At 45.5% G+C, this 269,173-nt stretch overlaps 2 protein-coding genes across 7 annotated transcripts in view; both read left to right on the forward strand.

Annotated features, from left to right (window-relative positions):
- Nucleotides 1-16,230, forward strand: part of MON1A (MON1 vesicular trafficking associated A) — a 22,700-nt gene extending 6,470 nt beyond the window's left edge. For 2 of the 4 annotated variants that reach the window (XM_077326034.1, XM_077326033.1), the window contains exons 2-6: nt 1,592-1,736; nt 6,623-7,090; nt 9,246-10,011; nt 11,574-11,721; nt 14,480-16,230. In XM_077326034.1, coding sequence (XP_077182149.1) covers nt 1,613-1,736; nt 6,623-7,090; nt 9,246-10,011; nt 11,574-11,721; nt 14,480-14,620 — 1,647 coding nt within the window. In that variant the 5' untranslated portion in view covers nt 1,592-1,612 and the 3' untranslated portion in view covers nt 14,621-16,230. Of the gene's footprint in view, nt 1-1,559; nt 1,737-6,622; nt 7,091-9,245; nt 10,012-11,573; nt 11,722-14,479 lie in introns of all 4 variants that reach the window. The other 2 variants (XM_077326036.1, XM_077326035.1) reach the window with 1 other exon arrangement.
- A 28,891-nt stretch (nt 16,231-45,121) lies between these two features.
- Nucleotides 45,122-155,813, forward strand: MST1R (macrophage stimulating 1 receptor). 3 transcript variants are annotated; one of them, XM_077326037.1, is made up of 21 exons: nt 45,122-45,333; nt 48,433-49,740; nt 86,056-86,238; nt 86,678-86,803; nt 88,252-88,422; nt 91,651-91,829; nt 99,169-99,343; nt 99,677-99,825; nt 100,141-100,302; nt 105,815-105,908; nt 107,673-107,900; nt 120,579-120,725; nt 123,116-123,275; nt 123,959-124,048; nt 125,349-125,495; nt 140,587-140,667; nt 141,772-141,953; nt 145,607-145,716; nt 146,228-146,393; nt 149,108-149,244; nt 155,082-155,813. In XM_077326037.1, the coding sequence occupies exons 2-21, from the start codon at nt 48,532-48,534 to the stop codon at nt 155,305-155,307; spliced, it is 4,122 nt and encodes a 1,373-aa protein (XP_077182152.1). In that variant the 5' UTR covers nt 45,122-45,333; nt 48,433-48,531; the 3' UTR covers nt 155,308-155,813. The 3 variants fall into 3 exon arrangements, with proteins under 3 accessions (XP_077182152.1, XP_077182154.1, XP_077182153.1); XM_077326039.1 differs by having other exon boundaries at nt 107,673-107,894; XM_077326038.1 differs by lacking the exon at nt 45,122-45,333 and adding an exon at nt 45,428-45,640.
- Nucleotides 155,814-269,173: the final 113,360 nt, after the last annotated feature.

The raw sequence follows: 269,173 nt of genomic DNA on the forward strand, positions 1-269,173 counted from the left end.
GGAGATATCATCTGCAAAATGACAGCTCTGGAAATTCACATGAGTAAATATTTGTAATGCATTCTCAAGCCCTTCCCTGAAGACAACAAGGATAATGATTTTATCAGGAATCCCTATCTGAAAATTGGGTTTGTCCAAGATATAAGACCTGTTGTTTGTCTTGATGGCCTGGGGCATATCCAAGCACTTAAATAATCCACTGTCAGCTTCACTGTTGGAGCATCTGTCATTACTACTGTACAGTCAGAACCAATTTCTCAATGCCTGAAAGTCTTTCTTAATCATGTTCCTCTGAACAGTCCTTGTCTGTTTTAATGTGTGGTCTGTTTGGAAGTTACTGTACCTTAGCATCACTATCAGAGGGGGATAGAAGGCTGGAAGGGGATAGAATGCTTTTTGTGTATCATCCTCCAGTGGAGGGTGGTGATTTTCTGGGTCATCCACAGTAAAAGAGCTGGTAGTTAGACGGTAGGAATGCCAACCCCTGGTAAATTTACCTCATGGCAGCAAATCCAAAGATTTGCTAGCCTAAGAATATCTTGGAACTGAGAAGTTTTTACAGTTTAAAACAAATCTGGTCTCCCCAATCATAAGATGTTGTGTGGGTTGAAAAAGCCTGTTGTGGTCTTGTTTTTCTTTTATTTTTACACTAGTGTAAGGTGACCAGATTTCAACATTGGTAAAGTGGGACACCATTGACCGGGGGGGAGGGGGTCTTGATTAAAAAATTCGTCTATATGGAGCAACAAAAAGTTTCGTAGAACACAAAAATAGTATTGTAATATAAATATTTTTAATTTCAACATAAGTGCAATTTGCCAGGTACCCCCGGATGTCCCTCCAAAAGTGGGACAATCTGGTCACCTTACACTAGTGATCTCTATGGAATAATTAATACCAAAACATTTCTGGAGTGGGACTCAGTCCTCATATAAATATGTTGTGAAGGAATTCAGACGGGCTGCCACTCAGGCAAGGGATGCACAAGAGCTACACTAGACCAGACTATTGCAATGTGTTTTACTTGGGGCTACCCCTGAAGAATGTTTGGAAGCTGCGGCTAGTGCAGGATACCACAGCTGGATTGCTGATCTAGGCCAGCTATCAGAAGTATAAGGCCCTGATACTACAGCAATTACACTGGTTACCAATCCACTTCTGAGTCCAAGTTATGGTATCGGTTTTGTCCTACATTACTTAGGTCCAGGGTATCTGAAGGACCATTTCCCCCCATATATTCCTTGCTTGGGAATTAAGATTGTCGGGAGAGGCCCTTCTAACTGTCCCACCAATCAAAGAAACTTGTCTTGTGGATATATGAGAGAACGCATTTTTTGTGTCAGCCCCACAATTATGGAATAACCTCCCCAGGGAGTTGCATCTATCCCCCCTCACTTCAGGAGTCAATTGAAGCCTGATTTAATTTGTATTTATTGGCAGTTCTGATTGGAGTATTAAACATTGTGACCTTTTATATGTTTTATAATTGTTGTTTTATACATACTGTTGTTATTGTGTTTTTATAATAACTTTATTTTGTAAGCCACCTTCTCTCCAAGGGAGAACGGTGGCTAATAAATTTTGCTTGCAGGTCCCCACTGGCTTTCAAGGAATGGCTGCTGACGTTCACAAGAAGGATGGAGATGTGCCCAGTGGGTCATTGGTTCCAAAGGATGGGCGACATGCTGAGAGATCAGAGAGTCCTACACCAGGACTGGCTCAGGGAACAGAACCAGGTAAGCAGAGGCTTGAGCAGTGATTAAAGCGTTTCATGTGGTGCAGGATTATCATAGCTTTTTTACTTCTGAATGATACTGAAAATTCCTTCCCAATGCCACTAGCCACCTGACGATATCAAAGGTAAGTAGAAGGAGCTCCAGTCCAGCAGGTGTATACAGAAGGACAAGCTGGTTAGAAGCAATTATTCTTTTTTAAAAAATCACAAAGATGACTAATGCTAATGTTACATTTCCATCTAGATCACTCCCTGGGCATTATTCAAGAAGGTGTCATATTCCACATCTCATTGTGCTTTTTTAGTTGCATGCCAGATTTTTCTGAAGGGGGAACTGTGTTTTCAGCTCTTTCAGGTTCAATCACATAGGAGGTATGATAAATAAACAATTTTTATTGTGATTTGTCACATAATTGCTTGATGTACCTCCAAACATCTCTTGATATTTATTTATTTATAGCCGGTGTTTCTCTCTGAGTCTCAAAGTAGATTACAGAATATTAAACAATGCAATCAGACAGCATGAGACAATCTGCAACAGTGTAGTAAGACTGGAATTACATAATTAAGAAAACGCAATTAAAGAAACTGTCTAAGGCAGGGATTCCCAACCAGGGTCCAGTGACCCCTGAGGATCTGCAGGAGCTTCAGAGGCGGTCTGCAGCCTTTCCCCTCCTGCCTTAGTAGGCTAGGAAACTGGCTGCTTCTATTGCTCCTCTCCTGAGTGTCTTTGGTTAGTGTGCCTAGGAGGGGGCAGTGCCTGCATGCCTTCTCTTCCCTTAAACTGCCTCCTGTGTCTCCTCCCTCAATCCTCCTTAAGTTTGTCTGTTAACAGAGGTGGTGATGTCACTTGCAGTGACATGGCACTTTTGCGGAGAGGCAGAGACACAGGGAGTCATGGCCAGCTGACATCATTTTCAGAGCTCCTTGAAACCTGAAAAATCATTTCAGGGGCTCCTCCATGGTCAAAAGGTTGGAAAAAGCTGGTCTAAGGCATGATATGCCACAATTCACATACTAAAATTACAGAGGTAGAAAATCCAACGAAAGCAATATGATGCCTCCAATAATCATATGCTAGAGCCCAATGATCAGATGCCATTTCCTAAAGGAATGAAGTTTTCTCCTCCAGCCATAAGTGATAGTCCCAGCATGGATTAGGGGGGGGGGTCTATGGCTCAGTGGCAGAGGGTCTATGCTTGGCAGGCAGAAGGTCCCAGGTTCAACCTCCATTACCTCCAGTCAAAGGCTGTGGTAGCAGGTGATGTGAGGCCCTAAGTATACATTACTGACTTTGATGGACTAATGGTCTGATTCAGTCTAAAGCAGGTTCATGCAGTTGGCATAAAAGCATATTGTGCTAGCAATGGCCAATGTAATATTCTTCAGGCCTGAGTGAAGGGAAGCCATAAAACAGAGTTAATTAACTTTTGAATTGCACAGGAAAATAATGGGTAATTCAGAGCAGGATATAAATTAATATAAATTCCCCGTTCCTGGGAAAGGTAGTTGAAAGGGCCGCAGCAGACCAGGTCCTGGCATTCCTGGAAGAAACTTCGGTGCTCGATCCATACCAGTTTGGCTTCCGTCCTGGCCATGGGGTGGAGACGGTGCTGGTCGCCCTGACGGATGATCTCCGTCACCAGCTGGATCGAGGCGGCTCTGCTATGTTAGTTCTTTTAGATCTGTCGGCCGCATTTGATGTGGTCGACCATGAACTACTAGCATGTCGCCTCGCCGGGATGGGGATAAGGGGCACAGCATTACGCTCCTTCCTCCTAAACCAGACCCAGAGGGTGGTGTTGGGAGATGAGCTATTGCGCTCGTTTGGGCTCCCCTGTGGAGTACCACAGAGCTCTGTGCTTTCCCCCACGCTTTTTAACATCTTTATGCACCCTTTGGCCCAGTTGGTCAGGAGTTACAGCTTGGGTTGCCTTCAGTATGCTCATCTAGAGTTTGGTGTAGTGGTTAGGAGTGTGGACTTCTAATCCGGCATGCCAGGTTTGATTCTGCACTCCTTCACATGCAACCAGCTGGGTGACCTTGGGCTCGCCACAGCACTGATAAAACTGTTCTGATCGAGCAGGAATATCAGGGCTCTCTCAGCCTCACCCACCCCACAGGGTGTCTGTTGTGGGGAGAGGAAAGGGAAGGTGACTGTAAGCCGGTTTGAGCCTCCTTCGGGTAGGGAAAAGCAGCATATAAGAACCAACTCCTCCTCCTCCTCCTCAGGAAGCGCAATTACCCACCTTGGCCGGGACGCAACTGACCATCGCGCCCCAGGCAAGGAATTTGGGGGTGGCCTTGGACGCCTCGTTAATACTGGAGGTCCAGGTCAAGAAGGTAGCGGGCCAGGCTTTTCTCCATCTCAGTCAGGCCCGGCTACTAGCGCCCTACCTGTCTCCTGACCACCTCGCCACTGTGATCCATGCGACTGTTACCTCCGGAATAGATTTCTGTAACTCGCTCTACGCAGGCCTACCCCTGTGCCTGATCCGGAAAATTACAGCTGGTACAAAATGCGGCTGCTTGGGTCCTCACAGGAACACTTTGGAGGGCACATGTCCAGCCTGTGCATTGGCTACCGATTGCTAGCCGGATCAGGTTCAAGGTTTTGGTTTTAACCTTTAAGGCCCTCCGCGGTCTGGGACCCACATACTTGAGGGACCGCCTGACGCCTTATGCCCCCCGCAGGGCGTTACACTCGGCGGGGACTAATTTATTGGTGGTTCCTGGCCCCCGGGAGGCGTGTCTGGCCTCGACCAGGGCCAGGGCCTATTCAGTCCTGGCCCCTGCCTGGTGGAATGAGCTCCCTGAGGAGCTGCAGGCCCTGCAGGATATGCCATCCTTTCGCAGGGTCTGCAAAACTGAGATCTTCCTCCAGGCCTATGGTTGAGGCCGGCGCCCCCCCTTTTTAGATCGGGCCCCCTCTTTACAACTACATCAGCAGTGACCCCTGGTTTTTCGGATAGTTCCGCCGCCATCAGGTAGGGTGGGCCGGGTGGCTTGGGGATTGTTTTAGTTGTTTTATGTACTAGGTGTTTTATGGGGGGCTTACATGTTGTTACCCGCCGTGAGCCTCAGGGGAGCGGCGGGCTAGAAATATAATAATAATAATAATAATAATAATAATAATAATAATAATAATTCTGATTAAATGGGCAACATAATTTCAAAATAGGTTTTTATAGCAAAAGTTGAAAAACTCAACAGTGGCCACAGGATTGGAAAAGGTCAATCTTACATTCCAATCCCAAAGAAGGGCAATGCCAAAGAATGTTCAAACTGCCGCAGCATTGCACTCATTTCTCATGCTAGCAAAGTTATGCTTAAAATCCTACAAGCTAGGCTCCAGCAATATGTGGACCAAGAATATCCAGAAGTACAGGGAAGATTTTGAAGAGTCAGAGAAACTAAAGATCAAATTGCCAATATACGCTGGATCATGGAGAAAGCTAGGGAGTTCCAGAAAAACATCTACTTCTTCTTCATTGACTATTCTAAAGCCTTTCATTGTGAGGAGCACCACAAATTGTGGCAAGTTCTTAAAGAGATGGGAATACCAGAGCATCTTATCTGTCTCTTGAGAAACCTATATGCAGGTCAAGAAGCAACAGTGAGAACTGGGCATGGAATCACTGATTGGTTCAAAATTGAGAAAGAAGTTTGGCAAGGCTGTATACTGTCGCCTTGCCTATTTAACTTGTATGCGGAGCACATCATAAGAAAGGCAGGGCTAGATGAGTCACAAATTGGGATTAAAATTGCTGGAAGAAATACCAACAACCTCAGATATGCAGATGATACCACTCTAATGGCAGAAAGCGAAGAGGAACTAAAGAGCTTGTTGGTGCGGGTGAAGGAGGAGAGTGCAAAAGTTGGCTTTTTAAGAACTTGCCACAAGAAACTGAGGGACAGGCAAAAATTAGCCCCAAATGGCCTCCATAACATTGCTCTAGGAATTTTCATGTATCTATGTGGATTTTATCTGCATCGTTTTCCTACAGTGTCACCCAGAAGTGACATCACATCCTCCCCAAACTACATTCCCCAGGCATTGCTGGCAACTGGATGAAACAGAAACTCTGGTGTGAGGTCAAGAAATAGCCAGCTGTCTTATAATCTTTATTCACTTTTAAATCCTCAGCTCTCCAAAGTAGTTTATAATCTATTCGAATTGTCAACAGGGCAGGAGAAAAAAATGCCCTGTCCCTTTAACAGTCATAGTAGGATGCCATTTACCAGGTGATGTTATTTACCTTCAACTATTTAAGCTTGTATTACAGGAACAGAGTTTTCCCCAAGCTTATTGGCAAATAGACAAATAGTACAAATAAACAGTTTATGGTGAGTATGGCCAACAGCATCAGCAATTTAAGCAGTGCCTGCTAAAAGCTTTGGAGAATTAAGCATTCTGAAAAAATTAATAAAGCAAGTGCCAGGTGAATATGTTTAGGTAGGGCATTCCATAATAACAACACCACACAGGGCCTATTCTTAGTATCTCATACCTGGTCCCAAATGATGGGGGTACCAGAGCAGGGCCTCCTCAACAGTAACAGTCCCCGGACTCACTCTTATCGGAGGTTGTCATAATTTTTGTATTATTGCTGGCAGCCAATTCTGCAGGCTATATTGAAGATGGGCGGCGGGAGGGGGTTAGTTTTAACTTTTTATGAACAGCTTCAATGCATTGGGGTAAATCACCCGGAGCCTGCTTGCAGTGAGGGATGGTATATAATAATATTATAAGTGGCTTAGAACTTTTGACAACCTATATCTGTGTGTGCATATCAGTGTTTTTCAGTTCATTCTTTGCAGCTTTGTATAATCCCCCTCTCTGTTCTGAGGGTGAAAAACTGTCTGTTCTGCCTTATTGTTTATAAGGAGCAGGCCAGGAAGGAGCAATGTTTGTTCATGCTCAGTCCTATGAGGACTTGACCAGCACAGACAATCCAGATGCAGCACTTCAGATGCCGGATGGCAGGGAAGATGCTCACTCTAACCAGACAAAAATAGAAGAGATCAGCAAGGACTTCAGCGAACTGAGCACGCAGCTCACTGGCATAGCACTGGACTTGGAAGAAGAGATGAGACAGAGCAAAGAGGACAAGCTGGACCTCTCGCCACAGGCTTCACGCCGGGACTCTGTCCTCTCATGGAAGGAGGATGAAGATGTAACCATGGATGCCTGGCGTATGCATCAGAAACACGTCTTTGTCCTGAGTGAGGCAGGCAAGCCAGTGTATTCCCGATATGGGTCTGAAGAAGCACTGTCCAGCACCATGGGCGTGATGATGGCGCTGGTATCCTTCGTTGAATCACAGAAGAATGCTATTCGGTCTATACATGCAGGTGATTGTTTTTGTATTGACTGGTGCTGCCATGTTTATTTAAAAAGGTTCTCTGAGAGGCGAGTGAAGTATTAGGTCAGACTAGGAGCAGGAGAAAGCATGGGATAGTAGCTAGAGTGTTGGAGAAGGACAGCAGTTCCCCAGGTGGTGTCCTTGGATGCCGTGGTACAAGCCAGCACCTTCCCTGGGGCCTGCCAAGTGCTTTTTGAAAGTGGGCAGGGTCAAATAGGGCTTCTGACTGGCCAGTGGAGAACTGAGACCCAACAAGGTGTAGTGGTTAAGAGCAGCAGCTTCTAAATGGTGAGCCAAGTTTCATTCTTCACTCCTCTACATGTAGCCAGCTGGGTGACCTCCGCCTAATCACAGTCCTGATAGTGCTGTTTGGACTGAACAGTGCTGTCAGAGCTCTCTCAGCCTCACCTACCTCATAGGGTGTCTGTTGTGGGGAAAGGAAGGGAAAGCGAGTCTAAGCCGCTTTGAGACTCCTTCGGGCAGTGAAAAGCAGAGTATAAAAACAAACTATTCTTCTGATAGGCTGTGCAGATCTTTTAAAATGTTGGCTCAGCAGCAGCTGTCACCACAACAAAAGGATCTTCACTGTGTGACTTTAAGCAAGCTTTGTGTATGCTGGCAAATATTTTTTAAACAATATGTTTATTAATTATTATTTACATCATTTATACCCTACTTTTCTCCCAAATGGGGACCCAAAGTGGCTTATATCACTTACCGCACTGCAATCCCATATCCTTCTACTCGGAAGTTAGTAAACCAAGTGGGCCCTATTTCAGAGTAAAAATGTATCTGGGCTTTAAGTCACTCTTTGCTAACTCAGCATCCCTAAAAGATATTAGAAGTCGCCCTTGGTAGTTGCTGAATGATAGTACAAAATTGCACAGTAATCAGAATTGGATGTGTGTATTGGACAATAAACTATTATTCACCTTAGTGTTGGTATAACAATGCCCATAAATGTTTAAAAACTCAGCCAGGGAAAGCTGTTTTGGGCCTGTACCACATTAGACTGCAGTTGGAAATTCTCAACGTGACTTGTATTATAGAAAACTAGGGACCAAGCCCGTTGCATTCAGGAATACAATGAGCACTAGATTGGGGACCTGGAAAGGCTGCATGCTGGAGGCCCCCGGGGCAGGGAATTCACTTGCAGGGGCAGCTCTCACAGGGATCTGTAGCCTCAGAGGGAAGTGGAAGGAGGAGGGTGTGGCCAGGGGTGGGGGACAGAAGGTGATTGGCTGGCCACTGGACATACAGGCAAGCCCGTTGGAGGAGGCACTCAGGTGTCCTGAGTGGGCATTAAGCACTGACTGGCACTTAAGCCATGAGACCAACCCCTCTCCTAGGCCTTACCAGAAATAAGTGGAACAGTCTAACATGCCAGGGTAGAATCCTTTTCCATTACTTTTGATCTTCTATGTGGAAAGAGTTTTGTCTATGGAGGAACTCATGATAGTTCGTGATCTGCCCTGAAGACCCTGGTTTACCAGCATAGTGAAAATTGGGGCTTAAAGAATGGAAGAACAATTACAACATCAGTCACTCTTATAGCCAGGCTGCTTCCACATAGTGAGGATTCTCTGCATTGCTTTCATTGTCCCTGGAAATGCAGAGGCAAGAACACTAGCAATGAAGCTTCTAAACAGGAGAGTTGTCTGCAAACATTCCAGTATCTTTTCCTCAACTTTTTCCTTCCCCACATGTTCTGCAGTAACTCTACCTGGGCTCTCAAGGGGACTTGTGGGGTTATCATGGCTGCAGTGGCTACTCAATGGGCGGTTGTTTAATTCTTTTTTTTTAATGCATAGGGGTTCCATTAAAATTTGGAACACATTAGCGCCAATAGATTATTTCAGTGGTTTAGTACTAGAGGTCAATATTGTCTGATGGTTCAGTTTTGTAGGAAAAATCCTGTGAATCCTGTCCCTTGCTAGGCTTCAGATACATGGTTGCCAACGGATTTTATGCTCCCCATTGCAGTAAAACAAAATTTATTTGTAAAGGATATTGGAAGGTGCACAATTACCTACATCCTCACCACCCTTGCAAAACTGCTGTCTGACCAGGACTTACAGTTTTTCTTGGCATATGCTGATGTATTTCTTCCTCTTTCTCCCTCCCCATTCTTGCCTACTTGGCAGACGGGTACAAGGTGGTGTTTGTGCGTAGGAGCCCCCTGGTGCTGGTTGCTGTGGCTCGGACCCGGCAGTCTGAGCAAGAGATTGCTCAAGAGCTCCTTTATATCTACTACCAGATCCTCAGTCTGCTGACTTTGACCCAGCTCAATCGAATCTTCCAGCAGAAGCAGAACTACGACCTGCGGAGACTGTTGGCAGGCTCAGAGCGAATCACTGACAACTTGCTAGACCTGATGGCCAGAGACCCCAGCTTCCTGATGGGGGCTGCACGTTGCCTGCCTATGGCTTCTGGTGTCAGAGATACTGTGAGCACCTGCCTCCAGCAAGCCAAAGCAAAAAGCCTGGTGTTTGCCATCCTGCTTGCCAAGAACCAGCTGGTGTCTCTGGTGAGGAAAAAGGACCAGTTCCTGCATCCCATTGACCTCCACTTGCTCTTCAATCTAATCAGTTCATCTTCCTCATTTAGAGAAGGAGAAGCTTGGACTCCAATCTGCCTCCCCAAGTTCAACTCCAGCGGTTTCTTCAGTGCTCACATCTCCTACCTGGAGCAAGATACAGACCTGTGCCTTCTCCTCATCTCCACTGACCGTGAGGACTTCTTTACTGTGTCTGACTGCAAGCGCAGGTTCCAAGAACGTCTGAAGAAGCGGGGCGCTTATTATGCCCTCTTGGAGACACTGCACACACCTTTCTACAGTGTCTCTCAGGTGGGGATCCCATATCTCAGACACTTCATCTACAAATCCAAGAGTTCAGGACTCTTCACCAGGTGAGAGTCTGTTCCAGGTGACATCTTCATCAGCTCATAAATATTGCTAAGATAGAAGGCATTAACTTCAGCTGTGCTCTGGTCAGTGTAATCAGGTTGGCACTCATGGTACGTCAGGGCTTGCTGTGAGGGCATCACACTGCTACAGCTTTAGAGCGCGAGAGAGAGAGAGACTGTAGTACACAGTGTTGCCTGTCCGATTGGCATTATATCAGGAACAAAACAACACAACTTTTGAGTTGCAAGTCCTTGAGATATTCTGCAAAGCATTCATTTGGGAGCCTTGCAGATGTATTTTCAGACCATAAGTACCACTATGCTAAGCAAACTTGGGAAAGTCTTGGAGAATTGGGGGCAAAGTCAGAAGGTGGTGATGACTGGGGATATGATTTCATACAGTCTGTCCTCCAAAACTGCCATTTCCTCCAGGAGAACTGATCTACAGTATTTGCTGGCGTATAAGACTACTTTTCCCCCCTGAAAAACATGCCTGCAAGTGGGGGGGGTCGTCCTATACGCCGGGTACACTTCAGTTGGGATAGACATAGCTGCCCATAGTGGCCCTTAGTACTGTATTTTGAGTGGAATTGTTGGGGGGTCGTCTTGTACGCCCAGTCGTCTTATACACCAGCAAATACGGTACATTGCCTGGGCCACCACCAGAAAGTTAGCAGCCCTACCCAAGAGCCTGGGGATAGCACAGCCTCTCCAGTGCTGTGCTACTCCCTGTGCCCTGACTGAGCAGTTTAGACAAAATCACCCTAAGACATGGGGGAATTATTTTTGTCTTGTAATGGACTCAAGAACGGCACCACTCATGCTGCTGGCTTGACTCAGTTGCAGCGTGCTTGCTAAGGCCGTTGTCAACTATGTAATTTGGAAGACTTAAGTAGCAAGCAAGTGATCAGCATCTTAGAAGGCTTGATCCCAAAGTTGTTCCAAATGCTAGGCAGTCTGCCACTGGAGCTGTAGGTCCCACTGCTGCTGAGTTTCTAGGCTTCCGCTGGTCAGAAACTCTACAGTGCCTGGTAAGCATCAGCACTGAAGTCAGGATAACTCTTTAGGCCCATTCCAGGGCACAGTGTTAAAAACAATCAGCATTGCAGAAGTACTTTGTAGTGCCCTGTCATGGCCCAGTGATGAGGGATGTTGGTATTTAGAAGATTACCCTTTTACCCAGCTTCCTCCTTTCCTCTGGGATGAACCAAACAAATTGGATGCCATAAATAAAGCAAAGTACACTGCAGATTCAGCTGAAGAAACGTCTGCCCGGCAATCATGCAGCATGCTTGATCTCTTCAGCCAATGAGCACCATGGGTCTTATGCCGGCCCCCGGTTGGCTTACTCAGCTCCCAGTTGCTAACTTAGCCTTTAATTGAATCCATTTTTAAGTGACATTTAAGCCCTCATAACTGCAGGTTTTGCTTCCACTGCAGCTCACCTGACAGTAATGACTTGGCATATTCAGTAGTACCAATTTCTGTCCCAAGGAGAAAAGTTGTTCTGCTTTCACTTACATTCACGACAAGGGGCATAACCAATGTTGACTTTGTTTTTTCAGCCCAGAAACTGAGGCTCCCTACGTCACTGAGAAGGAAAAGGAGAGACTTCTGGGACTCTACCAGTACTTACATAGCCGTGCCCATAATTCTTCTCGCCCTCTAACGAATATCTATTATACTGGCTCTCGTGAAAACCTCCTGGCTTGGGTAAGAATTATACTTCATTATTGTTGCTGCTGCTATTGCTGTGATTGATAGCCAAAGGATAAAACTAGAAAAGATATTGAGAGACCCAAGAATAGATCTCCCAAGCATTGCCTAACATCTAAAGTCGGGGGGGGGGGGTGTCAAACTAGGGCCACATCACCAGAGAAGAAGAGTTTAACTCTTCCACCTCACCGCACTCTGCTACTATTTTTGCAAACGCCCCCTTAGAGTTGCCATTTGGAGAAACATGCAAGCAATACACCAGCAACTTGTATACATATGTGAATGGGTATATTTAGTTATTTCATTTATAGTCCACCTTTCTCCTTGAGACTCAAGGAAGGATTACAGTGCAAAACCACTGGCAAAATTAGAGACTAAAATCAATATAATGTAGATCGTAACTATGGATTACAAGACTGTAACAGTGAAAGATTATATTATGTACAATCAATAGTTAGGAAAGCTGTATTTCAAAATTAGGGCAATAAACATGTCATATTATGTAGAATGAAGACTATTTAAAATTCCATGGACATTAGCTATGGCATTTTATAAGAATGCCCCACTGACTCCACTTTGTACATTCTGCAGAGTGATTGGAGCCTTCTTGACCTTCTCAAGCAGGACACTGCTTGAAAGTGGGAATCATAGCACAGAATGAACATGAATAGGCAGCTGATGATCTGACACGTTTGCAAAGTCAGAAGACTTTGTGGAGCTCAGTGGAACTGATTGTGAGAGGCACCCTTGCCAATAGAGGTGTGGTCCTAGGAGGAGGCATAGGCAATGAAAGGCTTTGTAAGTGAAAAACAGATAACCTTGAACTGAATCTGATCACTAATGGATCACCCACTGAGCTACTACCAAAGAGGTATTAAAAGGGGGGGGGGCTCACAACAACTTTCAGGAGGCATTGCATTTCCCCTCCTACCAGAGTGACCAACCTGAGTTTATAACTGATCTCCAAGCAACAGAGATCAGTTAACCTGGGGAAAATGACCACTTTGGAAGGTGAACTGTATGACATTATACCCCATTGAAGTCCCTCCCCTCCTTAAACCCTGCCTTTCTGAGGCTCCACCCCCAAAATCTTCAGGTATTTCCCATCTCAGAGCTGGTGGCAACCCTACTTCCCACAGTTATCCCAGCATTAGGGACCCTGTGTTTGTGTACTCCTGTTGCAGAATAGGGATCCAGATTATCCACATCCAGGCCAGAGAATTCTTCCAAGATACCATTTTAATGGCTGCAGCAATTAAAAGGTGATTCTGTTGCTCATTCCCAAAATTCAATGTCCAGCTACCCTGGGCACAGTGTTTAATACAGTTAGCATAACACACCCAAAATTAGGTCATTATCTTATCAGCCAATTAGTAATAAGCATTGTTCAGTTAACCCAAGGCATCTTGACTCGTCTCCCATTTCAGACATATGCAGTTTCTCAGGCTTCCAAGACTTCTGCTGATATCTAACTCGGGACAGAGGTCAGCCTAAAACAAAATGATGAAGTTAGTTCTCTGTAATGGCAGAAAACTGAAGCTTACAGGAAAAGCACTTTACAGAGGAAGATCAAAGTCGTCACTCCGTCATTCCTCCCCTTGAATCCCTGAGTTGATTTCATAAACTGAAAGGGTATTTTCAGGTTGCATAGCAGGAAACCTGCAAGGAATTGCATGAGAGAACAACTTATTTTCCCCTCCCTCACAATTTCTTTTTCCCTTTCATCTGGCAACTGCATATCTTCATTTTTCCCTCCTTGCTCACATTGTCTCTACCAATTAATATACATTTTATCTGGCCCTCATCTTCCACTATATTTATTATTTATTTACTACATTTTCACATTTATTATTTATTTACTACATTTACATTTACACTTTATTTCACAATTGGAATCCAGAGCAGCTTACCTAATTCTCTCCCTTATCTTCACAACAAGCCTGTGAAGTAGACTAGGCTGAAAGTGTGTGACTGGTCCAAGGTCACTCAGTAAGCTTCTATGGCAGAGTGAGGATCTGAGTCTTTCAGATACTAGTGGGAAATTCTAAACATTACATTACACTTGCTTTTGTGGGTGGGCTGTTGTTGAACAGTAGTGAGCTGCTGGCCCTAGGTGAGTCATGGAAGTCACATGGTAGCAAGTCACCCTGGTCTGGCTGCAAGGAGTCCTCCTCATAGACCAAAGCAGTGCTGGAAAGGGCCCTGCCACTTTCTCCTGCCTTTTTCTGACAGAAACCAAAGCTTGAAGGCAGCCAGTGCTGTTGTGATTGCCTAGCAATGACCGCAGAGGGCATTTTTTAAAGCTACAGACACTGCTTCTGTTTTTTTTAACTCTAGTAATTTTTTAAAATTTCAAACTTTTTGAAAACCTGGAGCTTTCCCTAGTTTTGTAAAAAGTTCTGTTTTGTATATTCATAGCTTCAGTTTCTGGATAAGAAATCTGGCAACACTGAGAATTAGATATAGTGATAGTATACATACTCCACTTAGCTCCCAGTACTTAGCTGTGGCATCCTCTCAGTTGAGTTTCTGAATTGTTTTCAAGGGAAGACCCATGTAGATTGTGTTACAATAGACTTTCTGCAATGCACTATAACAAACATTATGATACTCATACATCTGTTAAATAAGTTCCTTTGGATAGATTTTTCTGTGCAAACTACCATATTGTTCAGCAGGTAAATGAAATACAATGGGAGGTTGGGTCTGCTTTGATTGTAGGTTGTAATAAAATTGTCTAATTTCCTTTCTCCAGGTGACTAATGCCTTTGAGCTGTATGTATGCTTCAGCCCCTTGGGGACCAAAGCAGCAGCTGTCAGTGCTGCCCACAAACTTATGAGGTGGATCCGCAAGGAAGAGGACCGGCTTTTTATATTAACCCCACAGACTTACTGAACTTGGCACTATGGTCTATGCAGCCTGCCCAGTGGCCATTAAGTCCTGCTTCTCAGAGCCAGTGAGTGGCCTAGAGAGACATGGTCACCCCACTGGCGTGCCAAAACACACACCCTGTCTTTCTGAGAGAGATTCTCTCTGCAGGCTCAAATGTGAAGAGGAAAAGAAGTAGCCAGCAGAGCTCTCTAGCCATCTGGAACCTGTTGTCTCCAGGTTCATAGCAGATTTTCAGACTCATGCCTGCTTTGTCTGGAACTGAAGCACAGAACTCCAGTGGGAAAGGAACAGAGATGCACTTTATCCAAAATAACAAAGGGCCTCACAAAAAGACATTCTTCTTAATTTGAAAGGAAATCATGAAAATTGCATTAATTGAAGGACAGAATGTTTAGGCGTTGGCCGACAGAGAGCACTTCCATGCTTCCCTCTTTTCTTAAAACCAACCTTTCCTTCGATCATGATGTTTTTAAAAGCATATTATTAAATATCCTGTATAGGCTTTGATATACATTTGGTTTTGCAGTAACAACAACTATATGTAACACAAGGGAAATTAAAAAATGTTTTTAGCTTTACACGTAACAACACTTGAAGACAACCCATTCACCTGTCCAGGTACAGCAATTGTAAATGGACAACACAGAATGAGAGCAGGGATCTGAATACCCCCCCCCCCAAAATACACATTATGTGCTTTATGGGCTGTTCATTCTGTCCTTGAAGTTGAGGGAGAGAGCATTGCTATAGAGAAGAAATCAGCCACATTCCTTTCACAAATTCAAAGAAATGTGTTCAAGGAACAACATAGTAAAATAAGATGTATGGAAGCAAACACCTTCCCTCCAGCATCTTTCTTACCTGCTTCTTAATAACAAACATGGAGATAGATCTATAGAAAAACACAAGGACAATCCTTTTAAACCACTTGGATATTTTACCTTGGAGAAAAAAAATTCCCCATACCTTGGAGAGGTGCACAGAACACATGGAGAATATCTGGGACACAGATGCAAAGAGAATGTTACCTATCCTTTAGATCAGACCTAGACATTTCAAGTCCAGATGTGGTCTAGCAAAGAAAATAGTGTCTTAGCGCTGACTCTTCTGGCACACAGAGGGGAAATGACACGTTGCCAAGTGTATCTATTTCACCTCAATCTAAACATTAGGCCAAATTTATCTTAGACCTAATTCTCAAAGATATGATAAGCCTGCGTCTGGGTTGTACTAATTCAGACTGCAGGTAGTGGGTCTTTTGACATCCTCCATCATGTAAAGCATTTCCTTCACCTAGAAAGCAAACATAATGGGCAGAAGGCCAGTTTAGAATCTCTTCTCCCTGATGTCTAAATTTCTATTCAAAGGGGTTTTTTTCTTGCATGTAAGATGGGTTTGCCACTGAATTGATCCAGGTCAAGCATCAGCTTGGTACAAAATAGGCCTTAGAGTCTTGTAGGTACTGAATATCCCATGGTATTGATTCAGTATGTGTGTGGTTGCATACAAGAAGGGGGGTAATAACTGTCAAAAGAATATGTCCTGTACTATGAATGGCCAATAACAATGCAGTTCCATTAAATGCTACAGAATATGATGAGCTGTAAGAAAAATGGTGATGGGTGTCAAATTTTGCGACTGCTGAAAACCAAATAGCCACATGATGGCAGCAGAGAGTCATATTTGTTACAGCTGTGCCCAAAAATGATCATTAAAATCAAAACAAAACTTTACTCACCATTTCCCAATTCTGCAACAAGCAAAATCAAGCTGCATCTTCTGCTACATATGAACTTAAAATTGGAAGATCATATAAGGGCTTGAGATAATGAAATTTCAATAGGATGTTCCTGATGAACTGCTTAGCATTCATAACTTTGATTATCAATGAACTGGAATGTCCAGACATGTTGCCATCCACATTTAGCTTTATCCTTCATGTATCTTGTCAAGCTATGTACTTTCATTCATCCACTTCCAATTTTCTACCTGACATCATTCCCTCTGTTCTTACTGTTCAGGTGTATGCAGGGCTTTGTTCATTTTGCCATTTGCTATCAGTGAATTCACTGTGCAGAGGCAGGCAATGGCCACACATCTCTGAAAGTCTCTTGCTTTGGCAACCCTATGGGGTCATCAGAAGTCAACTGCGACTTGATGGCAAAACAAAGCAAAAGACAGTGAATTGCACCTTAGCATCTATGAAATAGTGGTCATGTTTCTTGCTTGCATAACCTGTTTTCAGTGTTGTCTGTGCCCCCAGTTGTGCTTGCTTCAGGCTTAGTCAAAGTCATACTGTTCTGTCCTAGAGCCACCAGAAAGGCTTGCTATTCTTTTCTCTCTCACCTCTTTTTTGAGGAAAAAGACAACCCAGTTATGAATGGGACTGCAATTATTCCTCAGAAGCTTCCTCGTGCCCCTCTGAAATTCTCCTGACATCACAGGCCACCTGGGGGTGTGGAGATTCCAAAGGTATCAGACTAAACAGAGAAATGCTTCAGACAGAATACAATGCAGTCCCTCCTCCCCTAACAGAGACCTTTTGGATATTGAATCCAAGGCACAAAGACAATTGTGCCCTTCCTATTTTCACTGCTGCAGACTCTTTTCCATCACTCTATTCCTTCAGAAAAGGAACATGAGCTGCAGTCAGGGAGAACAATTAATAAGGAAGCACAGGAAAAGATTCCACTGCCCATTTCCACACATTAAACCTCTAAAAGACGCATTTTTTCTCTAAGCTTGTTGGAACCCCTGTGTGCTAGTGGTGGCAGTGGCCATAGCAGCAAAGTGTCTTTTAGCGCAGGAAAGTACAACCATTCAAACAGGCCCAGGTGCAAATTATGGCTTGAGAACATCAAGGCTGATGTCCCAGCAACACACCTAAATCCTGAGCTCTGTGGGTAAAGAGGAACAAGAGCAGGATATCATAGAGCGCCCCAAGGTAATGTGGGAGGATGAGTCCTCATCAGATGAGGAAGTCCTGCCCTCAAGTCCCACTCTGGCAGATGCTCCTTGTGAGGTAGATTCCTCAGTATGTCTCTCTGACCAGCACTAACACTGCCCTTGAGCCAGCAGGCCCTCAAGACGAGAGCATCCTGCAACCAGATCTGTTACATTCTCCCCCAGGAGCAAAGAAGACAAAGTCCTAGCCTTCCCTCTGCTAAGGAAGCACCAAGAGAAACCAACAAGTCACTGCAGGATCTGGACCCTGATACTTGGAGTTGACTCATCTTGAGACGTGATTCTAGCTCTGGATCCAGCATCATCTGTAAGGATACTCCTATATAAGAGAGGCTGGAGCTAGCATGGGATGAACTTGTCTGTAATATTGCTGATGAACCTACTAGTTGCTTCAGTTTGCAACTTGCAGCCTTTTCTTTGAACCTAAATGCTGAACACTGCAAGCTGACTATTGTTACTGTGCAATTCCATGGTTGCATCCAGCATGGTGACTTACAAAGCACTATTGCCCCTGGCTGCAATTGTGATAACAGAAAACCAAAGCAGTGGTATACTTTTGAAGCCCATGAACTTAAAAGCATATAACTTGAAGACCCAAAGGTGGTGAGGAAAGAAAGAAACCTTCTGGTAATCTATGATGGGACCCTTGTCCTTCAGCAACTCAGGAAGAGGGAATGAAATTTAAAAAACACACAAAAATCAGGCTTGGGATCATTCACACATCACTCCTTATGGCAAGCTAAGGCAACACCAAGAGAATTATGAGAAGAAATATGGGGGTGTTCTGTTCCCCAGTATCATGATGGTGGTGGTGGTAGAAAGAGCCTTGAAGTTACAATGGGTGGCCTAATATGAATCCTTGAGCTCACAATAAACCAAAGGCATGTGAAACCATCCTCTTGTCCATTTTTGGTTGGTGGAGCAGATGAAATTAAGTCTTTTCTTCCTTGGTTCAGAGTTTTGCTGGGCATGTTAAACTCAAGGTCCGACAGATGAATATTATTAGTATAACTGTCTCATTTCCTGTAATTTGCAGAGATTGGGAGAGAAGGCAGTGAAGGAGTTGGCCTAGATCAGCGGTTCTCAACCTGGGGGTCGGGACCCCTTTGGGGGCCGAATGACCCTTTCACAGGGGTTGTGGCAGGGCAAGCAGCTTGGCCAGGGGGGTGCCATCCACACAACAGCCTTGTGGGGTAGATCGAGATAGACTGTTTTTCTGTCTGGAGCAGTGGAAAAGAGCAAGATCAGCATGGTGGGACAAGAGGCAGAACAACTGAGAAACCCCAGAAAAACACCAATTTATATACAATCATGAACAATGGATCTTCATGCCATTGGTCAATTTCGTTTTAATTTCTGTGAAAGAACACTTGCATAATTTTATGGTTGGGGGTCACCACAACATGAGGAGCTGTATTAAAAGGCAACAACATTAGGAAGGTTGAGAACCACTGGCCTAGATTTACAAGGCAGTGTACCATTATTTCATAGAAATCTTCAATTACTTGTAGAGGTAAATCATTTTTAGTAATCAAGAGTTTAAGCTTCACTTGTTCCAATCTAGTAGAGATCTTTATTTGTTCTATATAGATGGAAGACCAGAGAACGAGTTTAATAAATCATCCTCTATTGTATTCCCAGGTTCAAAATGTTTTAAGTCCAGGATCGCCTGGATGAGTGGATCAGTCCACTATATCAGATATTTCTGAGGATTGGCAGAAAATTGTTCGTTAGAAAGTCTATCTGTATCTTTCAATGGATTATAATGTTGTATCATTAAAGGACTTAAAACTAAATTTTCAGATGCACGAACTGGGAATATCCTTTTGGTGCATAGAAATGACTTTTTGCAGAGCAGTAATGTAGGAATCCTGGGACTATCAAACAAGAGCAAAATTCTTTGTGTTTGAGTCAAGTTGTGAAGAGGTTCTACTTGAATTAAATTGACAGAAAATATGCGCACATCCTTGATCCATCAAAGCCTGTACTGTCTACTCATACGGGCCGTAGTTCTCCAGGGTTCCATGTGAAGGTCTTTGACACCCCCGCTACCTAGTCCAATAACTGGAGGTGGCAGAGATTGATCCTGGGCCCTTCTACATGTCGAGCAGATGCTCTACCACTAACCCACATTCCCTCTGCAAGTCTACTGATGCCTTCTGTTTCTGAAGAGATGCCTCTGCTACACAGCCATAAATCTGATCAAAGCCTTTTTGAAGAACATTTAAGCACCATAACAACAAACAACCTGACAAACATCACTCCAAACATCTCTTGATGCAGAGTTCTCTTAACATTCTGACCAAAATGCCTGACTCAACTATGCCAAGAATAATAGTCAAATGTACGTGGAACTTCCTTTACATAGACAATCTAAGGACAATATAATCTGCCACTCAGGAAAGGCCATTTGCCCATCTCTGTGTCAAGAATGATACCTTGTCAAATCAATCATGCTTCCTGCACCATCAAAGATATTGAGGGTAAGGTGTTCTGATGTAACAGACCCAGCTCAGGAACTGTGGATTACTCTTGTCAGGCCTGATCCAGTTTAGAAGTTCTAGATGTTTTGGTAGCTTTCCTATATATAATGAATTAACCATTATTAACCTAGCAAGAGCTACATTTCAACAACTGTAGGTTCACTGTGGGTCTAGTTCACAAGTATTACTATTGAAAATCTTTGCTTCCCTTTGCTTCCCTTCCTTGGGGAGCCAAGGAAGGTTGTAGCCAGACGCGGATGTTGGATTTTCATAGGGCAAACTTTAATAAACTCAGAGACATGATGAGTGTCATACCATGGACGAGAATGCTGGAAGGGAAGGGAGCATGTGAAGGGTGGGCGCTACTCAAACAAGAGCTATTGCATGCTCAATCAATGACTATCCCAGAAAGACGAAAACACTGCAGGAGCTCTAAGAAGCTTATTTGGATGAACAGAGAACTTCAAGAGGAACTAAGAAAGAAAAGGAAAATGTTCAGGAAATGGAGGGAAGGACAGAGCTCTAAAGAAGAGTACCTACAAGTTACTAGGCACTGTAGATCAATCATCAGAAAGGCCAAAGCTGAGAGTGAGCTAAGATGGGCCAGGGAAGCCCATTATAACAAGAAAAGATTTTTCAGTTATGTGAGGAGCAAACGTAAAGTAAAGGAGGCAATAGGCCCACTGTTGGGTGCGGATGGACAAACTCTAACGCAGTGGTCCCCAACCTTTATTAGGCTGGGGACCGGCAGGGCATCGGACCGCGCCCGCGGGGACCGCGCCTGCGCGGGCCACGCCCACGCCCGCGGATCGGGCCGCGCGGGCGCGGCTCGGCCCTGATTCCCTCTCCCCGCCCTCCCGCAGTAAGTAGCTTCCCGGGCCGCACGCTTGCGGCCTGGGAAGTTTTTTACTGCGGGGGGGGGCGGGGAGAGGGAGCCGCAGCCCGGCGCCATGGCCTTTGTGGCCCGGCGCCGGGCCGCGGCCCGCAGGTTGGGGACCACTGCTCTAACGGAAGATGCAGAGAAAGCAGAAAGGCTTAGTGCCTATTTTACATCTGTTTTTTCCCACAGGTCAAAGGGTTTAGGCACATCTAGAGATGGCCATAGCCAAAGGGTAGTGTCTGGGTGGCAGGTTAACATGGATAGAGAGGTTGTCGAGAGGCATTTAGCTGCACTGGATGAGTTCAAATCCCCTGGTCCAGATGAAATGCACCCGATAGTGCTCAAAGAACTTTCCAGAGAACTTGCACAGCCCTTGTCCATCATCTTCGGAACCTCTTTAAGGACTGGAGATGTTCCGGAAGACTGGAAGAGAGCAAACGTTATTCCAATCTTCAAAAAAGGGAGGAAGGATGACCCGGGAAACTACAGACCAGTGAGTCTGACCTCTGTTGTGGGGAAGATAATGGAGCAGATATTAAATGGAGCGATCTGCAAACATCTGGTGGACAATTTGGTGATCCTTGGATGCCAGCATGGATTTGTCTCCAACAGGTCCTGCCAGACCAACCTAGTTTCCTTTTTTGAACAAGTAACAGGTTTGCTGGATCGGGGAAATTCGGTTGATGTCATTTACTTGGATTTTAGTAAAGCTTTTGACAAGGTTCCCCATGATGTTCTGATGGATATGTTGAAGGACTGCAATCTGGATTTTCAGATAGGTGGATAGGGAATTGGTTAGAGAACCGCACTCAAAGAGTTGTTGTCAATGGTGTTTCATCAGACTGGAGAGAGGTGAGTAGCGGGGTACCTCAGGGCTCGGTGCTCGGCTCGGTACTTTTTAACATATTTATTAATGAACTAGATGAGGGGGTGGAGGGACTACTCATTAAGTTTGCAGATGACACCAAATTGGGAGGACTGGCAAATACTCCGGAAGATAGAGACAGAGTTCAACGAGATCTGAACACAATGGAAAAATGGGCAAATGAGAACAAGATGCAATTTAATAAAGATAAGTGTTAAGTTCTGCATCTGGGTCAGAAAAATGAAAAGCATGCCTACTGGATGGGGGAATACGCTTCTAGGTAACACTGTGTGTGAACGAGACCTTAGGGTACTTGTGGATTGTAAACTAAACATGAGCAGGCAGTGTGATGCAGTGGTAAAAAAGGCAAATGCCATTTTGGGCTGTATCAACAGAGGCATCACATCAAAATCACAAGATGTCATAGTCCCATTGTATATAGCACTGGTCAGACCACACCTGGAGTACTGTGTGCAGTTCTGGAGGCCTCACTTCAAGAAGGACGTAGATAAAATTGAATGGGTACAGAGGAGAGCGACGAAGATGATCTGGGGCCAAGGGACCAAGCCCTATGAAGATAGGTTGAGGGACTTGGGAATGTTCAGCCTGGAGAAAAGGAGGTTGAGAGGGGACATGATAGCCCTCTTTAAGTATTTGAAAGGTTGTCACTTGGAGGAGGGCAGGATGCTGTTTCTGTTGGCTGCAGAGGAGAGGACACGCAGTAATGGGTTTAAACTTCAAGTACAACGATATAGGCTAGATATCAGGAAAAAAAATTTCACAGTCAGAGTAGTTCAGCAGTGGAATAGGCTGCCTAAGGAGGTGGTGAGCTCCCCCTCACTGGCAGTCTTCAAGCAAAGGTTGGATACACACTTTTCTTGGATGCTTTAGGATGCTTAGGGCTGATCCTGCGTTGAGCAGGGGGTTGGACTAGATGGCCTGTATGGCCCCTTCCAACTCTATGATTCTATGATTCTATGATTCTAACAACAACAATCACATTTATTGGCATATAGCTTCCCTTTTAATCTTTTATTAAAACATACTACATTTTTGATGTTAGGTAAATTAATAAAAAATATATTACCACGATCATAACACAGATAATTAAAAGTATTTTAACCTAATGATAAAAAGGTCACAGGCAAGGAGCCTTTTCTGAGAAGCAGCTCCCAATAAATTCAACTTCTTATATTTATGTTTCTAATAAAGGTAAAGGTAAAGGTATCCCCTGTGCAAGCACCGAGTCATGTCTGACCCTTGGGGTGACGCCCTCTAGCGTTTTCATGGCAGACTCAATACGGGGTGGTTTGCCAGTGCCTTCCCCTACCTTTAAAAATATCTGTACACTTCTTGGCCAACTAAGTCTCTCATAATTTTGGACTCTATACCAGGTTATTTATACTTGAAGTATCTTCTTAAAATATATCAAAATTGTTAGTTCATTCTTGCTTCCAAGTTTCTTATACATATGAATACCTGTTGGCCCTCAACCATCTTTGAATTCTATCTTTGCTTCTTGCCATTCTCGAGGCCTCTGTACCTGGGACTCAATGAACAGTATCAATGGATATAGGTTAGATAGCTTCTAATCGACAAAGGGCTGTATAATTGTGTTACTTGTTTGTCTCCTGACCCTCTCAAAGGCTAATCCATTCTAGGTCTCCAAACTCCCCTTTTAGCATGTTTAGCTGGGAGGCTATGCTGAGAGTCTATGCTACCTTTATATATCTGGCCATATCTGTGATGAAACCCATTCCATCCCTCTCTAGATTTGAATGTCTAAAGGGAACAGAAGTTCTGAATCTCCCTTCTCTGGATCTCTAAGATTTGGTCACCTGTTTTTGAAATCTAGGAAGCACATAATTCTCCTTTACTATTGGAAGGACAGGCTGTTCATTTTTTTCAGGTGCAACCCGCTATGCTCTCGCCCAGCAAGGGTGTTTAAATGGGTGGTAAACCCTCACTGTTAAGAGTAAGTACAGGGCAGCTCTAATCTGGACTTCTGCACAAAGGGAGGGGGTGAATCACCAGTCAAGATGTCCTTCACGACTTAAGAAGGAAAATATGATTGTTGAGAAAGGGAGGAGAGGGTGCTAATTAAAGAAAAGAGAAAATGGAGATTGCGGGGGGGGGGGGAGGGATTCTAGTCTTTCTGGCCTAGTTTTGATCTACTAACTCAGCCTAAAGCAAGCTGGGACTTGGAAACCTAAGGGGAGAGAAACCAGTCCATAATCTCTAGCTTTCCTCCACTACATATATAAAGAGATGTTTAGATACACAGAAAAGATGTCTGAGATGTTATTGTCAGCAACCGAAACTGACAGGCAGTTTGCAAGAAAAAGCCAGACAGATATGAAATAACGTCCTTGGTATGAATACTAGAGAAGGATGATTCAATTGCTGCCTAATTTTTTCTGCCAGGATCTGGCAGAAAATTTTGTCCATGATCTGAAATCCTAGAATCAAAGAGTTGGAAGGGGCCATACAGTCCATACAGTACATCAACTCCTTGCTCAATGTAGGATCACCTTAGCATCCAGGATAAGGATCTGTCCACCCGCTGCTTAAAGACCACTGGTGTGGGGGAGCTCACCACCTCCTTAGGCAGCCAAGTTTACTACTGAACTACTCTGACTGTGATTAATGTTTCCCTGATATCTAGTTGGTACTGTTCTACACATAGTTTAAACCCATTACTGTGGGTCCTATCTTCTGCTGCCAATAGGAACCATTTCCTGCCCTCTTCCAAAGGACAACCTTTCAAATACTTAAAGAGAGCAATCATGTCCCCTCTCATCATCCTCTTATCCAGGCTGAACATTCCCAGATCCCTCAGCCTTTCTTCAGAGAGCTTGGTTCCCAGGCCCTGAATCATCCTTATCACTCTTCCTCTGCACCCTCTCAATTTTGTCCACATCCTTTTTGAAGTGAGGCCTCAGAATGCACACAGTACACCAGGTGGGGTCTTTGCCCCCCCCCCTTTGAAACAGAAAAGTGTTCTGCATGTGATTAGGGAAGCTCAGAAGGGGAGGGGGAGCCAAGATCAGCAGGAGTCTCTTTCTTTCTTTTCTTGAAGGGGGGGAGGGGGAGAAGATTGGAGACAGCAGAGGAGGGCGAATAAATCCAAGAGGAAAATATCTGCCAAGTGAAGTTAGGGCTTCCCCTTTAAGGGAAGCCTTGCAACCAGGGAACAAGGAAACTTTTGGACTGGTGCCCTGGCCAATCAGGGCTTTTTAACAGCATTGGAGGCTTAGCAGCAAGTTAGTTCAGGACAAGCAGAGAGCTGCACCTTTACTCATGCCAATTTTTCAAATATCAAGGGTTATATCCACTCCAGGATATCACAGGGGAAAGGTAGGGTCACTCTGGATCAATCATGCTTGTTGCAGATGAAAAAATTAAATCCCCCAATATCAAAATGGAAATCATATTCAGTGTAGACAGCAGGGACTGAATCGACCTGCGACTGGAATAAAAGCTCCATGCAGATTTAACTCTGGTTTGTCTGGCAGGACCTGTTGGAGACAAATCTATGCTGACTTTCCTGGATCACCAAATTGTTTTCAGATGTTTTCAGATTGCCCCCTTTAATATCTGCTCCATTATCTTCCTTCTGACAGAGAGCACACTCTCTAGCCTGTAGTTTCTTGGATCATCTCTTCTCCCTTTCCTGAAGATTAGGATACCATTCACTCTCCTCTAGTCATCTGGCACACCTCCAGTCCTCCAGGAGGTCCTGAAGATGTTGGACAAAGGATCTGCAAACTCTCCAGAAAATTCTTGGAGCACTCTTGAGTGTACACTATAACTGGCCCGGGGGATTTGAACTCATCCTGTGCAGCCAAGTGCCTCTCGACAACCTCTCTGTCCATGTCAACCTGCCACCCAGACACTATAAGGTAAAGGTGTCTATATTCTTCTTCAGGGGAAAAAAACAGAGGCAAAATAGGTAATCTTTCTGCTTTCGGTCTCTGTCCTCTGTCAGAGTTTCTCCATCTTCACTTAATAGTAGCTCTGTTGCCTTATTTACCTTACATCTGCTCCTCAGATAGATGAAGAAATGTTTCTTGTTATAGAGGACTTCCATGGCTAGTTCCAGCTCACTCCCAGCTTTGGCTTCTCTGATGGCTGACAGAGAACCTAGTAACCTGAAGATAATCTTCTTTAGCGGTCCTTTGTCAAAGAATTTACCTCATGCCTTTTGCGAGCCTTGATAATGGTTGTCAGATTCAACAATCCTTACATTCTTATTTCTATTAACAGAAATGACATCTTGGTGGGTTTCACCTCTATAAGAGGTAAACTAGATTATGCATTTTTTTGCAAATAACTTGATAGCAAAGCATGTGTTTTCTCTGAAACGGGTACTTTTTATGTTTAAAATGATTGGAAATAGGGTCGGGTTTGAGTGGGGGGAGGGAAGACAAGGGTTATATTCAGCAGAAAATCTCATGACAGGAGTTGACAGAATGGATCTTCCCCCAACATCCTACTACATGTCCTGAATATTAAGTCAGAATAAGCATAAGAAACAATCTGTTTAGGCAGTGAGGTGAAAATAATCTGAAGAACCAAAAAAATGAAACATGTAAAAGGCATGGGGGGAAGGGTAACTTTTCATTTATTCATGCTCTCGTTTGATTGTAATTACTTGACTTCTGCACTTAAGCATCTGCTTATAAATAATAAATGGGTCATAAAAATGCAGTCATGTTCCATTAATATTACATATTTTAAAAAGTTGTGGCTATAGAGTTTAAAGTTGTCAGTTTGACATTTCTGATTTTATTCCTTCAGTCTATTCCTTCTTTTAAAGAATGTGTTGCATTTTAAAGCCAGCCTAGCAATGTAAATTGTACCTAAGCAGTTTAGGTTGATTAATCTTATTGGCCTCAGCCCTCCTCTCTCCGCCCACAGGGAAAAGGGGGTTCCTTGTGTAACAGTTGACCTCCCCTTTATGCTGCTCTTTCCCTGCTCATTATGGGTTTGCTGTTGCTGTAAAGACCACCTGTGCCACACACCAACCCAGAGGTGGTCTGGCTGTGGTTCTCCAGATGTCCATGGCTAGTGTGTGGAACTGGTGGTCTTCACAGCAGGCGCTCATGGTAATTGTAGCTCATGGACATCTGGAGAGCCACAGTTTGGTCACCCATGCACCCATATTGAGGTGATCCTAAAGCCAGTAGCTCAGCCCTAAGGATATTGCAGAGTCCCTCTGAGAAAGGTGGAATGTAAATGAAGTCTGTAACCAAATGAAGTCAATAAAAATGCTCTGACCAAGCTGGCCCAATCTTATCAGATCTTGTAAGCTAAGAGGAATCAGCCCTGGTGAATATATGGGTGAGAGACTTCTAAGGAATACCAGAGTCGTGTTGCAGAGGCAGACAATGGCAAACCATTTCTGAACATCTCTTGCCTTGAAAATCCTATGGGGTCACCATAAGTCAACTGTGACTTGGCAGCACTTTCCACCACAAATAACAAATACAATGGTTGCCCTGACTCAGTTTCTCACTCGCTGTAGGTACTAATATCTTGTAATGATAAATTAATGTGGCATACTTGCAACTTCTTACTGTATCTGCTTATCTCATTTCATCCTGATTTAGCTTTTGCATTTTGCCTCTTGGACAATCATTGGGAGCGCCTCACAGCTTTAGTGAACTGATTACTCCCTGGATTGTTTGAATCAGCCTCCTTTTGTAACAACCCACACACCTTTTGTTGTATATATAAGTCTAAAGGATGTACACTTCAATGCTTGTGATGAAGTGAACTCTGACTCATGAAAGCTGATGTTGGAACATGTTGTTAGTTTTGCAGATGATACTAGACCTCTGTTTTAGTCCTCATTCAGTCATAAGTACTCATTATGATGACTAGGGACAAAGCCCGTTGTATCCAGGAATACAATGGGCGCTAGAGTTTGGCAGTGGGAAGAGGAAGGGGAGGAGTTGTCCAGTCTGTAAGGGCATGGGGTTGAATGTGTCTGTTGTGTGGGAGGTTTTGGTGGCCTGGTGGCAAATGAGGGCAAGGGTGTGGAGCTATGGGTGTCAAGAGCCTGTGTATTGGAATGTTCGTTGAGTGTGGGAGAGGACTGATCTTTGGGAATTGTGGTATAATGGTTACAGATGAGCTTTTCAGAGCCATGTCTTCAGATATGTGAAGGAAAAATCAGACTGGAGACTCCTCTTAGGAAACCAATTCCTCCCAGTTCTGCATTCAATGTCATTTCCTTTCTTGTGTGAATTAGGCCACAGACACCAAAATGTCTCCCTGACCTAATACACATGGGATAGTCACAGTACACAGGTGTTCACCCTGCTCCTTCTGTCTCCATTTTTTCACTGTTGATAAAATGTTATGTGCCCACATGCTTCTTTCATGGTTGCTCCTTAGAAGAAGAGCTGGAGTTTTGTACCCTGCTGTTTACTACCTAAAGGAGTCTCAAAGTGGTTTGCAAACACCTTTTCCCTTCATTTCCCCACAATAGAAAACCTGTGAGAGATGTGAGAGGTCTGAGAGAACTGGGAATGGGCCGCAGTGACCCAGCAGGCCTCAGGTGTCTCAAAGCAATTTTTAATCATCTTCACTTTCTCTCCCTATAGCAGATTCCCCGTGAGGTAGGTGGGGTAGAAAGCCTCACATGGAAGCTCGCAATCCTTAGAGGAAGTCTCTCTGTGCAAAGCAGTCTTGATCTTACTCAGGTTTTTTATACTGATTTTTTTATTTGCCAGGCCAAGCTTGAAAAAAGTCACTTCAATTCCCATGTCTCTTCAGCCATTTACTTGTTCACTATTTATAATTTCAGGCTGTATATATTCTTTATTTAGATCTCCCTGCACTTTCTAGACTCTCAGGACTGATGCTGGTCTGTCTATCTGTGTCCCAGAATACAAACAGTTGCTTGTAAGGGCAGGCCATAGCCCATAGCCCAGGAGGGACACACCCGCACCACTCCCTCCCAACTGCAGTCTTCAAGCCTCTACCATCGACTCTAGATCGCTGCTCATCTCTAGATTATAATTATTACCTGTGCAGGCAAAAATGGCTCATTTGAATGCCGGACTCTGTGGCATTGTATGATTTTGAAGTCCCACCTCCAAATCTCCAGGAATATTTCCAACTCAGGGGTAGCCAACCTCCAGGTGGGGTCTGGAGAGCTCCTGGAATTACAGCTCATCTGCAGAGTATAAAGATCAGCTCCCCAGGTAGAAAGGGCTACTTTGGACAGGGTTGTGGTGGAGAAGAAACACATAGGTTGTTGTTGAATTGAAAGACTTTAGGCCTACTGCACAGGGTTGTTTTGCAGATGAAACAGGAGACAAAAACCCTCTTCAACAGCATCCAGTTTCATCTGCAGAATAACACTGTGCAGTAGGCCTCAAATCTGCAGAGAGTGGCAAAGTAGAAATACACATGGCTTGGCTGTGTCTTCCCTCCACCAGCGAGGCCAGCCAGAGCTGTATTTTAAGTAAGAAGGGGCTTTTCTGTGGCCTCCCTGTTAGCTAACTGTTTGGCAGGGGAAAGCACCCTCCCCCCTCAAAAGGAGTGCCCACACCCATGCCCTCAGGCTCCCCTGTGTTGCTCTCAGAAACCCCTCCCTCCCCTCAGTGGGGGGCTGTCAGAGGCTCCTTTGCAGCAGGCCTGAAGGGGTGGGGAAGAGGACTCACCAGCCTCCTCCCAGCTCTGTCAGTGTTGTGAGGCAAAGTACGGGAAGTTACAATTGGATGTGACAGTTAAGACAGCCTTGGGGCGAAAAGGGCTGGCGCAGCCTGTCCAAGCCCCCCCCCCCCCGGCAGCTCTACTGACCTCCTCTTCCTGCGGTGGTCAGGGATAGACTGGCAGCGATGTCTCCAGATTCCCCCTGGCTGGACTGGGTGGGCGGGCACTGACAGAACTTTGGCCCAATGATTGGGCAAAAGACCTGAGTGGCTGTGACCTGTCTGAAATGCAGCTGGACTAGATGGACCTCTGGTCTGATGTTCATATCAATAACCACATTCACTAGAGGCAGTTTTCAATTGAATACCAAACATCCAAGTTTTGTGTGACTCCTGTTTTTCAGTGAACACCTTTTTCAGCTAGTCTTTGGCTGAGCATTATTAACCAGTAAAAAAAGTGTCTTTCTGTCTCCAGTGAAAAATGCCCTCCAGTGAAAGTGAGAAACTGACTGAATTTAAATCAGGACTTTTTGGCTTCTGGTCCTAACCTGCTGAAACCAGATTTTATAGGCCATGTAGTTTTGTGTAGTGGAGCAAAAACGAACACCCAGTTCCATTTGGCAGAAGGCCTCCCTATTCACTAGTCGTAGTGCAGATAACTTGGCTATTTAAGTAGAAAATAACAACACTTAACTAAGCTAGAGCTCTAGACTAGGGTTGTCCTGGCCTGGTTCCGCAGGTTCTTAGTAGGCCCTGCACTCCTGCAGGATGCTAGCAGAGAAACTCCTACTCTACCACTTAGTCTGAGGTCTACATAGGATAGCCTCTTAAAGGGGCAGTACACAACTTAAAGATGATACAAATATTTTATGTAAACACTAGGAGGAAAGGCCATTTTAAAAATGGACTATAGAAAAGCAGAGGGATAGTGGAAGGGCTCCTGTAGAGCAGAGCAGGCCAACCAGGCAGGTGGGTTACCCCAGGTGGCATGACAGAGCAGGTCCAGACAGCCTCCCCCAGTCTCTTGGCAGTCAGAAGGCCTGAGAGAGCAACAGGGCCACATCAGAGCAAGCCTGAATGGCCTTCCCCGGTCTCCTGACAGCCAGGAGGCTAGGGAGCGTGGCACAGCTGCAGTAGAGCACACCCAGATGGCCTTCCCTGCTGGCCAGGAGGCTTGGGACAGTGAGCCCGGATGCTCCTCCCCCCCGTCTCCTGGCAACCAGGAGGCTGGGGAGCATGGCATGCTCACAGCAGAGCATCTCTGGACGGCCTCTCCCACTCTCCCTGCTTACCTTCCTCCTTATGCCTAGTGTCAGGAAGCGAGCAGGAGGAGGAAGATGGAGGCGGAAAAAAAACTCTGATTGGCTCTCAGTGGGAGAGTGCCCTCTCCCTACTGTGGGCATGTCCCCCAGTGAGGGCCAATCAGAGGCTTGGCATGTCACCGAGTAGTATACACACTCAATTATAGAGAGAGATGCCTTTAAAGTGTAGCTTAAGTGTAAGAGCATAGATGCCTCCATGGGACATGGACAACATGAAAGAAGGTTGCTGAATGTATGAGAGATCAGTGAAGGAGGAGTTCCATTAAAAAGAAAAATCAGTTCAAAGAGGGATCTAGAAGTTGCTGAAATGTGAGAAATGTTGCTGTAGTGCAATGCTTGTGATATTTCCAAGTACTGTCAATTCCTAAGGCCAGCAAGCTTAGTCATTTCCCAGGGCCTCAAGACCAGCAAGAAGCCCATTGTTACCACACAGGATGGTCACTTTGTATGTAACCTGGGGAAATTATTGCTTTTTATGCCTTGTCTTTTCCACTTGAAGGCTCTTTACTGAAGTGTATTGCCCAGAGAGCTCTACTGTCTACTGTGATTGACTGTGGTTTTCCAGAGACTCAGACAGAGGGCTTACATACCACTTATTTTATTTTATTTATTCATTCATATTTATATACTGCCCTCCCCGAAGTCTCAGGGAGGTTTACATATAACTGAAACTATACATGAAACCATACATATAATAACATTCATATTGTTAATTGATAAACCGGGTGACAGTATAACATAACAGTATAACAGGATAACATAAACAGTAGTGTGGGGGGGGGCAGGGGCCCTGCATATGTTGGTTGGTTGGCCTGGCCTCAGCCAAATGCCTGGTGGAAGAGCTCCCTTTTGCAGGCCCTGCAGAACTGTTTTAGTTCCGTCAGGGCCCTGATCTCCTCTGGGAGCTTGTTCCACCAGGTGGGGGCCAGGACAGAGAAAGCTCTGGCCCTGGTCAAGGCCAGGCGAATTTCTTTTGGGCCAGGGACCATTAGCCAGTTGGTGGCGGCGGAACGTAAAGCTCTTTTGGGGGCATAGGCAGAGAGGTGGTCCCTAATCCTTTTAATTGGTAAGGTTGCCAAACTGCAGGTGGTCAAATGAAGAGATGACCAGCCAGCCGAAAAAGGCAGAAATTAAGACCCATTCCGCACAAGCTAAATGTAGCAGGAGTGTGGCAAATTGTAAACGCTACTAATTTGCAGTTATGCACGACGTCGCACACAATCTGCCACACTCCTGAAAAACACCCGCGAAAAGCGCTTAGTTGTAGCGCTTCCAGGGAAATCCCAAAAAGTGGATTCACCGTCTGCAAAGCGCTACACTCTTGCAAACAACCTGCAATACTAGCGAAAAAGTTCTGTGCATTGCCATTGTTGCGATTTCAGCAAAGTCCCTCCCCCTGGCTCTCTCCTCTGAATTTCCAGCGAAGCGATCGCCATTTTTTTTTTCTCGGAGTGAGTGGAGAGCAACAAGTCGGCGAGCCTTCATTCAAGTGGCAAGGCTTCTCCGGCTGCAGTCCCTCCACAGAGCTGCTTTAAAGCAGTCCCTCCACAGAGCTGCTTTAAACCTCCACTCAAGTCACCAAGCACAACACAGCCCCGTTTGCTAGTTCCCTTTATGTTCGGCCGAAAATCGCGCCCGTGCACGGGGGGGGGGGATTTTTTTTTTACTTGGGGGAGCGTGGCAACGATGAAATGGCAGCTCACACTCCAGCTGCTAGCTAGATGAGTCTCTACGTTAGGAAAAAGCAAGGAATCAAGGAATCAAGGCATATTCGTTGCAACGTGTTTTTCTTTTTTAAAAAAAACCTGTTCTTAAAGGGAAAGGGGCTTTTCCGGAGCATGGTAACAACCACCCATTGGCTGCTCATTTGATTGACAGCCGGGGCGGGACAAAGCACGGAAAAAATCACTTCCTTTCTAGCGATTTTTGGCGAGACCGGAAACCTGTGAGAAATGATTGAAATGCAACTGGATTCCACTACAAAGGCAGGTATGCGTTACGCCGAATCCCACTATTTTAAATTCCGTTTTTTCTTTCTGTAAGCAATTTGCAACATTGATCCTTGTGCGGAATTGGCCCAAGAATTGCATGCTGACTTGAAGCAAATGATTGTACTTAATGTCTGTTCTCAATTTTCTGTTTCCAATATTATTATTATTATTATTATTATTATTATTATTATTATTATTATTATTATTATTATTATTATTATTATTATTATTATTATTTCGATTTATTTCCCGCCACTCCCAAATGGCTCGCGGCGGGTTACAATGTCTTAAAAAACCCATTAAAACTCCCATTAAAAGACTTAAAAATGTCACAACATGGCAGCACAATAATAAGATCCCCTTCCTACCCCCATTCCTAAAAAAGGGGGGGTGGAGGAGAAGGAGGTCAACGATGTCAAGAAGCCCGGGGGAGAGCAGTCGATGTACCCCAGTAGCCCCAGCCTCAACCATAGACCTGGCGGAAGAGCTCCATCTTGCAGGTCCTGCGGAACGTTGAAGGGTCCCACAGGGCCCGCAGCTCACCCGGGAGCTCATTCCACCAGGTGGGGGCCAGGACTGAAAAGGCCCTGGCCCTGGTCGAGGCTAGGCGTGCTTCCCTAGGGCCGGGAACGACCAGAAGATTCTCACTCGCAGAGCGCAGAGCCCTGCGGGGGGCATAGGGCACTAGGCGGTCCCTCAAGTATGTGGGTCCCAGCCCGCGTAAAGCCTTAAAGGTTAGAACCAGAACCTTGAACCGGATCCGGAAAGCAATTGGTAACCAGTGCAGCTGCCTCAGCACAGGCTGGATGTGGGCCCTCCAAGGTGTGCTGGTGAGGACCCTAGCGGCTGCATTTTGTATTAGCTGGAGTTTCCGGATCAGAGATAGGGATAGGCCCGCGTAGAGCGAGTTACAGAAATCTAATCTGGAGGTGACCGTTGCATGGATCACAGTGGCCAGGTGTTCGGGGGACAGGTAGGGCGCTAGTAGCCGAGCTTGGCAAAGATGGAAAAATGCCTGGCCGGCTACTTTCCTGACCTGCGCCTCCCTAGTCATGGAGGCATCAATGGTCACACCCAAGTTTCTGGCCTGGGACGCGATGGTAAGATGCGCCCCTGCCAGGGTGGGTAAATGCGCTTCCTGTTCCTGCCCCCTACTTCCCAGCCACAGGACCTCCGTCTTGGAGGGGTTGAGTTTCAGGCGACTCTGCTCAAACCATTCTGTCACCGCTTCCAAACATCTGGCGAATGGTTCCGGGGGGGAGTCTGGGTGGCCGCCCATGAGGAGATAGAGCTGGGTGTCGTCAGCGTACTGATGGCAGCCCAACCCAAAACTCCGTACCAGCTGGGCCAGAGGGCGCATGAAGATGTTAAATAGTGTGGGGGAGAGAACCGCGCCCTGTGGGACCCCACAAGGGAGTCCATAAGGGCGTGAGAGCTCATCCCCCACTGCAACCCTCTGGGTCTGGTTCTGGAGGAAGGAGCGTATCCAGCGCAAGGCTGTACCCCGTATCCCCGTACCGGCGAGGCGGTGGCCCAATATCTCATGGTCCACGGTATCGAAAGCAGCCGACAGATTCAGAAGGACCAGCACGGCTGACCCTCCTCTATCCAGCTGGCGACGGAGATCATCCAGCAGGGCGACCAACACCGTCTCCACCCCGTGGCCAGGGCGGAAGCCAGACTGATATGGATCGAGTGCCGAAGTTTCATCCAAGAAAGCTAGGAGCTGGTCCACCGCAGCCCTTTCCACCACCTTGCCCAGGAACGCTAGGTGCGACACCGGGCGGTAGTTGGCAGGGTCCTGCGGGTCCAGCGTTGGATTTTCAGGAGAGGGTGAACCACCACCTCCTTCAGCCGCTCGGGGAATTCCCCGGAACTCAGGGAAAGGTTGATAATATCCCTGAGTTGGCCTCCTATCCCCTCTCCGCTCCCCTTGAGAAGCCAAGAGGGACAGGGATCAAGGGGGCAGGTGGTCGCCCTGACCGACCCCAGCAACTTGTCCACTTCGGAAGAAGAGAACCGTCTGAAGCCATCAAACCTCGCTGCCAAAGACGGCCAATAGGTCTCCAGTTCGTTTCCTGTATTAATTGTGACAGGAAGGTCATGGCGAAGCGACAAGACTTTATCCGCAAAAAAGCTCGCTAATGCCTCGCAGCCAAGTGCCAATTGACTAATATTTTGGCGCCCCTGAAGGGCGGTAAGGGATCTAACTACCCTAAATAATTGGGCCTGGCGAGAGCTTGCGGACGCAATTTCCGTGGCGAAGAACTCTCGCTTCGCCACTTTCACCGCCATCTCATACGCCCTCATAAGCGTGCGATAAGATGTTCTTGCAGCTTCATCGCGAGTCTTCTGCCACACTCGCTCTAGTCGTCTCACCTCCCTCTTCTTTTCCCGGAGCACCCCCGTGTACCAGGGGGCCTGTTTGAGTCGAGGGCAGAGAGGACGCTAAGGGGCAATCTCATCTATAGCGGCTGTCAGACGGGACTGCCAGTCCTCTACTAACGCCGCCAGTGAGTTGCCAGGAGGCATCGGGTCCCGCAGAGCATTCCGGAAACCAATTGGATCCATGAGTCTTCGCGGGCAGGCAAAAGTGTGCTCGCCGCCCAACTGGGGAGGGGGTGGCATCCCAAGCCGGGCCCGCAGGGCATAGTGGTCTGACCATGGCACGGCCAAAGCTGGCTCCAGAACCACCTCTATCCCAGCACCGAAAATCAAGTCAAGCATGTGGCCGGCGTGATGAGTGGGACCGGCAACAAATTGCGAGAGCCCTAGTGTCGCCATGGATGACACCAAGTCCCCACCAAGTCCTGAAGTGGGCGAGTCCGCATGGACATTGAAGTCACCCAGGATTAAGAGCCTAGGGAACTGCAACACCCAGGCGGCCGCCGCCTCCAGCAGGCGGGGCAGGGCATCTGGTGGCGCGTTGGGCGGACGGTATACCAGCCAGATGGCCGCGCTCTCGACCGAGCCCCACCCAATACCGACACACTCCACTCCACTGATTTCTGGCACCGGGAGAGCCCTGCAGGCAAGAGTCTCCCGGGCCAGAATTGCCACCCCCCCTCCCCTCTTATGGGTCCGAGATTGGTGTAGGACCGAGAATCCTGGGGGGGGCAGTTCTTTCAAGGCCACCGACTCCCCCTCCCTCACCCAGGTCTCGGTCACGCAAGCAAGGTCCGCCCCCGACTCTGCAAAGAAGTGCTGCAGAGTGGAGGTCTTGTTCTTAATCGACCTTGCATTGCACAGGACCAAGATCGGACCCTCCCTAGCCTCCACCCTCACAGCCCTGGGGATGGGACAGAGGTTAGAAGGGGATCGAGCACACCCAGGGCGCCGGCCGTGTCTCTACCGCCAGGTCCTATGCGGGACACCAGTGCTCCCACCCCTTCTCTTGTCCAAACTCCTCCCTCAGCCATAGCGCCCCTGGCCCATGATCGTTTGGATACCGGCCCCAGCATCTGCCATCTCTCCCAGGCGACCCACGCTCTCCATGTGCCCCCCTCGAGAGAGGACGTCAATCCTAACTCCTATGCTAAGTCCCGCCTCCTCCCCAGCTGCACTAACCCTCCCTAACCCTCCCGACACCACTAACTCTGTCATCACCCTCCCCCCTCCCCCACCCTAATCTAACAGCTGGAGAGGTGCGCAGCACTGAAGGGGTGCGATCCCGCCTATCTCAGGGGTTCTCTCTGCCCCCCAGCTCGTCCCCACCTAATTCAGCTGAACCTAGCTCCCAATTATCATTCCTCTCTCAATGATGGTCACTAACACCTTCCTATCACCTCAGGAGAGGGCCTAGGCAACAGCAGCAAGAAAAGAGCAAAAAAAAAGAATTTGAGATGAAATTCGGCCTTCTGCCACCAGATGGTGCAAGGGAGGCGAGCAATAAAACTCAGAATCCGTGCTCTGGCCAATATCTCAGTCGCCACTGGGTGGCGCACAAGAGACACGATTCTCCACTCCTCCAGTTTCGGCTGAGTTCTTAAAGCAGCAGCACCATTGTCCTCCTCGTCCTCAAGGTTACCATCCAACCGGGGAAGGAACCGCCCGGGACTCCAGCAGTCGAACCGCGCGCAGAGGGGCCGGCCCAAGTGGCCTCTCACTGTCCGCGGGATGAACCTCTGCCGCAACTACCGGACTACAGCCCCAAGCGTTTGCCGCAGCCGTGATTTTTCAGCCCCACCAGCAAGCTTCAGCCTGGGGCCCGGGTAGGGGAATGATTCTGTTGCTGTGCCGCTAACTTCAACCTGGTAGGTGATCGATCTTCTGCCCCTCCTCACCCTAAGCCAGGCGGGGGGGGACCCACTGGGGAGCGCCGGGTCTGAAGCACGCTGAAAAATGCCGAGACACAGAGGAGGAGCAGGCAATCCAAAGGGGGGGCATAGGAACTCCCGCAGGGACCCTCGGCCTGCACAAATGCGCCCCCCGGCTCACGTTGGTCTCCTTCCCCCTGCAGTGATGACTCTCGCTGGGGAGGCATCCAACGCAAGTCTGGTGCTGGAACTGGCGCGTGCGGCCGCCACAGCCCTTCTCCTTCAGGTCCCTTTTTTTTCCGTTCTGCTGTCGATAAGCATCCGACTGCTCTCCCAAGAGAGGGGGGAAGGAAAAAACTAACCCCCAACCCCCAAAAACAGCAAGGGGGAGAACGCTCCATAAGCCAGGAGCGCTCATAGTCCAATGACCAGGCGGAGCTCTAAGCCCCGGCGTCTGGTCGAGCCGCCATGTTTTGGCCAAACATATAATAACACCCATAAGTATCATTTTATATATAAATTTTCCAAACCCATGCATATACTATTCTATTAATATATATATATATATATATATCTCACTTAGGCCTTTTGGGTCCAAATGTAGAATTCAATGTGGAGGGTAGTGCAGACCATTAGGAAACAGAAAATTGAGAACAGAAGATATTAAACAAATTTATGAGCTTAAAAGGTAATACATTAAGTACAATATTTATTTATAATGACCCAATGTTTCACATATGGAATACTTATATGTGTGTTTGTTTAATTATTAGCCACTTCAAAAACTCTGAAAACTACCGGATCTCGTTCTGGCAATAAAAAATATATAGAAAAATAATTTGCTTCAAGTCAGCTTGCAATTCTCTGTTTCAATCTTCAGGTAGTGGCTGGAGATCTTCTGCTATTACAACAGGTAACAGAGATCAGTTCACCTGGAGAAAATGGCCATTTCAGAAGGTCTATGGCACTGTACCCAATTGAAGTCTCTCCCCTTACCCTAGCCCTACCCCCAAATCTCCAGGAATTAGGAACAAAATAAAAACCTACTGAATGAGACCAATGGTCCATCTAGTCTAGCATCCAGTCCCACACAGTGGCCCACCTAGGGTTGCCAGCTCTGGGTTAGGAAATACCTGGAGAATTTGGGAATGAAACCAGAAGTGGGCGGGATTTGGGGTGGGGAAGGACTTTAATGGAGGATAATACTATAGAGCCCACACTACAAAGTAGTCATTTTCTCCAAGAAACTGATCTCTGCTATAAGCTCAGAGGATCTCCAAGTCCCACCTGGAGGCTAGCATTCCTAGCAATGCCAGTCTGCATGGCAGAGAGGCATAGAGGCTGCAGTCGTAACCTAGTCTTACCTCTGGGCACTGGGATTCATTAATCTATCTAGTTCCCTTTTAAAGCTGTTTATTCCTGTGGCCATCACTACATCCTCTGGCAATGAATTCCACATTTTAATCACTCTATGTAAACTGTCCATCCATCAACTGCACCAGATGCCCTTGAGTTCTAGTATTTTGGTAGGAGGGGGGTGAATTCTCTTTATCAATTCTCTCCACCCCTTACATAATGTTATAAACCTCTATCATGTCTGCCCCTTTGCAGTCTCTATACATTGAAAAGTCCCAGACTCTTCAGCCTTTCCTCATAGAGAAGGTGTTCCAACTCCCTAATGAAGTTGGTTGCCATCCTCTGTACTTTTTCCAGCATTGCAATGTCCTTTTTGAAATTCAGTGACCAGAACTGTATGCAGTATTCCTAATGGGGCTGTACCACACATCTATACATGGGCAATCCAATATTGACCATTTTATTCTCAATCCCCTTCCTAATAATCCCTAACATAGAATTTGCCTTTTCCGCTGCTACAGCACACTGGGCTGACACTTTCATTAACCTATCCACTGTGACTCCAAAAACTTTTTCCCTTCAGTCTCAACAAGTTCAGACCCCATTAGCCTATACTTGAAGTTGGGATTCTTTCCCCCCCCCCCCCCAATGTGCATCACTTTACACTTACCAACACTGAACTTCATTTGCCACATTGCTGCCCTCTCACCTAGAGGTGCTCTTAGGACTCTTCACAGCCAGCTTTTGGTTTTCACCATCCTCAATGATTTTGTGTCATCTACAGACTTGACCACTGCACTACTCACCCCTAGTTTCACAGAATTTATGAATAAATGACTTCCCTCCATCGTGAGAACTGTCCACTGAATCCAACTTTTGGCTTCTGGACTTTTAACAGATTTTTAATTAAGAAAAGCCCTCCTCTTCTACTATGACCCCAGAATTTACTCAGGAATCTTTGGTGAGTTACCTTGTCAAAAGCCTTTTGAAAGTCTAGGTATATGAAGTTACCATTGTCTATATGCTCAACTCAGAACTGGCAATCCTATTAATTGGATATGCCAGGGATTGAACCTGGGTCCTTTTTTGGCAAAACTGATGCTCTACCACCAAGCCAAAGGCAGCAGTGGAAGCTCCTTCTTTCCACAGCAATGAATGTATTTACTCCACTATGTATGCCATTTTAAAAAAAGAAAAAAGATCAGTGCTGGCTGGAGTAGTGCATACAGCTAAATAAAACACCTAAATAGAAGCAGGAGATAACAGATTTGCTGGGACATTGCCCTGGGGAAGAATGGTAGTTTGGTGAGGACTATTTAGCAAAGGAATAATGTGTGTACATTTATTATGCCAGAGAGAGAGGAAGAGAAGGAGGGAGGGAAAGAGTGTCTGGAATAGACTCTAATTCTTCTGTACGATCTAATTGTCATTAAGGCTATAATCCAACTGCAATCAATGTGAGTTGTGAGACTATACAGAGAGGACTGTAAGTAAGAAAATAATTAGAAAACATTCCATACCATACTCCAGGAGTAACCATGTGATTGCTTTTTCAGGGACATCTACATATCTGACCAGCTACCTGCTTCTAGTGATGGTTCTACATACCAGAGCGAGAATCTCTATATTTTCAAAAAATGAGTGACATCTGTGTTTATAACACTGATATAGTTATTACAAAACAATACACAGTGATCACACATACTATTAAAACACACAGTGATTGTTGGCTGTATCTGAGTGCAGGCACTTAAACCTTGCTTTTTCCTCATTACTGAAATCTTCCCATATGCAATTAAATCTGAAGAGGCATCCCTGATTGCAAGCATAGCTTATTAAGTATAGATTTACAGGAACAGGCTCTCAAATTATGTTCTCCTTAATTGAAACCAGGATAATGTTTGTGTGTTTTCACAAGTGCTACAGAACTAGTGATGAATAATAAGACAGGCTGCAGCCAAAAGTTTTATAATGAGGATGTAACAGTACGCATAGGAAGGGTCAATGTGAAACAGCAAAAAACTAAATATAAATATGATACACTTTAAAAAGTATTTTACTAATATACATTTAATTGAATTTTAAGTTCCAAGTGCTTAGCTGCTGTATTAGGCCTTATTGACCAAAGATCAAATTCAAAGATGGGAATTATGAGATCTCCAAATGTGTCTCTTAGTGAGCAATGATCAGGAACTGTTTTTAAGGCAGCCACTAGGGATTGAGAACTGAAGCAGAGATGTTGTAATAGGGTAGCAGAGTTTTTCACCCTTTCCCTAAATGGGTCCCTACTCAGGCTGCACTAGCACATCAGGCGAACCCCATACCCTGAGGCAGAGGGTTGTCTGGATAAGCTGGGTGGGGCATGGGGGGAATATTGCTGCCAATCTTGTATTTGGTCTTCTTTGGGGTTTTAACAGGGGAGTTAACAGGGGATTTATGTAATTGTTATTACCCGCCACAAGTAGTTTCCAAAAGTGGCGAAATAAAAATCCAATCAATCAGTCAATGCTATTCCTCTTACAAAATGCCCCTGTGTTGCTTTTAGCCTCACTAGAAAAAGAAAAGAAAGTAAACTGTATGGACAGTTCCAAAAGGAAAAACGATATGATGCTGGAAGATGAGCCCCTCAGGTCGGAAGGTGTCCAATATGGTACTGGGGATGAGCAGATGGCTAGTACAAGTAGCGCCAGAATGAATGAAGTGACTGGGCCAAAGCCGAAAGGACGCTCAGTTGTGAAGGTAACTGGAGGTGAAAAGACAGTCCGATGCTGTAAAGATTTTTATTCCATAGGAACCTGGAACGTCTGATCCATGAATCAAGGCAAGCTGGACGTGGTTAAACAAGAGATGACAAGACTGAATATCGACATTTTAGGAATCAGTGAACTAAAATGGACAGGAATGGGTGAATTTAATTCAGGTGACCATCAGGTATCCTACTGTGGACAAGAATCTCGCAGAAGAAATGGAGTAGCCTTCATAATCAATAAGAGAGTAGGAAAAGCAGTCTTGGGATACAATCCCCAAAATGACAGAATTATCTCAGTTCGAATCCAAGGCAAACCATCACAGTAATCCAGGTCTATGCTCCAACCACTGCTGCTGAAGAGGATGAAGTTGACCAGTTCTATGAAGCCCTACAACACCTTCAAGAAGAAACGCCAAAAAATGATGTACTTATCATGGGGGATTGGAATGCTAAAGTTGGAAGCCAAAAGATAACCGGGATAACAGGCAAGTTTGGCCTTGGAGTACAAAATGAAGCAGGGCACAGGCTGGTAGAATTTTGTCAAGAGAATACAATGGTCATAGAAACACTATTTTCCAACAACCCAAGAGACAACTCTACACATGGACATCACCAGACGGTCAACACAAAATCAGATTGACTATGTGTTCTGCAGCCAAAGATGGAGAAGTTCTATACAGTCAGTAAAAACAGGACCAGGAGCTGATTGTGGTTCAGATTATCAGCGTTGCAAAATTTAGGCTTAAATTGAAGAAAGTAGGGAAAAGCACTAGGCCACTCAGGTATGAACTAAATCATATCCCTGACAAATATACAGTAGCGGTGACAAATAAATTTAAGGAATTAGATCTGATAGACCGAGTGCCTGAAGAACTATGGACAGAGGTTCGCAACATTGTACAAGAGGTAACAACTAAAACCATCCCAAAGAAAAAGAAATGCAAGAACTCAAAATGGTTGTCTGAGTAAGCTTTACAAATAGCTAAAGAAAGAAGGGAAGTGAAAGGCAAGGGAGAAAGAGAAAGATACACCCAACTGAATGCAGAATTCCAGAGAAAAGCTAGAAGAGATAAGAATGCCTTCTTAAATGAACAGTGCAAAAAAATAGACGAAAACAATAGAATGGGGAGGACCAGAGATCTTTTCAAGAAAATTGGAGATATGAAGACAAAATTTCATGCAAAGATGTGTATGATAAAGGACCAAAATGTTAGGGACCTCACAGAAGCAGAAGAGATTTTTAAAAGGTGGCAAAATTATAGAGAGGAACTATACAAGAGCAAGCTTAACATCCCTGATAACCACGATGGGGTAGTCATTGACCTGAAGCCAGACATCCTGGAATGTGAAGTCAAATGGGCCTTAGGAAGTCTGAGCAATAATAAAGCTAGTGGTGGTGACAGCGTTCCAGTTGAACTATTCAAAATCTTAAAAGACGATGCAGTAAAAGTGCTACACTCAATATGCCAAAAAAAATGGAAAACTCAACAATGGCCACAGGATTGGAAAAGGTCAGTTTACATCCCAATCCCAAAGAAGAGCAATGCCAAAGAATGTTCAAACTACTGCACCATTGCACTCATTTCTCATGCTAGCAAAGTTATGCTCAAAATCCTACAAGCTAGGCTTCAGCAATATGTGGACCGAGAACTTCCAGAGGTACAGGCAGGATTTCGAAGAGGCAGAGGAACTAGAGATCAAATTGCCAACATACGCTGGATCATGGAGAAAGCTAGGGAGTTCCAGAAGAACATCAACTTCTGCTTCATTGACTATGCTAAAGCCTTTGATTGTGTGGAGCACCACAAATTGTGGCAAGTTCTTAAAGAGATGGGAATACCAGAGCATCTTTTTTGTCTCTTGAGAAACCTATATGCAGGTCAAGAAGCAACAGTGAGAACCGGGCATGGAATCACGGATTGGTTCAAAATTGAGAAAGGAGTTCGGCAAGGCTGTATACTGTCGCCTTGCCTATTTAACTTGTATGCGGAGCACATCATAAGAAAGGCAGGGCTAGATGAGTCACAAATTGGGATCAAGATTGCAGGGAGAAATATCAACAACCTCAGATATGAAGATGATACCACTCTAATGGCAGAAAGTGAAGAGGAACTAAAGAGCCTGTTGATGCGGGTGAAGGAGGAGAGTGCAAAAGTTGGCCTGAAACTCAACATCAAGAAAACAAAGATCATGGCATCCAGCCCTCTCAATTCCTGGCAAATAGATGGGAAAGAAATGGAGATAGTGACAGATTTTATTTTCCTGGGCTCCAAGATCACTGCACATGGGGACTGCAGCAAAGAAAGACGCTTGCTCCTGAGGAGGAAAGCTATGGCAAATCTAGACAGCATCCTAAAAAGCAGAGACATTACCCCGCCAACAGAAATGCGTTTAGTCAAGGCTTTGGTATTCCCAGTTGCAATGTATGGCTGTGAAAGTTGGACCATAAGGAAGGCCGAGCGTCAAAGAATTGAGGCTTTTGAACTCTGGTGCTGGAGAAGACTCTTGAGAGTCCCTTCGACTGCGAGGCGAACAAACCGGTCATTCCTAGAGATCAGCCCTGACTGCTCCTTAGAAGGCCAGATCCTGAAGATGAAACTCAGATACTTTGGCCACTTCATGAGAAGGAAGGACTCCCTGGAGAAGAGCCTAATGCTGGGAGCGAATGAGGGCAAAAGAAGAAGGGAAGGCCAGAGAAAGAGGTGGCTGGATGGAGTTACTGAAGCAGTGGGTGTGAACTTAAATGGACTCTGGGGAATGGTAGAGGACAGGAAGGCCTGGAGGATCATTGTCCATGGGGTTGCGATGGGTAGAACATGACTTCGCACCTAACAACAACATAGACGATGGAGCAGAGTTATTCTCTCTTGCTCCGGAGGGACGGACCAGAATCAATGAGATGATATTAATTCAAAAGAAATTCCACCTAAACATCCGGAAGAAGTTCCTGACAGAGCAGTTTCCCAATGGAACAGGCTTCCTCAGGAGGTGGTGTGTTCTCCATCTTTGGGCAATTTTAAACAGAGGCTGGATAGCTATCTGACGGAGAGGGTGACTTGGTGAAGGCTCAAGGGGGTGGCAGGTAACAGTGGATGAGTGATAGGGTTGTGAGTGTCCTGCATAGTTTAGGGGGTTGGTCTACATGACCCAAGAGATATCTTCCAACTCTATTATTCTATGATTCTAAGATTCAATGAGACATTAGAGACCCATGAAGGGATCTTCAGATATCTCTGGTGTTCTTTCTAAGTAGCTGGGATGTACAATTTGGTGGGGCAGAAGAAAAATATAGGTTTCTTAAATGGTCAAGGCTTGGTCAGATCCAAGGCCAGATATACAAGTTTTCTCGATAAATACTTGAGCAAAGCTGGCCTCAGCAGCCCGGCATATCTCCTATGTTTACAGACCTTTCTCTTTCAAACATTACAATGTTTACTTGACAACGTACACACGCACCCACAAAAACTTGCTTACCATGCAGTGTGTGACTTCTCATGCAATTTGCAATGTAGGCAGTTCGGTGATTTCTACCACCCCCCTCGTCCCTCCCCCCTCGTTTTTTGAAACGCACACAAAACCCAAAAAACATCCCCGGAGCACTGCCGAGCGGAAGAAGGGCGGGATGAGGGAGCTGGCGTGGGATGTGTAACCCTTTACCTTCCTGTCTTTTTCCAGCTCCAAGAATTGCGAGGGGTTATGTTGAAGTCCCCGCATTTCTTTCCCAGGGGAAAAAGAAGTCGGAAAAGTCAGCCTCATCTCCCTTCTTACTCAATCACTAAAACTTTATTTTCAGCCGCGCGAGAAAAAAATCTCTGGGAACTCCGTAGCTGCGCAGAACGCCCAGTACCAGCCCAGTACAAGATGGTTGCGAGGGGGTGCGTGTCTGTGTGAAAGCCTCTACACGTTTAGAGAAGAGCCCTGAACTGCCGTGCTGCCTTGAGCGCCACCGCTCGGGGAACGGAGGGTTCGGACGCGCTGTGTCTCCAGGGCGGGACAGCAGGTTGCCTGCGATCCCGCCGCCAGCAGCAGAAGGGCGAGAGGAGGGAGGGGCAGGGGCACGCTATTTTGGGTCCCGCCCGGCAGAGTTATCCCCGCCCGCTCCCGCTCCTCCTACTGTCTCCGCCTTTGCCAGCAGCCGCCCGAGGAAGGTGCGGGAGCTCAGAGAGCACGCGACGGCGGCAAGGTGAGTCTTTGGGCGCGGGGGGGTGGGGGGCTTTGCGCTGTAGTTGCTGCTGCCGCCGCTCCCTTCTGAGGGCGAAGGTCCCGAGTCTCGGGCTGGCTGGTGCTTGCGGAACGCGGCCGACTTCGAGTTCGGCTGTTCCCGTCTGCCAAGGGGCGGGATTCATGAGCCCTGGCTCACCTGTTGCCCGAACTGAGGCTCTTGTGGGAAGAGTGCGCCAAGGGCAGCATCTGTTGGACAACGGGCTACCCTTTGTTCCTGCCTAGAGGACGATCTGCGCTCCCAGCAAAAGTGAGGCTAGCCAGGCGTGGTATGTGCCTCTCATCCGATCCAGAGTTGGAGGCTAAGTACATGGCGATTGGGGGTAGGGGCGGGGGACACAACTCCTAGACATGTATTCAAATTAGTTCTTAGGCAGCTACCCTTGGCAGTGAGCTGGCCTTGGAGGTGGCTTTCCAGTGACTTTTGTGTCAAAAGTGGATTTGCTGCTTTGTGTTCTATGAAGCCGGAAATCACTTTAATAGCTCTTCACCCCTCCCAAGTTCTCAGCTGTGTCCTAGAGAAAGAAATTCTTGCTAGGTGATTCAGACTGCATCCCTGTGCACACAAACCTGAGGCTAAGCCTCACTGAATTTCACGGCATTTACTTTTGAGTCTGTGGATTAGTTGGTACCGGGACGCGGCTCCTCCTCATCCTCCTCTCCGGCTGCAGCCTCGGGGGCTGCCCTGCCACTCTGCCGCCGGCTCACCTTTGGTGCTCTCCAGCGGCCGCCATGGCTGGGCCTTCCCCTCAGCGTGGCATTGCGCAGCAGCTGCTGGCAGCACTCCCCCAGCAGGCGGCGGGAAGTCAGGGGCGCCTGGAGGAAAGCAAGTGGATCAGGGGCTCAGGCAGCGGCGATGTCCCTCGGCAAAAGACTACCCCCACCCCGGGCCTCAGTAAAAATGGCAAGCATTGACCGGTCCCCGGTGATAAAAAGTTTGGGGACCACTGTTTAAGACCAACAAAGATTTATTCAGGGTGTGAGCTTTTGAGCGCAAGCACTCTTCGTCACAAGAGCCTCTTGTGGCGCAGAGTGGTAAGGCAGCAGACATTCAGTCTGGAAGCTCTGCCCATGAGGCTGGGAGTTCGATTCCAGCAGCCGGCTCAAGGTTGACTCAGCCTTCCATCCTTCCGAGGTCGGTAAAATGAGTACCTAACTTGCTGGGGGGGTAAATGGTAATGACTGGGGAAGGGAATGGTAAACCACCCTGTATTGAGTCTGCCATGAAAAAGCTGGAGGGCGTCACCCCAAGGGTCAGACATGACTCGGTGCTTGCACAGGGGACACCTTTACCTTTACCTTTTACTCTTTGTCAGACTATGATCATCTTACATGACAGAGAATATATAGAAAAAATGAATTCTGTTACATCAGTAGACTGTCACAACCAAATTCAATGTACTTTACAAAAACACAGGGAGAGACCAAACTGCCTGTTATCAGTGATCAAAGCCTTTGATCACTGATAACAGGCAGTTTAGTCTCTCCCTGTGTTTTTGTGAAGTACACTGAATTCTAGGGGATTTATTGGCTGTTTTGACAGATTATCATTGGCTGTATTTGGTTGTGACACAGTCTACTGATGTAACATAATTGATTTTTGCTATATATTCCCTGTCATGTAAGAAGATCACAGTCTGAGGAAGAGTGCTTGCACTCGAAAGCGCACACCTTGAATAAATCTTTGTTGGTCTTAAAGGTGCTACTGGACTCTGATTTTATTGTGCTACTTCAGACCAACACGGCTACCCATTTGAATCTGTGCATAAACATGTGATTCTTTTATGTATTTCAGCACTGTTTATTCTTATGCCATTTGCTCATATGTTCTCTCTCTAATTGGTATTAGGAGATGGCACTCAGGAGTGCTTCAAGGATTAGAAGGAAAGCCTCAACATGTGTGGCCCTTTCTCTACTGCAGCCTTTCTCGATTTTTTTGCCATTGAAAAACCCCTGGAACGTTCTTCAGGCTTTGAGAAAACACAGAAGTGGCATGATCATGCAGAATATGGTTGGGAAACATAGCTATGTACATGCCCACACAGGGACCCTCCCCTTCCCAACCTCTCCATGTCCATCATTAGCCATTGGGGTCATATCACCCAATAAATCATTATCACCATTAGCCATATATGGTCATATCACCCAATAAATGTTTAACAAATTTAACGAATATATTAAAAATTAATTCCTACCCATTTGGGAAACCCTTTCAGGGCTATCCAGAATCCCCAAAGTTTTAAAAAACCCAGGTTGGGAAAGCCTGCTCTATTGGCTTTAGTAGCTAAAGAAATGCTATCTCAGAGAGGCCATGGAGAAGTATGCTACAATAAAACTTCTGCCTTAAAATGTAAGGCTGGAAAACTTCTCTTCAAGTTGCGGTCTGTGAAGTTAAGTTGCCATTATCTACTTTCTGTCCGCTTAAGCAGTCCAGCAAAAAGTGTATGGCAGACAAAAATGGCCTCAAAACCATTTAAACACAAACTGTTCTGCTCACAATCTAGTCTGCTTGATTTTGTTTCTTTTAAATTGTAGGTACATGCAGAACTGGACTACAGGATATGGGAGTGTTGTGTAGATTAATCCTATACCTAATCTAGATTCCTTCTGTTTTGTATGTTATGTTTGTTGCTCCCAATAACACAGAACCAAAGCAGTTAACCTATTACTGAAACAAAACATTCTCTTTCCGTAATACAAATTAATGCATGAGATCTGCACATTTTTGGGGTTTTCTCCTTTGCTATAGTATAAACCTTATGGTTTATATTAACAGTGACTCTGGTACACTCTATGATTTATTTAATTACTTTATTTAATTATTTTTACCCTACTTTATCCTGTACTTCAGGCAGTTTACATAATCCAAAACAGGATTAAAACACAATTACAACATAATTTCCATATAGGCAGGATTGCTCTGTGCTGAAAGTCTTTAGAGAGGAAATCTAATGGTTTTAAGAACTGTTCTGTCAAATGCTTAAGAACATTAAAATGCAAGCTTTGTGCTTTTTATTGCTGAAAACCCTTTTCATTTGTTTCCTCTCTCCCTCTGTTTTAGCTCTAAAGCAGTGATAGGACTGCATATTCACACAGAACTGAAGAACTGAGATAGCTCTATCTGAAACCTGGACTCTGGGTTGCTCTTACTTCCTCTACTATGGGCATATCATTTCTGCTTTGTCTTGTGCTGGCATTACTGCCAGTAATAACCCTTGGGAACACTTGGCAATGCCCACGTATTCCTTATAACTTGACCAGAGATTATACAGTGCAGTATCATCTGCCTACATTCATGGCTGAGAGTGACATCCAGAACATAGTCACATATGAGCCTGCTGGTGCAATCTTTGTTGCTCTTCAGAACAAGATCTACATGCTGAACTCAAAACTGGCGATTCTCTCCACCATAGCAACTGGTCCTTGGGGTAGTGGCCAGTGCGAGATCTGTACCAAGTGCCCAATGAAAGGGCCAATGGATTTTGAAGACACAGATAACAAAATTTTGGTGATGGATCCATTTGAACCTTGGCTCTACAGTTGTGGGTCTTCTCAGCATGGAGTCTGCTTCCTGCATGAGATTGAAATACAGGGGAACATTGCTTTCATTAAAGAAACCAAGTGCTTGTATTCAGCCCAGTTTAATACACCTTTTGAGTGTCCAGATTGTGTTGCTAGTGCTTTGAGCACTAGAACTGTAATTGTTGATAAAGGTGCATCATACTTCTATGTTGCCTCTACCATCAACAGGACCATAGCTGAGACATACAGCCCCAAATCAGTGTCTATACGAAGATTGAAGAGTACCACAGATGGATTTGACCCTTATTTCCATTACTTAACTGTGCTGCCTGGGTACCAAGACACATACCCCATTGACTATGTGTATTCATTTAAAGACAAGCGCTTTGTGTATTTCCTGACAGTCCAAAGAGAAAACCCCAACTCCAGATCATACCACACCAGGATAGTGCGGCTCAGTAGTGAGGATAATGACTTGCGGGAGTACCGTGAGCTGAGCCTGGGTTGTCGCTTTGAATACAAGCGGAAGCGGAAGAGGGGACTTTCGGTAAGCTCGAGGGATGTAACTTTTAATGTCCTACAGGCAGCTCATGCAACCAAGCCAGGCTCGAAGCTAGCCCAAACAATCAGTGCCAGTGAAACAGATCTGGTTCTTTTTGGTGTATTTGCTGAAAGCCATGGAGGGAGCATGATGCCACAGAAGAATTCTGCTGTTTGCGCTTTCCCCATGCGCATGATCAACCAAGCTATTAATGATGGGATGGACAAATGCTGCAGTTATAGCATCCATGTCAACATGTTACGAGGACTGTCGTTTTATCAGGATACTGAGTACTGCCCACAAAATGTGAGTTCCCAGCAAACATTGCCCATCTTATTCACATTTAGGAGCATGGATGTGACTTCAGAGTCTTATTGATGATAAAGTTGTTTATCATTAGACATATTTAGAGAATGTTTGTATATACAAAGTGGTTACAAGCTTTTATTCCTCTTTGCAGCAATCCTTTGAGGTAGATTATTCCTTTTATAAAGGTAGAAAAACTACAAGAGTATGGTTTGGATCTGTGTTTCCCAGGTGCAATTACTGCACTAGTCAGTAGGCAATAGTGATTAACTGAAGTGGTTTGGTTGTGTTTTGTTCTTAAAAAGGCAGTTTAGCACTTTGATTTTATTTTATTACTTTTTCAGCTTTTTGGAAATTGAAGCATGTTGAAGAACATAAAAAGGGCATATCTTTTTCTGTCCCTTTGCAGCATGCGTCATGGACTCATGTTGTATTTTTTCCTACCCTGCAAAATAGCAGAGTGGTGGGGAAATGCAAAATGTCATGATCTAGCTCAGAGTTCCTATGTAGGGGTGAACATACACTCACAAGCTGAAGAGCTGCCATGAACTTCCACACATGTTATGGCAGTTTGTGGTGGATCACGAAGAGCAGGAAGCAGGAGTTTAAATGGTTCCTCCTTTCTGCTTCCCACCACTTTTTGCAAGGAAGCCCCCTGCGTTTTGCTTCTTGCAAAAAGCAACAGGAGCAGAGAACAGGGGTCGCATATTGATACAAACCAGTGTGAACCAGCCTCCTGGTTCATATCAGATCATGTTTCAGTTTGTGGTTCAGCTATAAACTGAACCAAACTACAAAAATATGGTTTATGCCCATCCTGACTCCTGTGCACTATAGAGGAGATGGGAAGAATGTAATGACAGTTTTGCCAGGTACTTCATATAGAGGAGAATTCTGTCATTCAGTTTCATTTAGGAAGTGCTAATCAAACCTTATTTTTATGTGTCAGTACAGAAAATCTCTAAATGTCCAGGAGAGATATTTCAGCTTTAATAAAAATCCTATTTGTTATACAAGTTTTCCATAAAACACTTAAAGCAACATGGAAATGTTTTAGTAGCAGAGTTTTAGCTGGTCAGTCACCCCGCAATAAGAATGTTTTTTCTCATAATTCCAGGGTACTTATGTTGCAGTCCAAAACTGGGTTACCTTTTCTGAGTCCACTGAGTTCATTTTTGGTTTATGCTGTTTGATTTAGCTTTTAAATTTTCTCCCAGTTTTCCCAGACTTTCTTATTCCTCATCTTCTGCCTTTGAAGCCTTCTGTTAATTCAAACAATCCACTAGTCTAAAAGCTGTGAAATTCTATGACTGTCAATTTCATTACCAATGCTTCAACACCTGAAATGGCTACCTGCTGAAAAAAATGAACCTCTGTTTCTTGCAAGAGGTCTGGCTTTTGTGTATGTACATGATTAAGTTGCAGTTACAGCTCTAAATTGTATGATAACTGTTCTAGTGGTATTTTTAGAGCTAGTTTGGTGTAGTGGTTAGGAGTGCGGACTTCTAATCTGGCATGCCAGGTTCTATTCTGAACTCCCCCACATGCAGCCAGCTGAGTGACCTTGGGCTTGCCACGGTGCTGATAAAACTGTTCTGATCAAGCAGTGATATCAGGGCTCTCTCAGCCTCACCCACCCCACAGGGTGTTTGTTGTGGTCAGAGGAAAGGGAAGGCGAGTGGAAGCCGCTTTGAGACTCCTTCGGGTAGAGGAAAGCAGCATATAAGAACCAACTCTTCTGCTTCTAGTTCTTTTCTTTGAGAGTTGTTTTCTCATGAAAATATATGGACGATGTATGAACTTGGATCTTAACCAGGTTTCCTTCTGTGATCCTCAGAACCCATCTATATACCTTGCAGATTATGAAAAGAGCTTGAATCATAATATTTTACTTTTATCACCAGTACCGGTCCTGAGAAAAAGGCTGGAACTTACATTAATTTTGAGTTTAATTGTTGCATGCTGCCTTGCTTTCAGATAAAAACTCAGTAAAATAATGGCTGAAATAAATAAATAAATGGCCTTGTGTTATTCACACCTCCCACAAAACAGAGAAGGAAGAAAATAGATTGTATAGCTCAAACAATATGGAAATTTAGTATTCCATATAGTAAAACCTGCTATTTTCTGTTGACAGCAAGCCCAAAAGATTTGGATATTTTTACTTTTATTAACTAAAGTGAACTAGTGTACTTAGCCAGTTGTTTGTAGCTGTGCAGTTCTGGGCTTTGGTCTTGAGAATGTGCTTAATATACACAGCATATTATTATCTGAGCACTATTCATTATATTCCTGTCCTTTGAACCCTAAAAGAGATAACAATCAGTATCTTTCCCTGGTGTACTACTTGGCAGCACTGTAACAGATTCAAACACTGAAGGAAAAGCTCTTAGTTTCAGGTTTATTATTACATGATGATGATGATGACGAATTGCAGGACAGAACACTTTTTTATCTCTGAAGCTGAGCTCAGATTTTGTATTTCCCATACTCTATGACCAATGTAGTTACTGGTTATACCATACACTAGAATTCTATGCAATACAGACAAAAAAGGTGAAATGGAGAGAACATATGGAGGAAAATAACCTGGGCTTGGTGGACAGAAATGATGCATGAAACAAAGAGAGAGCAGAATGAACAAAAGGAATGCAAACACATTATAGGCAAGAGTGGGATGATGTCTTGGGTACGAGCGCCTTCCGATTGGGCCCTCACCAGGACAGACAAGAGTTCCAGCCAGTCGGGAGGCGTGAAGCCAAAGTTCTGACAGGGCCCGTCCACCCAGCCCAGCAAGGGGCAATCTGGAGACATCGCTGCCAATCTGCCCCTGACCACCGCAGGGAGAGGAGGTCAGTAGGGCTGCCGGGGGGGCGGGATGAGAACAGGGGCTTGGATAGGCTGTGCCAGTCCTTTTTGCCCCAAGGCTGTCCTAACTGTCGTGTCCAACTGTAACTTCCTTCACTTTGCCTCAGAACCCTGACAGAGCTGGCAGGAGGCTGCAGAGTGCTCCCCCTCCCCCTCCCCCTCCCTTCAGGCCTGCTGCGAAGGAGCCTCTGACAGCTGGGGTGGTTTGCCAGTGCCTTCCCCAGTCATTACCGTTTACCCCCCAGCAGCAAGCTGGGTACTCATTTTACCGACCTCAGAAGGATGGAAGGCTGAGTCAACCTTGAGCCGGCTGCTGGGATTGAACTCCCAGCCTCATGGGCAGACAGCTTCAAACAGCATTTCTGCTGCCTTACCACCCTGCGCCACAAGAGGCTCTGGCTGGGGGTTAGACACAGCCAATCCATGTGTACTTCTTGTTTGCAACAGATTTGAGGCCACTGAAGATGAAACTGGATGTTGTTGTGGAGGTTCTTTTGTCTCCTGTTTCATCTGCACAACAGCCCTGTGCAGTAGGCCTCAAATCTTTAAATTCAACAACAATCTGTGTGGGAGGCCTTAAATGTTTCTTCTCTACCACAACCCTGTCCAAAGTAGCCCTTTCTGCCTGGGGAGCTGATCTTTATACTCTGCAGATGAGCTGTAATTCCAGGAGCTCTCCAGGCCCCGCCTGGAGGTTGGCTACCCCGGGGTAGAAATATTCCTGGAGGTTTGGAGGTGGGGCTTCAAAATCGTACAGTGCCTCAGAGTTCAGCCTTCAAAGGAGCCGTTTCCAGAGGGTTGCTGTGGAGGAAGATTTCTCGCAGCCCTACAGACTCCCTTGCGGGGTCCCTCAGGGTGCAGTCCTCTCCCCCACATTGTTCAGCTGGTACAGAGCTTTGGGCTGGGTTGCCATCAGTACGCTGATGACACCCAGTTCTATCTCCTAATGGACGGCCACCTGGACTCCCCCCTGGAACCATTTGCCAGATGTTTGGAAGCAGTGACTGAAAGGTTCGAGCAGAGTCGCCTGAAACTAACCCCTCCAAGACGGAGGTCCTATCGCTGGGGGGAAAGGGGCAGGAGCAGGCAGTGCACTTACCCACCCTAGCAGAGGTGCACCTTACCATCGTGCCCCAAGCTAGGAATCTGGTTGTGACCATTGATGCCTCCCTAACTATGGAGGCGCAGGTCAAGAGAGTAGCAGGCCAGGCATTTTTCTATCTTCGCCAGACCTGGCTACTAGCACTCTACCTGTCCCCTGACCACTGACCACTTGGCCTCAGTGATCCACGCGACAGTCACATCCAGAATAGATTTCTGTAACTCGCTCTAAGCAGGCCTACCCTTGTCCCTGACCTGGAAACTACACCTAGTGCAAAATGCAGCTGCTAGGGTCCTCACTGGAACATCCTGGAGGACCCACATCCAGCCGGTGCTGAGGCAGCTGCATTGGTTGCCAATTGCTGCCCGGATCCGGTTCAAGGTTCTGGTTCTAACCTTTAAGGCCATATGCGGGTTGGGACCCACATACCTGAGGGACCGCCTACTGCCCTATGCCCCCCGCAGGGCATTATGCTCTGTGGGTGAGAACCTGTTGGTCATCCCCGGCCCAAAGGAAGCACGCCTAGCCTCAACCAGGGCCAGGGCCTTTTCAGTCCTGGCCCCTACCTGGTGGAACGAGCTCCTGGGTGAGCTACAGGCCCTGCGGTATTTGTCAGCTTTCCACAGGGTCTGTAAAATGGAGCTCTTCCAGCAGGTCTATGGTTGAGGCTGGGGTCAGCGAATTAGGGACATCGCTCCCCCCCAGGAGTTGGAGTGTATGCTACTCCACTCCATCCTCTCCTCCTCACCTTTTTTTGATAGTGAGGGACAGGATTTTCTAGCCCTCATATTGGTAGTTTGAGGTTTTAATGGGAATTTTAATTGCTGTGACTCGCCTCGAGCCTGTCGGGAGAGGCGGGAAATAAATATAATAATAATACTGATGATGATGATGATAATGATGTAATCTCCCCCTAAGAAGAGTCTCCAGTCTGATTTTCCCTTCACATATCTGAAGACATGGCTCTGGAAAGCTCATCTGTAACCACTATGCCACAATTCCCAAAGGTCTGTCCTCTCCCACACTCAACGAACATTCCAAACCACAGGTTCTCAACACCCATATCTCCACACCCATACCCTCATTTGCCACCAGGCTACCACAACCTCCCACACAACACACACAATCAACCCCGTGCCCTTATAGACTGGACAACTCCTCCCCTTCCTCTTCCCACCACCAAGGTCTAGCGCCTGTTGTATTCTTGGATACAATGGGCTTTGCCCTTAGTTTAGCATAATCTCTTCAAGAGCCTGTACCTATTCATGGTCAGAAAAGTGCACCATGCAGTTTCACTGCACATCACTACACATATCATACTGAATGTGCACAAGCACATTCAGGTGTTATTCTGAACACACAAAGGGTATATGACAGTAGACATGAAATAGTCCAGTCTTTAAGTATATTCAGTGGTCAGTGCTCCCATTGTTGCCAAATGTAACTTCTGAATAGAGCTAAAAATTAAGGCAACTGAGAGATTATTATATACAAAAGGCAAGGGGCAAGGGAAAGTGAAGAGTTGTGCTTATTGGCACCATACAGTCCAGAAAGAGTTATATTCTAATCCCATTGAAATCCATAGGCTTACATGGGTGTAACTATGGTCAGTTATTTTTCTGAATGAACAAATATAGGAATATGACAATTTGTGAAACTTTTGCTATTTTTTTCTAAGTTAGTCTTTATGTTACAAAAATACTCTTGTGTATTATTGTTGTAGCAATAAAACACAACTACTTTTCTGGGATTGGTTCCGATGTGTTTGGGCTGCCCCATGGGTCCTATGGTGGTAGTTCTTGTTCATTAATGCAATTTTAATATAAAGAGTGATGCCTCAGTGTTAGTTACATTTTTTTTCTTTTTCATACCTTGTTGCTTAATCACTAAAATCAAGGTAGCTTCAGCAAATGAGCAGCAAATGTGCCTCCATGGTCAGCTTCATCAATTAAAAGGGACCTACAAATTGGTTAAAACTTCTGTTGACTAATCTTCTGATTAAATTGCATTCAAAGGTAGGGGGGAAAGCTGAAGAAATCCATTGCTCCTGTTCAAAGGCAAAGAGAGATTTGCATCTCAGCACTTGGGGAATAAACACCTTGAAAAGTGCTTGGGTCATATTAGTATGTGGTAGGAATAGGATTAGAAGCATGTTCGAGTAAAATCTGGCTGAGACCTGACTGCTGGACACACACCCTCCTCCCTATTAGCTTAGGCATACACAAGCAAAACAAACAGTGTGTTGGCAGGATGAATGGATGACATGACTTCTTTGGTTTTGTGATTTCAGCCTCTGGATTTTGCAATACAATTTAGTCACTCCCTCTTCCTGCTCCTTCTGCATCCTTACATGGGTGCTGACTGAAAGACAAATTCCGTCACTGAGAAGAACAGGGAATGGGCGAAAGTACAGTCTGCAGGTTTTGTTCACAGACAACAATATGGCTACTGCAACAATCCCGTATACAATATATGTTACAAAGATACGCTTTCAGGACTGGATATTCATATGCAGTCAGTTTCTTCCCATAATGGCTGTTTCTCATGTGCAATATACAGTTCATGTGTATTTCTTTCAGGTTGCACTGCTTTTGTAGAAGTAACACATATGCTCAGTAGCTTAACTTGTTTCTGGGGAGAATTCAGTTCTTGGTCCTAGAGAATTTTATTTGCTGTTAGGACTGCTATATGGAATGCCTGTCAATTATTATCTCATGTGCTGGTCAGCAGCTGTGTAGTTACTCTTTTCTATGGTTCAAAGAGTTATAGAAACAGCTTTATGCTGCCAGCGGTTTTATAATTGTATTTTTATTGTATTTTATGGAGGTTTTAGTGTCAAATGCCACAAGCCGGCTTGGTCCGCCAGTGGAGGTCAATACATTAATATATGAATATAGCTAAAGTTTGGTAGGCTTTCTAGGTTTATATTCACTTTGCTTTCTACCCTAGCCTATCTCCGAGCAGAAGCAACAACTTTAAGGTTGTCAGGAGATAACATGTGTGACTGTACCAGAATATCTATATACATATATTATTTTCCCTGAAAACATTAGTTTAGAATTATATAGAGGAGTGTTGAGGGGATGAGTTATGAATAAAGAATGTTCACATACCTTACCCCTGTAGTATAGGCTACCCCTGTGGTATAGGATTCCCCCCGCCCCCAAAAAAAGAGTCTTGTTGGTACATTATTTTCACAACCAAAGAGGAACCCCAGCCTGAAAGGACAGGATAGAATGAAATTGGGCACCATCTCCCGAGGATATAACAAGAACCTGGGAGTCCTCACTCATTCTAGATCAAGGGTGGCCAATCTGTGGCTCTTCAGATGTCCAGGGACTGCAGTTACCTTGAGTCCCTGCCAGCAGTGGCAGGGACTCATGGGCATTGTAGTCCATGGACATCTGGAGAGACACAGTTTGGCCACCCCTGATATATAGGTTAGTAGATCAACTATCACTAAATCAGCCATTGTACCAGAAGACTGAAGAGTGGGAAATGCTACACCATTTTTTAAAATGTATCCAGAGAGGGACAAGAAAATTACAGGCCAGTTAAGCTGACATCTGTCCCAGGCAAATGAGCAGAAACTGCAATCAAAGATATAGTTGTTAGACACATAGAGGGGAAATCAGCATGGCTCTCTCAAGCCTTTTGGACTTCTTTGAGAAAGTGAGCAAGCATGTAGATGACAGTGACCTGGTAGACATTATATATCTGGACTTTCAAAAGACTTTTGACAAGGTACCACTATAAAGATTCCTGAGTAAACATAGCAGTCATAGGATAAGAGGATGGATTTTCTTATAGATTAAAAACTTATTAAATGACAGGAAACAAAGAGTAGAAATCAATGGACAGATCTCACAATGGAGGGAAGTACGCTGTGGGACCCCATGAGCGTTGGTATTAGGGCCGATACTATTTAATTTATTCATAAATGATCTGGAGCTAGGAGTGAATAGTGTAGTGGGCAGGTTTACAGAGAACACAAAAATATTCAGGATGGTGAAAACTAAGGTCCAAGAGGACCTTCCCAAATTGAGTGAGTGTCAACAGTATGGCAAATGAAGCTCAATGTTGTGAGTGTAAGGTGACGCACATTAGGACATTTCTCATTTCCTATAGCTTTGCTAATCAGTAAAGTTTTCTATCAAAATTTTCTGCTCTGATGCATTTCATAATGTGTGTTGTTAGCTACTCCTCTGTTGTTAACTACTTCCAAAATGGAAGGCCTGCTGCAATACCCATTTTAATAAACTCTGTAAGCTTGGCCCTGGTGGATGCCCTTGACAGCTAATTATGAGATGTGAGGTGCTAAGGAATCTTCTGGTGTGAAAGTCTGCAGCAATATTAATATTATTTTATTACTGGGATTAAAAATTCATTTAAGGGTCTACAGTTTTATGCTTTTCTTCAGTACTGGGAATGAAGTAAGAAGAACACACAAGTTTCTCAGCAAAGTCAATTCACTCATCTGTGCTCCAGTTTCTCATAAACAATAGTAAGCCTTAATATCTGAGCATTCCTGTCCTCTAAGCATGACATAGCTTGATGTGTGCTCTGGTATCCCTGGATTGGTTCATCCAGGCTGAAGCAAACTGTCCATGTCTCAGGACATTGCTACTGGTTTTAGTTCTGTGCTTGTTGGGTCATGCCTGCTATTTCTTCACCCATCCCTTCCCCAGCCACAGTCTTGCCAAATAGCTTACCACAAAGCATCAATGTAGGATCAAAGTGACTGAATCAGGCTGTTGTGACATGATAATGGAAATTATTCTTCAGAGCCTTCTTTTCGGAAGGAAGTAATCACTTGGCGAGGGGCGCACATGCTTTCCTCTTGTTCACCTTCCTCTTGCTTAAACTTTCAATTACTACTGTTCCTTATCTTGAAGTGGCAACCATGACTGGTTGACTAACTTGGCAGCTCCATGATACAGTAACCCACTGCAGTTCTCCGGATGGGTGTGTCAAAGCAGCTTGATCCTGTAGGTACAGTTGTCTTGTGGCTGCTGTGAGTCAATGTCTGTTCTGTTCAATTTACATGGCCATGAATTTACATGAACGTACATGGTATTATGGAAGACTGGATGAACCTTGATCTTATATGAATTTGCATCTTCTGGTGCCTCCCTGAATTGGGGAGAGTTTGTTTGTGTAAACCAGCCACAGGCATGTGGTTGAAACTAACAAGGCCTGTAACCACATGGATGTACATTCTTTATCAAATCTATACTTTCTTTTTCAAACCTAGTTTTCTTTCTGAAAGGAGTGCATTAGTAAGCTGCCTGGATAAGAAGGTGTGCATTCAAGACAGTCTCACTCATATCTGTGTAATTTTCCTTGCTAGAGCTTCTACAACCATGCTACTAGAGGGCTTTGTGTAGGTTTTTCAATACAATGGAAATAGCGTTTTCACTGTTTTTGCACTGTTGTGCAAAAAACGAAGTCTGTTGAGAAAAAAAATTTCAGGGTAGCACAGAATTTAAAGGAAGAGAAGAGGAGGGGCTGCAGCAGAGGATTGCTAGCCCCCCACTCCCACTGCCACCAACAGATGAAGGGATAGGGTTGTCAGATGTAGGTTATAAAACTCCTGAAGGTTTGTGTGTGACGCTTGGGGATAAAAAGGACCTCAGAGGGATAAAATGCCATACAATCCACCCTCCAAAGTATCCATTTTATCCAGAGGTACTGATCTCTGTAGTTTGAAGATGAGCTGTAATTTTCGAGTATGGCATCCCTCAGAGATAGTCATGGAGTGGAGGAAGCAGGGGACTAACATAATAAAGGTTAGAGGTACAGGTCAAACAAGGGTACTTGGTGAAATAAGGAATGAGTTCTTATATAGTAGTTCACAAGAGCACTTAAGCCTTAAGTGATGGCTTGAAAAATGGCTTAGTCATTTCATTATAGCTATTTATTTATTTATTTATCTATTTATTTATTTATTTATTTATCTATTTATTTAGATTTCTATACCACCCATTTCTTTGAAGCTCTGGGCGGCTTACATTGAACATTATATAATACAAATTACATGGAACGATGTATAGTACCAACAGTATGTAACATAAACTTTCATAAACAGTATGTAACATAAACCACATTATAAATAACAATTAACAGTAACATTGGAGGTTGATTCTTTCATGGGTTGGTTCTTTCAGTCTGGGGGTTCAGACTTTTCTACGTCAATCAGCCTCAAGTGAAAGCCTGGTGGAAGAGCTCCCTCTTGCAGGCCCTGCGGAACTGTGGAAGTTCGGGTAGGGCTCTGATCTCCTCAGGGAGCTCGTTCCACCAGGTGGGGACCAGGACCGAGAAGGCTCTGGCCCTTGTTGAGGACCAATGTGCTTCTCTGGGGCCAGGGATCCACAGCCAGTTGGAGGTGGTGGAGCGTAGGGCTCTTTTGGGGGTATAGGCAGCGAGGCGGTCTCTCAAATACACTGGGGTCAAACTGCGTACGGCCTTAAAGGTCACAGCATTCTGCACCAATTGTAGTTTCCGGATCAAGGATAGGGGTAGGCCTGCGTAGAGCGAGTTGCAGAAGTCCAGTCTAGAGGTAACTGTCACGTGGATCACTGTGGCTAGGTGCTTTGGGTCCAGATAGGGCGCTAGTAGCTTGGCTTGGCGGAGGTGGTAGAATGCCAGCCGCGCTACCTTTGTGACCTGGGCCTCCATTGTAAGGGAAGCGTCCAGGGTCATGCCCAGGTTCCTGGCGGTGTGCGTTGGTGAGAACTGTACACCGTCCAGGATGGGCAGCCACGCTTCCTCCCATGGTCCCTTCCTACCCAACCACAGGACCTCCGTCTTTGCAGGGTTGAGCTTCAGGCACTTGATCCATTTTGTCACTGCTTCCAGACATCTGGCTAAGGGTTCTTGGGGAGAGTCAGGGCGGTCATCCATCAGGAGATAGAGCTGGGTGTCATCCACATATTTATGGCAACCCAGCCCAAACCTCCGCACCAGCTGAGCCAGAGGGCACATAAAGATGTTGAATAAAACAGGAGAGAGGACTGCTCCTTGTGGGACTCCACATGTGAGCTGATGTTGTTTAGATGCTCTCTCTCCTGTCACTATCCTCTGTCCGCGGACCCCGAGGAAGGAATTCAGCCATTTGATGGCTGTTCCCCGTATTCCGGTGTCGGTTAGGCGGTGAGCTGGGAGCTCGTGATCTACTGTGTCAAACGCTGCTGATAGGTCTAATAGTATGAGCAGCGCTGACCTGCCCCGGTCTAGCTGGCGTTGGAGATCATCCATCAGGGGGACTAGCACTGTCTCTACCCCATGTCCAGGCTGGAAGCCCGACTGAAATGGGTCAAGGGCTGAAGTTTCCTCCAGGAATGCTGATATTTGGTCCACAGCAGCCCTTTCAACCAACTTCCCCAGAAACGCTAAGTGCGAAACGGGGCGATAGTAGTCAGGCTCCTGTGTGGCCAAGGATGGTTTCTTGAGTAACGGGCTTACCACTGCCTCTTTTAATCCCTCTAGGAATTCTCCTGTTGAAAGGGAGAGGTTAATTATTTCCCGGAGAGGGGCTCCGATTCTTCTGTCTGTTGTTTTAGGAGCCATGATGGGCATGGGTCTAGTGGGCAAGTGGTTGGCCTCGTTGCTGTTAGCATCCTGTCCACTTCAGTTTGTGAGAGTCATCTGAAGTGACTCATTGTCCTCTCCAAAGACGGGCCTCTAGGGGCCTCTAGTTCACTTTCTGTGTCTAAAGTTGAAGGAAGGTCACGGCAAAGCCTTGAGATTTTGTCTGCGAAGTGACTTGCAAATGCCTCAGAGCTAATCTTCAATTGGCTATTATTTTGGCGCCCTTCATTGAGGGCGTTGAGAGATCGAATTATCCTAAATAATTGTGCCGGGCGTGAGTGCGCAGACGCGATGCTAGTCGGGTAAAAGTTTCATTTCACTAACTTCACCGCCATCTCATGGGCTCTTAACTGCATTCTATAAGTTGCTCTCGGTTCTTCGTCGCGAGTCTTCCTCCAAACTCGCTCTAGCTGTCTTAGTTCCCGTTTCTTCTGGCAGAGCTCCTCCGTATACCATGGAGCCCGCTTGAGACAGGGTCAGAGAGGGCAATTGGGAGCTATCTCATCAATGGCAGGCAGCAGTCTGTCATGCCAGTTGCTGACCAGTCCATCTAGGGAAGTGCCGGGAAGCATTGGGTCCCGCAGAGCATTCAGAAATCCAATTGGATCCATAAGTCTCCGCGGGCGAGCTGAAATGTGCTCGGCATCCAATTGAGGGGGAGGTGGCAACCTAAGCTGGTTCTTCAGGGTATAGTGGTCTGACCACGCTCAACCCTGCACCGAAAATCAGGTCCAGGGTGTGTGTTTGATGGGTAGGGCCAACAACAAAGTGCGAGAGCCCTAGTGTCGCCATAGCTGACACCAGATCCAACCCGTTGCCAGAGGGCGGCAGTTCCGCATGGACATTAAAGTCCCCCAGAATTAGTAGTCTAGGGTAGTGGTCCCCAACCACCGGGCCGTGGCCCGGCACCGGGCCGCAAAGGCCCTGGCACCGGGCTGCGGCTCCCTCTCCCCGCCCCCCCCCCGCAGTAAAAAACTTCCCAGGCCGCAAGCTTGCGGCCCGGCAAGCTTTTTACTGTGGGAGGAGGGAGAGGGAAGCATGGTCGCGCACGCGCATTGCGCATGCATGGCTGAAATCGTGCAACCGCAGCACTTTTGTGCGTGCATGCGCAAAAGTGCAGTGCATGCGCGAATTCGGCCGCGCATGCACAATGCATGTGCACGGCTGCGCATGTGTGAAATGCGCGGCCGGGCAAGCGCCCTCCCTGCTGCTGCTGGTCCCCAGCCTGAAAAAGGTTGGGGACCACTGGTCTAGGGAACTGTAATGCCCAGGTGGCGTCTGCCTCTAGCAGGGCAGGCAGGGCATCTGGAGGTGCATTGGGTGCGCGATACACCAGCCAGATGGCCATGCTCTCGGTTGTGCCCCACCCGAGACCCACACACTCAATTCCTGGGATTGTCGGCACGGGGAGAGTCCTAAAGGAGATGTTATTTCAGATCAGGATTGCCACTCTTCCTCCCCTCCCCAAAGTCTGTGACTGATGGAGGACAGAGAACCCGGCAGGGGCCAGCTCTTTCCGGGCGACTGTTTCACCATCCCTGGACCAGGTTTCCGTCATGCATGCCAGGTCTACCCTCCGCTCTGTGAAGTACGCTTGCAGAGCAGAGGCTTTGTTGTTTATTGACCTGGTATTGCACAACATCAGTGTTGGAGGTGGGTGACTTGAAAGATGGGGTGGAGGTTAGAAGGGGTTCGAGCATGGTTGTATCTCGATCCCCTTCTTTTGTCCAGCCTCCTCTCACCGTTGTCTCTGCCTCTTCCCTGTATTATTGGGATCCCTGATCCCCTTTGCCCCCTTTTGATGTTGTTGAACCGTTGTTTCTGCTCGGTGTTTGGGAGCTCTCCATGCTTAATATTGTGTTTTCCCCTGAGTTACTAACTGATTGGTTTCTAGGGTATTTGCCCTGATTCTGGTTCTTATTCAGTTGCTTTGGTTTGCTATCTATGGTTTTTTCAGTTTCAGGTGGGTTGCTTTGTTTTTGGCAATTCAGGTGGGTTAGGGTTCCAGAGGGATGGCTCCGATCGCTTTATTGCATCTCAGGGTTACCCAATCTGAAGCTGGTTTGGTTGGTTGGGTGTTATTACATTCTATTAGTTCCCATTTCAGTTTGGGTGGAGGGGGAGGGTTTTTTTTGGGGGGGAGGGGTTCAAGTATTTTCCTTCTCTTATCCTTCCCCCCCTCCTTGTTGGATGAGCTCTTTTCCCTCCCCCTCTCTTCTTTCCACTGGGGGGGGGGTTATTTTTTGATTACCCAGTTTACTCCCTTCCATTACTCTTCTTCCTTTGTTGTTGGGTAGGTTCTTGTTTTTCTCTCTTTTCTTCTCTCTCTTCCTTGTTGCTGAGCAGATTTTGCCCCTTGGTTTTTCCCTCCCCCTCGGTTGTATTCCCACTTAATTTTTTCTAACCGTTATGATTAATGGTTATGATGTATATAAATGTAGTGTAAACAACTTTGAGTCTGCTGTGTGTGGAGAAAGACAGGATTATATATGTTGAGTGAATAAATAAATTGTATTCGCAGTGAGTGATTTGCTTTAAAAACATATATGTGCTACATAACTATGAAGAGAGGTATTATTTGCTGCTTAACCCTTAAAATGAAAGTCACAGTCTTTCCCATATCACTTTAAGGACAAGCAGCAAATGTTACAGTGGTGTGATGCTATTTGTGTGTATTCCTACTCAGGTACTATATTGCAGGTGCAAATTGTTGAATTGAAAGCAATGCTAAACCAACGGGAACATGGAGGCAATATAGAAAGACATTTCTGTGAACTGTGCGGTGCAGAACAGGAAACACAGAAGAAGCTGAAGGAAAGAAAGCTCTGAGAAAAAAGAGATGGACAGAGGGAAGATTATGAAAGGATATGAGGAAATGGAAGGGAGAATGGATGAGGTGGAGAGATACATGGAGGCAGATTGGCCCTTTAGTTTATTGGGAAAGTTCCCAGTACAGTGCTGCCTTAGGGGGCAGAAGGCAAACTGATACCCACTACCCCTGGAAGGGGTAGTGGCAATGACAGCTGTGGGCTCTCCTATCACTTCCTCCTTCACTGCTGCCACTACATCTGCCACTGTGGACTTGGCTGGCCATAGTGCAGGAGAAAGTGATAGGCAAGCCATCTCTTGTCATTGTTGTAGCTGTGTTTGAACTGAACTGTGCCTGTGGTTAATATCCCTAGATATGTTGATGGTCAAGAGTTGGGATCCTGTAGCAGTGAAAAAAAATACCTGTTGACAGGTCATGTGAATATGTTGGACATAGCCTATGTAGTGCTGGAAGTATTTAAGATGAGTCTCAAATTCTAGAACTTCAAAAATGGATCCCCAGTAACTAAACTCTTTATAAATTTACTAGTTGCAAAGCTGCAAAGCTTTGAAAGAGCCCACCTGGGCCCCCCTAGCCATGCCACGTAAGGTGGCTTTTGGCCACTCACAGCCGGAGCAAGTGGCATGGGCGGGGGCTGGCCATCTCGTGGAATGGAGCTCCTTAGCAGGGCAGGACCTGACAGAGGACAGGGCTGCTCGTTAGCAGCCGGGATCGGGGCATGCTCATTAGCAGCCCGGGCTGGGGCTTGCTCGTTGGCATCCTGGAGGGCTTGCCCCCTCCACAACCACACTTCGCCCAGGGCCCTCTCTCCTGACTTGCTGCTGGCTCTGCATCTGAGGGCAAAGTGGCTAGCATTCAGGAACAGAGGGCAGGAGCTGTAGGGGCAGGGCCAATAAGGATGCGGCCAGCTTTGCTGGCCCTAACCTGATTGGCCCTATTCCAACACCCGACACCCCAGACACGTTCCACCCCCCAGGCTGTTTCACAAATATTAAGAGGAACAATGGATAAGGATATTGACATCTTGCCACTCTCAATGCAATTATTTTCAGACACTATGATAGAAATAGATCATATCAGGAAGGAGAAATGAAAGCATATCATAAAATAAAGGTTAAAGGTGTGTATGGGATGGGTTGATAATTATATAATTTGATGATAATTGACAATTTGTTAAATATTGAATAAAATATTTATCGAGATGGCTTAGTCCTATTTAAGTAAACAAAAAACACAAGTACTTGAACTATTAAATGTATAAAATAAGCCCAGCTAAGAAAGAATCAGCATGGTTTCTGTGAAATAAAACCTTGTGTTCGTTGATGATGATGTTAGCCATTCAGTTGTGTCTGACTCTTGGTGATCGTATGGCTTAGCAGTCTCCATGCCTTCTGCTTCAGTCAGTCAGTCAGTCAGTCAGTCAGTCAGTCAGTCAGTCAGTCAGTCAGTCAGTTATTGTATTAGCCATTGGCCATCACAAACATATGAAAACTAGATTATACAAAATTGAATGCTCCTTTTAGTTGTATAACGCTCTGACCAGTGTCCATTTTGATGATATCTAACCACTGTGTTCTTTTTTTTTGCCTAGTTTCCTTTTACTACTAGCCAGTCCTAGCATAATTGCTCGCTCCATTGCTCGCTCCATTGGAATGCACTTCTGAATAAAGATCTTGGAGAATAGGATACTAACCTTGTCAGGCAGTGTCAGGACATTGGAACTGGGTGGGGGGCAGGATCTAAAAGTCTGTGTCTTTGCCTTGAACCTGTTCTCTGGAAAGATGCAGTGGCTGTAAGTAGAGGTTGCTTTGGGTCCAGATAGGGCGCTAGTAGCTTGGCTTGGCGGAGGAGGTAGAATGCCAGCCGCGCTACCTTTGTGACCTGGGCCTCCATTGTAAGGGAAGCGTCCAGGGTCATGCCCAGGTTCCTGGAGGTGTGCGTTGGTGAGAACTGCACACCGTCAAGGGTGGGCAGCCACGCTTCCTCCCATGGTCCTCTGAGACAAAAGTGATGGACAGAGGGAAGATTATGAAAGGATCTGAGGAAATGGAAGGGAGAATGGATGAGGCGGAGAGATACATGGAGGCAGATTGGCCCTTTAGTTTATTGGGAAAGTTCCCAGTAGAGTGCTGCCTTAGGGGGCAGAAGCCAAACTGGAAGGGGTAGTGGCAATGACAGCTGTGGGCTCTCCTATCACTTCCTCCTTCACTGCTGCTACTACATCTGCCACTGTGGTCTTGGCTGGCCATAGTGCAGGAGAAAGTGATAGGCAAGCCATCTCTTGTCATTGTTGTAGCTTTGTTTGAAGTGAACTGCGCCTGTGGTTAATATCCCTAGATTTGTTGATGGTCAAGAGTTGGGGTCCTGTAGCAGTGAAAAGAAATACCTGTTGACAGGCCATGTGAATATGTTGGACATAGCCTATGTAGTGCTGGAAGTATTTCAGATGAGTCTCAAATTCTAGAACTTCAAAAATGGATCCCCAGTAACTAAACTCTTTATAAATTTACTAGTTGCAAAGCTGCAAAGCTTTGAAAGAGCCCACCTGGGCCCCCCTAGCCATGCCACGTAAGGTGGCTTTTGGCCACTCACAACCGGAGCAAGTGGCATGGGCGGGGGCTGGCCATCTCGTGGAATGGAGCTCCTTAGCAGGGCAGGACCTGACAGAGGACAGGGCTGCTCGTTAGCAGCCGGGATCGGGGCATGCTCATTAGCAGCCCGGGCTGGGGCTTGCTCGTTAGCATCCTGGAGGCCTCGCCCCCTCCACAACCACACTTCGCCCAGGGCCCTCTCTCCTAACTTGCTGCTGGCTCTGCATCTGAGAGCAAAGTGGCTAGCATTCAGGAACAGAGGGCAGGAGCTGTAGGGGCAGGGCCAATAAGGATGCGGCCAGCTTTGCTGGCCCTAACCTGATTGGCCCTATTCCAACTTGGGCACCCCAGACACGTTCCACCCCCCAGGCTGTTTCACAAATATTAAGAGGAACAATGGATAAGGATATTGACATCTTGCCACTCTCAATGCAATTATTTTCAGACACTATGATAGAAATAGATCATATCAGGAAGGAGAAATGAAAGCATATCATAAAATAAAGGTTAAAGGTGTGTATGGGATGGGTTGATAATTATATAATTTGATGATAATTGACAATTTGTTAAATATTGAATAAAATATTTATCGTGATGGCTTAGTCCTATTTAAGTAAACAAAAAACACAAGTACTTGAACTATTAAATGTATAAAATAAGCCCAGCTAAGAAAGAATCAGCATGGTTTCTGTGAAATAAAACCTTGTGTTCGTTGATGATGATGTTAGCCATTCAGTTGTGTCTGACTCTTGGTGATCGTATGGCTTAGCGGTCTCCATGCCTTCTGCTTCAGTCAGTCAGTCAGTCAGTCAGTCAGTCAGTTTGTTATTGTATTAGCCATTGGCCATCACAAACATATGAAAACTAGATTATACAAAATTGAATGCTCCTTTTAGTTGTATAACGCTCTGACCAGTGTCCATTTTGATGATATCTAACCACTGTGTTCTTTTTTTTTGCCTAGTTTCCTTTTACTACTAGCCAGTCCTAGCATAATTGCTCGCTCCATTGCTCGCTCCATTGGAATGCACTTCTGAATAAAGATCTTGGAGAATAGGATACTAACCTTGTCAGGCAGTGTCAGGACATTGGAACTGGGTGGGGGGCAGGATCTAAAAGTCTGTGTCTTTGCCTTGAACCTGTTCTCTGGAAAGATGCAGTGGCTGTAAGTAGAGGTTGCTTTGGGTCCAGATAGGGCGCTAGTAGCTTGGCTTGGCGGATGAGGTAGAATGCCAGCCGCGCTACCTTTGTGACCTGGGCCTCCATTGTAAGGGAAGCGTCCAGGGTCATGCCCAGGTTCCTGGAGGTGTGCGTTGGTGAGAACTGCACACCGTCAAGGGTGGGCAGCCACGCTTCCTCCCATGGTCCTCTGAGACAAAAGTGATGGACAGAGGGAAGATTATGAAAGGATCTGAGGAAATGGAAGGGAGAATGGATGAGGCGGAGAGATACATGGAGGCAGATTGGCCCTTTAGTTTATTGGGAAAGTTCCCAGTAGAGTGCTGCCTTAGGGGGCAGAAGCCAAACTGGAAATGGTAGTGGCAATGACAGCTGTGGGCTCTCCTATCACTTCCTCCTTCACTGCTGCTACTACATCTGCCACTGTGGTCTTGGCTGGCCATAGTGCAGGAGAAAGTGATAGGCAAGCCATCTCTTGTCATTGTTGTAGCTTTGTTTGAAGTGAACTGCGCCTGTGGTTAATATCCCTAGATTTGTTGATGGTCAAGAGTTGGGGTCCTGTAGCAGTGAAAAGAAATACCTGTTGACAGGCCATGTGAATATGTTGGACATAGCCTATGTAGTGCTGGAAGTATTTCAGATGAGTCTCAAATTCTAGAACTTCAAAAATGGATCCCCAGTAACTAAACTCTTTATAAATTTACTAGTTGCAAAGCTGCAAAGCTTTGAAAGAGCCCACCTGGGCCCCCCTAGCCATGCCACGTAAGGTGGCTTTTGGCCACTCACAACCGGAGCAAGTGGCATGGGCGGGGGCTGGCCATCTCGTGGAATGGAGCTCCTTAGCAGGGCAGGACCTGACAGAGGACAGGGCTGCTCGTTAGCAGCCGGGATCGGGGCATGCTCATTAGCAGCCCGGGCTGGGGCTTGCTCGTTAGCATCCTGGAGGCCTCGCCCCCTCCACAACCACACTTCGCCCAGGGCCCTCTCTCCTGACTTGCTGCTGGCTCTGCATCTGAGAGCAAAGTGGCTAGCATTCAGGAACAGAGGGCAGGAGCTGTAGGGGCAGGGCCAATAAGGATGCGGCCAGCTTTGCTGGCCCTAACCTGATTGGCCCTATTCCAACTTGGGCACCCCAGACACGTTCCACCCCCCAGGCTGTTTCACAAATATTAAGAGGAACAATGGATAAGGATATTGACATCTTGCCACTCTCAATGCAATTATTTTCAGACACTATGATAGAAATAGATCATATCAGGAAGGAGAAATGAAAGCATATCATAAAATAAAGGTTAAAGGTGTGTATGGGATGGGTTGATAATTATATAATTTGATGATAATTGACAATTTGTTAAATATTGAATAAAATATTTATCGAGATGGCTTAGTCCTATTTAAGTAAACAAAAAACACAAGTACTTGAACTATTAAATGTATAAAATAAGCCCAGCTAAGAAAGAATCAGCATGGTTTCTGTGAAATAAAACCTTGTGTTCGTTGATGATGATGTTAGCCATTCAGTTGTGTCTGACTCTTGGTGATCGTATGGCTTAGCGGTCTCCATGCCTTCTGCTTCAGTCAGTCAGTCAGTCAGTCAGTCAGTCAGTCAGTCAGTCAGTCAGTCAGTCAGTCAGTCAGTCAGTCAGTCAGTCAGTCAGTCAGTCAGTCAGTCAGTTATTGTATTAGCCATTGGCCATCACAAACATATGAAAACTAGATCATACAAAATTGAATGCTCCTTTTAGTTGTATAACGCTCTGACCAGTGTCCATTTTGATGATATCTAACCACTGTGTTCTTTTTTTTTGCCTAGTTTCCTTTTACTACTAGCCAGTCCTAGCATAATTGCTCGCTCCATTGCTCGCTCCATTGAGTTGGATCAAAGGAAGTGAGCTGGAGTTTCTGTGATTTTCTTTTCCAGCGATATATCAGATTTTATGCACTCTAGTATTTCCTTGTTTGTGACTTTTGCTGTCCATAGAATCCGCAGAAGCCTTCACCAGCACCAGAGTTCAAACGAATAAGCTGTCCTCCTGTCCAGTTTCTTCATTGTCTGGCTTTCACAACCCTAAGTGGCTATTGGAAATATGATAGATTGAATTAATCTACATTTGATAATCAAGCTTATGTCCTTGCTTTTCCGTGCTCGGTTCAAATTTATCATTGCTGAGTGACCCAGAGCAATTCAACATTTAATTTCCATACTGCAACCACCACTCTGATCCATTGGTGATCCAAGAAAAATGAATTACTGAACACATTCGATCACTTCACCATCAATTGCTATTGTGTGTTTGTTGGAAAAGGCTAAATGTGCTTGCAGGGAAACTTGTATTGGTATTGTAAATTTTAGCCAGCCCCAAGAAATAACTCCCAGTCTACAGTAAAGTCCACCAATATGTTATTATGGAATGCACTTCTGAATAAAGATCTTGGAGAATAGGATACTAACCTTGTCAGGCACTGTCAGGACATTGGAACTGGGTGGGGGGCAGGATCTAAAAGTCTGTGTCTTTGCCTTGAACCTGTTCTCTGGAAAGATGCAGTGGCTGTAAGTAGAGGTTCGCTTTGGGTCCAGATAGGGCGCTAGTAGCTTGGCTTGGCGGAGGAGGTAGAATGCCAGCCGCGCTACCTTTGTGACCTGGGCCTCCATTGTAAGGGAAGCGTCCAGGGTCATGCCCAGGTTCCTGGAGGTGTGCGTTGGTGAGAACTGCACACCGTCAAGGGTGGGCAGCCACGCTTCCTCCCATGGTCCTCTGAGACAAAAGTGATGGACAGAGGGAAGATTATGAAAGGATCTGAGGAAATGGAAGGGAGAATGGATGAGGCGGAGAGATACATGGAGGCAGATTGGCCCTTTAGTTTATTGGGAAAGTTCCCAGTAGAGTGCTGCCTTAGGGGGCAGAAGCCAAACTGGAAGGGGTAGTGGCAATGACAGCTGTGGGCTCTCCTATCACTTCCTCCTTCACTGCTGCTACTACATCTGCCACTGTGGTCTTGGCTGGCCATAGTGCAGGAGAAAGTGATAGGCAAGCCATCTCTTGTCATTGTTGTAGCTGTGTTTGAACTGAACTGCGCCTGTGGTTAATATCCCTAGATATGTTGATGGTCAAGAGTTGGGGTCCTGTAGCAGTGAAAAAATATACCTGTTGACAGGCCATGTGAATATGTTGGACATAGCCTATGTAGTGCTGGAAGTATTTCAGATGAGTCTCAAATTCTAGAACTTCAAAAATGGATCCCCAGTAACTAAACTCTTTATAAATTTACTAGTTGCAAAGCTGCAAAGCTTTGAAAGAGCCCACCTGGGCCCCCCTAGCCATGCCACGTAAGGTGGCTTTTGGCCACTCACAACCGGAGCAAGTGGCATGGGCGGGGTCTGGCCATCTCGTGGAATGGAGCTCCTTAGCAGGGCAGGACCTGACAGAGGACAGGGCTGCTCGTTAGCAGCCGGGATCGGGGCATGCTCATTAGCAGCCCGGGCTGGGGCTTGCTCGTTAGCATCCTGGAGGCCTCGCCCCCTCCACAACCACACTTCGCCCAGGGCCCTCTCTCCTGACTTGCTGCTGGCTCTGCATCTGAGAGCAAAGTGGCTAGCATTCAGGAACAGAGGGCAAGAGCTGTAGGGGCAGGGCCAATAAGGATGCGGCCAGCTTTGCTGGCCCTAACCTGATTGGCCCTATTCCAACTTGGGCACCCCAGACACGTTCCACCCCCCAGGCTGTTTCACAAATATTAAGAGGAACAATGGATAAGGATATTGACATCTTGCCACTCTCAATGCAATTATTTTCAGACACTATCATAGAAATAGATCATATCAGGAAGGAGAAATGAAAGCATATCATAAAATAAAGGTTAAAGGTGTGTATGGGATGGGTTGATAATTATATAATTTGATGATAATTGACAATTTGTTAAATATTGAATAAAATATTTATCGAGATGGCTTAGTCCTATTTAAGTAAACAAAAAACACAAGTACTTGAACTATTAAATGTGTAAAATAAGCCCAGCTAAGAAAGAATCAGCATGGTTTCTGTGAAATAAAACCTTGTGTTCGTTGATGATGATGTTAGCCATTCAGTTGTGTCTGACTCTTGGTGATCGTATGGCTTAGAGGTCTCCATGCCTTCTGCTTCAGTCAGTCAGTCAGTCAGTCAGTCAGTCAGTCAGTCAGTCAGTCAGTCAGTCAGTCAGTCAGTCAGTTATTGTATTAGCCATTGGCCATCACAAACATATGAAAACTAGATCATACAAAATTGAATGCTCCTTTTAGTTGTATAACGCTCTGACCAGTGTCCATTATGATGATATCTAACCACTGTGTTCTTTTTTTTTGCCTAGTTTCCTTTTACTACTAGCCAGTCCTAGCATAATTGCTCGCTCCATTGCTCGCTCCATTGAGTTGGATCAAAGGAAGTGAGCTGGAGTTTCTGTGATTTTCTTTTCCAGCGATATATCAGATTTTATGCACTCCAGTATTTCCTTGTTTGTGACTTTTGCTGTCCATAGAATCCGCAGAAGCCTTCACCAGCACCAGAGTTCAAACGAATAAGCTGTCCTCCTGTCCAGTTTCTTCATTGTCTGGCTTTCACAACCCTAAGTGGCTATTGGAAATATGATAGATTGAATTAATCTACATTTGATAATCAAGCTTATGTCCTTGCTTTTCCATGCTCGGTTCAAATTTATCATTGCTGAGTGACCCAGAGCAATTCAACATTTAATTTCCATACTGCAACCACCACTCTGATCCATTGGTGATCCAAGAAAAATGAATTACTGAACACATTCGATCACTTCACCATCAATTGCTATTGTGTGTTTGTTGGAAAAGGCTAAATGTGCTTGCAGGGAAACTTGTATTGGTATTGTAAATTTTAGCCAGCCCCAAGAAATAACTCCCAGTCTACAGTAAAGTCCACCAATATGTTATTATGGAATGCACTTCTGAATAAAGATCTTGGAGAATAGGATACTAACCTTGTCAGGCACTGTCAGGACATTGGAACTGGGTGGGGGGCAGGATCTAAAGGTCTGTGTCTTTGCCTTAAACCTGTTCTCTGGAAAGTTGCAGTGGCTGTAAGTAGAGGTTCGCTTTGGGTCCAGATAGAGCGCTAGTAGCTTGGCTTGGCGGAGGAGGTAGAATGCCAGCCGCGCTACCTTTGTGACCTGGGCCTCCATTGTAAGGGAAGCGTCCAGGGTCATGCCCAGGTTCCTGGAGGTGTGCGTTGGTGAGAACTGCACACCGTCAAGGGTGGGCAGCCACGCTTCCTCCCATGGTCCTCTGAGACAAAAGTGATGGACAGAGGGAAGATTATGAAAGGATCTGAGGAAATGGAAGGGAGAATGGATGAGGCGGAGAGATACATGGAGGCAGATTGGCCCTTTAGTTTATTGGGAAAGTTCCCAGTAGAGTGCTGCCTTAGGGGGCAGAAGCCAAACTGGAAGGGGTAGTGGCAATGACAGCTGTGGGCTCTCCTATCACTTCCTCCTTCACTGCTGCTACTACATCTGCCACTGTGGTCTTGGCTGGCCATAGTGCAGGAGAAAGTGATAGGCAAGCCATCTCTTGTCATTGTTGTAGCTGTGTTTGAACTGAACTGCGCCTGTGGTTAATATCCCTAGATATGTTGATGGTCAAGAGTTGGGGTCCTGTAGCAGTGAAAAAATATACCTGTTGACAGGCCATGTGAATATGTTGGACATAGCCTATGTAGTGCTGGAAGTATTTCAGATGAGTCTCAAATTCTAGAACTTCAAAAATGGATCCCCAGTAACTAAACTCTTTATAAATTTACTAGTTGCAAAGCTGCAAAGCTTTGAAAGAGCCCACCTGGGCCCCCCTAGCCATGCCACGTAAGGTGGCTTTCGGCCACTCACAACCGGAGCAAGTGGCATGGGCGGGGTCTGGCCATCTCGTGGAATGGAGCTCCTTAGCCCGGCAGGACCTGACAGAGGACAAGGCTGCTCGTTAGCAGCCGGGATCGGGGCATGCTCATTAGCAGCCCGGGCTGGGGCTTGCTCGTTAGCATCCTGGAGGGCTCGCCCCCTCCACAACCACACTTCGCCCAGGGCCCTCTCTCCTGACTTGCTGCTGGCTCTGCATCTGAGAGCAAAGTGGCTAGCATTCAGGAACAGAGGGCAAGAGCTGTAGGGGCAGGGCCAATAAGGATGCGGCCAGCTTTGCTGGCCCTAACCTGATTGGCCCTATTCCAACTTGGGCACCCCAGACACGTTCCACCCCCCAGGCTGTTTCACAAATATTAAGAGGAACAATGGATAAGGATATTGACATCTTGCCACTCTCAATGCAATTATTTTCAGACACTATCATAGAAATAGATCATATCAGGAAGGAGAAATGAAAGCATATCATAAAATAAAGGTTAAAGGTGTGTATGGGATGGGTTGATAATTATATAATTTGATGATAATTGACAATTTGTTAAATATTGAATAAAATATTTATCGAGATGGCTTAGTCCTATTTAAGTAAACAAAAAACACAAGTACTTGAACTATTAAATGTGTAAAATAAGCCCAGCTAAGAAAGAATCAGCATGGTTTCTGTGAAATAAAACCTTGTGTTCGTTGATGATGATGTTAGCCATTCAGTTGTGTCTGACTCTTGGTGATCGTATGGCTTAGCGGTCTCCATGCCTCCTGCTTCAGTCAGTCAGTCAGTCAGTCAGTCAGTCAGTCAGTCAGTCAGTCAGTTATTGTATTAGCCATTGGCCATCACAAACATATGAAAACTAGATCATACAAAATTGAATGCTCCTTTTAGTTGTATAACGCTCTGACCAGTGTCCATTATGATGATATCTAACCACTGTGTTCTGACTCTTGGTGATCGTATGGCTTAGCGGTCTCCATGCCTTCTGCTTCAGTCAGTCAGTCAGTCAGTCAGTCAGTCAGTCAGTCAGTCAGTCAGTCAGTCAGTCAGTCAGTCAGTCAGTCAGTCAGTCAGTCAGTCAGTTATTGTATTAGCCATTGGCCATCACAAACATATGAAAACTAGATCATACAAAATTGAATGCTCCTTTTAGTTGTATAACGCTCTGACCAGTGTCCATTTTGATGATATCTAACCACTGTGTTCTTTTTTTTGCCTAATTTCCTTTTACTACTAGCCAGTCCTAGCATAATTGCTCGCTCCATTGCTCGCTCCATTGAGTTGGATCAAAGGAAGTGAGCTGGAGTTTCTGTGATTTTCTTTTCCAGCGATATATCAGATTTTATGCACTCCAGTATTTTCTTGTTTGTGACTTTTGCTGTCCATAGAATCCGCAGAAGCCTTCACCAGCACCAGAGTTCAAACGAATAAGCTGTCCTCCTGTCCAGTTTCTTCATTGTCTGGCTTTCACAACCCTAAGTGGCTATTGGAAATATGATAGATTGAATTAATCTACATTTGATAATCAAGCTTATGTCCTTGCTTTTCCGTGCTCGGTTCAAATTTATCATTGCTGAGTGACCCAGAGCAATTCAACATTTAATTTCCATACTGCAACCACCACTCTGATCCATTGGTGATCCAAGAAAAATGAATTACTGAACACATTCGATCACTTCACCATCAATTGCTATTGTGTGTTTGTTGGAAAAGGCTAAATGTGCTTGCAGGGAAACTTGTATTGGTATTGTAAATTTTTGCCAGCCCCAAGAAATAACTCCCAGTCTACAGTAAAGTCCACCAATATGTTATTATGGAATGCACTTCTGAATAAAGATCTTGGAGAATAGGATACTAACCTTGTCAGGCAGTGTCAGGACATTGGAACTGGGTGGGGGGCAGGATCTAAAAGTCTGTGTCTTTGCCTTGAACCTGTTCCCTGGAAAGATGCAGTGGCTGTAAGTAGAGGTTCGCTTTGGGTCCAGATAGGGCGCTAGTAGCTTGGCTTGGCGGAGGAGGTAGAATGCCAGCCGCGCTACCTTTGTGACCTGGGCCTCCATTGTAAGGGAAGCGTCCAGGGTCATTCCCAGGTTCCTGGAGGTGTGCGTTGGTGAGAACTGCACACCGTCAAGGGTGGGCAGCCACGCTTCCTCCCATGGTCCTCTGAGACAAAAGTGATGGACAGAGGGAAGATTATGAAAGGATCTGAGGAAATGGAAGGGAGAATGGATGAGGCGCAGAGATACATGGAGGCAGATTGGCCCTTTAGTTTATTGGGAAAGTTCCTTAGGGGGCAGAAGCCAAACTGGAAGGGGTAGTGGCAATGACAGCTGTGGGCTCTCCTATCACTTCCTCCTTCACTGCTGCTACTACATCTGCCACTGTGGTCTTGGCTGGCCATAGTGCAGGAGAAAGTGATAGGCAAGCCATCTCTTGTCATTGTTGTAGCTTTGTTTGAAGTGAACTGCGCCTGTGGTTAATATCCCTAGATTTGTTGATGGTCAAGAGTTGGGGTCCTGTAGCAGTGGAAAAAAATAGCTGTTGACAGGCCATGTGAATATGTTGGACATAGCCTATGTAGTGCTGGAAGTATTTCAGATAAGTCTCAAATTCTAGAACTTCAAAAATGGATCCCCAGTAACTAAACTCTTTATAAATTTACTAGTTGCAAAGCTGCAAAGCTTTGAAAGAGCCCACCTGGGCCCCCCTAGCCATGCCACGTAAGGTGGCTTTTGGCCACTTACAGCCGGAGCAAGTGGCATGGGCGGGGGCTGGCCATCTCGTGGAATGGAGCTCCTTAGCAGGGCAGGACCTGACAGAGGACAGGGCTGCTCGTTAGCAGCCGGGATCGGGGCATGCTCATTAGCAGCCCGGGCTGGGGCTTGCTCGTTAACATCCTGGAGGCCTCGCCCCCTCCACAACCACACTTCGCCCAGGGCCCTCTCTCCTGACTTGCTGCTGGCTCTGCATCTGAGGGCAAAGTGGCTAGCCTTCAGGAACAGAGGGCAGGAGCTGTAGGGGCAGGGCCAATAAGGATGCGGCCAGCTTTGCTGGCCCTAACCTGATTGGCCCTATTCCAACTTGGGCACCCCAGACACGTTCCACCCCCCAGGCTGTTTCACAAATATTAAGAGGAACAATGGATAAGGATATTGACATCTTGCCACTCTCAATGCAATTATTTTCAGACACTATGATAGAAATAGATCATATCAGGAAGGAGAAATGAAAGCATATCATAAAATAAAGGTTAAAGGTGTGTATGGGATGGGTTGATAATTATATAATTTGATGATAATTGACAATTTGTTAAATATTGAATAAAATATTTATCGAGATGGCTTAGTCCTATTTAAGTAAACAAAAAACACAAGTACTTGAACTATTAAATGTGTAAAATAAGCCCAGCTAAGAAAGAATCAGCATGGTTTCTGTGAAATAAAACCTTGTGTTCCTTGATGATGATGTTAGCCATTCGGTTGTGTCTGACTCTTGGTGATCGTATGGCTTAGCGGTCTCCATGCCTTCTGCTTCAGTCAGTCAGTCAGTCAGTCAGTCAGTCAGTCAGTCAGTCAGTCAGTCAGTCAGTCAGTCAGTCAGTCAGTCAGTCAGTCAGTCAGTTATTGTATTAGCCATTGGCCATCACAAACATATGAAAACTAGATCATACAAAATTGAATGCTCCTTTTAGTTGTATAACGCTCTGACCAGTGTCCATTTTGATGATATCTAACTCTGTGTTCTTTTTTTTGCCTAGTTTCCTTTTACTACTAGCCAGTCCTAGCATAATTGCTCGCTCCATTGAGTTGGATCAAAGGAAGTGAGCTGGAGTTTCTGTGATTTTCTTTTCCAGCGATATATCAGATTTTATGCACTCTAGTATTTCCTTGTTTGTGACTTTTGCTGTCCATAGAATCCGCAGAAGCCTTCACCAGCACCAGAGTTCAAACGAATAAGCTGTCCTCCTGTCCAGTTTCTTCATTGTCTGGCTTTCACAACCCTAAGTGGCTATTGGAAATATGATAGATTGAATTAATCTACATTTGATAATCAAGCTTATGTCCTTGCTTTTCCATGCTCGGTTCAAATTTATCATTGCTGAGTGACCCAGAGCAATTCAACATTTAATTTCCATACTGCAACCACCACTCTGATCCATTGGTGATCCAAGAAAAATGAATTACTGAACACATTCGATCACTTCACCATCAATTGCTATTGTGTGTTTGTTAGAAAAGGCTAAATGTGCTTTTAGAATAATATAAGTTTATTTCTTGGAATAGAGCAATTAGATCCTAAGATTCATTCCAGGGAAGTAGGGTCAAGGTGATTGATTGAACTGGGAAAGAAATTGGATCTTAAAGTAAATATTACCTTTTGTTTAAACTGTCACGTCGTGCTGATAGATTATTGCTGTCCTTTTTCCTTAGCACTTTAAATTCCTTTAATCCAAACTTTTGAAATGTTTGAACAAGAGTCTGCTTGCAGGGAAACTTGAATTGGTATTCTAAATTTTAGCCAGCCCCAAGAAATAACTCCCAGTCTACAGTAAAGTCCACCAATATGTTAATATGGAATGCACTTCTGAATAAAGATCTTGGAGAATAGGATACTAACCTTGTCAGGCAGTGTCAGGACATTGGAACTGGGTGGGGGGCAGGATCTAAAAGTCTGTGTCTTTGCCTTGAACCTGTTCCCTGGAAAGATGCAGTGGCTGTAAGTAGAGGTTCGCTTTGGGTCCAGATAGGGCGCTAGTAGCTTGGCTTGGCCGAGGAGGTAGAATGCCAGCCGCGCTACCTTTGTGACCTGGGCCTCCATTGTAAGGGAAGCGTCCAGGGTCATTCCCAGGTTCCTGGAGGTGTGCGTTGGTGAGAACTGCACACCGTCAAGGGTGGGCAGCCACGCTTCCTCCCATGGTCCTCTGAGACAAAAGTGATGGACAGAGGGAAGATTATGAAAGGATCTGAGGAAATGGAAGGGAGAATGGATGAGGCGCAGAGATACATGGAGGCAGATTGGCCCTTTAGTTTATTGGGAAAGTTCCCAGTAGAGTGCTGCCTTAGGGGGCAGAAGCCAAACTGGAAGGGGTAGTGGCAATGACAGCTGTGGGCTCTCCTATCACTTCCTCCTTCACTGCTGCTACTACATCTGCCACTGTGGTCTTGGCTGGCCATAGTGCAGGAGAAAGTGATAGGCAAGCCATCTCTTGTCATTGTTGTAGCTGTGTTTGAAGTGAACTGCGCCTGTGGTTAATATCCCTGGATATGTTGATGGTTAAGAGTTGGGGTCCTGTAGCAGTGGAAAAAAATAGCTGTTGACAGGCCATGTGAATATGTTGGACATAGCCTATGTAGTGCTGGAAGTATTTCAGATGAGTCTCAAATTCTAGAACTTCAAAAATGGATCCCCAGTAACTAAACTCTTTATAAATTTACTAGTTGCAAAGCTGCAAAGCTTTGAAAGAGCCCACCTGGGCCCCCCTAGCCATGCCACGTAAGGTCTCGTGGAATGGAGCTCCTTAGCAGGGCAGGACCTGACAGAGGATTGGCCCTGCACCTACAGCTCTTGCCCTCTGTTCCTGAATGCTAGCCACTTTGCTCTCAGATGCAGAGCCAGCAGCAAGTCAGGAGAGAGGGCCCTGGGCGAAGTGTGGTTGTGGAGGGGGCGAGGCCTCCAGGATGCGAACTAGCAAGCCCCAGCCCGGGCTGCTCATGAGCATGCCCCGATCCTGGCTGCTAACGAGCAGCCTTGTCCTCTGTCAGGTCCTGCCCTGCTAAGGAGCTCCATTCCACGAGATGGCCAGCCCCCGCCCATGCCACTTGCTCCGGCTGTGAGTGGCCAAAAGCCACCTTACGTGGCATGGCTAGGGGGGCCCAGGTGGGCTCTTTCAAAGCTTTGCCACTGGTTGGGGCTTTTTAATGACGACTATAAGAATCCCATTTGTAGTTCTCTAAAAACTGTTTTGGTTTGCTAATTAGGGGAGTATTAGTAGGAGCTTGAGAGTGAAAGGAAAATGGCAAAGGAGGGCCATGTATGGGGGAAAGAGGTAAAGGTTGTTGGGTACAGAAACCCAGTATAAGTGTCTTTATGACTAGTGGTCCCCATCCTTTTTCCAGTTGAGGACCACCTCTGGGGTTGCGGGAGAGCTGCTGGGCCAGACGCGCGCATGCGCATTTTCACCAGCAGGTGGCGCTAACGTGCATGACCAGAGTAGCCGCACATGCACGTTTTCGTCTGCAGGGGGCACTAACGCGCATGCGTGGCAGCTCCGTGCATGCGCGTTTGCGTCCGCTGTCATGCCGGAGGCCGTGCCTGCCTCTTCCCCCCACTCTCAGAGCTGGAAGGTAGCTGGGCCGTGAGTGAAGTGGCTGCTTTAGCGGCTGCTTTGCTCGGGGCCTGGCATTCTTGCAGGGGGGGGGGAGAGGCAGGCACGATTTCTGGTGGCCCGGTACCGAAGCCTTTATGGCTTGGTACCGGGCCACGGATCGGTGGTTGGCGACCCCTGCTTATGACAATGATAGAAGCCTCAAAGTTAAGAAGGGGGAACTGGAGTATTTGATGTTAATTGGCAATATATATATACAGAAACATGGTGGAGCGGAGACAGTCAATGGGATACAGTTATGCCTGGGTATAAGCTCTATAGGAAGGACAGGTTGATGTTGTGTTGTACATCAAAGAGAGCACAGAGCCAAATTAGGGGAATGAACTCCTCAACAGAAGTGGTATTGGTAGAGATACAGGGCCCACAGAATTGTTTAGGAGTAGAGGTGTACTGTCACCCACTTGAGCAAACCCTTGCGGTAAATCTTTAGCTAGAGAAGGAAATAAGGGAGCTGGGTGAAGCATGTAATGTTGTGATACTGACTTGAACTACCCTCTCATTGACTGGGTGAATTATGTGCTTGAGTCATGCTCTAGAAATGAGTTTCCTGGACACCATAAATGACTATGCATGGAACAGGTGGTCATGATCTCAAGCAGAGGAGCAATGATTTTGGACTTTTATTATTTATACCGCCCTCCCCTGAGGCTCACGACGGTTTATAAGGAACTGGAGAAAAAACATAGTGATACAGTCATAACAGGAGAACAATAAAATAATGGAACAAACATGGTGAGAACGTCCATTTAACTGTTACGTACTGACGGCTCCATGGGATGGAAATGTTGTTGGTAGTTTTCATAGGAGGGGGGCTCAGGGTTCATTGGGAAGTGATTGATTTCAGGTCAACCTCAACCAAAAGCCTGTCAGAAGAGGTCCCTTTTGCAGGCCCTGCAGAACTGTTTAAGCTCTGCTAGGGCTCTGATCCCCTCTGGGTGTTATTTCTACCAGGTGGGGGCCAGAATGCAAAAAGCTCTGGCCCCAAGCGAGTTTCCTTGAGGCCAGGGATCACTAGGCAGTTGGTAGTAGCAGAGCATAAGGCTCTATGAGGGGTGTAGGCAGAGAGGTGATCCCTTAGATCAGTGGTTCTCAACCGAGGGGCCTTGACCCATTTTGGGGTTGCCTGGCCCCTTCTGTGGGGCCCCAGGTTGCTTGTTGCTGCGGTGGCAGCCCGGGGGTGGGTGGGCGGCGGCAGCAGAGCCATTGCAATGGCCGCCCATAGTGCCATTGCAAACTGACAGGAAAGGCTGGGGTAGGAAGCTGCCTTTCCTCCCTCCCTCCCTCCCTCCCTCCCTCCCTCCCTCTTTCTTTCTTTCTTTCTTTCTTTCTTTCTTTCTTTCTTTCTTTCTTTCTTTCTTTCTTTCTTTCTTTCTTTCTTTCTTTCTTTCTTTCTTTCTTTCTTTCTTTCTTTCTTTCTTTCTTTCTTTCTTTCTTTCTTTCTTTCTTTCTTTCTTTCTCCTGCCTTAACTTGCTGCTGATGTAATTTCCAGAGCAGATGTCTGACCATCCCTATAATTTTTGAAAGATTGAAAGAAGAAAGAGGTTTCTGAATGTGGTTAGATTTACAGTTAAGTTCTAACTTAGTGATTGATAACAGTGGAACACAGAAAGGTTTACAAGGTGGGTGTGGAGCAAGCCCAGGGAATTCCCACAGAATACATTCCGGAAACTGGAAAGAAAGGTGAGGCCTTGAGTCAGCAGAATGCTCAAACTATATGACAAATTTTAAATGGCTTATATGTTATAGCTTCCCTATTATGGAACCTTGGATGTCTATGTGGAATGGTCTCTAACAGAGAGTACTTATTACCGTTGGAGAGAATCGTTCATGCAAACAGGTTTTCACGAAACATTCAAGCCCATAATCATACCCTAAGGTAACCTTGTCAGAATTTTCACACATGGTGGTGTAGTGTTAACAGGCTTGCTGTGGAGATGATTCACTCTTATTAATCTGGATTTACCAAGAGTTAAGCTATTAGAATTTCCTCCTGAAATAGCCCGTTTCTTCATATGAGTGCCTTGACATACTCTGGTGAGTAATGGTTTTATGTGAACGACCCTGGAGACAAATTTTGTCTTTTCTGTGTTTTTGCAAAGAATGCAGCTGTATTTTGAGTGCTAGACAGACAAATCCAGATATTATAGAGGGGAAAGTGTCCTATCATTTGCTCTCATAGACCGTTTATGCACTGGCGGTTTCATGCTGTGCTGCAGACTGGAGTTTTAGTCATGTCAGGTTACCCCACCTATTCATGCCCCCACACAGGGGAACATTTGGCCTGGTGCACCTCATCCACCTCCTATATGTGCTCTTGCACGGGAGCTGGGGAGTGGAGTTCCCAGTGCATAAAAGGTCATAGTGGGGAAAACAGTGAGTGGCAATTTTTATTCACAATTGGTCAAAGCAACCCTGCCTGCATATTAGGTCTTCAGATGGCATTTTGGCAAGGTCTGTTTTTTCAACAACCGTGGCATGATACTCCATTCGCTCTCTTTTTAAAAAGGAGTCTGAACATGTATACTGATATAGGCCTCATTTTATTCTTCTTTTCCCACCTCCATGAATTATCTAACTTCTTTCTCATTCTGCTGCAGATATTAGTTTAACATTTTTTTGTTTGGTCCCTGTTTTTAAGAATGGGAAACTCATTAATCTAATCATATATATTGGAAGAAAATATCATTAAGGTACCATGTCACTTCTCAAGCTAACAGGGTAGATGATAGCAATACATTCAGCTAGAGAGGTGATGTGAAAGGAGCCTCTTTCTCACTTGAGATGGTTGCTGTGATTATAGCCAAAATAATATAGAATCCAATTGACTCAGTCATTATGTGTTGCACAGGTAACAGACACAAAACATCTGTTCAGGGACATTGAAAAATTCTGTTGGGTTTACAAGGTGGGTGTGGAGAGTGAGGATGGAATATGATTGATGGCATTATAGAATGCAGATGAAGGCCTATGAGATGGCGGTGAAGTCAGTGAAATGCAATTTTTACTCGGCTACCATCGCCCAGCTCAATTGTTTAAGGTAGTTCGGTCTCTTACTGCCCTGGCTGAAGGGCAACAAAACAGTAGCAAATTGGATATCAGCTGTGAGGCATTCGCGAGTCATTTTGCGGATAAAATCTCGACACTCCGCCATGACCTCCCTCCAATCTTAGATACAGAAAGTGAACTAGAGGCCCCTTGGCCGTCTTTGGAGAATACCTTGAGTAACTTCAGACGACTCACGCTGACCGAAGTGGACAGGATACTAGCAACAGCGAGGCCGACCACATGCCCACTGGACCTTGCCCATCTTGGCTCCTAAGAACAGCGGACATAAGGATAAAGGGCTCCCTCCGGGAGATAATCAATCTATCTCTCACAACGGGAGGATTCCCGGAGGGACTGAAAGAAGCTGTGGTATGCCCACTGCTGAAAAAAACATCCTTAGACCCGCGAGAGCCCAACAACTATCGACCCGTCTCGCATTTAGCGTTTCTGGGGAAGATGATTGAAAGGGCTGTCGCAAACCAACTAACAGAGTACCTGGAAGAAGCTTCGGTCCTAGACCCATCCCAGTCAGGCTTCCGGCCTGGCCATGGGGTAGAGACAGCGCTAGTCACCCTGACGGACGACCTCCGTCGCCAGTTGGACCGAGGCGGGTCGGCACTGCTGATGTTACTAGACCTCTCAGCAGCGTTCGACACAGTCGATCACGAGCTTCTAGCTCGCCGCCTCACCAATGCCGGAATACGAGAGACAGCCCTCCAATGGCTGATCTCCTTCCTCCGGGATCGTGGACAGAGGGTTGCAATTGGAGACAAAACATCAGACCGTCGTCAACTTACTTGTGGAGTCCCACAAGGAGCGGTCCTCTCTCCTATCCTATTCAATATCTTTACGCACCCTCTCGCACAACTGGTATGGAGGTTTGGGCTGGGTTGTCATCAATATGCCGATGACACCCAGCTCTTCCTCCTGATGGATGGCCGCCCTGACTCCCCCCCAGAAGCATTAGCCAGCTGCCTGGAAGCAGTGACGAGATGGCTGAAGCAGAGTCGTCTGAAGCTCAATCCTTCAAAGACGGAGGTCCTGTGGCTGGTTAGGAAGGGCCCATGTGAGGAAGCGCGCCTGCCTGCCCTGGATGGAGTACAGCTCTCTACGGCTGACTCCGCCAGGAACCTAGGCGTGATTCTGGATACTTCCCTTACAATGGAAGCCCAGATCACAAAGGTAGTGCGGCTGGCATTTTACCATCTCCGCCAAGCCAAACTACTAGCGCCCTACCTGGCCCCGGAACACCTAGCTACAGTGATCCATTCGACGGTCACCTCTAGACTGGACTTTCATAACTCGCTCTACGGAGGCCTGCCCTTAGCCTTGACCCGGAAACTACAGCTGGTCCAAAACGCAGCGGCCAGGATCCTCACAGCAACACCGTGGAGGTCCCACATCCGGCCCATTCTCCACCAACTGCAGTGGTTGCCAGTTGAATTCCAGATCAGACTAAAGGTCCTGGTAATTACCTTCAAGGCCATTCGCGGTCAGGGCCCAGTGTACCTGAGGGACCGCCTCCCTGCCTATACCCCTAAAAGAGCTCTGCGCTCCACCGCCACCAACCAGCTAATGGTCCCTGGCCCTAAATAAGTCCGTCTGGTCTTGACCAGGGCCAGAGCATTCTCTGTTCTGGCCCCCACCTGGTGGAACGAGCTCCCGGAGGAGTTCAGGGCCCTGACGGAGCTTAAACAGTTCCGCAGGGCCTGCAAAAAGGAGCTCCTCCGCCAGGCATTTGGTTGAGACCAGGCACAATCAACAGCAAATGAAGGGCCCCCGCTCCCCCCCATACTTCCCCCTTCCTCCCAGAACTCCACCAGAGCGCTCTGGACCTGTTGTGGTATTGCACTGTTCCATCGTTATATTATTTTATTATATTGTTATACTGTTACATTATTCTGTTATATGGTTACAACCACTGTTATTAATTACTGTATGTTTTAACGAAGACTGTTTCATGTATCATTGACTAGTTTTAATGTAAACCGCCCTGATCCTTTGGGGGGGGGATGGTATATAAATCTAAATAAATAAAATTTAAAAAAAAAATATTATTGGGTAAGTAAACACTACAGGAAAGATAAGGAACATGTTGATGATAGATAATTTTATAAAAGGGATAGCTAGATGTTCTTGCTTCTACAGCTACAGTTCTTGCCCTCCTCTTAAGGATCCAGCATGAGGCTAGAAAAAAACTTTGCCTGTATGTTATTCCAGATGAGTAGCCATGTTAGTGTGCAGCAGGAAGGAAAACAGGGGGTTAGTACATCTTAAAGATTAACCAAGAGGGTCTGGTTTAACAAAATGTCCAGTCAAAAGAGTAATATATTTACTCAAATTACTAACAACTCTTGACAGACAAGCAAAGCAGGATTAACATAAAATCTACTGCAAGCTCATCAGATGGAACACAAAGTGACGGGTATAACGGATGTCCAGAAGGGTTGAAGTTTGCAAGATATTATTCCTCCCACCCAAAGTCTTTTGTTTGGGTCCTGTTTTAAACTGGCCTCTTTTTGTAACATCTCTTTTCCTCTCTGTCTTTCTGTTGTGAATATAAAACCATCAACCTAATGAATGTACACTTGAATGCATCTGATTAAGTGAGTTCTTAATGCTGGGATAAGCCTTTAAAGTGTCACTGGATTCTTGTTTTATTTTGTCGATAAATTAATAATCTCTGCTTTAAATATCTTTGTCTTGGTAGGCTGTGCATGAGTGCATGTGATTTTCCATATCAGATCCATGCCACTTAATCTCTCTAAGTTTCACAAGATATTTGACAGTATAACATAACTTCTGTATTTATGTCATGCCAGGTGACTTCCTCAGTGGTCGATACCAGCTGCTGGAAAAAGCCCACTTTCATTGCAACAGAGATGTACAGGTTGGATCTCTTCAATGGACGTATGGCTGCAGTGCTGTTTACCTCTATCTATGTAACTGTAATTGGTGACGTGACTGTTGCTCATCTGGGCACATCAGAAGGACGTGTTATGCAGGTTAGTTGTAATGTGCAGTGTTGCAACTCTGTGCTATATCTAATGTTAAGTGTTTCATCTAGAGAATACAGTAATAGCATCAAAATCCTTCATGGTGCTATGACTTAACAGGAAAGATGCTGTCTCTTGGTGATGTAAAAGCCAGTCCATTAAACTCAGGAATTGTTTAGAGCACCAATACCAACTGGTTTGATTTTCACACATCTCCCATAACAGACCCTAAACATTGGTGTTGTGGAAGGCTAAGGAATTTCAGATAGGGACATCTCAGCATCCTTAAAAATGGAAGGAGCCTTATATCAAGATATTCTTGTCAGAAGCCACAAAAATGTTTATAGGTTGAAAATATAGATGAAGATTTATGCTCTGCGTAAGTTCCCTGGAGCTCTTCCTTGCCCACTAAAAAAAACTCTGATGGGTCTTTTTTTAATCTTCCTAGGTGGTGCTTCAGAGATCCGTGGCCTATACAGTCACATTGGCCAACTTCTCCTTGGGAGAGGGATTGCCAGTGCTGCGAGAGGTTGATAGGCTGAACAACTCTTTGTTCTTTGTCACAGGAAATAAGGTGAGTTATACGGGGTGCTTAAACCTGGCAGTACTTTGCTTGAGACTTCCAAGGGAAGCTTACAGAGCCTTTTATTCTTGTTGGAGGGTAGTATTCTAAAGGTTGTGCACCAAAACTGGATGCTGGGGTGCTCTCATCTATAGCTGAACATCTCATATCCCCTGAAATGTTAAGCAAAATTTAGTAGCAGAGGCCCTTGAGGAACACTGCTAGTTCAAAATGCCAGGGGGGATGCATGCTTGAGTACTTAAAAACATTCCCACATGTAAATTCTCCTCCTCCAAATATGACAGGGTGAAAACTATTCTGTATGATAGGCTAGATTTCTTCAGGCAGGGAGTTTGTCAGGTGGGAGAGCATTCTAACATTTAATCCTTCAGCTGCATTCTCATACCCAGGAGAACTACACTGCACACTGTTTCTTGGTTGGCACTTGGTATGTAGAACCTTTTGTGAAAAGGGCTGATTTCATTCCTGTGTCAGATTAGAAGATACCTCTCATTGCACCATTGCAAGGGCTTAGTTGAGCTATTTACCAATCCACACCAACAATATGGTTGTTCCCTGATGCTCATGTCTCTACAGGTAATCTTTTGACTGGCTGATCCCTAATCTGTAATTCTTTTTCCTGAGATAATGAATTTTTAATTGAAAAAATTGTGATGCTAAGTAGCCACTTTGCTTTCCCCTGTGGGGCTGGGACCCAGTGGATTCATTAACAGGAATGGACATGAACCAGAACAATGTGATTCAGTTCATAGCATACCCAGTTTGCAAACCACACACCATCACAAGTTTTTAGCTGCCAAACAAACTAGTTCAGTTTGTGAGATTCATGATGTGGTAGAACACCCCCCCCCCCTCCCCGCACACACACACAGAATGCTAGTGCCAGCAAACTCGTGAGAGATCTCCAGTTGACTGTCATCTACTACAGGCCATCCAAGTCTGGTGAGGATTAGATTTACTGGGTCTGAGTTACAGCCCCCCAAAAAAGGTAAACCCAGGAAAGTGCTTTCTGGGAAAATGGCAGGTGCAGGTTCAGGAGTGTACAGAACTGACCTTGTGCAAGCTAAAGACATCGTACTCATGCAGGACCTCCCCCTAATGCTCCTCTATATGTTCTCTAAATTATGTGCAGATTGGACTTCAGGGGTACAAGTTATGAAATCCCAAAGAAGATGCCCCCAGGAAAATATTTTTGGGGAATTGTCAGGCACAGGTTCAAAAGTGCAAGCTACACATCAAATAAAGAGGAAGGTGTTTCCAAGGCTTATTAATATCTCCTCCCCCTTCCCGTTTCTTTGAAGTTGTTTTGTTGCTTTGAATTTTGATAAGAGAATTTCATCCTTCTAATATGAGATTTCTGAGGGCACAGTGGTTAAGTGGTGTTCAGTCCCTTTGTAGTGACATAATATTCTCTTTCTATATTTGTGTCTGTTTTGAAGGTGTCACAGGTGAGCGTGACTGGTCCAGGTTGTCGCCATTTCCTCACTTGCCTCCACTGCCTGAAAGCTGAAAAATTTATGCAGTGTGGGTGGTGTGGAAATTCATGCACCCGTCAGGAAGAATGCAAGACACTGTGGAACAAGGAGAGCTGCCCGCCAGTCCTTATTGATGTACGCAAGTAGGCTTTCACAAATCTCCATATTTGTGAAATCATCAAACAGAAAATGGATACAGTGATTAATGCTCTCTGCTGCCATACCAAATTTCATTTGGTGCTTTGCAGTTATCTTAATGACTGTTCTAATATTTCTGCTTGTCAAATGCCTAAAGCACTTGGGTATCTTGGGAATTATAATGCCTGCATTTTCTGATACATGCTTTTCATTAGAACTGCACAACCTTAATGTTACATTAGTAGTTTTCTTTTCCACAGGGTTTCTTTTCTTTCCTTTCTGTTTTCTTTAACTTTGTGCTTAAAGTGCACTTCTAGCATAATCTCTCAAATGACCTTGGTGAGGGGGACAAGCTATTGAGTGCAGCTCAGACTTGTGCTTTTCTTTGTTTTGTAAAGTCTCCCATACATCCCAAAGCTGAGCTTAGCATGAGGTTGTTAATATTGAGATTCTAGACAGGAGGCCCCCTTTGCGCACACACACAGCTACACACACATAAGCAGAACATATGAAAATCTCACAAACCTAACACAACTGAAGCCCATCTTTGTATTATACATTCTAAATCTTGTTGCCTTTGGGAACTGATAATTCGGGTTGCCAACCCTGAATTGGTAAATTCTTGGTGATGTGGAGGTAGAGCCTGGGGAGGGGAGAGACCTCAGCAGGATATAATACCTTAGAGTACACCATTCAGAGCAGCAGTGGAAACATAGTAAAGGAAAGAGAGATCACTGAGGGAATACCAGATGAAATAAAAAGGTCTTTACCTGCTGGTGTAAGATGGCAACAGAAGGGGAAAGATGAGTCTCTCTAGGAGAGAGTTCCAGAGTTTTGGTGCCAGGATCTTGAAGATATTCTCCCAAGTTGCCACTTATCTAACGCCAGGAAGCACGGGCACCTGAAGCAGGCTCTTGGAAGATGTCTGCAGAAGTTGGGTAGGTTCAAAAGGGAGTATGTTGTCATTTAATTACATTGGTCCCAAGCCATGCAGGACTTTAAAGGTCAACACCTTGAACTGTGGCCAGAAACAAAATGGGAGCCAATCTAGATGAGTCAACCCTGGAGTGATATGTCAGCATCCTAGCAGCAGCATTCTGGACCAGTGGAAGTTTCTGAACACTTTTTTAGGGGCAGCCCCACAAAGAGTAAGGTTGTACATAAGAAACAATGACCATTTGCTTCCCATATGAGATGCCTTTACAGAGTAAGCCAGAGATGTACAATCAAGACAGTTATGTAAGTCATAAGAGATCCTGCCTGACACTAAATTGGCCACATTGTGACATTACATAGCTCCATGAGGGCCCATGTTATTGTTGTGGGACGGTCAGAGAGCTGCCTCTCTCGTGTTCCATGGATTGAGAGGCAAGTGTTCTGATTCCCGACACAGAGAAATTTTTTTTCATTGCATCCCAGGTGTTGCAGTGAGGAAATAACTACATTTGCAGCCCCCTGGGATGCAGTAAAGAAATGTCCCATGCTGGCTCTGTGCCCAGAGAATAACTGGGCGATAGCATTCTAACTGCTCCCCACAGGAGAGGGGCATTTCTCAGAGCTAGAATATAGCAAGAAGTTTGGAGGAGGATCTAGTTTGGATATGGGAAACACAAGTTCAATTCTCTGAGCATCCTAAGAACAAATTGGCACATTTCTCTTTTTATTTCTCTGCCTCTGGGTTTGTTGGGAGGTAAAGGCTAGGGCTGTGGCAAAAATATGCATACAAAACATTTTGTTGCAGTTCAGAGGATCAGGAAGAAACCACTCAGGTGGCAATCTTAAGAACACTTCTCTAAAATGAAACCCTATTGATTAAAATGGGACTGACTGCTGATGAGAGCAGTTTTGGATTGTTCCCCCTGGTCATTTGTTTCTCCAAGTTAGAAATCTGGCAAAACGTCCATACTCTACCTTCCCCTTCTTAGCTCAGCAGTAGTCAAAACACTACTCTGAGCCCCTTGATTGGTGAGTGGGGTACTAAAAATAAATCTGAAATATAGATGCCTAGAAAACAAAACAATGTTTAATAACTTTTCATTCTCAGTTACTAGTCTGTCCCTGGGGATTATATATCATACAAAGCCTGGAGAGTGTTTCAGCGGTTTCTCAGTGGCTAAAAAGTTGAGAAAGGCTGGCCTAGATATTGGTAGCACAGTTTCAAAATAGTGGCGCAATCAGAAAGGATAGAGACTAGCTATATATAAAAAAGAAAGACAAGTTTCTGGAATACTGAATTCAGCACCGCAGACCAAATTTACACAGTGCAACAACAGAATCTTGCAGTGACGAGCCTTTCCTGCTCATGTTTCTTTTTAAAGTCTTCTCTTGTACTAACCCTGTATTGTGATTTTCTTACACTTGCACTATTGAGTCTCTCTTCATTTGATATTATTGTTCTTTGTTTTAGAACTGAACATCTTTCTTTCCTCTATAGTTCCAATTCAGCATTTGTTCTGAGAGAGCAGATGCTTAAGTAAAGTTGAAAGTATATGTGAGGTAACTGGGGTGGGATCAATAACACCTATCAAGCTTTGCCCGCAGTACTGACACTGTGAATCTTTTGTCTGCATCCAGTTATGCTTTCTGCCACTTTGTGTCCCTAAGAGGATACCCTAAACAAGTAGGTTTAACATAATTGCCCCAGTGAACCATATCATTAGAGTTCTGAAGCCACAACTAGAAGGAAAGCCTTGACAAAGTTTGTTCTTTCACTGTATGTTCTCTTTGCTTGACAGCAGTGGTCACCCAACCTTTTTATCACCAGGGACCGGTCAACGCTTGACAATTTTACTGAGGCCCGGGGGGGGGTGGGGGTAGTCTTTTGCTGAGGGATGTCGCTGCCACCTGAGCCCCTGCTCCACTTGCTGTCCCGCCGGCACCCCTGACTTCCCACCACTCACCAGCAGCAGCTGCACAGTGCTACGCCGAGGGGGAGCCCCAGCCATAGCAGCCGCTGGCGGCATATGAGCTGGCGGCAGAGTGGCAGGGCAGCCCCTGAGGCAGCAGCCGGGGAGGAGGACAAGGAGGAACCACGGCCCGGTACTGACTGATCCACAGACCGGTCCCGGTCCCCGGACCGGGGGTTGGAGACCACTGCTTGACAGGATTCCTGTCCAGCTCAGTGAATGGATATTAGTGCTATGGATCAATAGACAGATGGACAAGAAAGTTATTAGAACTTTGCAAGCACGTAATGCTTTGTATATCTTCTGTGTTTCACCCCAGTTTCACCCCAAAAACGCACCACTACATGGCAGCACTAAGGTGACCCTCTGTGGCATGGGCTTTCAGTCACATCCGTTTTTCTCTGGTATGGTTGACTCACTAAGTCCTGTTGGTGACTACCGGGTTACCGTGGGACAGAAGAACTGCACTGTGCTGTTTGAAGAGAGCCTTGCAAACAGGTATATTATTTAAAGTTGATTACATTGCTCTATATTCAAACAATATTCTGCCCCTTTTTTCACTCTGGGGCACTTCCCCCCCCCATCTGACTTTTATTTAAATACATAGACAGTTATGTAGAGAGTAAGGGATGTGCAAAAAAAGTTTTTGTGGGGGTTGGATATATTGAAAATCAAAAAAATTATTTTCTGATATTTCCAAATATCAATATGGTATTCAGATTTGGGATTTCTGAGAGACTCCAAATTTTATACTCTGTGGTCCCCATAGGGTATAATGGTGAATCAAACCAGGGTATCTGGGGTTGGAGGGGGCCTGCTTTTTGAGGTAGAGGCATTAAATTTAAAGCATAGTTGTTGGTGCATCTCTTTAAAAAAATACCTTGACACATTTCAAAAAGATTGGACCAGGGGGTTCAGTTTTATGGGCCCCAAAGAAGGGGCCCCATCCTCCATTGATTTTAGTGGGGGAAGGAAGGTGTTTAAATCCCTTCAAAGAGCCTCTTGTGGCGCAGAGTGATAATGCAGCAGAAATGCAGTATGAAGCTCTGCCCATGAGGCTGGGAGTTCGATCCCAGCAGCCGGCTCAAGGTTGACTCAGCTTTCCATCCTTCCGAGGTCGGTAAAATGAGTACCCAGCTTGCTTGCTGGGGAGTAAACGGTAATGACTGGGGAAGGCACTGGCAAACCACCCCGTATTGAGTCTGCCATGAAAACGCTAGAGGGCGTCACCCCAAAGGTTAGACATGACTTGGTGCTTGCACAGGGGATACCTTTACCTTTAGTCCCTTCAAATGCCTTCTCCAAGCCATGAGTGAACTCTGAAGATGTTTAAAGGACTCACAGTGTCTTTAAATACATTCTCCAAGCGGTAAGTTCAACTGGAAAGTGTTTAAAGGGACTGAAACCGGGTGGTCCTAAAAAAATCCCAAATGTTTTTTCAGGTAGCTGGAAAAAATGGCCAAATCTATTTGCGTCTGAAAGAAACCCAGAAAATACCAATAAGGTATTTTTCAGGTGGTGGTGGGGTTTGGCTCAGAGAGAAGTTCTTGGTGGCTGTTTCCCATCTATGAAATACCTCCTTTGAAATATAACAGTGTCAAAGTGTGAGCATCTTTTGCATAGTCTTTTTGTGCTGGCTATAGAGGCTTCAGCTAAATCAGCAGAAAGGTGTGGGGGGGGTCCACAATATAATTCTGCTGTCACTGTAACAAAAGTTATGCATTTAGATTGTTAATTATTCTGAGACTAGAGGCAAAGCCCATTGTATCCAGGAACACAACGGGTGCTAGAGCTTGGCAGTGGGAAGAGGAAGGGGAGGAGTTGTCCAGTCTGTAAGGGCATGGGTTTGAATGTTGTGTGGGAGGTTGTGGTGGCATGGTGGCAAATGAGGGCATGGGTGTGGAGATATGGGTGTCAAGGACCTGTGGTGTGGAATGTTCATCGAGTATGGGAGAGGGCTGACCTTTGGGAATTGTGGCATAGTGGTTACGGAAGCTTTCCAGAGCCATGTCTTCAGATATATTAAGGGGAAATCAGACTGGAGACTCTTCTTTGGGGGAAATTACATGGCAACCAATTCCTCCCAGTTCTGCATTCAACATCATTTCCCTTCTTGTCCCCCTGCCCTAATATACATTGGGTAGTCACAGCACACAAGTGTCTACCCTGCTTCTTCTGTCTCCATTTTTTTACTGTTGATAAAAGGTTATGTGGTCAAATGCTTCTTTCACGGCTGCTCCTTAGAAGAAGAAGAGCTGGATTTTTGTGCCCTGCTGTTTACCACCCAAAGGAGTCTCAAGGTGGTTTACAAACACCTTTTCCCTTTGGCTCCCCACAATAGACAACCTGTGAAGGATGTGGGGCTGTGAGAGGTCTGAGAGAACTGGGAATGGGCTGCAGTGACCCAGCAGGCTTCAGGCGTCTCAAAGCAGTTTCCAGTCGCCTTCCCTTCCTCTCCCACATCTCTCCGTGAGGGTGGTGGGGTAGAGAGCCTCACTTGGAAGATGGTAACCCTAAGAGGAGGTCCCTCTGTGTACAGTAGTCTTGACCTTAGTCAGGTTTATGCACACCTAGGTAGTGTGGAATTCCAGAAGATGAATCTACACCAATCTGGCAACTTTACCTCCTCTCTGCAATGACCTAAAATATGTCAGGGGGTGCTATGTAGCTGTGGGGGCATTACACACTTTTGAGGCCCCACTTTCAGACTTCAAGGAATATATTCAGACCAGGGACATCAAACCTCCAGGTGGAGCCTGGAATTGCTGCTCATCTCCAGATTATACAGACCAGCTCTGCAGGCAAAAATGGCTACTTTGGAGGGGTGACTGTGTAGCATTGTATCCCCCTGAAGTTTAGGGAAGCCAGCCTCCAAGTGGGATCCGAGAATCCCCTGGAAGTACAGTTCATCTCTAGGCAGTTAGGCTGAAGGGAAAGCTCTCTCCCCTCTCATGCACCCCTTCAAAAGGAATGCACATGTCCCCAGAATCCACTTGGATGGTTGGCTGGTGATGTCTGTCCTTCTGAAGCCTGAGACCTACTTCTGGCAACTGCAGTCCCTGTTGTTATCTGCAAGGCCAAATCGTTGCCTAATAAAGGTGGATCACCTAGTTTTCCCCAATGTCTCACTGTCTACTTTCCTGTAAAGCTAACTACACTTGAAATTCTGGGCCACTTATGTCTTCGAGTTTATAGGAGTATTTATTTACCTGGCCAAGCTTGAAAAAGTAACTTTAGTTCCCATGTCTCTCCAGCCATTTACTTGTTCACTATTTATAGTTTCAGGCTGTAAATATTCTTTATTTAGATCTTCCTGAACTTTCTAGACTCGCAGGATTGATATTGGTCTGTCTGTCTGTCTCTCTGCACCCCAAAATACAAACAGTTGCTGGTAAGGGCTGGCCAAAGCCCATGGCCCAGGAGGGACACACCCACAATCACTCCACCCCAACCACATTCTGCGAGCCTGTACCATCCTCTCTAGATTACTGCTTGACTCTAGATTATAATGATCAGCTCTGCAGGCAAAAATGGCTACTTTGCAAGCTGGACTCAGGCATTGTACGATTTTAAGGCTCTCCTCCAAACCTCCAGGAATATCTCCAACCCAGGGGTAGCCAACTTCCAGGTGGGGCCTGGAGAATTCCTGGAATTACAGCTCATCTGCAGAGTATAAAGATCAGCTGCCTAGGCAGAAAGGGCTCCTATGGAGTTTGGACACGGTTGAGGAGAAGAAACATTTAAGGTTTCCCACGGAGGTTGTTGTGTTGAATCACTTGAGGCCTACTGCACAGGGTTGTTGTGCAGATGAAACAGGAGGCAAAAGAACCTCTGCAACAGCTTCCAGTTTCACCTGCACAACAACCCTGTGTGGTAGGTCTCAAATCTGCAGAGAGTTGCTTGGCTGTTTCTTCCCTCCAGCAGCATGGCCGGCCACAGCAGTATGTTAAGTGAGAAGGGGCTTTTCTGTGGCCTCCCTGTCAGCCAACTGTTGGACAGAAGGGGAAAGTTCCCCCCCCTCAAAAGGAACACCCACCCCCATGCCCTGAGGCTCCCCTGCGTTGCTCTTGGAAATGCCTTCCTCCCCTCACTCAGGGCCTGTCAGAGGCTCCTTCGCAGCAGGCCTGAAGGGGGGAGGGGGCGCACTCTCCAGCCTCCTGCCAGCTCTGTCAGTGTTCTGAGGCAATTTGCAGTTGGACATGACAGTGAGGACAGTCTTGGGGCGAAAAGGGCTGGTACAGTCTGTCCAAGCCTCTGTTCTCATCCCCCTTGGCAGCCCTGCTGATCTCCTCTCCCTGTGGTGGTCAGGAGCAGACTGGCAGCGATGTCTCCAGATTGTCCCTGGCTGGGCTGGGTGGGCGGGGCGGGAGGTGTTTTGCGCCTCCTGACTGGATGGAACTCTGGTCTGTCCTGGTGAGGGCCCAATCAGATTGGCCCCTTGGCCCCAGACTGACAAGCGGCTTCCGACTGGCCCCTCTGCTTGTCAGTCCGGGGCCAAGGGGCCAATTGTTGCCCCCCCATCCCGGACTGAGCCCACCCCCACACCCCTTAACCTTTTATTTATACTACGGAACGCTGTTTACAGATGCAGAGCGCAGTTTACAGATTTTGTGGTAGCATAGGCTATAAATCTGCAATAAATGTAGGCTTCTATGATGTACAATATTAATTTGTCAGCCCTTCCAGGAGTTCCATATCCCAGTTTGTCATTGAGGCTTGAAAGAAATTCATAAGAAATAGTAGGGTAGATAGTAGGAAAGAACTTTACTCTGCCACAGTATTCTCCATAGTTCCTCTGAATGATTACTTCCAGAAGGCTTATATCCATTGCCATCACCCTTCAGTGCTTGCAGTGATAGACGGCAGAAGCATGCTATAGAACTTGCAGTGTCATTAGTGGAAATCCTGGCTGACAACAAAACAGGTGTCTACACTTGGCTTTGGCAAGGGCAAGGATGTCAGCTATAGGGTGATAAGCTGTGCAGAGGAAAGTGAGGAAAGAATTTCCTTTCTTCTTGTCTGGGATTGTACTGACACAAGACCTTCCTGCAGTGATCTAAAACTCTCTGGAGGATCTGATATCACCATGAAGGAAAGGGGATGTATGTCTATGATGAACAAATCTCTTGTCCTTTTACCTCCGATGTTTTGTGCCACTCAAATTCTATTGCTTATTGTACAGCCTGTTATACTTTCTTTACAGTGCCCAAGCACCTTTGGATAGAGGTTGTTGGTGTGTGTGTGTTTTTTAATGTTCTGTTAAGGAGTGCTTAGAGCTCTGAAGATATGCATGAGTGTACTTCAGAATATAAAAAAATTGACATCAAATGTGAGGATCCCCGAAAAAGCCCCCCCCCCCGTTTTAAAACCCAGAAGTTTCAAATCTTCATGGCTGAATTCATTTAGCAATTTTGGCGAAGCTGGGTTCAGTGGTTTTGAAATAGGTCCCCTTTACTGAGTTCAGTGTTATCCCCTTCATCTTTTTAATATAAGAAACCCCAACTTTTTCCATACTCTTGCAATGATAATTTTCCCCATTATTCAAAAAGTTTTGAAAAGCACTGAAGTCAGCATTTTGCAATATGTACATGTATATACATTTGCTCAGTCTGTTTGATTTATTTATATCATAGAATTTGCAGTTTATGGTTGGAATATGGAATATTCTAAAATTCTTGCGGATAGTATTTTTGGCCTGTGTGAAATCCTGAGATGATATCATAGGCATGAGTTGCAGTGTGAAACTACCCTCTATCATCATGTTGAAATCAGGAGGCATTTTTGTGTGTCACAGTTTACACATTGGCAGTATTCCCAGAACGGAAATGAAGCAGCAACCTCTGCTGTTTTCTTGCAGTGCAAAGTGTTTCCCCCTTGACCTCTGTCAGACATACGGTCATCCTAGTGAATGTTGAACTATATATTTTTTAAAGCAAAACAGCTAGGCATGACTGGAAGTGGTTTTTTAATTGAAATGATAGGAATATGGAAAGGAGAATTGATTGCATTAGGAGAACAAAGGAACATCTTAAAGTAACTGTACCAGACAAGCAATAATCTGGGATCCTTACTAAGCTAAATAAAGCCCATCCTCTAGTTGCCAACCTCCAGGGAGGCACTGTAGATAACTGATCTCCAAGTTACAAATATCGGTTTCCCTTGAGAACATTGCTGCTTCAGAGGGTAGATTATATGGCATTGTGCCCTGCTTGAGGTCCTTTCCCTCCCCAAACCCTGCCTCTCCAGACTCCACCCCCAAAATCTCCAGGTTTTTACCAACCCAGAGCTGGGAACCTACACATCTTTCCACAGAGAAGGAGCAATTGTTCACTTCTCAACAATAGTGGTGGCAGGAAGAATGGTATGCTGGGGCTCTGGGGGTGTATATTTCTAGACCTTTTCCAGGAGCTCTCCACCAAGACAGGTATGCATTCAGGAATCTACCAACAAAATCCAGGGTCATTCCGCACGACTTTAATGTAGCAGAAGGCTTACAAATTGTAAACCCTACTAATTTGCAGTTCTGCAAGACGTCGCACACAATCTGCCACACTCCTGAAACAGTCCCGCAAAAAGCGATTCGTTGTAGCGCTTAAAGGGAAATTGGGAAAAGTGGATTCACCCTCCGAAAAGTGCTACACTCTTGCAAACAATCTGCAACACTAGCAAAAAAGACCTGTGCGTTCCCATTGTTACAGTTCCAACAAAGTCCCTCCCCCTGGCTCTCTCCTCCGAACTTCCGGCGAAACGATCGCCATTTTCTTTTTCTCGGAGCGAGCAGAAAACAATGAACCAGCGAGCCTTCATTCACCCAGCGAGGCTTCTCCAGCTACAGTCCCTCCACAGAAGTGCTTTAAAGTTCCCCTAAGTCCCCAAGCACAACACAGCCCCGTTTGCAAATTCCCTTTATTTTCAGCCGAAAATCGTGCCCGTTCGGGGGGGGGGATTTTTCTTTTCACTCGGGGGAGCGTGGTAATGATGAATCGCCAGCTCACACGCCAGCTGCCAGCTAGATGGGTCTCTCCGTTGCAACGAATCAAGGCATATTCGTTGCAATGTGTTTTTTTTTTAAACCTGTTCTTAAAGGGAAAGGGGCTTTACCGGGGCATGATAACAACCGCCCATTGGCTGTACGTTTGATTGACGGCCAGGGGCGGGACAAAGCACAGAAAAAATTGCTTCCTGTCTAGCGATTTTTGCGAGACCAGAAACCTGTGGGAAACGAATGAAACGCTACTGGATTCCACAAAAAAGCAGGTATGCGTTACACCGAGATGGCACTTTTAAAAATAGCATTTCCGCTTTGTGGGACCAATTGGCAACATTGGTCCTTGTGCGGAAACACCCCCAGTTACTTGTAGATTTTGGCAATGTCCTACTTAAAAGGGATCGTTATGTCTTTAAAGTTAAACATACTTGACCTTGGTTAGTACTTGCCATAAACAGTTTCTGAGTATCTTGGAGACTAGACCAGTGTTAAAACAATAAATAAATAAACCATATTTTGTATCAGTAATTTCCCTGCTGCCAAATGTATTTAATTCTATCTAATCAATAACCTTCTAGGATTTGAATCCTCTGCTGCAATGCTATTACTTTCCATGGTAATCAGGTCTTCTGCTCTTGAGGCCATCTAGGAATATAAAGAGATGAGCCTTTTAGTTATTTCTCCCATCTGGCTGAGGTGCATTGCTCCATGGTGCAAGAAAACTGTTTAGAATGGCTTTTCATTTCCTGTTGCTGATGAGCTATTTGACAACAACCCAGAGCACACTGTAAACGCTGTTTCACCCTGTAGAGTCCTGCCATGCTTTTCACCAGCCTTCCTGCTTTTCAGGTACAGCCAAGTGCCACAGTGGAAGGATTCTCCTGAAGTTATTGTCTGCACTTTAGACCCACAGGAGAAACAGGTGGATCTGGAGCCACAAAGAGTTGAAGTTACGGTCACAGAGAAGAGACAGACCTCATTTTACATCAATGGCTCTTCAGTCTGTGATGGCTTTGTGTTTGTGGTAAGTGTAATTCCTCACCACAAATCCTGTATGCCTTGGCTCCTGCATGTTTCTTTACGGCTATTCCTCAGTTGTATATGAGGGTTTTCCTGATAGACTTGTTGACAGCCAATTATAGGCATTCCAGTGCTGTGTAAGGAGTTGTGTAGAGGTAGGTGTTTATTGGAACCCATGGTGTCGGAGTATCATGCAAGAGAACTAGTCTCATGACTAGGAAATAGTTCATACTTCTTTGTATTCCTTTCCAATATACCTGAGAAAACTAGTGTTATGTCAGGTGTGTTTTCAGACAGTCTTCTAAAGTGCATTAAACCTTTGTTCTTTTATTAACAGCAGCCAGTTATAACATCTATCCACCCTAATTTTGGCCCACAAGCTGGAGGAACAGAGATCTTTATCTGGGGACAAAAACTCCTGGTTGGGGCCACAAGGAAGGTGATGATTAATGGCCTGGATTGCCCCTTGGTCAAGCAAAGGGAAAGGTATGGCAAGTGTTGAGCCTTGATGCCATTAGCATTAAGGATGCAAGGACTTCTAAAAAAAAAAAAGCTGAGGCAAGATACATTTAGAAGAGTAATCCCTATTAGGGAATCCTCAAAGGACCCAAATTAAATATGTTGGGTCCCTTCTGTTTCTTAGCAGTTGGTTTAAAGATAATTGCATGAGTATAATTATGTAGAGGAGCCCTTCCTCCAAAGAACCGTGTCTGCCCCAAGACTGACAGTATAGAGGAATGAGCTAAGTGATAAATATCTGGGGAAAACCATGTCATGTTATGTGTCTTTTTGTTTTACCAGCCAAGGAGAAGAGGCCATAGTTTGTACCAGTCCTGCTTCAAACAATCTGACCAATGCATCTGTGACCGTAGTAATAGATGAAGAACAGTTTATCTCCCCACAGCACTTCCAGTATCGAAAAGATCCCCAAATATATCATATATTTCCAAACTGCAGCTATGAGTGAGTCAGCCTTTTTAGTCATGTTTCTGTTTCTGAGGCAATATTTTGTTTCCATCCCATCACATCCCCTGTCCATGCCTTGCTGTAATGTGTACTATGCACCAATCATATGCTCTAATAGCTCATCTGCAGATATCTAAATAAATAGCTCAGCCCACACTGACCAAAAACAGATAGTTCTCCAAATTTGGGGAACCCCCCAGGTTTGCAGAAAAATCTGAAAACATAAAAAATGGGGGGATTAATTCCCCCAAAACCAATACTGCTTTTTGTGCTAATGTAGCTCCTATACTCCTGCGACCAAATTCTACTAAGGCAGATTCAAGTTGGTAGCCATGTTAATCTGAAGCAACACAACAAAACAAAATCAGAGTCCAGTGGCACCTTTATACCAACAAAGATTTATTCAAGGTATTTATTCAAGCTCACATCTTGAATAAATCTTGGTCTTAAAGGTGCCACTCCACTAAGGCAGCAAAGCTACAGGCAAGTGAGAGAGGAGTAATTACCATTGAAGTGGCAAAAGGGATGGGCAAGCAGCAACATGAACTGCCATGGCAACAAAGAGGCCAGGGTACGTGTGGAAGGTTGGTGAGGCACTGCTGTGGCCAAAGCCATAAAGTTGGCAGGAGTGGCTGAGCAAACTGCCACCGGCACTGCTGTGGTGGCAAATGGTTTCTATTTCTATTGATTGAATTATTTATGAATTATTTATATGGGTCATTCTACTTCTATTGATGAATTATTTATATGGGTCAATCTACCGAATAAACATACTATGGTGGCAAAGCTGGTAGGCAAGCTTCCACCACTGTAGCACTAAAGAGCCTGGGCTGTCCGGTGAGCATCCAGGCAGCCACTGAAGAAGCCAGAAAAGCAAGGGGAAAACAGGAGAAAATACTTAACCACAAAAAATGTGACTCCAAGAAACCAAAAAAAAAAGGGTTAAAGAAATATGAATACGAGACCTGATATGTGCAATTCATAAAAAATGAAAAATATACAAAAGTACATGCATTTAGTTATACGGAGAGTTAAAAGCAATTTACGTCCTCAATAATAGTCTTGGTACAAAATCAATTCTAAAAATCACAAGCAAGGACCTAAATGGCCTAAACAAAATGTGTTTTGGCACACAGCCTAGAAATTGCAGTCTGTATCAATCGATGTATGACCTGATTAGATGCAGTTGTAATATGGTGGTGATCTTATATGCAACTTCCTTGCCGTGTCCTGATTAATCAAATATACTAACGCCCGAAGCATGGACAATAAGAAGGAAGAGCTGGAATAAGAAGGAAGAGCTGGAACTTCTCATGCTGATGGAAAGGTATGATCTAGTAGGCATCACAGAAACTTGGTAGAATGATTCTCATGACTGGACTGTAATAGTGGATGAATATGAACTGTTCAGAAAAAACAGAATAGATCAAACAGGTAGAGGAGTGGCACTGTTTGTGAGGAAAGGGCTTACCTGTCAGGAAATTCTAGTGAAGGAGGGTATATATACAGTGGAAAGCATCTGGGTGAAAATAAGCGAGGGGAAAACAAACAGTGTGGTGGTTGGTGTCTGCTACCGACCGCCTGACCAACGAGAGGGTGTGGATGCTGCACTTTGTGAGCAGCTTGAGAAAATATCCAAGCGGCAGGACCTTGTCATCATGGGTGACTTCAATTTCCCCGATGTGTGCTGGGAAACAAACTCTGTGAAGCGTCTTCAGTCATGCAACTTTCTGACCTGCCTGGCTGACAATTTCATTTATCAAATGGTAGATGAACCCACAAGAGCTTCAGCCATACTGGACTTAATACTGACCAACAGGCAAGAGTTGGTGGATGAGGTGAAGGAGGTGGGGACCCTAGGGGGAAGTAACCATGTCCTCATAGAATTCCTTTTGAGATGAGGAGGCAAGCAAGGTTGTAGCCAGACGCGGATGTTGGATTTTCGCAGGGCAAACTTTAATAAACTCAGAAACATTATGAGTGTCACACCATGGACAAGAATGCTGGAAGGGAAGTGAGCATGTGAAGGGTGGGCACTACTCAAACAGAAGCTATTGCATGCTCAATCCATGACTATCCCAGAAAGATGAAAACTCTGCAGGAGCTCTACGAAGCCTATCTGGATGAACCGAGATCTTCAAGAGGAACTAAGAAAGAAAAGGAAAATGTTCAGGAAATGGAGGGAAGGACAGAGCTCTAAAGAAGAGTACCTACAGGTTACTAGGCACTGTAGATCAATCATCAGAAAGGCCAAAGCTGAAAGTGAGCTAAGATTGGCCAGGGAAGCCCATTGTAACAAGAAAAGATTTTTCAGTTATGTGAGGAGCAAACGTAAAGTAAAGGAGGCAATAGGCCCGCTGTTGGGTGCAGATGGACAAACTCTAATGGAAGATGCAGAGAAAGCAGAAAGGCTTAGCGCCTATTTTACATCTGTTTTTCCCCCACATGTCAAAGGGTTTAGGCACATCTAGAGATGGCAGTAGCCAAAGGATAGTGTCTGGGTGGCAGGTTGACATGGATAGAGAGGTTGTTGAGAGGCATTTAGCTGCACTGGATGAGCAAATCCCCTGGGCTGGCTGAAATGCACCCGAGAGTGCTCAAAGAACTTTCCGGAGAACTTGCAGAACCCTTGTCCATCATCTTCGGGACCTCTTTAAGGACTGGAGATGTCCCGGAGGACTGGAAGAGAGCAAATGTTATTCCAATCTTCAAAAAAGGGAGAAAGGAAGACCCAGGAAACTACAGACCAGTGTTGTGGGGACCCAGTGTTGTGGGGAAGATAATGGAGCAGATATTAAAGGGAGTGATCTGCAGACATCTGGAGGACAATTTGGTGATCCAAGGAAGTCAGCATGGATTTGTCTCCAACAGGTCCTGTCAGACCAACCTGGTTTCCTTTTTTGACAAAGTAACAGGTTTGCTGGATCGTGGAAATTCGGTTGATGTCATTTACTTGGATTTTAGTCAAAAAAGGAAACCAGGTTGGTCTGGCAGGACCTGTTGGAGACAAATCCATGCTGACTTTCTTGGATCAATCCAAGAAATCCATGCTGACTTTCTTGGATCACCAAATTGTCCTCCAGATGTTTGCAGATCGCTCCCTTTAATATCTGCTCCATTATCTTCCCCACAACAGAGGTCAGAGAGGTCTTGTCAGACCAACTTGGTTTCCTTTTTTGACCGAATAACAGGTTTGCTGGATTGTGGAAATTTGGTTGATGCCGTTTACTTGGATTTTAGTAAAGCTTTTGATAAGGTTCCCTATGATGTTTTTGATGGATAAATTGAAGGACTACAATCTGGATTTTCAGATAGTTAGGTGGATAGGGAATTGGTTAGACAACCGCACTCAAAGAGTTGTTGTCAATGATGTTTCATCAGACTGGAGGGAGGTGAGTAGCGGGGTACCTCAGGGCTCGGTGCTCGGCCCGGTACTTTTTAACATATTTATTAATGATCTAGATGAGGGGGTGGAGGGACTACTCATCAAGTTTGCAGATGACACCAAATTGGGAGGACTGGCAAATACTTCGGAAGATAGAGACAGAGTTCAACGAGATCTGAACACAATGGAAAAATGGGCAAATGAGAACAAGATGAAATTTAATAAAGATAAGTGTAAAGTTCTGCATCTGGGTCAGAAAAATGAAAAGTATGCCTACTGGATGGGGGATACGCTTCTAGGTAACACTGTGTGTGAACGAGACCTTGGGGTACTTGTGGACTGTAAACTAAACATGAGCAGGCAGTGTGATGCAGCGGTAAAAAAGGCAAATGCCATTTTGGGCTGTATCAATAGAGGCATCACATCAAAATCACAAGATGTCATAGCCCCATTGTATACGGCACTGGTCGGACCATACTTGGAGTACTGTGTGCAGTTCTGGAGGCCTCACTTCAAGAAGGACGTAGATAAAATTGAAAGGGTACAGAGGAGAGCAACGAGGATGATCTGGGGCCAAGGGACCAAGCCCTATGAAGATAGGTTGAGGGACTTGGGAATGTTCAGCCTGGAGAAAAGGAGGTTGAGAGGGGACATGATAGCCCTCTTTAAGTATTTGAAAGGTTGTCACTTGGAGGAGGGCAGGATGCTGTTTCCGTTGGCTGCAGAGGAGAGGACTCGCAGTAATGGGTTTAAACTACAAGTACAACAATATAGGCTTGATATCAGGAAAAAAATGTTCACAATCTGAGTAGTTCAGCAGTGGAATAGGCTGCCTAAGGAGGTGGTGAGCTCCCCCTCACTGGCAGCAAAGGTTGGATACACACTTTTCTTGGATGCTTTAGGATGCTTAGGGCTGATCCTGTGTTGAGCAGGAGGTTGGACTAGATGGCCTGTATGGCCCCTTCCAACTCTATGATTCTATGAAATATCATGTAGAGCAGTGGTCCCCAACCTGCGGGCCGCGGCCTGGTGCCGGGCCGCGAAGGCCATGGTGCCGGGCCGCGGCTCCCTCTCCGCGCCCCTCCCCCCCCCCGCAGTAAAAAACTTCCTAGGCCGCAAGCTTGCGGCCTGGGAAGCTTCTTACTGCGGCAGGGCGGGGAGAGGGAATCGGGGCCGGGGCGCGCCCCTGCGGGCGCAGCTAGCAGGCGCGGCCCGATGCGTGGGCGTGGCCCGCGCGGGCCGCGGGCCGCGCCCCAATGCCCTGCCGGTCCCCAACCTCAGAAAGGTTGGGGACCACTGATGTAGAGACAATCGTCTATATTGTATGCAGAGAAATCCTGTATCAAATTATGGTATTATATACAGAAGCCTCTGCTATTCAAAGCTAGCTCTGTGATACAGTATATATGATCACAATTTCTGCTGGGTCCTTTTCATTATAATGGGTACTGTATCTGCCTGGAGCCTGTGTATTTTACAGTTTATTTATGCTCATGTATGCCTGACTATTGAGGAAGGCTGTGTGTCAAAGGAAGTTTGGTCTAGGCCATTATTTCTGTGGTTGTGATTTTTGGAATTTAGAGTTGATTTTGTACTTAGGTTATTATTGTGGTTATATATTGTTTTTAACTTTACAATAAAACAAATAAAACCTTCTGTATAAATGAATACTGGTATTTCTGCATATTTTAATTTTTAATTTTTTATGTATTGTACTTATTCAGATTTTTTAAAACCAGGAAGCCAGGAAAGCAGCCAGCAGAGCCTTCAAGTTGACAAAACAGCCCAGGGGTTGGTGTGGCCTCAATCTGTAGATCTGGCTATCCACAGATCAGTATTAGATATATAGATTTATGAAGTAACGTTGCTGGAGTCCCAAGTCATCAAGAATATTTCATTACACTAGGGGGGACTTCAGAAAATCTCAAGGAGGTGGTATCTTCTCTTTGGCACTTGCAGGCCTGGGTGGCAGAAGTCCCGGGAATTGAGTACTACAAGTACAGTTAACAAATTTAAATCCTTTATTGTCGACACTCACACCACCAGGATAGCCTTGAAAATCATCTTGCTGTTGTAATTTTGGTTTGCTCTTAATTAAGGCCTTCTCACTGTTTTTTTTTCTAGCGGTTCAGATATCTCCATCTTTGGCACCAATTTGGATTCAGTGTTTCAAACAAAGATACAATTTGAGTCTGCAACAGTGAAAACAGAAGCTAAAGTGAGTATTCCAGGCAAAATGAAAGAGAGCTGATTATATTTAGACACTAAGTATTGCGTCATAGACTGTGTCAAACTGAGGCCGTTCAATGCCAGCTTAATACTCATTGCCAGAAGACAGACAATTCCAGAAAATTCCAGTCTTGGATTTTGGCTCATTTCTTGGGGAAAGGAACTCCACAGTTGTGGAGCAAGCCAATTAGAAGATTGTTGTTGTTGTTGGAAATGGGCTAGCAACAAGTCCCTTTTAATTATTTCTTTTCACAACTGGGAAAGCGTCTGCCATTAATTACTAACCTTAATATTATGGAGAGCCAGCTTGGTGTAGTGGTTAGGAGTGCAGACGTCTAATCTGCCGAGCCAGATTTGATTCCCTGCTCCCCCACATGCAACCAGCTGGGTGACCTTGGGCTCGCCACAGCACCGATAAAGCTGTTCTGACTGAGCAAGAATATCAGGGCTCTCTCAGCCTCACCCACCTCACAGAGAGTGTCTGTTGTGGGGAGAGGAAAGGGAAGGCAACTATAAGCCGCTTTGAGTTTCCTTTGGTTAGAGAAAAGTGGCATATAAGATTTATAGACTGCCGCTCCCAGCAAGATGGCTCACAACGGTTAAACAGTAAAACATCATAACAGTTTCAAATACCCCATGAAACAATAATAAAATCCCTGAAAATTACAATTATCACAAAAATGGCAATAATCTGGAACAGCTTCCCTGTATAATATAAAAAACTAAGGCCTAGGGCAGGGCCAGTCTGATCTTTGAACCAATAGGGAGGTGACAGCCCCCCCCCCCAGCCCAGCCAGGGGCAATCTGGCAAGTTATGTTCCCCAGTGTGACATTCATCTTATGTTCTAGAAAAGTAAACAAGGCCATTGTCTGGTGGGCCATTGCCTGTAGTTGATAAGTGGTCCCCACTTTGAAACAACCACAGTCATTGCGACTGGAGGATGGATGAGCTGTAAGCCTCCATGTCCAGGATCCAACTAGGGAGGTGATTCAGGCAGAACTGCTTAGAGCAGTGTCAGTTTTTCTGGAGTTCTACTTTATGCATCTAATGAAGTAGGCTCTGGCTCATGGATGTATATGTCAAAACAAATGTGCAAATTTTATAGTGCCATAAGATGTTTTGCCAATATTCCTCCAGGGTTTAACAAAAATGAAAGGATTAGTTAAAATGAAGCCCAACAGGAAATTCAGAATGGAAAGAAGCATTCAGGATGTTTGGAACTTATTCTATTAGATATAGGTAAAATTTATATCATAAATAAAGAAGGGTACCAACAAGTCCCAAATAATGTGTGGTTAAATAACAGTGGAGTTGATTGTATGCTGCTGCAGATGTCTTTACCCCCATCCCATAGCATGCTATTGGTCCCCTGTTCCCCAGGAGCAGCATGTGGGGAGGAATTCCAATCCGCAGGGAGTTGGGGGGAAATTGCGTCTTGCTGGTGGAAATCCATTCCATCAGTAGAAAAGTTCTGTAGGATCCAAGCCAGTATCAGTGAAGCCCCCAAAATTGACTGGGAGCAGGTTCAGGATGGATGAAGGGGTGTTCATAATTATTAAACTTACCTGGTGATGTCTTTCATCAAGAGCCATTTCTCCATCCCAAGTTTCATTCTTACTGTCCTTGCAGTCTCAGTCTCTGCATTTCAGTAATATAATCTGAACACAGTACTCCTGCAGTTACTGATAAAATGAAGCCAAATTGAACTAAATTATTATGTTATTGCCTCCATTTCTGCTGGGATGTCTCTAGGCATGCAAGGAGCCACTGGAAGGAAAAAAACTGGTATGCCAGAGTCCTGCCTACCCATTGGAAAACAAGTTCGAAATTGTTCACGGGATCCTGAGAATCTTGATGGATGGTGTTCTGGAACGCAAGGAATTTCATATTCGCTACTATTCCAAGCCACAGATCTACCCCTTTGAGAATGAAGACAAATTGTACACACTCATACAAGGAGAATATACGATCAAGGTTAATGTATGTAATGTTACCTGAAATGCTCTCCCACACGTCCTGTAACACGCGGGTTCAAGTTGTGGGGAACAACTGGCTTAGCTTTTTGAGAGGTTGGGTAACTTAGCGTTATAGGATCGTTACCAATGTCTACGAGGTAAATTACACCCATGAAAGGACTCAAGTCAATATGTTGCAAAAATAACAGTCTTTATTAAAGTAACAGTCTTTATTAAAGTAAGAAAAACAATAAAAAAAGCATAAAATACACTAACAGACTAACATACAGTCGGATAGAGTGGGAAAAAGAGGTTCAGTATAGTTACCTTCCGTCGAGTAGAGAGGCAAGAGAGCAGCGACACGTCCTGCGTGAAGGGAGATTTCCAAGGGTCCCAAGGTGGAAAAACTCAAAGTAACAGTCTCGGGCCACTATTTTTATGGGGTCCCAAAGGGGAGGGGACCTAGGACTGGGGCGTGGGCGGTGTAGGTGATTGGACAGGAGGGGTGCATGTGGGTGGATATGCGGTGTGCATGTGAGTGGGTCTTCCCAGGGTCACTGCATTGGGAAATGTCCTTGCCAGGACAGGAGATGGGTGTTAATGGCTCTAGACAAAGAGTTAATGGGCTTAAGCCGGATGGCTACAGGGTGTCAATGGGGCTAGCTGTAAGTGTTTGAGGAAGAGATTCCCCTGGCAGACAGGCTTAAGTCAAGAGACAAAGAGATATGCCCAGAGTCCCCGGGGCATATTGGCTAGAACCAAATCACTCTATCAGTAGTACAATGGGTTGGGGGGGGGGGTCGAGAGTAGGGCATGGAGGCACCTGGATTTCCAAACCTGTAGCTGAGAACAAGCCTGGGCTTGTCCTGGTTCTCAAGATGGAGTCTGCTCTGACATTGCCCTGCCAGAGTGACTTGGTCTGTCCTGTGTCTAGCTTGCTCCCAAGTCTAGACTGTCGTGCTGCGCTATTGGTTAAGGAGTACAGTGTGCCAAGGCATAAGGCAGGGGTCCTGCCATGCATAACATTCCCCCCCCCCCTTCTGTAGTGAATTATATGTCCAATTTATTCACTACAGACCAATATACTCTGTTTCAAGTGTTGGCAAAGGGCGAAATTTAGTCTGGAAATTTAGAAAGAGAGAAGTTATGCCATCGTCTGCCACTATAAAAACTGGAATGTACAAAAAACTGTTGGCCAATTAAAAGCAAAAAGCAAATTTTGGGGTGACATGGGGGAAAGGAGGGCTGCTGGTCGCATTTTTCTCTTTACTTCTACCATTAAAACTATCAGAGAATTATTCTTAAGAGGGTCTCCACCATAACAATAAACTTAGCTGAAATTCTAAGTCAAGGCTGCCTGAGCAGGCTAGACTGCATTGCGCGTGGTCACAGTGATTACATTCAATTTCTAAGTGGGCAGAAAATGTGAGCAATACCTGAGCAATATTTTAGCACAAGGCAATCCTAAAAATGATGGCAATGAATATCAAGCTATTACTATGAAGCAGGCAGAAAGTGACAGAAACTAAAAAGTTAGACAATGAACTAAGCAATGGCTTCTAATAAGCAATGCAATAAGAACAAGGTAAAGCTAAGCAATTTAGCAAAACTTATATACATAAACTAGCAAACTATTTGCTACATTCTCAATCTAACAAAAATGGATACATTGTATACAATGAAAAATGTATATTTACAGCAAAAATGTAGGGTGGGAGAGGTGGAAGTCACCTTCCCAATAAATACATAAACATAAGCAAACCATTCCCGTTCTCCCCCCCCCTTCCATCCCACCCAAGGGTCTTCTTGGCAGGCTGGTAAAGGTGCTGGATGCTCCCCCCTTGCTTCCCAAGGAACGGTGGTGGAAGGTCTCCCGGGAGGGTGGCACCAAACATATGGTGCCACAGGGTCCATGAAAGGGGAGCCGCTTGATCTTTGGGGCAAACCGGGAACAATTGGCAGCTATGGCAGGGGTTGATCTGTAGTGGGAAGCAAACTGAGAGGGTTGCGTTATGGATTCCCGGGGGTCAGGAACCCGGGGAGCTGGATGGGGGAAAACGAGGGAGTTCTGAGCCGATCGGGTGTTTTTCGGCTCCCGGGGAAACAGAGAACGAGGTGGGAGTTGTGAGGCGGATTGAGGCTGGCGCCTCTGTGTTCAGGCGGGGCGGATGCAAATCCAAGCACTAGGTAGCCGGGATATGCAAATGGGGGCAAAAATTAAGATTTTTGTGAAAACAATTCCAAACTGCTTAAAAATGGGGGAAAAGAAAAAGTGTTACAGCGAGTTTTTGTCCTTTGGCCGGTCAAACGGACCTGGTTGCAGGGACTCACTGTAAAAGAAAAGTTACTTGGTAAGCAAGGGATGTAGCGGCCGTCAGGCGTAAACCATCTTGGCTGGGTGCATCCGCGAAACAACCGGCTTTTCAGAACCCAAGAAGCTGTTACTCTTGGGGTGGCCCCTACTGCCACAGCAAATGCAGCTTTCTTCACGAAAGTCTCAGTTTCTCCGGTTCTGAGACGCTGATTACCCTGCGCGCAGACGCAAAGAAAGGGGGGGAGTCCCTGCTCGTAGGGGCTCCCGGGGTCCCCGCGATCAAAAAGGGGACCCACCCCACTTACCAAAGTAAAAGGCAGAAAAGGAAAACAAAACAGGATCCAAAAAGAAACAGGCAAGCCGGGTGGCTTGTCTGACACAAAAAGCAAAAAGGGGTACCTTCTCCTGGGCGGGAGTTGGGAACCTAGAAACAAAGGTGGCATGTAGTCATACGGATGCCAGTCTCCCGACAGGAGGTGGCTTAAACAGGAGGATTCTGGGCTCTCAGGCGAGAGAGGAGCTGAAGCTCGTTGACTTGCCGCTTGACCCAGCAGGTCAGGGCAATCAAGGCTATGATTAAGAGAATCTGAAAGATTAGGATCAGAAAGATAGGATGCATCATGAGATTAAAGATTCCGGTGGCATGGCTGGACCAGCCCAAAAGGCTTTCCCACCAGGCGTGATTTCCTGCAGAGGCTATCTCTGCAGACAGGCTCGCGATTCTCTCCCCATTGTGCTGCACAGTGAGGATCGCGTCTTCTCCTGCAGCTTTTACGTTTGCAAGAGTAGCCTGTAGATCCAGATGATGCAAAAGGCTTTGGATTAGCTCGAGTTCTAATCCAAGGGAAACAGGGGAGACGGAATGGAATCGTTGCGGGGTGACTACCAGGTCCTTCCGAGTCCAGAGAGGGACTACGTAGGAGAAATCACATCCAGAGACGTGCATGATCTTGCAAAAGCAGCGGTTAATCAAAGGAATCATGGGCTGTACTCGCTTAAAGTTCAAAATTATCATAGGGCAGGGGGTGCGCACACAAACACAGCCTTTGCCTACATACAGGACAGTTGTGCTGTTTTCTTGGGCTATGTCGTAAGAGCATGAGCCCAAGTGATCTTTTAAAGGGGCAAGACACGGATGGTGCCGTTCGAGCACCTGGCTATCACATATGAATCCAAGGGACTCTTTCCTCTCACACCCTTCCACATTGATAGTCTGCCAGCCTAAAGATGTGGCTGCAGCCGACCGATTCCTGTCCCTAGAGTATAGAATATCTTCACCTGGGGTCTGCAGTCCAAGGGGAACTACAGGATGAATAGAGAGAATGTCTTCAGAAGACACAGTAACTACAAAGAGACAGAGGAGCTGGGGTTCAGCTTTCGCAACTACAAGCATCCACCATGCACTTAAAGCAGCTTCCTGCGGCGTGAGGATCGATTCCAGAAACTGGGTCACAGGGATGTGCCCTTCGGCAGAGTGCCGGATCAAATCTTCTGTCAGGGCCGAATTAATGGCATGAGCCTGAGAGCAGGCTAACGCCAAAGAAATGTTCTGCTGAAGGGAGCGAACTCCGGTAACAAAAGTGTGAAAGTCTGATTCTAAGACATGTTCCCAAGTGAACATAATGGAACTGATTGCCTGATCTACCTGAGCGAGGGTAGAAAGAGATTGCTGGACAGTTTTCCCCAATTGCGAGATGCGGTTGGCTGAAAAAGACAATTTATTGGCCAGGACCTCGATGTTAGCCGCATCTATAAGAGATACTCCGGTGCCAGTAGGAGCTACCCAGTCAGAGAGGGATCTCTGGACGCGTCCAAAATGCTGTTTGGTCTGCCAAAAGTTGAGCCATCTAGTAATACCCTTGTAGCTAGGCATGAGAAAAGGAGAGCATTCCGGTAACATAAAGGACGTGTCTAGTCCTCATAAGTCAACCCTCACTTCCTTAAGGGAAAGTTGGGGGCTCAAAATTACAGTTTCGGTAATGTCCCTTTTAACTACATAGGATCCTACTACAGGATAAGTCAGGTTCCTTAGGGCTTCCGGGTTTTGGATCAGAGGGTCAAACTGCAGATGCGCGGTGCAATCAAAGTCCAGAAAGAGTTGATAAGTCCCGTTCAGGTGTGGGACTTCCAAGACAAGCTTTCCAAGGAATTGAAAGGAAATGACAGATGATGCCTTATTGTAAGGCGAATGAGGCTTAAGCACTACCCAATCAGGTGGACCCGAGTGGAGTAAGTCCTTTCCTGTCAAGGTTCATTCTTTCAGCTGCCAGTCGGTAATAGAAACGTTGGGGTGGGAGCTGTTTCCTGTGGCGCAGAAAAGATGCAGATGTCCAGAGTCCTTATCAATACAGCGAGCAGAATAGGGAAAGCCACACACACTTGCATTCAAAACCGGGTACAAAAGATATTCATCAGACAGAAGTCCTGGAGGCTTCAAGCATCCGTAAGGATTAAACATTTTACAGACCAGATTTTCTACGGGGGAACTCCGGGTGTGGCAGTCCCCCGATGTGCCAGGCTCAGATCGATTCTGGGAATATTATCCCGGGAATATTATCCCGGATCGGCGAGATCCTCCACTGGGGCTGCCTCTTTACAAGGGAGCGAAATTTGCCAAAGGGCAACGGGTGCAACTGGGGCCGCTGTCTCTGGATCGCCGGGCGGTTGCGCATGGCTCTCCAAGGCGGGTTCACCTTTCCACTCCTTGAGCTGCGAGCAGTGGAAATACTTCAACCAAACGCTTCCCTTTCGGGGTAAAGCAACCTGATACACAGCAGGATAAATCCTTTTAGTCACGGGAACAGGTCCCAACCATTTTGCAGACAACACATGTTCATTTTCTGAAAACGTTTGGTACATGACGAGCTGTCCCACCTCCCATTGTCTGGGATTGCGGACCCAGCCCAGTCTGAATCCAAAAAACGTGGGATCCCGAAACAGCTGAACACGTTAAACAACACACGTGCAGTGGTTGCGGCAGAGTTTGTTTTGCACGGGAAGGCTTCGACCCATTTACTGAATGGATCGATGATAGTTAGGCAGTGCTTGTTTCCCCGCGGTGTCAGAGGCAAGGAACCGATAAAATCGATCTGTAGGCGCGCCCAAGGCCCCTCAATCCGCTGGTGCTGAATTGGGGCTTTGGGGCCAGATTGGTTAGCTTTGACCATGGCACAGGCGAGGCAGTTCTGAACCCACTGCTCTACTTCCTGGCGCATGGCAGGCCACCAGCCGGTTTCCTTTACCCATTCTATGGTGGCTTCCTTGCCTCGGTGCCCTTGCACGTGGGCAAACTGGATGAGGTCTGCGCGAACCTCTAGGGGTACAAGCCAGAGTAGCTCCTCGTCAGAGCTCTGTGCCCAAAATATCCCTTCCTTTTCTACAATGGTAAATTTACCAGTCGGGTCTTTTCCTGCTTTCGCAAGTTCGCAGATTTGTGCGCCTCCTTCCTGGAGGGTAGCCAGATCTAGCAGTGATGACTGCAGGCACTTTCGCTGCCTGGTGACGACAGGGTTAACTGGGTCAGCTGGAGGAGGCGCCGGGGGAATCGTTCTGGGATCTTGCCAAGCGGCTTCCTTGGCTAGAGAGTCAGCCCTGTGGTTCCACAGGTTAACCTCTGATGCTGACTTCTGATGTCCCTTAACATGGGTGATCCATGTGCTTGCAGTTCTGGCTTTGATTAGGTCTGCGATTCTTAACCATTTCTCTTGATGGGCTATAATCTTCCCATCAGAGTTCCTTCCTTCATTCTCGAGCCAAATTGGCAGCCAAACCGTGGCTGCTTTCGCAGTCCAATCTGAGTCAGTGTAAACTGCAAGGGGACAGTCAGGGGTCTCAAACTCTAAAACTGCTTTTAGAGCTTCCACTTCTGCTGCCTGGCTAGAATGGGGGCACGCACTGCCTTGTAAAACAAAGGAGTCGTGGACCTGGATGGCTGCATAGCCAGTCTTGGCATGGCCATCCACGTGACAGGAGGATCTGTCGCTGAACCAGCATACCAAGTTCTGTAGCTGTGCTTCAGCTAAGGACCCACCCCAAGTTGCCAGCCAGTTGTAGTGCCTTACCAAGGGTAAAGGACACTCATGCTGTTCTCGCGAGACTATGAGCCCGTAGGGGGCCAGGGATTCTCGTTGTTCCTTCTTGAAGTCCACGCCCCTGTTTACGAGAGCAAGCGTTCACTGCGCTATTCTAGCATTGGAAACCTGTCCGTTTTGTACCTTCCCTGAGATGATGTATTTCAGGGGAGTATGCGCAGACTGTACTATGACCCTGGCACCCCCAATTATGAACTCCCAGTGTGTGAGAGCCCAAACTAGGGTCAAGCATTCCTTCTCGCAAGGACTGAACTTGACTTCCACAGGACTCAAATTCCTAGACGCATAGGCTACAATTCTTTGAAAGTCAGCCTGGTGCTAGATCAAAGTAGCACCAATGCTCAGGTCAGAAGTTGCCAGGTTCACATAGAACGGTTTGCTCATATCGGGGTGCACCAGAGCAGGAGCGCTAGCGAGGCTGCGCTTGAGCTCTGCAAAAGCTTTCTGCTGCGCGGGGCCCCATTCCCACTTGACATCCTTTTTCAAGAGGGAGTACAGGGGGCGCGCATTCTCTGCAAACGACTCGATAAAGTCGCGGCTAAAGTTGAACGTTCCTAGGAGTGCTCGGAGCGAATGCGTGTCAGTGGGGGCTGGAAGTTTCGAGATAACCTCCACCCTTTGGGTGTCCAGAGTTGGGCCGTCAATTCCCAGGGAAAGGCCCAGATATTTGACTTTAGTTTTAACCAGCTGCACCTTCTCGTGGCTTGTTTTAAAACCTGTGTCGCGTATCAGGCCGAGAACTTCCCGGGTGATTGATTGCACGGGTCTTTTCTTCACTGTCGGAATGCACCAGAATGTCATCCACATATGATAAAATGTGGTTTCTGGACTCGGGTTGGAGTCCTTCCCACATCTTTACCATGTGTGCATGGCATATACTGGGACTGGAGTGGAATCCTTGTGGGGTTCGCTTAAAAACGTACTGCTGGCCTCTAAATGAGAAAGCGAACTTGTACCAGCAAGACTCGTGTAGCTTGATCGAATGAAAAGCATTAGCCAGATCCAAGACGCTATAGTACCGAACTCCTGCAGCAATGGCCGCCAGGATCTCATTGTACTTAGCCACGACCGGAGCAACTGGAGGAGTCACCGCGTTAAGTACGCGGAAGTCTACCGTCATCCTCCATGTTACACCGTCAGCCTTCAGGACGGGCCATAGGGGAGAGTTACAGATTGATTGCATTGGGGCAATTACATCCCATGTTAGCAAGCCCTCTATAGTCTTCCCTATGCTGGCCTCTGCTTCGGCTAGGTAACGATATTGATTCTGGGGAGGGGGATCCCTTCCCTCGATCAAGACGCACGCGTCTCGCATGGCCCCACACTCCGCTTTGTCCTTCACCCAAACCTCTTTGAACTCCCAAACCCATGGGTCCGTGTTGATGGGAGCTAAAGGAAAGGGGGCCTTAAGGGCTGAACAGCGGTGAATCGCTGAAATCTCTGTCGGTCCTCCTGGGATTTGCCACATGAGGCCGTTTGCTAAATCAATGGTCAGCTTTTGTTGCCGAAGAAAGGGGACTCCGAGAATGCCCGGGTCTTCTCCCTTGTTCTCGCAAGCCTCCAGCTGAGTCTATATTTTCCCTACAGTAATAGGGATCTGCTTCCAAATGTTGGCCCTGTGGACTCCTCCGCCAAAACTGGCAAGAGCTCTGATTTCTGGCGTCAGGAGTCCAAAGGCTGCCAACCTTGGGTGCAGAATGTTCAGGGCAGCTCCCGTGTCTACCAGGAGATTGGCAGAAACGCTTTCCCCGGAGGTCCTGATGCCCGCCTGCACCATCGGCCTCCCCCAGAAGTCTGGCTTAAGTTTAGCCACCACTTCTTGAGGAAGGGGTGTGGACCTCGGGCACCCCTAGGTCCAGCTGTCAAAGTCCGGTTTGGCAAAATGTACCGATTTTCGCCGGTCTGCCACAGGGGCTATGGGCTGGGGAGGCTCTACCTCGCTCCGGGGGAGCTTCCCATGGGCTAGGACCAATTTGTCAAGCGGCTGTCTATCAAACTGGGTCATGTCCAGTCCTGCTTCTTTGAGCTTGGCCCACAGGTATCTCCGTAAGGAGTTCTCTGGGGTCCAGGGCTGAGTCGGGGGGGCAGTGGGGCAGCAGTTGTAACACTTTGGGAAGGTTCTGTCCCCTTAACGAAGGGATCCTTCTCGTTGCGGAAACTGTTGCTCCTGCCTTTGCTTCTAGGACCCTTTCCTGTGTGAGCCCGTGGTGGGTCCACGTTCCCGTTCCCTCTAGGGCGGGAATGGGTTGTTGGCATATGTGACCACTTGTACTGGCTCCTGACTACTCTGTCTCTTCCTCCCCGATGGGGGAGGAACTGGACCTGTCACTCTCACTATGTCTGCGATTTGTCGGAGCTTCTCCTCAAGCTCGCCCCAGTTCAAAGCGGCTGCACTGGTCAGGCCCATCATAATCCGTGCCGGATTATTGATGCCTCCCAGGATGGCCTCCTTGAACTCGGGAGTGTTGTACTGGGGGACGCCATTGCCGTCCACCCGGACAAAACCAGATGGCAGACCCAAGAACTGCTTGCGGCTGCAATATAATCTGCGCCCTCGTCTGCTTTCTGCTTGTCCATGTAGAACAAGCCAGTGAGTGGCTGAGCTGGCCAGAGTATTCTGGCTACCTCGCGGATCTACTCTAAATGCGCATACGTATTCAGCCCACATGATGTAATGGCGGAGTTCAAGGCAGCTAGTTTGGACCCTGTCATGCAGAGCCTTGCTAGCTGGTACAAGTCTTCGCCATTAGCATCAGTGTGCTGTTGGTAGATCGCAGATAGCCACTGCACTCCTGATCCCTATTTAGAGCTCCAAAACCATCCGCAATGGCTTTTGCCTCGTGCGGCTTCCAGGCTAAGACTCTCTGTATCTCAGATCTCTCCACGTGCCCACCCTGGGTGGTGCGTTGGACTGCTTCCGTCTGGACTGGGTTTACGGGGGCTGGAGCAACCCAGTCAGGGTTCACCGGTGGACCCTTGACAGTCTCTGTGGGTGCCGATATCGGATCAAAAGAGATCAGATTGGGCACATCGAGGAGCCTGTGAGGGTGCACCGCTGAGATTAGGGCCGTTTGGACTCCTAACCTTTCCTCCAAGGCAGCAATCTTATGCTTACACGCATCGTGGGTTACATTTGTGTGTTTAACCTCGTTGTTCTCCATGAGGAACTGCGCTGCTCCTTGGATCTTCACTTGCTCTGTTTCCAGCTCGATAATGCGAGCCTCTGCTACCTCAGCTCTTTGCTTTGTGGCCTGGAGCTGACCTAATTCATGGATGGTCTGAAGCTGATGAGCCTTCTCCACCCATGCACTCAAGCGCTCAGTTCTCATGTCCTCCATCTCGTCGGAGAGGTGGATGATATGAGCCTCACACTGTTATCCAGGAGATCAGCTAACTGGGCCTCCCGTTGTTCGAGACGGTCAGTCTGTTGAGCTTCCTGCTCCTTCACTAGGGCATCCTTCTCCTCTAGGGCATGTTGCAGCTCAGCAATCTGGGCTACACTGTCCTGAAGGGCAACAAACATACCCCAAGTGGCATAAGAGTCCTTACTGCCACCCCCGAGCTTTCTGGTGTTACACCATTCTTGGAAAGCCTCGGTAATGGTTTCCAGGGGGTTGGAGCTTTTGAAAGTTCCCGGGCGCCAGGGGTTCTGGCCGCCCTTCTTGGTCACGCAGTGTCAGTCTGTCTGCCGGTTCCTTACGGGCAATAAGGCCAGTCAGATTGAATCTGGATGCCATTCTACTCTATCAATGTCCAAGATCTTGAAGGGGACGGGGCGTGGTTTTCTGGCTTCTTGTCGCTGGACAAGCAAGCGCAGAGGGGATGAGTTTAGGGGCAGCTGCTGCTCGTCTCTTAAACAGCAGGGGAGAGAGGGAAAAGGATCCCGTGGAGTTTAACCTCTTACGGGTGTGGCTAGTTTGTTTTTGGCTGAGAATGGCCGGGGCTCTTCTCAGTTCAGGGCAAAAACTACCGAAAAACCAAGCAGATGGCTGATTTTTCCAATCAAGGTTGCCGGAGCGCACTTGATCCTCGGGAAAACCACTGAAAACCGGAGGGTGTTTTTAGGGAAGAAATCATTGGGGGATTTTCTTGCGGCTTCTATATCCTTCAAAGCGGCAAGGGGAAAAGGGGGAAGGGCTCCTGTCAAGGCACGTCCTTACGGGGTTTGGCTAGTTTTCTTATTTTATACCGAGATGGCCGGGGCTCTCTCGATTCAGGGACAAAACTACCAAGAAAACCTGAGGGTACCGGCTAATTTTATTTGGTTAGGATCGCCCTGGCTTTCCTGAACTTGGGGAAAATTACCAAAACCTGGATCATCTGAGCTTCGCAAAGCCCGCCTGAGTTCTCGTGCCACTCCCGACACTCCTGCTGGAACTCCAACTCCTGCGGCCGCAGGGCAATTTGGTGCTACAGAGAGCTACTCTGCTTGCACGAGTAGTAGCGGTAGGGGGATTTTTCCAGGTCCGACCTACGGCTAAGAGGAATTTTGCCTAACGTCTTCCTACGCTTGGCTAATCCCTAGGTGTTGGGTGCATGTCATCCACCCGCCTGTCTAAGCCTAAGAAAACCTTGCTTTAAAGAACGCAAGTCTCCTGCAGGAGCCAAAACAATAGCAAAAGAGCAGAAAGGAGAGAAAGCACACGTCCAAGAACACACACACACACACAAATTCCAAGAGTCCGATCAGGGCTTTTCCCTTATGTCCGGGTTACTGGAGAGCGCAGTGCGTCCACTTTACTCCTGAGTAAACCTGGGGCAATTGCCCGCGTGATCCACCAAAATCTGTTACCCGAAATGCTCTCCCACGTGTCCTATGATACGCGGGTTCAAGTTGTGGGGAACAACTGGCTTAGCTTTTTGAGAGGTTGGGTAACTTAGCATTATAGGATCGTTACCAATGTCTACGAGGTAAATTACACCCGTGAAAGGACTCAAGTCAATATGTTGCAAAAATAACAGTCTTTATTAAAGTAACAGTCTTTATTAAAGGAAGAAAAACAATTTAAAAAAGCATAAAATACACTAACACACTAACATACAGTCGGATAGAGTGGGGAAAAGAGGTTCAGTATAGTTACCTTCTGTCGAGTAGAGAGGCAAGAGAGCAGCGACACGTCCTGTGTGAAGGGAGATTTCCAAGGGTCCCAAGGTGGAAAAACTCAAAGTGACGGTCTCGGGCCACTATTTTTATGGGGTCCCAAAGGGAGGGGTACCCAGGAGTACCCAGCTTGCTTGCTGGGGGGTAAACGGTAATGACTGGGGAAGGCACTGGCAAACCACCCCGTATTGAGTCTGCCATGAAAACGCTGGAAGGCGTCACCCCAAGGGTCAGACATGACTCGGTGCTTGCACAGGGGATACCTTTACCTTTACTTTTAAAGGGAGGGGACCTAGAACTGGGGCATGGGCGGTGTAGGTGATTGGACAGGAGGGGTGCATGTGGGTGGACATTCGATGTCCATGTGAGTGGGTCTTCCCAGGGTCACTGCATTGGGAAATGTCCTTGCCAGGACAGGAGATGGGTGTTAATGGCTCTAGACAAAGAGTTAATGGGCTTAAGCCGGATGGCTACAGGGTGTCAATGGGGCTAGCTGTAAGTGTTTGAGGAAGAGATTCCCCTGGCAGACAGGCTTAAGTCAAGAGACAAAGAGATATGCCCAGAGTCCCCGGGGCATATTGGCTAGAACCAAATCACTCTATCAGTAGTACAATGGGTTGGGGGGGGGGCGGTCGAGAGTAGGGCATGGAGGCACCTGGATTTCCAAACCTGTAGCTGAGAACAAGCCTGGGCTTGTCCTGGTTCTCAAGATGGAGTCTGCTCTGACATTGCCCTGCCAGAGTGACTTGGTCTGTCCTGTGTCTAGCTTGCTCCCAAGTCTAGACTGTCGTGCTGCGCTATTGGTTAAGGAGTACAGTGTGCCAAGGCATAAGGCAGGGGTCCTGCCATGCGTAACAGTAATGGGATTTTCCTGCCCAAATTTCTACATCATGGTTGTGGGAGATTAAGAACTGATTTATATGCTGTGAACTGAGCAAGTTATGTATGAACACTGGCTCACACCTGTTGTATATTTTCTTGAACACCATAAGTGAGAGCTAAGCTACATGTGACAGACATGCTAAATCAGAACCATGAATTTAGCAGGCAAAAATTTGGATAGACAAGTGGATGCAGTGTGGTGATATATGGGATGCTTGAAGGGGAAAAACTAGACGGAGAGATGGGAAGCTTTGAAGACTGGTGGGGGTTTTCCAGTTAATCAGGTGATATGTGTATTTTATGTTGTTTGTGCAGCATAGAGGTCTGGATGCTCTAGTAGGTTGCATGAATATCTCTATGACTGTAGCTGGCAGGATGTGCCGCCCCAGTGTGCTGAAGAATGAAGTGACCTGTCGAATCCCTAAGGACTTGAACATCCCTCTGGACGGTTTGCCTATTCAGGTATTACAGTTCTCTGCCATCATATTCCTATCAAGCCATGACTCTTTCTGGCCTATTTTTCTTACCCACATTGTTTTTTATCCTAGGCTGGCTCCCCCCTGCTTTTTCCTCTTGTGTCCTTTGCTCATTAGTATGGTTTTCTGCACCTAAAGAGTCTGGCACATCAGGAATCATGTTAGAGGGTATTTCCATCCATTCACCCACTTGGGTGGAGACCGATTGGGCTAGCAACAGGTCTCCTGTAATTACATCTTTCTCACATCTGAGAAAGCATCTGCCATTAAACACTAACCTTAACATTTTTATTCTCCCTGATCTTTATATGAACAATAATTGAACCCAATGGACTGATTTGTTATTCTAGCAAGGAATTATCCAATCCTCATTATCATGCTCCATATTCTTAATGCTGATTACTAATTTGCCAATAATTTACTCTCTCCTTATATCTGTACTCTTATGATTCCTGTTCCACTGTCTGAGGGAGTGTGCAGGCACACAAAAGCTCATACCTTGAATAAAATGTTGTTGGTCTTAAAGGTGCATTTGACTCACTTTTTGTTCTTCCACCCACTTTGTTCTGTTAGTCTCTCCCTTTTAAATGCACAGACAGTTGCAAGTCTGTGTATGATAACCCACTTTGGGTATCTAGCCGGAATGAAAATTCATCAACAACCAGGTCACATGGAAAGGTCTTTTTCCATGTCATCTTCTGGTTAATTTGAGAAGTACCAGGAAGTCTGCCCTTTAGAGCAAGTTGTGAGCTCACAGCTGAGTAAATTCTGACCTTAAAGTAGGCTCTTACAGAAATTCTTGTGGAGGCCAAATTCCTGTGGAGCCAGAAATACATTTTTTTACAGCAGAACATTGGGCAATGTTCCTGGGCTCTTTTGGCACTATTCCTCACTCATTTATCACTTGAGAAGCTTGACAGGGGACTTTAACGGTATCTCCTGATTTTCATGGGTGCAGCTTTGGCAGTGGGACTAGGGAGGGACCAATGAGAATCTCATTGAGGTCAGAACATATAATTGGCAATGGATAAAATGAGCTTCCCAGTTTTAGGCCTCTGTTGTTTTTGCACTTATAACACATGCTGAATAACAGTTCCGGTGCCTGGGCTTGCGTCACATCACTACCCACATCCCAGATGGCATAGTTGGCAAGGACACACCCAGTTTGAAACCACATGGATCAATTGCTGCCTGTAGAGTACTTCCTGTTCTTAGAGACATAGCTGCAGGCAGCTGTGGAATGCAGGTGCATAGCCTGCTCTTTGCTTTTGTTTGTCTTGCAACTGTCCTGCGCATCAATTTCATTGGGTGCCCCCACATTCCAGTGTTATGTGGGAGGGAGAAAAAGCCCCCTATATCCATTTTCTCCATCCCATCAACAATTGGCCCATTCACCCCGGACTGACAAGCGGAGGATTGGCCCCTTGGCCCCGGACTGACGAGTCGGTAGGCGCGCAGCGCCTCCTGACCCGCCCACCCACACACCCCACCGTTGGCCACCTTCAACCAACTGCCGTCATTAGATGACTGCCCAGAGACACGCCAGGTAGGCGGCCAGGCTGGGGAGCCTTATGTGCGGGACTCGGAGCTCTAACAGCCAGGCATGTCTGTGAGGCAAGGAGTGGGGGTTGGTGAGGGAGGGTGGGAGCTGTGGGGGTAGGGCCAATCAGGCTGCAGTCTGCGAAGTGTTTGTGGGAGATGCCTCCCCAAACTTCAGTTTGGAGAGTATGAACTGGAGCATTTTCATGGGGAAAGTTGGTTTGTGTCCCGGTTTGTGCCCATCCCTAGTCCCTAGCAGGCAATTATGACACAAAGAGGTTAGGACTGATCCTGCGTTGAGCAGGGGTTGGACTAGATGGCCTGTATGGCCCCTTCCAACTCTATGATTCTAGGTTAAGCCTGGGTTGCTGACACTGGCTTTCATCTAGGACAGCAGTCCCCAACCCCCGGTCTGGGGACTGTAACGGTCTGTGGATCAGTCAGTACCAGGCCGCGGCTCCTCCTCATCCAACCTTCCCAGCTTTTGCCTCGGGGACTGCCCTGCCACTCTGCCGCCAGCTCATCTTTGGTGCTCTCCGGTGGCCACCATGGCTGGGGCTCCCCCTCAGCATGGCACTGCGCAGCTACTGCTGGCAGCGCCCCCCAGCAGACAGCGGGAAGTCAGGTGCGCCGGCGGGAAAGCAAGTGAAGCAGGGGCTCAGGTGGTGGCAGCGATGTCCCTTGGCAAAAGACTACCCTCCCCCCCCCCGGGCCTCAGTAAAATTGTCAAGCGTTGACCGGTCCCCGGTGATAAAAAGGTTGGGGACCACGGCTCTAGGAGATCAGTGCTCTGGCATGACTGATAACCACCTCCAAAATGTTCCTTCTTTATTTTAGATTTGTGTGAGTGACAGCTGCACAGACGTGGGTTTCGTGACTGCAGTCTCCTCTTTGTCCCCGGTTGCTGTTGTCTTGGGGACTACTGTAGCCATACTAGTTCTTTGCCTCTTGGGATTTCTGATGATGAAATATATGCGGAGGAGGAAGAAGAAGACAGGTAATTGCAAGCCTCTCAATGTATTTCCATTAGAGAAGGTGTTTCATCAGTCGTATCCATTCAGCCTTATTTCTTAAAGGTTTTAAAGACCATGCTGGTTTGAATAGGACTGTGAGGGCTCTAATCAGACTCTTACTTTGGCTCAAATCTGGTTTAGGCTGTTTAAACATGGAACTCTAGCTCTGCACCAATGCTGCAGTTAAGTGGGACATTTGGATAATTCCACATACGTTGGTTTAGGTACTTTCAATGCACTTTAGAAGTAGATTTTCCTGTTTCACAGAAGAAAATCCAGCTGCAAACGCACATCAAAATTGTGTGGAATACTTCTGGATGCCTGCTTTGGTAGGTCTTCCCAATCATACTCAGAGCTGGTTTGTACATCATGTAGGTGAGAAGGTGTGGATTTTCAGACCTTGTCACCCATATCTGATGCCATTTTCTCCTAATATCCCCTTGTGTCTGCCAACCTCACCACCACCAGCAGCAGGATTTTTCTAGCTTTAACACTCCAGTACACCATTTTTAAAGCTGGCAAAAACTACTCTAGTAGCTGGAAAGGGGGAATGGTGGATATCAAAGGAAACCATGGGGAATACCCCCACGAGGGACTCTTCCTTGCCTCTATGAATGCCTCTGCATGGAGATTGGGTACTGCTGACATATTTGCTGTGTTTTCCTAGGGACTGAGAACTTGGAGAGGTTAAGCTTCAACAGGGGCACACCAAGCATTGCTCTCCTTCCCTCCAACACTGGTTACATGAGTGGTACAGGTAAAGATGCATGAAGAGAATTTAATAATGGCTAAATATTGGGATTTGTTGTGTTTTAACCCTGTGGACTAAAGCACGGGTAGTCAACCTGTGGTCCTCCAGATGTCCATGGACTACAATTCCCATGAGCCCCTGCCAGCATTTGGTGTAGTAGTTAGGAGTGCGGACTTCTAATCTGGCATGCCGGGTTTGATTCTGCACTCCCCCACATGCAGCCAGCTGGGTGACCTTGGGCTCGCCACAGCACTGATAAAACTTCTGACCGGGCAGTGATATCAGAGCTCTCTCAGCCTCACCCACCCCACAGGGTGTCTGTTGTGGGGAGAGGAAAGGGAAGGCGACTGTAAGCCGCTTTGAGCCTCCTTCGGGTAGGGGAAAGTGGCATATAAGAACCAACTCTTCTTCTTCTTTTACTCCTGGACTAAAGGACATAAACATGTTAAGATTGGCTTTGGTTGGTGAATTCCCTGGGCACGGGAATGCAAAGCCCATGAGGAGATCCTGGAAACAATGAGCCCAGTCACTATTTCTTTAGATTGTTCTTCTATTTGTCATACAAAACCCTCTGAAGGTGTGGTTTGGCTCACCCACCTCAGGGTTATACTGTGTTACACTAGAGAAGAGCCATGCTGCATCCTGCTGCTTCAGCTTTCTTCTTCTCCTGCAAGTATCCACCAATTCACCAATTCTCTGTTTCTCCCTTTTAGATCCCCAGATTCACACCTGGTCCTTGAGTTAGTCCCCACCTTCTTCTCCTCTTTTCCCTGCCTTGCCTGACAATGCCTGGGCCCAGACATAGTTGCCAAGTCTGACAGTTGTCCCACGCTACTCCACCCCGATGAGTCCTGTTGCTGGGTTCAAGGGGCTGCCCTCCCTGTCATGCAGTTTGTTTCTAGGTCCCCTGCCACAGCTGATAATTCCTAAGCAGAAGATTTCCTAAACATGAGTGGCTTGCTTAGTCAGATAGCCTCTTTGGTTCTATACAGCAGCAATCTCTCAGGGTGTAGATTCCTGTCACCACCTGGACTGACTCACTCTCAGTGTTCCTCCCCCCCAAAACCCACTATGCTCAAATACCTAACCTACTCATAGTCTAGTGGTCTTTCATTTTCCCTTCAAGCTCCTGCTTGATTTGTTTGAGAGGAACTTAGAGTTAATTTAGAAAACACTAGGAGCAGAACTTGCCACTATGAACTATAATGAAAAGAATGACCTTGCTGGCATCTGGCTCTTATTTCCACTCTCTGCTGTTCTTTGGGAACCTACACAACAGTTCCTTCTGGATGCATTTCTTATCCAGGTAGCAGCGATGGTTCTGCTGTGCCGCTCATGCGGGTGCCATCTTGCTCCATTGAAAATCTTCGTCCAGAGTTGCTGGAAGACGTGAAGGATGTCCTAATCCCAGAAGAGCAGCTGGTAATGAACAAAGATAAGATTATTGGCAAAGGTGAGTACTGTGGAGGTTGTGCTGTATCCCTTAGCCATACCATGCAAGGTTTTGTTAGCAGACAGTTGTGACTGTGCATGTTGAATACTGCCACTGGCTCTCTGCTCAGTGTTTTCTTGAGACTGCTTGTTTCTGTGTGCTTCCTGTTGTTCCTCATTGGTGTACAAGCCTCACCCAGCCTGAAAGGTTGCACAGTGGCAGGTGTTCTTACTGGAGGTCTGGTCTATCCTTCCCTGCATGGCCACTAAAAACAGTGAGGAGAGGTGTAAAGTCTCCTTTCAATCAATAAATAATGTTGGAACTTTATTTAGAGGGTGCTCCTCTAAATCTTGATGTTGTTACTTCAAGGTCTGACACATTTTCCCTTTGAATTCTGTTTGGTATTGAGTTGAGTAGATATATGATTTGAAAAAAAGGGGGGTGATCTCATTTTCCTCCTTTTCAAAAGTCTAGGGCAGCCTTTCTCAACTTTCTTACCATTGAGAAACCTCTAAAACATTCTTCAGACTTCGAGAAACTCCAGAAGTGGTGCAACCATGCAGAATATGGTTGGGGGGAAGTACAGCTGTGTACATGCCCACTCGGGGCTCCTCCCCATTCCCTCCAGGCCCATCATTAGAAGGCATCATTTTGGGGAGGGGGGAACAGGTCAACATGGCCATATCTGGACATATCACCCAATAAAGGTTTAACATATTTTATATCTTATCGATTGATTGATAGATCGATCGATAGATAGATATCTTAACCATTTTTGTGAAAAGCCACTCTGGGCAGAGCGGTGACCGGGACACCTCCGGGTTTCCGGCCTGTGCTTCTGCCTGCATGGGCCAATCCGGGTGCACCTGGCAAAGCCAGGTGTGCCCAGATTGATCCAGCCCCTGGAGCACCCGCCTCCAGAAGCTGGCTGCGAGGTGCTCGGCCCGCCTCGCAGCCAGATGCTGGCTGGCCAGCGAGGAGAGCGCTCCCATTGCTCTGTGCTTCACTGCCAGTCAGCCAGTCCTCAAGCAGCCATGATGGCCCAGCCAGCAGTGTGGCTGTCAGCCCACCCGCCAGCAGGGCTGTCTCCTCCCTCAACGGGCGGCAGCCCGACCAGCTACGGGGACATTCGCTGGCCACCACCAGAATGCCCTGCTCAGACGCCACGCACTCTCCGACTGACTGCCGACCTGTCACGCCTACCACGACTACGGTAGGTCTGCCACCAGCTGCCCCCTCTGGAGGCGCACCCCGCTCGTGAATTACTGTATGCAACAGACTTGAAGGCTAGTATATTATATATATAACTAGATATTAAGCCCGCTGTGGCCAAAATACAGCGGGCCCTAGCATGGTGGGTGGGTGGAAGGATGGGGCAAAGGAAGGAGGAAAAGGAGAAAGAGAGACCGAAAGACAGAAAGAAAGGGAGGAAGATAGGGACAGAAGAAGAGGGAGAGAAACAGGTAGCCAGAAAGAGGCAGATGGAAGAGAGGGAGGAAGGGAGAAAGGGAAAAACAAAGAGAATACTGGGAGGAAGGGAGGAACAGAGTAAAGTAGGTGGCCTTGGGACCTTCTGCTGGGCCCAGGGGCAGGCTTGGCTGCCCCAGGGCCCGGCAGAAGGCTCCGGATGGGGGCAGTGGGCTCTGAGGCCTACTGCCGGGCCCAGGGGCAGGCTCGGCTGCCCCAGGGCCTGGCAGAAGGCTCGGGACGGCGGGAGTGGGCTTTGTGGCCTTTTGCCGGGCCCAAGGGCAGGCGAGCCTGCCCCAGGGCCCGACAGAAGGCTCCCTGGGCGAGGGGAAGCTGGTTGGAGGACTTACCGCTGGGGAAGGCTTCTTCCTCTGAGCTGCGACTCCCCGGCCGGCCCAGGCAAGGCTGGGCCAACCAGCCAATGGGGAGCCGCGCTTTGTGCAGCTCCCCTTTGGCTGCTTGGCCCTCGAGTGACCCTCCGGAGCTGGGGGGATTTAAAGATGGTCGTTCCCGGCCCTAGGGAAGTGCGCCTAGCCTCGACCAGGGCCAGGGCCTTTTCGGTCCTGGCCCCCACCTGGTGGAATGAGCTCCCGGGTGAGCTGCGGGCCCTGCGGGACCCTTCAACGTTCCGCAGGGCCTGCAAGACGGAGCTCTTCCGCCATGTCTATGGTTGAGGCTGGGGCTGCTGGGGTACATTGACTGCTCTCCCCCGGGCTTCTTGACATCGTTGACCTCCTTCTCCTCCATCCCCCCCCTTTTTAGGAATGGGGGTAGGAAGGGGATCTTATTATTGTGCTGCCATGTTGTGACATTTTTAAGTCTTTTAATGGGAGTTGTAATGGGTTTTTTAAGACATTGTAACCCACCGCGAGCCATTTGGGAGTGGCGGGAAATAAATCGAAATAATAATAATAATAATAATAATAATAATAATAATAATAATAATAATAATAATAATAATAATAATAATAATTAACTAACTCCCACCCATTTGAGAAATCCTTCCAGAGCTGTCAAGAAACCCCAGGGTTTCACAAAACTCTGGATGAAAACGCTTGGTCTAGGGCAGGGGTAGTCAAACTGCGGCCCTCCAGATGTCCATGGACTACAATTCCCAGGAGCATTCGCTGGCAGGGGGCTCCTGGGAATTGTAGTCCATGGACATCTGGAGGGCCGCAGTTTGACTACCCCTGGTCTAGGGTGTAAGAGGAAACTAGCTCCAGTTCCCAACTACCCCCCCCCACACACACAATCTAATGCAGTCTGCAACACATCTTGCAAAAGATGCCCAGAGACCCCAATACCACAGCCTGAAATGTCTACCCCCAACCATTTTTGTTTGTTTAATTATTTTTAGCATCCATTTGACACAGTTTGATGCATGTTATAGCATGATGTTTTGGCTGGTCCAAGCTTTTATTTTGGGTTTTTCTTTGCTTATGATACCTGCTTAGTGCAGAAACGTTTCTACAAGAACAGCATGAGAACAAGCTCTAGGTCATTCCTAAAGCAGGGTTGTATCTTTTGAGCTGTTCCTTCTAGCTGCCCCCTTAATACAAGCCCTATGCAGCAATTATCAAGTGGTTTTATTTAAATTCATGCCATAAAAAAAGTCCCATGTCGATTTCTACTCAAAACTTCTATGGAAGGGACAGGATATTTTTTTTTTGCCTGTAACCTTATTTCTTGAGAGGAACTATGGGATGTATTTTCCAATATGAACTAATGAATTTTGTTTCTCAGGATGGTGAATTTAAAAACCTGACTGTGACTATACAAATCCTTTTCAGGCAATGTATATGACCTCACATGCAGGACAAAAAAACTATACACAATTTTTCTATTAGCTACATAGCCTCACAGCTACAATATTTGGATTTTCAACCCTGGAGTAGAGTTTTGGTACATGTGTTCCAATGCTGTAAAGCCTCATGCTGTACCTTTTAGACAAAGTGGTGATAGTACATAGGAGTATGTGCCATGTGTGGCACATACTCCATATACACAGTCAAACATGGTGCCTAAAAATGGCTCTATTTTCATTTGTTATTTTGCATCCTGCTTTTCTCTGAGGAAGTTGGGCATTGTTTTCACCTCTGTACAGTCTCATGTGACTGGATTGAGAAATAGAGACCTTCCAGAGAACATCTACAAAGTTTGTGACTGAGGTGAGATTTGAATTGGGGAATCACATACCCTCTTTGGCTAAGGTTGGAAGTATCAGGAAACCATCCATCTGCTTTATGGGATTAAGGCAATACATACAGCTAAGGCTATCTTAGGTTAAAGTGAAGCCAGGCACTCTCCTATATTCACTTAGAGAATCCAGATCAGTAGGGGAAGGCATGAAGAATGTGTACAAGGTAAAGACTGGGAGAAGAACAACATCCCATGGCTCTAATCCCTAAGTAAGGCTTCTATTATTTGTCTAAAATGGGTTTTAGCTACTATGCTGTGTTAGCTTAAGTGATAATTTAGTTCATTTTGCTACCTTAAAGCACAATAGAGAATCTGTCAACTCGTTAAAAAGAACTTGTAACGATAGATAGCACATTTAACTGTTTATTTCTTCAAAGCAGGCAAATAAATTGCTTACCATTCCATTTCTGAGGTCCTGTTATGTAATTGGGAACAGTTACCAAGCTCTGGTCAGCCTGTTTTTATAAGCTAAACGATCCCCCAGTTCTTTCAACATTTCCGTATTTCTCATGTGTTCCTGACTTTCTGTGATCTTTGCTGCAATCTTTCAAGATCTGTTTTTATCTGAGTTTCTGGGAAAGTTGCTGGTAGAATTCCTGCCTTGTGCATATGGTCAAAATGAAGTTGTTGTTCTGTTTTGCAACGTGGCAATTTGGGGGGGGGGCATATGGAAGTCTAAATCAATGCAAATAGCACTTGCTGATCCATAAAATCCTTAACATAATGTTCTACTTCAGAGTGTTTCTGTGATTAGCCATGTGGCAAAACAGAACACACAAACAGGTAGTTGGGGGGGGGGGATGTAGAATTCAAACAGTGAGAAGTGCTCTTCCAGCTAGGCTAGGGAGAGGCATTCCCCTGCAGGTGTGCAGAATGATGGTACAGATGAGAGTTTTGCTCAGCATAGCAGCCCCCTTGCTCTATCCCAAAAGGTGGCAGTCAAGCTGAGTCAGGCTCATGTCAAGACTGGAAGGTAGAAGGACAGCTGTAAGTCAGCAAGATCTGTTTTTTCTTGGGGGGTGGGGGAATCTTCTGCTTCTCCCTTGTACACCAGCAGCTACTGTGTCGGCTTTGATCATGTCGAGCCAGCAGATCCTTTGGCGACCACGTTTCCTTTTGATGCTGACTGGGCATTAATGATTTTTCTAATGAGTTTGATTGCATGATGTGTCCAAAGTAAGTGAGCTTTAGCCGTAATATCTTCCCTTCTACTGACATAGTTGGTTTGCTCCTCTCTAAAACGATCTTGTGGGTAACATTGGCTGTCCATGGTATTTGCAGCATTCGTCTCCAACACCGTAATTCGAAAGCATCTATTCTCATCCTCTCTTCCTTCTTAAGGGCCCAGCTTTCACATCCATAGGTTGTTATGGGGAAGACAACGGTGTTGACTAGCCAGCACTTTGTATTAAGACTGATATCCTTACTCTTCCATATTCAGTTCATGCCTAAAATTGCGTTCCAGCCCAGTGTTACTAGCCGTTAGATTTCATGGCTGCATCCACCACTTGGATTGATCATAGAGCCAAGAAAGATGAAATCATCAATACATTCAATGTTCTCGTTGTCAGTTGTGACTTTGGTGCTACTGCCAGTAGTTGTCATGATCTTGGTCTTTTTGATATTTAGGTATAGTCCCATCTTTTCACTTTCTTCTTTTAGTCTCTTTATCAGGGTCTTCAGATCATGCTCCGATTCAGCAAGGAGTGTTGTATCATCTGCATATCAGGGATTATTGATGTTATGACCTCCAATTTTGACTCCGATCATAGATACTTCCAGATTAAGCTTCTGCATGATTACCTCTGCATACAGATTAAAAAGAAAGGGTGATAAGATACACCCTTGTCTCATTGCTTGGCTGACCTTGAACGAATCAGTGTCTCCATATATTGTTCGTACTGTGGCCTCCTGGTTGGTATACAATGAACTGATGAGGTGGGTTAAGTGGGGCAACACTCCCAATTCATGTAAGATATCCCATAGCTTCTTGTGATCAGCACAGTCAAACGCTTTAGATAATCAATAAAGCATACATAGATGGCCTTTTGATATTCATGTGTTTTTTCAAGAATCCAGTGCAAATTTGCAATGTGGTTTCGGGTGCTGCAACCATGTCGAAAACCAGCCTGGACATCTGGTAGCTGAGCATCAGTGGTTGATTTGAGATGGTTCTGGATGATTTTCAATAAGAATTTATTTGCATGGGAGATCAGGGCTATAGTTCGATAGATTGAGCAGATGCGAACATCACCTTTCTTTAATAATGGGATATAAACGGACATTTTCCTGTCTATTGGCCATGTGCCAGTTTCCCAGACTTTTTGGCATAATGCTGTGTTTGTTGCTGGTGGAACAGATCTGAGTAGTTCCACTGGAATTTATCAAATGGTAGAGGAACCGACAAGAGGTTCAACCATACTGGAATTAATACTGACCAACAGGCAAGAGTTGGTGGATGAGGTGAAGGAGGTGGGGACCCTAGGGGGAAGTGATCATGTCCTCATAGAATTCCTTTTGAGATGGGGAGGCAAGCAAGGTTGTAGCCAGACGCGGATGTTGGATTTTTGCAGGGCAAGCTTTAATAAACTCAGAGACATGATGAGTGTCATACCACTGGAAGGGAAGGGAGCATGTGAAGGGTGGACGCTACTCAAACAAGAGCTATTGCATGCTCAATCAATGACTATCCCAGAAAGACGAAAACACTGCAGGAGATCTAAGAAGCCTATTTGGATGAACAAAGAATTTCAAGAGGAACTAAGAAAGAAAAGGAAAATATTCAGGAAATGGAGGGAAGGACAGAGCTCTAAAGAAGAGTACCTACAGGTTACTAGGCACTGTAGATCAGTCATCAGAAAGGCCAAAGCTGAGAGTGAGCTAAGATTGGCCAGGGAAGCCCATTGTAACAAGAAAAGATTTTTCAGTTATGTGAGGAGCAAACGTAAAGTAAAGGAGGCAATAGGCCCAGTGTTGGGTGCGGTTGGACAAATTGTAATGGAAGATACAGAGAAAGCAGAAAGGTTTAGTGCCTATTTTACATCTGTTTTTTTTCTCACAGGTCAAAGGGTTTAGGCACATCTAGAGATGGCAGTAGCCAAAGGATAGTGTCTGGGTGGCAGGTTAACATGGATAGAGAGGTTGTCGAGAGGCATTTAGCTGCACTGGATGAGTTCAAATCTCCTGGGCCGGATGAAATGCACCCGAGAGTGCTCAAAGAACTTTCCGGAGAACTTGCACAGCCCTTGTCCATCATCTTCGGGACCTCTTTAAGGACTGGAGATGTCCCGGAGGACTGGAAGAGAGCAAACGTTATTCCGATCTTCAAAAAAGGGAAGAAGGATGACCCGGGAAACTACAGACCAGTAAGTCGGACCTCTGTTGTGGGGAAGATAATGGAGCAGATATTAAAGGGAGTGATCTGCAAACATCTGGAGGACAATTTGGTGATCCAAAGAAGTCAGCATGGACTAGTCTCCAACAGGTCCTGCCAGACCAATTTGGTTTCCTTTTTTGACCAAGTAACAGGTTTGCTGGATCGTGGAAATTCGGTTGATGTCGTTTACTTGGATTTTAGTAAAGCTTTCGACAAGGTTCCCCATGATGTTCTGATGGATAAGTTGAAGGACTGCAATCTGGATTTTCAGATAGTTAGGTGGATAGGGAATTGGTTAGAGAACCGCACTCAAAGAGTCGTTGTCAATTGTGTTTCATCAGACTGGAGGGAGGTGAGTAACGCGGTACCTCAGGGCTCAGTGCTCGGCCCGGTACTTTTTAACATATTTATTCATGATCTAGATGAGGGGGTGGAGGGACTACTCATCAAGTTTGCCGATGACACCAAATTGGGAGGACTGGCAAATACTTCGGAAGATAGAGACAGAGTTCAACGAGATCTGAACACAATGGAAAAATGGGCAAATGAGAACAAGATGCAATTTAATGAAGATAAGTGTAAAGTTCTGCATCTGGGTGAGAAAAATGAAAAGCATGCCTACTGGATGGGGGGATACGCTTCTAGGTAACACTGTGTGTGAACGAAACCTTGGGGTACTTGTGGATTGTAAACTAAACATGAGCAGCCAGTGTGATGCAGCGGTAAAAAAGGTGAATGCCATTTTGGGCTGTATCAACAGGGACATCACATCAAAATCACCAGATGTCATAGTCCCATTGTATACAGCACTGGTCAGACCACACCTGGAGTACTGTGTGCAGTTCTGGAGGCCTCACTTCAAGAAGGACGTAGATAAAATTGAAAGGGTACAGAGGAGAGCGATGAAGATGATCTGGGGCCAAGGGACCAAGCCCTATGAAGATAGGTTGAGGGACCTGGGAATGTTCAGCCTGGAGAAAAGAAGGTTGAGAGGGGACATGATAGCCCTCTTTAAGTATTTGAAAGGTTGTCAGTTGGAGGAGGGCAGGATGCTGTTTCTGTTTGCTGCAGAGGAGAGGACATGCAGTAATGGGTTTAAACTACAACGATATAGGCTAGATATCAGGAAAAAGTTTTTCACAGTCAGAGTAGTTCAGCAGTGGAATAGGCTGCCTAAGGAGGTGGTGAGCTCCCCCTCACTGGCAGTCTTCAAGCAAAGGTTTTCTTGGATGCTTTAGGATGCTTAGGGCTGATCCTGTGTTGAGCAGGGGGTTGGAGTAGATGACCTGTATGGCCCCTTCCAACTTCATGGTTGTATGATTCTATGAATGTTATCTATGCCAGGAGCCTTATTATTTGGGAGCTTCTTCTTCCAGTATAGGCTGGAAGGCACCTTGGTGTTTGCATATAATTTTTCTGCATATTGTTGCCATTGATCCTTGATGTTGGTTTGGTCAGTCAAGTCAAGCACATCTAGAGCAGCCCTTATTTTAGCCCCTGACTCCCATGCAGAACTAATAGCAGCTCCATGGGGTGAAATGATATTGCCATTGAAACCGATGCTCATACCAACCTCCACTATACCTTTTGAAGAAAGGTACAGTTTAGTATTACTTCTTCGGAGTGGAGGCAAATGACATCATTTTTTCTTGCACATGAAGCATGTATTTTACAGCACATTCTTCCAAATCTGACCCATTATTTTTAGCCCTTTTCCAGGAACAAATTGCCCTTTGCGACGTGCAACAAGATGATATTTAATTAAATTTGATACTGATATCTTTTCATTGGTGCAATCCTTTTGTTCCTGTTTTTGTCCTTTTTACCTTGTCGCAGAAACCTTACTACCATTCCCTGCCATTCTTGTAATGAATTTTTAGACACGTAAAATGATATTGCAAGTAATAAAAAAGTAATTTCAGTATTACATCGATTTACACTGCTGATGTTATTCCTCTTCATGATCATTTATAATGTGTTAATGCAGCTAAATTCTTCTGCAGTCTAGTGATTACAGAGTAAATTAATCTCAGGGAGGGGGGAAATGTCAGCAACGGTGGGCACCCACATGTAGTCATCCTGGCAAAGTTGAATCTCAGGAGTGAAACTGGCTTAGTGGCAGTAAGGATCTAGTGCAGGCATGGAATGGCCTGCTTTTTCCATGGACTAAATTCTTCAAATCATTCATGGTAGCATCTACAGCTGGCTTGTTTCGCTGAGGGTAGGAAATCAAACCTTCAAAGTGATCCATGTGACGTGACTAGACTTCTGCAACTCGCTGTACACAGGCCTGCCCTTAACCTTGATCCAGAAACTGCAACTGGTCCAGAATGCTGCGGCCAGGATCCTCACAGCAACATCATGGAGGTCCCACATTTGGCCCACCCTTCAACAACTGCACTGGCTTCCAGTCGAATTCTGGATCAGGCTTAAGGTTCTGGTAATCACCTTTAAGGTCATCCACAGTCTGGACCCAGTGTACCTAAGGGATCCCCTCTCTGCCTACACCCCTCAGAGTGCCTTACGCTCTGCTACTACCAACTGCCTAGTGATCCCTGACCACAGGGAAGCTCGCTTGACATCAAACAAGGCCAGAGCTTTCTCCATCCTGGCCCCCACCTGGTGGAATGAGCTCCCAGAGGAGATCAGAGCCCTAGCAGGACTTAAATAGTTCCATAGGGCCTGCAAAAAGGAGTTCTTCCGAGAGGCTTTTAATTGAAGTTAACCTGAATTCAATCACTTCCCATTGGCCCCTGAGCCCGCCTCCCATGAGAACCACCGACGTGTCCATCCTACAGAGCCGTCAGTATGTTACAGTTAAAATTGGATGTTCTCACCATGTTTGTTCCATTATGTTACTGTTCTCCTGTTTTGACTCATTCACTATTGTTCAATTTATCATGTTATCTGTACTGTTTTTTATTCCAGTTCCATGTTAACTGCCCTGAGCCTCAGGGGAGGGCGGCATAGAAATATAATAAATAAATAATGCTCACTTAAAGAAAAAAGAAATGCCTTGTACATAGAAAACTAGCACATGAACGAAAAAGCCACGAAAGAACTTTCTTTTTGATGTGCTAGCTTGGTATATAAAGGAGGTGTTATTGTTTTTTGTGGAGATGCTGAAACACCCACAATCTAAAGTGGTAGAGTCCATAAACAATATGCCTGGGGCTGCAGATCATGTTTGCTTGAGCATGCCTTGTACAACTTGTGTTAGTCTCCCAGAACAACAAAACTAGACAGGAGATAATTTTGTCAGACTGTCTAATGTTGAATTACTCTGCATGCAAGCGTTGGGGTGACACACTAGTCTTTTTCATGTCCAGGAGTTAAAAAAAGAAATTTAAAGAGCCACACGTTGGATGCCTACAAGGAGTTACAGTGGTGGGGAAAGCCAGCAATGCTGTTACCAATTAATTTCACTAAGACCAACATCCTTGTCTTCTCCAAAAGATACACAAAGCATTTATGGCAGATAGGCAATTATGACATGGGATAAGGAAAAGCATTCTGATATTTAGGAGTAGTATTCCTAGCAGCTAGCTCGTGGACGTCACACTTCACACAACTAACTGACCAGGCTCAAAGAACGTCTGCAGCAACCTTAATATTTTATATTACAAAAGGGGGCTCACATATTCCTTATGCCTTGAAAATATTCCAAGGAAAGGTGACACCGCAGGTTATATACGGTGCATGGGTTTTCGTGTGCCGTGATTATCCACAATTGGAAGCAATGCAATCTGAATTCCTTAGATCCGTGTTTGGAGTGCCTCGCTGTATATCTAGTGCCTTCCTTAGGTTGGAAGAAGGACTAGAAGTGCTAGAAACACTTGGAACTTCAGGTTCTGTATTTTTGGCTTAGAATTTTTTTTCCCCTCCAGCTTGACTCCCGTAATTTTCTCAGATACTTACCAATCTAGAAGGTTGAGAAAGACTGAGGATAAACTCCATCAACTTGGCCTCTCTAATACGGCATTGATACAAGCCTTCAAAATGACAGAGCACAAAAGCCTTCTAATCCTGTAGCAGGGAATAGTGATAAAAACTTTTTCACATGAAGTTATTTGTATATTTAGGGTATGATGTGCCCTAAACATCATAGAGCATTTACTGTGCCCTGACATCTGCTCTGATAGAAGGGAGGTATGCATGCATTTCTTGTGCGTTTCGTTTGTCCATGTAGGTCAGGAATGGTAGAAGCCATGGATCATGTGCTCTTATAGTTTTCCAGGATATTCCGCACCCAATACCTTTTGCCAATCTTGTCTAAATTCCTAGGGAGAACAGACGGCTTGGGTGCTTGTCTTCTCCTGGCTGATAGCTCTACTGAAATCAACTTCAGTGTAGCTATTTATTGCGAAGCATCTTGCTCTGTAAGGCAGAAGAAACTGAATCCCTGCAATTTCACTGTTGTTTTTATGCATAGAGGTATATGATATTAACAGTTTTAACAGTTTTATGTGATATGAACAGCATGGCAAGCTGCAGTGAGCTTCCTGTTGGTTCCCCCTCCGGTCCTGCTGAGAGGCCAGCACCCTGGAGAGGCTGGTTCCAGCAATGCCGGGCCTCCCTCTGTTGCCTCTGCTAGGGAGAGGACACTGATGCATCCCCCATTGCCCGGTCCCGTCCACTGGAGAGGCTACTGGGGACCTCGTGCATGCCGAGCAGGTGTCCTGCCACTGAGCCACAGCCCCCACCCAGCCCTCCTTGCTGCTGCTTATTGGCAGGAGGGTAGGGAGCACATCACTCCCCAACCGGAAGAGCTCTCGCTAGCAGACTGCTCCGTGTCACCGCACTCCAAGCAGAGTGTCAGCATCACCCAAACATGTCCTTGGGGAGTTCAGGGCCATCATCTTCTTCTGCATGAGACAGTTCTCTAGCCCCGGTCTGCCATGGCCTTTTTCCATGAATGGAGGGGGGACTCTTCTGTAGCAGCGCCCATGCCCTCCCCTGGGCCATGAGCACCCAACCCAGCCCCTTCTCTGTCACCGTTCGGAGGGGGCTGGGCGGGGCTTCCTGTTTCCTTGCACCTTCTGTGACACATCCGACGGCTGTTTTTCTGCTCTTTTGGTCTGTGCACTTCACAGCTGCTGCTGAACTTATTGATGTATATCACTAGCAGTCTTCAAGCAAAGGTTGGATACACACCTTTCTTGGATGCTTTAGGACAGTGGTCCCCAAACCGCGGGCTGCGGCCCGGCGCCGGGCTGTGAAGGCCTCGGCGCCGTGCCGCGGCTCCTTCTTCCCTCTCCACCCCGAAGCGAGAAGCTCGCCAGGCCGCAAGCAAATCGGCCGCGAGCTTCTCGCTTCGGGGGGGGGGGGAGAGAAGCTTGCCGATTAGCGGCCGATTTGCTTGCGGCCCGGAGGGGCCGGGAGGGGGAGCCGCGGCTGCCGGCATGGCGGCGGCGCAAGCATGCATGTGCAGATTGCCGCGCACGCGCGTTTGCGCCCCTGCCAGGCGCAAACGCGTGTGCACGGCAGTCCGCGCACGCGCGCTTGCGACGAGGCTGACGCGCGTGCGCGGGCCCCCGGGCCGCCCGCTCCCTGGACTCTGGAGCAGCGGTCCGCAGCAAGCAGAAGCTTGCGGACCGCTGCTTTAGGATGCTTTGGGCTGATCCTTCGTTGAGCAGGGGGCTGGACTAGATGGCCTGTGTGGCCCCTTCCAACTCTATGATTCTATGATTCTAAGAAACTGCTGAGCTCCAAAGCTGGAGGAGTCGCTTCCTGCCTTGAATCCTGGCAACTGAGTGCTCTGATGCAGTTTCCCTGTAGTGCTGACTGCAGAGGTTCAGATGCAAACCTAAGCATGTGGGATGGGGGTATTTTTACCTCTCCATCCCTATGATATATGGGTTAGAATTCTTTTAGAGGAGTGGGAGGGGAGAACTGGGCTCAGGGAATATGTGCCTCAACACACACACAATCCACACCCTCCACACCCTAATCCAGCCTTTCTCAACCTTTTGAGTGTGGAAGAGCCTCTGAGATAAGTTTTCAGGCTTTGAGGGGCTCCAGAAGTGATGTCAGCTGGTCACGCCTTCCTACCATGCCCCTTGGAAGTGACATTCCACCAGAAATGACATCACCACCCACACCCTTTGCCCTCCTTTTACTCCCTCCTTCCTCCCTCCTTCACAATTACAGCAACACTGCCTCGTGTAGGCTGGAAAGGAGCTGAGAATCATAGAGTTGGAAGGGACCTTCTGGGTCATCTAGTCCAATCCTCTGCACTCGGCAGGACACTCACAACCCTATTGCTTATCTACTGTAACCTGCCACCCCCTTAAGCCTTTGTAGAATCAGCCTCTCCCTCAGATGGCTATCCAGCCTCTGTTTAAAAATTTCCTGTCAGGAACTTCTTCTGGATATTTAGATGGAATTTCTTTTGAATTAATCCATCCCATTGGTTCTGGTCCTTCCCTCTGGGGCAAGAGAGAACAACTGTGCTTGGACCCCATACCATGGCACAACCAACTCCCTCATTTTGATTTTTACCCCCATGGCCTACCCACCAAGCCCTCTGAGCAGAGGCAGCCCATTCCTTAGTTTGTGGCCAAGTACATTAAAGTAGGAGGAGAAAGGCTGTGAACACCCTCCGAATCTCCCACGGACCCCTGGTTGGGAATCCCTGCCCTAATCTCACCCACCCATACAGGACCCAGTGATCCCAAACTTGTTGCCCATTAATGTGTTTCTTGGCAGTTGCTTGCTTCCTCAGGACTTGGAGATTAAATTCAAAGAGCGTAGCATGCAGCAGATAACAACAGGAAGCTTTGAGTTGGTTCCTCCCAGTTGACTCATTGGTGAAGCATACCCGTGCCTGGCCACAGGAACAGAACTTCTTCTATCTCTGGGGTTGTGAAACTTTCCCTGTTGGTAGAGCAGGACACAAACCCTTTCTTTGGAAATCTCTTCTCCAAAGAAAAGTGCCAGACCCAGGTAGGGTTGTGCGTGACGGCATCCAAACTGGCTGTTCCAGGCTGGCGCAGCCAGCATCACACTGGGGGGTGGGGAGGCACGGGCACTGGTGCGTAACTCGGCACACACACAGGTGTGGAGCTCCATGCCTGCGTGTTGTGCACCGAGTTACGCACCGGTGTCCGTGCCCCCCCTCCCCGATGCAGCACTAGCTGCATCGGCCAGGAATGGGCAATTCAGACACAGTTCAGAGGCACACAACCCTAGTCCCAGGTTCTTCCCATCTCCTAGGAACCAGGAGAACCCAGACCCCATCTTTGCATCTTCAGGAAACACTCATTCAGAAGCAGCTTCTGTCACGTTTATCACATCCTTTGTTAGGAGGGAAGGATTTAGGGTCCCTAATCTTTTCCTTCATGATAGCATCTGCTGTTAGAAGGACGTAGAGGCCACTTGCAACATCCTTGTGTGTGTTTTTTTTTAAAGGAGGTATCCAGTTGCCCACACCAGCCTGAGGCTCCTGGAAGACAAATGAGCATCCTCAAAACTTTTTTTTTGCTCCTTGGGGAGTTACTTTTCTTCCTTCTTTAAATTTACAATCAATACTATTTCTGCTTCCTGGAGAGTCTCCTCAGTTATGCAGAACCTCTGTTGTTGTGTTGTTGACCACATTTTTGCAGGCCTGTCATGTCTGCTATTAGAAGGAGAGACGTTAGCCTGGTAAGTTCAACAGCCTTTGCAGTTTTACCTTTTTGTGGCCAGGTGCTCTCCAGAAGCAGGCACCCAAGCCCTCTTATGCCGCCTTAAAAGTTTTTGTCCTCCCTACTAATAGCTGATGCAAAAACTCTAGGAAATAGATCATGCTGAGTATACCAATTTCCTTATTGACATATGTAGGACCTTAGCAGAGCTCAGAAGCTAAACAGGGCTGACCCTGGCTAGTATTTGGATGGAAGACTCCGAAGGGTTTGGGTGGGAGTTCTTCCAAAGAACACTAGGTGTCATGGCATGGAGCCAGGAAATGGCAAACCACCTCGAAACGTCCCTTGCCTGGCTGCCAGATAATCCTCCAGTCTCTCGGCTACATCACACGCCACCTGACTTAAAAAAAATATCTTTCAATGCTGTTCTTCCTTTTCTGCCCAGGGCATTTTGGGAGTGTTTACCATGGAACATACATAGATCCATCCCAGAGACAGATACGCTGTGCTGTTAAATCCCTGAACCGTGAGTAATTCCTGTTTCCTCTCTAATGATGGCAACTATTTTTACTGGTCTGTAAAAAGAAAACCAATGAACTCCTGATGGTTATGCCTCCCCAGCCACATCACAGCAATGCCACACAGTGTGGTGCACTTTTTCTGCTGCTTTTTGAAAGCCATGTACACATGCATATATACACACATCTCTAGCACTGAAATGCACATCTTTCATGGTCATGAGCTGTTGCAGCTAGATTGGTGCATATGAAAATACAATGCAGTAGTAGTACAATCTGGCATTTTAATCATATAACAATTTCCTCCAAAAAACAGAAATCACGTCTCAAACAGGACATGAGGGAGACCTGCCTTGTTTTGCATTTTTCTGCTGCTTACTTCAGGAAATGCCATAAGGACACACTGCTAGCTTAACATGCCAGTTCCATAGAACAAATCATCAAGTGCCCCTTTTGCCATGCTGTTCCACAGAGTAGGTGGAGCTAGAGGAGAAGCACTGAAATCAGTGCAATAGTCCGTACTACTAACTAGGACATACTGGTAATGTTTCCCTTGTGAAACTCCTTGACACAGTCCCAGGCATGTTCTGGAGAAGCAGAATATTGAATGACAAAGCACAATACCAGCCTCCCAGCAGAGCCAGATATCCTTAGGTTTTTCTAGTCTTTGACTGATATGCCTTGTGTTGGCTAGCAAAGCTTCTCCATTTGAACACAGGCTTGGGTCCTATGAATGATTTCCATGAATGTTAGATTGTGCTATCAAATGCTCTTCCTCTTCCTCTAAAACTGCTGCTTGCCCAATGGTTTTCAATAACCTGTGCTCAAATGGAATTTCTGGCACAAGAGGAAGTATGTCCTTCAGCAGAGCTCATGGCCAAAACCCTGGAACCTTGAAAAACAGATGCATCCTTATGCCAACTTAATTTATATTGTTCTTTGTCTCACAGTCCCTTGTTCGCTACAGTGTTAACAGCATCCATTCAGGTCATCTGGCTGACCTGCATTCAATATCTTAATCATTTTGGTTCCTTGAGTCTTAATAGCAAATAGATCTGTTGCCTCCAAGCCTTCACACAGCCACTTCTTCTTCTTGTATCCACCTCCTCTAGGAATCACTGATTTGGAAGAGGTGGAAGAATTCTTGAAGGAAGGGATTCTGATGAAGAGCTTCCACCACCCCCATGTCCTTTCTCTCATTGGAATTACCCTCCCAAAAGAAGGACTACCACTGGTAGTGCTGCCATACATGAAACATGGAGATCTGCGGCAATTTATCCGTTCCGAGGAGAGGGTGCGTACAGCTCCCCATTTTAAACGCTCTTGCTGAGAAAATTGTTCAGACCGCTTGGTTTCTTGACACAATCCCAGACAGGTTCTGGAGTAGCAGAAATTTGTTTGTTTGTTTGTTTGTTTGTTTGTTTGTTTGTTTGTTTATTTATTTATTTATTTATTTATTTATTTATTTATTTATTTATTTATTTATTTATTTATTTATTTACGTCTCGGGGCAATTTATAACTATTCAAAAACCGGGGTCATTAAAAACAGTGATAATATTTAAAACCACGAAAGAATTCTTAAACAGTATCGTTGCCAGTCTTTGCCATTCTGTCAGCTATGTTCCCTTCTTCTGTCTAGGGTGGGAATTGTGCGGTGGGTGGCCCTTTTAGTTTTTTAATGGATTCCCCTGTCCCTTATGAAGCTTATACAAAACACACACATGTGTGCATGGGGGGGGGGCGGGTCTCAGTGAATTATAATTAACTCTCACACTGTCCCAATTGTCTTATGTTTCGCTCAGTGTATAATTTCCCACCTTGGGCCCAGTGCAGGAAGCCAGCCCTTGAGACCCTTGTTTAGCATTCCGCTGTGTAGAACAAAAGCATTCCTGTTAGCATCCTCATTCTGCACCTGTTCTGGGATTTGTATGGTATGACCTATTTTGTGACTGGTTGTTAAAGAAAGAGGGTAAAGAAAGTTGTTGGCCTGTCTTCTCTTTTCTTGTAGTTTGATTTTGCATGCAAGCCTCTTTGATACAGCAGAGCCCGACCCTTGTCCCACATAACTACAGTGTCTCTTTCCGTTTCATATGTAACAGCGGGAGCTGTTATATAATTCACTAAGGGCTAAGTGGGCAGAGAGTGGGCTTGGCCTGTGAAGCGCATCCCGATTGGGCCCTGTCTCAGACAGGTGACACCCACTCAGGACTTTGGCCCAATCATCGGGGCAACATTCTGACAGGGCCCGTCCACCCAGGAGCAATCTGGAGACATATCTGCCAGTCTGCCCCTGACCACTGCAGGGAGAGAATCAGTCAGGCTGCCAAAGGGGATGAGAACAGAAGCTTGGACAGGCTGCGCCAGCCCTTTTCACCCCAAAGCTGCCCTAACTGTCATGTCCAATTGTAACTCTCCCTCCCCCTCCCTTCAGGCCTGCTGCGAAGGAGCCTCTGACAGTCCCTGACTGAGGGGAGGGAGGCATTTCTGAGAGCAACGCAGGGGAGCCTGAGGGCATTCCTTTTGAGGGCAGGGGGGATTTCTCCTTCTGCCAAATGGCTGGCTGACAGGGAGGCCACAGAAAAGCCCCTTCTCACTTAAAATACTGTTCTGGCCGGGGGTTAGACACAGCCAAGCCATGTGTATTTCTTATTCACAGTTCTCTGCAGATTTGAGGCTTGCTGCACAGCATTATTTTGCAGACAAAACTGGATGTTTGTTTGTTTGTTTATTTATTTATTTATTATATGTTATTTATTATATGTTGTTGCAGAGGTTCTTTTTTCTCTCGTTTCATCTGCACAACAACCCTGTGCAGTAGGCCTCAAGTCTTTCAATTCAACAATAACCTGTGTGGGAGACCTTAAATATTTATTCTCCACCACAACACTGTCCAAAGTTGCCCTTTCTGCCCAGGGAGCTGATCTTTATATTCTGCAGATGAGCTGTAATTCCAGGAGCTCTCCAAGCTCCACCTGGAATTGGTTGCCATGTAATTTTCCCCTAAGAAGAGTCTCCAGTCTGATTTTCCCTTCACGTATCTGAAGACATGGCTCTTGAAAGCTCATCTGTAGCCACTATGCCACAATTCCCAAAGGTCAGTCCTCTCCCACGATCAACGAACATTCCACACCACAGGTTCTTGACACCCATCTCTCCACACCCACACCCTCATTTGCCACCACAACCTCCCACACAACACACACACTCAACCCCATGCTCTTACAGACTGGACAACTCCTCCCCTTCCTCTTCACACTGCCAAGCTCTACCACACGTTGTATTCCTGGATACCACGGGCTTTGCCCCTAGTTGTTACATATTCCTTGTGTCAGAGGCTCACCACCCTGGGGGAAGCAGTGGGACAGGTTTCTGGGTGTGGTGGATAGGAGGTGGTGAAACCCATCCTGCCAGCATTCGTCAGCGAAGACATTCTTGTTAGGCATGTGGCAGAGCATTTTGTATGTGCAAGCAGTCTGAACTGCAGCAGAGTCTACTGCTGCAACAAGGTGTGCGAGCTCCAGGGTCCTTGGAGCAGAGTTTGTTCTTTCTTTCTTTCCCTCCCCCTTTTGCTGACTTCAGGTCTTCTTGAGCAGGGAGGAACGTGAGCTGGTGGCTGATGTATCTGCTGGTAGAGAGGCACTGCAGGCTATTTTCTCCCTCCCAACCTGGATAGTGCACAACAGGCTGCCTTCTGTTGAGATCTGCAGAAACACCATCCCCTTTCTGTATTTCACATTGGGGAAACAACCTAAAACACAGCTGGAGGAATCTCCAATCTAGGTATACTGCAGATCCCCCCCACCCGTGTCCACTGTCAGCATGCCATGCCTGATTGCTGCAATCAGATATGTGGTATGGCAGCTAATGCCAAGAAATCAAGAGTTCTGCTGAAATACAGAAAGAGGCTGTGTGCTGCATGTCCAATGAACAGCTTCTTTCCTGCCTTAGCACAAAGCTCTAGCAATGCCCTTCAGACCTGTTAAGTATCTCCAGACAATTCCAGCTCTGAATGGTATCCCTCCTTGGAATTCTGCTGATTATCTCCAGTAGGGAGCATACCACTCTGTGGTATACCCACGTTTGCACCCGTGTTTGGAAATCATCTAAGGACAGAAGCATGCATTACATGTGAATATATGTAACGAACCCTGATAACTTCTGTGAAAAAGCAGCAATGGGAGGAGGTAATTTGAAGCAGAAAAGTGGCTGCCTGATCATTTCCCTAATAGGTACCTGGGTGCCTTATGATGTGCAGTTTGAGACTAATTACTACAAAGCAACATGTCTACTTTTCCCCGTTTTCCAACTGTATTTCATTAGTTGCTCCAAATCATCATGCCATGCCTGAAACTCTTCCATACAGACACCATGTCACAGTATTCTTGCTGAAACACCACTTGTAACGGTACAGATCGAAAACTTTAAAAATACTATTGGGTTACACTTTGAGCTTGTGTGGGGAAAGGCAATGAAAGCCTCTGCCCACTAGAGGGCTACTCAGACACATGCATACACCTGAAAATTGACAGTAATGTCTGAGAAGGTAAGATCCACACTAGACTGTTTTTCTAAACTAGTATCACATCTATGTAGGTTGTTCTTTGCCCACTATGTGTGCTTCACCAGTGATAGGCAAGTCTCTGTTTTGCCCTGCGTACAGACAGCAGGGAAGCATCAACTGGCAGAAGTTTCCCACAACATATTTATGGATCCCGCTAGATACTCTAGACTCCCAGGAATACCCTCAATTTCCCATCCAAAAGTGATGACTCGGTTGAAAATTTGTCTTGCATGAAGTAGCCCTGAAATTAACTTCAGCAATGCTGGCTTGAGGGCGCCACCAGCAAGCAACTCAGCTCTCCAGAGGAATATAAACTCCAGAGCCAGATGGAAAACTCACTTTAAGTTTTTTGAATGTCAGACAGTCTCTCTTTTTTTCCCCCAGAACCCTACTGTGAAGGATTTAATAGGCTTTGGATTGCAAGTGGCTCGAGGGATGGAGTACTTGGCCCAGAAGAAGTTTGTACACAGAGACCTTGCTGCCAGAAACTGTATGTAAGTATGGAAACAGGCATGCTTTTTTGCAAATGCATGCAGAATCTTGCTTTGCAGAAGGAATTGGGAGGGGATTGGGGGAGACAGGGAACTTGAGATTGGCTACCTTGGTTAGACTTTGTCCAATCAGGCATCTTATCTTCCATCTAAATGATTTCCAGTGTACCCACTGGAACATTTCCTTTGGGGTAATGGTTGTTATTAACCTGCCCGGGGCTTAATCCAGTTGCAACTAATATTGGGCTAACAAATACTGTGCTGTTGTCTACTTCATGCAGACTCACACCTTGCTTCAGCAGATTAAGCATCCCATGTATGACCCTGCTGCTATGTAGCAACTGTGCCTTAATTGGGAGAATAAGATCCAGCCTGATAGCTCATGATTGCTCTTTTGGCTGCAGTGCTTGTGGCCACAGCTGCTGGGAATAATGCCGCCTCCTTCTCTAAAAGATGCTGTTCATCTGATCACCATGTTTCTCCTGACCTATCTTGTCCTCCCTGTGCTTTTTAGGCTAGATGAGACCTTTACTGTGAAAGTGGCAGACTTTGGGTTGGCCAGAGACATCTTTGACAAGGAGTATTACAGTATCCAGCATCACCGCCGAGCAAAGCTTCCAGTCAAATGGATGGCCCTAGAGAGCCTGCAGACCCAAAAATTTACCACCAAGACTGATGTAGTAAGTGCAAATGAAAATAGTGGTTAATATTGGCCCACAGGAGATATGATTCCCATAGCTAGTCCTCAGGATTTTCCTCTCCAGACGGCATAATCTCCACAGCAAAAGGTGCTGGATAAAAGGTCTGATTGGGGAAGGTTGTTCACCAGATTCTCACTCCTGTTGGGTCTCCCTTCTGTTTCGCATTTTAGCACCTGTTCCCAAGTACAAGAATCATATGGATTTGTTCTTCTTCCTGGGACAGAACAAAACTCTCCTTTTGCAACAGTATCATCCTGTTGTCTCCTGTGTTTAAAGAGTGCTCCAGACTGAAAGCATTCAAAACAATCTCTTTCATGCCTTTTTATGCACTGGTGTTTTCCTCTGCTTTCGCAGTACATTCCTTTCATGTTTTCTTTTTCCTTCTGAATTTCACCCTGCACATGCTTTCTTTTTAGTTTAGGGATGGGTAATTCATCTTGGATAAGCCAAAAAGTACCTGCATCAATACTTATCAGGCTTATAAAAGCCAAATGAAAAAAAACAGCTATATTGTTGGAATCACAGAAGCCCAAATTAATTCAGGCTTGATTCGGCTGATTCGGTTCGGCAATACCAAGGACCCAGCAGACAGCTAATCTTAATGATCAGTTGTTTGGTGGCTCTTTAAATGCCTTTTCCCCCTTCACCCAAACCCTTCACATGTAGTGGAGGCTGGCAGGGACTCCCTTCCTCCCTCCCACCACCCCGAGCAGCCCTGCCAAGGCCTGGTGAGACCACAGCTGGGGCTCTTTAGGGCAGTGGGTGCTGGTGGGTACTGGATCATCTCCTCCTCCCTAGCATCCCTGTCGAGGCCTGGCGAAGGCAGGGCTGCTCAGGGTGGCAGGAACACTGGCTGGGACAGACTTGTTCCCTCCCTCCCGGCAGCTCTGCCAAGGCCTGGCTAGTCGCTGCACGAAAAAAGTGGACGATTCCAAAATTGTAACAAAGGAGAGACAGAATCTATCCAGTGGCTTAATTAAGTATAAGAAGATAAAAGTCTCTTATGTCATTTATTTAGACTTTGACTCTGCCAAAACAGTCTGTAGATTCATTTGTTTTCCTTTTTCAGTCTGGCTTTCGTCAGTGGCAATGAGTCCGTCCTTGTTAATGTTTGAATATAATGAGGCAAATGCTCTTGTATAATGGAGAGTCAAGGCTGTGAGCTCACACAGCCTTAATTAAGCCACTGGATAGATTCTGTCTCTCCTTTAAGGCCTGGCTAGTCTGCAGCCTGCTCAGTCTGCTCAGGGCAGGGGTGAGTGCTGGCAGGGGATCCTTCTATCCTTTCCCCCCACACACACACACCGGGCCCACAGTCTCAGGCCCTCTCCCTCAGAGAACAGTCGGATTTTTTTCCGGTGCCCTTGCCTATTTTAGTTCTGCATGGATTTTCCTCTCTTGAGCACTGAGTTTGCTTTCCAGTTGCTCTTTCTCTGCATTTTGAGAGAGTCGTTTTGCCACAGTTTTTCCCATTACTTTCCACCCAAAGATAATTCAAAAACAATAATTACCTTGGATTTCCCCCCTCCTGTGCCCTTTTTCTACCCATCGTGTCAATTTCTGATTTGTTTTTGTTTTTAAAGAAAATAGCTTAGTGCAACAAAAGTACTTTTTTTCTAATTGCTGGAGGAAAACATCAGGGAAAGCTTTATGCAGTGTGTGTGCGCGCTCTTTCCTCATATTATCGTGCAGGCCCCCAGGGAAAAGTGACACAATAGAAACCCAATAGAAAACATAAGTGGCACTTCTATACCAAAGAGGGGGGAGAATCAGTAACATTCTGCTAAGATGGCCTCTGAATCTCTACTTACAATGTCAAAAAACACAAAAACCCTCAATGCTACAAAACTATCTGTTTTTTTTCCATTGGTATGCAGAAAACATACTCTGCAATTCCCAAGAGAAAGTCAGATTTTTAAAGTGCAGAGTTCAGGCACTGGATTTGAAGAAAAGCTCTACCAAATTGAGCTAATTGAAAATCATAAATAAGCTGGGCATGCAGAAAAGACCTCTCAACCACATTCATGCACCACTTTCTATACTTCATGGATCACAACACCTCCTCTGTCCTATTTTGCTGCTCATCATTAGGAAAGAATCAGTTCTACCTCTGTCCTGTTTTTTGGGGGGTGGGAGGGGTGCAGTGAATCTAAAGCTGCAAGAACTGCATGTTATTCATTCAGGGCAGGTTTGTGAGCAAAAAGATGTAAGAAGAGAGTGTGTGTGAATACTGTGCTTGGCATTGAGTCAAATGGAAGCGGGATGCAGCCAGGGGCAGGACATTCTACCTGATTGGCCATTTGTTGGACAGCCAGCCAATCAGGGATGAGACAGCCTACCTGATTGGCAGTTAGGTAATGAGTCCCACTTCCTCCCACCACCCGCTTCCCATTTTATTTCTATGTACAGATTGGCAGCTCATGCCATAAAATATGCCCGCTACTGTGCATTTGGCTTCATGCATGAGCCAGATTCTTTTGATGAATAAACCTGTAGGTGAAAAGGTACATCTTAACATTGTAGAACTGTTTTGTATTAATTGAATGGGAAGAGGTAAAGAATACTGAGAAATCACATTGTGACCCTCTCTCAGGGTAACTTTTCTTAGCTGTTTCACACCACCAGCAGGTTCTAGATGGTTATGTTTTCTGCTCTGAAGTGTTCTGAACTATACATCTCGCTCTTCTGCCCAGTGGTCCTTTGGGATCCTCGTGTGGGAGCTGATGACACGAGGGGCCTCCCCATACCCAGGAGTGGATCCATATGATATAACCTGCTACTTGTTGCAAGGAAGGCGGCTGCTCCAGCCAGAGTACTGCCCAGATTCTCTGTGAGTATATGAACTTTTGGCAGGGCATTCCAAAAGGCTACTGTAAGGAGGGAAGACCCTTGCGTTTTGTAAAGTAATAGGGTAAGATTGTATCCAGCTGCTTTCCATCATAGGAAGTCGTTCAGGTAAAAACTAGACCAGACATATCTCAAGGTATATAAGAAGAAGAAGAAGAAGCAATCACATAGGGAAGGCGCCCCAAATGCTATGGTAAATTAAACAATTCAAGGGATTTGAAATTGGTGAAAATGTAGATTTTAGATACCTTTGAAGAGCTGGAACTTTTTACTACCCGAAGCTCATTGGTACCCTTAAATCAGGGAAAGCCCCTGGCTATGATTTAGTACCTCCTGAACTAATTAGAAGGAACATAGAATGGTGGGTGCCAGTATTGGCTAAGTTGTTTACAACAATTGATAGAACAGGTATCCTTCCAAAAGGTTGGGAAGTAGCAGTGGTGGTACCCATATACAAGAGAGGAAATAGGAAGGAACCCCAAAACTACAGACCAATAAGCCTCCTCAGCACCATAAGTAAGCTCTATGCTAGGCACCTATGCTGGAAATATAGAGACTGGCTAGAAGAAGAGAACATCCTAGCAGAGGAACAAGGAGGCTTTAGGGAAGGACATTCCACACTGGATCATTGTATGCTGGTAGATCACCTAATAGCTAAATACTCCTCAAAGAAATCAACCTCCCTTTATATCTCATTTATTGATTTTAAATCTGCATTTGACTCTATTCCAAGAGATCTGTTATGGGCCAAATTAGGCAGGACCTCCATAGACAGGAGGCTACTTGTGCTTATTAAAAAACTACATGAAAATACTGCCATAAGAGTTAAATGTAGCCCTCAAGGACATCTCACAGATTTAATCAAGACAACAAAGGGAGTTAAGCAGGGATGCATATTGGCCCCCCTTCTATTTAATTACTTTATTAATGACATTGGCAGCTATCTCAAAAACCCAAATTTCCATCCTCCAAAAATCAGTGGAAAACACATTTCATTTTTGCTTTATGCCGATGATCTAGCCTTATTCTCTAGGACTCCCATAGGAATGAGAAGAGCTTTGAGTGCCTTAAACTTGTACTGCCAAGCAAACTACCTTGAAGTGAACCACAATAAAACTCAGGTGATGGTTTGTGGAAAGAGGCCAAAATCTCACATTTGGAGAATAAATGGAACCCTGATAGAGCAAGTAAAACAATACAAATATTTGGGAGTCATAATTCAGGCCACACAAGCTAGAACTGCACATATAAATTATATCTCATCAAATGCGCAGAAAAGCTCAAGTGCAATTCAGAAATTTTTTTGGCAAAAAGGTGGAAGATGCATACAAGCGGCCATCAACATCTTTAAGGCCAAAGCTCTTGCACAACTAACCTATGGGGCCCCAATAAGCATCTCTGGTAATCTATCTAACCTAGAGAAGGTCCAGTCTAAATTTCTGAGAACTATTCTCCAATTGCCAAATAACATCTCCAATATCGCAATTAAGATAGAGACTGGAATGGTTAATGTTCAGACTAGGCTCTGGATGGCAACCCTTATGTTCTGGCTTAAACTGGTATTTCGGCAGAGGGGTCTTATCAGCCTCCTACTGACAGATTCATTTGTCGCACCCTGGTTAAAAGCACTACTAGAGAAGCTGTGCTCCTATGGTCTGTCCTATCAATTTATTCTGGGCCTGGGACATGACAAAGCGAAAGAACTAATAAGGAACAGAGTAATAGATGTAGAAAGACAGCATGATATCAATAAGATATTGGACCCACTTTTTGGGAAAGACCTTCTTAACAAGGCTGTCTCAATGCCATATTTAACTGATCTTCTAAATTCTGAACAAAGAAGATCTTTTACTCTTCTCCGCTATAATGCCCTCCCTTCCGCTTTCCTGGAAGGAAAGTTCAAGGGGCTACCGATAGAAGCACGTAAGTGTGTCTGTGGCGAAGGTCAAATAGAGACAGCTGAACATGTCCTATTTGAGTGCAGGCTCTATCGTCACCTCCGTATAAATACACTGGCCTCATTGCTCGCAGAATGCCCCAGAGGTTTGAGGAAACAGCGCCTTAAGCTACTACTTTCAGACACAAATAAAGATCTAACAAAAATTATTGCTAGATTTGCTTGGGTAGCTATAAAAATAAGGCAGAGCTGGACCAACCCTGTTCCCTAGTGCTTTTATATTGGATCCATATACAACTGTTCTTATTTCTTAGTTTTTACCCATTTATAATTGATGTTATATTTGTAATTTTATGTTTTTTACTGGCTGGTCTATGACCGTAAATAAAACTGATTGATAGATACCTTTGGATGAGAATATGATACGGGGGAAGGTAAAAAGGGACACGTGGGAACAATGACTGAGATGATGGCTGCATGCTACGCTGTGATGTGCTGTTATGGGCTTGCGTGTGACTTGTTTAATTATGTCCACATGTTCATTTCACCCTTCCCCCCTCCTCTTTAGCACAGAGCATGATTAGAGGAGTCTTTATTTAAAATTAGTTTCAAGCCATGATCACCTACAAATGCAGGTACCCTGGTGAATCAGAGTTTGCTTAGTTTCAAACCAGGAATGCTTCATTGCACTCAATGTACACGGGGAGGAGGAGTATAAAGCATGAGAAACAAGATGCCTTGGATGTGTACTTGGTTGTGGCAATTCTTAGTTTAGCTCCATGTCTGGATGCAGTGGAGATGGTCCAGTGATGGATTTGCTTTAGGGACAGAAATGAAAGGGCCATGGGAAAAGTTATCTCATGTCAGAACTTTTATCTGACTTTTGCCTGTCCCTCACAACTGTGACTGCTAGAATTGCACAAATATCTAATTGAACAAGAGCTTGTTCTGTTCAAGTAGGCAAAGAGATGAAGAAAAAAGCAATGGGAAGAAATTTGTATTCCAAAGTATTAATAACTCCTATGTGTTTTGTTTCAAGCTTCTTCAGGGAGATCTATAGAATATAAATGTAGCAACATTCCCAGCTGGTTTATTGGCTGTATTGCTGCGTGTAGATTCTACAGATCCCCCCCCGAAGAAGCTTAATGTGACACATACAAAAGTTATTAATATTTTGGAATAAAATTTTCTTTCCACTGCACCATCTCTTTGAAGCCCTTTGTTTCCTTCTGTTCTGGTGAGCCAGATTACCAATATGTTATAATTTTTATGTTGTATTTTTTAATTCATCACCTGGCAGAATATATTTCTTGTGAAGGGATCTTCAACATGTTGAACAATCTGATTTGACAAGATAGCTAAGTGAGCACTGGCTAAGGAGACCAACTTGGGGAGCCTCTTATGATTACACTGGCTTGGTTAAGAGCGGTGACTTCTAATTTAATTCCCCACTCATCCACAGGCGGCCAGCTGGATAACCTTGGGCTTGTCACAGCCCTGATAGTACTGTTCTCAAAGAGCAATCCTGTCAGAGTTCTCTCAGCTCCACCAACATCATAGAGTGTGTTGTGGGGAGAAGAAGGGAAGGCAGTTGTAAGCTACTTTGAGACTCCATGTGGTAGAATCATAGAGTGGGAAGGTACCTCCAGGATCATCTAGTCCAACCTCCTGCAGAATGCAGGACAATCATGACTACCTGCCCACCCACAGCAACCCCAATTCCATGCCCAGGTGATGCCCCCCCAACCAGAATCACTAGCCAGTATGGCTAAGAACTTTGTCTTCTGATCCCAAAGTAGCAATTGGCATTTCCCTGGGCATGTAGGAAAGGACCACAAGAGCCAAGCATCAACCCAGTCCCTTCTGTTCACCCACTTACAATCTGCCTAAGTTCACAGAATCAGCATTTCTGTCAGATGGCTATCTAGTCTCTGCTTAAAAACATCCAAAGAAGGAAAACCTACCATCTCCCAAAGAAGCCTGTTCCACTGAGGAACTGCTCTAACTGTCAGGAACGTCTTCCAGATGTTTAGCAGAAAATTCTTTTGAATTAATTTCAACCCATTGGTTCTGATCTGACCCTCTGGGCAGCAGAAAACAGCTCTGCTCCATCCTCTATGTGACAGCCCTTCAAGTACTTGAAGATAGCTATCATATCACCTCTTAGTCATCTTCTCTCCAGGCTAAATAGACCAAGCTCCCTCGGTCTTTCTTCATACATCTTGGTCTCCAAACCCCTAACAATTTTCATTGCCCTCCCCCAGGCGCGCTCCATTTTGTCTACATTCTTCTTAAATTGTGGTGTTCAAAAGTGAACAGAGTACTTTTAAGTGAGAGCTAACCAGAGTAGAGTAAAACGGCACCATCATCTCACACAATCTGAACACTATACTACTTTTAATCCAGCCCCAAATCCCATTTGCCTTTTTAGCCACCGAGTTATACTGTTGACTCATGTCCATCTAGCAAGACCCGTAGATCCTTGTTACACATACTACTGCCAAGATATGTCTCCCCCATCCTATAATCGTGCATTTGATTTTTTCTACCTAAATGCGGAACTTTACATTTATCACTATTTAAATTCATTTTATTAATTTTAGCCCAGTTTTCCAGCTTGTCAAGATCATCCTGTACCCTCATTTTGTCTTCAGTTGTGTTTGCTACCCCTTCCAGTTTAGTGTCATCTGCAAATGTAATAAACACCCCTTCCAATCCTTCATCCAAATCATTTATGAATATGTTAAACAACAGGACAGACCCCTGAGGCACTCCACTTGTCATACCTCTCCAAGAGGATGATGAACAATTAACTAGCACCCTTTGGTTGCAATCTGCCAACAAGTTATAGGATCCATACCACATTTTACCAACTTGTCAACAAGAATATCATGTGGAACCTTATCAAAAGCTTTGTGGAAATCAAGATAAACTATATCCACAGTATTCCCCCGACCCAGCAAGGTAGTAACTTTAGTGTTACTAAAGCAGGGTGTAAAAGCCAACTCTTCTTATAGATCCTGCCACATGGCAATTGCAGAAAACCACAAATAAACCAAACTAAAGAACCCCAAAATCTACTGCTCTCTCAGAAAAGTATCTGGGATTCTTGTAAAGCCCAGAAACTCTGTGCTATAATGTTAATTTCTTCAAAGAATAGAGTTGTCATGACCATCCAGGTTTATAGACACTGAGTGGATTTTCACTCTCCCCGCACTCCTCATTACAGTCTTATATGTCACAGTTAACGTAGCCTACTTGGCTAGTATTCCAAAGACCTCATTTTCTACATCGGTGGTCCCCAACCACCGGGCTGCCGCGGCTCCCTCTCCCCGCCCCCCCCCCCGCAGTAAGAAACTTCCCTGGCCGCAAGCTTCATTTTGTGGGAGGGAGGGAGAGGGAAGCAGAGCCGCGCATGCGCATTTGCGGAAGTGCCGCGCATACACGTTTGCGGCCATGCATGCGCGTTGTGCATATGCGGCCGCACGATCACCCTCCCCACCACTTCCGGTCCGCAGCCCTAGAAAGGTTGCGGACCACTGTTCTACATGACTCCCAGCTCCGCAGAAAGATATCTAAGGTAGCTTCCCCTTCCCACTTCCACATGTCTACTGTCTTCCCACAGTTCTGTGTGGCATAAACTAATCCTGGGGCACCCTATAGCATAAGAACCAGGGGGAAGGGATAATTGCCCATGGTTGGGGGGACCTGGGAATAATGAGGAATGTGAATGAGGATTGGAGAATGGGAGTAACTCATTGAATAGCAGCTGGAGAGGAGTGCTATGAATTACTCTTCATGTGTGGAGAACATGTTCCATATCTAGGCACTACCATGAAACTCAACTGTCCTTAGGAACTGAAATGAATATGCCCGTCCTTGGAGTTTCCCTGTTCTAATATAGTTGCATTTATTTGTGGCAGGTACACATTGATGCTGAACTGCTGGGCCCCAAGTCCTGAGGAACGACCAACTTTCTCTACCCTGATTCAGGAATTGGAGCATATTGCATCTTGTCTAAAAGGGGAACATTACATCAACCTCAATGTTACCTATGTCAACCTTAATCAAGGTCAGCCATTCACTGCCACAGTCCACTGTGAAGATGAACTGGACTCTAGTGAAGAAGAGGCTGCTTCTGTGTGCTAAGTGGATACTCTTTGGGGGAAAAAAACATTATAATCTGGCACAGCCCTATGCAGGCCTGTACTGCAAGTCTTCCAACAACTTTGCTTCACAGTCTGAGATTACTTCCTGATTTTGACTCCTTGACTTGCAGCAATCCATATTCACCACTGGTCCTCATTGCTCCATTTTGACACCTCCTATTCTGTCAGTGCCTTGTGGATTCAAGAAAGCCGTAAATAAGACCTTTTGTGATAACATCTGGTCTTCCGATTGGGATGTGGTGTGGGGGGTGGGGTACGGTGGGGTGGAGGGGATGATGACTCCCCCAAAAAAGCAGAGATAAGCTCATACCTTGCATACAATGTGGGGCAGGCCCCCGTAAGCTCTTCAAAAGAGATATGTTCATAATACCTGTGAACCTGCGTGCAGGGTTGTGTTTATTATTATGAAATAAATTAATGTCTCAGCCTGTGGCTGAATTGGTATATAAAGGAATAAATTGGCCATATGAGCTGTTTATACAAGGATTAGTATTATTCAGCTTTCCATTTTGTGTCCATTTTCCCTCATGAGATGCCTGTACACTGTACTGATTTGGACTGAAGATCAGTTTTGATAAGCTGATGGGAGGGTTTGTGGCTCAATGCATGTTGGCTCAATGCATCTGCCTGGCACGCAGAAGGCTCCAGGTTCAACCACCAACATTTCCAGTTAAGATGTCCAGGCAGCAGATTATGTGACAGATGTCAGCAAGAGACCTTGGAGAATTGCTACCAGACTAAGAAAACGATATTGATGTTGCTGAGCCCATGGTCTTTATGTATTGGTCCACTGACACCTCATCATGAAGAATCTGAAATTTCACTATGCATGTTACAGATTGTCTCCCAGCTTGTTTCCCAGCATGTTGTAGCCTGAGACCCAGCATGGAATAATAGTGTCATACTAGGACTGAATCCTCATGCCATGGAAAAATGATCTTGGACTTGTCACATACTCTTCACCTAATCTTATTTGATAGGGTTGTTTTGAGGATAAAATGGAGCAGCGGGGAATTATGTACGTTGGTTGGGATCCCCAGTTGAGAGAAAGGCAAGGTATAAATTAATACATAAATATTCGTACTCTCATGTTGTAGCAGTCCTAATAGCTCAAACTAGCCTGGTCTCCTTAGAGCTCAGAAACAAAGCAGGGTTAGTACTTGCATGAGAGGCCATCAAACGAAGACTGGGGTTGCTATGCAGCGGAAGGTAATGGCAAATCATCTCTACTTTTCATTTGCCTTGAACTTAATGGCAAGTCTGCTACAACACAACAGTTCTAAAATTGTTGTTGTTGTTAGTTGCGAATCATGTCTGACCCATCACAACTCCATGGACAATGATCCTCCGGGCCTTCCTGTTCTCTACCATTCTCCAGAGTCCATTTAAGCTCGCACCAACTGTTTCAGTGACTCCATCCAGCCATCTCATTCTCTGTCACCCCCTTCTTCTTTTGCCCTCAACCACTCCCAGCATTAGGCTATTCTCCAGGGAGTCTTTCTGTCTCATGAGGTGGCCAGAGTATTTGAGTTTCATCTTCAGGATCTGGCCTTCTAAGGAGCAGTCAGGGCTGATCTCCTCTAGGACTGATCTGTTTGTTCGCCTAGCAGTCCAATGGACTCGCAAGAGTCTTCTTCAGCACCAGAGCTCAAAAGCCTCAATTCTTTGGTGCTCAGCCTTCCTTATGGTCCAACTTTCACAGCCATACATTGCAACTGGGAAGACCATAGCCTTGACTAGACACACTTTTGTTGCCAGGGTGATGTCTCTGCTTATTAGGATGCCATTAGATTTGCCATAGCTTTCTTCCCCAGGAGCAAACGTCTTTTAATTTCTTTGATGCAGTCCCCATCTGCAATGATCTTGGAGCCCAGGAAAATAAAATTTATCACTACCTCAATTTCTTCCTCATCTATTTGCCAGGAATTGAGAGAGCTGGATTGCATGATCTTCATTTCCTTGATGTTGAGCTTCAAGCCAGCTTTTGCACTCTCCTCCTTCACCCGCATCAAAAGGCTCTTTAGTTCCTCTTCGCTTTCGAAATCCTGCCTGTACTTCTAGAAGTTCCCGGTCCACATATTGCTGGAGCCTAGCTTGTAGGATTTTGAGCATAACTTTGCTAGCATGAGAAATGAGTGCAATGGTGCAGTAGTTTGAACATTCTTTGGCGTTGCCCTTCTTTGGGATTGGATTGACCGTTTCCAATCCTGTGGCCACTGCTGAGTATTCCAAATTTGCTGGCATATTGAGTGTAGCACTTTTACTGCATCGTCTTTTAAGATTTTGAATAGTTCAACTGGAATGCTGTCATGTCCACTAGCTTTATTGTTGCTCAGACTTTCTAAGGCCCATTTGACTTCACATTCCAGGATGTCTGGCTCCAGGTCAGTGACTACCCCATCGTGGTTATCAGGGATGTTAAGCTCACTCTTGTATAGTTCTTCTGTATAATTTTGTCACCTTTGTTTAATCTCTTCCGCTTTTGTTAGGTCCCTATCATTTTTGCCCTTTATCATACCTATCTTTGAATGAAACGTTCTTATCTCCAATTTTCTTGAAGAGATCTTTGGTCCTCCCCATTCTATGGTTTTCTTCTATTTTTTTGCACTGTTCATTTAAGAAGGCATTCTTATCTCTTCTAGCTATTCTCTGGAATTCTGCATTCATTGGGGTGTATCTTTCTCTTTCTCCCTTGCCTTTCACTTCCCTCCTCTCCTCAGCTATTTGTAACGCTTCCTCAGACAGCCATTTTGCTTTCTTGCATTTCTTTTTCTTTGGGATGGTTTTAGTTGTACAGTGTTGCGAACCTCTATCCATAGTTCTTCAGGCACTCTGTCTATCAGATCTAATCAGATCTAATTCCTTTAAACTATTTGTCACCCCTACTGTGTATTCATCAGGGATATTATTTAGTTCATACCTCAGTGGCCTAGTGCTTTTCCCTACTTTCTTCAATTTAAGCCTAAATTTTGCAACAAGAAGCTGATGATCTGAGCCACAATCAGCTCCTGGTCTTGTTTTTACTGACTGTATAGAACTTCTCCATCTTTGGCTGCAGAACACATAGTCAATCTGATTTTGTGTTGACCGTCTGGTGATGTCCATGTCTCTTGGGTTGTTGGAAAAGAGTGTTTGCTATGACCAGTCTGTGCTCTGCTTCATTTTGTATTCCAAGGCCACACTTACCTGTTATCCCAGTTATCTTTTGGCTTCCTAATTTATCATTCCAATCCCCCATGATAAGCACATCATTTTTTGGTATTACTTCTAGAAGGTGTTGTAGGGCTTCATATAATTGGTCAGCTTCATCCTCTTCAGTGGTTGGGGCATTGATCCTGTATTACTGTGATGTTGAACGGTTTGCCTTGGATTCAAACTGAGATCATTTTGTCATTTTGGGAATTGTATCCCAATACTGCTTTTCCTATTCTTCTATTGATTATGAAGGCTACTCCATTTCTTTTGAGAGATTCTTGCCCACAGTAGTACACCTGATGGTCATCTGAATTAAATTCACCCATTCCTGTCCATTTTAGTTCACTGATTCCTAAAATGTCAATGTTCAATCTTGTCATGTCTTGTCTGACTACATCCAGCTTGTCTTGATTTAAACTACAGACCAGTGAGTCTGACCTCTGTTGTGGGGAAGATAATGGAGCAGATATTAAAGGGAGCGATCTGCAAACATCTGGAGGACAACAATTTGGTGATCCAAGGAAGTCAGCATGGATTTGTCTCCAACAGGTCCTGCCAGACCAACCTAGTTTCCTTTTTTGACCAAGTAACAGGTTTGCTGGATCGGGGAAATTTGGTTGATGTCATCTACTTGGATTTTAGTAAAGCTTTTGACAAGGTTCCCCATGATGTTCTGATGGATAAGTTGAAGGACTGCAATCTGGATTTTCAGATTGTTAGGTGGATAGGGAATTGGTTAGAGAACCGCACTCAAAGAGTTGTTGTCAATGGTGTTTCATCAGACTGGAGAGAGGTGAGTAGCGGGGTACCTCAGGGTTCGGTGCTCGGCCCGGTACTTTTTAACATATTTATTAATGATCTAGATGAGGGGGTGGAGGGACTACTCATCAAGTTTGCAGATGACACCAAATTGGGAGGACTGGCAAATACTCCGGAAGATAGAGACAGAGTTCAACGAGATCTGAACACAATGGAAAAATGGGCAAATGAGAACAAGATGCAATTTAATAAAGATAAGTGTAAAGTTCTGCATCTGGGTCAGAAAAATGAAAAGCATGCCTACTGGATGGGGGATACGCTTCTAGGTAGCACTGTGTGTGAACGAGACCTTGGGGTACTTGTGGATTGTAAACTAAACATGAGCAGGCAGTGTGATGCAGCGGTAAAAAAGGCAAATGCCATTTTGGGCTGTATCAACAGAGGCATCACATCAAAATCACAAGATGTCATAGTCCCATTGTATACGGCACTGGTCAGACCACACCTGGAGTACTGTGTGCTGTTCTGGAGGCCTCACTTCAAGAAGGACATCGATAAAATTGAAAGGGTACAGAGGAGAGCGACGAAGATGATCTGGGGCCAAGGGACCAAGCCCTATGAAGACAGGTTGAGGGACTTGGGAATGTTCAGCCTGGAGAAAAGGAGGTTGAGAGGGGACATGATAGCCCTCTTTAAGTATTTGAAAGGTTGTCACTTGGAGGAGGGCAGGATGCTGTTTCTGCTGGCTGCAGAGGAGAGGACACGCAGTAATGGGTTTAAACTTCAAGTACAACGATATAGGCTAGATATCAGGAAAAAGTTTTTCACAGTCAGAGTAGTTCAGCAGTGGAATAGGCTGCCTAAGGAGGTGGTGAGCGCCCCCTCACTGGAAGTCTTCAAGCAAAGGTTGGATACACACTTTTCTTGGATGCTTTAGGATGCTTAGGGCTAATCCTGCGTTGAGCAGGGGGTTGGACTAGATGGCCTGTATGGCCCCTTCCAACTCTATGATTCTATGATTCTATGATTCTATGATTCTATGATTCTATGATTCTATGATTCTATGGATCGGACGTTCCAAGTTCCTATGGAATAAAAGTCTTTATAGCATCAGACAGTCTTTTCACCTCCAGTTCTATCCTCAAATGAGCGTCCTTTCGGCTTTGGCCCAGTCGCTTCATTCATTCTGGCGCTACTCGTACTAGCCGTCTGCTCATCCCCAGTAGCATATTGGATACCTTCCGACCTGAGGGGCACATTTTCCAGCATCATATCGTTTTTCCTTTTGGAACTGTCCATAGAGTTTTCATGACAAAGATACTGGAGTGGCTTGCGATTTCCTTCTCCAGTGAATCACCTTTTGTTAGAGCTATTGTCACGCCCCCACTGCCACCTCCTGAGTTGCCAGTGCCCTGAAAAAAACAAGCCAGCGAGCAGCGCCCGCTCCCAGGCATCTCCGGTCCTGGCCGCCTGGGAGGAACTGTCGAGGCCACTCCAGGGTTGATGCACCTACTGCTGCCTGTGTGCTTGCCACTGCCACAGGGGCAGTGGCTCCTGGTCCACACCCTGGTTGACTCCGGAGCCACCCGGTGCCAGAACTCAGTCCCCATTGCCCAGAAGCAGGTCCCAGCAAAAGTGGAAGCCATCGATGGATGACTGATCGAGGCTGGGTGGGTGAAATGGGAGACCCAGGCCTTGTTCTTCCAGGTACAACAGCATACTGAGACTATGTTGTTCGATGTAGCTCACATGCCTCATTTTCCATTGGTGCTTGGAATGAATTGGCTGGCCAAGCACAACCCCCACATAGATTGGGTGAAGCTAGACTTGCGCTTCACCCGGGACTGTCTCCACGCTGCTCACACTGCCCCACCCGACCTCAAAGGGCTTCTGTCTGAGTACCGGGACTTTGCGGATGTCTTCGAGGAGAAAGTCCCTCCGCACAAGCCCTATGATTCCAGCATTGAATTAAAACCAGAGGCCTGACTCCCCGTCAAGCGCTTGTACACCCTGTCTGAACCCAAACGTCAGGCTCTCCAGGAGTTCCTGGACAAGAACCTGCAGTGAGGGTTCATCCGTCCCTCCACCATTCCTACCTCCACTCCAGTCCTGTTCATAAAGAAGAAGGAGGGAGGCTTACGCATGTGCCATGATTATCGGGCACTCAACGAGATTATCATCAAGGACCGCTTCCTATTGCCTCTCATCTCTGAGCTTCTGGAGTAGTGGTCCCCAACCTGCGGGCCACGGCCCGGCGCCGGGCCGCAAAGGCCATGGCGCCGGGCCTCGGCTCCCTCTCCCCGCCCCCCCCCCGCAGTAAAAAACTTCCCAGGCCACAAGCTTGCGGCCCGGGAAGCTTCTTACTGCGGGAGGGCGGGGAGAGGGAATCAGGGCTGGGCTGCGCCCATGCAGGCGATCCGCGGGTGTGGCTCGCGGGCGCAGCCTGATCTGCGGGCGCGGCCGGGCATGGCTCGATGCGCGGGCATGGCCCGCGGGCGCGGCCCAAAACGTGGGCGTGGCCCGCGGGGGCGCGGGCCACGCGGGTCACGGCCCGATGCCCTGCCGGTCCCCAGCCTAATAAAGGTTGGGGACCACTGTTCTGGAGCAAGTCCAGGGAGCTCGCATGTTCACCAAGCTGGACCTGTGCGGGGCTTACAACCTCATCTGGATCCGTGCAGGGGATAAATGGAAGACCACCTTCGGAACCCGGTATGGGAAATTCGTGCACCTTGTGATGCCATTTGGGCTCTGCAATACACCCGCTGTGTTCTAGCATTTCATCAATGACGTGTTCCAGGATCTGCTGGACAGCTTTGTCATCATATTACTCGATGACATTCTAGTGTATTCCTGTCAGCCGGAACTGCATACCGGGCACATCCGCCAGGTTCTGCAACGACTACGGGTCCATGGTTTATATTCCAAGCTTGCAAAATGCGACTTCTCCAAGGACGTCATCGACTTCTTGGGTCACCAGTTGTCCGCACAGGGGGTCCAGATGGATCCTTCCAATATACAGGCCATCGTCCAGTGGGAGGCACCCCAAACCCGGAAGCAGTTCATGGGGTTCACCAGCTACTACCGGACATTCCTGCCTTGGTATGCGGAGATGGTACAGCCCCTGAGCCAGCTCCTGAGCACCAAATGACCCTACCAGTGGACTCCAGAAGCCGAGCAGGCCTTCCAGCGGCTTAAGCAATACTTCACCTCCGAGCCCTGCCTCACCCACCCCGACCCAGAGATGCCGTTCATTGTGGAGGCTGAGACCTCCAGCTCTGCCTTGGAGGCACTCCTCCTACAGCCGGGCCCAGAAGGGCATCCCCCACAACCCTGCATGTTTTATTCCCGACAGTTCTCAGCAGCGGAAAGAAATAGCACGATCTGGGAGAGGGAACTGTTGGCCATCAAAGCAGCCTTCAAGACGTGGTGCCACCATCTGGAGGGGGCAAAACACCCAGTCCTGGTGCATACAGACCACCGGAACCTGGAGTACCTCCAGATGGCCCGATGTCTCAACCACCAGGAAATCCACCGGGCCCTGTTCTTTTCATGGTTCGATTTCCAGATCGAGTACATCCCAGGAACCCAGAACAAAAAGACAGATGCCCTATCCCACCAGCCACAAGACACCACAGACCCTGACGACAGCCCTCCACCCCTGCTGCTTCCAGCCTCAGTGTTTGCGACTGTCCCCGACACTCCGGATTTCTGCCAATGGGTGGCAGAACAACAAGCAACCGACCCATGGACCCAGGCCCAGATCCATTGGCTGCAGGAACACCCCAATGAACGTTTCCATATCCTAGAGGGGCTCCTGCACCACCGCAGCAGGGTGGTGCTTCCCATGTCAGCTTTGCGAGCACAGGCTCTGCAACACACCCCCAACAACCCAGCAGCAGGGCATTTCGACCAATACAGCTACATCTGCTGACCAGGTACTTTTGTTGTCATCGAGTGTGAGCTGATGTGGCCCAGTACGTGGATTCATGTGCTATGTGCAGACAGGCGAAACATGCCATAGGCAAACCCCCGGGCTTGTTGCAGCTCCTTCCCATTCCTCCAGGGCTGTGGCAGGAAGTAACTATGGACTTCATCACAGAGCTCCCTGTATCCCATGGGTTCACCACTATCCTGACTGTGGTGGATCGGTTCACCAAGATGGCACACCTGATTCCCTGCCGCAGACTGCCCAAGGCCTGGGAGATGCCACACGTTTTTCTAGCGCAGATGTTCCGGCTACATGGGCTCCCAACATGGATAGTCACGGACAGAGGGGTGCAATTCACCTCCCGCTTCTGGCGACAGTTGCATGCCTCATTAGGGACCAAGATCAGCCTCTCGAGTGCACATCACCCCGAAACAGATGGCCAGACCGAACTGGTCAATGGGATCATAGGACAATACCTCCGGTGCTATATCTCCTACCAGAAGGAAGATTGGTCGCGCTGGCTTCCGTTGGCCAAGTTCGTGTACAACAATTCGGTCCATGCCTCCACGCAGATGACCCGTTCCAGGCCCTGGATGGGTTTCACCCCCGGTTCCTGTCTGACCCCATCGTTCCATCCACAGTACCTACTGCGGCAGCTGACCTAGAAGAGCTGCAGGCGCAACACCAGATCCTGCAGGAAACCCTACAGGAAGCCCAGACCTGGTACAAAGCCCAAGCTGACATCCATCGCACCGAAGGGACTCCGCTAGCAATCGGCAGTCAGGTCTGGCTGTCGACCAGACACTTGCAGACCGACCGTTCAGCCAAGAAACTGGAGGCTCAGTTTGTGGGACTGTTCAAAGTACTGGAGCAGGTGAATCCTGTGGCCTACCAGTTGAAGCTGCCTTGGTTATATTGGAGCCATCCCATGTTCCATCGCTCGCCGCTCTACATGGACAGTCTCCACCCACCGCCACCGCCACCGCCACTGCCCCCCAGGACCTGTAACCATTAACGGGGACAAGTAGTATCAGGTCAAGCAGGTGCTGGATTCCCGAGTCCATCGGGGAATGCTCCAGTACCTATTGATTGGGAAGGCTACGTTCCCGAGGACCGAACCTGGGAACCCGCCGATGCGGTGCATGCTCCCGATCTGGTGCAGGACTTTCACGCCTGGTTTCCAGCTAAACCCATCCCTGACCCTTCTGGAGGGGGCCCTGGACGGGGGGTGGTGTAACGCTCCCGCTGCCACCTCTCAAGTTGCCAGAGCAACAGGACCCAGCAGCTGACTGAGATCGGGCTGAAAAATCAGGGAAGTCTGACAAGGATGCTGAGGAGGGCTGCTCCAGTCAGCTGGGACCGGCTCATGAGAGATCGTGGACACTGACACAGCAGCAGCAGTCTGCATCACACTCCGAGGAATCGCCCGAACGGCTCAGGTGATGCCATAGGATGGGGTTGGCAGAATGCCAACGGAGCCGGAGGCTGCAGGCGAGCTGTCAACGTAGATGGGGCTGTCAAAATGCTGTATTAATGTTTTGTGCCTTTGTTAACTCCCTGATGCCGAGTGTCCTGTTAAAACGCTGTAATAATGTATGTGGTCTGTAGATACTTTGATGCTGGTCAATGACTGTAATAAATAATCAATTAAACGTAGATGTGGCCCAGCTGGAAGCACTTTGGGGGAGGACGAAGTGAGTCATTCCCCAGGTGCAGTGAATTAGCTGGGCTGCATTTAAGAGAAACAGCAACAGACTTCTGTGTGGATGCAATTTATGTGGACACCCTCCAGACCAGTTTTGAATTCCTGCATTTCATCTGACTCCCTTTGGCTCCTGTGACTCCTGGCATCGGCTTTACTCTTCTGGTAAATTGGACTGACTATCTCTGGCTTCTCTTGGTTCCTCTGACTCCCGGCACCGGTTTTGACGATGCATTTGGTAAAGTAGACTGGCTTTGTTTGAATATCTGCTATCTGGACTTTGACCTTGGCTCTGTTTCAACTATTCTCTGTATTGCCCTGCACTGTCCTTATCTTACTCCTGGAGACATGGACTGGACTTGACTTTGTTCCGGCTAGGCTTTGCAGCACCGGCTCCTCCGGCACAGCTGCCACTGGACGTGGTCAGCTAGGGCAGTATACTTCTCTACTATGACCTGTCTGTCTTGGGTAGCCCTGCACAGCATAGCTCATAGTTTCACTCAACTACGCAAGCCCCTTCACCACAACAAGCAAGTGATCCTTGAAGGAGAGTTCTAATATAGTAAGGTTTATTATTTTATATTATAACTTTATTATTTTGGAGGGAAAATTTACCTCAGAGTAGAGATGTGAGGATCCATTATAGGAAACTGTTCACTGAAGATGGAGTCAGAATCATAGAGCATAAGGAGAACTAAAATGCCCTTCCAACATGGACAAAAGACTGGGCTTCTCACACATTATTTCTTTGATATCTCTTCTTACCTGTGCCAGCCCTGAGCTCATATTCTGAATCCTCCATTTTGAGCCTTTTAACTGAGACAACCATATAGTAAGTAATCTGCTGTATGGTTTATGAGGTGGAGACTCACCTGTGTGATTCTGACTTGGAGAATCTTATTTCAAACACTAGTAAACATTGCAAATAAAGGAACTCACAGAATTTGCAAAACAAAAAAGAAACAAAAAACACACATGTAGCAATATCAAGTTCAGTCCCAGAGCTGGGATTGAACTATGTTGGTATAACATGGGCCTTACTCCCCAGAATTTATAAGTAACATACATACTTTTTTGATCTGAGATGGTACAAAACATTTCACCTTGTTTCTGAAGAAGGAGGAACCTCCACTAATCTACTTTGTAAGGTTTCCACTCTTAATTTAGGAAAAACTTACTTCTTGATAAGACAATAAGTAACATATTTCAGTATAAGGAGTTTTGTGGCACCTTATAGACAAGCAAGTTGTTACCCCTTCATTCTAATCCATGTAGGAACAAATAATACTGCCCAGCAGAACATGGAACATATTTAAAAAGACTTTGTGGATCTGTTGGGAAAAGGTAAAGGACCTGGGAACACAGGTTATGTTTTCAACCGTCCTTCCTGTAAGTGGCCGAGGCATAGGAAGAGAGAAAAATTATGCAAGTAAATGACTGGCTACATCAATGGTGTCAACGGGAACAATTTGGATGTCTGGATCATGGTCAACAATGTCGGTATGAGGGGCTATTATCAGGAGACAGTGTGCACCTCACAAGGGACAGAAAAAGTATTTTTGGAAGAACCCTTGCACACCTGGTGAAGAGGGCTTTAAACTAGACACAAAGGGGGAGTGAGATTTAAATTCAGAACTTGGTGTGATGGCAAGTTCTGAACATGAGAAGATCTCAAATCTACAGAGAATGTTACATAAGCAGGGAACTACTAGCTTACAAGGAAGTTCAAAAACCAAAACCATGAGGCACGCAAAGGATAGACTACGATGTCTCTATATTAATGCACAGAGTATGGGAAACAAGCAGGAGGAACTAGTAGTTGTAATAGAGGAAGGGGGCTATGACCTAATAGAAATCACAGAAACGTGATGGGATAATACTCACAATTGGAATACTAAAACTGAGGGGTACAATCTATTCAGAAGGGACAAACAAGAAAAGAAGGGGGGAGGTGTAGCAATAAGTTCAGTTGAGTGTATTTGGGTAAATATAAAAGGAGTAGGAAATGAGAGTGGCATTATTGTGGGTGTCTGCTATAGACTACCAAGCCAGTCAAAGGACTTGAATGAGATACTGCTAAACCAAATTACACAATTGTCAAAAAAAGGGGGAAACAGTGGTCATGGGTGACTTCAATTACTCAGATATCTGTTGGAAGATCAACTCTGCTAAAAATTCAAACTCCGATAAATTCTTAACTTGTCTCGCTGACAGCTTCATTTCCCAGAAAGTAGATAGGGGAACCAGGGGCTCTACTATTTTAGACTTGATTCTCATCAATAGGGAAGAACTGGTAGATGAGGTGGAAGTAGTGAGCACACTTGGTAGCAGTGACCATGTGCTTTTGGAATTTTCAATCGTGGGAAAGAGAAAATGTTTACGTAGTCATATGTATAGACTGGACTTCAGGAAAGCTGATTTTCACAGATTTAAAGGTATGTTACGTAGAATCCCGTGGTCAGAAAGACTTAAAGAGATGGGAGTCTAAGAGGTGGAGGTTCAATCACAAACAATTCCCTTGAGAAGAAAAGATGGAGGAGTCGACTGAAGATGGCGCAGTAAAAGCTGAACTTCTGTTCAGCTCTTAAGCCATGCCGAGGGTCAGGAGCATCTGCACCTGGCTGACCTGAGCAGATACGCAAATCTGCTCGCCGGTCGCCCCAGGAACCGGGAACGGCACCCTGAGGGTCCTACAGATCCATAGGGAGGTAGGGATACCGACCTCCCCGGATCAACAGCGGCGTGTGCTCAAGGTCACGATGGCGCCCTTGTCGCAAACAACTTTCTAAGCTTGAAACGACCAGCTGACCCTACATTCTTCCCAGACCATCTTTGACCAGATTGACAGGAGCGCTGACAGAAGCTGAAGTTTACAACAGTAAGGATTGAAAGCTTTCTGGCTTCTCCCTTACTTTTCCCACAAGCTCTCCCCCCCCCTCAACCAATTTACAAGTGAATTCCCTCTTTCGTCGAGTGAGAGACTCCCACCTAATTATACCCACTAACCAAACAAAGAGACAGCTTTGAAGTGTTGTCTGTGAAAGTTCAGTGGGGGATGTTGACTTGATACGGAGATCGACAAACTGATAATTTGGGATCGCTCGTGCTCCCACGAGACCTCACGAGACTTTCTGTTTATAATTTGTGACTGCCTAGAACTATGGAGGAATTAACTAAGGCACAGCTTTTCCATTTGTTATGCGAAGGGAACTCAAAGATACTGAAAGCAGTCAATAAGCTGGAAAAGGAAATCCGTGGGATTAAGGGGGAGCTTTTGGACGGAGCCGACGGTCTGGAGAGAGCGGAGGGGGAGAGAGCGAGGGATGTAAAAACCCAAAGTACCTTTGAAGAACCTGGGAAAACAGATTCAAGGAAGGAAAGCACCGAAAACCTGGAAATCTATTCAGAGCAGGAAGTGATTTGGATCAGCAAAATAAAAAGAGTCTATTGAAAAGCAACAGCACCCAGGAAGCTATCAGGAGATATTCCTGTGCGACCAGAGGAAGAGATCCAGATTGATAAAGTATACAGAGCCTACTCAAAGGCGACTGCAAGCAAGAATCAAGTAAGAGACTTCTTTGGCACTGACAGAAGGACAATCAGAAACATTCTACTATGGAAAAAAACACAATTTCATTTTCTGCGACCACCTGAAGGATGAGTTGAACAATGGAGTATTCTCCTGGTTTCCTGTGGGAAAGACAACAGCAGTAACTTTTAGGACAGGACCAATATATGAAGGGAACTGACTTTATATCATCTAAGACAATAATAGAATATATCCTTTTAATAGATTATACTCTCATATGTATTAACAACTACTCTGCTAAGAAAGATGGTAATAACTCCTAGATCAGGATCAATATGTGATGGGAATTGAATATGTATGTTAATATGTATGCTAAAAGAGGATGACAAACTATACTTCATAGGTATTAACAAGATGGCAGCAGTAACTCCTAGGTCAGGGCCAATTTATGAAGGGGACTGACCTTATATCATTTAAGATAATAACAGAATATATTCTTATAACAGATCATATTCTCATATGTATTAACAATCACTTTGCTAAGAAAAATGGTAAAAACTTCTAGATTAGGAATAATATGTGATGGGAACTGAATAAATATGTTAAAAGAGATGGCAAACCACATCAGCTGGTCGCTTTTTTCTTAATTTTTCTGTAAATGCTTTATATAATAATAAATAATAAAACTACAAAAAAAAAGAAGAAGAAAAGATGGAAGGAGCCTAAGGAAGCCAAGTTGGTTCCATAAGCAGTTGTCAAAAGAGTTGAGGAATAAAAAAGAGTCATTTAGGAAATGGAATGAAGGCATTGCCAAGGATGAGTATAAACAAATAACCAATAATTGTGTGGGGAGTGTTAGAAAAGCTAAAGCTCATTATGAGCTTAGGCTAGCAAGAAATGCTAAACATGACAAAAAAAGGCTATATTTCAAGCAAGAAAAAGAATAGGAACAACATAGGACCACTGTGAGGACAAGAAAGTGAAATTATAACAGATGATGAAAAGAGGACTGAACTGCTTAACTCCTATTTCTCCTTGGTCTTCTCTTGTGAGGGAAATAGTGATCAATATGGCAAAAAAGTTGTGGAAGTTGTGGAAGTAACTGGTGGCGAAAAGACAGTCCGATGCTGTAAAGATTTTTATTCGATAGGAACCTGGAACGTCAGATCCATGAATCAAGGCAAGCTGGACGTGGTTAAACAAGAAATGAGAAGACTGAACATCGACATTTTAGGAATCAGTGAACTAAAATGGACAGGAATGGGTGAATTTAATTCAGATGACCATCAGGTATACTACTGTGGACAAGAATCTCGCAGAAGAAATGGAGTAGCATTCATAATCAATAAGAGAGTAGGGAAAGCAGTCTTGGGATACAATCCCCAAAATGACAGAATGATCTCAGTTCGAATCCAAGGCAAACCATTCAACATCACAGTGATCCAGGTCTACACCCCAACCACTGCTGCTGAAGAGGATGAAGTTGATCAGTTCTATGAAGCCCTACAACACCTTCTAGAAGCAACGCCCAAAAATGATGTGCTTATCATCATGGGGGATTGGAATGCTAAAGTAGGAAGCCAAAAGATAACCGGGATAACAGGCAAGTTTGGCCTTGGAGTACAAAATGAAGCAGGGCACAGGCTGGTAGAATTTTGTCAAGAGAATACAATGGTCATAGCAAACACTCTTTTCCAGCAACCCAAGAGACGACTCTACACATGGACATCACCAGACGGTCAACACAGAAATCAGATTGACTATGTGCTCTGCAGCCAAAGATGGAAAAGTTCTATCCAGTCAATAAAAACAAGACCAGGAGCTGATTGTGGTTCAGATCATGAGCTTCTTGTTGCAAAATTTAGGCTTAAATTGAAGAAAGTAGGGAAAAGCACTAGGCCACTCAGGTATGAACTAAATCATATCCCTGACGAATACACAGTGGAGGTGACAAATAGATTTAAGGAATTAGATCTGATAGACAGAGTGCCTGAAGAACTATGGACGGAGGTTCGCAACATTGTACAAGAGGTAGCAACTAAAACCATCCCAAAGAAAAAGAAATGCAAGAAATCAAAATGGCTGTCTGAGGAAGCTTTACAAATAGCTAAGGAGAGAAGGGAAGTGAAAGGCAAGGGAGAAAGAGAAAGATACACCCAATTGAATGCAGAATTCCAGAGAAAAGCTAGAAGAGATAAGAATGCCTTCTTAAATGAACAGTGCAAACAAATAGAAGAAAACAATAGAATGGGGAGGACCAGAGATCTTTTCAAGAAAATTGGAGATATGAAGAGAACGTTTCATGCAAAGATGGGTATGATAAGGGACCAAAATGGTAGGGACCTCACAGAAGCAGAAGAGATCAAACAAAGGTGGCAAAATTATACAGAAGAACTATACAAGAGCGAGCTTAACATCCCTGATGACCACAATGGGGTAGTTACTGACCTGGAGCCAGACATCCTGGAATGTGAAGTCAAATGGGCCTTAGGAAGCCTGAGCAACAATAAAGCTAGTGGTAGTGAAAGCATTCCAGTTGAACTATTCAAAATCTTAAAGGACGATGCAGTAAAAGTGCTACACTCAATATGCCAGCAAATTTGGAAAACTCAACAATGGCCACAGGATTGGAAAAGGTCAGTTTACATTCCAATCCCAAAGAAGGGCAATGCCAAAGAATGTTCAAACTACCGCACTATCGCACTAATTTCTCATGCTAGCAAAGTTATGCTCAAAATCCTACAAGCTAGGCTCCAGCAATATGTGGACCGAGAACTTCCAGAAGTACAGGCAGGATTTCGAAGAGGCAGAGGAACTAGAGATCAAATTGCCAACATACGCTGGATCATGGAGAAAGCCAGGGAGTACCAGAAGAACGTCTACTTCTGCTTCATTGACTATGCTAAAGCCTTTGATTGTGTGGAGCACAACAAATTGTGGCAAGTTCTTAAAGAGATGGGAATACCAGAGCATCTTATTTGTCTCTTGAGAAATTTATATGCAGGTCAAGAAGCAACAGTGAGAACTGAACATGGAATCACTGACTGGTTCAAAATTGAGAAAGGAGTTCGGCAAGGCTGTATACTGTCGCCTTGCCTATTTAACTTGTATGCAGAGCACATCATGAGAAATGCGGGATTAGAGGAGTCACAAATTGGGATCAAGATTGCAGGGAGAAATATCAACAACCTCAGATATGCAGATGATACCACTCTAATGGCAGAAAGTGAAGAGGAACTAAAGAGCCTGTTGATGCGGGTGAAGGAGGAGAGTGCCAAAGTTGGCTTGAAACTCAACATCAAGAAAACAAAGATCATGGCATCCGGCCCTCTCAATTCCTGGCAAATAGAAGGGGAAGAAATGGAGATAGTGACAGATTTTATTTTCCTGGGCTCCAAGATCACTGCAGATGGGGACTGCAGCAAAGAAATTAAAAGACGCTTGCTCCTGGGGAGGAAAGCTATGGCAAATCTAGACAGCATCCTAAAAAGCAGAGACATCACCCTGCCAACAAAAGTGCGTTTAGTCAAGGCTATGGTCTTCCCAGTTGCAATGTATGGCTGCGAAAGTTGGACCATAAGGAAGGCCGAGCGTCAAAGAATTGAGGCTTTTGAACTCTGGTGCTGGAGAAGACTCTTGCGAGTCCCTTGGACTGCAAGGCGAACAAACCAGTCAGTCCTAGAGGAGATCAGCCCTGACTGCTCCTTAGAAGGCCAGATCCTGAAGATGAAACTCAAATATTTTGGCCACCTCATGAGAAGGAAGGACTCCCTGGAGAAGAGCCTAATGCTGGGAGAGATCGAGGGCAAAAGAAGAAGGGGACGACAGAGAATGAGGTGGCTGGATGGAGTCACTGAAGCAGTAGGTGCAAACTTAAATGGACTCCGGGGAATGGTAGAGGACAGGAAGGCCTGGAGGATCATTGTCCATGGGGTCGCGATGGGTCGGACACGACTTCGCACATAACAACAACAATGGCAAAAACATAACACAACACAGGGGACGGGAATGGTGGCCTAGGATCACTGTTAGAACAGTCCACAAACATCTAGTTTCTTTAAATGAAACAAAGTCTTTTGGGCCAGATGAACTAAAAGAACTTGCAAATGTCAGCTCTGAACCTCTGTCCATTATTTTTGACACTTCTTGGTGAACAGGTGAGGTGCCAGACGATTGGAGGTGGGCAAATGTTGTCCCCATCTACAAGAAAGGGAAAAAGGAGAATCTGGGTAATTATTGACCCATCAGCATGACATATGTAGCTGGCAAAATTTTGGAACAAATAATCAAACACTCGGTCCTTGAGCAGCTGGAACTGAGAGCTGTGATTTCTAAGACTCAGCATGGGTTTCGCAAGAACAAGTCATGTCAGACCAACCTTATCTCTTTTTTCGAGAAAGTGACTACCTTGCAGGATCAGGGGAATGCTATGGACATAATTTATCTGGATTTCAGTAAAGCTTTTGATAAAGTTCCACATGATATTCTTATTCACTTGGTAAAATGCGGTATGGATCCTAATTCTGTCAGATGGATCAATGACTGGTTGACAAATCATACCCAGAGGGTACTTGTTAATGGTTCAGCATCTTCTTGGAAAAGAGTGATAAGTGGAATACCCCAAGGATCTGTACTGGGGCCTGTGTTGTTCAACACATTTATAAATGATTTGGATGAGGGATTAGAGGGGATACTTATTACATTTGCAGATGATACTAAACTGAGAGGGGTAGCAAATACAACTGAAGACAGCAACAGAATACAGGATGATCTTGATAGGCTCGAGAAGTGGGCTAAAAAGGCGAATGGGATTTTGGGCTGTATCAAACGGAATATCTTGTCCAGATCATGGGAGGTGATGGTACCGCTTTACTCTGCTCTGGTTTGGCCTCACTTGGAATACTGTGTTCAGTTTTGGGCACCTCAATTGAAGAGCGATGTTGACAAACTGGAATGTATCCAGAGGAGGGCAACAAAGATGGTGAAGGGTTTGGAGACCAAGACATATGAAGAAAGGCTGGGGGAGCTTGGTCTATTTAGCCTAGAGAGGAGACAACTGAGAGGGGATCTGATAACCATCTTCAAGTATTTAAAAGGGTGCCATATGGAAGATGGAGCAGAATTGTTCTCTCTTGCCTGAGAGGGACAGACCAGCACCAATGGAATGAAATTAATTCAAAAGAAATTCCATCTAAGCATCCGGAAGAAGTTCCTGACAATTAGAGCAGTTTCTTAGTGGAACAGGCTTCCTCGGGAGGTGGTGGGTTCACCATCTTTGGAAATTTTTAAACAGAGGCTAGATAGCCATCTGACAGAGAGGCTGATTCTGTGAAGGCAAAGGGGTGGCAGATTACAGTAGATGAGTGATAGGGTTGTGAGTGTCCTGCATAGTGCAGGGGATTGGACTAGATGACTGACCAACAGGCAAGAGTTGGTGGATGAGGTGAAGGAGGTGGGGACCCTAGGGGGAAGTGACCATGTCCTCATAGAATTCCTTTTGAGATGGGGAGCCAAGGAAGCTTGTAGCCAGACGCGGATGTCGGATTTTCGTAGGGCAAACTTTAATAAACTCAGAGACATGATGAGTGTCATACCATGGACGAGAATGCTGGAAGGGAAGGGAGCATGTGAAGGGTGGGCACTACTCAAACAAGAGCTATTGCATGCTCAATCAATGACTATTCCAGAAATATGAAAACACTGTAGGAGCTCTAAGAAGCCTATTTGGATGAACAGAGAACTTCAAGAGGAACTAAGAAAGAAAAGGAAAATGTTCAGGAAATTGAAGGAAGGACAGAGCTCTAAAGAAGAGTACCAACAGGTTACTAGGCACTGTAGATCAATCATCAGAAAGGCCAAAGCTGAGAGTGAGCTAAGATTGGCCAGGGAAGCCCATTGTAACAAGAAAAGATTTTTCAGTTATGTGAGGAGCAAACGTAAAGTCAAGGAGGCAATAGGCCCACTGTTGGGTGCAGATGGACAAACTCTAACGAAAGATGTAGAGAAAGCAGAAAGGCTTAGTGCCTATTTTACATCAGTTTTTTCCCACAGGTCAAAGTGTTTAGGCACATCTAGAGATGGCTGTAGCCAAAGGATAGTGTCTGGGTGGCAGGTTAACATGGATAGAGAGGTTGTCGAGAGGCATTTAGCTGCACTGGATGAGTTCAAATCCCCTGGTCCAGATGAAATGCACCCGAGAGTACTCAAAGAACTTTCCAGAGAACTTGCACAGCCCTTGTCCATCATCTTCGGAACCTCTTTAAGGACTGGAGATGTCCTGGAGGACTGGAAAAGAGCAAACGTTATTCCGATCTTCAAAAAAGGGAGGAAGGATGACCCAGGAAACTACAGACCAGTGAGTCTGACCTCTGTTGTGGGGAAGATAATGGAGCAGATATTAAAGGGAGCGATCTGCAAACATCTGGAGGACAATTTGGTGATCCAAGGAAGTCAGCATGGATTTGACTCCAACAGGTCCTGCCAGACCAACCTAGTTTCCTTTTTTGACCAAGTAACAGGTTTGCTGGATCGGGGAAATTCGGTTGATGTCATTTACTTGGATTTTAGTAAAGCTTTCGACAAGGTTCCCCATGATGTTCTGATGGATAAGTTGAAGGACTGCAATCTGGATTTTCAGATAGTTAGGTGGATAGGGAATTGGTTAGAGAACCGCACTCAAAGAGTTGTTGTCAATGGTGTTTCATCAGACTGGAGAGAGGTGAGTAGCGGGGTACCTCAGGGCTCAGTGCTCGGCCCGGTACTTTTTAACATATTTATTAATGATCTAGATGAGGGGGTGGAGGGACTACTCATCAAGTTTGCAGATGACACCAAATTGGGAGGACTGGCAAATACTCCGGAAGATAGAGACAGAGTTCAACGAGATCTGAACACAATGGAAAAATGGGCAAATGAGAACAAGATGCAATTTAATAAAGATAAGTGTAAAGTTCTGCATCTGGGTCAGAAAAATGAAAAGCATGCCTACTGGATGGGGGATACGCTTCTAGGTAGCACTGTGTGTGAACGAGACCTTGGGGTACTTGTGGATTGTAAACTAAACATGAGCAGGCAGTGTGATGCAGCGGTAAAAAAGGCAAATGCCATTTTGGGCTGTATCAACAGAGGCATCACATCAAAATCACAAGATGTCATAGTCCCATTGTATACGGCACTGGTCAGACCACACCTGGAGTACTGTGTGCAGTCCTGGAAGCCTCACTTCAAGAAGAACGTAGATAAAATTGAAAGGGTACAGAGGAGAGCGACGAAGATGATCTGGTGCCAAGGGACCAAGCCCTATGAAGATAGGTTGAGGGACTTGGGAATGTTCAGCCTGGAGAAAAGGAGGTTGAGAGGGGACATGATAGCTCTCTTTAAGTATTTGAAAGGTTGTCACTTGGAGGAGGGCAGGATGCTGTTTCTGCTGGCTGCAGAGGAGAGGACACGCAGTAATGGGTTTAAACTTCAAGTACAACGATATAGGCTAGATATCAGGAAAAAGTTTTTCACAGTCAGAGTAGTTCAGCAGTGGAATGGGCTGCCTAAGGAGGTGGTGAGCTCCCCCTCACTGGAATTCTTCAAGCATAGGTTGGATACACACTTTTCTTGGATGCTTTAGGATGCTTAGGGCTAATCCTGCGTTGAGCAGGGGGTTGGTCTAGATGGCCTGTATGGCCCCTTCCAACTCTATGATTCTATTATTCTATGATTCTATGATTCTAAGTTTTTAAAAATATATTAACATTTTTATTTTTGTTTAACATAAGATAGAAAGATGCAAATTCAGAAAAAACGATTAAATTGCGATAATTCTGAAAATTCTAAAAGTTAAACACTCTTCCCCCTCCATATAATAATCCTTTATAATTTATTTTGCTAGATAACTCAGATATAGGCCCCATTGTTCTTGAAAGGCATCTTCTGTTTTTCTATTAGCAATCAATGTTAATTTTGCCATTTGGGCTATGTCCACCAGTTTATCTAGCCAATTGTCTATTGAAGGCAGTTCTTGCAACTTTCATTTCCTGGACAACACCAATCTTGCTTCCTTTGTTGCACAGAAGAAGAATGTTCTGGTTTGAGCTGGAAGGCGCTGCAGTGGTATACTTAATAGCATGGATTCATGCTATTTTTTTAAAGGAAAATTAAGAACCAAGATTTTCTCCAAAATAGTATGGACCTTTATCCAAAATTTATGTACTTTTTCACATTTCCACCAAATATGGAAAAAGGAACCCATCTACACATTTCCAACATTTATTATCATATCCTTTTGCCATTTTTGCAATCACTTTGGGGGTCATATACCACCTATAAAACATTTTATGCCAGTTCTCTTTAAGTATTTGACTGTTTGTAATTCTAGACCATACGTATTCCCATTGTTCCAGCGTTAAATTTGTCTCAATATTTTGCATCCATTTAAACATACAAAGCTTTACACATTCCATTTCTGTTTCATATTTTAATAACAATTTATATATTTGACCCTGCAGATAGAGTTTATCTTGAATCAACAAATTCTCAAATTCTGGTATGCAAGGTCCTAAATCTAAAGGTTTATGGAACTCCACTTTGAATCTTGATAAAAATTGATAAAATTGATAAAAATTTTAGCCATTGACTTATAACTCCTTTTTTCAGAGGCAGAGCAATTTTGGTTTTAGTTTTGTTTACTTTATAACCTGAGTAGAGTCCAAACCCTTTCAATAAATCAAGGAGTGGTGGAATTGAGTTCACTGGATTCACCAAAGTACAGACAACATCATCTGCAGAATATTTCAGTTTGAATTCCTCACCATTTATTTTAATCCCTGTAATAGCCTCTGTGGTATGAATTTTAACTGCTAGCATTTCTGATACCAAATTGAATAACAATGGAGATAAAGGGCAACCTTGTCTTGTGCCTTTTTATTTTAATTGATTGTTCTGTAAGCATTCCATTCACCAGAATTCTACCTTCTTGGTCGAATATGTTTGCCTTATAAATCCCAAAAAGATATTACCACCATCAACTGTTTTTAGAGTTTCAATTAAAAAGTCCCAACAAATGTTGTCAAAAGCTTTCTCTGCATCCAAAAATAAGAAAGCAGTCTGCAGTGTACATTCCTCATTAGCCTTTTTGGCATAAAGCCCATTTGATCTTTTCAGTCTTTCTGCTAAAATCTTAGCAAATATTTTATAATCCACATTTAAAAGAGAAATTGGTCAATATGATTTGTGGGGAGTTGGATCTCCCCCATCTTTGTAAATAAGAGTTAGTAAATCTTGTTGCCAAGATTCTGGTAAATGCTTTCCTGACCTGTCTATTGCCTCATTGGATAGTTGAAGTAAAAAAGGAGTAATAACATGCCATTTTTAAATAATATACCATACTTAATCCATCCGGTCCTGGAGCTTTTTGCACTTTCATTGTGGCTATTGCATCATTAATTTCTTGTGTCGTTATTCTCTGGTTTAAAGTTTTCCTGTGCAATCCATGCTTTGCCCCTCACTTTTATAAATATTCTGAAAAAAATTAACAAGGCATGTTTGAATCCCACCTCTTGAACATGGTTTGCCCCCTCATGTTTCAATTTGTGACTAGCAAGTTTTTACAGACTACAGCCTGCTTCCTTAGAAGCATGTAGACAAACTAAGACATTTTTTTTCTTCATTTAGGGCTATGGGCCAGACTCTGCAGAAATCTGAAAAGGATACTTCCAGCAAATGTGAGCTTTATACTGCCTGCAGAAATGGAAGTCATAACAAAGCATTAATTTGAGCCAAAGCTATATTTGTCCTGTGGACAAGTACTATATTCTAGGCCCATAATATGGACTAACATAAAGCAAGTATGCAAATTATACTCTTTTTTCACATACACATACTTAGATGTTCAAGAAATGAAGGGACCTCTAAAGAAGAGTATCTGATGGTTACAGGGCACTGCAGGTCAGCCATCAGAGAGGCCAAAACGGGGAGTGAGCTGAAACTGGCCAGGGAAGCCCCCTGTAACAAGAAAAGCTTCTTCAGATGTGTGAGGAGCAAATGTAAGTTAAATGAGGCAATAGGTCTGCTGTTGGGTGAAGATGGAGAAACTCTGATAGAGTACAGAGGTCAGCCATCTTTTCCCATAAGAATATGGACACATCTAGGGATGGTAGTAGGCAAGATAAAGTGTCTGGGTGGCAGGTTGACATGGACAGGAGTTGTCAAGAGGTGGGCTTGTTATATCATGAAAACTCAGTGAATGTTGTTTACCTAGATTTCAGTAAGGCTTTTGACAAGGTTCTCCATGGTGTTCTGATGAGTAGACTAGATGACTGTAGTCTGGATTTTCGGATGGTTAGGTGGATATGGAACTGGTTTGAAAACTACACCGAAAGAGTGGTTGTCAAAGGTATTTTATCAAAGTGGAGGGAGGTGGTCCGCAGAGTTCCACAGGGCTCAGTACTGGGTCTGGTACTTTTCAACATATTTACTAATGATCTGGACAAGGGAGTAGGGGGACTGCTCATTAAATTTATGGATGACATCAAATTGGGAGGAGTAGCAAACACCCCAGAATGGATCACTGTGCCCAGGTGTTCAGAGGACAGGTCGGGTGCTAGTAGCCAAGCCTGGTGAAGATGGAAAAACATTTGACTAGCTACCCACTTGACCTGTGCCTCTAAAGTTAGAGAGGCATCAAGGGTCACCCCCAAATTCCAGTCAAAGTAGTTCAGCAGTGGAATTGACTGCCTAAGGAGGTGGTGATCTCCCTCTCACTGACACTCTCCAAACAGTGGCTGGACAGATACTTATCCTGGATTCTTTAGGTTGATCCTGCATTGAGCAGGGTGTTGGACTAGATGGCCTGTATTGCCCTTTTCTACTCTATGATTCTATGAAATCTGATGTCTCTTGAATACAATACAAAACTGCGCTCATCTCTTAAAATGAGGATGGCACTTAGCCACCAATACTTCAGTGCTAGGCAAGAATTCAAGGTTACTAGTCATTGAGATAACTGAGATCAGCAATCTTGACATAAGTACATAAAACAATTTTCAAATGTACAGGTCTGTATTCTGTATTGTTTAGACTGAAAACATATTTCTTGTTCTGGGTTTAAAAATCTTCACCTTCAGAGTTTGTCATTGCATTATGAATGCATTCAGCAGTTTCCCTATACCTGCTTATGAGCATCCAGAAAAAGTTGCCAGGTTTCCTATGAGTCATCATGTGGAAAGTCCAAGACAAGATGAAAGGACATTATTAAGACTAACTATTCCAAAAAGCAAAGGAATAAAGTAATAAAAGTGAAAAACAACATGTCAAAAATACGTTTTGCTGAACTTCACAGTGATTACCAAACACAATTTGAATACCCCCTGAAACATCAAAACACATCCAATTATGTTTAAAATTGAGACATTTTATCACTAACAATGCCTACTTACTAGGTAAGTTCTTGAAACTGTATAATGGCAGTGCTTAGGAAGAGAAAGCATCCTGAAATATATTTTAAAAGGATCTAAAAATATAAGTATCCTTTCAAAGATCCTGTTTTTTTAATTCTGTAATCTGCTTCTCTGTTATCTGGCCCTGAGATCTGCTTCTCTGTTATCTGGCCCTGAGAAGTTGTCATGATCTCAGAAATTTCCAGCAATTGAAGATGCCTATAACATATAAAGTACATAGACATACAGACAGGATTTCGAAGAGGCAGAGGAACTAGAGATCAAATTGCCAACATACGCTGGATCATGGAGAAAGCTATGGAGTTCCAGAAGAACATCTACTTCTGCTCCATTGACTATGCTAAAGCCTTTGATTGTGTGGAGCACAACAAATTGTGGCAAGTTCTTAAAGAGATGGGAATACCAGAGCATAGTATTTGTCTCTTGAGAAACCTATATGCAGGTCAAGAAGCAACACTGAGAACTGGGCATGGAATCACTGATTGATTCAAAATTGAGAAAGGAGTTCAGCAAGGCTGTATACTGTCGCCTTGCCTATTTAACTTGTATGCGGAGCACATCATGAGAAAGGCGGGGTTAGAGGAGTCACAAATTGGGATCAAGATTGCAGGAAGAAATATCAACAACCTCAGATATGCAGATGATACCACTCTAATGGCAGAAAGTGAAGAGGAACTAAAAAGCCTGTTGATGTAGGTGAAGGAGGAGAGTGCAAAAGTTGCCTTGAAACTCAACATCAAGAAAACGAAGATCATGGCATCTGGCCCTCTCAATTCCAGGCAAATAGATGGGGAAGAAATTGAGATAGTGACAAATTTTATTTTCCTGGGCTCCAAGATCACTGCAGATGGGGACTGCAGCAAAGAAATTAAAAGACGCTTGCTCCTGGGGAGGAAAGCTATGGCAAATCTAGACAGCATCCTAAAAAGCAGAGACATCACCCTGTCAACAAAAGTGTGTTTAGTCAAGGCTATGGTATTCCCAGTTGCAATGTATGGCTGCGAAAGTTGGATCATAAGGAAGGCCGAGCGTCAAAGAATTGAGGCTTTTGAACTCTGGTGCTGGAGAAGACTCTTATGAGTCCCTTGGACTGCAAGGCGAACAAACCGGTCAGTCCTAGAGGAGATCAACCCTGACTGCTCTTTAGAAGGCCAGATCCTGAAGATGAAACTCAAATATTTTGGCCACCTCATGCGAAGGAAGGACTCCTTGGAGAAGAGCCTAATGCTGGGAGCGATTGAGGGCAAAAGAAGAAGGGGACGACAGAGAATGAGGTGGCTGGATGGAGTCACTGAAACAGTAGGTGCAAACTTAAATGGACTTCGGGGAATGGTAGAGGACAGGAAGGCCTGGAGGATCATTGTCCATGGGGTTGCAATGGGTCAGACACGACTTTGCACCTAACAACAACAACATAACATATAACCATGTATGTATTCTCTCTCTCTCTCTCTCTCTCTCTCTCTCTGTGCTCTCTCTCTGTATGTAGATATGTATATGTATATATATATATATATATGTATATGTATATGTATATCCAAGGATAGATAGATAGATAGATAGATAGATATCCAAGAAAAGCTCAAATCTGACCTTTATGAATTATTCAGAGTGAGAGAATTTGCATATGCCTTATTTTTTCAAAATTTATTGAATGATTTTTACTATTTGGCATGAGTCCTATATGAGCACAGAAAGGTGCTATACTGAAGGCCAAACAACCAGCTCATGGAAGTCATAGTCAGGGACGTTTATCTCCTGTTTTCCGAGGCATATTTTCAAGCATGTTCACAGCCATAAGGCCTAGAAATCTGCCTTTTGATAATCATCCCATGTTCAATACAAGAATCTGAGTATTTTCTGCTCTCCCATAGAATCACATCACATGCAAATAACTGATCTGCCTGATCTATGCCAATTACATATTAGAATGTGTACATACAAATGTATGCTGTCAGAAGTCCAGCCTAGGTCTATGTGTGTTTACATGCATGTAGCACATTCAAGTGCATGTAAAACATATTCCTCTTCTCTGTGCCACTACCTCAAGTTAGAAATCCAGCCTCCCATGCTACCTATGACTTGGGGGAAACTAGTAAAGGCTGCCTCTGGGCATGTGAACAGGGGAGAGTTTTCCAACTATTCCAGCCCTTCTCCTGTGTGTGTGTGTGTGTTTAAGTGTGAACAAGTCATCTAGGGTGGTGTTCTCCAACCACCGGGCGCCGGCGCAGCATGCACAGCGCACACAGCACTGTGGGGGGGTGGGGGGTGGGAGGCGTGGGTGCCAGCGCCCACAAACACACAGGCACGGACCTGCCGCACCTGCGCGTTTGCACCTGCCAGCACACTGGCGCCCGCAAATGTGCAGGTGCAGAGCGTGGCACTCCCTGCACTGGGAGGTGGCCAATCGCTCCCAGTGCAGCAAGTACCGCGCCGTGGGGGGGAGGGAGGTGCACCTGCTGGTTTGTGGGTGCCGGTGGGCTGGCACACACGCCTCCCTCTCCCCCGCCCGATCCCCAGCCCAAAAAAGGTTGGGGGCCACAGATCTAGGGCACACAAAGAGAAGTTCAACGACAGTCTGCTCTCTTAAACAGGAAAAAAAAACTTTATTGCTACAGATAAGCAAGAGCACAAGATAGAGAAAATAGCTACCATGCCTACTGGAAAAGACTTGAAAACATAATACTAAGCTAAACATAACAATACAGAAGAGTTACCTTCAACATTCCCATTCCCTTTGGATGCCTGTGACACAAATGCACATTTTGACACCCACGTGCTCCATGAAGAGTGATTCCAACTTCTGGCACTTCAACAAAGACTAACAGATGTCTCAGCCTTTTAGCCCTGCCTTCATTGGCAGGAATCTTCTCTCTATCCAGATTTAATGAACTTGCCCCGCATGGGAAGGTGAGCCCCAGTCTCCCAATCAACTCAGAGTGCATGTCCCACATATCTCAATACCCAAATCATGTTTTATCCATCTTGCCCTCCCTGGCAGGTAGAGACAATACTTATCTCTCTAGAAATTTTATTTCTGCTCCCTGGCCTCAGGGTGGATTTTATGGCTCTCTTCCATGGGAATGCAAGCCACTGTTAGGATCCCAGGACTCCCTGGTGCATTTCAAAGCACCTTACACTTCCAAATCATAATGTATTCAACAATGGTGGTGGTTAGTAGAAAGTGCCAGCAAGTTGCAGCTAATTTTATGGTGACTGCTGTAGAGTTTTCAAGGCAAGAGATGAACAGAGGTCATTTGCCATTGCCAGTATCTGCATTGCAACCCTGGACTTCCTTGTGGTCTCTCATCCAAGCATAACCAGTTGCCCAGCATAGCTTCTAGGCTACTAACAATATTAACAAAATTAATACAGGATAAAGAAAAGAAATGTAAAAAGTCTCTTCTTGTTATGTTGGTTTATTGTATCATCCAACCAGAACGGGTTCCAGATATCTCCCATTTTCAAAGGGATTTTTCCTCAGTGATTGTTCCTCTATTCAATCTCAAAATTTCAAGAGTATACCATAGAATCATAGAATCATAGAGTTGGACATACAGGCCATCTAGTCCAACCCCCTGCTCAACGCCTTCAGAGCCAAAGTGTTATAATGTTCCATGTAAAGTTATGCAGTGTTCCATGTAAACCACTCAGAGCCGTAAAGAATGGGCGGTATAAAAATCCGAATGAATGAACGAATGAACAAATGAAATTAATTTCCCAAATTACATAATTTCATCCCACACCACTGTTTTTTTTTTTTAGTGGTTTTGGTACTCTAGCTGAGAGCAAAGCTAGACTGCATAACTGTACAGTCCTTACTCAATTTTTTAAAAAGGGAGTTGGAGTAGGGGAAAGACTGGTTATCCCTATGGGCATAGGAATCCAACTGCATGTAGACACTTCATGCAATTCTTTTACAGCATCTGTGATGACAAACACTACAGCAAGTGCAGCCCATTATGATGAGTCATCATAAAGCCATTTAGGAATTAATCAATTAATTTTCATACAGAAAAACTTAGTTGTGTGTATGCATAACATGTAGTAAATACATGTTAAAATCGACTGATTCCATTTATGTACACACTAGGGCAGCGGTCCGCAAGCTTCTGCTTGCCACGGACCGCTGCGGCGAAGTGGTGGGAGAGGGCGGCCTGGGAGCCTACGCATGCGCGCAGCCCCAGCGCAAACGCGCTTGCGCGGACTGCCGCACACGCGCGTTTGCGCCCGGCAGGGGCGCAAACACATGTGTGTGGCAGTCCGCACACGCGCGTTTGCACCGCCGCCATGCCGGTGGCCGCGGCTTCCCCTCCCGGCCCCTCCGGGCCGCGAGCAAATCGGCCGCTAAAGCTAATCGGCTAAAGCTAATCGGCTAAAGCGGCCGATTAGCTTGTGGCTCGGCAAGCTTCTCTTCCCTCCCTCCCGAAGCGAGAAGCTTGCCGGGCCGCGAGCTAATCGGCCGCTTTGGCGGCCAATTTGCTTGCGGCCTGGCGAGCTTCTCGCTTCGGGGGGGAGGGAAGAAGGAGCCGCGTCCCGGCGCCAAGGCCTTGGTTGGGGACCACTGCACTAGGGCAAAGCCCGTTGTCTCCAAGAATACAACGGGCACTAGAGCTTGGCAGTGGGAAGAGGAAGGGGAGGAGTTGTCCAGTCTGTAAGGGCATGGGGTTGAATGTTGAGGCCTACTGTACAGGCCTACTGTTGAGCAGATGAAACAGGAGACAAAAAAACCCAGTTTCAGCTGCAGAATAACGCTGTGCAGTGGCCTCAAACCTGCAGAGAGTTGCAAAGAAGAAAGACAGATGGCTTGGCTGTGTCTAATCCCTGGGCAGAGAAACTGAGTACTTGTCTTTATGACTGAATGCATGATGCTTTTGTATATGGCATCTTTTGTAAATGACATCTGTGTGTGAAACAAACCCATCTGAAGTAGCCCTCTAGAATTGTATGGGGACTGACATTTGAATTGGGAGTGTGAGATCTGAGGCTGGGAAGCAACCTAGTAAATTACCTATGAGTATATACACGCAGGCTTCTGGGCTCTTTCCAACCACAACTGTTTGCTATTGGGCTTTTAAAATATCGGTAGTTTACGACAGATTGGGTGGGGTTAATAATGGATTAATTTCTAGTGTATGCTTGATTTTGCCTACTTACTCAGCAGCCTTGATGATGGAGAAGCCTCTGCTCATATGTGTCCACAGCAGCATTGAGCATCAGATCAGATATTATCAACCACTCCCCTCCGCCCCAGGTTCTTAAGGACTGTTCCTTCTCAGGTGCATACTTTCTCAGTAGCATACCTGCTTTATGGAATGGGTTTTTTGAAGACATGAGGGAAGACCTAAAAAGAAATTTCAGAAGGTCTGTAAGGCAGATCTTTTTTGACAGGCCTTTGGTACCTTGTGATTGGGAGTCGATTAATACAATGAGTGAAACAGCTCACCTTCTTCTGGTTAATTGTGTCAGATGGTGGTGAAATTAGGTTTTAACTGATTTTAATGATGTAAACTTCTTTGAGTCCCATCGATTGGCAGAATAGTAGGATGTAATTTTAAAAAGAAACAAGAACAAGGTTTAATTTAACCTGGCCTCTTTGACAGGTATATAGACAGAGGGCCTGGATAAATATCAGGGGCACTTTCACACATGCTAAATAATGCCATTTCAATCCACTTCAGCAACAGTTTGCAAGTGGATTTTGCCATTTTGCACAGTAAAATCCAGTTGCAAAGTGCATTGAATGTGGATGGATAGTGTGTTATTCAGGGTATGTGAAGGCACCCCAGAAGTCCAGATGCCTGTGCAGAAGCTGCTATCTATACCCTCAACACCAGGGGGCACCTTTCAGCCTCTCATCACCAGCTGCATTTTTCATTCAGGCTGTGCTGCTTCTGAATTTCTTCATTTATTGTCCTGAATATCACTTCAATGCAGACTTTGCAAAGATGCTTCTGTGTTTATTTTGATTGCTTTAGGGATGTGCTCTGCACCAGGCAGAGAGGCAGCAGCTGTAATAGGTGGTTTCTTCAACCAGTTTGTCACTAGCTGTCTGTGCGTGGAAAACTTTTGCAGACAGCTACTCTTTTCCTGCTTTGTCACTACCGTTGCAAGAGCTGAGCTCTTCTGGTGCATTGAAGGTTGTATAGTTAGCTTTTCACTGACTGCATTGCAATGTCGCTTTGCTGGACATTGTGCAATCCCATCCACACACAAAACCCCTACTAACAAAAGAGTTCAGAAAATGACAAAACTGTCCAGGGAGAAGACTAACTCTAAACTGTACAGATTCAAATGAGTAGCTTGCACTCCAAAGCTCACACCTTGAATAAATCTTTGTTGGTCTAAGCTGTACAGCAGCTTTTATCAGCTTTTTTGCCATTGATAAACCCCTGAAACATTCTTCAAGCCTGGAGAAATCCCAGAAGTGGCACAATTGTGTAGAATATGATTGGGAAGCATAGCTGTGTACATGCCTATCCAGGGCTCCTCCCCTTCCTACCCCGTCCAGGCCCACCATTGGCTATTTGGGGAAATCAACATGACCATATATGGTCATATCACCCACTAAAGGTTTAACAAATTTTAAATATATATACAAAATTAATTAACTCCCACCTATTCCGGAAACCCAGGGACATGAAGAAACTACAAGGCTTCACAAAACCCTGGTTGAAAAAGCTTGCCATAGACTTTGACCAGCTCAAAGAACAACAGTATGGGATGAAAATGTGTTATTTGGGAAATGTTGTTCTCCTAAAGGGGGGGGGGTTGGGGGGGTTTACCTCTACATTGTTAGGGTATGCAATTCCTGCCAATAGATTTCAACTCAGCTAGCATTTTTTGAGCCACGTTTCATGAGATGCAAGAATAGTTGTAATTTGGAATGTTTTTTTTTAAAGTAGTAATATCTTGGTGTGGTGGTTAAGAGTGGCAGCTTGTAATATGGAGAACTGGGTTTGGTTCCCTACTCCTCCTCTACATGCAGCCAGACGGGTGACTGTGGGCTAGTCACAATACTGTTAGAACTGTTCTCAAAGAGCAATTCTGTCAGAGCTCTCTCAGCTCCACCTACACCACAGGGTGTCTGTTTTGGGGAAAAGAAGGGAAGGTGACTGTAAGCTGCTTTGGGGAAAGCGAGATATTAAAAAAACAACTCTTCTTTATCATCTCATTTCTGGGCTGATTTCCTTCACAATCCATCAAACTCATAGGGGTCAGTGGTTCACCACTAATTTTACAGGCAGTCACAACTGGCCTCCTTCAGATGCCATAATAAACCTCTATTTGTTATCTTGTCTTTTTCCTCCTCACTTTGCAGGTGGAGAAAAAACTGCACAGAGTACAATTTGATCTAATTCCAGCTTGCTGTAACATCTAAATAGAGGTTGTTTTCTCCATTCAAGCCTGAATGAGTCTCACATTTAGAATCCTGGTTTGTGGGGAGCTGATCAACTCCAGTTTCCCCAGAAGTCTGGATTCAGAAATGCATGCAGACAAGCCTCATTTTTGCCTATCTTTAACCCGCTCCTAGCGGAGTGGATTAAATAATTGGTTAAGGGCCCCGAGGGTGGGCCCTGTCCGTGATGAGGAAGCGTGTCCATAGGCCCCTTCCTCCGGACTGACACTCGGAGGGCTCAATTGGCAGATGCTTCGCACCTGCCAACTAGGCCCTCCGAGTGTCAGTCCGGCAGCAAGGGACCAATTGCGAGGTGCACGCAGCGCCCCTCGTGATTGGTCCCTTGCCGCTGCCCTGACCAATCGGGAGGCGCTTTGCCAATCGGGAACCGCCCCCCTTCCAGCTTCCCTACCTGCCGACGCTCGCCGCCATTCCCTCACTCCGATGCGGCCCGGACAGCCGCTGCCTCGCAATGCGCCCTGCCACCGCAAGCTGCCGCGGCCCGGCAGCAGCCTCCGTGACGCCTGGCCCTCTCCCACACCGACGGGAGCGCACTGCCACGCCACTTGCTACACCGGCCGCTGCCCGCTACCAGCCCAGCGGCTGCGGCGCCGGCCCCTGCCCCGTGGCCGTGCTGCCCCGCCGCCCTCCCACCCTCCACCGCCTGCCCCGAACACCTCGACGCCAACCCAGCCGCTCACACCCAGGCTCCTTCACCACACGGTAGGCTGCACCGCCGTACTGCGCCGCCCACCCCGAGCCGCCCCAGCCCCAGCGCGCCCCCCCAGCCCCGCTAGCGCCCACGGCATTAAGCCTGCAGCAGGTTTATTTACTAGTCCCTAATAAATGCAGTATAACTGAATGTGCCTGAATGTGATCATGAGCAACAAGGGAAATTTAAAGATGCTAACAGTAGGGTGGCCAGGTCTGGGTTGGGAAATACTGAATATTTGGGGGTAGAGCCTGGGAGAGCTGAATTGGGGGGTGGGGAGTGACTACAACAGTGTACAATACTACAGAGTCCATTCTCCAAAGCAGCCATTTTCACCAGGGGAACTGATGTCAGTAGTCTGGAGACAAATTGTAATACTGCACGGTTTCCAAACCCCACTCTTGGGGGCTGGCAACCTTAGGGCACAATAAGGGTGGGTATAAAGGAAGAAGGGTGATTAGGGAAGTAAAGATCTGCATATGCTCAGCAGAAACAGGCAAACAGGTGTCTCAAAATGATTCTATCTACCCACTCTTTTGTTCTAGTCACCAAGTAAGCAACTGCACAACTGGATTTGAGGTGGACTACAACCAATACCTGAAACTGAGCATTTGTATTGTACTATTAGCTGAGGTGTGACCAAATGACATGACTGATAGGGATAAAGATCTTGAACAGTGATGTAAAAGAAACCTAAGACCAGCCCCACCAAAAGGCAAACATAGCCAATTGCCCAGGGTGCCAGATCCAGAGGGCTGCCCAGAAGCTCAGCACTGAGTTCCGCTTCTCTTCTGGTTCAGGGCCACCCTTAGCCTTGTTCCACTGAGATGCTACCTGAAGCAACACCCTCAGTGCATAAAGGAGAACCCACTAGCAAACGGGCAAGAGGGACCTCCACAGTCACCCTCATTCTTGTGCTGCCCAGATACCAGCAGCCAGCATTGTTCAGGGGCATGTAGCCTAGAAAACTTTAAGTGGTAAGGAGAGGCAAACACAACTTTGGGCACACAAGAAAGAGCGAAACCTTCCCCAGATCTTTTATCCCACACTAAGTGAAGGAAGGAGGAGACATGGGGAGACTCCAGTGCAGTATGTGAGAGGTGCAGAGCTGGCCTGACTAGAGTGAATGTGTCAGCTCTACTTCACCCACACACACACCCGCCCCACCCCACCATTGATTCTGGCTCATGATCAGGGCCGGATTTACAGGAAAAAAGGCCCTAGGTTATTCCACTTATGTGGCCCTTTCACCTCCCATTCTTAAGTTTGTAAATTACATGACAGATAATAAAATACATCATTACTATGATATATCTTAATATGTTAAATGAAACATGTTGTGATTGGTAGTAACCTTTATTAAAAATGTGAAATATAGGCCCCTCTTGATCTTGAGGCTCTAGGCTGAAGCCTAGTTAGCCTATAGGAAAATCCGGCCCTGCTCATGATCCAACACCTACTGGCCTTCGCTCCTTCCTTTTTCTTCATACAAGTCTGGCTTAAAAAAAAAAAGACACTCAAAGACTCAAACCTAGTAAGTTTGCGATTTAAAAGTCAAAAAGGTTACACTTCGATTGTTTTCCTACTCAGTTTGAAACAGGTAGAAATTATAAGGATGTGGTTTTGAGAGTAAGCCTAAGCAGGTCAATTTAGAAGTACCATTTAAATTTATGTGTTTAACCTTAACTCTAATCCCAACCCTAACCATGTCACTAACACTCCCACTAATCCTTAAAACTCTCCAAGCCAACCCATGCCTAACCTAACCAGAGAATTTAAAAGGTAAAAGTAAAGGTATCCCCTGTGCAAGCACCAGGTCATGTCTGACCCTTGGGGTGACGCCCTCCAGCGTTTTCATGGCAGACTCAATACGGGGTGGTGTGCCAGTGCCTTCCCCAGTCATTACCGTTTACCCCCCAGCAAGCTGGGTACTCATTTTACCAACCTCGTAAGGATGGAAGGCTGAGTCAACCTTGAGCCGACTGCTGGGATCAAACTCCCAGCCTCATGGACAGACAGCTTCAGACAGCATTTCTGCTGCCTTACCACTCTGCGCCACAAGAGGCTGCTTGTTGTACTTGTAGTTCAAAATGCTTTATCTGTTGTATGTTGACATGGGACCACTCCTTTACAACCTGTCATCACTTGTCTGGACTAGCGTTAACATTGTTGCGGTTTCAGCAAAGTCCCTCCCCCTGGCTCTCTCCTCTGAACTTCCGGTGAAGCGATCGCCATTTTTTTTAACATGTAAAATAATGACAAAGATATTTATACATCCTAACCATGTCACTAAGTCTTCTCCAGCCCTAATGCACCTGCTAAATGTACAAACTCCCCAACCACACCCATGCCTAAGTTAACCCTACACACTAACCTGAGCCAGTTTGGTGCAGTGGTTAAGAATGGTGGCTCTGGTGTGTCAGGTTTGAATCCCTGCTCCCTCACATTCAGCCAGCTGGGTGGCCTTGGGCTTGTCACAGCACTGATAGACCTGTTCTGACCAAGCAATAAAATCAGGGCTCTCTCAGCCTCACTTACCTCACAGGGTGGCTGTTGGGGGAAGAGGAGAGGGAAGGTGATTGCAAACTGCTTTGAGTCTCCTGGTAGAGAAAAGCAGCATATAAAATCCAAGTCTTCTTCTTTATATATCACTGAAGTCTACTGAAGAGAGAAGAGCACCTAAATTCAGCTGAGCCACAAAAAATCCTCAGTCCAGCCCTGGAAGAGGAATTTCAATGGGTGTGGCTTGTTTGATGAGCCTTCTTTTTCTCTCTCTCATCACTCTGCACTATGAGCGGTGGACTGCAGCACTCTTGGCATCTAGTAAGAAATACCTTCACCATAAACAAGCCTTATTCTATCACTTTTTAATCCTGCCTTTTCTCTAGGATAAGGTATATGAGCGTCCGCTTCTCCATTCTGCCCTCTCAATAACAGTTCCCCTGGAGAAAACGGCTGCTTTGGAAGGTGGGCTCTCTGGCCTTGGATCCCATTGAGGTGCCTCTCTTCCTCAGGCTTCACCCCAAAATCACCAGGAGTTTCTCAATAGGAATCTGGCAACTCTGCCCCCTCCCCAATTCCAACCAAAGGCAGGTGAGCAAATTTTTTTTTTCACAAGAGGAAAAGGGACACCAGATCACCTGGCCTGGCAGAGCACAGTAGGTAGCAATGTGACCTGGGAAGTCCTTGGGTCATTTCATAAACTCCTTAGGGGGTCTTAAGCAAAGTCTTTCTCCCTCTCAACCTTAGCCCTCTCTGCATGTACAATTTGTAGTACTACTGACCTGTTCCACTGCTGTAATGCACAGGGAGTGTTTGGAACACTACACAAGACTATATAACCACCTTTCATACAGGTTCCTCAAATAAACTTACCAAATTTTTGAAGCTCTACCAAATCCTGCAAAAGTTTAGACCTGTTTAACAGAAGTGATCCTGGGATGCATGTACGTACCATGGCAAAAATACTGCTTTCAGTGCACTTTTAGTACTGGCAGGAGGAATGTATTTAAGGACATGCTGTTGTAAACCATTTCCAGTAGTTGCCACCTCTGCTAGAGCAGGGGAACAATCCCCCACGGCTGTTGCTAATAGGTCTGTGTTAAATCATTTAAATCCATGTATTCAGAGCTTAACATCTAAGACTGTGCAAAATAAATACATAATTTGCCACCACCCGCCAAAACTAGAAGGGGAATGCAAAAAGTTCAAGGCAACATAAAACTGATGCGGTCTTTCTAGGTTTAATGCCTTAAGTGGAGAGCGTTTGGACACCATTCAATGCAGAGAATTCCTAGAAAAATCTCCCCTGCTGCAAGGAGGTTTGGCCTGAAACGCCGAGATAACAAGAGTTTATAATTGCACTGAAGGCTGTGCTGCTTGTTTGTGCTGAAGGGGTGCTGGTGACATTCCTAGGCAGCAAGCTGTATTCATTCTAATCATCGCGTGAAGAAGAGGAGAAACCAGCCGCTGATTATGCATTCAGAAGATAGTTGCAAGACTTGTAAGCAAGGAAGCTAAAAAGCCCCTAGCCTGTATTAACAGGCTTTGTTCTCCAAAGCTGCTGTTGTTACCAAGGAAATCGGAAGAAACAGCAGCACCATGTTAGAAGGAACTGTTCATCATGAAGCAAAAAGAAATGTGCCAAGGCAACCCACACGGAAGGGAAGTGGCACTTCAATGATCTGCTGCCACTAAGTGGACGTTATTAGGGGAAACTTCGTCATCTGAGATGGTGCAGAAGCACTTGCTTTAGGGAGGGAGTTGATGGTCAGAGCTGCTGCACACACACCTAGCAGTTTGGGCCTCAGTAGCAAGACTTGTTGCTCATGGAGGAGGGCTTTCACAGAAGGCTGGGGGCTTCTGTGGATTGTTCACATTTGGGAAGTTTTGACTATTATAAGTAGAACAGGTACAAGCTGGGACTGTGAGGAATCACAGGAGAAACAATTTGGAACACCCTCCAAAAAATACTCCCCCACCACCCAGATTGTCTGAAATTTAAGAGCCATTATCGCACAAGGAATTTTTTCTGTTACACCCGCCTGATGTTGTTGGCTTATTGAGCCCCCTCCAAATGATGTCAACAAATTTTGGAGGCTGTTTTGAGATGCAGCCATTTTTAAAGTGTGATGTGGATTTACCACCCTCTATTGCATGTCCCAGGGGTGAGCAATCACCTAGCAGCCAGGGATCAGGAACATATGGAGGGATAAATGTGCTATAGTCCATTGAGCACTGACCCGCCCTTGATGCTTGGCCACCGTTTCCTGTTCAGCTACCATCTTTATCTAAGTAAATGCCACCGCCGTGGCTGTCTCACCACCCAAGCTGTCAAAGCCCCGTCCCTTCCGCTCCTCTTTTCTCCTCCAATCCACCCCACCCACCGGTCTGTCCACCTGCCACTCAGCCTTCCACTGATCCGTGCACCTTCAACTCAGCCTTGGCTTCTTCCTCCATGAACACTTCTGAAGCATGGGTACTGGTGCTGCCACCTCCCCCCCTGCACACACACAGATGGCCAAACACACACATGCTTCCCCATGAGACCTCGATGCTGCTGCCTCTGATACTGCCTACCCCTCCACGCATGAACACACACATGCCTGTGAGGCCTCACTGCTGCTGCTGCTGCTCCCTCCCCCGCATGTACACATGCTTCCCCGTGAGGCCTCATCACCACCACTGCCAGCCCCCCCCCCACACCTCTCAGGGAATCACGTATACATGTAGGGGCGGGACCAGTGGTGGCAGAAGTGGCAGCAGCGGTGAGGCCTCACAGGGAAGCGTGTGTGCATGTCAGTGTGTGTGCGGGAGGGAGAGAGGTGGCAGCAGCAGCAGCGAGGTCTCCTGGGGAAGCATCTGTGTGTGCATGTGCATGGGGGGGGGGAGGTGGTGGCAGTGGCACCCATGCTTCAGAAGTGTTCGTGGAGGAAGACTTCAGTGCTGAGTTTAAGGTGCATGGTTCAGCATGATGCGGTGGGTTGGGCGTGAGAAGAGGAGTGGAAGGGATGGGCCTTTGACAGCTTGGGCAGTGAGATAGCCACAGTAGTAGTAGTTACTTAGATAAAGGTGCTGGTTGAACTACTGCAGGGGTGGGAATCTGCCTCCCTCACCCTGCTGTATTTTTGGGGGAGGGGTCCTTTGTCTTGCATGGCAATGCATATTCATTGCCACGCATAGCTTTCAATTTTTTTAAATCACATTTGGGGGAACTTTGGAGGCACCCAAACCTCTGATTGGTTGCCTCTGTTGATTGACAGGCTGAGGAGCAGTGACTAAAAGATCGCATTGCTCTCGCCAGTGACTTTTTCACAGCCAGTGAAACGGGGGAAACGCAAAACGTTGAAGCAGAGTGTGGAGGAAAGAAATGGCTGAATTTATTGTCACGTATTTGCAGGTAGGAGACATCATGGGATTTTGCCCCACATGCGGAAGTGGCTAAACAATCAAATTTCTCTTCCTTTCATTGACTCTCAGCTAATTTAAAGATTCTTGGCACATACTAAAGAGGGGCATTTTGGTGGGCTGTTTTGGGATGCCCCTCTTTAGTAAATTTCTGCCTGTCTGGAAAGACCCTGGATATGTAGGAGCTCCTGTCTTGCCTGTTTGGGTTTGTGCTATCATTATCCCATCAGAAACTGTCCTTTCCATAATCATATATAGCAACAGGTCCAACAGAAATATGGAGGAATAAACAGTTTGGAAGCCCCACCCATCACTCAAGCCCCACTTCTAGGTTTCTTTCAGTGTTCAGAGGTCTGAGCATGCTTGTTTCTCACAAACAACTAAGCTTGCCTCCCTGGCAGCCACTTTGTGATTGGTCCTCCCTCCCACAATGGCTATTGTGTGAAGTTGTCTTCAAAATTGCAAAAGTGCTCGCACATTTCTTCAAGGTTGGGAACCTCTTATTCTGATTTGCAATTAATGTGACTTTCTCTTTTGTGTGTATGAAAATGCACTTCAGTTCTTGAAAATTTCTGTACATAGTCAAAAGGAACTATATTATGTAACATTCAGTTTTTCAGAGAGCACATAGCTATATAGCTAACTCAGGAACAGTAAAGTTATGGATAAAAATTAAAGACCACCTTGATAAAATTTAACAAATACGGCAAATAGTAGTACTTTGCAGCACTGGTGAGAAGGCTCCCTCTATTAGAATCCTGACTGTTAGGCAGAATCAGCACTTCAGAATATTTCTCTGCATTGCCAGTCACAGGGAGAGGGAGGGCAACCAATAAAGAGAATACCTGCTGCTCCCATCCTTCAATAAGAGCAGGGGTAGTCAACCTGTGGTTTGCTGGCATGGGCTCATGGGAATTGTAGTCCATGAACATCTGGAGGACCAAAGGATGACTACCCCTGAATAAGAGCATGGTGCCCTGGCTACTAAGTGGGTGCAGGCTAATGTGGGTGCAGGCATCAACACCATCAAGCTACATGGCTGCCTAAATCTTCACTGATGAGGCCAGGCTTTCTCAACCAGGGTTTCATGAAACCCTGGTGTTTCTTGGCAGTCCTGGAAGGGTTTCTCAGATGGGTGGGAGTTAATTAATTTTTAATATATTTTAAAATGTTGTGAAACATTTATTGGGTGATATGATCACATTATATGTTTCATGTGAACCATCACAGATATATGGTCATATCAACCCATACACACACCTCCCCAAATGGCTAATGATGGGCCAGGAGGAGGTGGGAAGGGGAGGGGCCCTGAGTGGACATGTACACAGCTATGCTTCCCAACCATATTTTGCATGACTGTGCAATTTCTGGGGTTTCTCGAAGCCTGAAGAATGTTTCAGGGGTTTCTCAATGGTAAAAAAGTTGAGAAAGGCTGGATTAAGCAGTTCCTTGAAAAGTATAATCTGGCTATAGAGATCCATGCTCTGATTACATCTAGGCAGAGTCTGCACTTACTTTCTTTATTCCATTGTCAATCCTGTTGAATTCAGATCGCTTTGAACTCGGATATTCCTCCCCCCCCCCATTGAAACAGGACAGTCTTCTGCACGGGGTTAGGAAGGCTCAGAAGGTGGGGGGGGCTCTTTCTTTTCTTGAAGCCTCTTTCTTTCTTTTCTTGAAGGGGGGGGGGAGAAGCCAAGCAGGGAGCCTCTTTCTTTTCATGGAGGGGAGGGGGAGAGGATCGAAAAAGGCAGAGGCGGGAGGAAAAATCCAGGACCGACAGAAGTTGAGAGAAGTTAGGAAAGTCTCCTTTAAGGCTAGCGTGTCACATGACCAGGTGTAGCCTATCAGAGGTTCTCTACCACAGAGCTTTCTTTCCCAAATGGATATTGAGGATTAAAAGCAGTCTGAAATATCGCACAATAAAGGTAGGGTCACTCCAGATCAATCCTTCTTGCTGCAGAAAGAAAATTTAAATTGCCCCAAATCCAAACGGAAATCGCATTCTGTGTAGAGGGCAGGGACTGAATCGATCTGGGGTTGGAATAAAAGCTCCATGCAGTTTACACCCTAGACTAGATTAATGCACTCTAGAAACTTCAGTTGGTCCAAACTGTGGTAGGCAGTGACATCATCATCATTATCATCATAGTCATCATACTTTTATTCTACTCTCTCTTGGAAGTCTCAGGGTGGAGTCTGTCAAGGGACCATAAACTCTGGAACTGAAAGATCTCCAGGCACAATTCAAATACAGCTTGGAGCCAGAGTACCTGAGGCTCCTTCCACACTTTCTTCCTCAAAAGTCCTGCTCTCTGTGCTTCTCAGTGCAGAGGTAAGGCAGGGGGCCGTCTGTAGTGGCACCTGGTCGGTGGAATGCTCTGCCCTTTGGTGTTCACCTGGCTCACCCTGCTGTCTTTAGGTTTCATGCCAAAATGCTCCTTTATACCCAAGCTTTCACTTAAGGCTTTTTCTTTTAGCATTATTTTTATAGTCTGGTTTTTGTTTAGAAACTGGTTTAGGATATTCAAGTTGCCTAATGTTTTGAATTGTATTATATTCTGGCTGGGCTTTTCATGCTAGGTTTTTAATTTTTAGGAGCTTTTACTGTACTGTTTTTATTTGGTATGTTTTGTAAGCTGCCTTGAACATGTTTACTGGAAAAGCAGTATAGACATGTTCAAAATAAATTAATAGAGTATACTTCTTAGTCACTCACACATACCCTTGCCATTCAGCAGTGCTGGAGAGCAGAGCTGGCCAAGGTTTTTGGCACCCTAGGTCAGCCATTATCCAAGCCCCCCCCCCTTTTCTGGACAGAGCCACTGTGCCAAAAGCCACACACCCCTGCACAGAAAACAGTTGGCTGGCTCTCACCACAAGGGAGCCCATGCCAGTGGTGAGAGCCAGCCTACGGCGGTGGGCAACTGCAAAGGAGCCTGCGCTGGCCGTGACGCGAAGGGGCCAGTGGCAGCGTGAAGAGGCCAGCGGTGCAAAGAAGCTGGCAGTGGTGACAGTGAGCCCATGCCAGTGGAGATCCCCCAAACTTTGAAGGTGCTGCCATGCGGCTAGAAGGCAACACAGGCTGGTGGCCCGCACCACTGACGGACCACCGCAGCCAACAGGGGTGGCGGCCTGGTCAGCCGCGAATGGCCCGGGGCTCACCAACACCATTCCCTGCACACCCTTGACCTGCAGCCTGGGGAAGGCCACTGCCCCAGCAGCTGGCAGCCCTCTCTGTGCCTCCCCAGGCCTGCCTCCCCCCCTCAACCTTTCTCCCACTAGCGCCCACTGCATTTCTACATGCAGTGGGCTTTGCAACTAGTTATTTGAATTTTTTTTTTTTTTTGCTTCTGGAATCTTTGTGTTATGTCATTCATTGGGCACTGGAACACCAGGCAATAGACCCATTTGGTGAACATTAATTTGGAAGAATGGACTCTGGGGAATGGTAGGGGACAGGAAGACCTGGAGGATCATTGTCCATGGGGTCGCGGTAGGTTGGACATGACTTTGCAACTAATAACAAGAACAGTTTGGAAGAGCAATTTGGATTCTGTGGACACATCTGAAATTTTTTGCATCCGACCGATCAGAATGGCTTGCACTCTGTTTCTTAGCAAACAGGAAAGCAATCGAAGAAGAAGTTCTTATATGCCACTTTTCTCTACCTGAAGGAGACTCAAAGCAGCTTACAGTCGCCTTCCATTTCCTCTCCCCACAACAGACAACCTGTGATGTGGGTGAGGCTGAGAGAATCCTGATATCATTGCTCAGTCAGAACAGCTTTATCAGTGCCATGGCAAGCCCAAGGTCACCCAGTTGGCTACATGTGGGGGAGTGCACAATCGAACCCGGCACGCCAGATTAGAAGTCCGCACTCCTAACCGCTACACCAAACTAGCAGAATCATAGAATAGAATCATAGAGTTGGAAGGGGCCATACATGCCATCTAGTCCAACTCTCTGTTCAACGCAGGATCAGCCCTAAGCATCCTAAAGCATCCAAGAAAAGTGTGTATCCAACCTTTGCTTGAAGACTGCCAGTGAGGGGGAGCTCACCACCTCCTTAGGCAGCTTATTCCACTGCTGAACTACTCTGACTGTGAAAATTTTTTTCCTGATATCTAGCCTATATCGTTGTACTTGTAGTTTAAACCCATTACTGCGTGTCCTTTCCTCTACAGCCAATGGGAGCAGCATCCTGCCCTCCTCCAAATGACAACCTTTCAAATACTTAAAGATGGCTATCATGTCCCCTTTCAACCTCCTTTTCTCCAGGCTGAACATTCCCAAGTCCCTCAACCTATCTTCATAGGGCTTGGTCCCTTGGCCCCAGATCATCTTCGTCGCTCTCCTCTGTACCCTTTCAATTTTATTTACGTCCTTCTTGAGGTGAGGCCTCCAGAACTGCACACAGTACTCCAGGGCAGAGTCTGCACTTACTTTCTTTATTCCATTGTCAATCCTGTTGAATTCAGATCGCTTTGAACTCGGGTCTTCTTCTCCCCCCCTCCCTATTGAAACAGGAAAGTGTTCTGCGCATGGTTAGGGAGGCTCAGAACGGGGGAGGGAGGCAAGCCTCTTTCTTTCTTTTCTTGAAGGGTGGGGGGGAGAGGAGCCAGGCAGGGAGCCTCTTTCTTTTCTTGGAGGGGGTGGGCGAGAGGATCGAAAAAGGCAGAGAAAGGAGAAAAAAAATCCAGGACCGACAGAAGTTGAAAGAAATTAGGGGCTTTTCCTTTAAGGCAAACATGTCACATGACCAGGTGTAGCCTATCAGAGGTTCTCTACCACGGAGCTTTCTTTCCCAAATGGATATTGAGGATTAAAAGCAGTCTGAGATATCGCACAATAAAGGTAGGGTCACTCCGGATCAATCCTTCTTGCTGCAGAAGGCAAATTTAAATCGCCCCAAATCCAAACAAAAATCGCATTCTGTGTAGAGGGCAGGGACTGAATCGATCTGGGGTTGGAATAAAAGCTCCATGCAGTTTACACCCAGGTGTGGTCTGACCAGTGCCATATACAATGGGACTATGACATCTTGTGATTTTGATGTGATTCCCCTGTTGATACAGCCCAAAATGGCATTTGTCTTTTTTACTGCTGCATCACACTGCCTGCTCATGTTTAGTTTACAATCCACAAGCACCCCAAGGTCTCGTTCACACACAGTGTTACCTAGAAGCGTATCCCCCATCCAGTAGGCACGCTTTTCATTTTTCTGACCCAGATGCAGAACTTTACACTTATCTTTATTAAATTGCATCTTGTTCTCATTTGCCCATTTTTCCATTGTGTTCAGATCTCATTGAACTCTGTCTCTATCTTCTGGAGTATTTGCCAGTCCTCCCAATTTGGTGTCATCTGCAAACTTGATGAGTAGTCCTTCCACCCCCTCATCTAGATCATTAATCAATATGTTAAAAAGTACCGGACCGAGCACCGAGCTCTGAGGTACCCCGCTACTCACCTCCCTCCAGTCTCATGAAACACCATTGACAACGACTCTTTGACTGTGGTTCTCTAACCAATTCCCTATCCACCTAACTATCTGACAATCCAGACTGCAGTCCTTCAATTTATCCATCAGAACATCATGGGGGACCTTATCAAAAGCTTTACTAAAATCCAAGTAAACGACATCAACCGAATTTCCACGATCCAGCAAACCTGTCACTTGGCCAAAAAAGGAAACCAGGTTGGTCTGACAGGACCTGTTGGAGACAAATCAATGCTGACTTCCTTGGATCACCAAATTGTCCTCCAGATGTTTGCAGATCGCTCTCTTTAATATCTGCTCCATTATCTTACCCACAACAGAGGTCAGACTCACTGGTCTATAGCTTCTCGGGTCATCCTTCCTCCCTTTCTTGAAGATCAGAACAACGTTTGCTCTCTTCCAGTCCTCCGGGACATCTCCAGTACTTAAAGAGGTCCCAAAGATGATGGACAAGGGTTCTGCAAGTTCTCCGGAAAGTTCTTTGAGCACTCTCGGGTGCATTTCATCCGGCCCAGGGGATTTGAACTCAGAATTCACACCCACAATTGCACATGAAGCTGTCTTGCATTAGAGTCAAAATCTGTGGTCTACTAAGATCAGCATTGTCTTTTCTGACTAGCAGTGGCTCTCCAGGTTTTCATGTGGAGGTGTTCCACATCATCTGTATGAATTGAGGATGCTGGGACCTTGTGCACACCAAGCAGATGTTTCACTACTGAGCCATGGGACCTCCCCTGAATAGGCAAACTCAGAATCTGTCCAGAAAGTGGCAACCCAGTCAGTTTCTTAATGCTAGTTCTTAAGAATAATTTTTTTAAAAAATAGCAGGTTCACGAGATTTAGAAAACAGGATGGCAGTCTGAAAGAACATGGCGTTTTAAACTGAAAATAAGTAAAGAGAGGATGGATGACAATAACAAATACCCACAGCTCTCCCTCTCAGGATCAGGATGTTCATCAAGGTCATTGATGCAAGGAAGAAAGAAGAACTGGGTTTTAATATATGCCCCATCTGTCCCCAATGCGAAGGTTAGACTGCTGAAGTCCAGAAAATTGCTGAGGTAGGTAGGTTATCTAGACTGTGGGAGAAATTGTTCACAGCTGTTATTATGGAACTAGTTATCCTCAGGGTCATCAATCTATGGTAGGAAACAGTCTGTCCCAGCATTTTCAGTTTAGAGTTCCAAAGAAAGACCCATGCCTCTAAGGAAAATCTGTCACCTCTGTTGGCTGAGGTACATGGCTTGCCACTGGTGCCTGTATTGATTCTTTCTGTGCGCAGAATTGATTATGCATATTTAATCAGAATGCTTCATTTGGGATCTCATCACTGAAGTGCTGTTCAGTGGAATTGTTTTGATGGAATAATGGAGGAAGGAGGAGTGTATATAAATAAGAGGAACCGAGAAAAGGTAGCACCTTGGAGCCAAAGATGTTGTGGAGTGGGGACAGGAATCCGTACAATGCTATCCTGTGCTACTCCAAAAGTCACACTGTTTTATTTGGAAAGGGAGCAAAAGGTGTGGTGATCAAGGGACTGCCTCGAGCAGGGCTGATGAGAAAGGCAGAGGAGGCCCAAATAAAACCATTGGGTTTAGGAGGCAAGTCTGACTGCATCTCCTTGCAGACTCAAGCTAGATGACGGGCATACAGCATGCATTTGCCTTGCCATCCCTGCCTGACTCAACAGCAAGGGCAGCTCACCTGCCTCTCATGAAAGGGTGTGCAAAAGAGATTACTGTAGGTTAGGATTGAATGGTTAACAGAGGGTTTAAGGCACACAACACAGCAAAGTCTATCTGGCTCGTGTGTGCTGAAACACAGATGGAGCCTCTTTATCTTTGCAAAACTAATGTGAGTCCATTCTAGATGGGTTAGAATGGAGTTAAGATTCTAATGTAGTCTAACTAGTTAGGGTGGATAGAGATGCAGGAAAGCATGTCCTGCCTTCATGGTGCCAAGATGGAAAAGAAGGACACAGAGTGGAGAGAAGGAGATATATATATCTCCAGACGTACAGGCCAGAACCCTAGATGGGTGCAGTACTGGAAGGAGGCAAATCTGATGTTGGTATGTTATAGATATTAACTGTTTTACTGGCCTCAACCAAAGTCCTGGTGGAAGAGCTCTGTTTAACAGGCCTTGTAGAATGCAGTGAGCTGTGAACTCATTCCACCAGGCAGGAGCCAAGGCTAAAAAGGCCCTGGCTCTAATCAAGGCCGGCCACATTTCTTTGGGGCCAGGGACCACTAGCCTGTTTGCACTGGCAGAGCACAAGGCTCTTCTGGGGACATATTCGGAGAGGTGATCCCTTAGGTATGCAGGGCCCAGGCCGTGTATAGCCTTGAAGGTCTCGACCTTGTGTTTTTTCATGAGTCATCTATTTAGCATGCCTCTTAACTGAAAAGAAGCAAACCTAGAACAAGGACTCTTACAGAACTGCTCCTCTATTGAATGATCCAGTCATACATTGTGACAAGACAAATTGAGCGCCATAGTGGAGGGTGCTTGAACAGGAGAAAGACTAAAATCAGGAATCATTCGGAGATGTAGCAAACAGCCTCCCCTCTGGACAGAAGAGCCTCATAATGAATGAATCTTGTGTGGTGCACTTCCATAATCCAGAACACAGTGTGGGAAATTTTGGATAACTAACCCAGTTAGCAAAAATATTCAGGCTCCCATTTTGCTCTTCCTCCCGCCACTTTTCTGAAGTGGTCTTTGATGGTTCGGATCTCTCCCAGGAGCAGTGTGACACATGTGTTAGTAGAAAGAGAGCTCCTCCAGATCTTCCTTCTGTCAGTCACTGCAGGAATCTCTGTCCTAACCTTTTCTCAGTTGAAGAAAGGAACTATTCTTTGTAACAATGTTTTCTAGTTCAAGTGGCTGACTCAGATTTTACAAAAGTATCCACTGCTGTTAAACTTGTACTGCAGAATGGCTAAAGGTGAACACAGTAAACTTCAGGTTTCCATTTCTGGCAACTCGTATAGAAAAAGTGGAGGTTTAGTCCATTATTTTCTAGCCTAGCACTTATTCCTTTGAGTGCTTGCTGTGATGGCTGGGCACAAAACCCTTGTGGAATGGATGAGAAATTTTGAGCAGAAATGTTTAGGGCGGGGCACTTGCTTAAGTGTGCCTACTACAAAATGCAATGGAACAGCAAAGGAAGCCATAAGGTAGTAGCAGTATACCTTTCTGATCAAACATCATCAGGGTGTTCTTCTGAATGTGTGAGGGACCTAAATAATGTGTGAAGGGAGCCCAGGAAAGGATCTCTGCATGGGTGCCTGCCCAATATTAAGGCTGAGATCCAGTGCTATGTCATGGCAGAGTACTGGGGGTAAAACAAGAAGACCTGGGTAGAATCTGCACTCACATTTTTTTCCACTGTAAATCTTGCCAAATTCTGGTCTATTTGAACCTGTATCTACAGCCTTCCTTTTTCGGTCTGCTTGATTGGAGGGAAGGAGTCGAGTGTAGCTCCAGCCAGCATTGAAGGAGCACAAGGCTGGAGAGTGCTTTATTTCCTGCCTTCTAACACACAATGACACAGCCAGAGCAAGCCGGGGGATGGCCAAGTGGAGTGTGCGGCTGCTTGTTTATCTTTTTTTCCCTGAAGGAGTAGGGGGGAGGGGAGGCAGCAACTTCACAGAGAATGAGGAGGGGAAAGTAAATCCAAGAGGCAAATTTCTGTTCATAGAATTGTGGACTTTTGGAGTACAGTCACTTTAAAACAGATACCAAAATGAGGGAAAAAAAATAAGTATTGTGAGGGAATGGCAACTGGGACACCCTGACCAATCAGCAACAGACTGTTTCAATATGTCAGTGTTAGAGGCCCCAGGGAGGAAGTTAATCCAGCAAAACTCAGAAGATCTACACTTAATACTGGGGCTCTCAGAACAGTTACCTCAAATGTAGCAAGTTATATACACCCATGGATATTACAGGGGAAAGGTAGTATCGCCGCAAATCATAGATGTTGCAGAGGGAAAATTTAAAGCACTAAATATCAGAATGGAAATCAACTAATGTGTAGACGACTCTTTAATTTGGCATCATTAGGGATGAAAAGCTCAGTGCAAATTCATCTCTAGTTTCAAATCATCACTCAGTTAACAAAATTCACTGGCGATCTTGGACTATTAGTGTGCTCTCTCTCTCTCTCTCACACACACACACACACACACACGTTGGATAATGCACTTTCAATGTGCTTTTTCAGCTGGATTTCCCCGTGTGAAACAGGAAAATCCTGTGAAACAGGAAAATCTACTTCTAAAGTGCATTGAAAGCACATGATCCAATGTGTGTGGAATGGGCTTCTTTTTCTCTGTGTCCGTGTCTTAACCTTTTTTTCCTCTCAAGGAAGGAACAATATGCGCTAAGGCTACTAGTAGCAGTGGCAGAGTTTAGCCATCTACTTAAAAATATTGGCACAAAGCATGATCAAAGAGAATCCAAGCACATTTGTGAAAGGAAAGAAAACTCTCAGGGGCTTTCCGCACCGGGATCCTTGTAGCAAATTGTTTGCTGAATGAAAAATCACCATTTAAAATAGTGCAATTCGTCATTATGCATACCTGACTTTGTAGTGGAATCCAGTTGCGTTTCTATCGTTTCCCACAAGCTTCCGGTCTCAGCAAAAATCGCTACAAAGGAAGCGCTATTGCCGAGCTCGTCCCGCCCCTGGCCGTCAAGCAGCCAATGGGCAGCCATTAGCATGCCCCCAAACAGCCCCTTTCCCTTTAAGAAAGGTTTTTTTTAAAAAAAACACACCCATTGCAACGAATATGTGTTGATTCATTGCAACGGAGAGACCCATCAGCTGGCAGGTGTGTTTGAGCTGTCATTTCATCGTTGCCACGCTCCTCCCGAGTGAAAAAAAAAATCCCCCCCCCCTCACGGGCCCGATTTTCGGCCGAAAACAGTGTAAAAAATAAAGGGTAAATACATCAGCAAACGGGCTTCTCTGTTGTTTGTGCTTAGTGACTAAACAGCTCTGGGGAGGGACTGAAGCCGGGGAAGCCTCTAAACAGGCTTGCTGGTGGGTTGAACTTCGCTCGCTTGGAGAAAAAAAATGGTGATCGCTTCGCCGGAAGATCAGAGGAGAGAGCCAGGGGGAGGGACTTTGTAGAAACCACAACAATGGTAACGCACAGAACTTTCCCACTAGTGTTGCAGATTGGTTGCAGGAGTGTAGCGCTTTCCGGAGGGTGAATCCACTTTTGGGGATTTCCCTGAAAGCGCTACAAGGAAGCGCTTTTTGCGGATCGGTTTCAGGTGTGTGGCAGATTGTCAACGACGTTGTGCATAATGGCAAATCAGTAGCGTTTTCAATTGGCAACCATTGTGCAATTTTGAAGGCGTGCGAAAAGCCCCTCAGTTTTCCTTGCATAAAAAGTAAACTTATACCATCCATCATTGAGAGCATGGAACCAAAGGTGTCTAGAGGGATTCATGTGTTGCCAAGATCCCAGGTTCAGTCCCCAGCTTCTCTACTTAAAAGGGTTTCAGATTTTATAATAATAGTTTATAACAGATACAATTAAGTTCACAATACTATGGAATGTTGAAGAATTTAATCAGTATTCTAAAGCTAGAGATATAGGCCACATGTACTAAGGGGCCTGGATTAGTGTTTTGCAGGGTATTTGCAGCAAGAGAGAAATTGTTTAAAGCTGAAAGAGAGCTAACAAAAGCCAACTTGCAGCAAACCCATAGTAGCAGCTTACCCTCTCTAATCAAGCATCTTGTGTATATCTTTGTGAAAAAGAGAAGTTTTGCCTAGGGGGGCACAGCAGCTCTGATTAGGTAATGATTTAGATTTCCAGGGCTCATTTTTAAAGGGGGAGGGAAGGTGGCATGTTGTAGCCCAATCTCATCTGATCTCGGAAGCTAAGCAGGGTCTGTACTTGGAAGGGAGTCCACTGAAGAAGAATTTGCAAAGGAAACAAATGACAAACCACCTCTATGGCCCATTATGCACGGCCGCCGAAACGGCGATTTCGAGTCACATGGAAAACGCGGAGGGGGAAGATGCGACGCACACCAGTTATGCACGGGGTGGGGCGCGACGGCGGCAAAACCCAGAGTAACCAATTATGCACGCGGCGATCCAGACGCCGCTTCTGGTTGCACCCCAGTCACCTGGAAGCTGCGCTTTCTTCCACGTTTCGCTGACGCGGCTTTTTCGGCGACATGCACCGAAGCTGCGGCCGGTTGCAGCCGGCACCGTGGACCCTAGAAGTCTCCATTACCTAGTCAGCATCCAATGACAACTTGTCTTATTCCCTTGGATCCCCCCCCCCCAGGACAGCCAGAATGTTTTGTTCCTAGTCCTCAGCTGTTGGGTACCTGCTCTCCCAAAATTACACTTTTTGTACATTTGTAAATAAGAAGCTATCACCACAAATAAATCTCCAGCACTCGCTTCACAAGAAGACAAACAACATAGTTGCTGCTCCTAGGATTTCCCAGAAGTGGGAAAATTGCCCAGCCCCAACAGAACTCATACACTGTACTTTCAAATCAGCCTACAATAATCCAGTTTTGAGAATATGACATATAAAAGGAATTAATTGGGTTTTCAAAGTACTAAGCAGTTTGCTTTTGTTAAATTTCTTGGGCAAATCTGTCTGTATTTTGGCCCCTTGTATCTTTGTATGCCTCCTATATATTATTTTCCAATTTCTCCAATTACTTCAACACTCTGCGACCTCTTTGATGCTCATTAGAGGAGAGGTCCCTTCTTTTATAAAATAAGGATGGAATAAACATCACATTGTGGTCTTTGTTATTGCTTTTCTGGAGACCTTTTTGTTTATAGGTTAAGCTCAAAAGCGATTCCACCAGTTTCATTAAGCTAATTGGCTAGTTCACATATTCTCTCTCACCATCCTTAGCTGCCTAGGAATGCAAATCTCATGCGGAATATTATCAACTCCACATTTAAAAATAGCACCTCCTGGAGTTAATACCCAAGCGAGGCTACGTGATGTGCTCTATCACAGCTCTGCAACACAAGAAACTTCTTTCAGATCCAATCAGAGGGCGACAGCCATCCACCAACACAATGGAGCAGCTGGAGAACCCACCGCTCCAAATAGCAGCATGTCGAAACAACGCCTCTAAACAAAGTGCCAGGCAGATATTTTGCACTGAAGATGCGGCTGATGGTGCATGTCAGCACCAAATGAGAGATACGGTTTTAATTTTTAGTCCTTAGAGAAATCATCTCATCGCTGTAATTACAGAATGCCACTACACAACCCTCCTCCAGCCCTGGCACACCTATCAATTTTAAAATAGAAGCTTCCTAGCTTTAATTGCAGTACTAAATCCTGGAATTCAGTGCTCAAAATCAGTAATCCCACTGTATCTTCCAGTGACCTGATATTTTAAGCAGATGTTGCCATTCTAGGTAGCGCTTCCACATTTGTAAGCTTCAGTTCTGTTTACAGAAATCTTAAGGACAGTAATCATTTTTGCTTCACTGGCTTTTGTAGCACAATATTAACAGCAGTGAAATCGGCTCAGTTAACCTTCCCTCCTGCTGTTTTAAGCCCTTGCATTATCCAGAGGGCCAGCAACCTGTGCTAAGCTATGCCCTCTTTTCATCCTGAGATCAGGGAAGAGCACCACTCCAGTACTCAAAACACACTGAATTTATTTACAGAGTTGGATAAGATCCAGCAAACTGAAGCAGAATGAATGGTCATGTTACATGGCCTGAGTGGATGGACCAGCCAGAAATTTCTGCATCTGCATCCAAACTCAGTAAAAAGACCTTCTGTTGGTCAGTCTCGCACGCTGCTGTAGGCATGGTTGCAACTCTAAAATCTGAACTCTAGTCTGCAGTATACTCTGTATATAACAGCATCATCCCTTCACTATTGTTAAATCATTGTTGTCAAGCACTCATAGTTGAATCATATTGTTTGGATTCTCTCCAGTATGTTTTCAAGGCTGGATGTGAGGCTGAAACTGTCTCGATTGCCCTAGCAGATGATCTGCATCGAGAAATAGACAGAGGAAGTGTTCCTTCTGGACTTCTCAGTGGCTATTAGTGCCATCAATCACAGTATCCTTCAAAGACCTACTACCTTTCAGCTACTGATTGGTGCATTTGTTAGATATTGTTGTTGTTGTTAGGTGCAAAGTCGTGTCCGACCCATCTCGACCCCATGGACAAAGATACTCCAGGCCTTCCTGTCTTCTACCATTCCCCGGAGTCCATTTAAGTTTGCACATACTACTTCAGTGACTCCATCCAGCCACCTCATTCTCTGTCGTCCTCTTCTTCTTTTGCCCCCAGTCGCTCACAGCATTAGGCTCTTCTCCAAGGAGTCCTTCCTTCTCATCAGGTGGCCAAAGTATTTGAGTTTCATCTTCAGGATCTGGCCTTCTAAGGAGCAAGTCCAAGGGACTCGCAAGAGTCTTCTCCAGCACCAGAGTTCAAAAGCCTCCATTCTTTGACGCTCGGCCTTCCTTATGGTCCAACTTTCGCAGCCATACATTGCAACTGGAAAGACCATAGCCTTGACTAGACGCACTTTTGTTGGCAGATGTCTCTGCTTTTCAGGATGCTGTCTAGATTTGCCTCCACAGGAGCAAGCGTCTTTTAATTTCTTTGCTGCAGTCCCCATCTGCAGTGATCTTGGAGCCCAGGAAAATAAAATCTGTCACTATCTCAATTTCTTCCCCATCTATTTGCCCGGAATTGAGTGGGCCGGATGCCATGATCTTCGTTTTCTTGATGTTGAGTTTCAAGCCAACTTTTGCACTCTCCTCCTTCACCCGCATCAAAAGTCTCTTTAGTTCCTCTTCACTTTCTGCCATTATAGTGGTATCATCTGCATATCTGAGGTTGTTGATATTTCTCCCTGCAATCTTGATCCCAATTTGTGACTCATCTAACCCCGCCTTTCTCATGATGTGCTCTGTGTATAAGTTAAATAGGCAAGGCGACAGTATACAGCCTTGCCGAACTCCTTTCTCAATTTTGAACCAATCAGTGATTCCATGCCCGGTTCTCACGGTTGCTTCTTGACCTGCATATAGGTTCCTCAAGATACAAATAAGATACTCTGGTATTCCCATCTCTTTAAGAACTTGCCACAATTTGTTGTGCTGCACACAATCAAAGGCTTTAGTATAGTCAATGAAGCAGAAGTAGATGTTTTTCTGGAACTCCCTAGCTTTCTCCATGATCCAGCGTATGTTGGCAATTTGATCTCTAGTTCCTCTGCCTCTTTGAAATCCTGCCTATACTTCTGGAAGTTCATGGTCCACATATTGCTGGAGCCTAGCTTGTAGGATTTTGAGCAAAACTTTGCTAGGATGAGAAATGAGTGCAATTGTGCGGTAGTTTGAAATTCTTTGCCATTGCTCTTCTTTGGGATTGCAGTGTAAATTGACCTTTTCCTATCCTGTGGCCATTGTTGAGTTTTCCAAATTTGCTGGCATATTGAGTGTAGCACTTTTACTGCATCATCTTTTAAGATTTTGATTAGTTCTACTGGAATGCTGTCACCATTACTAGTTTTATTGCTGCTCAGACTTCCTAAGGCCCATTTGACTTCACATTCCAGGATGTCTGGCTCCAGGTCAGTAACTATCCCATCGTGGTTTTCAGGGATGTTAAGCTCGCTCTTGTATAGTTCCTCTGTATAATTTTGCCACCTTTTAAAAATCTCTTCTGCTTCTGTGAGGTTCCTACCATTTTGGTCCCTTATCATACCCATCTTTGCATGAAACATTCTCTTCATATCTCCAATTTTCTTGAAAAGATCTCTGGTCCTCCCCATTCTATTGTTTTCTTCTATTTGTCTGCACTGTTCATTTAAGAAGGCATTCTTATCTCTTCTAGCTTTTCTCTGGAATTCTGCATTCAGTTGGGTGTATCTTTCTCTTTCTCCCTTTCCTTTCACTTCCCTTCTCTCCTTAGGTATTACGGAGAGTAATGGGAAGGCGACTGTAAGCCGCTTTGAGCTTCCTTTTGGTAGGGAAAAGCGGCATATAAGAACCAACTCTTCTTCTTCTTCTAAAGCTTCCTCAGACAGCAGTTTTGATTTCTTGCATTTGTTTTTCTTTGGGATGGTTTTAGTTCCTACCTCTTGTACAATGTTGCGAATCTCCATCCATTGTTCTTCAGGCACTCTGTCTATGAGATCTAATTCCTTAAATCTATTTGTCACCTCTACTGTGTATTCGTCGGGGATATGATTTAGTTCATACCTGAGTGGCCTAGTGCTTTTCCCTACTTTCTTCAATTTAAGCCTAAATTTTGCAACAAGAAGCTGATGATCTGAACCACAATCAGCTCCTGGTCTTGTTTTTACTGACTGTATAGAACTTCTCCATCTTTGGCTGCAGAGCACATAGTCAATCTGATTTCTGTGTTGACCGTCTGGTGTTGTCCATGTGTAGAGTCGTCCCTTGGGTTGTTGGAAAAGTTTGTTTGCTGTGACCATTTTATTCTCTTGACAAAATTCTACCAGCCTGTGCCCTGCTTCATTTTGTCCTCCAAGGCCAAATTTGCCTGTTATCCTGGTTATCTTTTTGCTTCCTACTTTAGCATTCCAATCCCCCATGATGATAAGCACATTATTTTTTGGTGTTGCTTCTAGAAGGAGTTGTAGGGCTTCATAGAACTGGTCAACTTTATCCTCTTCAGCAGCAGTGGTTGGGGCATAGATCTGGATTACTTTGATGTTGAATGATTTGCCTTGGATTGGAACTGAGATCATTCTGTCATTTTGGGCATTGTATCCCAAGTCTGCTTTTCCTACTCTCTTATTGATTATGAAGGCTACTCCATTTCTTCTGAGAGATTCTTGCCCACAGAAATATACCTGATGGTCATCTGAATTAAATCCACCCATTCCTATCCATTTTAGTTCACTGATTCCTAAAATGTCAATATTCAGTCTTGTCATCTCTTGTTTGACCACGTCCAGCTTGCCTTGATTCATGGATCGGACGTTCCAGGTTCCCATGGAATAAAAATCTTTACAGCATCGGACTGTCTTTTCGCCACCAGATACTTCCACAACTGAGCGTCCTTTCGGCTTTGGCCCAGTCGCTTCATTCATTCTGGCGCTACTCGTACTAGCCGTCTGCTCATCCCAGTAGCATATTGGACACCTTCCGACCTGAGGGGCTCATCTTCCGGCGTCATATCGTTATGCCTATTGGAACTGTCCATAGAGTTTTCATGGCAAAGATACTGTTGTGGTTTTCCATTTCCTTCTCCAGTGGATCACCTTGTGTCAGAGTTCTCTGCTATGACCTGTCTGTCTTGGGTGGCCCTGCACGGTATAGTTCATAGCTTCACTGAGCTACGCAAGCCCCCTTGCCACGACAAGGCAGTGATCCTTGAAGGCGGTTGTTAGATATTAGCTCCCACATAAACATAATTTGGGTTAAATGAATAGCAAAAAAAAATACTTCCTGCTCCAATCATTCAGACCTGTGACATGTGAAACTGCAACTGCTGTTGCCCACATGCAATATCAGAAAGTTTCTAATTCTATTAATGACATTTTCTCCATAATGTGTCCCTATAGATTTAATGGACCTTTAAATACTGTTGTAAATCATTGCTATGGTAACTATTATATCCCATACAGAAAAATATATAGTACATATGTCTTTCCAGTATTCCAGGTGGGACAAGCTATGACAGCTGAAAGCAGTGTGCAGGCACAAGGAGGAAGTACTTGTTCAGGGAGGGAAAGGCCTATGACGATGGGAAACAAGCACTGTGAGCTTTCTGCACAGCTAACCCAGGAGCCACAGCATATGCAGGTTAGGGACCAAATGGCTGGGTTTTCCTATAATTGTGACAATTTTAAACAAGTGTGGTATGGAAGCACATTACATAATGAAGAAATATTTGTAACTGGTGTAGTTGCATTTGTCCGCATGCTAGAATACATGTAAACAGCTACTTGAAATTGACAGGATGGGGATGATGGAAGGGAAGTTTGAAGTGTGGGTAAAGGTTAGAACCTATTGTTGGTGGAATGACAGAATGGCTTGATAGGCAGATAAATTTGAAGAAGTGCAGCTAATCACAGCCACTGTGGAATCTCTCATAGAAAGGATGGTGAGATATCAATTTCTGATAGGAGATGGAAAAAACAATGACCTATGTTTAAGTGAAATGAAATAAACCATTAAGCAGCGAAGAAAGAAATATATATAGAGAGGGGAAAATAGTGAAGGAATACAAATGGATTTTTTTTTTTTGAGATGTGGAGAAGGTAATTCCAGTAGACCATAGATCAGGAGTGTAAGCTAAGACAAAACACAATAAGTCAATAAACTGTAGGAACTTGTTTGAGTTGAATGGAATATGTGCCAAAAAGAGGAACTAAGAACTGGTTACAGCAATCAATACTTTGAATAAATAGAGGCTCATTAATATAAAAAGCTTGGACAGTAAACACCAGAAAGGAGGAATTGTACAAATAACATTAAAATGAGATAGAAGAACTCCACAAGCAAACAGGAAAGTATTAAAAAGGCATTTAGATAGTAGCAACAACAAAAGCAGAAGTATAAACCAAGGGCAGCCATGTTGTTGTATAATGGTTTTCCATTAAAGCTGCTAGCAATTAATAACAGCCCAAAGGATAATTACTTTAAGGTTTGTGGAACAAGACTCCAAGGTACTTCAAGGCTACATGTAAATAGACTAAGGGAATGTTTGACAGTATGTTATCCCTAAAGACTTCGAAAGTTTAAAAACTTTACTCAATATGTTCAAGGAAAGTGTTGTATGAATTGTATAAACTACAGAAAATGTGGGTGGTGAAAGGAGTGTACCACCCACACTGCAGAACTTGTAACACTCATCATAACCAAATACAAATCTATTCACAGTTCTCCACAAAGGAATAATTCAGAGTAAATGCAGGCATAGAAAACATGCATAAATACAACCACTCTTAATGCAGAAGAACAGGCCCACTCCCCAAGTCTTGACAGAGCAAACAACTGCTCTGAAACACAGAAAGGAAATGGCACCAGCTATCTGAACTAAGAACCACAGCAGGCTAAACAGTTCCTGCAGTTAAATATATCAATATATATAAAATTTATTGTACCAATTGCCTTGATTCTGCTTTTCCCCGGCTAAACAGTTCCTACAACAGGGCTAAATAACAAAGGGCTGACAATAAGACAAAGGCAGTTAACAAGCCAGTAAAAGTGGGCTGAATAAGAAAGAACCAGATGGTGTGGCACCCAGCTTCATACTGACATTGGCTTCGTTTTGGGAGGGCTCAATAACACTTCCTTTCTCTGCAGCCTGCCCTTTGACCCTCCATCTGGTGAGGAGGTATACCAGGGGAATGGCTTTGCCAGAGCCATTTTGGTCTCTAAATCCACCACTGCTTCCTGTGTTCCTCCAGCATGTTCAGTTTGACCAAATACTTCCCAGTTTGATTAACCCCTATTTGCCATGATGCCTGAATGCAGGTTCAAACAGTAGTTTGTTATCTCCATGAGCCAGGATCCAAAAGGAATGAGGGAAGTGCACAAATACAGCTGTGATCAGTCCTGACGTCAATCATCCCCTGGTTAACAAGGATTTGCCATGACATCTGAATAGTGCAACTAGTGTTATTGCTATTGGCAATAGGCAACAAGGTAGGAAGGTATGCACCCCTAAAAAAGCTCCATTTTTTGCTGGTGCAGAAATGATAGATAATATTTACCCAGATTTATTTATTTTATTTATTGTTTTGTATCAGAATGGTTTTGCACATGTCTATTCAGGCTCCCACTCTGAGGGTGAGCAATGTATTAAAATGGGGCTTCTCTAGACAAGAGAAGTAGCAACTGTCTCCATTAAGGCCCATTATGCACGGAGTGGAAGGTCCGCATTCGAGATGGAATGGTGGCGGCTAAAATTGCCAATTATGCATGCTGCAGGCGGCAACCAGGCACTGAGTCAATGTATGCTGCCGAAAAAGCCGAGTTAGCAAGATGCAGAAGAAAGTGGAGCTTCCTGGGACCAAGGCGCAACCAGAAGCGGCTCTGGAGTAGCCACGTGCATAATCGGATACTCTGGGTTTTGCTGCTGTTGTGTTCCGTCCCGTGCATAAGCGGTTTGCTTCGCTTCTTCCTCCTCTGCGTTCTCCATGCCGCCATTTCAGCGGCCATGCAAAATAGGCCTAAGAGAGCCAGTTTGGTGTAGTGGTTAGGAGTGCGGACTTCTAATCTAGCATGCCAGGTTCGATTCTGCACTCCTCCACATGTAGCCAGCTGGGTGACCTTGGGCTCATCACGGCACTGATAAAACTGTTCTGACTGAGCAGTGATATCAGGGCTCTCTCAGCCTCACCCACCTCACAGGGTGTCTGTTGTGGGGAGAGGAAAGGGAAGGCGACTGTAAGCCGCTTTGAGCCTCCTTCGGGTAGAGAAAAGCAGCATATAAGAACCAACTCTTCTTCTTCTAAAATGGTAAGAGAGACCAATATAGCCATTTCAAAGTCCTTTGAATGTTACACTGCAGTTAAATACAGTCATAATATAAGGGCAGCATACACTGTGCAGGCTCGAGAAGGCACGGAGTCAGCTCGGGTGGTTCTCCAATGTTTATTTTACTCCTTTTTGGTCTTTTGGACTTTTGAAGCTTAGAGCTTTTGGATTTATGGCAAGTTCTGCAGCTCTTATCAACTCTGCAATTTTGGTAGGCTTTTATCTCTTCGTCTACTGTTGGGAACGGAACTAGGAAAAGAAAGACGCTGACCCTGGGAGATAATTGAAAGGTAATTTGCCTGAGAGAAAAAACACCTGCCTGAGAAAAGTTTCTTGGAGGAGTAAACTGGAGTTAATAGTGGCATATCGCAAGATGTATCGCCTGCTTATCCTCCCTATTTTTAGTACTTTCTCTTTTTATTCCATCTATTTACTCTTTTTTTTAGCATTGTTTGGGCTATTTTAAATGTTTAAGATTTTACTATTTTCTGACTATTGAGATTAACCTTCATGGTTAGTTTTTCATCTGCGTTTGATTCAGGACAGGACTGGTGTGATATTTATTTGTAAAAGCTACTCCAGCAGTTGGCTAGTCTGAGTTGTTGTAACTCTTATTGCAACTGTTATTCTGTCGCCTTGAAGATGGGCCGAAATAACAGGGGCCGTGATCCTGTTGATTTATCCTCATCTCCTGTCTCCAAGCAATCTAAGATTGATGACTTCCTTGTACCAAATAATTCTGCCACAATTTATGCTATTCCAACATCAAACTATTTTGCTCCTTTGGATAGCAGTGTCTCTATCAAAAATTACAGCGAAGAAAGGAAAGAGGTACCTACTCTGCTCCAAATTGAAGGCATTGCCATTGAAGTAAATAACTTAAGTGTGGCAGATAATATCAAAAATGACCCCTTTAGTTTGACAGCAAAAAACGTTGAGCTTATCTTCAATAGAATAAAACTAATAGAGGCCAAGGTTGATCAACTTACTCAGATATTAACCAAACCATCCAGGGCCACTGAAACCCAGATGGGACTAAATCCTGGAAGACAGAATGGTTCACCTTGCAAGTCTAAGAATATAAAGGAACCAGCTTGGAAACAGCAACCAGAGGATTGCCAGTTTCAGCTAAAGTGGCAGCCATGCAAAATATGCCTCACCATCTACAAGTTCAGAGGTCAGACTTTATTATGGAACTCAAAATGGCACGTTAACCAGCATTTAAGAGTTCTCATTAGGAAGAACTTTTCTTTGAATGAACTAAAAACAGTAGAGTCACTTAACATTCAGAATCAGGTGCAAAGAGTTTTGCTTACCTTTGAAAGCCCAGCAATATTACTGCAACAGAGACCATTCCTCTACTCTAAAGGGATTTTTCCAACCAGGGTATTTAACAATTTAATTTTATCTTCCTTAATTCCAAAGCTGCAAAACTCCAACACCTTTAACTCCAACTCCAACTTCTCAATGATTATTGCTCAAGAAAATGTTTTGCAGGCTAAGCATTAGAAGGACTTAATTTCATGGACAGACCTGCCCAAACAATCAAGAACGGACCCAGGGACTTTTGAGCCAATAAACAGTATAGAAGAAAATCTACTTCTTTCTTTTTCAGCTCTTCCCCCTATGGAACAAACTGAGATCACATCAAGATTAGAGCACCTAAGACTTAAATTACTCAGATCAAGAAATGATTTGCCAGATCCAAATTCACCTCTACTTTTGACCTCTAATCAGCAAATGACCAGAGTGCTAGAAATCCTTGTTGCTCCTGCCTCCTCATCCTCCACCCTGACACCAGTATGTTCTCAAGGACTTGTTGAGGAGCCCCTAGAATACAGCAAACATTAGTCAGTAACATTATCTTAGAAGTCAATACAAAAGTTTGCACTGAGAAGGACAAGGCTGCTGCATGCAAAAATGGCTGCATCTTCTTGGATTCTGATGGCGATTTAAATAGAATATCAAGTGATGAACATGAACTGCTGCCTCAAGAAACGGATGAAGATATCCAGATGACTCTACCTGCCCAGAACTTCCCTCTGACTATGTCTCACCCTGGCAATGGAATTAATGGAACTAATGTACAAAATGATAATATCAGTAATGAATGTCTCCAAATGAACACCTCGCAGCTAGCCTTGGTTTGCTGGAATGTAGCTGGGTGGGACTCAAAATGCTTAGATGGGGCCTTTATAAAATATATATCTCAGTTTGATGTTATATTCTTGCAGGAAACCTGGATGATAGATGATTTTGATATCTCTAATTATCATTCAGTTTTGACAGCAGCCACTCCAAGTTTTAAGGGTGGAAGACCCCGGGGAGGTTTAGGAATCTTTATCTCCATCAGACTGAAAGTGCAAGTCCTCAAGTTACCATTTTATGCTAATTGGGTAGTGGCAACACTGCTGCATTTTAATAAATTCCAGTTACTCTGCATTAACTTGTATTTACCTCCCCAGCGTTTACAGGCATGCTCTGTGGGGAAGCAAATCTCTGTGGGGAGAAGTGGAATGCTATATTTTCCAACTAGCTTTAAAATATCCAACTGCCATGCTAATTGTTGGGGGTGATCTAAACGCAAGGATGGGGTATAACAACACACTACTTGCAGACAAATTCTCCTCTTGGCCTTTTGACACAGAGGGTGAGCAACTTTTCCCCCCTCGTGGTTCCTTAGATTCTGTGAGCAACTTAGCGGGTTTTTGCTTAGCCCAGGCAGCCAATAAATTAAACTTATTTATACTGAATGGAACTGCTCCAGGCGATTGCCCTGGGAAATTCTCCTTTTGGTCTGGGTCTAAACTGTCTACTATAGACTATGTAATGGTATCCCATGATCTGGCAACAAGGATAACAAATGTTGTAATTGCCCCAAGACCAGAAAGTGACCATCTCCCTTTTACTCTGTTCTGTAATCTTGAGGCCCCTTCTCTTAGAACTTCTGTCTACAGCCATCTTGATGGCTCAGTAGAATCAGGGAGAGTAAGGGGCTTTTTGCACGGCTTCAAAATAGCACAATGGTTGCTAATTGAAAACGCTACTAATTTGCCTTAACGCACGACGTCGTAGACAATCTGCAACACTCCTGAAACCAATCAGCAAAAAGCGCTTCGTTGTAGCGCTTTTAGGGGAATCCCAAAAAGTGGATTCACCCTCCGGAAAGCAATACACTCCTGCAACCAATCTGCAACAGTAGCGAAAAAGACCTGTGCGTTCCCATTGTTGCGGTTTCTTCAAAGTCCCTCCTCCTGAGCCTGTCCTCCAAACTTCCGGCGAAGCGATCGCCATTTTTTTTCCCCGAGCGAGTGGAGATCAACGCACCGGTGAGCCTCCGTTTAGCCAGTGAGGCTTCCCAGGCTGCAGTCCCTCCTCAGAGCTGTTTACAGTCACAAGAAGCCCGCAGAAGCCCGTTTGCTGATGTATTTTCCCTTTATTTTTCACACTGTTTCGGCTGAAAATCGCGCCCGTGAGGGGGGGGGGAGGGGGGGATTTTTTTTTCCACTTCGAGGCAGCGTGGCCACGATCAAATGACAGCTCAAACAGAGGCTTCCCGGCTTCAGTCCCTCCCCTTCAGTCACTAAGCACACACATTTCACACACACATTTCATACACACATTTCACACATTCCATTCAGCCGAAAATCGGGCCCGTGAGGGGGGGGGATTTTTTTTTTCACTCTGAGGCAGTGTGTTAACGATCAACCGATCAAACGACAGCTCAAACACCCCAGGCAGCTGGATGGGTCTCTCCGTCGCAACGAATCTACCCAGATTCGTTACAATGGGTCTGTTTTTTTTTTTTTTAAAAACCTTCCTTAAAGGGAATGGGGCTGTTTGGGAGCATGCTAACGGCTGCCCATTGGCTTCTTGACGGCCAGGGGCGGGACGAGCTTGGCAATAGCGCTTCCTTTCTAGCGATTTCTGCCGAGACCGGAAGCCTGTGGGAAACGCTAAAAAACGCAACTGATTCCACTACAAAGGCAGGTATGCATAACAACGAATTCCACTATTTTAAATGGCGATTTTTCATTCCGCAAACAATTTGCAACAAAGTTCCCCGTGCAAAAAGGCCCTAAAAGTTAAATGGAATTGGCAGTTAAATAATGCTATAAATGAGTGGAGCATGGCATGGCATAGAGGTGTACTCCAAATTTTTAGGAAAATTAGACAACAGTTTTGACATCCTTAAGGTATATAACGAACTCATCCAGACTCTGAAGCCACTACTATCTAGGCCTGGCTCAACCTCCACTGCTGTAAAGGTACCCTCAAGAAAGTGGTTTGATCAGGATTGTATAAATGCTAAGAAAGATCTTCTTTTATCCTTTGCGGCTTTCAAAGCTAAGTAATCTCACCTTGCTAAATTAGAAGTTATAGAAAAAAAGAGAGGCTACAAAACTCTTTTAAGGAACAAAAAGAAAGCAGCAGTCCATGAGAATTGGGCATCTATCATTAGATCTGTCAAGAACAAGGACTCTGTGGGCTTTTGGAAATTAACATCTACCTGCTCTGACTTTGCAATACAATCTCAGCTGAGACTTGGGAACTTTATTTCTCTAGCCTGTATAGTGAACATCAATTACATACTCAACTAGATTTTCCAACTACTTGTTTACCACAATGGCCACCAGTAGCATCTCAAGAAATTAAACAATTAATTCAACAATTAAAGAGTGGGAAAGCCCCAGGCAGTGACTTCATTCCTCCAGACTTATTGAAATCAAATGCAGATTGGTGGGCCCCAATTTTAGCCCTCTTATTCACGTACATTGACCAGACAGCTCAGATTCCCCAAGACTGGGGTCTTGCAGTCATAGTTCCCATCTTTAAGAAAGGCAGTAGAGAAGAACCGGCCAATTATAGACCCATAAGTCTCCTTAGCATAATCAGTAAATTATACTCTAAACACCTTAGTTTAAGATTGTGTGATTGGCTTGATTAGGAAGGTTTCTTAGAAGAACAGGCTGGCTTTAGACATGGCAGATCAGTTATGGATCATTGTTTAGTCTTACAGCACTTAATTGACAAGTATGTGCATTCTGGTAAGAGATCACTTTTTGTGGTCTTTGTTGACTTTAAATCTTCATTCGATTCAATATCTAGAGATCTTCTATGGTCAAAATTATCCAACTCAACAATTGATAAACGGCTTTTGCTATTACTTTATAAACTTCACAAAAATACAAGTCTTCATGTCAGATTCAGTCCAAAGGGTCATTTAACCAACTTGATCCCTATACAGAAAGGTGTAAGACAGGGCTGTATTCTGGCTCCTTTTTTATTTAATATCTATAGATGCATTAATCAAACGCCTAAAGCAGAGGTCTCCAACCCCCGGTCCACGGCCCGGTACCGGGCCATTAAGGCCATGGTACCGGGCCGCCAGCGGCCGCGCCTGCCCTCCCCTCCCCCCGCAGCAAGAGGGGGGAAGAGGCAGGCGCGGCCGCTGGCACGCCAGCGACGCAAACGCGCATGCGCGGAGCCGCCGCACATGCGTGTTTGCGCCCCTGCTGGCGAAAACTCGCACGTGAGGCTGTTCTGCGCATGCGCGTTAGCGCCACATAGTGGCGAAAACTCGCATGTGTGGCAACTGCGCGTGCGCGTTTACGTGCAGCTGCTGTGGCCGGGCCGCTGGCTCTCCCACCCTCGGAGGCGGTCCCTGACTACAAGAAGGCTGGGAACCGCTGGTCTAAAGAACTCAGACATTCATGCCCCTAAACTTGCAGACAAAAGGTTACTTATGTATGCTGATGATGCAGTAATTCTCTCACAGACCAGAATACGCCTGAAAAGGGCTTTGGAAGTTTTGGCTTTGCATTGCCAGGAGGAACACCTAGTTATCAACTATACCAAAACAAAAATTATGTGCTTTAACAGCAGGGCAAAATATTTTACTTGGCATATTGACCAACATCGTATTGAGCAAGTTAGATGCTTCAAATATCTTGGTACGATCTTCCAGTATAATGGAAAGCAAACTGCTCATATTCACTCAGTAGCTAACGCTGCTCAGAAGAGTGCAGCGGCTATCTTAAGATTCTATCGAACTAAGGGTGGTGGCTTCATTCCTGCTGCAATCAAACTGTTTTCAGCCAAATCACTGGCTCAACTTACATATGGTGCCCAATTAGGCCCTTACTCCAATTTTGCTCCCTTAGAGAAAATTCAAGCAGGTTTCCTAAGAGACCTCTTTAATGTTCCAAGGTGTACAGCCAATGTAGTTCTCCGGCAGGAGGCAGGGTTGACAAAAGTAGAGACCAGGGCATGGATAACAATAATTAACTATTGGCTAAAAATTCATCTTCAACCTGTAGGCCTTATTCCTTCCTTCTTGTCAGTTAACCCACAACCCACTTGGTGTACAGAAATAATTAACAAACTTCTTAAAATTTAGTAAAGGTGATATATGTTAGGTATGGTGCAGTAGAAAATCCTTCCCAAGACTTTAGTAACCTATATGGTCTTGGACTAAAGTCCTGGGAGGGATTTTCTACTGCACCATGCCTAACATATATCACCTTTACTAAATTTCGATGGGCTTTTTTGAGGGCCCGGTTCAATGCATTTCCATCAGCACTGCTAAGTGGAAGACTGCAGCGTGTGCCCATAGAGGACCGATTATGCCCTTGCAATTCAGGTGTAATTGAATCAATTGCCCACATTATATTATACTGTGACTTTTATAAGGTTGCCAGAAGCCGTTTAATCTTGCCCTTGCTATCAAGGTTTCCTGGAATTACAGATGATCATCTAATTAACATCTTGCTTGCAGATAAAGATAATTCTGTTTCTTACATGGTGGCAAAGTTTTGCTATACTGCCAGAAGAGTGCGGAAATCTTTGGCTACTATTGATGCTGAATGACCTGACTGTCAAAATGCTGTATTCATGTTTTTGTGCTTTTGTTAACTCCCTGATGCCGAATGTCCTGTTAAAACATTGTAATAATGTATGTGGTCTGTAGATACTTTGATGCTGGTCAATGACCATAATAAATTTAATAAATAAATAAAATAAGGACAGCAGGCCTCTCATGAATGGATCAAGCCTCTTACCCTCTCTGCAAATCATCATCCCTCATTGGTAAAATAATACTGACAATTTGTCTCATATCCCTCTGGGTGTGAGCTAGTGAATTCATCTACACACATTCTCTTCCAACTGACCTCTGCCAACCAAATTGACCCAGTACATTTTGATCAGTTAAATGGGGCTAATGAGACCTCACAGGAAACCAGTATACATTTTCATGGCTCACTTGAAAGAAAGCTTGGGGAGGGACCAAACGGCTGACATTTGATTGAGAGAGCCCCTTAGATCACAACCCTTTGGGACATGGGTTCTCTGCTACTTGATTGTAAGCTCTGTCCATTCAGGATCATAGGTAAATCTTGGCTCATGGACAGCAGGTCTCAGAATGTATGTACCTTCCACTACTCTGCATTGTGCTGAAGGCTTAGACAGCCTCCACCAGAACCCAATCACCTATCTGGAAGCTAATATCCTGAGACAAGCCTGGACCTTCTTGAATGAATGACAGGAGTAAACCTGCAACTTTTGTGGCAGACAACAAAGAATGAGGCCTCAGTGCTGGGGCTGCAGGATTCCCTGGCTGCCGCAGATTTGGGAAGCAGCCAAGATCCTTGGGAGAGGAAAAGAAGCTATGGGCTCTGACACTCTTAAACATCTCTTGGACTGTTGTCAGGATGATCACTGAGGCATGGAGGAAGAGAGTTGTTGGTGCTGCTGGCCCTGTGATGGGTTCTGACTTGTGCAAGAAGCAGCTGCAGCAGGCGTAGCAATTCAGGATGATGGAGAAGCATCTTGATTTTGGCTCCAAGCTGTTTACTCTTCTAATTCCACTTGAGAGGCAGGCAAGAAGATGCTGAGTTCATGCTTCATTGGTGCAGACCCCATCTCCAAATCTCTAGATAATACCCAACCCAGAGCTGGTGCTCTAATTTAAAAGGATCAGCTGGTAAATGAAAGATCACTTCAGCTGCTGGTCATGGAAAGCAGAGGCCAGTGTGGGTAGACAATACTGCTCTTAATGGACCAGACAGCTTCAAGTGCTCATGTTTAAAAGGCAACTCAATCTTAAAACTTCAGTGCTACTTGGGGTAAAAATATGTACTTCTCATTTGCAAAGGTCAGAGACTACAAATCTGCACCAAACCACCCCAAGTCCACCCTGATGACCAAACAGGGTTCTTTTCTGAACAAGTACTAGAAATTAACTTCATATAACTTGTTCTGAATCACTGTAATAAAGTTTGAATTGAACTGGCTTGAAACTCAACATCAAGAAAACTAAGATCATGGCATCCGGCCCTCTCAGTTCCTGGCAAATAGATGGGGAGGAAATGGAGGTAGTGACAGATTTTATTTTCCTGGGCTCCAGGATTACTGCAGTTGGGGACTACAGCAAATAAATTAAAAGAGGCTTGTTCCTAGGGAGCAAAGCTATGGCAAATCTAGACAGCATCCTAAAAAGCAGAGACATCAATCACCCTGCCAACAAAAGTATATCTAGTCAAGGCTGTAGTCTTCCCAGTTGCAATGTATGGCTGTGATAGTTGGACCATAAGGAAGTTTACTTGGGGTAAAAATATGTACTTCTCATTTGCAAAGGTCAGAGACTACAAATCTGCACCAAACCACCCCAAGTCTACCCTGATGACCAAACAGGGTTCTTTTCTGAACAAGTACTAGAAATTAAGCATCTTCCATTTCGGTCTTCAGAATTTAACAGCAGTGCCAATTTCTAAACTCTTGGGGTTGTAGGCAAAGGAAGACAATTTGTGGCTCAATAGGTTGAAGACTTGATAAGGGTAAGTACATACCAATGGTGTTTTGCCATTGCCTTCATCTGTCTCCCATCCAAGTACTGATCCTGCTTAGCTTCTGAGATCTAAAGGTAATTAACAGAAAGTCCATTGATCTGAGTTTGGTTTAATTCCAGAATTGAAATCAAATAATTGAAATCAAAGATGATAAAATACATGGAGGAGAGACTTGGTTGCTTGGTGGAGAAATATCTAGGGGATAAAACCAATCTAGAGGAACTGAAAGCTTTGAGGTTGAAGAAGTCACAGTGGAATGTTGTAATTAATGGAAATGGAGTCTGTTTGATACCTGAGAATGCTAGGATGGACTGTGTTGAAGGAAAACAGGGAACATAAGGGTGAGATGGATGTATAGAGTGATCTTGTATGCATAGCAAGGTGACAGAGCAAGTGAGAAGCAATCATAAATAACTGTGTAGCATAAGTAATTGGAAGGAATAACAATGGCATGGTAATGGATGCATCACGCTGAGTCAAGCCATAAACCCCAAAGATGCCGCACCACAGGAGAGAACAACTTCAGAATAATTCCTGATAGCTCAGCTAGGTTTGCAGACCTGATGTTTTATGTATACTCATTGAAATGCCTGAGATTGCTCTGGATTAAGGGATCCAAGGGGTGTTTCCCTGTTCTATTTAATTAATTTATTAAAATATTTATATGCCAGACTTCCTACTGAGCACCCCAGGATCAAGTAATTTTGAGCCTAAAGACATAGCTGCCTTCCCTGTGACAATTTCAACTGGGCTCACCTATGAAGAACATCAGCAAATATCCACTTGAATTAGGGGTGGGGAGGGGATTATCATAAATTTGGAATTAACACTTCTGAGAAATAAAAGTGCAATCAGACACTTATTAGCTCTAATTTTAAATAATGAGCCTCAGATAAAGTAGGTTGGCATTTTGATGTTCAATGCTTTTTAATTAAACTGTACAGAATTGTTATAAACGAGAAACTTGTGATAATAGTTTTCCTGATTGTTCATCTTAGAAACCTAAAAATATTTTGGCAGCATGTCTATAAGAGAAAATAACAAGGCCCTTTCATATTCATAAATGAAGTACTTCCTGTCGAAAGGTTCTGATGGCTTTTTTAACTTTTGAAGTTTCATTTCAAAACCCAACACTTAGGCACATACAAAACACCTTTTCTTTCCTGTCACACTCATCTAGTTCCCTGTTTCTAAAAGTTAATAATATAGCCAGACTAAACCCTTAAATCTCCAGGAATTACCCAGCCCAGAGTTGGCAACCCTGTTTTTCTGCACTAAATGCTATGGGAGACCCCTTCATATTTCCCACACTCTGAGGTAATTTTTTCCCTCCAAAATAAAATGTCCCTCACAGATTGAGCCAATAGCGTGATCACTTAATTATAAAATGAAGCTTCCTGTCCCACCCTGTGACTATCAGATCTTTTTGGATTTACTAAGTCTTGGAATCTTTGGGGAAGTTGTAAGATCCCTCTTTTCTTCAGCCTTTGCCAGAAATGGCACTGAGGTTAGCAACTAACAAATAGAAGATTTTATTTGTTTGTTTTTCTTTGAACTTTTTATCTGTTGAGTTCCACTGAACTCCCCTAGCTTCTAGGAGGTAGGCATACTTGGCTAGTACTACTTCCTAGAAGTACCAGTATCCCACTGACTGCTGAGGAATCTAAAGCACTTTCTCTCACACAAATCTGAGGAAATTCTTCTCTTTTAACTGGGCAGGAATCCTCTCCTCAAAGTAAATTTCCTTCCAATTTGGCCTGAATTGGGAATATAATCTCACGGTTCAAATTTACACTGCCCCAATTTTCCAGATACTGTATGGATTAGCTGTCAGTAAAAACTCAGTTCTCTAACTCAAGTTTGTCCTCAGAGCAGATGGTCAGCTAAAGGTCTGTCAAACGGCTCTGAACCAACATCTGAATAAGATTTAGAATAGACCAGGCTTTCTTAACCAGGGTTTCATAAAATCTGGGATTTCTTGATGGCTCTGTAAGAGTTTCCTGAATGGGTGAAAGTTAATTAATTTTTAATATATATTTTTAATTTGTTAAACATTTAGAATCATAGAATCATAGAAACATAGAGTTGGAAGGGGCCACACAGGCAATCTAGTTCAACCCCCTGCTGAACACAGGTTCAGCCCAAAGCATCCTAAAGCATCCAAGAAAAGTGTGTATTCAACCTTTGTTTGAAGACTGCCAGTGAGGGGGAGCATACCACTTCCTTAGGCAGCCTATTCCACTGCTGAACTACTCTGACTGTGATTTTTTTTTCCTGATATCTAGCCTATATCGTTATAAAAGGTAAAGTTAAAGGTATCCCCTGTGCAAGCACCGGGTCATGCCTGACCCTTGGGGTGACGCCCTCTAGCATTTTCATGGCAGACTCAATATGGGGTGGTTTGCCAGTACCTTCCCCAGTCATTACCGATTACCCCCCAGCAAGCTGGGTACTCATTTTACCAACCTGGGAAGGATGGAAGGCTGAGTCAACCTTGAGCCAGCTGCTGGGATTGAACTCCCAGCCTCAGGGACAGACAGCTTCAGACAGCTGCCTTACCATTTCTGCTGCCTTACCACTCTGCGCCACAAAAGGCTGCTTGTTGTACTTGTATTGTTGTACTTGTAGTTCAAAATACTTTATCTGTTGTACGTTGACATGGGACCACTCCTTTACAACCTGTCATCACTTGTCTGGACTAGAGTTAACATTGTTGCGGTTTCAGCAAAGTCCCTCCCCCTGGCTCTCTCCTCTGAACTTCCGGTAAAGCGATCGCCATTTTTTTTCTCGGAGCGAGCGGAGAGCCTTCATTCACCCAGCGAGGCTTCGCCAGCTGCAGTCCCTCCACAGAGGTGCTTTAAAGCTCCCCTAAGTCACCAAGCACAACACAGCCTCGTTTGCAAGTTCCCTTTATTTTTGGCCGAAAATCACGCTCGTGCACGGGAGGGGGGGTGGATTTTTTTTTCACTCGGGGGAGCGTGGCAACAATGAATCGGCAGCTCACATGCCAGCTGCCAGCTAGATGGGTCTCTATGTTAGGAGGAAGCAAGGAATCAAGGAATCAAGGCATATTCATTGCAACGTGTGTTTTTCTTTTTTTTTTTTTTAAAAAAAAACCTGTTCTTAAAGGGAAAGGGGCTTCTCTGGAGCATGATAACAACCGCCCATTGGCTGTTCATTTGATTGATGGCCAGGGGTGGGACAAAGCACGGAAAATTTGCTTCCTTTCTATCGATTTTTGGTGAGACCTGTGGGAAACGATTTAAACGCTACTGGATTCCACTACAAAGGCAGGTATGTGTTACGCCGAATTCCACTATTTTAAATTCCATTACTTGTTTCTGCAAGCAATTTGCCACATTGATCCTTGTGCGGAATGGGCCTGAGTTTCCAGAGCTGACTGGAAAGAAGCACTCTTGTAAGGCTGCAACAGTGAGTAGCTGCTTTGGAAAGAGAGGGAGGGAAATTAGCACTGACTCCCCCCCCCCCTCGCCCTTCAACATGTATATTTATAAAGAAGCAAATGTTACAAAGAAATGTCATGATGGTTGTGAAGTTCTCTGAAGAATTCATTTTACTCTGCTCCTTTCTGCTTCACTGCAGGACTTGCTGGTAAACTAGACTGCATGGAATTGTAGTTATTCCAGTTTAAACTCTGGGGCTAAATATGTGTCATGGCCCTGTCTCCAGAGGGTGCCTCTGCACCACTGCCTGAGCTCATTCTGCCAGCTCCCTTGGAGGAAGAAGTGGAGGAGCTGGAGCAAAGCAGCAGGGTGCTGCTTAGAGAGGCAAGTCCTGATAGGGAGCCACAACCAGGTCCCAGCCAGACAAGCACCATCCCCTCTGCACCAGCATTACCTCAGCCTGCAGCAACACCCCTGCACAGCCCAGACTCATCTCCAGAGCACAGGAGGGAATGCAGGAGGACAACGTTGGCAACACGCAGGCAAAGTGCTCGGCTTAGACTACAGCAACAGGCTAGGTTGGGCTCAGGTGGGGCTCATTCATCGGAGGAAGGCTGAGTGCCAGGTGCAGCCACTTGGTGTGACAGCTCAGCTTGTTCTTAAGCACAGCAGAAGTGCTTTTCAGTGTGGCTGCAACCTGTGCACATAGAATCATAGAGTTGGAAGGGGCCATACAGGACATCTAGTCCAACCCCCTGCTCAACGCAGGATTACCCCTAAGCATCCTAAAGCATCCAAGAAAAGTGTGTATCCAACCTTTGCTTGAAGACTTCCAGTGAGGGGGCGCTCACCACCTCCTTAGGCAGCCTATTCCACTGCTGAACTACTCTGTGAAAAACTTTTTCCTGATATCTAGCCTATATCGTTGTACTTGAAGTTTAAACCCATTACTGCGTGTCCTTTCCTCTGCAGCCAGCAGAAACAGCATCCTGCCCTCCTCCAAGTGACAACCTTTCAAATACTTAAAGAGGGCTATCATGTCCCCTCTCAACCTCCTTTTCTCCAGGCTGAACATTCCCAAGTCCCTCAACCTATCTTCATAGGGCTTGGTCCCTTGGCCCCAGATCATCTTCGTCGCTGTCCTCTGTACCCTTTCAATTTTATCGATGTCCTTCTTGAAGTGAGGCCTCCAGAACTGCACACAGTACTCCAGGTGTGGTCTGACCAGTGCCGTATACAATGGGACTATGACATCTTGTGATTTTGATGTGATGCCTCTGTTGATACAGCCCAAAATGGCATTTGCCTTTTTTACCGCTGCATCACACTGCCTGCTCATGTTTAGTTTACAATCCACAAGTACCCCAAGGTCTCGTTCACACACAGTGCTACCTAGAAGCGTATCCCCCATCCAGTAGGCATGCTTTTCATTTTTCTGACCCAGATGCAGAACTTTACACTTATCTTTATTAAATTGCATCTTGTTCTCATTTGCCCATTTTTCCATTGTGTTCAGATCTCGTTGAACTCTGTCTCTATCTTCCGGAGTATTTGCCAGTCCTCCCAATTTGGTGTCATCTGCAAACTTGATGAGTAGTCCCTCCACCCCCTCATCTAGATCATTAATAAATATGTTAAAAAGTACCGGGCCGAGCACCGAACCCTGAGGTACCCCGCTACTCACCTCTCTCCAGTCTGATGAAACACCATTGACAACAACTCTTTGAGTGCGGTTCTCTAACCAATTCCCTATCCACCTAACGATCTGAAAATCCAGATTGCAGCCCTTCAACTTATCCATCAGAACATCATGGGGAACCTTGTCAAAAGCTTTACTAAAATCCAAGTAAATGACATCAACCAAATTTCCCCGATCCAGCAAACCTGTTACTTGGTCAAAAAAGGAAACTAGGTTGGTCTGACAGGACCTGTTGGAGACAAATCCATGCTGACTTCCTTGGATCACCAAATTGTCCTCCAGATGTTTGCAGATCGCTCCCTTTAATATCTGCTCCATTATCTTCCCCACAACAGAGGTCAGACTCACTGGTCTGTAGTTTCCCGGGTCATCCTTCCTCCCTTTTTTGAAGATCGGAATAATGTTTGCTCTTTTCCAGTCCTCCGGGACATCTCCAGTCCTTAAAGAGGTTCTGAAGATGATGGACAAGGGCTGTGCAAGTTCTCTGGAAAGTTCTTTGAGTACTCTCGGGTGCATTTCATCTGGACCAGGGGATTTGAACTCATCCAGTGCAGCTAAATGCCTCTCGACAACCTCTCTATCCATGTTAACCTGCCACCCAGACACTATCCTTTGGCTACAGCCATCTCTAGATGTGCCTAAACACTTTGACCTGTGGGAAAAAACAGATGTAAAATAGGCACTAAGCCTTTCTGCTTTCTCTGCATCTTTCGTTAGAGTTTGTCCATCTGCACCCAACAGCGGGCCTATTGCCTCCTTTACTTTACGTTTGCTCCTCACATAACTGAAAAATCTTTTCTTGTTACAGTGGGCTTCCCTGGCCAATCTTAGCTCACTCTCAGCTTTGGCCTTTCTGATGATTGATCTACAGTGCCTAGTAAACTGTAGGTACTCTTCTTTAGAGCTCTGTCCTTCCCTCCATTTCCTGAACATTTTCCTTTTCTTTCTTAGTTCCTCTTGAAGTTCTCTGTTCATCCAAATAGGCTTCTTAGAGCTCCTGCAGTGTTTTCGTATTTCTGGAATAGTCATTGATTGAGCATGCAATAGCTCTTGTTTGAGTAGCGCCCACCCTTCACATGCTCCCTTCCCTTCCAGCATTCTCGTCCATGGTATGACACTCATCATGTCTCTGAGTTTATTAAAGTTTGCCCTACGAAAATCCAACATCCGCGTCTAGCTACAAGCTTCCTTGGCTCCCCATCTCAAAAGGAATTCTATGGGGACATGGTCACTTCCCCTTAGGGTCCCCACCTCCTTCACCTCATCCACCAACTCTTGCCTGTTGGTCAGTATTAAGTCCAGTATGGCTGAACCTCTTGTGGGTTCATCTACCATTTGATAAATGAAATTGTCAGCCAGGCAGGTCAGAAACTTGCATGACTGAGGACGCTTCGCAGAGTTAGTTTCCCAGCACACATCTGGGAAATTGAAGTCACCCATGATGACAAGGTCCTGCCGTTTGGATATTTTCTCAAGCTGCTCACAAAGTGCAGCATCCACATCCTCTCGTTGGTCAGGCGGTCGGTAGCAGACACCAACCACCACACTGTTTGTTTTCCCCTCGCTTATTTTCACCCAGATGCTTTCCACTGTAGATATGCTCTCCTTCACTAGAATTTCCTGACAGGTAAGCCCTTTCTTCACATACAGTGCCACTCCTCCACCTCTTCGATCTATTCTGTTTTTTCTGAACAGTTCATATCCATCCACCATTACATTCCAGTCATGAGAATCATTCCACCAAGTTTCTGTGATGCCTACTAGATCATACCTTTCCATCAGCATGAGAAGTTCCAGCTCTTCCTTTTTATTGCCCATGCTTCAGGCGTTAGTATAAAGACATCTGAATCCTTTTACTTTTGGTTCCCTATGAGCTGGCCTTGCCGGTTGGGCTGCCTCCGATAGTTTTCCTTCCATACACTCCCTATGTTGATCGTCTCCTTCCCCTAGTGGCTTTAGTTTAAAGCTCTCCTGATGAATCTCCCCAGGTTCCTGCCAAACACATTCTTCCCCAGTTTCGATAAGTGCAGTCCATCAGGTGCTAGTAGGCCTTCCTCAAGAAAGCCACATGTCCACCCATTGCCTTGACTGGTTTCCTGCTCACCCACGCTTCGGCGAAGCTCTGTTTGACTGACTCCCGGCTTGACCCTTGCTTCACCTGACTAGACTATGCTTTGATAGAATGCTCCACAGATTCCCGGCTTGACCTTGGTAAAGATAAATGACAACTCTTTCGGTTCTCCTTTGGACTTCATCCACTAACAATATCTGATAAGACCTGGACTGGGCTTTTGACTACTCTCTGGTATGTGCTTTGAACTTGCTTGACTCTGTAACTGTGCTTGCCCTTGCACTAATCCTGCGTGTGCCCGGCTAGGGCAGCATAATATGCTATAAATCAATAGAGATACTATCACCTACTGGGCAACAAAATAATAGGAACTGAATACAATTTAATTTTTGATATGAAAGCTAATATTATATTTAACTATTGTGTATTTTAAATTCTGTTGTAAGCCACCTTGAGCCTTCTGGGGAATGGCAGGGTAAATCTCTTAAATAAATAGTTATCATGGTTTAAATAGCTATTAGGGCAAAATTAAAAGATAGTCATTTTTCAGTCTTTAATTGCCTAACTCCCTCACAAAATAAACATACCCCTTATTGTCTGAAAAGAATAATTGTTATCATTATCATATACAGCAGTAGTCCCCAACCCCCGGTCCGGGGACCGGGACCAGTCCGTGGATCAGTCGGTACCAGTCCACGGCTCCTCCTCATCCTCCTTCCTGGCTGTTGCCTTGGGGGCTGCCCTGGCAATCTGCCACCGGCTCTCCAGCCATGGCCATGGCTGGGGCTCCTCCTCGGCATGGCACTGTGCAGCTGTTGCTGGCAGCGCCTCCCAGCGGGCGGCGCAAAGTCAAGGGTGCCGGTGGGAAAGCAAGTGGAGCAGGTACTCAGGCGGTGGTGTCCCTCGGCAAAAGACTACCCCCCCATGGGCCTCAGTAAAATTGTCAAGCATTGACCGGTCCCCGGTGATAAAAAGATTGGGGACCACTGTTATACAGGGTTGCCAACTTTTTTTTGGAAATTTCTAGAAATTTGGGAGTGGGGCCTAGGGAGGGGAGGGAACTCAGTGGGGATATGATGTCATAGAGTCCACCCTCCAAAGCCTCTATGTTCTCCAATGGAAACAGTCTCTGTGATCAGAGATAAGTTATAATTCTGGGTGATCCCCAGACTGCACCTTGAGGTGGGCAACTGTAAGTAGAGTTGAGATTTCAGCCATCCAGCTGGGCTATGGAGCTCCTGCCTGGAGAAAGCCTATTTGGTCCCTTCGTGTTTGAATCTTTGGCTCACTGCAAAGTCTGTTTTACTCTGGAGTGAGGTGTACCTCTTTATATTGTTAATGCTTTTATTTGTTGTTTTGCCTGATCTTCATTGACTGTATTTATTACTAGGGTGTTGTTGCTATATTGTTGCTAGGGTGTTGTTGCTATATTTCAAATGTTCGTCACTAAATTTCTGGGATCTACCATATATACTCGCATATAAACCAACCGGCATATAAGCTGAGGCACTTAATTTTACCACAAAATCTGGGCAAATGTATTAACTCGCATATAAGCTGAGGGTCGGAAATGCAGCAGGCTACTGGTAAATTTACAGGGCGGCCTAAGCGCTTAATCCATGCTCAATCATCACAGGCTTTCCCATCCAGCCTCCCTCTCAACAAATACAGAAAAGTTAAGAGGATGAATAGCTGCTGGTTTTTGTACCCCGCTTTTCACTAACCAAAGGAGTCTCAAAGCGGCTTATAATTGCCTTCCCTTCCTCTTTTGATGACAGACACCCTGAGAGAGCACTGACAGAATTGCTCTGTGAGAACAGCTCAGGTAGGAGAAGCAAACAGTGCCCCCCAGGCCAGCAAACCAGAACAGAACAATAGTACCCAAAGTTGGTAACCTACTACAACAAGTACAACAGCTACCAAACTGGGGGCTACAGTGCCCCCCAGAACAAAACACTGAAAGAAAGAACTGTAAAACTGAAAACGGAAAGAAAGAACTATAAAAATCAACTTTTAAAAGAAACACAACCCCAAGAAGAAAAGGCAAACAATGCTGCCCCTCAGATAAAAGAAGAAACCCTGAAAAACAGTAAATCCCAAAGCACCTCCAAAACTTGCCCCACCCCATCCACAGAAACCAAAAGAATAGTTTAGAAGAAGTGATTAGGAAAAGAAAGGAGGAAAATATCAGAATACCTCAGTCAAGCCATTGATGTCCTACAAGCTGCTAGAGTAAGCTTTCAAGATATTTGCAGAAGGCAATGGTTAGTTGGGAGCAATTAGCTCACTTGCAAAGAGCTTAGTTTTTAAGATCTTTGCAGAAGGCAAAGGATAACTGGAGGCCACTAGCTCACTTGCAAAGAGTTTACGTTGCAAATGCAATGCTGCGATTGGCTGGCTGGCTAATCAATTACCCGTGTATAAGCCAAGGAGGTCTTTTAAGTGCTAAAAACTGTGCTGGAAAACTCGGCTTATATGCGAGTAAAAGGTAAAGGTAAAGGTATCCCCTGTGCAAGCACCGAGTCATGTCTGACCCTTGGGATGACGCCCTCTAGCGTTTTCATGGCAGACTCAATACGGGGTGGTTTGCCAGTGCCTTCCCCAGTCATTACCGTTTACCCCCCAGCAAGCTGGGTACTCATTTTACCAACCTCGGAAGGATGGAAGGCTGAGTCAACCTTGAGCCGGCTGCTGGGATTGATCTCCCAGCCTCATGGGCAAAGCTTTCAGACAGCTGCCTTACCACTCTGCGCCACAAGAGGCTCTTATATGTGAGTATATACGGTAAATTGATTTGGTTTTGTTGCTGAGATGTGCGAATCACATTTATCTACTTTAAGATCTTCTGTAGTAGTAGATAAAGGCAAGATATACATTTTCTAATAAATCAAACAAACCAGCAGGAGTAGACAAATTGCCTTACTAATATTGGCACTTTGGTCCCAGCAGTCACAAATTTAACTCAAACAGCTTAAAAAATGCAGTGTGTTCTGGCACTGTTCAACAGCCACAGATCTCCAGTCTGCTTTCTGAGGACACTGACCCTCTAAAGCTGTCCCTGGAACTCTCTACCAGGGAAGGGATGCATAAGAAACAATTCTCTCGAGCTCTCTCCAGATATTTAATTGCAGAAGATGAACATGCAAGGGGAAGAATGGGATCCCAGCAGCAAGCTGTACCTCTAGTCTGTAAGCACACAGATAGGTTCTAAGGAACTGTACGCAGTCGGAAATCATACCTTTGCATAGCTTCTGTTAACTTGTGTACATGTGGCTCTCTCTGTGTGAACACAAGCCCTGAAAAGGCAGTGTTACGCTCGCACGCACATAGGTTCGGAACATATATTACAATGAATTAGCATATGTTGAAGGTCAGAGCTCGCTGTTCAGATTTTGCTTACCCCAAACATGTTCATTGGAGCATAGTGGACTGTCAAAACATCTGAAGAGCAAGCTGACTTGGGTGGTCCCAATGCAGGCCACTCTACTTAGACCTTGATGGCTGACAAGATGGCAATTGGTGGGGGAGGGGAGTCATCCATCTCCTCCCCCTCTGCGGCAGTCAACCTGGTCCAAACGGAGTGGTCCCAGTGGCTTTGCTGATACCACTGTTGCTTGGTTTGTTCCTAGCTACCAGCAAGCTCCTAGGAACTTTCCCAGTCTACCTTTGCATGTTAAGAATATGCACTTAGAGGTCTAACTGGGAAACTGTGGTAACCTGAGTTGTGGCCCTTTATTCCTTCTGACTGAGGAACTAAATGTTAAAAAGTTCCACAAATTAGTTGTATGACATAGCCTTCTGAGGCAAGCCCAGATACAATCCCAAAGGCATTCCAAAAGGTTGACTATAGTGACATTTTCTCCATCAATCTTAATGTTCTATATATTTGTCTTTACAGAATCTTTTTCAGTTAGTCAATATCTGGCACAGCAGACCACTCACAAAATAGCTCAATAATGCAGACAGTGAAAAGACAGAAAACACTTTTAGGTTTGTAGATAGAAATGTTACAGTGATGGCAGAGCAGGAAGGATACACTAGGGAGATCAGAGCATATCAAACAGCAAAACCTCCAAAAGCAAGATTTTAAAGTTTATTGTATTAAATAATGTTATGAAATGATATTTAATCATAATAAGTTCTTAAGTGGGTTAAGTGTTCATCATGCATCCTGGTGCATCTCTACTCACTGTCCAGAACCCTGAAAACCAACAGCAACATTACTGAACAGTTGAGTTCAATACAGCCTGGCTGTTTTCCTTTATATGTCTTTTTAAACAAGACATTTTAAAAAAGCATTGGGACTGTATTTAATTATAAAAGCTTAGAACCCAAGTCAGAGCTGGAATATGCCTGAGGGAAGCAGATCTAATAATGTAACTAGTCTACACAAGTACTGACCAAGTGCCTCCACCACAACATATAATTTAAGGGTGTTTTTCTTCATATGTAATACTTTTAACCCCTTCAAGGATCGCTGCCTTCTCCTGCCGAAAAGACTTGCGTAGCTCAGTGAAGTTATGAGCTATGCCATGCAGGGCCATCCAAAATGGACAGGTCATAGCAGAGAGTTGGAGAAAGAAATGGCAAACCACTCCAGTATCTTTGCCATGAAAACTCTATGGACAGGATGAGTGGGTGACAGGAGTAACAGGAGTGGCAACGCCAAAAAATGATGTGCTTATCATCATGGGGGATGGGAATGCTAAAGTAGGAAGCCAAAAGATAACTGGGATAACAGGCAAGTTTGGCCTTGGAGTACAAAATGAAGCAGGGCACAAGCTGGTAGAATTTTGTCTGCAGCCAAAGATGGAGAGGTTCTATACAGTCAGTAAAAACAAGACCAGGAACTGATTGTGGTTCGGATCATCAGCTTCTTGTTGCAAAATTTAGGCTTAAATTGAAGAAAGTAGGGGAAAGCACTAGGCCACTCAGGTATGAACTAAATCATATCCCCGACGAATATACAGTAGATGTGACGTATAGATTGAAGGAATTAGATCTGATAGACAGAGTGCCTGAAGAACAATGGATGGAGGTTCGCAACATTGTACAAGAGGTAGCAACTAAAACCATCCCAAAGAAAAAGAAATGCAAGAAATCAAAATGGCTGTCTGAGGAAGCTTTACAAATAGCTGAGGAAAGAAGGGAAGTGAAAGCAAGGGAGAAAGAGAAAGATACACCCAACTGAATTCCAGAGAATATCTAGAAGAGATAAAAATGCCTTCTTAAATGAACAGTGCAAACAAATAGAAGAAAACAATAGAATAGGGAGGACCAAAGATCTCCTCAAGAAAACTGGAGATATGAAGAGAATGTTTCATGCAAAAACGGGTATGATAAAGGACCAAAATGGTAGGAACCTCACAGAAGCAGAAGAGATTTTTAAAAGGTGGCAAAATTATACAGAGGAACTATACAAGAGCGAGCTTAACATCCCTGAAAACCACAATGGGATAGTTACTGACCTGGAGCCAGACATCCTGGAATGTGAAGTCAAATGGGCCTTAGGAAGTCTGAGCAACAATAAAGCTAGTGGACATGACAGCATTCCAGTTGAACTATTCAAAACCTTAAAAGATGATGCAGTAAAAGTGCTACACTCAATATGCCAGCAAATTTGGAAAACTCAGCAGTGGCCACAGGTTCGGAAAACATCAGTTTACATTCCAATCCCAAAGAAGGGCAATGCCAAAGAATGTTCAAACTACCACACCACTGTCTATGCTAAAGCCTTTGATTGTGTGGAGCACAACAAATTGTGGCAAGTTCTTTAAGAGATGGGAATACCAGAGCATCTTATCTGTCTCTTGAGAAACCTATATGCAGGTCAAGAAGCAACAGTGAGAACCGGGCATGGAATCACTGATTGATTCAAAATTGAGAAAGGAGTTCGGCAAGGCTGTATACTGTCGCCTTGCCTATTTAACTTATACGCAGAGCACATCATGAGAAAGGCGAGGTTAGATGAGTCCTAAATTGGGATCAAGATTGCAGGAAGAAATATCAACAACCTCAGATATGCAGATGATACCACTCTAATGGCAAAAAGTGAAGAGGAACCAAAGAGCCTTTTGATGCGGATGAAGGAGGAGAGTGCAAAAGTTGGCTTGAAACTCAACATCAAGAAAACGATGATCATGGCATCTGGCCCTCTCAATTCCTGGCAAATAGATGGGGAAGAAATGGAGGTAGTGACAAATTTTATTTTCCTGGTCTCCAAGATCACTGCAGATGGGGACTGCAGCAAAGAAATTAAAAGACGCTTGTTCCTGGGGAGGAAAGCTATGGCAAATCTAGACAGCATTCTAAAAATTGCCATTTTAGTCCATGTTTATTAACGGGTATAGCAGAGTGGCCTCCAGTCTCTTGCAGCGAAGTAAAGTCACTCATCCAGCAGCTGAGGTGCAGAAAGGCCCCAGGACTAGATGGAATTCCTCCTGAACTAATTAAAAACAGTGAAGATTGGTGGGCTCCACTTTTGGCAGCCTTGTTTTCCTATATCAACAGAACAGGACGGATCCCCAAGAGTTGGGAAACTGAAATTATAGTACCCATTTAGGGAAGGGGCATCCACCTTGGATCATTGTTTAACTATCCAGCATCTAATAGAGAAACATACCTGTAGTAGTCCTGCCTCACTATATGCTGTCTTTGTAGCCTTTATTGCAGTATTTGACTCTGTTTCCAGAGCTCGTCTCTGGGAAAAGCTAGAATCGAAGGCTTCTCATTAGGTCTTTATACCAGAACACCGCTCTTAGAGTAAGATGTAGCAAACAAGGACATTTAACTGACCCAATTAATACCTTCAAAGGGGTCAAGCAAGGCAGTGTCGTAGCCCCTGCACTTTTCAATTTCTATATAAATTATTTGATCCGTGTTTCAAGATTCAGACTTGCATCCCCAATATTAGCTGGTTGCCCAATCCCTATACTGCTTTATGCTAATGATGTAGTTCTTCTTTCAAGAACCCCCATAGGGATTAGGCGATTGCTCAAAAAACTTGCCCAACATTGTGAGAAAGAACACCTTGCAATTAACTACCAGAAGACCAAGGACATGGCATTTGGCAAACATCCAAAATCTAGAACATGGATGCTACATGGGCACAAAATTGAACAAGTAACCAAATTTAAATATTTAGGTATATATATTCAACCTCTAGAGCAAAGAGCATCCATTATTCATATACATCGGAACTAGGGCAAAGATCAGCAAATTATATATTGCAATTCTATCGAACAAAGGGCAGATTCTTTATACCAGCAGCCCTGAAACTATACTCTGCTAAATCTCTAGCCCAACTCACTTATGGTGCATTTTTGGGGGCTCCGATATCAGATACTATCAAGCTTGAAAGGGTCCAGTCTAAAATCCCTCAGGCACTCCTCCAACTTCCATGCTGTGTAACGAACTCCATGGTGCATCTGGAAACAGGAATGTTAATGGTCCAAGACAAAATCTGCCTGTCAGCAATAGGAATGTGGCTGAAATTAATACATAACTCACAGGGTATACTTTCTTTAACCCTGAATGACAACTTCCAATCTTCTTGGGCTAAGGCTGTTCACAGAGGAATCCAAAGTCTGGGCTTCTCCATACGCTTCTTATCCAAATTAGCTCATGATCAAGCTGCATCATTAGTTAAGCAGCAGATACAAGACAATTTACGTCAACTGGACCTGGGTAAACTTTTTTGGCCCTAGTTAAAACAAGATATGTTCTGGCCCCTGCCACTTATCTGTCTCAGCTGGTAATAATTAAGCAAAGAAGGGCATTTACCCTTGCAAAATGCTCTGTCTTGCCTTCAGCTTTTGTAGAGGGTCACTATAAGAACATTCTCCTTACAGTGAGACAATGTTTTTGTGGGAGTGTCGAAACTGATACTAGAGAGCATATATTGTTCCACTGCCCTGATTATGTAGACATTTGTAGGAACTTGATTGAATCACTCCTTAAAAAGTTGCCAGTACAAAATGATGTAGATCGAGCAAAGAGGCTGCTAAGTGATGAGTCCCCTGAGGTGACAACACAGCTGGCTAAGTTTTGGGCCACCGCCATAGAAATCTGATGCTCTAAAGTAGCATAATTTTAAGTTCTATTTTATGATGGGTTTTAAATTGTATTATATCAAATGACCATATTCTTTTGGTCTTTTGTGTATTAACTTCATATAACTTGTTCTGAATCACTGTAATAAAGTTTGAATTGAACTGGCTTGAAACTCAACATCAAGAAAACTAAGATCATGGCATCCGGCCCTCTCAGTTCCTGGCAAATAGATGGGGAGGAAATGGAGGTAGTGACAGATTTTATTTTCCTGGGCTCCAGGATTACTGCAGTTGGGGACTACAGCAAATAAATTAAAAGAGGCTTGTTCCTAGGGAGCAAAGCTATGGCAAATCTAGATAGCATCCTAAAAAGCAGAGACATTAATCACCCTGCCAACAAAAGTATATCTAGTCAAGGCTGTAGTCTTCCCAGTTGCAATGTATGGCTGTGATAGTTGGACCATAAGGAAGGCCGAGCATCAAAGAATTGAGGCTTTTGAACTCTGGTGCTGGAGAAGACTCTTGAGAGTCCCTTGGACTGCAAGGCCAACAAACCGGTCAGTCCTAGAGGAGATTAGCCCTGACTGCTCCTGAGAAGGCCAGATCCTGAAGATGAAACTCAAATACTTTGGCCACCTCATGAGAAGGAAGGAATCCTTGGAGAAGAGCCTAATGCTGGGAGCAGGCAAAAGAAGAAGGGGATGACAGAGAATGAGGTGGCTGGATGGAGTCACTGAAGCAGTTGGTGTGATCTTAAATGGACTCCGGGGAATGGCAGAGGACAGGAAGGCCTGGAGGATCATTCTCCATGGGGTCACGATGGGTTGGACACGACTTCGTACCTAACACGACTTCGTACCTTTCGCCGGTTTAAGGGGGGGGGGGAATGGCGATCACGTCTCCTGAAACTCGGGGGAGAGAGCTAGGGAGGGACATTCTTTCTACCACTATTTTGAGAATGCACATGTCTTTCGCTGATGTGTTTCGGCTTGTGCTCAGAAGTGTAGCGTTTTTTTCTGGGGGGAAACTTTTTTGGCTTTCCTCCTAAGCGCTATAAAATTCCGATTGTTGCGGGAGTTTGGCGGTTTGTTTACAATGTCATGCAGAACGTTAAATTAATAGCATTTACAAAAGGTAAGACTTCGACTACATTTAAGTTGTACAGAATGGACCCAAATGTTGTCGCTTACTTGATCGAGTTGATCCATCTCATGCTGGGTTTTCCTCTCTTCTTGCTGCCTCCAAATTATCCTGGCATTATTGTCTTTTCCTCTGACTCTTGTCTTCTCATAATGTGACCAAAGCATGAGAGCCTCTGCTGAGTCATTTTAGCATTGACCTAGAAGCCACAAGGAATCTGTAAAACTCTCATCGAACACTATATTTCACAGGAGTCTACTTGCTTCCTGTGAGCTTTCTGCATTGTCCAGTTTTCACATTCATACATAGTAATGAGAAATACAGTGGTATGAATTATCTTTATCCCCAGTGACATCCATACACTTAAGAATTTTTTCTAGTTCCTTCATGGCTGCCCAATTAAGAGGAATATTTATTGATTTAAACATTTATATGCCACTTATCCCACCATCCAAGGGCTTGCAAAGCAGCTTAAGAAAGTATATATATCAAACTAAAGATACAACGGAAACACATTAAAATCAATGAGGATCATAAAATTTTCAATGTCAAAAAGAAGTATATACTTATGAGCACATAAAGGCATTTTCAGCATAGCCTTGTACATCTCGGCACAGGACAGTCTTGTTGGTTGCCAGCTGAATCAAGGTGGGTCAGCTATGTTAGTTCTATTAGATCTGTCAGCCACGTATGATATGGTCGATCATGAATTGCTAGCTCACTGCCTCGTCAGGACGGGGATACGGAGCACAGCATTAAGCTGCATATGCTCCTTTCTCCTTAACTGGACCTAGAGCGTAGCAGTGGGGGATGAGTTCTCGTGCCCCTATAGACTCCCCTGTAGGGTGCCTCAGGGTGTAGTCGTATCTCCTACGTTATTTAACATCTTTATGCATCTTCTGGCCCAGCTGGTATGTGATTTGGTCTGGGCTGTCATCAGTATGCAGATGACACCCAGCTCTATCTCCTCATGGACGGCCGCCCGGGCTCCCTCCCCACCCCCCAGAACCATTTGCCAGATGTTTGAAAGCAGTGACTGAATGGCTTGAGCAGAGCCACCTGAAACTCAACCCCTCCAAGACGGAGGTCCTGTGGATAGGAGGTAGGGGGGCAGATCAGGAAGCGCGATTACCATTCCTGGCAGGGATGCAACCTATGACCACGCCCCAGGTCGGGAACTTAGGTGTGACCACTGACGCCTCCCTAAATATGGAGGCCCAGGTCAAGAATGTAGCTGGCCAGGCATTTTACCATCTTTGCCAAGCCCAACTACTGGTGCCCTACCTGTCCCCCGAACATCTGGCCACAGTGATCTGGGTGAAAGTCACCTCAAGAATAGATTTCTGTAACTTGCTCTACGGGGGCCTGCCCTTGTCCCTTAACCAGAGATTCCAGCTGGTACAGAATACAGCTGCTAGGGTCCTCACTGGAACACAATGGAGGACCCATATCCAGCCTGTCCTGAGGCAGCTGCATTGGTTGCCAGTTGCTGCCCGGATCCGGTTCAAGGTTTTGGTTTTAACCTTTAAGGCCTTATGTGGGTTGGGACCCACATACCTGAGGGGCCACCTATCGTCCTATGCCCCCAGCAGGGCTTTATGCTCTGCAGGTGAGTATTTGCTGGTCGTTCCCAGACCCAAAGAGGCACGTCTGGCCTCAACCAGGGCCAGGGCCTTTTTGGTCCTGGCCCTGACCTGGTGGAATGAGCTCCCAGGTGAGCTGCGGACTCTGCGGGATCTTCTAGCTTTCCGCAGGGACTGTAAAATGGAGCTCTTCTGCCAGGTCTATGGTTGAGGCTGGGATAGTGAAGGAAGATCAATTGGGGGTCCCCCTTGATGTTAAACGCCAAATGCCATCTAGGATTCTGTCTCTCTTCTCTCTTCCCTTTGGTAGAAGGGTGGGAGAAGGGGTTGAGGGGTCCGCCATCTTGCTGCCGCCATTGTTATTGTGTTGTGATTTTCTTTCTTTTTTTTTAAACATGTTTATTGAAAGTTTTACATAACCACAAAAAAGACACAAAATCTATAAAACACTACCACCATTTTAATGGGGTTTTAGTTGGACTTTTGTGAACTGCCACGAGCCTCATGGGAGTGGCAGTTAATACCCCGAGAGGCTTTCTCCTTCAGGGCCCTTCCTGCGCCATCAATACCAGGCATTGAATGTGTTGGCCTCGGATGGGGATCAACCGAGAGCGTGGCCATCTGGCTAGTGTACCGCGCACCCAACGCACCGCCAGATGCCCTGCCTGCCCTGCTAGAGGCGGTGGCGGCCTGGACGCTACAGTTCTCCAGTCTACTAGTCCTGGGGGACTTTAACGTCCATGCTGAGCTACTGTCCTCTAGAATTGTACAGGACCTAGTGTCAACCACGGCAACACTAGGGCTCTCGCAATTTGTTGTTGGCCCCACCCATCAAGCAGGTCACACCCTGGATCTTATTTTCGGCGTAGGTCTGGATGTGGATCTGGTCACAACAACAGCTGTGCCATGGTCAGACCACTATGCTCTAAAGGCTCAGCTAAGGCTCCCACCACCTCCTCAATTGGGCGCCAAGCAAATTTCAGCTCGCCCACGGAGACTTATGGATCCAATTAGATTCCTGAATGCTCTGCGGGAACCAATGCCTCCCGGCACTTCTCTCAATGGCCTGGTCAGTGACTGGCATAACAGACTGCTGACTGCCATTGATGAGTTAGCTCCCCGACACCCTCTCCGGCCCCGTCTCAAGCGGGCTCCCTGGTACACTGAGGAGCTTCGCGACAAGAAATGGGAATTGAGATGGCTAGAGTGAGTTTGGAGGAAGACTCGTGACGAAGCCCCGAGAACATCTTATAGAATGCAGATGAAAGCCTATGAGATGGTGGTGAAGTCAGTAAAATGCAATTTTTACTCGACTACCATCGCATCTGCAGACTCACGCCCAGCTCAATTGTTTAAGGTAGTTCAATCCCTCACTGCCCTGATTGAAGGGCAACTAAACAGTAGCCAATTGGACATCAGCTGTGAGGCATTTGCGAGTCATTTTGCAGACAAAATCTCGACACTCCGCCACGACCTCCCTCCAACGTTAGATACAAAAAGTGAACTAGAGGCCCCTTGGCCCTCTTTGGAAAAAACTATGAGTAACTTCAGATGACTCACGCTGACCGAAGTGGACAGGATACTAGCAACAACAAGGCCAACCACGTGCCCACTAGACCCTTGACCATCCTGGCTCTTAAAAACAGCCGGCATAAGGATAAAGGGCCCCCTCCGGGAGATAATGAACCTATCTCTCACAACAGGAGAATTCCCGGAGGGTTTGAAAGAGGCCGTGGTACGTCCACTGTTGAAAAAAACATCTCTAAATCCACAAGAGCCTAACAACTACAGACCCATCTCGCACTTAGTGTTTCTGGGCAAGATGATAGAAAGGGCAGTCGCAAACCAACTGACGGAATACCTGGAAGAAGCTTCGGTCCTAGACCCATCCCAGTCAGGTTTCCGGCCTGGCCATGGGGTAGAGACACCGCTAGTCGCCCTGATGGACGACCTCCATCGCCATTTGGACCTTAGCGGGTTGGCACTGCTGATATTATTAGACCTCTCAGCAGCGTTCGACACAGTCGATCATGGGCTTCTAGCTCGCCGCCTCATCGATGCTGGAATACAAGGGACAGCCCTTCAATGGCTGATCTCCTTCCTCCAGAATCATGGACAGAGGGTTGCAATAGGAGAAAAAACATCAGACCGCTGGCAACTTACTTGTGGAGTCCCACAAGGAGCGGTCCTCCCTCCCATCCTATTCAACATCTTCATGCGCCCTCTCGCACAACTGGTACAGAAGTTTGGGCTGGGTTGCCATCAATATGCAGATGACACCCAGCTCTTCCTCCTGATGGATGGCCGCCCTGACTCTCCCCCAGAAGCATTAGCCAGCTGCCTGGAAGCAGTGACGAGATGGCTGAAGTAGAGTCGTCTGAAGCTCAATCCTTCAAAGACAGAGGTCCTGTGGCTGGGTAGGAAGGGCCCATGCGAGGAAGCGTATCTGCCTACCCTGGATGGCGTGCAGCTCTCTACGGCTCACTCTGCCAGGAACCTAGGCATGATTCTGGACACTTCCCTCACAATGGAAGCCCAGATCACAAAGGTAGCGCGGCTGGCATTTTACCATCTCCGCCAAGCCAAACTACTAGCGCCTTACCTGGCCCTTGAACACCCAGCCACAGTGATCCATGTGACGGTCACCTCTAGACTGGACTTTTGTAACTCGCTCTACGCAGGCCTGCCCTTAGCCCTGACCTGGAAACTACAACTAGTTCAAAATGCAGCAGCCAGGATCCTCACTGCAACACCGTGGAGGTCCCATATCCGGCCTATTCTCCATCAGCTGCAATGGCTACCAGTTGAATTCCGGATCAGACTAAAGGTTCTGGTAATTACCTTCAAGGCCATACGCGGTCAGGGCCCAGTGTACCTGAGGGATCGCCTCCCTGCCTATGCCCCCAAAAGAGCTCTGCGCTCTACCGCAACCAACCAGCGAAGGATCCCTGGCCCTAAAGAAGTCCGTCTGGTCTCAACCAGGGCCAGAGCATTCTCTGTTCTGGCCCCTACCTGGTAGAATGAGCTCCCAGAGGAGATCAGGGCCCTGACGGAGCTTAAACAGTTCCGCAGGGCCTGCAAAAAGGAACTCTTCCACCAGGCATTTGGCTGAGACCAGATGTAATCAACAGCGACCAAGGGCCCCTGCTCCACCCTCACCCACCCCCAGAATTCCATCAATGAGCCCTGGACCTATTTGTACTGCCGTGTTGTTATGCTGTTATACTGTACCGTTGTATTATTATTTGGTTACAATTATTAGTTATTAGTATAAGGTTATTACATGTTTTTATAGACTGTTTTATGTATTGTTCCTCGTTATGATGTAAACCGCCCTGAGCCTCCAGGGAGGGCGGTATATAAGTATGATAAATAAATAAATAAAATAAATACATTTAATAATAATAATAATAAAATAATAATACAAATAAATAAACAAACAAATAAATATACAACTACCACAGTTGTGTAGGTGGTCTTGTAACATCCTCTGGGTATCTATTAGAAAGGAACAGATCTCACTAATGTATATGTGATTATGCAGACATTCCATCATTTTATTTGGCAGGGACTGTAACATGCAGATGCATGCCTTGGCATTCTTGGGAAAGGAGAAAAGGGACAGAGTGGGGTGTTAGGCAGGTTTCTGGGAGACAGGCAGATTGCTGGGGAGCCAAGGAAAGTGATTCAGAAGATGCAGGTTCCAGCCCACTCTTCGCTACCGAGGGAAGCCTGAGGTGACAGTGGCTGTCAAACATGCTTCCCTCATTTTTTACAAGACGTCTGCATTAAATGTCAAAGAAGGGCAGAGGGAATAGTAAAAGATGGTCTTTGGCACAGATTTTCTCATGTCCCCTCCCTCCTCAAAATCTAATTGATACCACACTTAAACAGATTTAGCATACATTCAGCTGTTCAGTACTTTGTAGCATTTATCAAAAATGTTACCATCTGTGAAACATGCTACAATGCATAACAAAGCTTTCCTCTCCTCTATTCAAGGCTGGTTTTACAATGATGGAGATCTTTTTGTCTGATCTCTTTCTTGTGCCATAAAACTCTCCACAGGCAGGGTTGTTGTTGTTTTTTAAGTCTGCATTTTGAAAATAACAGCTCAAAACTTGCTAAGGTTGGTGACAAACAGTATGAATAGACACTGTGTATCATTGGAGGCTTCGTAAATGGCAGTAGTAACACAGCTGGAATGAAAATGATAAATATTATCCTTGCTAATCTGCCACATATTGTCACTCTCTCAAATAGCACTTGAACTCAGTAGTTCTAAATGTCTGTTCTCAAAGATCTGCCTTATAAGAAGTGGCTGTGTAGGTGGGTGGGGGGGGGGCTCTGTCAGTTGGCCTTGTCCCCATGCATCCAGTCTTCACATACATCCTGCAGCAGCGTGGGATCTTCCATGCCCCATAGGTGGCAGAACTATATGTCATTTGGCTGTGCTAATGTGACTCTCAATATTCCTGCTACAGAGCATTGCCAAAGAAGAGGACCCATATTTAGTCGCATTTCTTGGATTCAACTGGGCCACTGGTGCTACTGTACAATAATTAGGATGTTGGGGGACCTCTCTTTGTACTCATGCCCTGACTTTACTCTCCTGCTTTTTCCTTCTATTGAACCTTCCTGGCATTTTGAAAAAAAATAATGTTTATTCTGCTCCTATTCCAAGCAGCGTACATGGTACAGCATTAGCATCATGTACGTACTCCCTCAGAACATCTGTAGCTAAGGTTGACAAATCCATCCTGCAAAATTTTTGGAGATTTGCGGGAGGTGCTTATGGAGGAGAGAATTTGGAGAGGACCTTCAGCTTATATCTAGGTCCACTGTAGAGTCTGCTGTCTGAAGCCCCCATTTTCTCCTGGGGAATTGATCTATGTAATCTGGAGATCAGTTGTAGTTCTACAGGAACCAACCGAAGGTTGGCAACCTAATGCCCTGCTAAAGCTGGATCCCCTGCCAGCTAGGCTCACACTCTGCTGTTGGGTCCTTCATTGAGCTGATGGGTAAGTCTGAGCAACTCAGATGCACCCAGTTAGTGTGATTATGGTGCTTTCTCAGAGCACAGTCCTGTCTCCCAAGCCAATCATCTTGTCACCTGTCTGTTAATGCTATCCCAGAATTTGAAAAGAAGCACTGTAAAAAGTGGAGGGAATCCCTTAAGAAAGCTGAGATTTACTAATGCCTTTCTTGTGTGCATCTGGTGGGTGCCCATAAACCCAGCTAACTTGCAATCACTGTGGATAGATAAAATCAGGCAATCCCATGTGGCTGATGTTCCTCCTGTAAGTGACGCATCCAACTGCACAGGGACAAAGAAGACGTAGGGCAAGTGATTCAATGCACGCTGGTCAGGTTAATGATCCACCTATGACCATGGAAGATATGTACCTCAGTCCTAAGAATAGTTTCTCCTAAGTGCCAGCCATAGCACCCACATGTCTTAGGCTGCCTTCCCTAATATGACTTTGATCTTAGCATTTACTCATCACAGATAAATGTTAATGAATGATTTTCTGCAGAACATCTCTGCTCGTGGGTATGATGAAAGATTTTTTCAGCCCACCCCAAGGGTCAAAACTGGAAGATTTTTGTGAAACAAAATGTAATTAAGCAGGAATATTACTTGGAATGACCATCCTTGTCCATTTCTAAGCCTTTAAATACTTGCAGATTTTGTAATATTTTAAGCATGCATTTTGCATAAGGGGCAGGGCATATTATTTATTGCATTAATGACAAGGCAAATTAAATAAGTTTAATAGGATAGTTTTTTTCACAGGCTTCTGAGCTTGCCCAAATCTGACAGCCAGTGCTTAATATCAGATGGAGGGGACTGAAGTTTACAGCTGCCTGAAGATTATACCTTCTCTCCTGGAAGCCACTCTGCTGTATCCCCCTCCTCCAGGATCCAGATTATGATGCAAATGAGCTTTCTTCTTTGTTATTACTTTATACACTTTCCCCACTTTTGAAATCAGGTTCTAGTTTTATTGTTACATACTGATTGGAATAATTTGTTCCCAGCAGGGTATGTGTCCTGGCAGAGTGTCAGTGGCTGGGATTCAAATCAAGAAGATGGGAGTTCAGATCCTGTGTTTTGCCTGTTGCTTTTCTCAAACACACCTTTTCTCAGACCCAGGTATAATTTCTAACAGGACAATAGTATGTGGGAGGCAGCTATTGTTAACTCCCCTCCACCCCACCCCTCCATAAACCACTACAATCTTTCCACTTGCTGCTTTTTTAAAATGTATTTCCAACTAAACATAGGCAGGATTAGGTTTATACATGCGGGTTTCTTGCCTGACTATTCTGAATGCCATGCACAATTTTGCTATGGAAGCACAAATTATTCTTCTCTCCCTCCTGAGTTCCCCACCCAACCAAGACTTTTATTTTAGGAAACTAATATAAGGCCATTATTATAAGAAACTCCATTATAGATAGGATAGAATAGAGATAACATTCTAATCTAACTAGCTAAACCATGATGGATGGAAATGCAGGAAATCAGGTCTTACTCTCATGGCTGCTAGATAGAGATGGGGTGGGGAAAAGGTGTTAGCTGGAAGAAGGAAAATTCCCTGAGCGTAGCGATCCACACATCAGAGGGATTGCATCAGAGCAGTAGAAAGGAAGGGATCTACAGGACCTTGCCTATCTGTCGCTCTATAGTCCTCTGATGTCTGAGGCTAAGAGAGAGTGCAAAGGTACAGATAGAGAGTACTGGCTACCTAGTGGCACCAGCAATAAGTACCTAGTCAGCATTCAAGTGATGAAAAGGGAAAGATAGGATCCAGAGATGCTGCCCTGATTTTTTTGCCATTTGTGGAGGAGGGTGGGGCTATATAAGTACATATAAACTGTGCTCTAGCCAAAATCATGATGGGGTGTGGCTGGTAATTGTAAAGGGAAGGACACCAGCCTCTCTTACTAAGGCCCTAGTAGCGTACAACTTTGCATAAATAGGATTGTGCTCTTCAAAAATACAAAGAACATCTTCAAACAGCTAGAGCTGGTTGCACAAAGGGTTACCTGTTCTCTGCCGCATGATAAGCTGTAGCTGCTTGACTAGATCCAGGCAGTCCTGGAGGGAATGTGTGGCAGCCACTGCATGTTTAGTGAGGGGCAGGTAATTTCAGATGGCACACAGCCCAGTTCAGCTCTGGGCCTGTTGCAAGGCTAGCTGCTAATTCTGGCATGAAACCTCTGGAAGAGACAGCAGCTAGTCTCTGGGATGAGAGGATACGTACCTTTCAGAAGCAGATGTGCACAATCTTTTTCCTGGAAAGGTTTCCAACCACTCCACAGCACCTAGAATTCTTTGATTTCTGTTTCAATGCCACAAAAGCAACGTTAGGCATGTAGGCACACAAAATGCAGTCTCTCCAAGGGCTTTCTGGGGAATGGAGGAACATGAGCTTCCCCATCTGATGGAGCAGCAAAGAAGAGTAACATATCTCTTAAGCAAGCAGAAACAATCTAGGTAGATATTAGTGAGAATGGGGACAGGCTGTTTCCTTTTTATGAAAGGTGGTGGAAGGATGCAAACAGAAAACATGAGAATGGTGTGAAGGCTAACAATGATTAAGCCTTAATTCATTCAAGGAAGGCAATTGGCTCCCAGCATGAGGTCACATGGGCATTTGCCGTATATCAAAATGTTTTCAGTTGGTGGAATTAAATTACTTGGGGGGTGGGGGCTCTTACCATGTTCATGCACAGCCGGAAGCTATAAGGCCCATTATGCAGGGGCCAGAAGGCCCGCGTTGGGGGCAGCAGCGCTTTGGGAAAAATCACTGATAACGCTCACTGCCACCACCAGTGCAGGTGCCTCCCGGCCCAGGGCTACGGAAGGCCCGTGTTAAGCAAACGTGGGTTCTTCTATAGCTTCCTGGGTAAGCCGGGGCTGCGGCAGGCCCGCACTGTGCATAATCGCCAGTGGCAGGCCTGTCAGCCCGCCCAGCCCCAACCCTACGGTGTCCCTGTAGGGACACCGCACACCCCTGCAGCCTCCGCGGAGCCCCAGAACTGGCAGGGGTGACCCCCTGCCCCCACCTGGGCATGCAGAGGGGGCCTGGCCCCCCCACTACCTCCCCGGGCTGTCCAAACCTCCCCCCTGCCGCTCCAGCTTACCTTCTGGCCCCGGTGTTCAGCGCTCGCGTGCATGCTATGCCGGGGCAGCCCAGCATGCCCTGCCCCTGTGCAGGGAACAGCGGAGCATCCTGCCCCACCGCAACGGCACGGCGGCAGCACGCAGTAGCTGCCGCCATGCATAAAAGGCCATAATATGTGCAGGCCACAGGAATCTGTCTGTACTCAGCCACATCAGTGGGTAGTGCACATGCATTCCTGCGGCATCAAGCTTGTTTACACATGCATATTATCTTGAATCAAAGCATTTCAGTTCCATTTATTTATCTGAATTTCTACCTGCCCTCTCTCCTGATGCAGAGCCAGGGTGATGAACAACATATATACAGACAGTGCAAATTAAAATCACTGTTCAACATTTTAAAAATATTTGTAAATATTTATTTGGTACCTTTTCCCATATCAACCAGCTTTTAACAGTTGTTAAATTGAGACTACTGTGACCCGCCTCGAGCCTATAGGGAGAGGCGGGAAATAATAATAATAATAATAATAATAATAATAATAATAATAATAATAATAATAATAATAGTAGTAGTAGTAGTAGTAGTAGTAGTAGTAGTAGTAATTCAACAACCTTTCTAGGCATGGAGTTACAGTGAAGGAAACTGGGTTGCCAGGCCCCACAAGGCCACTGACAGGGGATGGGATTAGGAAGGCCAAATCCAGGCTGAGAACTCCTAACAATCTGGGGATGGAGCCTGGGAAGGAAAGGAAACTCAGTGGGTTCCAATGCCATGTGCCAAGGGATCCATTTTCTCCAAAAGAATTGATCTCTGTAGTCTCAGGATGAGCTGTAATTCTGGGGGATCCCCAGTGTCAGGATCAGTGCCTGCTCGCTGCCATGATTTGTATCGAAGCCTGCTCTCTGTCATGAATTGTATTGAAGGCCATTCTATCTTGCCTATTATTAATGATCTCTTTCACTTTCAATGTAACCATGCCTGTGTTCTGTCTTCGTGTAATCTGCTTTGTATTGTCCGCTCTAAATTGTTAGTGCTTTGACCTCTGTAACAGCAACATTGTAAACCCTGAAATGCCTGTGAACAGCGTTATCTCCCTTTTGGCGCCGGGGCGTCCAAGGGCGAATGAATAGTAGCACCTTTAGCAGGAAGCCATGGATGGCACCTGGAAGGGAGGATTCTCCTCCCTTGGGAACATTCGAGTTTTGGGCGGGAGAATTGTATTGAAAAGGGCTTGCATTTCCATCGTGGGGCAGATTTGACTTTGCTAGTTGTAGTGACTAAAGTTAACTGCCATTAAAGCTTTCTTTTATAGAAGTTTGTTGTGAGTTCTTTCAGCACTTCACACCCAGGCCCCACCTGGAAGCTGGCATACATAGCAGGGTGAAAGGGACCCTAGTATTGACTATTAAATTTTTGTGCAGGTATTAAAAGCACAGGAGGCTCTCTTAGAAAAGATAGTGACAACTCCAAGTTCTTAATAGGTGGCATGAATGCTTGGCAACTTCACAGCATGCAATAAAATAAAGATTAGGAATTTTCTAAGTTTGCTGCAACAGCAGAAACTAGATTGACCTGACTGTGCTATAGCCATTTACAGTCTGTCTGAGATACACACATGCACACATATTGCATCAGGGAGTTCAGAACAGGAAAGGTGCAGCTGCCTGATAGAAACCCAGGATAATGTGGCAATGAAGAAAAGGGGTGAGGGGGAGGATAGGGAGGGATAACAACAACAAATTTGCAATCAATACTTACAGGCAAGAATGTCAACATTAGAATTATGCTGAGCAGAGTGAATGGTCTTCAGCCTGCACTAGCGTATCAATCTCTTGAGTGCCACAGAGAAAGGGAGAAGTTAAACACACAAAACCTGTCCCAGGAGGAAAGGGAATGAATGTGCAAAGGGGACCTATTTCATTCACATGATACCCATGGCTTCAGTTAGGGACAAGCCCAGGGAATAGTGACTCTTGTGTTGCCATAGTATTGTAAGTGGGGGATCTGCTCATGCAATATAAGGCAGGAACAGATTGGCAGGCAGAGCTTTATAGCTATATTTCTGCCTTTCATTTCAGTGGCTTCATGCATTCCAGGCTGCTCATGCTTCAGAAGGCCCCCTTCTGTGTTCCAGCGCTCATGCTCAGACAGCGCACGTGGAAACCAGATTATAACAAGCGACGTCCTGCTGCTGTGCTTTTTAAACAAAACTTCAAACATTGTTATGCCTCATCACTCACTTCTTCATGTTTCACCTCCCTGCCTCCACGCTCTGAAGCACTGGGTCTCATTTAGGAGATCTGCTGTGTTTGAGCAGGGAAGCTTTTTCTCAAAATCAAAGTTTGGCTCAGAAATGATACAAAATTGCTGCACTGCTTTGCTACAGTTCAGACATTTGCTTTCTGCAAGATACAGTTAATAAGGACCACTCCTGCATGGAGGTGTAAAAAGCATGCAGCCTTCTGCTTGCAATCCCATGATAGTAAACTGCACTTTTGCATGCTTCCTGGCAGGAGACCCCTCCCCTGTTATCCTGCCATATCATCACAACTTTTTGTCTCCCAACAAAGTGGCAGAGAAGCAGGAATCATAGGCAACCTGAAGTTTCCCCCCAGCTCTTTGGGTTGTCAATAAAGAAAAGCCACTAATCCCTTAACAGTGGTGGTTTGGGGGACTCAAATTTCCATCATCCCGCCCGAGTCCCAAAATTAATTTTTTTAAAATACACTTTCTTGTTGCTGCAGGGACATGCCACAATAGTAAAAGGTTTATTTAGAACAATATGAGCTTAGGCTAGCAAGAAATGCTAAACATAACAAAAAAAGGCTTCTTTAGTTATATTTCAAGCAAGAAAAAGAATAGGGACACCATAGGACTACCGCGAGGACAAGAAAGTGAAATTATAATAGATGATGAAGAGAGGGCTGAACTGCTTAACTCCTATTTCTCCTCAGTCTTCTCTTGTGAGGGAAATAGTGATCAATGTGGCAAAGACGTAACACAACACGGGGGATGGGAATGGTGGCCTAGGATCACTGTTGGAACAGTCTACAAACACCTGGTTTCTTTAAATGAAACAAAGTCTTCTGGGCCAGATGAACTGCATCCAAGGGTACTAAAAAAACATGTAGATGTCATCTCTTTACCTCAGTCCATTATTTTTGACACTTCTTGGAGAACAGGTGAGGTGCCAGATGAATGGAGGCGGGAAAATGTTGTCCCCATCTTCAAGAAAGGGAAAAGGGAAGATCTGGGTAATTATCGACTCGTCAGCTTGACATCTGTAGCTGGCAGAATTTTGGAACAAATAATCAAACACTCGGTCCTTGAGCAGCTGGAACTGAGAGCTTTGATTTCTAAGACTCAGCATGGGTTTCACAAGAGTAAGGCATGTCAGACCAACCTTATCTCTTTTTTTGAGAAAGTGACTACCTTGCTGTATCAGGGGAATGCCATGGACATAGTTTATCTGGATTTCAGTAAAGCTTTTGATAAGGTTCCACATTGTATTCTTGTACACAAGTTGGTAAAATGCAGTATGGATCCTAATTCTGTCAGGTGGATCAATAACTCGTTGACAAATCGTACCCAGAGGGTACTTGTTAATGGTTCAGCATCTTCTTGGAAAAGAGTGACAAGTGGAGTACCCCAAGGATCTGTCTTGGGGTCTGTGTTGTTCAACATATTCATAAATGATTTGGATGAGGGATTAGCAGGGATACTCATTAAATTTGCAGATTATATTAAACTGGGAGGGGTAGCAAACACAACTGAAGACAGCAACAGAATACAGGATGATCTTGATAGGCTTTAGAAGTGAGCTAAGTTGAATAAAATGAAGTTCAATAGAGACAAATGTAAAATTCTGCATTTAGGTAGGAAAAACCAAATACACCAATATAAGATGGGGGAGATTTATTTTGGTAGTAGCATGTGCGAAAAGGATCTAGGAGTCTTAGTAGACCATACATTGAACATGAGTCAGCAGTGTGACTCAATGGCTAAAAAGGCAAAGGAGATTTTGGGTTGTATCAAATAGAGTATTGTATCCAGATCACGGGAGGTGATGGTACTACTTTGCTCTGGTTCAGCCTCATTTGCAGTACTGTGTTCAGTTTTGGGCACCCCAGTTGAAGAGGGATGTTGACAAACTGGAACGTGTCCAGAGGAGGGCAACAAAGATGGTGAGGGGTTTGGAAACCAAGACGTATGAAGAAAGGTTGGGGGAGCATGGTCTGTTTAGTCTAGAGAGGAGATGACTGAGAGGGGATCTGATAACCATCTTATTTAAAAGGGTGCCATATGGAGAATGGAGCAGAATTGTTCTCTCTTGCCCCAGAAGGACAGACGAGAATGAATTGGATGAAATTTATTCAAAAGAAATTCCGTCTAAACATCCAGAAGAAGTTCCTGACAGTTAGAGCGGTTTCTCAGTGGAACAGGCTTCCTCGGGAGGTGGTGGGTTCTCCATCTTTGGAAATTTTTAAACAGAGGCTAGATTCACAGAATCACAGAATCATAGAGTTGGAAGGGGCCATACAGGCCATCTAGTCCAATCCCCTGCTCAACGCAGGATCAGCCCAAAGCATCCTAAAGCATCCAAGAAAAGTGTGTATCCAACCTTTGCTTGAAGACTGCCAATGAGGGGGAGCTCACCACCTCCTTAAGGCAGCGTATTCCACTGCTGAACTACTCTGTCTGTGAAAATTTTTTCCTGATATCTAGCCTATAACGTACTTGTAGTTTAAACCCATTACTGTTCATCTTTTCCTCTGTAGCCAACGGAAACAGCATCCTGCCCTCCTCCAAGTGACAACCTTTCAAATACTTAAAGAGGGCTATCATGTCCCCTCTCAACCTCCTTTTCTCCAGTCTGAACATTCCCAAGTCCCTCAACATATCTTCATAGGGCTTGGTCCCTTGGCCCCAGATCATCCTTGTCGCTCTCCTCTGAACCCTTTCAATTTTACCCACATCCTTCTTGAAGTGAGGCCTCCAGAACTGCACACAGTACTCCATGTGTGGTCTGACCAGTGCCGTATACAATGGGACTATGATATCTTGTGATTTTGATGTGATGCCCCTGTTAATGCAGCCCAAAATGGCATTTGCCTTTTTTACCGCTGCATCACACTGCCCGCTCATGTTTAGTTTACAATGCACAAGTACCCCAAGGTCTCGTTCAAACATAGTGTTACCTAGAAGCGTATCCCCCATCCAGTAGGCATGCTTTTCATTTTTCTGAACCAGATGCAGAACTTTACATTTATCTTTATTAAATTGCATCTTGTTCTCATTTACCCATTTTTCCATTGTGTTCAGATCTCCTTGAACTCTGTCTCTATCTTCTGGAGTATTTTCCAGTCCTCCCAATTTGGTGTCATCTGCAAACTTGATGAGTAGTCGCTCCATCCCCTCATCTAGATCATTAATAAATATGTTAAAAAGTACCGGGCCGAGCACCAAGCCCTGAGGTGCCCCGCTACTCACCTCCCTCCAGTCTGATGAAACACCATTGACAACAACTCTTTGAGTGCAGTTCTCTAACCAATTCCCTTTCCACCTAACTATCTGAAAATCCAGATTGCAGTCCTTCAATTTATCCATCAGAACATCATGGGGAACCTTATCAAAAGCTTTACCTAAATCCAAGTAAACAACATCAACCAAATTTCCACGATCCAGCAAACCTGTTACTTGGTCAAACAGGACCTGTTGGAGACAAATCCATGCTGACTTCCTTGGATCACCAAATTGTCCTCCAGATGTTTGCAGATCGCTCCCTTTAATATCTGCTCCATTATCTTCCCCACAACAGAGGTCAGACTCACTGGTCTGTAGTTTCCCAGGGCATCCTTCCTCCCTTTTTTGAAGATCGGAATAATGTTTGCTCTCTTCCAGTCCTACGGGACATCTCCAGTCCTTAAAGAGGTCCCAAAGATGATGGACAAGGGTTCTGCAAGTTCTCCAGAAAGTTCTTTGAGTACTCTTGGATGCATTTCATCCGGCCTAGGGGATTTGAACTCATCCAGTGCAGCTAAATGCCTCTTGACAACCTCTCTGTCTATGTCAACCTGCCACCCAGACACTATCCCTTGGCTACTGCCATCTCTAGATGTGCCTAAACCCTTTACCTGTGGGGAAAAAAACAGATGTAAAATAGGCGCTGAGCCTTTCTGCTTTCTCTGCATCCTCCGTTAGAGTTTGTCCATCTGCACCCAACAGTGGGCCCATTGCCTCCTTTACTTTACGTTTGCTCCTCACATAACTGAAAAAAATTTCTTATTACAATGTGCTTCCCTGGCCAATCTTAGCTCACTCTCAGCTTTGACCTTTCTGATGATTGATCTACAGTGCCTAGTAACCTGTAGGTACTCTTCTTTAGAGCTCTGTCCTTCCCTCCAACTACGCAACCACTGATTCACCTCCATTTCCTCAGAGACAATGAAGAAAATGCTCCATGCATTCACAATTCCAGAACTGCTAATTCCATTTGGTCTCTGCCAGCTCTAGTGGCCAACCAATGCCTATAAAACCATCTTCCTTAAACATCTGATACCTGGGGCAGGAACTGGCTTTCTTCTGGATTAAGATGAAGACATACTTTATTCTCACCTTTTAAAAGATTCTATAAAAAGAACAAAATCTAAAATCCTCCCTGTGAGCACTTTCTGATATACTGGTTATCTTTAGTGCTTAATGCTTCAGATAAAGTCCAGAAAGACGCAGTATACCTCTGAGCACCCTCTGCCAGGGACAAGCTAGAGGGAAGGGACATAGCCTTTCTGCCCTGCTTGTAAGCATTGCAGAAAGACCTGTCTAGTGTAAGCTGATGCTGGACTGAGTGGACCTGTGGTCTGATTCTCTCATCCCACATCATCACCAGAGGTGGGGGGGGGGCTGGTTGAGCAGGGTGCCACTTGTCCGGAGGAGGCACGGGTTTCAGCAAACTAACATGGAATACCGGGTGTACCCTTTTGTATGCAGCGGGCAGTGCCACCCTCACACCGACCTCATTCACAATTCCCACCACCTTGAAAGGGCCCACAAACATACTCAGCTTTTTACTGGGGTACCTGTTTTTCAAATGCTTGGTGGAGATAGAAACCATATCCCACACTTTGTAGGCAGGGGCTGGCTGACATTTCCAGTCAGCCCATTTCTTAAAGTCTGATTTGGCCTTGTCTAGGGCCCTGGACACCCCCCCCTCTGAGTCATTGGCCCAATCATTGACCCCTAGCAGAAGAGAAGCTGCCTCGCCCGGAGGCTTCATGAAGGTGATAGTTTAAGAAGCACCGTAGGTACTGCTCCAGAACCTGATTTACCCGTTCCTGTCTGGCCATTTGTGGCTGGGTGGTAAGCGGTGCTGAATCCCCGGGAAACCCCGGCCAGGTCTGTGAGGGCTTCCCAGAACTTGGCAACGTGGCTTCCATGGTCACTGATTCTTTTGCATGGGAACCCGTGGAGCTGTACCACATGGGCAATAAACATCTCTGCCAGTTTTGAAGCTGATGGTAGCTCAGCACAGGGAATGAAGTGAGCCTGTTTGGAGAACAGGTCCATTACAACCCAGATCACCATTTTTCCTGCACTGGGTGGCAGATCAGTGATGAAACCCATAGAAATGACCTCCCAAGGGTGGCCAGGGACCTCCAGGGGCTTGAGCAGTCCCTGGGACTTCCCCATGCCCCTTTTATGGGTGATGCACACTGGGCATCCTTTGACATACTGTTCAACCTCCCCCCGGGCCATGGGCCGCCAAAACTGCCCACAGATTAGCCCCCAGGTCTTTATTATTATTGTTGTTGTTGTTGTTGTTGTTGTTCTTGTATTTATACCCCGCCTCCCCCCGAAGGCTCGAGGCGGCTTACATAACCCTGTCCCCTAAAACCATAAAATAACAATAAGATCCAATAAATTTACAATAGTGGCAACAACGATGGCTTAATCTACTCATTTGGTCTCTGCATCATCAACTACAGGAGGGGGGTGACACTCTCTACCGCCAGTTTGTGAGGGGGGGGCTGATCTTCTTTCCGCCCGGCCTCAGTTATAAGCCTGGCAGAAGAGCTCCGTCTTACAGGCCCTGCGGAACCCAAAGTCTTGAGGAACCCAGCCGTCTTGCTGTCATGACAGATCTCCAGCACCTTCCCCCACAATGTGGTGGGGATGTAAAGCAGATCCCCCCGGTACCAAGGGCCCTGGTGTTCCTTCAGATCGGAGGAGAGAGAGGGCAGTTCCAGGTCCCCTTGTAGGGTGGCCCGGAGTTCAGGCAAATCCCCCAAATGGGGTAGTGCTGGGGGGGGGGTAGGCCCCCTTCGTTTGACTCTGGGTTTACACCAAGAGCCCCAGATGCAGCGAGTTGAAGATAGTATCCATCCTGGGCTCCTCCTTCCGCCCCTCCCCGTGCATGCGAGAGAGAGAATCAGCCAAAAAGTCTTTCTTCCCAGGTATGCAGATGAGCCTGAAGTTGAAATGACAAAGAACTCCACCCACTAAATCTGTTTGGCATTGAGGCAGCATGGATTATGAAGGATTTCCATATTTTTTTGGTCCATCCAAACCTCAAAACGTTCATGATAGTCTTGGACATGTTCGCGGAGGTTCTCTATCTCCTTCTGTTGTAGTTCCATGTAGCGGATCAGGTGCGCCAGCTCCTCTGCATTGACCAGGTGTTGCCTGCCATCTTTATTCAGGTCCACATCCGTGAGATCCCACACCTCATCTTCTGGCGTCCGTGAGGCCTCCAGGCCCGGCAGCAGTCTGGGTGGATCCGCAGGTTGGAGCCGGGGATCAGAGGCCCCCTCCGGGGTGACCTGCAGCTGTTCACTCCCCGCCAGCGTCCGGGTGTTCGGACTCAACCAGTCACAGTTGATGCTCCCTAGAGGTGGATGGGCTGATAGGTCTCACGACCCCTCCAGGCGGTTGGCAAATAACGGGGATGAATGTGGCTACGCTGGTTCGAAGGGAGCCGTTCTTGGTCGGTCGGGAGGCGAGAGCGAGTGACCCTCAGCAGGGCTTGAACCGCCAATCTTGGTGGGACCTTTAGTGCACCGCCTTCCAGCGGTCAGTCAGAGAGATCCTTCCCTGAGTCCTTTCCCTCTGCTGCTGCCATGGTCGGGCAAGGCATTCAGTACCGAGGATTAACAGGGTGATAGTGGTCTCTGCCAACTTGTCAGGAATCAGCCTGGATTCAGTGAGTAAATCTGTGATAAAGGAGCTTCCAAGATCCCAGGCAGAGTAAGGATCCAAATGAAAGGCTTTATTGAACAGAACAATTACAACAGCTAATGTGGGCAATCGCCTTGGCAGAGCAATCGCCTTGGCAGAGACAAAGATACAATAGACACTGGGGTGTACTTATAGGGGGGACCAAGCATGGGAGGGGGCTTGAGGGATCAGGATGGCGAGAAAGGTACATTTTGCAAAAAGTTACAAAGTTTCCAGCCAAGCCAGATGGCCCAGCTTTGATCTAAACTGGCATGCTGTTGAGTCTCCAGTGAGACTAGCAAGGTCACTAAAAGTGAGAGAGATAAGAATGCCCCCCTGAGGGCAGCTTTGGTATGCAGAAGCAGTCAGGAACTAACACAGGGATGTATGGCTTTATGACACCCGGCCTGGAGGAGACCGGGAGAATGCAACAAGAGGAGGGGGCATGAACCAGGGTTCATGACAGATTCTTTGTACTTGGCCTAGTATTACCTCCAAGCAATACTATCCATCTATTGCTCAGAAACATAGATGTTCTTTTGGAGAAGCTTCTGGGATTGCACAGCTCTTGTCAGTGGGAATCCTAGCATGGACTTATTCTTCTATTCTGCCAAGATTGGCGTGTGTATGAATGTTTCTTGGAATCTTTTTGCACTACATGGGCAAAGAGAGGCAGACGCAACCAACGTAATGGTTTTAATTTTTTTCAAGGCACATTTTTTTCAAACATGACTTGCTGAATCCCTCTGATATATTTACTTAGTGCCAAGCGCACAGCAGCAACCAGTGTGAATGGTCATTGTATACCCACTTTAGTCATTGTATACCCACTGATAGGGATCCATGTGCCACCTTCTTGTGTAATCATTTGCCAATAGAATGTACTGTGAGCTAGGTGACAAGCTCTACAGGTCCCACTACCTCCCATTTCCATCACTGTCTCGCTTCAAGGAGGTCTTGCATCTTCTTTGCCTCCAGAAAGGGTGGTGGGGGGGGGGTTCTGACTCTTTCAGCTGTCTTTGAGATTATCCAGCTCTGATGGCACGATCAGTGTCTCCATGGCTTAAAACGTTGTATTCTCTGCAACTACCCAGGACGTGCAAGAAGAATAAAAAGTATTGATGCCGGTGGGGGGGGGGGTCAGAGTTGTCAGTCTGATCTCCCCTCTCTCTGTCCTTCTTGTCTCTCTCATTTATTTACCATTATCCACCTCTTCTCTCTTCTCAGCTAACCATAGCTTCAATAAGTCCCTCTGAACTTGTTAGTGTATTGCAGCTACAGCAGTGGCAGGCACCCAGAAGCCCGCAGAAGGTAGGAGCTGCAGTGCATCAATTATTGAGGCAGTGAGCTGGGCTCTCTGACAGCCGAGCCATCTATAATACATGAAAGCGGTGTAGAGGGAGAGGGAGGGATGGGATCCTGACTCATACACGCTTCACGTGCAATGGACAACTCAGCAGAAGTTAAGGCAGAAGCTTGTCTCCAGAGGTTATGGCTGCTTGAGAGGGAAAAGATAGAGCAAAGGAGAGGGAAGCAGAGGAAAAGGAGAGGAGCAGTGGCAGAAAAATCCATGACACAGAGAATAAAGGAAATTAATATTCAGATCTCTTTCTTTTAATGCAATGCATAATGGGAAATGAAATAAGATGAGAGCTGTAGGTAAGAGCAAAAGCACAGCACAGATGATTTTGTTGGCTCAGCACAATGTACTTCTTTGACAGGAGTACAAGCCTGTGATTTATTTAGAGACCAAGACTCCATCCAAACTTCTTTTGTTCAATATTTAGTATTTTTCATGCTTAAGAAAGAGTTGTTGTAGGCATTGCAGAAGCAGAAACATTGCAGAAGCAGAAACAAGGCCATTTGGGAGTGCCCAGTGGCCACAGAATGACCGTCTCATCTCTGGTGTTGCTCATTATTATGGCCTCTCCTAAAAATATTTTTAGTGGGAACTTTGTCTGATAAAAAAATGCTGAGATCATAAACAACAGTACTATCTACAGTCAAAAGATGCCAAACAGAGTCCTTTCAGACTTTGTAATCTCTTTATACTTCACGGTATCACTGCCCTGATAGACCAAGCAAGCACAATCCCAAAAGATCTCAGAAACTAAGCAGGGCTGACCCTGGCAAGAATTTGGATGGAAGACCTCTAAAGATTTGGGTGGTAGTTCCTCCAAGGAACACTAGAGGTCATGTCACAGAGGCAGGCATTGGCAAATCATCTTCCAATGTCTCTTGCCTGGCTGCCAGGATCTCCAGCTACACAACATATAGCATATGATCTTTATACAGCTCCGCGGGAGTGGTATAAATAAAAGGCTAAGGCCTGTGTGGGAGGGCTTGGTCCGGGATGGAAGGGCCAACGAGTGGCCCCTTGCCCCCAAAATGAAAAGCAGAGGGCCCAATGGGCTGGTGCAAAGCGACAGCGGATTGGGCCCTCCGCTTGTCAGCCCGCCTCCCGACCGGCCCACCTCCCAACCTGGTTCGCCTTCGGCTGCCAGCCACCATTTTGCGACTGGCCGCCGATAAGGCAGGTAGGCAGCCGCGTGACCTACCTGCCATGCGGCTCTGGAAGGGGGGGCTGCCCGCCCACCGGACCCTTTGCCTCCCCCCCAACAACCTCCTTACCCTCCTAGCCCGCTCTTCCCCCCCACACTCTGCTGCCGCCACTTTGTGCCCGTGCTCCACCACCACTTCCAAGCCCCGCCAACCCTCCCTCCCCTAGCAAACTTCCCAGCTGCCCCCCATCCCCCCTCACCTCCGCCTTCGCTAAAAAGCCCTCCCTCCTCTCCCTGTGCGATCTTCCGCACCGCCCCATCCCCCCTCACCTCCACCGCCGCTAAAACGTCCTGCTTCCTCACCCCGCTAAATCTTCTGCGCCACTCCCCCATCCCCCCTCATCTCCCCCACCACTTACCAGCAACCACCCACCCACACCCTCCCACCCTTCTCTACCCCCACCTTCCCCATCCATCACTAATGGTCCCTTCCCCCATGGCACATTTCCCCTCTTTCTCCCACCCCTGCCCCATCCCCTTTCATGCCACCTACCTGCCTCCCACATTCCCTTTGTCCTTCCTTTCTTCCTTCCTTCCTTCCTTCCTTCCTTCCTTCCTTCCTTCCTTCCTTCCTTCCTTCCTTCCTTCCTTCCTTCCTTTCTCCATTTCTCCCTCTCTCTTATCTGCCTCTTTCTCTCTCCCTGTTTCTCTCCCTTTCCTTGCTCTCTTTCTGTCTTCCTCCATTTCTTTCTGTCTTTCTCTCTGTCTCTCTTTCTCCCTTCCTTCCTTCCTTCTTCCCATCCATCCACCCATCCTGCTAGCGCCCACTGTATTTCGGGTACAGCGGGCCTAATATCTAGTAACTACATAAACAATAAAGTTATCTCCACTGTAAATAATACAATATCACCGTGTTTCTAACAGTATGATAAACATACTTGGGACAAGTTATTTCTATTGGCCAACCCCCCCTCCCCAATATAAAAAAATATGAAATCTCAGAATTTCCAATTAGGATAGAAATTTTGAATTGGGAATAGCGCCACCCCCCCCCTTTTGCTCCATCATGTAATAATCCCTGTGGCCTTAAATCCCCAATATAAAAAATATGAAATCTCAGAATTTCCAATTAGGATAGAAATTCTGAATTGGGAATAGCACCCCCCCCCCTTTGCTCCATCATGTAATAATCCCTGCGGCCTTAAAACCACGGAGATTGGAAATCCAGTTGTCAGCCTGACTCAAATAGGGGAGAGGGGCCTAGGCAGAAGCCCTGGCAAGGGAGGAGACAAGGGGCCCATTATGATGGCCTCAACCCAATGTTGATTTTGAGCAACTTACGTTAAAGAAGGTTTTTTTCTTAATTTGGAAGGAAAATTCTTGTGTAAATAGCTCAAATACAGATGTACAGCTAAGTTATGCATCACATTCCTATTTTTAGAAGATTATTGCTTTTAAAATTGAAAACTTAAAATTTTGCCTAATTTTATCTCCTTAGATGTTGCATTTATTTGTTTCTATTTCGCAGTTCCATCACTGGCACAGTGTTGAAATGGTCTAATTGTTGCCCAAAAGCTAATAAAATTGTTAAGACTTTTCATGAGTGGACAATGGGTTGGATCCAACCAGCTTCTAAACAACATCACAGACTTCTCCTTCTTACTGCAGTCCCCATATCATGTAGTTTTGGTTCATACAGCTCCCACAAGCTATGGCATAGCCTGCCTGGGGGGACCCCTTTGGCCTAATGGGAAATGTGTTTAATCTGGGGATATTTGACCATCATCCTGTACTGATCCAGTTTTGGACAGACTTAGTTGTGAAATAGCTGGGATGGCTTTTGGATAAAAAAGCAGGTTCTGTTCTATGTCAGAGATGATATGGTAGTTTATTTCCACCCTTCTAAGAGTTAAGAACTGTTGCTCAAGAATTGATGAACATATTGTCCTGTCTCCACTTCTGCAGAAGACAGAGATACTTACTCTGCTGAATCCAAGGTCTAGTTAATGCTTATTCTTCAGTTACCACAGCAGATCATCCATTTATGCATGTTGAGAAGTTCATATCTTGCCTTTGCAAAACACTTCAAGAATGTTACTAACAAGGATGAAATTAGTTGCAGCATTTACAAAGCATCTGCTGTTTTTGGATCATGTACCAAGGATTTCTGAAGTAGGTGAAATGTCTCGCTGCAAAATTTTTTGCTAGTGCATAGCCCCTCAAAGCGGTTGGCCCAATCCATGAATGTTTCTGGGGGGAGATCTGGCTGGCCATCCATCAAGAGATAGAGCTGGGTGTCATCTGCATATCGATGACACCCTAACCCATACTTCCAGACCAACTGGGCAGGAGGGCACATATAGATGTTGACCAAGATAGGAGAGAGTATTGCTCCCTGTGGCACCCGCACAGTAGTGCAAAGGAGTCAGATAACTCATTCCCAATGCTACCCTCTGTGACCTGTTCTGTAGAAAAGCGATTAGCCACTTAAGGGCCATCCCTTCAATTCCAGTGTCAGCAAGGCGGTGGGCCAATAACTCATGGTCAACTACATCAAATGTGGCCGACAGATCTAACAATATGAGAATAGCTGACTTGTCTTGGTCCAGTTGGCGCCAGAGATCATCTATCAAGGTGACCAGCACAGTCTCCATCCCACGGCCAGAATGGAAGCCAGACTGGTATGGATCTAGGGCCGAAGTTTCTTCCAAAAATGCTAGGAGCTGGTCCACAACGACCCTCTCAACTACCTTTCCCAGAAACACAAGATGTGAGACTGGGTGGTAGCTGGCGGGGACCCACAGGTCCAGCGATTTTTTGTGTGTGTGATTTTAGAGAAATGTTTGCCTTCAAGCAATATTCTTAAAACTATACTTTGTGTTTAATAAATGTTGCCCATATTCCATACCAAGATCAAAAAAATGACCATTTTACAATGCCATCCTAAGCACAGTGTCACAACCTAGAGTGTGACTTCTGTGTCACCCTACCTCTGGAGAAGAAAGGGTGGATCAGGGACAAAGCCCTAAGGAAGGCAGCAGCTCAGCTGAAGCACAAAGGAAAAAGCTATTTGGACCTGTTACAGCAAAGGAGGAGCAGGGAGGAGGAAGCAGGGTGCTAACCCCCCCCCCCCAGGTGGAGCCTGGAGAGCTCCCAAAATTATAGTTGATCTCCAGATTACAGAAATAGAAGGTGACATCTGTTGTGTTATTCTCCACTAAGGTCTTCTCTATTCCTAAACTCCACCCCCCAGATCCATCCCCAGGAATTTTCTGGGCTCAAAAATGACAATATTACACTGCAGAAAACAGATGGCACCCTGCCTGGAGGATGGGCTCCTAAGAGCTTCACCCAAGAGTGTCATCCTTTTAAGTACACTGAATTTAGTGCACTCAGAAGCATGCAACTCTTCTCAGGATTATACTGTTGATATTTCTTTCCCAATAGGAACAGGATAGAACCATTAATCAAAATGGTTGATTAGTCTGAAAAAGACCCCCCCCATGAGCAAACAAAATAATAGGACTTTTGTTTCTTGATAGGGTGGAAATGCCAGAGCTGCTTCTCCATTCCAGTGTCCTAACATGCTTTTACACTGGTCCTTGAGAAATTCAGATATTTTATAAATTGTAACCAAAGCCCCTTCATTCAGCATGGAAAATGAGGCCAATAATTGGAGCTGAAAAGGGAAGATATTTCCAATGGATGTTTGAAATCAGTGTTCGTTTCTCCCATTTGAGAGGCACTTCATGGGCATAGTCAGTAATGCAAGACTGAAAATCAAAGATGGCCCAGGGTATACCCTTTTAAGAGAAAAGACCTTGCAGAGGCTTGGAGCTGAATAGCATCAATGTGTGCTTTTAAAAAGAATAGCAACCATTTTTAGTTCCAGTGAGATAAAGGGCTTAGAGATGAGTATTCACAAAGAAGTTATTTTATTATGTATTTATCTGTTGTGCCTGGTGAAACAGCATATTGAACAAGTGAGGAATTTAAACACTGCCAATTTAGTGCATAAGCAGGCCAGATCTGTGACCCTGGGAAGGTTTTTTAAGATTATAGCATAATTTAGGAGTTAAATAGTTCCATGAGGGAAACCAAAATTCACTCTTGCTGGTCAAAACAGGCACAAACTTTATTTTCTGCCCAACTTGTAGTTGATAGAGATTTTTACTCCTGAACCTAAGTTACCCAATAGTATCAACTGGGTCTCTTTTACCATCTGACTTTCCTAGTAGCTTGGTGCAATTGCTTGATGTTGCTCCATGGTAACACTGCTGCTCCCTGTCCGTGGCTAGTATAATTAAGGTTGTCCTGTGTTATTGTTGCTGTCTGTAGCATCAGGACTGAAAGACTGGACCTGATTTTGAGATATGAGGGAGTTTTCTTCAAGTTCTAGAATCACAAAATCATAGAGTTGGAACGGATCTTCAGGACAATCTACTCCAACCCCTGCAGGAAACTTACAACTACCTGCCCACCTGCAGTGACCCCAATTCAATGCCCAGATTATGCCTCCCCCAAATACCCAGAATGCCTGGCTAGTCTGGCCTCGAGGAAATTTTCTTCCCAACTCCAAAGTGGTGATCAACATTTCCCTGGACATGCAAGGAAGGACCACAAGAGCCAAGCACCACCACAGTCCCTTCTGCTCACCCACTTACAGTCTGCAAGACCTCCTTTAAGAATAGCTTTAAGATCCAGAGGTGATTGAGAACCTGTATGAGCAATAAGCGGAAATGGTTCCAGTTTAGCTGATCTCCAAGATAACTACCACAAAAATAATGTAAGAGCTGAAACCAAGCATATAATCATGACAATCTGCTTTTGGTTGGACTTATACCTCCCACATTGATAGGTATGCCAGGCATGTTTAACAAATCTGACTTCCATTGGTCAGGCAGCTCCAATGTTCCCCAGTGGCTCCACAATTTCTGCATTCAGAAGTATGACAGGAACTTCATGCACTTTGGCTGTGTGATATAGGGTCATTGGTGGGGAAAACAGCAAAAAGAAGCAGAGCAGCAATACACTGGGTCACGTGTAACTTCTAGTTGATTCAAAGAGAAATATCAAATAAATTTTGTTGTTGTTGTTGTTAGGTGCGAAGTCGTGTCTGACCCATTGTGACTGCATGGACAATGATCCTCCAGGTCTTCCTGTCCTCTACCATTACCCAGAGTCCATTTAAGTTTGCACCTACTGCTTCAGTGACTCCATCTAGCCACCTCATTCTCTGACGTCCCCTTCTTCTTTTGCCCTCGATCACTCCCAGCATTAGGCTCTTCTCCAGGGAGTCCTTCCTTCTCATGAGGTGGCCAAAGTATTTGAGTTTCATCTTCAGGATCTGGCTTTCTAAGGAGCAGTCAGGGCTGATCTCCTCTAGGACTGACCGGTTTGTTCGCCTTGCAGTCCAAGGGACTCGCAAGAGTCTTCTCCAGCACCAGAGTTCAAAAGCCTCAATTCTTTGATGCTCGGCCTTCCTTATGGTCCAACTTTCGCAGCCATACATTGCAACTGGGAAGATCATAGCCTTGACTAGACGCACTTTTGTTGGCAGGGTGATGCCTCTGCTTTTTAGGATGCTGTCTAGATTTGCCATAGCTTTCCTCCCCAGGAGCAAGCATCTTTTAATTTCTTTGCTGCAGTCCCCATCTGCAGTGATCTTGGAACCCAGGAAAATAAATATTTATCCTTTTAATTCAAGAACTGATAGAGTTCTCATCTATGACAGTGTGATCCCATTTTTATGACTTGCATTTATGAAAAGAACAAGAAATGAACTTGGAAAGACATATACAACAGCAGTCAACATGTAATACTCCAGGCCTGTTATATTTCAGCAGTCCAGGGTCGCAGAACTTCTGTTTAGCCAATCCCTTAGAGATGCACCAGCTTGTAGTTCTGCTCTGTCTTGGGATGTTGCCTGTTCATTACAGAAGTTCCTGTTATCCCTAGAATATTAATATGTAATTTTATAGAATGGTATGGTTCTGAGGTTAGAGTGCTCCTATCTATGGCTTCAGACCATCCAAACCCTCAGAGAAGATGGCACCTTTTCTTCCTTATAAGGAAAACCTCAATTCTTTAGCTCCTCCTAGTGGACTCAGGGTTACACACCCCACATATGCCTCTTTTCAGTCCATGCATTGCAGACCTGCAGAAGGGTACACAAAACAGTTATGCTGCATCCTAGGAGGTATATCTGGGGGCCATTCCACACCCAGAAAATATAGTGAAAGGGTTACCTCTAGCAGATGCTTTAAAAAAAAATGTTTTATATGATGTTGTCAGCATCCAGAATTCCAACAGCAAACTGACAGCTACATTCTCCATTTTAAAGTGGTAGTTCGGGAATCATATAAAGTGGATTCCCCCAACTATGTTGCGCGAGCGGGAGGAGAGCAACCAGCAACCACTAGCGAAATATCTGTGCATAATCAAAGTGGCCAGAAGTAGCATGATCTCCATCTCCAGCGCCCACCTTCATGCCCGCCTCCCTTTCCCTTCTCCCTGAAATGGGGCTTGCTTGCTTGCTTGCTTGCTTGCTTGCTTGCTTGCTTGCTTGCTTGCTTGCTTGCTTGCTTGCTTGCTTGCTTGCTTGCTTGCTTGCTTGCTTGCTTGCTTTCTAGCAAGCTGCCTGGAGCAACGAATACATGTTGCTTGATCCAGGAAGAGAAAAAAATTCCACCCACCAGTTGGTCCACATTGGACTTCCTCTCTCTTCAGTGATTCTTTATTCTTATTATTTCACACAAGTCCTGACGCGTTTCGCCTTACAGCTTTTTCAAGGGACAATGATTTTTACATTTAAGGACGAACTTCATCTTATTAAGGAATCTCTTATAAGGTCATGCTTCAGTAGCTAAACTTAGCTTGTGGCGCTCCAGATGCATTATATAGAAGACTCTATATAAGTCCAATTTGGATATTTTATTGCCATATTGGTTTCCCAGTGCGTCTATATTTTTCTAATATGTCAGAACATGGCAGAAGGATTCCTGGGAATATCCTTCTAAATTAAATGTATATTTTACAGTCTTTTCTGTACTCCTTTGTGATGATTGTGCATCAGAATCCTGACTACGACACAGGCAGCAAATCACAGTGTTTCCACCCATATTGTTTTTTTTTAAATTTATTAGGTACCTTCATTAGGTACCTAAAACACAAATGGAAGCCTTTAAATTGGAACTACTTCATATACATCTATAATGCTCCATATGTAACTCTGGCCTAGAGTATATTGTTGCAGAGGAGAAAGGCAGGGTTCAAAAAAATGAGCTCCAAGGGTTTGAAGTTGTGCAGCTTTGCCTGTAGAATGACTGTGGCCATTAAGTGCAGAACTCGACCTTGTGAGAAACGTCAGGAGTGCTTTATTTGCCAGCCAACAATTGAATGAAGCACATGGAGTTATTTTTACTGAGATGAGCCATGAAAGCTTTTAAGCTCACAATTGCCTGAGAGGGATACAAGGATTTTATTTTGTTAGTTTTGAGGCTGTTTGGGCTTCTTTTCTTTTCTTTTTTACTACAGTCTGGCAGGAATCAGAAGAGAGGCAGAGAATTTGTTCTCCTTTGAGGGCTACAGCTGGGAGCGGGACCAACCCTGAACCCTTGTTTGAGTCACTGCAGTTGGAATCAACTCTTCTTTCTTTATCAAGGTTCAGAACCAGTTTAGACATTAAGATCTTCATGTGAGCAGCAGCATTGATTGACTGAATTATTGGGAAGTTAGGTCTGGAATGGCTTTCCCCCACTTTGTGAGAAAGTGCTTCTCCCCTACATGTGTAGCTACCCTGACATATCATGTGGTAAAAGACCAGTCAAATCTAATTTATGAAACTTTTACAGCATCTAAAGAAGAGATCAAGGAATCCATGTCCAAAATAAATAAGAGAACTTACAGAGCCTCTGTGTTTACATTTTAAAATAATGTGGGTGAAGCTGTTTAGAGTTTAGAGAACAGGAAAATCTTAAGGATTAACAGATAAATTACAACATGCATTTCTGGGAACTCCAGGGAATGGTAGAGGACAGAAAGGCCTGGAGGATCATTGTCCATGGTGTCGCGATGGGTCGGACACGACTTCGCACCTAACAACAAAAACAACATGTGAACAAGCCGGTCTAGTAGAGACTGATTGCTATAATGTGTTGACACTAATATCACTGGATGTATGGATGCAGCCATGTAGAATCTAAGAAAAAAGATGGAGACCTTCAAATAATTATTCTCAGAGCAAAAAGCAGATTCACCCATTCTTGAGTCTTGCAGGCAACTACAGTCCCTTTGTTCTCTGCTTTGTCAGCCTTACCAGCCTTCAAATTAATGTATTTCAATTAACCCAACCTGAAAAGGTGGTTATTCTTCCATTCCTAGTTTGCTTGTCACCACCCTCCAAACCAACTTACTTTGATAAGTTCAGCAAAAAAAAGGTGGCCTAAATTAATCCATGCAAGTGGCTTTCTTATCATTGACAAGCAGCTTATACTACAGACAGGCATCTGTAGGTCTTAGAACATGCTATGCCAAGAAGATGAAAAATACACCTTCCGTTTCTTTGATCTGTTTTAAATTGTATTATATTAAATGACCATATTCTTTTGGCCTTTTATGT

This window comes from Paroedura picta, chromosome 3 (assembly GCF_049243985.1).
Source record: "Paroedura picta isolate Pp20150507F chromosome 3, Ppicta_v3.0, whole genome shotgun sequence".
Taxonomy (NCBI): domain Eukaryota; kingdom Metazoa; phylum Chordata; class Lepidosauria; order Squamata; family Gekkonidae; genus Paroedura; species Paroedura picta.

Coding starts and splice junctions, on each gene's coding strand:
- MST1R (XM_077326037.1), top strand. CDS start 48,532: ATGGGCATATCATTTCTGCTTTGTCTTGTGCTGGCATTACTGCCAGTA. Junction 100,303..105,814: donor TTTCCAAACTGCAGCTATGA/GTGAGTCAGCCT, acceptor TTTTTTTTCTAG/CGGTTCAGATATCTCCATCT. Junction 123,276..123,958: donor GAGGAGGAAGAAGAAGACAG/GTAATTGCAAGC, acceptor GTGTTTTCCTAG/GGACTGAGAACTTGGAGAGG.